We start from the raw sequence: 285,680 nt of genomic DNA, 5'->3' as shown, positions 1-285,680 counted from the left end.
GACTCTGTTAACCGAAGCTTGAAATACTTTGAGAATGTTAGCTCATTGTAAAACAACCAGAGGTCATTTTGGCAGCTGCTTTACAGTGAAAACTATGCCTTAGTGTTACATGTTCACTGTCGGTTTCTAGTCCGTTACCCTTTTTTTTTTTTTTCCCCCCCTTTACCCCCCCTTTTACCCCTTTTTTATACCCCCTTTCCCCTTTTCAAAAAAAAATATTAAAAAAATTAAAAAATTTATTTTTTTTATTTTTTTTATTTTTATTTATTTTAAAAAAAAATAAAATTTTTTTTTTAACATTTTGTAGTTTTTCAAAAAAATAAATAAACACCCTGTCACAATAAGCGCCCTGTCTCGAATAAGCGCCCTCCCTTAAGGTGCCAAAAAAAGCGCCCCGGGCGCTAAATCGAATCATTACGGTATCTTCTGTACACTTGTTATTAATCCTACCAGCATTCCTCTCAAGTTTCCGTCACGCGATGTGTTTTACGTTTGTTTATTGTGTGTCCTCTTAACTAATCCCATCAGCGCTTGCGCGGATACTCTCGGCCCAGGCCATCACTTTTTTCGAACTATGTTCGGCCCCCCGGGATCGATTTCCGAGTTGTTCAACAAGTTTGTGGAACTAACCGTCGACCAGAGCAAAATTGTACGCTAGAATTCATTTTTTTTTTTTTTTTCATGGGCTGAGTATTTGAAAACTAGCAAAAACACGTCAATGCCTTCGAAGTTGCGCCGATTGGTCAAATACACACTTACAAACAGTTTTATGTCGGTATCGGAATTGCTGAGTTTGAAAAGCTTAGCAGAAGCAAAGCGTGCTGCGTATACGGAGTGAACGTTTTGTTGCCACAAGTTTATAAGTAAATGTTCACTTATGTCCCCCACCCATAAAAGTTAACAGGTTCATGTGTTACGCATAAAGACTTTCTTTTGCTTCTTTTGTGGGTTTGGATTAGTCGATGGCAAGGCTGAACAACGGAACATATAAACAGAACATTACAAAAGTTAAAAGTAATAAAATTTGCGCTAACCTGGATAGCTTAATCGTGCTTTGAACAACCCGGCCCTGTTCATTTCCTGCCTTTAGAGAGACTGATTAGTATGAGAGGAAAAACGCGGAAATTCTGGAGACAAACGAGAATCGGGGAACAAGCTCATTCTCGTCCCCATTGCCCATTTTGCCCGGCACTTGCACGAAAAACGAAGGGCTCTGGAGACAAAGGATTTTCAGGATTTCCAGTCTTAGAAGCTTGACCAACGAACTTTTTGGTGCTTCACTTCCGGCCATTTTTATTGTTTTTCAAGCCAATCAGGTTCGATTCTGCAACGGAACTTTCGAGAGTCGCTCGCCTTCGTCAAGCTTGCGCAGCGAGAAGACTCGAGGTACGAGAATGGCCTTAACCCTTATCATGCTAGACCATGCTAAACCCGAATTTTTCCGGGATTTGGAGTGAATGGCCATTCAATCACTTATGGCGTCATCAGTTGCACTTCAGGAGCATGAGTCCAGAAGCAGGAGCAATAGTCCAATTTTTGGCTTATACGCATGCGCCAAAATAAAATATTGTACATTTTTAAACGAAAATTTCATCAAAATCTTGCTGCGACGTGGAAAAGTGCATTTCTAGCAACGTTTAGGGAAAATTAGCACCGTGGCGCCACAAAATCAACTAACGGTTAAAAAACGTTTCTTTGAGTAATTTCAGCACTTTAATTAGGGTTGAGGCTTGACTTGAGTTTTCGATAGATTTTACTTCACCATTTCTGAGTTGTGCATGAAAAGCTTAAAGGATTCTTAAATATTTTCAGTTCAAATGACTTTTTTTCTTCTTGCCCCGCAAAGGACTTTAGCTAGGTATCCAAACACGTCAAACTTTACGTACGAAGCCTTTTTTAGGGAGCAACAATTTTAAAAATCTGTTTATTTTCTAAGAAGATAAAAAGCGTTCTCTGGTAAAATATTTTAAAAAGGCTGCGACTGCGTCTGACGGAAAAAGAATCATTCCTCGGTCGGTCCTCATTTTAATATTTTACCGGAACGCTTTTTTCTTCTTACATGAATCCTGGTATCGGATCCTCAATATTTTTATGTTTATTTTCTGTTAATTTTTTTAATACCGACAACCACGCCTTGCAATCGTCATCATTTAAGCCACATATATAATTCATTTTATTGATAATCTCTGATTAACGGTGCGTACAGTAGCCGAGTAAAATGTTTTTTAATATTTTAAAATAATTGTCTGAACTTTATGCCATATACATCAATAAATACGTTAGGTTTAAAAATAGTTTTCTAACCAAATAGTGCTGAAATTGAGCATAACTTCCTTTTCACAATTTTCCCCCGTTTAAGATAAAAGCATCTTTTTGTTTCACAAATCCTAAAATCTAATTTTTTTTCTTTTGACGTTTACTTCGCACTAAAAGTGTAAAAGGTCTGTATTGTCAGAGATAACTTGTCTGGCTTAAATGCATCGTCATAATTTGTCTAATGACGGGAAAAACTTAATGAAATGCAAAACGAAGAGGAATTGCGCCAAGCCAAACATTTTATGCAAAGTCGTTAAAAAACTTTATTTGCACACTCCGCAACTATTATCACCCATGCTACGGGAGATCGGACCATCGTTTTACCTCCCACCAAAAGCGTGAGTTTTTCTCCGGCAGAGCTTTTCATTTCAAGTCAACATTCCGTTTTTCCCCGTTGGTCTCCTGTCTGTGTTTACCTTGGCTTGTCAAACACGAAACAGCACGAAGTATAATAGATTCAATCAACACAGCGTTGTATATACGCCTTCTCCTGGAAATACATGATGATAATTTCAATTGATTTTTTTGTTTTGAATTCTGGTGTGAAAATGGCACGAATTAAGGCAAATAAAAGAAATGCTAATAATGGCTTCCATTAGGCGTTTGGTGTAACACATTTCGTATTCTCACGACGTAAATCCCTTTGCTACAAATACTATATATTTTAAGCAAAAACGTAAGGCGTTAATAAGAACGCGAAAAAACGACAAAACCGAAAAAAGTCTCATTTTTGCGCACAGTTGAAACATCCGTTTTTGAAGAAAACAATAAAAAGATTGTGCAACAAAAAGAGATAGTAGAAATAACAATATGAACGTTTACATTACCGGAAAATTCTCGAGCAGAAAGGCATACTTTAAAGGGAAAAACAATGAGATACTCGTGAGTCGCGTTTCTTTATTCGATTTCCTTTTCTGTACAATATTACAAAGTAATCAGGAACATTTAGGTTCATAATCTCTATGGAATTCATCTACACACGGTTATAATCCTACTGTTTGCAGTTGCAATATTCATCGAGCATTACATGTATTAGGTTTTCTCGAAAATTAACCAATCAAAGAGGAGTGTTTGAAACAGCTGTCCCGGCACCCTTTGTTTACGCTGCATGGAAACGAGTCTGTTTGTAAGCAGGACTGTAATTAACCCTGGCTGACCGACGTTTCATTCATTCGCTGGCTTTTTTACTGAGAGCGAGCTTCGCAAACTCATTCCGGAAACCGGTGACACATTTGATCCTACTGAATGACATTCAAATTCATGGTGATTCATCCGTGTGTGTAAAACAGCGAATTTGTTATGTTTACCTGAAAGTCTTCGAAATTGTTTGCTTATCTGCTGGGCTGACTTTAGTCAGTGTTTTGTGAGGCTAAAATTCAGCGAGATGTGGGCATGAAGCAATTTAGCGTAACGATGTCTGCGAGAGATTCGTATTTTACCCTTCTGGTCGTGGCAGCTTTGGTCAATTATGCTTCACCGGTTGATGTCGGTAAGTTCTAAACTGTCTGGGTTTCTAATTTTTGCTAATTTACATTTACTTGGCAACGTTTCGCTGTTTTTATTTATTAAAAATTTTACAACGAAGCGTTCCCCCTCTCTTTTTCCTGGGAAATATGCTACTTTTACGATTACTTTTTTACGATTACCGGCGACATAAAAGACAGTGCATTTGTCGCGTGAAAGGACTTGATTGGCGAAGCGTAACATATATATTCAGGAAAACTATGTCATCTTTTAGCTTTTGTCAGTGGCTGTTTCCAGCTCATCCTCGTTACGGAGATGTAATTTAGCGATTTGTTACTAATCTAATTTCCCTAAATCGTCGCTTTGAAAAACCAAAAAAAGAGAGATGTCATCTTTGATAAACAGAATTGTAATAGGCTGCTCCATAGCATAGAAAGGAAACGGGAACCTTTCGAGAAAGATATGTTGATTACAATAACACATTAAAAATATAACCATTCTTATCTGAAGACGTGTTTTTTCCTATTCTGGAAGAACGACCCGCAGAGAAATTTAACATTTCTGCGGGAGTTTGAAGTTCTTTTGATATATCTTTCAAGTCGGATCTCGAGATTCATTTTCTTTGGAATATTAGACATTTGCATTTTGTTCTATTTTCTTCCAGTCCATGTTGCATGGTCATTCTTTTTTTAATTGGTAAACGTTGGTAATGGAGAGCTCTGAGATAATTGCTTTGTCGAATGTAATATGGCTATGCGAATAACTTCAAATTAACATCATAGTGGTTCCATTCACCTCGGCTAAAAGCTTAGATTTCTGCGTTAAATCAGTTACAAAACAAGAATTGAAAAATTAGTCTATGACGTTATCCGCCTGAACAACTGGGATGTAACCGTGTTTATGGTTTTGTCTGTTATTGCACACCTCGATAAAAGAAATATATACCCTTCACGAAAGGTCTATACAACATATCAGTCACAGAATCGAAGTTTTTCCCTCAGATTTTATTTTGTAAACGTACAACTTTAAAACTTGAAAGTATCATACATTATTTAATTCAGAAACGATTGGTAAAAATATTAAATGATGAAAATGGAGGACTTAACTTTTGTAATCCCTCTTTATTTTTTAAATCCATTTTTGCAAAAATTGTGAGCTCGGGGGCTCGCTTATCCCTCAAATGTTGCACAAAATTAAATTTCCTTTCTTTAATTTCCTTCCTCTTAATCTCAACAATTTTTGATGGTTTTTTTATTATTTTTTTAAACTTTGATTTTCTGGTTTTCTTCTGTCTAGAAAATCTCAAAATTGGATGCTATGCAGAGTCACCTTTAAACCGAGAATTTCGCGTATCGCCCGGTGATTATCGCCCGTGGAGTCTTGCTCCGTATGATTGCGTAAAGCTTTGTGGAAACATAAAATACAACTTCGCCGCTCTTCAAAATGGCAACTTGTGTTTTTGTGCCAACTCTTTCAATTCTTCGCGGGCGGAAAGCTCGAACTGCAATATAAACTGCACTGGAGACAGAAACTACCATTGCGGAGGGACTTGGACAAATTCAGTTTACAATTCCAGCTCTTACGCCGACAAACTTGTAATAAACTACTTCAGTTCACTAGCCGTTTTCGAGTGGGTCAATTTGACTGCCGAATTTGTGAATAAAAGCGATCCTGGGTTACGCGTCACTTTCAATATTGGAGACGAAAATGGTGAATCTCCAGGCGACAGCGCGGAGTATAAATTCAGGGCATCATATTGGGGGGAAGTGACCGTCAGAGCTCGGCCGTTAAATGTAAACCCAAAAATGGATTCTATTCAGCGAGATGTCTACATCCAAGCCAAGCCAGGGAGAGCCGAATTGCAATGTCCTTCCGCTGTTCGTACGGGAGCCAAGTTTTACTGCACCGCGAAAATATACGAAGGGACAAATCTGGGAGCAACATGGACAATTCAAGATGGAAATGAAAGAAATATTTCATTACCAAGTAAGTTAAATTTATTCATGTTTGCATGGTTATAAATGAGTTTTTCATTTAATTTGAGCCTTGGTTGTTGTTCGTCCGCGCCGTTTGACACTGTTTGCTTAGAAGAAGTGAAACGCAAGACGAATTATTAAAAATAGTGTCTTAATTATAATTCAAGATTTTATACAAAGCTGAGTAAACGAAACGCTTTCCGTGCGAGAAAGAATATAATTACAACCCATTTAACACTTGATTTCATCAAAGAAACAAAACTGCCTTGAAAACAAGAGGAAAGCTAAAAAGAAGCACTAAGGTCTACCGATTGCCTCGGAATTCTATTCAGATTGTTTTGTACTGTTCGCAAAACCTTTTTCTTTCATTTCAAACATACAAATTTATTCATAATGTTATTGCAAAAGCTCATCCGATATATCCGAAGCTTTTTCTGTTTATTTATTTTATTTATAAAGTGCCGACTATATTTGTTTAGTTTGACAATCCGCAAACAAGGTAGTGGCTTTTAGACAATTGTTTCAGTCTTTCATTTTGACTTCCTGCCGCACAAAAAACCTAAAATAAAATCTAGAGAAAACAAAGCACAGTGTTTTCCTTTTATCTACGCTTTTCAAATTCGTGTAATGTTTAATCCAGTTAAACTTAAATATAACAAAAGATTGTAATTCGTTAGCTGCAGGTGATATTTTAACTGTTTCAATACTGACATGTAAATTGTTCTTTTATCCCACTTTGCATAAACGCCTTTGCGGACATTTGAGCGTTTCACCGCTTTTTTATCAATAAAAGATAAGCTATAATTACGCCACAAAAAGTCTCAATTCTCACAGGTCTCCGCCTTTCTGATGGACTTTTAATAAAAATGAAAATTCTCAATTTCCTGCTTTATTTGTCTGCATTCACCATTTTAAAGCAGTCTGTTTTGTAAATATAATATGTTTCGAAATATATCAAGTACAAAGTTCGCGTCTATATGACGCAAATGCCAATATGAATAGATAGCTTTGCGTTTCGCTAGCAAATGTAAATTACGCGAAAAGAACTTAAGACATAAATTGATCTAAGTACTCTGTTGTGTCATTTACACGTTCATGTTTAAGGTTTTATACCCATTTCACCATTTTTTGCAAATGACGCTATACATGTGTTTTTTAAGGCACAATTCCCAGAAGTGATAAAATAACTACATTTTGATAGCTACTCAAAATTCTTCACAATGGCGAGGGTTTTCGAACAAAGAAAAAACATTAACGTGAGAACATTATATATTACATACGTACTTGTCCTTTAGAATTTTTAGTGCAATTAGTAAGAGTATTTTTATCTGACGTTATCAGGGTTCTTAAAATGTGAACCACTTTCTTAAATTGAACGAAGTCGTTATTTATAAATGAATTTTATGATAATGTAAGTGCAAAGTTTTATGAAAATATTCCACTTTGATTTGAAGATACAGTACTTCAAATACCCTGCCCAACAACCAACATCTCTATATCAGTTAATTTTATATTTATGCAAGGCGATTATTTGTTTTTAAATTAAACTAAACTGCGATGACAGTTCAGAGCAGTTTGCCATATTTTTTAGATCTTTTAGCGTTAGGGACGGACCATTATTTTCTTGGGAGGGGGGATGAAAAATTTTCGTCTGCAAACTTTTTTTTTTAGTTTATGCACCTCTGCAAACATTTTTTTCGAAATTCTTACTATTTTTTATTATACATATCGTTTTTGCAAACAATTTATTTTGTCTTTCCAGACCTTGCAAACAATTTTTTTAAATAATTTTCACCCCCCCCCCCCCCTCCAAAAAAATAATGGTCCGTCCCTTAATTGTGTTACAGTAGCTGTGTAGCAGCATACTGGGCACGGCACATAATTTCCGTTGGACAGCTATTTTAATCCCATAATTTAAATAAGTTGCATTTTCGTGTCCAAAATTTTTGCTGCAGAACGAGAAATGTGCCCAATTTTTTCTAATCTTGTGCCCAGAATTCCACTGCCGGGCAACCCGCGCAGAGTTCGGGGGCCTGGGTTCGAGATCAGCGAGGATTGTACTCATACTGGCCCCTCATATGTCCCAAATGCCCCTCGGCAACAATCAGCGGACAGAAAAAGCTTATGGTCTAATTCTTTAATAGAAACAGCATTAAGCCTGGGCAAGGTAAGACAGTTACAATGTTTGTTTTAATGCTAATGCAAATTTATTTAGTGTATTAACTGAATGAAACTTTGTTCACTCTCCTCAGACCCTCTTTATGTGCGTGCGGGCCCCGCCATACCTCAGTGGGTCGTCCCAGGTCTGACTTCCTTATATGGTTCAGGAGTGTTTTTACTTCCCTCGTCCCAGTTCTCCTCCGAAGCACGGATTTTGGCCCTGGAAACCTATGGGCACACAGCTGGACAGATAAGAGTTTTTGTAAGTACTTTTATGGTCCATATCAAACCAGGGAGTATTTATGAATGTTGAAATAGATTTCGATTTGAAGTCTTGCCAATTTATTTGAAAAATACCTTGTTTTCCATATTTTGGTGAAATCATATAGCAATTGTAAATAGAGTATGGGAGCAGGTCAATTGTGATTAAATCATTCCCGTGGGAGGAATAAAATGACAAGTGATCAAAAGAATTATAACATAGCTACCATTATCCAATAGTGCACGCTGATATCCTGAGCAAATCGCTTCGCGCGTAAGTTTTTGGCGCGGATTTAGATCCACATTTTCACCAGCATTGTAATAAAACAATTGGTCCACGCTTGCAGCCGTGCAATTTCGATTTATGGTGCACTTGGGAAGTTTGGAGAGAACTCAAGAAGTTCGAATTGCCCTCGGCTATAGCCTCGAGCAACTCTTACGCTTCTTTCGTTCTCTCAAAACTTCCCAAGTACACCATAACTCGATAATGCACGCTAAAGCATGAACCAATTGTTAATTTATTTATTGTCTCTCTTGACTGTCTTAGTCGTTTAATAATACATGTACAGTAAACTGATCTGTGTATGTAAGCGGGACTGCAGATGTATGCGAGCAAACTACATAGACCTAAAACAATAAAAATTGAGTGCCAAACTTCAAAAAAAATTGCAGAATAACACCCTGGTTGTACTTATACGCCCTTCGTCAATTTGTGCTTTAATCTCAGTACTGGCTTCTTTATTGCAGATTGTGAGACCGGTCTGTGCCGTGTCAACGCCCCATTACTGTCCCTTCAACCTGTCATGTACGTATCAACAATGTGTCGCCCAGCCCACATATCATTGCGCATCTCCCGACACCTTTTGCGCATCAAAGTCTTGCTGTTTTCTACCTCCTAGTGGAAACTGTACCCAGTCCCCCAATTCAACGACTTTGCACGCAAGCAACTTGAGAATGACCGCTGATTTGGGAGTGTTGACGATCGGGACAGGCTACAACTTGCATGTTATTCCCAAGAGTCAAACAGTAAATGTTTTGCCTGGGGATATGATAGCATGGGGGCCAGCTCCAGACGGGAAAATTGCACAGAAGTCAGGAAAAGGCACAGTTTACCATTTTTCGGGAGTCGATGCAAATAATTTTCCAGTTGGATCCGAAATTTTAATCAACCAATCAACTGCGATTTCTGACTTGACTTACATGATCAACATTATTGGATCCCAGGCTTCACGTTTTCAGCTCAACCATCAGATCAATACATCCGGAGAGTACTCGTCCCAAGTCAGTTTTTGGGATGCGCTTGGAAGTGCTTTGCCACCGATAACACAACGCTTTCTAGTCCAGACGCGTCTCACTGGCATCAACATTGTTTACGAAAAAGGATTTTCCTTCTATGGTACTCAAATTAACCGAGAAGTTGAAATGATTGTCAATATTTCCACGGATGCGAATGTGACCGTTTCGTGGACTCTTCACAACTCCAGCTCTTTGTTAAAACGCCAAATCTTGCAAAGTTTTGGACAAGGCTCTGTTGTCGACAGATTGAATCATACTTTTCCCAGCTTAGGAACGTACTTCGTTTTTGTTGAAGCAGCAAACAACGTAAGCGTGGTCAACTGTACCGTTTTAGTGGAAGTCCAAGACGCTATATCTGATCTCAACGCTTCTGTCATCTCGACACCAGTCTACTTAGGCGCCTCCACCAAGCTAAATGCCTCCGTTGTTGGTACAAACGTTCAATTCAGATGGATCTTTGGCGATGGCAAGAGCATGGCCTTCACTTCAAATACCACCGTTGTCCACCGTTTCTCCAAAACGGGAACTCTTAATGTTTCTGTTATCGCGACAAATCTGGCGTCCAGATTAAAAACGTGGTTTCCAGTTAGTGTACTACATCCACTGAGTATTTCAGTACCGGCGCAGGGCTCAGTGGGTTTATTGATTAACTCATCTTGCTCCTTAACTGGTCCATTTGCCGCAGATCGGTACTACTACTGGGATTATGGTGACGGGAGTAAGGAGGAAGGTCTTAACAAAACTCAGGTATCCCATGTCTACACAAAAGGAGGCAAGTATCTTATCACTGTGAAGCTTCAAAATGAAGTTCTGGTCGATGCAAGCTCGGAAATTCTCATAATCGAACCAGTCTCGGGTCTTGCTCTTGACAATTTTACAGGAGTGGAGTTGTTTGACAACCAGACCTTTATTGCACGGACTGTCACAGGAAATAATCTAACTTATGAATGGTATTTGCACGGTAATGACACCATAACTATAATGATATGTGCGAGTAACTCGATAGAGTTCCATTTTAACCAAACTGGTTTCTACACAATCAGCGTCAACGTCTCCAACTCTATATCTTCCGCATTTGCCTCGCTCTCGTTTTCTGTGCAGCGACGCATACAAGGACTAGGTATAACCGCTTTCCCAAATCCTGCGCCATCTAACAGCACAATAACTTTCAATATCACCAAGGGATCAGGAACTAACGTTAAGTATCGCCTTGATTTCGGTGACGGATTTGTTCTGCGTCAGTTTCCGGAGAACTATCTTTTCAATCGGACATTCACTTCCGGGCAGTGGCAAGTGATTTACACAGGAGAGAACGCGGTCAATCACGTGATTGTATTCTACAACGTGACCGTACAAGATCCAGTTGAAAACATAACTATAAGCGTCGAGACTGATACCGAGTTTCACGGGCGAAAACTCGTTGCAGTTGGTGAAGACACGCGTTTTTATAGCAAAGTAGCCGCTGGCACGGATGTGGATTTCCGCTGGACTTTCGGAGATGGCAGCGGCATTTACACTTTTAAAGGCACGGGATATCCCTCGGGAGAAACTAATCATACTGTGGGACACTCATTCCCTCGTTCGGGTCAGTTCAACGTGTCAGTGGAAGCTTTCAACGTTATAAGTCTATTGCGGACCTGGATAATAGTGCATGTGCAACAAAGAATCGAAGGATTTTCGTTGCTTGTGACTGACCGAGCGAGTCCTGGGGAGGCGATCACTTTTGGATTTTCGCGAATTAAAGGAGACAATGTCAGTTACGTCATCGACTATGGCGATGGCGGATCGAGCGAAATCGTCACGGCGAATTCCGCGTCAAAAACGTACAGCAACGTCGGTGTGTATAATGCATCTGTGGAGGCTGTCAATCAAATCAGTTACCAGAAGGTCATAAAAACCATAACAGTACAGCATAAGATTCAGGGGCTCAGCGTTTCTCCAATCCAAGCGGTTGAGACTGGTCTGCCCACCATTATATCATGGCGAATCACGCAGGGAAGTGATGTTACGTATGTCATCGACTATGGGGACGGGAGTGCTCCGCAAATACTGGATGCCAATATCATGGGCATGAACGTGACTGTAAGCCATAATTACACTTCATGGGGCGAATTTGTGGTCAAAATCACTGCGTATAATCTAGTGGGACCCAATGGGACAAGAAAGGGCAACGCATTGGTAGAGGACAGGATAGTTGGTCTTGTAGCATACGCACAGCGCAGTACAATAACAATGTTTGAAAATGCCGTGATTGTAGCGTCCATCTTGATAGGAAGTCGCGTAACGTACGAATTTGATTTCGCTGATGGCTCTCATCTTATGCGCACAATAAATAGCACGGTGACACATCGCTATACCAAGCATGGAGTGTTCAATGTGTCGGTCACAGCCCGCAATACTCTCACTCTAGTTCAGACACATCTCAACGCTACTATCACAGTAGAGAAACCGAGCACGCCGCTGGAGATACGCGGGCTCAATGTTTCCTGCCAAGCGACCACCCCTGGGACTGCAAGCTTAATAAATATCACCTACGAGTATGGTTTCCTGTTTCATTGCAAGGTCGACTTCGGTGATGGAACAGAAAAGACTTATAGTGATTCAAATCTTCCGTCTCCCTTGCCTCACACTTACAGTACAGTCGGTAGTTTTGAGGTGATTGTACAATGTGAAAATCAGCTTGGAAGTCACCGGATCCACACCACAGCTCAGGTCGACGAATTAATTACTGGACTGAAATTCACGGCTGGTAGTGGATTGATTCGCAAAGAATTTGGCCAAACTGCCGATATTGAATGGGTCTGGACGACAGGAACAAATATCGAACTGACTGTGACCATATTGGGTCATGGATCCATTGCGAGTCAGAAAACCGGTCAATCAGGTTTAATCCAGTTAGGTCCAGCCCTGTGCCCAACCCCTGGAGAATACACTGTGGATATCGAGCTATCAAACTCCGTCTCACCTGCGCAAAAGCTTACAGCCACAGTCACGTTTATGCAGAAAATATCTGGTTTGTCTATTAGCTTTAATCCCATAACAAGAACTGGATATCCTGTACCGATTTATGTTACTGTGGCATCAGGGTTGGACGTGACCGTTCTTTGGAAGTATGGTGATGGGAGCGAAATTCGTCGTCAAACCAAAGGATTTGGAACGCAGAAATTCATCGCAAGTCACGTGTATGCCACGCAAGGAAGTTACGAAGTAGAGGTCTTGACTTCGAATCAAAATTTTGGAGAAAATGTAACTGATAGAATAACGATCCATGATCCCGTACAAGGATTTACATTTCATCAAAACAACACGTTAATTTGGCCTTCAAGAGACATCGTTTTCCAGTTCAGTCGAAACTACTCATTACCAGATCTTCTTGGCGCAAAATACAAACTTGAGTTCGGCGACGGTGAAAAATCAGAGGAGATAGCTATTGATCCCAAACAGACACAGTTTAGCCACAGTCATTCTTACTCGAAACCGGGTTGTTACAAGGCTAAGTTAATCATATGGAACTTTGTAAGTCGTGTGGAGCTAACGGCACCTGTTGACGTCATAGAACGCATCAGCAACGCCTCCCTTAAAGCTATGCATTCAAAATACTCGGCTTATCCGGGAACTGCAGGTGGAGGCCCAACCGGAAACACGTTCCCGTTTGAATACCCAGTGTCCTTCGCGATCACTCAAGATACGGGAACTTGCTTGAAGTACGATTGGAATTATGGGGACTATGATAGACTAGTAGATGTAACGACGCCTTTTACAACGCATGCATATCCTTTACGCGGGACTTACAACGTTACGGCCAAGATTTATAACAGCATTGGGATGCGGTTTTTACAGCGTGCAATCACTTTACAGCATTCAGTAATGGGGTTGTATTTAGCTGTCAGTGGTCCTGCAAGACCTGGGGAGAGCATTACTTTCGTGGTTTTCTGTGCAAGGCTAGGAACAGATTCTAGATTCGTTTTCAATGCAGGCGACGGAACCTTGAACTTTACTGTCGAGAATTTTAGGAATAACTCTGAACTGAAAGCAGAACGTAAAATTGATCCTAACATAAATCTCCCATTCGATCCATCAAGTTATTACGCCAAGATTGTCAGTCAAGTTTATTCCAGTCAAGGACTGTTTGAGGCGCAAGTGTGGGCCTGGAACGAGGCTTCCCAGCAATCAGCGCGAGCCTCAGTCGTAGTTACAGACAAAGACGTCCCAGCCCCTCGCGTAACAGTGATTGGAGGACAGAAGAGCCTGGTGAACAGTACTGCGTTGATCTTTGGAAGTCGATTTGCCCTGAGCTCTCATGTTGAAATCCAGAGCAAAGAAAGTCACGCGGTAGCGTTTAACTGGGTTGTGTTCAAAGCGGACACATATAACCCCCCTGCGTCTTCGTCTCACCCACAGCTCCCCCCTGAATCAGGAAGAGAAGTGAGGTGAGAAAGTGATCATAGCACATTTATTGATATAGTCAACCCCCCCCCCAAGGGGGGGGGGTTGAAATACCAAGGAGTCTCGTCTTCTCAGAAACCTGACCAAACACTATTCAGTGCATGTCCCTGTAATATCCTAAAGAACATTCCGGCTGTATTTTTAATTTAATGATTATCTTATTTGTTGTGAAATCGTTTAGACAAGGTACCATCAGTGTCACTATTCTTGTCCAAAATTATGTTATATGAGTAACAACTGGGCGCGAAAATATGGCTGGATATTTGTCCGCGCGGACTTGATCCGCTCGAAGAAGCGAGCAGTTTTCTGAAAGCGAAGCTTGAGGGAAAAAATGGGCTTCGAGGAACAAATACGGTCCTATGTGTTCACAGGACTGTCTGTTGGATGTCACATATCCAAGCAGGTATACGGTTTTATTCAACTCGGAAATTTTTTCGGACGAAACCTAAGAGTGTTAACACAAAACGCAAATTTAGACAAAATGTTTGGCCAATATTGCATGCCAGGAAAATACATTTGATGGATGTTTTTAGGCATGAGTCCCCACTACCTGACGCTACTACTAACCTTAACCTTGAGTTTGAAATATACATGCCTTTCTGATATTCTTTTCTTGCCAAAGTCTGCCCTCAGAAGTGTTCACAAACCAGTCCTCGCTGACAGTTCCTGCGTTCAGCCTGGACCCTGGTGAATATATCTTTCAGCTCACTGTCACAATAAAAGACATTGGTATCAACAACGCTGACCATACATTCATTAAGATCGCTGGCGCGGATATCGAGGCTCGCATTGCTGGCGGAGATTTGAGATCACATGACTGGGGGCAGCGACTTGTGTTGGATGCAACCGGATCACGCGATCCGCTTTTTCCAGGAAAAGAAGATTTGACTTTTCTATGGTTTTGTGAAATTACCAGCATCAATCCTGGTATCGTTAAATCTGGAAATGGATGTTTTGGAAACGGAGAGGGTCAAGTTGAAAACACCGGGAAGGTTTTCCCGATCGAGCCCAGAAGTCTTTTCGAGGGGACCACCTACTTGTTTACTGTGAATGTCAGCTCTGCGGAGTCCAACCGCTGGTCAACAGCAACGCAGACAATAATGGTGCTGATGGGGAATCCCCCTGATATTATAATTAGGTAAGAACCGAAACCAGGCAAGATAGCTAGTAATTTTAGATTTTAGTTCTGTAGTTAAAAACGTTGCATTTGCCAGTAAAATTACATTTCCCTATTTACAAAATGTTCACTGAAGAAGACACATATGAAGTTTGGTGGCTGGGAGTATTGTTCGCAGCAGAGCGAGGGGTACGGGTTTCCAGTGTCTATTGTGAACAATTTTAAAACTTAAAATTTTTAAAACTTACAGTTTTAAAAACTGGAAATTTTTTCTGGAGTAGAGTATGTGTAAGTTAAAGTTTACCCTTCTTCAATTCACCCTGACCCCAGCTTATAAAGGAACTAATCACTGCATGTAAGAAAACATCTTGGCGCACATCTAATTACCTTTTCATTCGATTTTCATTGAATTTTTCCTGGATTTCTTTTCAATTCAGTTGTCTCTCCAATTGTGGAAAATACCTAAATCCTTCCAGGAGACTTATCCTTACAGCCGAGTGTCTGAACTGTGACGGAATCCAGCCCATAACTTACAACTGGTCAGCAGTGGACGTGCAAACATCGATGCCTTTGTCGGTCTGGCCTGAGCGAGCTCTCACCCTTCGAAACTCTCCGTATGCTGTCATACTTGAAGGGACTTTTAAGAGTGGCACATTATACAGAATCAGAGTCGTCGCTAGTCGGCCTAACACAGGTATTCCGTAGTATATTTTGCTGCGCAAATGTGGTAACTGGCGCTAGAATGTCTATAGTGCTTGATAGTTTGTAGGATGACCTGATCAAAGATAATTGTTAAGCAGGTTTACGCTATCTTTACACTTTTTAAAGCTGACCTTTATACCAGCTTTGCACTCAAATTTACAGTTTGGTAAAGAGACTACTTTACTCCGACTTTAGGTCAAATTTACGCACGGTAGCATAAATGTCGGTTGAATGACCATTAACAACATTAAATTGTTAGCTTAAAGTTGGATTATCAACTTTAAGGAAATTTAAGCCAACTTTATTTCCATAAATCCCTTTTGTTTCAATGCTGTGATGCAGTTGAATTAAAAAAAAAAAAAAACAATAAAAAGCCTCTCTATGGGTATTTCCGAAGAAATCGAAGACGCAGAGATCACCACGGAATAAACCAAGATCTTACTATTGAAGCGAAGATCTCAGTGAAATTGACCAAAATTCGCGTGATCAAATTGAATACTCAGATATAAAACGGTCAAAACTCGTAAACACTACACAAAAAACCTTTATTTTCTGAATTTTGGCATTTGACCACATTTCACGAAAAAAAAAACGAAGATAAAACGAACTGATCTGCTTGAAAAATACGAAGATTTGCAAAAACAAATTGCGAAGAAAACGAAGACCGTGGGTACCCATAGAGAGGCCCAATAAAAAGGAGCAGGCTTCTTATTTAAAACACTTGGAATACTACACATACTTCCGAACATAAACGTACTCGAATTCAAATGGCTGATTTCGGCTAAACAAGCTGGGTTATAAAAAGCAGTTTTTAAATGATGGATACGAACAACCATAGAAATAACTGAAAGACGAGAAGGCAATTCCTCTAATAACACCGTAACGGAAACGCGAAACAAAAAGGCAAAAGGTTAAAAGCAATTAGTCGGAGCGAAACGAAGTAAACTCGGCAAAAATTGGAGTTACGGAGACGAGTTTACTTCGTTTTGCCCCGACTAACTGCCTCTGAGTCTCCGAGGGCGCGCTGTTCCTTACCTGTGCCTTGATGGCCACACGAAGGAAATGCATCTAACAACAGGGCTTTTTAACTTGTTCTGTCCTTTTTATTTTTTAGCAACCCAAGGAATCGCTGAATTTAACATTGTTACCAACATCCCACCCAAAGGAGGAAAGTGTGACGTTACACCCAACGCAGGCGAGGAGCTGGACACAATATTTACATTCTCATGCAGTGACTGGCAGGATGAACACCAACCGCTGACCTACGAAATGTTTTTCTCTTACCCGTTTGAAAGCTTGGAACCAGACTCCCCTCAGAATCGTGTGCTGTTCTTTTTTGGTCCCTCGCTAGCAAGCCACAAAGCGATTTTTCCAGTCGGCAGGAAAGATGGTAACTATTTTATCAACATCGTGGTGATAATAAGGGACGCGTATGGAGAGTTTGTGGAGAAAAAACTTCAGATTCAGGTATAACTTGTGATTTGTAAAATTTAATATTAAATAAGGTAAAAAAATCTTAAAATAATTAGTTAAAATGTTAAGGGATTTTAATGTTAAATGTTTCTATGCCCATGGTGCTCGTGGAAACACAGCTTATTCGTGTTACTACAATCACTACTGTGATTTGCTTTAAGTGCGCTTTCGGTATTAACAACTAGACCTTTTAGTTTTAAAATTCGATAATAAAACGTTAAAACTCAGTTTCACCTAATCCATCGTTATTAATAGTGATTAGTAGAAACTCAGCTGTGTTCTATTGGAAATCCGCTGTACTGTCGTGAATTGTAATAACGTCGTGAATTGTAATACCTGTCGTAAATTGTAATAACAGTTGTCGTGAATTGTAATACCTGTCGTAAATTGTAATAACAGTTGTCGTAAATTGTAATAACGCACCTATCGCAAATTGTAATAACATACTGCCGTAATTTGTAATACTCTGAGCTGTCGTAAATTGTAATAGCACATTGTCGTGTTTTGTAATAATTCTATAAAATGCAGGTCCGTAACCAGAACTTTGCCATAGACGAGGCAAGATCGTACTAGTGGGTTTAAGGGGCATGTCCTCCAGAAAATTTGAAATCTAGAAGTTATGAATCTCTTTTAGCGACATTTTTCATGAGTTATTTCTTGAGAAAACTCAATTTTGTTCAACTGGCGATTTTTTGTCCCAACAGAAAATATTTTGTTTTTAATTTTGGGTAAAAATTTAGACGAGGCAAGTGCCTTTTCGCCCCATCCTCGATCGAAAAGCCTGTTCACAGGCTAAACATTATTAATCTTCTCACCGGAACAAATTTGCAGCAAAGCACATAAAGGGAAACGTGAGTTTTCATTGTGATTCTCTAGTCGGTCCCTAACAAGTCATTGATCTTTATTTTTTTAAGGTGGATAATGGGTCTTATTTCAACTTTTTTTATCTTTCTTTGGTTTCTTTCACTTTTTAAAGGGACTGTGTCACGGCTGAGTTAAGTTTATTTTTAAAGTTTTGCCAAATACTTGCTATGAAACGTTTACGTTTGCAAAGCAATTACTCCTATCAGTATGCATTCATTCATTGCAACCAAATTTGTCTCCCGGGCGTTATAATTTAAAGTTACAAGCAAATGAGACTAACTTTGAAAACTGTTTAGCCCAACAATATTTCAAAAACCCATATTTCAATCCGATTCAATCTTTATCAATTTTGGCCATCCGTACCTTCTTTTGTATTTGCTGTGTTATTGGGGGTCACTGTTTTATGGGGTCATTATTATATTTCCCCGAATTTGATGGTCATTTCCGATGCCAAATTCTGGTTAAATTCTGTGACATAGTCCCTTTAATCATAATAGAGTGATTTTACTAAACCCGTGAAATAGTTATTACACTTTCTGAAATACTATTAGACACTTATTCAATTTTTTTTTCTGTTGTTCATTATCGACCAATAGGCGCTGACTGGCAGATAGTGTTTCACGGGTTAAATGAAATCTCTCTAATGCACATTTTTTAAAAATTAAAAAATGCCGGAACCTTTAACTGACTCCCTGCGCTGTGAAATGCTTGCAATTAATAGATTAACAGATTTCCAGAGTTAAATGGCAAAATAAAATATGATAATACTGGTTATTACAAAACACGGCAATGTGCTATTACAATTTACGACAGCTCAGGGTATTACAAATTACGACAGCATGTTATTACAATTTGCGATAGGTGCATTATTACAATTTACGACAACTGTTATTACAATTTACGACAGCTATTACAAATCACGACAACTGTTATTACAATTTACGACAGGTATTACAGTTCACGACGTTTATTACAATTCACGACAGTACAAATCCGCGAATCTGATTGGTTCTCCCACTGTTTTCTATTCGCCGTTATAGTTCACCACTAAATTTTCTCCGATTCTGATTGGTTTAAATTGAACACGTGACGCGATAGTGCCCGCGCGCCGGAGGGCACTATCAGCCCATAGTGCCCTCCCGAGCGCACCCGTGCATTTTTTTGTAAACAAGCGTGCCTGCAGACAAAAAAACCCAACCAAATTCACTGCATTTGGTGGGTTTCTTGTTTGGTTTTGTTTCGTTTGTTAAATTTCGGCTTTTAATTGAGTTTTTTATCCTGAAAAGTAAAAATAATTCACGATGCTTGTTTTTGTATGTGCGCGCGGAAGAAAATTTAGTGGTGAACAATAAAGACAATAGAGTGTTTCTGTCTCGGAACTATCGGTCTGACAGTTGCCTCTTGGAAATTTGATGTTCTTAAAACTAGCATATTTGCCCTCGAAGCTTCGCTTCTCGGGCTAATATTTGTTTTAAGAACATCAGATAGTTTCTCGACAGAAACACTCTATTGTTAAAATAGAAAACAGTCGCGCGCGCGAGTAGCTCTTTAAGCGGTACATTTTCTTGATTTTTGTCTCCAAAGTGCACAATATTGTAGGTTTTGGACTGCAATCCCTTAGAGTTTCTACTAAAACAATTAGACTACTCGCCCTCGTTTTCTATGAGCGATAGTCAACTCGGCTGCGCCTCGTTGACTATTTGCTCATAGAAAACTCGGGCTCGTAGTCTAATTGTTAATTAGAAGACGGAATCAAAAAACCAATCCCCAAGGGTAACGAAAATTGATTCGAGAATTGAATTTCCTCTTTCATCATTTTTATAACTGCATGTATGATAAGTTACTGTCTTATAGAGATTATAAAACTCGCTGATCTCTTTGTTTAATTGTTACTTGTTAGGTGAAACCCAGGTTGGTTACTCAAATGGAATTGGTAAATAAAACTCTTGCGCCGGGAAACGAAATGGAAAAAGCGTTTGATCGTGGAGCAGTGCAGGAAGTCGTACAGCTCATAAATGCTATCAGCGATATACTCAATGAACAGAACGCTACTAGCGACTATATGATCGAGGAAAAGAAACAGGTATGTTCTGATGATAAACGTAACGGAAAGTAAAACTGCTTTAAGAGATTTTTGAAGACGTAAGACAGTGGGCGAATACCTTACTACGGTTCGCAGTCTCCTCAAGAACAAACCGCAGTGACGGATCTTGAGGAAGGGGCCAAGGGTGGGAACCTCTCCCCCTTTCAGTTGTTAAGTCTCAAAAGGCGCCCCCCGCCCCCCATCCACCCCAGAAAGAACCGACTCTTCACTCCACCTCCTATACCCCCTTGGTTTCGATCACTGAGGTGGTCTCAAAATCAAATGAAATCTCTTGCAATATATGAAACGCAAAACATGAACTAATTTGAGATTCCAAAAAAGATTCCAGTAAAAGTAGGGATAGCATGACAAGCAGAAATTAAAAACTTCATTTCAATACAAAGCCTTATATTCCAATCGCAGTTTTTCGAAAAGATTTTTAGAGAAAGAGAAAGTTTACAGTCTTGAAAATATTATTTTTAGTTATATGAGACATTAGGTCGTTTCTATTTTTAGTCTAGATGTCGAGAAAATTGCTGATATAGGTGCAAAAAATGATTTCGTCATCGTTTTATTGCCATGGAATCACGACGTCAATCTAACCTCCTCTTTTAGAAGGTCCATTCATTCTCTAGTAAATATATAAAGTAGCTTGCCTGACCGAACCCAGAAAGTGAAATATCAGCCGTTCGAAGTTGAAATGGTAGGCCTCTAAAAACTGACTCTCGCATGTTACTAAATAGGTTCGTTTGGTGATGATCAAGTACCTAGCTAGCTTCCGTCCTCAAACACTCAATGACGTATTCCTTGGGTCCAAGTCCCTGAAGGCCGCAACCGCTGTTGCCGCTGAGACTGAAGTGGAAGCACAGGTGAGAAAAAGCGAGGGGTAGGGAGGAGTAGTAAAGTAGGCTTGGCTTTGTCACGCAACACTCATTTTCACACGACGATGCGTGACGAGCCAAAGAGACGACTGTATCGAGAGGCCTGAAAAACCTGTATTTCATTGGCTAAGTAAGCAAGAGACTGAAGTGGAAGCACAGGTGAGGAAAAGCGAGGGGTAGGGAGGAGTAGTAAAGTAGGCTTGGCTTTGTCACGCAACACTCATTTTCACACGACGATGCGTGACGAACCAAAGAGACGACTGTATCGAGAGGCCTGAAAAACCTGTATTTCATTGGCTAAGTAAGCAAGAGACTGAAGTGGAAGCACAGGTGAGGAAAAGCGAGGGGTAGGGAGGAGTAGTAAAGTAGGCTTGGCTTTGTCACACAACACTCATTTTCACACGACGATGCGTGACGAGCCAAAGAGACGACTGTATCGAGAGGCCTGAAAAACCTTTATTTCATTGGCTAAGTAAGCAAGAGACTGAAGTGGAAGCACAGGTGAGGAAAAGCGAGGGGTAGGGAGGAGTAGTAAAGTAGGCTTGGCTTTGTCACGCAACACTCATTTTCACACGACGATGCGTGACGAGCCAAAGAGACGACTGTATCGAGAGGCCTGAAAAACCTGTATTTCATTGGCTAAGTAAGCAAGGCCTTTTCTTAATCCGTTCGCGCTGGTCTAAAGTTGGATGAAATTTTGACTTGAATTAAAACCTTCCCCCCGATGTTTAAAAGAGGGGTGACGCAGTTCCAACATTTTCACTCAACACTGTTGTATCAAAATTTTGAGATCTTTCAGGCGGCATAAATCCTGTTAAAATACAAAACTTCCATTTGCCAGGTTACTGCCTTTTTATTTGGTCAATGTTTTTCTAACCTAGTGTAAGTATGGACCCAGTCCTTACCAAATATAAAATTGAAGGATATTTCATCAAGTTTTAGTCTTATTAACAAACGATAACGTCGACACTTAATTTAGGTTCTAGCGACGAACCAATATGCCAATATGGCGGCCATGCTGACAAAAGAGTCCCAAGGAGGGGAGGATGGAGGAGTCATTGAGACGATCGCCACTGAAATACTTCAAGGATTGTCAAATATCTTTCTGGCTTCTTCCAGCAGTAGCAGTGACGGTTTAAATGATAAGGACAAGAAAGACGCTGAGGTAAGCGTATTTCCTTTATCAGGTTGGGGCGCTTAATGCCAGTTTGTGCAGCATTAGGCGACTAGGAGTATTGCTGCTCGTCCCTGGATGGGACGCCTGCCCTTTGCAGTTACCCCGAAGCGTTTAATAAGGTTATCCTAAAAACGACTGTACATTGCGAGGGCGGTAGCCAGAGATAGGATAAAATGAAAGCAGCAGAATTTTGCGGTCTTATGCACCTACTGGCGCAAAGAGTGGATGATAATGATGATGATGATGATGATGATGATGATGATGATGATGATGATGATGATGACGATGATGATGATGATGATGATGATGCCCCTAAAATTTCACTAGTACCCATTTATACACCCGGGCGAAGAAAGGCACTGAAAAAGTACAATGGTCTTACTCAAGAACTCAACATAACCATAACCTCAACAACCGCTCGAACCAGAGTCAGAGGCCACCTCGCCTCTCACTGAAGTACTATTTGTTTCTTATTATAAAGACAACTCTCTCTTAACGGACACCTCTGTAAGACGGACTCCTCTACAAGACGGACACCTGATGTTGGTCCCATTTCTGATGTTTTTCAGTTATTTTACTGTAACTAAACTCCTTATATAACACGAATACCTCTCGAAGACAGACAGTTGGAGCCGGTCCCGACGGTGTCCGTCTTAGAGAGAGTTGACTGTACATTCTCGGGGAACTCATCAGTCTATAATCACGTTTTCCTCATTCTAGGACGTGATGTTTAGAATCCTTAATCTCGTCGATGAAGTTTCTGACGCAATGCTTTACACCATGATACCAGGGCAAAGTCCGCTGGTCACAAAGAGCGCAAGCGTAGCTATCGGCTTGTCGAAACAAGAACCAAGTCACCTGGCCGGGATTTCAGTGGACGTGGAAGGACTGGGACAATTCGCGTTGCCACGTAACGTTAGCCTGATTGACGGATCAAAAAATTACTCCTACGTCACAACCACAGTAAGTCGTCGAATGTTTTTTCTTAATGTAATTTTGAAGATAACAGGAACCGGTTTTTTTTAACTCTTTTGTATTTTCCTTAGGTGACCGAACTGTCCAGTAATCCATTCCAAAGTTCCAACAATTCCACCCTGGTCAAATCCAATCCTTTCTCTTTGGTGCTCAAAGGTAGTGATGGGAATGTTATTGCCGTTGAAGGACTGACATCACCGATTGATATTTTACTGCCACAGAAAGTCTCAGCACAGGTAATTATAACTAAGAGTTAAAAGGTTAGAAGACCGTTCCAATCCTCAAAAGTTGGATAGCTCACCATTGGCTTCTGGAGCATCAATCGATTTGTAATACTCTCATACTACTCCCCTCCCTCTTAGATAGGATGTCCGTCCATCACGGGTTACTCCCTTTGGTATTTTTGTCAGTTTGCTCCATGGAGTGAAGAGAGGCATTGCAAGGCAAGAGTGTCTTGCTCGCGAAAACAACTCAAGGACCCTAGCGAGACTCGAACCGTACCTCTTGATCCGGAGCCCAGCGGTAGTGTAGTACCTCTCGTAAGCTAGTAGTTCTACTGTACTCTAGTGTAGCTGTTTCTGTTGTTTTGGGGGCTAGAGGCATTTTTCCTGTAGTTTGTTCCATAGCTCTCTCGAAGGGTGGTAAACCATTCATGTGAGACCTCCCGAAAGCTGCTTACCGAGTCCAATGCACTAACCCGAATAGATTATCTGGCATCCTATACAGGTGTTACAAATGTGTGAAGAAAAACCCATGTACCAATTATAGAGGAAATGTTTAAGTGTCAAAGCAGTAATTGACATTCCAATCATAATTCATTTTAATGGTATGTATGCCATATACGGGGAAAATAAAAGAAGGTCTGGCAACAGATTAAACAAAAGCCTTCTACAAAAGTACCTTGTGAACAAATTTGTAACTGACTGAACCAACACCACAGACCTCTCTGTGTCCCTGCCCTTTCTTGACGTCAGGGGCGGATCCGGATTTCAGGCCTACCCTTCCCTCCCTCCCGTGCGACAGACGGCGAACGTGGCGTCCCCGACATGCGGGCTATCTTTCTTCTTCGTGACATTCGATTTTCTAAGGGGGTGGTTCCACCCTTTTTCATTTGCGAATTGGGGCATCCTTGCATCCGTGAGCGATCGTCCTCAGCTTCCGTTCTTCTCACATACATCAGCATCTGGTGACGACCCACCAATCACGCGCACTCTGTTCCAGTCAGCGCCAGTGCTCCCACCAGTCGCATGCTCGCGTCCTGTCTGGACTTTGGGGCAGCACAGAACTCGCTCACGGGGATCAGTTGAGATGACGATTCATCTGCGGAGCGGACAGCGAGTTCGAGAGCGGCCGCGGCGGAAGAATTATCATCGCATCCGCAGACTTCTTTCCACTCTGGGACCCGTGTGAGTTTGAGTCGTCCACTCCTGTCATTCGCCCGTGTACGTCGCGTGCGACGCCTCGGTCAGCTCCGCAAGTGGTGGGATGGTGTGATGTGATCGGAAGCAGTCATTGCTCCTCTCCTCCCTCTCGGTCAAACTTATTTCAAGTCGGAATCGCGTCAAGTACATGTGATCTCGTTTTTCCCTGTCGTCATCACTCTTACTCACTCGTTCGCTTCCTCACTCGTCGTTTCCTCCCTTCTACGTCCCTTTTCTTTTCCCCCCCCCCCCTTATCCGCCCCTGGACGTATCCATAGACTCGAAGAGATGGATGCTCGAATCTAACCTACCATAAGATTAATTTCTGTATCTTTCTTTCCTGTTGATTGGTGTGATCGAAACGACTTCTCTATAAACTCCATGCAGGGGCTCAACCTTCCATCTCATGGTCAGTCAATAAGCACTGGTTATTTCTCGTTACAGGTCTCACTAAACATCTCACAGACTCCGTCTCCTAGTGGCTCAATGACGTTCCACAAGATCACCATTCCAAACAACGACAGCGTCATAATATCTGAAATTCTCCCGTCTGACAGGGAGTCAAATCTGACCGTCTACTTCAGATACAACGAGAAACCGTCACTAACTGAATATGACTTCAAAACAACTCTGCCCAACCAAGACTCCGTGGCGGGAAAAAACTACACGCTCTTTGTTTCACGTGATCAGATGAAGGGAAAGGGCACGTATTACATTGGAGTTTTACCTAGTGCGCATGACACGGAAGAGGAACAGACAGTGGTAAATTACACGTTTGAAGTAATCTGTTCAGCTTGCTACTTTTGGGATGAGGGAGTAAAGGAATGGAGCTCCAAGGGATGCCGGGTGAGTCATTCTTGCTTTTGAAATAATGTTAAAAATCCCGGGCCAAACGAGGATGAGAGTTGATGAGAGTTGACTCTCATGAGAGTTTTCTTCAACTCTCATCGTCTATCATCTACTCGGGCGAAACGAGAACGAGAGTCTGTCAAACTCTCATCAAAATTTGAGCACGTTCAAAGTCACTGAGAGCGCATGGGAATCGATGAGAATACATGAGAGTTCCATGCCAAACGAGAGTGAGAGTTTGAATTCCCATCAACTCTCATCCTCGTTTGGCCCGGGCTAACTTTGTAAGATTGGCTCTCGGTTCACTGTACTGTTTAATTCCGTTAATCGTATAGTTTCATTAACATGACATCTTGTCTACTATATAAAAAGAACCCGATAATTTCTGCCCTGTTTTCGAAACTTGTCTTGAATTTCTTCTCTTTGTTTTAAACTTATGACTTTATGGCTTTATTGTAGCCTGCACAACTGTAAAAATTGTTATTAACGTGCGCATTTTTAACAACGCGTGCAAAAAACAGTCAAATGATCGCGGCACTTGAAAGACCTAAAATATTTATGAAACTTGGACTCAAAATTTTGTTCTCAGCTACGAAAATGATGTGATGTAACACGAGACACTTTTAATGAAGGTCTTTAGGGGCATTATTGGATTATTGTGTTAAAGTCAATATCGTGTGCCATGTGCGCTAAAACGATTTTAAACGCAACAGTTTGTAGTGGCAACACTTTGCAATTTCTAATTAGAATTTCTAAAGGCAATTCAAATACCTGCAGCATTGGCGCCCAAATTTTGTTGCTGTTCGTTTGTGGTGCGTTAAAATTGTCCTGGGAAACAGTTACATTAGCGCAAAAAAGTTGCATTCTTGTTTTATTTTGTGTAACATTATCACTTGAATGGAAACCAACCTTTTTTCATTACTTTTGCTACTTTTCCTTTCACTGTTTGAATACCACAGGTTCACAACAAAACCACTCGGAACCTAACTCACTGCCAGTGCTCACATTTGACGTGGTTCGGTGCAGACCTGTTTATCCCGCCAAACAAGTTGGATATCGAGAGCTCTCTTAAGAAGCTCCCAGATCTTTACAAGCACCCTGCGTTACTCGCCACCTTCTGTGTTATCATTGGATTGTACCTGATCGGACTGGTGTGGGCGAGGAGAAAGGATCGGCGGGATATTACCAAGGTTTGTGCAAAATTAAAGTGTACGTTTTGACATTAACATTTTAAGTCCCCGTTCACGCTGACCCGGGTAAATTTGAAAGCGGAGAAATTTGAAAACGCCGCGTAACGGCGATTACGCGGCCTAACGGTTGGCCTTAAAAAAAGATGCGTTTTCAAATTTACCCGGGTCAGTGGAGACGGGGCCTTAATTTCAAACTAAAAGGAGCTACGTTCGGTCAACACTGTTCTGAAATTAGTGGCAGCAACTTGGCTCATGAAAAACATTATCTTTAAAAATCTAAAGGAAGATATAACCTTAATTTGCGGATAGAAATTATCAAACTTTGGCTATAAATACCGATGTTTTGAAGACGCGCGAAAAAAAAAATTGAAAAATTTAGCCTCAATTTTCCAAGTTGCAATCCATTTCCATCCTAGCCATCCGAAACCAAAGACCCTTGTTAATGGTTTTGAACAGTGCTCTAAAATGGCAACTGTTATAAACATGGACGATTCTTTTTAGGTGTCCTATGACACAAATATAAATTTTGGTTGTTCAAAAACCCAATTCCTGGTCAGAAAGGTTCAGAATGCTCGTTCAGATGAAGAGATTATAGAATTTCGGTTTCTCGGGAGCAAAGTGAACTCAGAACTGTCCATAATACAGAGGTGTCCGTATTATGAAGGTGTCAGGACTCAGGAGTAAGGAGTGGTTCGACTGTCTACTCGTGACCCGACTTCGTACAGAAATACAATGTTAGAAATTAAGTTAGCAAAGCGTCATTTGTGGTGAAAATATCGCTAAAGGAATCGGATTAGTTTTTAACGAATGTTAAAAAGAGATAACAACATGATTTAGTTTTTTGTTCTTTCTGTGGTAACTAATGTCTTAAAGGGACTGTATCACGGCTGTACTTTGTTTTATGCCATTTCGCTTGGCTTTTTGCAATTATTGATACTAATGACAAACCATGCTCGCAGCTGCTCCGGGCGTCCAGACAGATTGCGTTCCGCCGGACATCCCACATCGCAATCCGTCATCTACGGCCGTTCTGCGTTGGTGTGTTTTTGTTCCTTCACTGTGAGGTTCATTAAAAGATGGTCATTTCCTTGCCTAAGTTGGCTAAATCCGTGACACGGTCCCTTTAATCTGAGTTGTACTCTTCTCTGCCAGGTCGGTCTCGTGCCAGTGCTAGATAACGACCCAGCCGACAGATATCGCTATGAAGTAACAGTATACACTGGGCGTGGCAAGAACACCGGTACCACAGCTAACGTCTCCATCCTTGTCGCCGGCGAAGATGGCCAGAGTGCCGTTCACATGCTGAAAAGCACAACCAAGTCATATCTACTCCCGGGCGGTGTTGACTCCTTCCTTATCACCACAACAGAATGCCTCGGAAGTCTGACTTTCATTCGCATATGGCATGACAATACAGGCAAAAGCCCATCGTGGTTCTTGTCCCAGGTAACAATAACGAGCTTTATTTGCATGACTACATTAGTATTGCAAAAGCTATTTAAATTTAGTTACTTATTATTAAATTAACTAAGATAACAAGTAAAACAGAAAATAACATGACATAAAATAAAATACAAAGAATTACAATAATTGTCTATTTTTAATCATTTGAAGTGGAGATCATTGTAACGAGATTGTCTCTCAATTCAAGGCATGCCGAGATAAAAGAAAGTAGCTGAATGTTTATAAAGAAGCCAGAGGAATTCATAAGATGTGATAACAAGGTTTTATGTGATAGTAATCATAGTAATAGGATTTTAGGTTCTATTTTAGAATTTCTATGAATATGTCTGGTATATGAGAATAACTTGGGCAATCTAACAAAAAGCGAGTTTCATTCATCTATCTGCCTGTTTCGATTTTAATGTTTGTGACAGCTTATCATTTAGTTTAGTTTCACTAAGTTAACGTATTCCTTAAGTTTCTTCTTGTGAAATCTGGATAGATAGAAGAGCTATAATTAATGAAAACTTAGTTTTTGCGAATTTTGTAGGTTGTCATCCGGGACATTGAGACGGATGAAAAGTTCTTCTTTCTGTGCAACCAATGGCTGGCGTGCGATGAGGGTGATGGACAAGTTGACCGGCTCTTTCCAGTGGCGGGAAAAGACGAACTGCGTGATTTTGTACATCTTTTCAAGACCAAGACAAGTCGTGACCTCTCTGATGGACATTTGTGGTTTTCTATCGCTTTTCGTCCAGTACGAAGCCGTTTCACGTGTGTTCAGCGAGTGTCATGTTGTCTGTCACTTTTAATGTGCTCCATGTTGGCAAACGTTCTCTGGTATCGAACACCCGTGCAAAAACAAAATAACGTACTTATAGACCTCGGGTTCTTTGAGTTTACTTGGCACGAAATTCTCATTGGTATTCAATCTAGTTTGATCGTCTTCCCAATTAACTTGTTGATAGTTCAGTTGTTCAGAAACAGAGCCGTTAGTCCCAAAACCAAGCAGAAATACGCAGAGAGGACTAGAAGAGAGTCTACCTATCCAACGGAGCAACCGCGAAAACAAACCGCGGTGTCGCTAAGCGATATAACGCCTACGGATTCTCAAAGGCAGTCAGCGGGCCCACGACAGAAACACGTGCAACTCAAGAATTTGACGAGCATTCGCACGCCCGTGGCCGTGCGCAAGGATTCTTGGGACGATGAATTGTTCTGTTCTCTGCTCGAGACTCAGATTGGTGTTTTATCGGAAAGCAAAAAACCGGAGCTAAAGAAAGAGAAACCCGTGGATAAAAATGATGTTGAGGGCGACATGCCTGATTTCTTGTCTTCCGACATCTACTACTACTTGTACCAAGACGAGACACGTGATCACGACAGAGGTATGATAAATATCTTGGATAATGTCATGTTCCTCGATATGGTCATACATATATCTTAACATTGCTTTTAATACGACGCAGTCCGGTATACAATTGCCAGTTTGGTGTTTGACAGATCTGAGGGTCTAAATGGGGTTAACAAACTAGCGACAAAGGGCGATGAAAAAAAAACTGACAACCGACAAAGTAATCTAATTTTAACTGACTGCCGACATGTGGACCCTCCAATTCAGACCATCAGATCTGCACGTAAGTTACTAAGAAAAATGGTCAGTAACTTCGGCGAAAAATTCCTTTCGTAAACGGTCGATGTCATTCTTTCGGCACTTGAGTTTTCTCTCACTATCATCCAAATCTTTTTCCACTAAAAAAAATGTATGTCACCGTCCAGGATAGAACCAAGAACCTCTGGCCTATTACATTCCTCCCTGACCGCTAACTCCCCAAAATTTTAATTTTATAAGGTGCCTTTCTCTAACTATCACATCTATAATAGTTGACCCTATCCCTATATATCTCTAACCCAAGCGTAAATCTAACTTACGTCTTATAATAACCTTATCTAGGCTTAATTTCATCAACTAATCAGAGCATAGTTTCGACCAAATGTAAACACAGAATTATTTTTGACAAATAACGGAATTGTACAACAGGCTTTGTTACATTGAAATCCTATTACGTTTCTTGTTCTAGCAGTTTGTCCAGGGTCCATTGGCAGCGGAGACTCCGTAGACACAACAACTGCGTTAGTGACTACAGAAAAACCGAAGAAAAAGAAAAAGCGAAAGCTAAACTGTTTGTTCCCTTGGTGGTTCGTGTACATCGGTTGGTTTGTGTGTTTCTCCACGGCAATTGCCGCTGGATTTTTCACACTTTTGTACGGACTAAGTTTTGACAACGAACAGCAAGAAGAATGGTTGGTATCCATGTTCGTTTCCATGGCGCAAGACATCTTGATTAGTCAACCTCTCAAAGTAATAATCGTCGCCATTTTCTTCGCCCTGCTCTTGAAGAAACCGCAAGACGAAGATGATGACGTCATCAACGCGGAGTTGGCGCGCGACGAAGAATGGCTGGAGCAAAATCTTACGCAGGCGCAGAAAAGAGATGCCAAAGCCGCTGACACGCAATGTCCGCGCCCGCCAGATAAGGTATTGAGCCGGATATGGTTTTAAGTGTTTTTCATTCATAAGCTTTGCTGTTCATCCTCTTTTATATAATAAAATCACATAGATTACCAATTAACGAGGTCAATATTAAAAAATCTGATTAAAAAAAGTCAAGAAAACTTGATTGAATATTGACGGAAAGATAGAGAGTATTAAAGGGAGCAATGTCACTTTATTTTAAGTTATTTTTCTGAATACTTCCGAATTAAAAGAAACCATAAAATAAAAGTTATGCAACAGAAAACAACAAAAGAATGATAAAAACGCAAAAATAACCAAGAATGGTTTCAACCGACGAAGATCAAGACAGATTAGAGACAAGAAACTTGAAAAGTGCTTTGTTCCTGCGTAGCTCCCTTAAAACCCGTTAAGTTTTTGGAAACTGCACTTAAAAGTTGTAAGTTTGAGCGAATTTTTTAATGTGATGGCGTATTCAGCAACAAATGGAAAAATTAAATTGTCATCCATGAACAAAGAAGAACAGTTTTTACTATCAACCATCGAAGGGTCTAAATGGGCTTACTCCCAAAGGGTCCAGTGATGAAAATGAAGGGCTTTGAACCTGCATACCTCTTGCCAATTGTGAAATGCCCCGTGCTTGTCCCTTCAAACCCTTGGCCTGTTCTGCAATTGTTTCAACTAAATCTCTCAAGGTCTATAGCAAAATCACTGTCTGATTGTTTGGTCTTCCCTGCAGGTTTTACTTAACGCCGCGCGGGTCCGTCTTGTCAAAGAAAGAAAGATGCACTCAGTCATCCGGGAAATCGTGTTCTATTTCATGTTTGTGTGGGTGGTACTGTTAATAGCCTATGGCCACAGAGACCCGTATGCACACTTCATGACGCAGAACATGGAAAACACGTTCGTTGGTTACCAGGAATCGCTCGACCCCCGTGACGAAGACAAAATTAACACGTGGAAGCCTGCAGGGGGTGAAGACGTCATGAAGATTTATGATGTAAGTTCTTGTAGGTGCAAAGTTGGTTTGGTTTTGTTGGGGAAACTTCAATTGTATGTCTCGAAATTTCTGAGAAGCTTTCAAGCAATATCAGTTATTTTTGGAAAGGACGACATGGCACTAAATTTTACCATAAATGTTTTAAGCTCGGGGTGTCACGAGAAATCTTCTAAGTTTTCGTGTAAAATATTCAGAATAACGAGGATGTAAAGCAAAACAACCTTTGAACAACAAAAAAGGCATGAAATCATTCTCCAAGATGTAAATATTAAAACCGCAATCAATGGTTTAAAGAAATTTTCTTCCAAGTAAAACTGTCAAACTTGAAAACGTCGGCCCAACGTTTTCAAGTTTTAGTCCACTTTTCTCCTGCCAGTCTGTATCCAAACCACTGGCGTTTTAACAATTTCAGGCATTGCAAAGTACGTTTTAGCAAGGCCAGCCCACCCTAGCTACTAAAAGTGGATTTACAGTTCATACTAACACGTTCATGGGATTTTCAAATTGCACTCAAACTTGGTGATACTGTCCCTTTAATTACCCCTTAAAAATATTCCACATAGCCTCAAGGAGTGAATAAAACCGAAACCGAAACCTAAAACTTTTGGTCTCCAATCCTTTACTCATCTGGCAACAAAAGAATGGAATCCTCTACTCAAATTTATAAGGTTATGTAACTTCTCATACTTCAAAAAGCACATCAGCAAAGACAATATATTAAACGTGTAAATGTCAATTTTATCATTAGTTAATATAAGTCAATTGTAAATATAAAAATAGCAATTTCTATTTTTAATTTTTCTTTTTCAAATATTTTGTTCTCGGAAATATTAGCTTGTCAAGCTACTCTGAAATTAGAGATTAAATAAAGTTTATAATGATGATGATATTTTTTGTTCAATTCTTTTTATCGTTAGTCTAGTTTTAGTCGTTTTAAGTTATTTCATCTCTTAAGTCCCAGCAACCTCCCTCTGCCGCTTGTATTGTCATAGATCACCAATGTGAACGACTTCTGGGAATGGATAAATCAGACTCTAGTTCCAGGCCTCTACAACGGTGTCTGGTACAACGGCAAGCGTGGGCAGCCAGGATTCTTGAATGACAAGATGTCATTTGTTGTGGGTGTGGCTCGGATCAGGCAGCTTCGTGTCAAAAGCGGTAAGAGTCCAAACTTAAAGAAAGTCAAAGAAACAATACGCGTATCATATACAGATTATTTTAATGTCAACAACATTTTGGGAGGCGCAGCGGCCTAATGATTAGCACGCTGGACTCCGGATCTAGCAGTCCGGGTCGAGCCCAGGCCGGAGTCACTGCGTTGTGTTCTTGGGCAAGACACTTCACTCTCATAGTGCCTCTCTCCACCCAGGTGTATAAATGGGTACCGTTAAATTTAATGCTGGGGTAACACTTCGGTGTACTAGCATCCCATCCAGGGGGAGTAGAAATACTTCAAGTCGCTTTATGCTGCGGAAACCGGGATAAGCTCCGGCCTTATGAGCCAGCCCGAACGCAGACTTAACCTTTACCTTACCAATGACTTTGGGTTTGTTTAACCAAGGAATTAGAGGAACACTTAGCGCTTTCTTCTTAGCCTGCTCATCCAATGCAAACCTAAACCACTCTTTCTCGCACATGACTTTCTTTGATCTTAGAACCGCTTACATGTTTCGTGCGCTCACAGCAGCAGTTATATGAATGAATAAGCTTATATAGCTGTCATACTAGAAAATTACAGAACGATTAAAGGCGAGTGGCGTAAACACTGTTATAATTATGTTTCATTAATTTCCTTCTTTTTTAGGAACCTGTGAAGTTGCTAAGGTGTTTGACGTTCACGTGGAATCCTGCAATGAGCCTTACTCTTGGGATGCTGAGGACCAGACTCCCCAGTACGCGCCCGGTTGGAAACCAGCCAATCAGAACTCTTCTTCCAGTCTAGAGAACAGCGCATGGCGCTACAGGACTACCGCTGAACTGAAAACGCGTCCCTTTCTCGGACATCTTGCTCTTTATCGTGGAGGCGGCTACAAAGCTAACTTAGGATCGACAATTAAGGAAGCCTACTCTATGTTAGATGACTTGAAATCAAACAATTGGGTCGACAAATACACACGTGCTGTTTTCGTCGAGTTCACTGTGTACAACGGGTATAGCAATCTTTACTGTGTCATGAACTTGCTTTTGGAAATCACTGCAGCTGGCGGGGTTGTCCCGTTTGTTCAAATGCTGTCAACACGAATCGACCGCTATGTGGGGAATTTCCTGTTGTTTGTGTTAATCTGCGAAGGCTCCTTCGTTTTGTTCACCCTTGTCTTTACCTACCGCGAGATTAAGAGACTCATCAAGACGGATTTTAAAGAATACATGACTGGGTTTTGGACCTGGATTGAAATTGCACTTTTGGGTTTATCGTGGACTAGCATCGTTCTTTACTTTATCAGGTTTGGATTGGATAAACTCACAAAGAAGACTTTCCGAGAGAATCCCAAAGAATTCGTGGACTTTCACCATCTAGCGCTTGTTGATCAGTTATTCGGGTACGTTTACGCCTTTGTGGTCTTCATGATATCAGTGAAGTTTCTTCGACTGTTCCGGTTCAATCGCCGCATGTCTCTCCTTGGATCCACAATAAGATACGCCGCGAAGGAACTCATCCATTTCGGAATCATTTTCGGACTGGTTTTTGTCGGATTTTCGCATCTCTGTTACTTGGTGTTCTCGCACGAGCTGTACAAATTCCATACATTTGTCACTACGGTTGAAACTCTCATCAGTGTCATGTTAGGAAAGTTCAGCTACGTAAGCCTGGAGCGAACCAACAGAGTCCTGGGCCCGATGATGTTCTTCTTTTACAGTATAGGCGTGGTCTTCATCCTCGTGAACATGTTCCTGTCAATCATTATTGAGAACTTTAAGAGAGTGAAGCGAAACAACGACCTCCAGTCCAACGAATATGAAATCGTGGATTTTATGACGGAACAGTTTCTAGGGTGGTTAGGGTTGAGGTCGCGATCGATATTTAAAAATCGGGTTTTCGCCGAGGGGCAGCTTGAGCGGCCGGTGTACAAGAAGAGAAAGAGGAAAGACGAGGCAGCACAGCTGAAGGAGAGAGTCGATCGACTTGTAACGCTGATTCAGAAAATTCATTGTGATGATACAGAAGAAGATTTTCTCAGGAACGATGGGGAAGTGACCTATTTAGTTCCTGATATCAAACTGGAATCTTACGCTTGAGAGCAACATTTAGAATCGCATAAGACACTAGTGCCATATTAGGCAGTACTCATCCTTGTATCTGGTGCCGACAAGTCACCCTAAAATGGTTCCCATACAAAATAGTCCCACTTTCTACTTTCCACTGTTTCCACTTGTCAATACACCATATTCACAATAGCCGCCATGATGGTCTTCATATTATAATGCAAATAAGCCACCTCGTCTGTGAGGAGGCAAACATTGGAAAATCGGCTCGTCGAAATAAAGAGCTTACTGCCCCAAATCACATTTGAAAGCCAAGATATATAAAAAAAACGATACCATTATCATGGTTAGTTAGTCGCTCGAAAACTTGACTTGACTTTCCTTTTACGAAAGCACCGCAATCGCGTAAACTTAGAAAAAAAAATTCCACAACTCTGAAAAACCAAAGCACGGTATGAAAAGAAATATTAGACATAATAAAAACCAGCTAAAATTTGTTTAAGCTTGTTTTCCCCCTCAGAAATAACGTACCTAATTTGCATTATGACGTGAAAACAAACATGGAGCTATCGTGAATAAGGCCTATTGCGCCTTATCCCACTCGACTTCCTCCGAGAGAAATAAAGGGCTACACACAGTTTGTCCCCTATAATTAACAAGGCCGACTTTGCCTGTTGTTTCAAGCCGCCGGCGGTGTGAAACGACAGTTGAAAACATTAACCCGGCTGCATCAGTTTTACATCAAATTTATGTATTCTTAGTTGTAACGAAGTTAAAATATATATATATATAGGAGTGCCAGAGTAAGACTTTAGGGATATTATTTTTATTGACAAATTACTATTAATGGATCAATGTTAAAATGTAAAATAAAATTGGCTTTTAGCCGGCCGGCACCTCAGTAGCCTCTAGCAATTCTGTTGCATATGACATGACTGGAAGAGTTTATCTGTAACTCCCACTCGATGGGATGATAATCCATTACCCAAGGACAAAAGTCCACGTTTCTGAGGACGGTTGTTGCGACCCCAAGGCCATCCTCGAACCCAGGGTCTTCGTTCCTTTTGACCAGCGGTAAGGAAATGACTCGAGGTATGAGAATGACCCCTGGCAGGCTCGCACTCTCCAGAACGAAGCACGAAATATTTTGCTCCGGCTGGTACCAGAGGTTATTAGGGACCTTACGAAGCCATGACGGCGACGGCAACGAGAACGTCGCCAAACAAAAGGTTTAATGAGCAGCTCTGCACGTGCGTTATGTATCAGTCAAAGGTTCAACATGCCCCCCTGGCATACCCCGGGCATTTGACGCCGTTGCCTTCCCGGGGGGAAGGGAATTTGAAAGTCGAAGTCTTCCCAGGGGTGGGGAATTTGATCCGACCACATAGAGCAGAGGGAGGGGGAGAGGGGGGATTTGAACGCAGACTTGATTTCTGGTTAATATACGTGTCCCAGTAAACGCACGTGGGTTTATAATCATGGCGGAGACCGATTAGGAGAGTTTCAAAGAAAAAGATTGCGCATTCGTGGCCGCATGGTTGAGAAAGAAAGGGCTAGAGAAGCTTTTTTCTATATTTGAAAGTATGTAATTCATCAACGTATGTAGTTATTGGTTATCTTCTATGTATTAATTATACAATAGAGGAATAAACTGTGTGGCTCTATTTATAACGCCGGTATGCAGACAGCCGGATTTTACGAGTATAAGAAGCTACACAGATTAAACAGTTATTTTTCCCGAGGGTAGGGACATTTGATCACTGAAAATGGGTTTGTAGTGGGGCATTTGAACGGGGATGTTGAACCTTCGATTTGACTGATACATTATCCATGTTTGTACCCCTGCAAAACAACGTGAAATGACCCAATTCTGCGTAGTCTGGAGAACGTGAACTACGATGGCGAATTTTTCATGTTTCTAGTTTGAGTAAGTTCTGACACCAATTGACGCACTAAATAAATTAGAATTGAGAGATTCTTAAGTAATATATAAATTCCTTTTTCAGTCGACGTTCTCGTCAGCATCGCCGTCGTGGCTTCGTAAGGTCCCTATTCGCGTTCGTGGACTGCTCCGCCAAAGGCTCACGTGTCCTAGCACATGTCCCTTCTCGTGTCCGTGACCGGAAACGGAAGGCGCACGAGAAAATAAAGCCTCTGACACCGCAATAAGCTGACCAACTTGCAGTCTCGCCTGATAAAACACTCCACGAACACACCAGCATACAAACAATAACTTAGTATTTAGATACGTAAGTCAGTAATCTGATTCTCGGAATAGGCCTTATCACTGTTTTCGACGCCATCTTGACGGGTAGGCAACGCCGTAAGAATTAGTGTTTGTATGGGAATCCGACGGCAAATATCTTATAGAAAAATTGAATTCTGGACAACTTATGTGATTGTAAAGTTAAGATGAAACTGTTTGTCAAGTACACAAATGGTAATAGCAATGGGCTCAATTATAATATGTCTTGTGTGCACACGCTGTACATCAATCTGTACTATGTCACTTCACTGACAATAGTCGAAATATAAAGATTTGTGAAGAGAGAAACAGTTGTATTCCAAAAAATGTAACTGTAATTTGCCGGATTGGGAGCCATTGTAATCTATAAAGAACAGGTGGTAAATGGCAGATTTGTACTGTTACATTTTTCTTCTCAGACTTCAAAAAGCACATCAGCAAGGACAATATATTAAACGTGTAAATGTCAATTTTATCATTAGTTAATATAAGTCAATTGTAAATATAAAAATAGCAATTTCTATTTTTAATTTTTCGTTTTCAAATATTTTGTTCTCGGAAATATTAGCTTGTCAAGCTACTATGAAATTAGAGATTAAATAAAGTTTATGATGATATGATATAATGATTATGATATTTTTTGTTCAATTCTTTTTATCGTTAGTCTAGTTTTAGTCGTTTTAAGTTATTTCATCTCTTAAGTCCCAGCAACCTCCCTCTGCCGCTTGTATTGTCATAGATCACCAATGTGAACGACTTCTGGGAATGGATAAATCAGACTCTAGTTCCAGGCCTCTACAACGGTGTCTGGTACAACGGCAAGCGTGGGCAGCCAGGATTCTTGAATGACAAGATGTCATTTGTTGTGGGTGTGGCTCGGATCAGGCAGCTTCGTGTCAAAAGCGGTAAGAGTCCAAACTTAAAGAAAGTCAAAGAAACAATACGCGTATCATATACAGATTATTTTAATGTCAACAACATTTTGGGAGGCGCAGCGGCCTAATGATTAGCACGCTGGACTCCGGATCTAGCAGTCCGGGTCGAGCCCAGGCCGGAGTCACTGCGTTGTGTTCTTGGGCAAGACACTTCACTCTCATAGTGCCTCTCATAGCGCCCGGTTGGAAACCAGCCAATCAGAACTCTTCTTCCAGTCCAGAGTACAGCGCATGGCGCTACAGGACTACCGCTGAACTGAAAACGCGTCCCTTTCTCGGACATCTTGCTCTTTATCGTGGAGGCGGCTACAAAGCTAACTTAGTTAGCTTTGTTAGATGACTTGAAATCAAACAATTGGGTCGACAAATACACACGTGCTGTTTTCGTCGAGTTCACTGTGTACAACGGGTACAGCAATCTTTACTGTGTCATGAACTTGCTTTTGGAAATCACTGCAGCTGGCGGGATTGTCCCGTTTGTTCAAATGCTGTCAACACGGATCGACCGCTATGTGGGGAATTTCCTTTTGTTTGTATTAATCTGCGAAGGATCCTTCGTTCTGTTCACCCTTGTCTTTACCTACCGCGAGATTAAGAGACTCATCAAGACGGATTTTAAAGAATACATGACTGGGTTTTGGACCTGGATTGAAATTGCACTTTTGGGTTTATCGTGGACTAGCATCGTTCTTTACTTTATCAGGTTTGGATTGGATAAACTCACAAAGAAGACTTTCCGAGAGAATCCCAAAGAATTCGTGGACTTTCACCATCTAGCGCTTGTTGATCAGTTATTCGGGTACGTTTACGCCTTTGTGGTCTTCATGATATCAGTGAAGTTTCTTCGACTGTTCCGGTTCAATCGCCGCATGTCTCTCCTTGGATCCACAATAAGATGCGCCGCGAAGGAACTCATCCATTTCGGAATCATTTTCGGACTGGTTTTTGTCGGATTTTTGCATCTCTGCTACTTAGTATTCTCGCACGAGCTGTACAAATTCCACACGTTTGTCACCACGGTTGAAACTCTCATCAGTGTCATGTTAGGAAAGTTCAGCTACGTGAGCCTGGAGCGAACCAACAGAGTCCTGGGTCCGATGATGTTTTTCTTTTACAGTATAGGCGTGGTCTTCATCCTCGTGAACATGTTCCTGTCAATCATTATTGAGAACTTTAAGAGAGTGAAACGAAACAACGACCTCCAGTCCAACGAATATGAAATCGTTGATTTTATGACGGAGCAATTTCTGGGTTGGTTAGGTTTGAGGTCGCGATCGATCTTTAAAAATCGGGTTTTCGCCGAGGGGCAGCTTGAACGACCGGTGTACAAGAAGAGAAAGCGAAAAGACGAGGCAGCACAGCTGAAAGAGAGAGTCGATCGGCTTGTAACGATGATTCAGAAAATTCATTTCGATGGTACGGAAGAAGATTTTCTCAGGAACGATGGGGAAGTGACGTATTTAGTTCCGGATATTAAACTGGAATCTTACGCTTGAGAGCAACATTTAGAATCACATAAGACGCTAATGCCATATTAGGTAGTACTCATCCTTTTATTTTGAAATCTGGCACCGACAGGTCCCCTAAAATGGCCCCATTCAAAATGATCCCATTTTCTCGCCCTTGCCAATTGAGTTTCTAGTGCGCTAGCCCAATGCCTTTGTTGAAAATGAAGGACTACGCACAGTTTACCCCCTATGTATTATATAACAAGGCCGGCTTTGCCTGTTGTTTCAAGCCGCCGGCGGTGTGAAACAACAGTTGAAAACAATAACCCGGCTGCCTTTACTTTTGCATTATATGTATGTATTCTTATTTAAAACGAAGTTAAAAATGTATATATCATATATATTTAGAAGTGCCAGAGTAAGACTCAAGGGATATTATTTTTATTGACAAATTACTATGAATGGATTAATGTTTGAATGTAAAATAAATTGGCTCATGTAGCCGGCCGGCACCCCAGTAGCCCCTAGCAGTTCTGTTGCATATGACATGACTGGAAGAGTTTATCTGTAACTCCCACTCGATGGGATGATAGTCCGTTACCCAAGGACAAAAGTCCACGTTTCTGAGGACGGTTTTTGCGACCCCTGGGCCATCCTCGTACCCAGGGTCTTCGCTCCCTTTGACCAGCGATCAGGAAACGACTCGAGGTATGAGACGTATGAGAATGACCCGCTCACACTCTCCAGAACGAAGCACGAAACATTTAGCCATGGCGGGTACCAGAGGTTATTATGGACCTTATGAAGCCACGACGGCAACAAGGACGTCGCTAAACAACAGGATTAATTTGCAGCACAATAGCTCTGCACATGCGTTATCCATATTGGTACATTTCTTAGTCGTCCTCTACAAAGCAACGACGTGAAATGACCAAATTCCGCGTAGTCTGGAGAACATGAACCACGACGGCGAATTTTTCATGTTTCTAGTTTGAAACACGATATTTGTAAGGGTGACATGATATATTCTTGAAAATTTTGCTCCTATTCTCTTGTGTTGTTGATTACAATTATTATCATCATTATTATTATTATTGTAATTATAACCCTTTGAAAAATATCCAGGTCAACTCAACTGATGAGAAAGGCCAATGAGCAGGAGAGGGGAAGATTTTTCTCCTTCTTAATTCACCTAATTCTCTTGGCTGGCTGATTTTTTCTTTTTGACTATACCCTTCTAGGGAACCTGTTCACAGGCTAAGACTACATGACTGTTTCAGCTAAAACTATGCATCTATCTGAATTAGTAACTGCATTTGTACATTTATGATAAGGCACATTGTAGAGTGTGTCTCAATTTTTCTGATGTGGTGGCTTGCATAATCCTTTGCTCTCTTTCCTGGGGGGAATTTTTTGGTCACTTGTCAATTAACTCTTTTGGCAATTTTAGCAGTGATGCTTGAAGAAATGAAGCCTGCATAGTTTGTGGCGTAAAGCCAATTGCGTTCCATTTATAACTTGTAATATTAAAACGCTCCACAGCATATTCAAGTTTTGTTTCATTTTCTCCTCCAAATAAGTAAATATTATCATCTATAATCACAATACCACCAGCAGCTCGAGGACGTGTAGGACTGGACACCAGGTTCCACTGATTTGTTCTCGATTCAAAGATTTCACAAGAAGGCTCTATGGTTGTGTCTGTCATGTCACCAAATCCTCCAACTACAACAATTTTTTCAGCAGCTGTTACAGCAGCAGAGCTAGCAGACCTTCGCGGTTTAGAGATATTTGAAACCTTGCTCCATTGGTCAGTTAATGGATTGTAGCACTCCACACTGTTGTGACAGACTGTACCATCATGTCCAGCAATGACATAAATATGTTTCTGTAGCAAAACTGCACTATGACCAGCACGACAGGTTTCCATCGATGCTACTTGCCTCCATTTATCAATAATTGGATTGTATATTTGAACATCACGCCAAGAACCCTCTCCACCAATCACATATAGCTCTTCATGAAATGATATGACTGAACAGTCTTTCAGACATAATGTTTGGCCATGGGAGCTCCATTTATTTTGCTTTGGGTTAAAACAGCACATTGGCGCCGAGTTTTTCCCACCCAAAACATACAGCAGTCCACCACACACTGCAGCACTATGGTGGCTACAAGGGAAGGGCATCAAGGGTAGGGATACCCATGTTCGGGTAGAGGGAACAAAGCCCTGTGTGTCCTTCTTGCTACTAGATTTACATAATCCACCAGTGAGCACCACCACTTGTTCGTATTCATCTAATGACAAACGGGGTTTAAGTGAAATTTCTTGGAAACGGTCTGGAAACAGGAAGACATCCAGTGTATCCAGTATAACCCTTGTACAAGCAAGGCTCTTTTTGACCAACTCTTCATCAAGAATATTTCGTAGACTGTACTTTGACATTGAGAACAGTCTAATGCACTTCAGCAGTTCTGGAAGTAAACACTCCCTCGATGGCAGATCACGTTTAACCCAAGCAATCACTGCCTCATACACTTCCTCTTCTTCTGACACATTTATCTCGTCCATGCAAATCAGTTCTTTGACTTTCTTTGAATCAAGCATTCTAAAATCTTCGGATTTTGCGACGGCTACGAAATTTTCAAATTTAAGAGCAACTGCAGCTTGCTTTAGTGGCTCACAGTTATACTGAGAAGCGAACGATTCTAAAGCCAAGCAATTTGAAGCATCGAGTGTGCCTTTCAGGAACAGTGACGCTTTCGCTTTTAAACTCGGTATGATCAAATAGTCTGCGATCATAACCAAATCTTGTGCGTTAGAAGAATCGATGTTTGCTTCACCAGTGTATATATATTGAAGGACACCGCTTATCGTCGTTGATTTTGCCTCCTGCAACTCTACAACATTGCTTTCCTTTTCTTTCAGTTCACTGGTAAACATAGCCCGGAAGTAAGGGCTTGCAGCAGATAGAACACATTTATGAGCTGGGAAGTCCTGTCCTTGAGCTCGGATAGTCGTATCGCAGAGAATATTAGTTTCTCTGAGCTCGTTTAGTTTGTGGAGCAACTCGTCTTTGAAATCTTCGAAATCCACGCCATGTTCTTTCGCGTTCTCCTCTTCGAAGCTCTCCTTCACACAGGCAGCCATGTTCCCGGCGAAGGTAGACACTTCATGTAAGGGGCCAGCTTTTATACCATAGCGCCAATTTCGTTCCCAGGTCTCTCTACCTCCAGCTGGTTTAGGGTTATTTTGCCGTTGTGATTGTGTGAGTGATGGTAGGCTTTTATAGATTGTGCTAGCATAATTTTTGGCATAATTGGAGCTAAAAAGCATAATTTGTGAAACGAGCACTGCTACGGCATAATTAGCAATTTTTAGCACTTTTTGGAGCATAAATTCATAAAATGCAGTAAATATGGTGTACTTTCTACAGAAATAAATGAAATTTAGGTAGTTTGTTCTTGCAATGCGTGTTTTAGCTATACAATTGTGATTGTTAAGTCGTTGGAGGCATTTTACAAACGGTTTAGAGATGCGAGCAGCTAATTTGGACAGCTGACGGCCGTGATAAACTGCCATAAACACAAATAAATTTACAACAACAGTTTATTTAAAAAACATCATAATTTGGTGTCGTTATTGCGCACCTCTATGTATAGAATCTACGTCATTTTGTGAGCATAATTTCGGAAATCAGAAGCATAATTTGGGAATTCTGGCATAATTTTTGCATAATTTGGCAAAATTTTGAGCACTGCTAGTAGCATAATATGCCACTTTTAGGAGCACAATCTATAAAAGCCTAAGTGATGGTCGTTTCCTTGACAGTTTATGTCCCTGATGCGTGGTGCCATCTTTGTTAGCTCCTGCCTCGGATTGTTCCTTTTCACGCCGGTTTCACGCCGCCATGATTTGCAAATAATTTTATAATCACAAATTAATTACCGCCTTTCTGCACCAAGAAAAAACCTCAGTGCTATTGAATTAATGAATGTTGTGCAGAATGAAAACCTATCTTTCTAGGCTTGTACCGAAAGTGCTCGTAAAAAAAGCAGAAGTGCTCGTTTTTTGCCAAAAAGTGCTAAAATAATGCTATTTTTTTTTTAAAAAAGTGCTCGTGGGTTACATAACAATGCTCACTTTTTTCCGATTTTTTTAAACATAGAATATTACATTTTTCAGATTTTAAGTTAGATTTTTCAACAATAAAATATAACGATCAATGTTTGATGTCAGAGTACGCTCTCGAGTTATCTCTGCCTTGGCTGGCTGACTTCCATTGTTCCTTGATGACAACGTGGATGACGTCATCTTGGAAGGAGTGTGATGGACTGGGTTTCACTGACGTATCAAACCGATCAAATCTATTCCCCAGGCCTCCTCGGCTCCTTTGACTAAAAAGAGGGCCTAATGCATCTTTGGACGCCATAAATGAAGACAGATTGTGCTTTTTAACACAAAATTATACAAATAATCAGTCGAAAATCCAAAATAATGCTAGCAGTGCTTTTTTGGATAAAATGTAAAAAAAAATGCTCGCGAAGCCAAATAATGCCAAAAAAGTGCTAGCACTTTCGGTACAAGCCTATATCTTTCACCAGAGTGTTTTACGATATTCTGGAAACTTTGTACACGTCTCCGTGTACCTTTGTACAAGTCCCCGTGCTCCTCGACCCTTTCACTCCCGAATTTTCCCCAAAAAACGTATTTTTTTAACCACTAAACTGAATTTTTGGTGCTATGAACTTGAATTACCTTAACTTTGCTTAAAAGAACTTTTTTCACTTCATCAACATTTTGATAAATATTCCGTGTAAAAATGTACAATATTTTACTTTGGTGCATGCACATACTTTTTTTTTTGCTGAATCGTTCCAATTTTTTATTTTGGGCTCCTTTTGCTTCCATTTTTTTCGGTTTTCTTATTCTCATTATTTTCTACTCTTCATATCCTTTTGGCCAAAAAAGGTTTGACGTTATCATTGGAAAACCCTGAAAGGGGACCTTGACCAATTACAGGTGTACTGGCCTTTTTAAGCAACGATTTTGCACTAAAAAAGGAACGTGTTTTTCTCTGATTAGCTCTGTGAGAATGCAACCAATATTCAAAATGAACAGTCCTGTAGAAAGTTCAATCCAAGCTCTATCAGATTCTTATCACAAAATTCCACTGACGTGCTAATTGATGACGTCACAAGTGGTTCAATGACTGCACCTCCAAATAGCGCCTAATGCGCGTTTAGGATTGAAAGGGTTAATGACGCGCGGAGGTGAATAGAAAGCTTCAATTACCCATAACAAACATTCGAACGCACTTCATAATCCATGAATACTTCTAGTATAAGAACATGCAGTGTCGTCTCAGGACAAAAAAAGGTTTATTTCTTACATTGTTAAAGAGCAGGTTTAAGTAATAGTCAATGAAAGGCAAAATTCCAGAAAAAAGCCAGACGAGTTTGAAACCCAAAAGGTTGGAATCCGGAATCCAGATGACTGGAATTTAATCCAGAGGTCACAGAGGTCCAGGATCCTAAGGGCTGGAATCCGAAATCCAACACTTCTGCGGATTCTGTTACATGGGACGAATGGTAACATGTCATGTCGCCCTACAGCTACGACATGTGCCTAGTTAATGAATTTTCATTTGCTTGTGCGCCTACCACGTGATTGAATGTTTTGGCAATACGTACACACGAAATGCCTAGAAATAGCCCTTATGCTTATTTACGTTAGACTGGCTAGTTTCGCCACAAAGCCTTACTTTAGAAGTGCAAACTTGTAAATTCTATCATGAACAAATTCCCAAAGCAGTAAATATGAAAAGAATACCCGCGTGGAAACTGCATAAAGATCATAGGCGGCGGAGCAGGGGAAGCGGGATGAGTGAGTAGCCACCCAAAAAAATCGGGAGGGGGGGGGGGGGGCTGAGCCCTCCCCCAACATTTCAGTGCCGAAAGTATGGCTAGTGCAGCATAAAATTGGTTTGTCAATATACAAATCCTTTTATCAGGTTCGTGCTTGGCGGGATTATATGGTGTACAACTTTCAACGAAACTTCTTTGCCAAAAAACGGTACTAGGAGAGGTCCGCAATCTGTTAAGATTGTATCTGACAGGCAATCGGCGACTTCAGAGTGTACATTTTCTGCCTTTCGACGCTTAAAGAACAACCCAAAAAACACTTCGAAGCGGGATCGTCTGAACTGCCTAGATATGCATTGTCACAAATCGATTACAGACACCCCAGACACTGTTAAAGACATTTTTAGAAATTGGAGCAGGGGGAATGCCCCCTTCGGGGGGTATGTGCTTGGCTTGGAGTACGATGAGTTTCAGCCGCCTCTGAAGATGGCAGGAGGTTGAAAATAATTTTCTTAGACGAGGCTTGGTGGTGAATTCTGACCATATGACGTAATCATGCATAAGGCCTATTAGCTGACCGGTGCACCGAAACCCTGGCAAAGCGTGTTACCATTTTTCCGATATAGTTATGCGTTATGTCTTAAGCCATGCTGAACCCTTCCTGACCCTTTGTGATATTCACAAAAGCAGCAAATAACCCTTCTAGCAGAATCGCTTTATTCTTTCCTAGAAAGCCCCGGCCCGGATGAAAGATGGATTGATGAAAGACCTGAAAGCTGAAATGAAACAAACGAAGCAAAACCAGACAAGAAACCCACTGAATGCAGTGAATATACCCTTTCAGGCGGCTGGTGTATTGGAGGATAATGCCTGAGGCAAGGCTGAAAGATTGTCCGAGAAATGAGCAGTTGGCTGAGAAGCGAAGCTTCGAGGGCAACTGAAATTTTGAGGACAATCTTTCAGCTTAGCCAAAGGCATTATTCTCCAATATACCATCAAGCCAAAAAGGGGTTTATTTATTTTATTATCCTCTGATTAATTTCTTCAACACGCTTTACCGTCGGTAAAAATTTAAAAAAGTTTACAGTGATAATCATTTTAGAATAAAAACATCTTTACAGTGATAATCCCTGCGTAACTGCGGTTGAAAAAATGCAAGTTGATTGGCTAATGTAATTTTTGAAAAAGTTAGAGCTGAAAAGGTGACTTTGTTCGTTTGTTTTGTACATGTCTATAAAATTCGGCGACGGATATCAAATCGGACGGGATTGCCTGTTATCCGTCGTCCGATTTTGTACCACATGGTGCGTTTTGTCCAATGAGCTGGCGCGAAAATTAATCGGTGGGTTATAAGAGCTCACATACCATGGTCTGTTAACAAATCAAAAGTCAGAAAGTGCAATATGCCATATAATATAATGATCCGGACGGCACCTGTGTAGGCAATCAGATTGCGCATTTTGCAAATAGCTGCTCTTTAAAGGGACAATTATTCTCCATTTTTGGCTTAAAAGTACCTAAAATTGTAGGTTTTGGATTGCAATCGTCGCGTTTCTACTAAAACAATTAGACTACTGCCCTCGTTTTCTATGAGCGATAGTCAACTCGTCTGCGCCTCGTCGACTATTTGATCATAGAAACTCGGGCTGGTAGTCTGTTTGTTAAATACGAGCTGACTGGACGGTAATAATCGCTATGCTTCTCAACTGGCCAATAAAAATAAAGACAAGTCTTGAAGAAGCGCTTGCTTTAGCCGGGCAGACTGTTCAATATTTTCTAAAAAAATTGAACATATCTCAAATACTTCACAGAATACAGAAATTTACCCCAGTGTCTATGAGAACAATTTCTTCATATTTACCGACATTTGTCTTCGGTCCATAAGCTTGCACATGAAGAGCAAGGCAACGGTCCCAATACCATTCTCGGAGACCCAGGGGCAGTTTGTGGGAGCGGGGGAAAGTCGGCGGGAAAAAATCGGCGAATAACTGCCCCTGGGTCTCTGAAGATGTCCCAATACGAACCGAACAAGTTTTCACTACAATCAATTTTAATTACATTTATTACAATGGCTTTTGATAGACCCATTCTTGACAAACGCGCACCAAAGGGAGGCATAATTTTATAACTTGCATTTTAACGCTACTTTTGTAAAAGCATTAACTAAAGGAAAGAAAAATTGAAGCTACTACATATTTTAACAAATATTGTAAGGATTAAAGATTCAACTGCTGAAAAAAAATTCTGTTAGATTCTAACAGTAACAAAGTACAACTGGACCACTTTTAATACAATAAGCCCCTGAATTCCTAATGCGGAAAGTTTCATATTTATAAGCTTCCTACAAAACTTGTGATTCACTTTTCTGAATTTTCACTACATCTGGCTTATCTTTTCTGTCTTTCTCAACAATTACTGCACAAAAATTGTATGCTAATTTACTAATCATGAATCTAATTATTAATTATAATCTACATATTGTTTACAAGGCTATTGTTTATATTTACCATAAAGAACCAATCAGTATTCCATAGTACATGTATTTCTCCAAGGTCAGAAACCCATAAGGGTTGAAACGTGTAATGCGCGCGCACAGTGTTTGAATATTCATTTTGCTAAGTACCATATTTGGAAACACAGAGAATTTGTACGCGAATGCTTTAAACACGTAATGACATACGCAACATAATTTGTGGTTTTGCTGTAAGTTGCTTGAATTTCAACCTAAACGCCGTAATTTTCTTACAGAAACTAAAGAAATACATCAAGTGTATTGAAGCGAAGTTCTCCAAACTACTTCAAGAAAATAAAACAGGAGAATTTAACCAAATTTAACTTTATTCAACCAAGCTTGTTCAAAAACAAGATTACGCCATCGAGCGCGAGCTAGCACGCGCTGTGGATTATAGTAATTTTGATTGGTTAAATGTTTCTCATGATTTTCCAAATATGGTACTTAGTGTAAACAAATGTGCAAACGCTTTGTACAATGCCAATCATAGGGAGTTACACGTTTCAACCCTTATGGGTTGACAAGGAGAATGACAAGGGAGGGGGAGGGGGAGAAGGAGGGGGTCCTTCCTACCACTCACACTCAACTCATCCCAATCACCAATTTTTTTCCCCTATACTCCAACATTAATAATAATTACATTAATACTGCATAGTTCACATACAGAACTATTTTCTGCTAAGAATATTAGTCCATGTAAGTACTCTGTGAATTTTATGTTATTTTCAAAGTTATATTATTATGAAAAAGGCAATATTATTATAAATTAAGGTAGCCAAGTTGCTAACTATTTTCAATGGTAGGCTCACTAGAATATTTAGTACAACTACTATTATTCAAATTAAATTTGTAAGTCTCGAGTCAGGCACATCCAATAAAACTTGACAAGGATATTGTGGTCATTTGTGTCTTAGGATGCGTTAGGTTCTACCGGTATATTAACCTGCAGTGTTTCACAGCCTGCCTGGTATGGTGCCTACCCCACTGGGTTTTGATCACTTGTGAATAAACTCTTTTGGTAATTTTAGAAGTGATGCTTGGAGGTATGAAGCCTGTATAGCAGCTGGCATTTTAATATCAATTTTATGCCATTTGTTGCTTGTAATGTCAAAACATTCCACTACGTTCTCGTGTGTTGTTTCATTTTCTCCTCCAAAAATATAAACAAATTTGTTATCCATACTCACGGCTGCATGAGCAGCACGAGGCCAACCAGGACTAGAGACAAGGCTCCATTGATTTGCGCTCGGTTCATAGATTTCACAGGAAGGCTCTATGTTTGTAACTGTCATGTCACCAAATCCTCCAACTAAAACAATTTTTTCAGCGGCTGTTGCAGCAGCAGCAAACCTTCGAGCTTTAGAGATATTTGAAACCTTGCTCCACTGGTCAGTTAATGGATTGTAACATTCCACAGTGTTGTGACAGACCGTACCATCATGACCAGCAATGACATAAATATGTTCCTGTAGCAAAACTGCACTATGAGCAGCACGGCCAGTTTCCATTGATGCTCCTTGCCTCCACTTATCAAGAATTGGATTGTATATTTGAACATCACGCCAAGAACCCTCTCCACCAATCACATACAGCTCTTCATGAAATGATGAAACTGAACAGTCTTTAAGATTTAGTTTGCTGCCATGGCAACTCCATTTATTTAGTTTTGGGTTAAAACAGCAAATTGGCACTGATTTTATCCCGCCCAAAACGTACAGCAGTCCACCACACACTGCAGCACCATAACAACTACGAGGGCTGGGCATCGTGGGCAGGGATACCCATGACCTGGTAGAGGGAACAAAACAATGAGTGTCTTTCTTGTTACTAGATTCGAATCTCCCACCAGTGAGCACCACCACCTGTTCGTATTTATTTAAAGACAAACGAGGTTTAAATGACCTGTCTTGGAAACGGTCCGGAAACAGAAAGACATCCATTGCATCTTGTACCACCCTTGTGCAAGCGAGGCTCTTATTGACCAACTCTTCATCAAGAATTTTTCGTAGACTGTACTTTGACACTGAGAACAGTCTAATGCATTTCAACAGTTCTGGAAGTAAACACTCCCTCATTGGCAGATCATGTTTAACCCAAGCAAGGACTGCTTCATACACCTCCTCTTCTTTTGAGACGTTTATCTCATCACTGCAAATCAGTTCTTTGACTTTCTCTTCACCAAGTACTCTGAAGTCTTCGGAATTCGCCACGGCTACGAAATTATCAAATTTTAAAGTGACTGCAGCTCGCTTTAACGACTCACAATTGTACTGAGAAGCGAACGATTCTAAAGCCAAGCAATTGGAAGCATTGAGTGAAGCCTCCAGGAAGCGTGACACTTTCTTTTTCAAACGTGGAATGATCAAGTAGTCAGCGATCATTACCAAATCTTGTGCGTTGTTGGAGTTTATGCTTATTTCACCAGTGTAAATAAATTGAAGAACATCGCTTATCGTCGTCGATTTGGCATCCTGCAACTCTACAAGGTTGCTTTCTTTTTCTTTAAATTCACTGGTAAACAAAGCCCAGAAGTAGGTGCTTGCGGCAGATAGAACACATTTGTGAGCAGGGAAGTCCATTCCTTGAGCTCGGATAGTCGTATCACAGAGAATGTTCGTTTCTCTAAGCTCGTTTAGTTTGTGAAGCAACTCGTCTTTGAAATCTTCGAAATCCGCGCCGTCTTCCACACAATCCGCCATGCTTGTTCCAAGCGCAGGTAGACACTTCATGTAATTGCACAGTTTTATGCCATAGCGCCAATTTCGTCACCAGGGTCTCTTTACTTCTAGGTCCGAGTCATCAAGGTTAGGTAGGGCTTTTAATACCTGAAGGCTTAACTTGCTCGCGTTTAAAGCAATCCGAAAATGCTTCATTCACTTCATATATCTATGCTTTGCGGTGTTTTGTCAATTTTTGGGTGATTTTTGGGATTATTAGGGAGGAGATCATTGCGACTTTTTTTGCTTGTTTACAAGCGAAAATAGGAGAATAGCAGTTATGTGGGGCAAAATTTGGAACATTCTTGTCTACTCTCAAGGGACTTTTTTAATTTCTCAAGGGAATATTTTAATTTCTCAAGGGATTACTTTCCGCTGTGGGTGATCACGCGATCTCGTGGAAAAAACGTGACTTGTCACATTTAGAAACGTTATATAACAATGTTAAAAGTGACATGTCAGCTTTCTTATCTCAACGCACGTGTGACTGAAAGGCGATCTATAAAAAGCGTCGCACAAACAATGGATTGCGTAACTAAAACACGAATAAATAGCCACTAGCACTTACATCGTTTAAAAATTACAAACGTCAAGAATAAACCATACCAAAAAACTTGCTCTTTTCAAAGATATTATTGAAGTTAAAACAAATGCAAGAGATGGGGGCTTCTTTTAAGGCTTCTTTTTTAGGCCAAATTTGGTCGCTACAAGCGCCCATTCTATTTCGTCATCAGCCTAGGTCGTTAGGGACGTGACCTCGCGTTGACAGCAACGTTGCATGAATCGGCTTTACAACATGCGATCGTATCTACGCAGTTCGAGTGGAATTCCAGTCAAAGACAGCAAAATTCCTTCGCATTTCATCTTCAAATATAATTCGATAGCATTCACTGTATATATGGCTTTTGTTTAATCCTTCTTGGAAACCCACAAAGAAGCTGTCTTGATATCCGACCCTCGCATAGACTGTCCACAGCCCTTTATTTTTCGCGTTTTTCGATCGATGAGCGCTCGGTGAGAACGGCGAGAGACCTGGACGCCAGCACAAAACAGAAGAAGCAAGAGGGTGGGGGGCGGGGAGCGAAAAAACGCCTGACTCGTCCCCAGTCGTCTTCATACAGCACGCGGCAAATATACAGCGGAGGGAGAGATTGCCGCCTGCTATATGAAGACGACTGGGGACGAGTCAGAAAAAACGCAGCTTGAGTGTATCGATTAGTTTACGCAATGTTTTCTCCGACAGTAGTCGGAAATATCCGTATTTTTTTCGAGAGCAATCGTAACGATACGGCCTTGAACACATTGAACAGCGGTCTACCTATAACAATTCAAATATGGCGTCACAAAAACAAAGCGTCGAACGCATATTTTGCTGTTTCATTTGCTAATTTCGCTGCCGTGATCGACTGCCTCGAAAGGTCCTTGCAATTTTTAAGTATAGAATTGTCAGATCTCGGTGAAATTTGCACTGTTTATTTGTGTAATGTTGAGGAATATGTGTATAAATACCCGGCGCGGACGAGCCATTTTTGACAAAATTATATGGCTGCATTTCCTCCGCGAAGATAGGAAATTGTTAAACTAAACTACAAAGCAACCGTAATGATAAGTTCGAAGAACAATGCACAGGATAAACCTTCGACTCATACTTCATGCAAAAAAAGTCGGTATCTCGAAGAGACTTTGATTTTTCTTAAAGGATCAGTAAAATTTAGAGAAATAGGAAATATTGGAGATTTTATGTGATTTTAAAATAAGAATTTGAAGTTTAAAATTGGTAGACAGACACCAGTTAGTCCCCCTGAAAACCTGGAGTGCTCTGGCGTGGGGGTCAACTGTCTGGTGGTGTCTCAAAACCTTTTTTCTTTTTTAAATCCCTTCTTAAACCTCTCAAAATTCATTCAAATTTTGGTTAAACCCCACCTAAGTGATTGACTGTTTGTAGTGATGGTCGCAATTAATTCCCATCGGAGCCCTTACTCTCAACCACCCGGGCTATAGTTAAGTTATGCGAACGATGTGAGAGAGAGCGAGAGCTCCAATACGACAAGTATGGAGGTCATCGCTGCTGGGAGGTGGGTGGGTCGCCAATGCTTCAGTCCTTCAGCAATTCACGAAAAGACAGAACTACACGTCAACCGAGAAGCTATATATACACGTGTACATGGTCAGCGGCATGGCTTGCCGTTTCCAAAGAAACTGGACCCGTGGAATGGTAAGGGTGTTTGTTCGCGCGGGCCCCGGTGAGAATAGATTTTGCCTCCACTACACAACAAACAAGCACACAGCTATAGGACAAATAAGTTTATTTAGGAGGGCGGCCTGACAAGAACCAACCCAAATCCCATACATTTCCCTACACTATTTTACAATGTTTACATACAAGTAGAACACATTCAAAACTCTAGTTACTGGACACTTCTATAGTAAAATTTCCTTATTAGTCCAGGAGCAAATGTCGCTGAAAAAAGTTCCGTGGAAATTTCGTGAAGATTTTTGCCGACCAGTGTAAAAGTGTTGTGGAGGGTATAAGGGACCCAATTAATGTTGTCGGCACTTTTGTAACCCGTGCAGACGGGAGCGTTGGAGCGTTGAAATGTGCCCTTTGTGGCTCAGCATGAAAACGAGGCTGAAGTTCTAAATTGCTTCGCGCGAGTTCTAAATTGGTTGAAATATTGCAATTTTTAGTATTTTAGGTCGACATTTTCCTAGTCCTTAAAATTATGAGATAAAATACTATAGCTTGCACTGATTATACTGGTCACATGACTTAACCCTATTCAGACCGGGGTGGGACGGGGGCTTTTGACGCCAGCGCTGACTTTAAACGCTTGTGGCTTTTTCAGGATTCAACCAAACGCTGCCAAACTTTGCGAGTTTATCTAGAATTTATCTGGAAATAATTTGGTATGATAGATTGTTGTGTCAGGAACTTGACATCACCCTGGCAACAGCATTTTGACAGGCATGTTTTCCCAGATATGTAATTTTCGTGTTTCTATTAATGAAAATTAACTTTAATGCAATTATTTTTACCTTTTCACGATTGTTAAGCACATTGCTTTTGATGATGAGTACTTTCCAGTAATTTTGGGTGGTTTTCTGGCGTTTTGGATGAAAATCCAAGATGGCGGATCCAAGATGGCGGCTGTTTGACATTGTGATGTAATTATCACGTTATGTGACGTTTTCATGTCACGTGAAATACACCAAAAGATAAATGTTCGGACATACTATACATCCTATTAGTTTCATTGTGATTGCTTAAATATTATATTGTTTTAAAACTGTTGAAACCTCGACATGTTAAGTTAAATATTAACAATAACTGCAACAGAAACCTATTGGATGTGAGCTATAGGTCAAACCCTTTTCAGACCGGGGGGGAGGGGGGCTTTTGGGGGGGCTTTCTGAGTTTTCCTAAAATTTATCTGGCAACAATTTGGTAGGGTTTTATGATGTGTCAGGAACTTGACATCACCATGTCGTATTTCTGGTATTAAAAATCAACTAAAATGGGATTATTTTTACATTTTTGCGGGTTTAAAGCACATTTTTATTTATTTTGAGTACTTTGCAGTGATTTTGGGTGGTTTGCTGGTATTTTGGAAAAATTATGAAATGCAACATGGCTGATCCAAGATGGCGGCTGTTTTGACATCATGATGTAATTGTCACGTGATGTGACGTCACCATCCCACGTGATGTATACCAAAAGAAAGAGTTTTGGACATACAATACATCCTACAAGTTTCATGGAGATTGCTTGAATATTCTGGAAAATACATATCCCCCCGGTCTGAGAATGTCCAAAAAAAACCCGGTCTGAATAGGGTTAATAGAATGAAGTGCGAGTCTTTCGGCTCTGAATGCGGACAGCGAGGAAAATCAATCATTAATTTTATTGAACTTTTGTTTCCTGGGTGTTTCATAACTAGACTGCTTTTATTTCTACGTAGTGAAAACCGTTGAAAGTAAATGTTAGGAAAAAAAAACGTTGTTATTACTTAAAGAAGCCTTGAGGTCTAAAGAAAATTTCCATGGTAACAGGGAAGTGAACAAGAACCCGCTCCACTCTCTATCATATCAACCGTTGCATGAAGGTTGCAGGAGGACTTATTGGGATCACTCTAAACCTAAGTGCTAGAGCAAAGTTTTCCTAAGGCAAAGCAAATGGCTGGGATGTCTTCACTAATGCAGCTTTTATTTCACAACGCGAATACAGAGTTATCGATCGGTTGTTGACCATAATGCGGAACTTTGCTAACCCGTTTAAAGAAAAGGTTAAAGAACTTTACAATTGTTGAACCGAATAGTCATGATCATACCTGAAGCAATGAAGAGTGATCTTTGCCATAAAAGTGAGAGAGAAAAGGCACTTTGTAAGGTATTTGCTAAAGACAGAATTCACCCGAACATAGTGAACCGCTGGTCCCAGAACAAATAAACACAAAATTATTTCTTGGAAAGACAGCAGAAAGGTACTTAAAGTAATATTGCAATGGTAAAGTGGTCGAGTTTCAAGACTATTGATAGTATGTTGAGCCAGACCTAAGGTTGATGTCAAGGCAGCGATAGGGCAATCTAAGTTTTCTGTGGTACCGAGGTCTATGTTTGCACCCGACGGTATGATGCTCCATTGTTTCGCAAAGAGCCCGTTAATGAGAATTCTTTACAAGCACTGAGGTGAATCGCAGCAGAGAACGAACACGGCTACACAGAATAACGTAGATGGCATAATAAATGTGGACGCGGAGCCTTAACTGCAACTACGAGTCCCTGCTGTTGACGCTATGGCAGAACTGCAGTACCTTGATAGGTAAGACGGTATATAAGACTCTTCATAGTCACTGGCACTGGTCAGAACCTCCGTGTAATTGAACTCGGGTCGATTGCTAGCGCTCTTGGCAGTGCTAAAATTGCAGCACTATGTGCTCAGTAGAGCCTATATAACTGGAAGTTTTTTTTTTCTAATAATCCTGCGTGCTGAAAAGCCTTCAGAGACACAGACAAGGACGTAATTAATGCTTTGGGATGTCTTGGAACGACGCTGAATACAGAATAGAAGACAGTGGCTCTGATAGAGCAGTATGTTTGCCAGACTTTTTAGCTCAGAACAAGCATCTCGAATAATAAAGGCCTCATGTGGTAGACGTTCAAAAAGAATCAGGCTCAATCAAACAGGCTACTACCTACGCAGAGTGCACTTTATAAAGCAATTCTCCATGCCCAATACCAGATCATTGCTTTAAACAACGACAGAGCATGCATTCTAAGGTTGCCACAGCCATATGGTTAAAAAGAGGAAAATTAATGGACGACTGACAGCGATGCGTAGAAAGTTCACCCACAAAACTTGCTACAATCTGAGAGGGGGAATGGGAGGGTCTGCAGACATGTTGCATAATATATTGAAAAGATGGTTTTTACTAATGTCACTAGACCATGCAAAGCCTTTTAATTTCGTTAAATTGCCAACACCAAGATATTCATTGATTCCTACTGACATAACTAGGAAACTGTATGGCGAGGGGACGGGAGGCACTATGGTTCCAGGTCCGTTCAAGGTTCAATGAACCACAAGAAAATGCAGTCTCGATTTCATGGTCACATGATCGAGATTATCCATACCAGTTAAGATATTCTTTTGGACATCTCAGACTATCGAAACTGCTAATAGTTATCCTAAAATACCATTAAATATCACATTTTTGTGAATTTCATCATTCAGCCTCGTTTTCATGCTAAGCCAAACAGGCGATGTTTTTCAATTCCCCTCAGAAGGCCTTTGCACGGGTTACAAGATTGCCGACAACATTTATCGTGTTCCTTAGGTCCCACTTAACACTTCTAAGCTAGTCGGCAAAAATCTTCACGAAATTCCCACGGGAATACCATTGCTCCCAGACTATATCCATATTAAACTTAATTAAATCACTGGCATTACAATTGGTAGCTACGACATCAACTGGACAAGGCGATAGGACGCCAGTTAGGCGAAATTTACAAAGAAAACCCACGCCTTGACCTACATCTCCCAGTAAGCTCTCAGGCTTAGTGCCAGTTAGGCTGCCAGTTAGGCTAGGGAGCAACTCTTAATCACAAGCTAAGAGCCAGTTAGGCTGGAGAACCACAACTCCGATAAGACAGGAATCTAGGATCTGTCACAAATCTCATATGTTCTAACGACGTGGACGGAAACCCACGCGTTGACCTACATTTCCCAGTAAGCTCTCAGGCTTAGTGCCAGTTAGGCTAGGGAGCTACTCTAAAACGCAGGCTTAGCTAGTTAGGCCGGAGAACCAAAACTCCGATAAGACAAGAATCTAGGATATGTCACAAATCTCATATGTTCTAACGACGTGGACGAAAACGCGAAGTAAACGCCAGTTAGGCGGAATAAACAAACAAGAAAGGTATCTCGTGCCGACGAAATAGTTATTTCAGCCTCCTTCGCGAGCTCATTCGTCAGAAATAACATATAGTACCAGTTAATAAACTCAGTACAGTAGCTACAAACATAATTCTCTACAAACAGCTGCAAGGGCTACACAGCGAGTATAAACAAAAGCAGATACGTAACAACTCATACGTATACTGAAGTAGAATGACATCACACTGTGAATGACTTACGAAAAAAAGAATATGAAAGTGCGGAGCTATTTCTCAAGTTTACATAAACTGATAAGTGCACGACCAAACGGTAACTAAACAAGCTTTACATCTCAAACTGCCAGTTAGGCTGGGGAGTCCACAACTTTGGACCAAAATACCCCACATACAAAAGCGACATGCCAAAATTGCAAGGCAAACGAACTGGGGAGTACACAACATTAGACTAAGACCCCCTAAATACAAGTAATTGAGCCAGTAAGGAAAATAAAGTGCAAGGGAAACAAGCTTAGTGTTCAATTGCCAGTTAGTCTGAGGGGCCCACTTCTTTGGACCTTAATCCCCTAAATACAAACTTGTAGAGCCAGTAAGGAAAATAAAGTGCAAGGGAAACAAGCTTAGTGTTCAACTGCCAGTTAGTCTGAGGGGCCCACTTCTTTGGACCTTAATCCCCTATATACAAACTTGTAGAGCCAGTAAGGCAAATATAGTTGCAAGTTAAACAAACTCTAATTAGCGTAAACTGCCAGATGGGCTGAGTAATCCACAACTTTGGACCAAAAAGAAGAACCTACTCATACAAAACAAAAAGTACAAAACAATTAGTACCAGGTAGGCTAAAAAACTACAGGAGCAATAGACTGATAGCACGGAGGCCAGAAAAAACCTGCCATAAAGAGGCCGGAAATCTGGGTAGGAACCATGGCTCATGTCCAACGATTGGTAGCCCGTCCTACGGAGGCTTATCAAGTAAAATCAAGGCTAGTCAGCAACAAGGCGGAAGAAAATATGAAAAACTAAAAACAAAAAACAAAAAATTAACGGAGCACTGAACAGGGTTGGTTCAGAGGCCTAGATGACTATCACGTGTTAAACTCCCTTTATATACCCCTGGCTAACCCCCATAATGCACCGGCCTGGGGCCCAGGCCGTGTTGTATCCCGTGCCGGCAAAATAGTTGTTTCAGCCTTCTTCGCAAGCTCATTCGTCAAAAACATCTTTTTCTTGACTTGACTGTCAAGAAAAAAAAAAAAAGACACCCTGGGGTACCTCGTTTCTATGAGAGCACTGCAGCGAGAAGAAACATGGTACATGTAACATGTCATGTCGCCCTACAGCTACGATATGTACCTTAGCTTATTTGTTTGTGCGTCTACCACATGTGTGTTTTGGCAATACGCACACACGAAATGCCTAGAAATAGCCCTTATGCATGTTTACTTTAAGTTAGCTAGTTTCACCACAAAGCCTCGCTTTCGAAGTGCAAACCTGTAAATTCTATCATAAACAAATTCTCAAAGCAGTAAAAATGAAAAGATTACCCGCGAGAAAACAGCATAAAGATGGCAGGAGGTTAAAAATAATTCGCGAAAACGAGGCTTGGTGGTGAATTCTGACTGAGCATATAACGTAATCACTAATGAGGCCTATTAGCTGGCCGGTGCACCGAAACCCTGGCTAAGCCCGTTACCATGTTGCCGATAAAGTTATGCTGAACCCTTCCTGATCCTCTGTAATATTCACAAAAGCAGCAAAGACAATTTGGGAGGATAAGACTACCCTTCTAGTATAGTCGCTTTAATCTTTTCGAGAAAAAAATCCCGCTTTTTCTTGTAAATCTTAGATTGCCTTTCTTCGCCCCAACCCCCGCTATGGAAGTACACCGGTCCGCCAAACACAAGCAAAGCATTAACAAGTTTTGTAACACAACAACTCTCTCTTTTTTCTACTAATAAATAATTTAATCAATTTTCATTTGCGAACTATAAATTAAATAAATATACATTGAACGATGCTCAAAACTAGCTGTATAAACCATTCAATTCTGCATGTACTACTGACTACCTATTTAACAATTAGACGGCGAGCTCGAGGTTTCTATCGGCTGATAGCGAGAGCGAGCCGTTTAATTGTGTTAGCATAACCCACTGACCGATCTATTAAACACAAAATATAGCTAGAGTTGATTTATTGAAGGTTTTGATTGATAAAATTCAGCGAAGACTAAGCGCGCGCTCCGAGAGCCTTCTACGGATCGATAGTAGGCACCTGTTTAGCCAATCAGATTGCGCAATTACCAATAGTAGGTCAGTGTGGTTATGCTAACACTTTATAGTGTTACCAAGGCTATTCTAATTCTATTAATTTCCAAGAATCGATTGTCAAGAATTACAATCATCAGTTTTGTTATCAAATTACTTTTAGTGATACGGTCAGTTTGACTATTGATAGCAAATGTACACATCTTTGCATAAATATAATCAATTTCTCCAAGTTTGTACATTAATATTGAAAATCATTTCCTTGATCTCGGAGGGTATATTAGAAACGGATTTGGCTAAAAGGTAATCATCACAACTTTGGCTTATTCAAATATATTAAAGTTATCATTCAAGTAATCAAAGTTACAAACTTTGTATAAAAATATATCCAGGGTAATTTCTCCAAGAAGGGATCTAGAAACGTCAAAATGCAATTACTTTTTATCTATGTCATTGTGTAAGAATGTATGAATACTAGAAATTCTACACTTCTATGTGAAACAGATGTGTTCTTTGCATTGTAAAACTATGTAACATCTCTCGATCAATGACAGGATAAATAAATGACATTTTTGGCTTTGTACATTACTTTCAAGGAAAACCAATCTGTACCTATTTGTCTCTACCTTTTTGCCACAATTAAAGCAGGAGGTGGCGTGACACGCGTGACTATTGTGTTGTGTTACTCAGATCGCTGGCAAACTAGTGAAAATGACGCACGAGTTATTCTGGAGAAAAATGTCCTAGAAATTGTTTTCGACGGAAAAGTACGTGGTGATTTACGTGTTAGCCGATAGATTGCCATTTGCTTTTTCTCTTAGTTTCATGCCTTGAATAGATGTCATGGCTTAATCTGATGGGCAGTAACTAAACAGTTTAGACAAGGGTATCCGGTGCTAACAGCTAATTCGTAAACGATTCTAAATATTTCCTAATTACGATCTTTTTTTCATGTATCGCACCCTTACCAAAACAACGAGAAGTTAAAAAAATTAGATTCTAATTTGTTACGTGAACGATTCTAAATATTTTATAGCCTAATCAGAAAGTGTTGCACGAAATCGCAAGCACCTTTAACAGCTCTTAATACCAAGAGTCAAGGAGTAAATAAGATTCTAATTTTGTCATGTTATTATGACCTTCTCCCCTCGTTGACGCTGAAACTGCTCGGCCAAGTTTTCAAATCTCTTCGCTCCTTGCACAGCAAGGGCGGCGGCCTTGAACTTTCTCCGCGCCACGGGGTTCTCACCCAGGAACTCTCGGCCAAGCGAGTCGGCTCTGTGCTTCACCCAAGAGTGCGATAATACTTCCTCCGCGCTATATCGCTCGCCGTGTTTCACAACGAGAAGTTTCGAGATTAGATCTTTGGCTTCGTTTGAGACGTTATCCCAGTAAGGCGAAAGGAACTCGTAATCTCCTTCCATGATCAGATCGAACAGCTCATCCTGGTCTTTCTTGGCGCTGCGGAATGGCGGGAAACCACAGAGCATGATATACGTGATAACACCCGCTGCCCACATGTCCACCTTGAGCCCGTACCCAGTCTCTTCCAGGATTTCTGGCGCGACGTAAGTTGGAGTACCGCACACGGTGAATATTGGAGACTTGACCACCATGGCTAACCCGAAATCTGCCAGTTTCAGGATTATTTGACCATTGGGTTTTTTGTGGACCTGCAACGATAATGCGAGACGAAATTAGAATAAAACTTTTACCGGATTCTTAGCTCCAAGTTAAGTATGCGTGAAACAAATGTGACCTACAGGGGGGCGAGGAAAGAGCGGGCAAAAATTAGCGCAAAGCAAAAGGCACGTTCTCGCCACTGGCTTGTTTTTAAAAAAATGGCAAAAGAACCTAATTAAGACGCTTTACCAAATCGCTAAATAATCACCTGATTTGGATGATCGTTTAACAGCTACTACTGAAAGACAATATGGGAAGGCTCGAATCGCTTCCGCTTGGCGGATATTTTTTTGTCGCTTTAAGTGGTACTTCAACCAAGTCACGATATCAAGTCATTTTCTGATGTGTTAAAGGTTTTACAAATTTGAGGCAACCTCGAAATCAGTGTTTTACGGTAAAAAGAAAAAAAAACAGAAGTAATAATAAGCACGGGTCGTTACGACTGAAAATATTAACACGAATTAATTAACGCCTTGAAAAAATTGGCCAGTTTTTTTTCTTCAAGATGTGGCGTCCGACGTAGCCTGCGAATACAGCCGCCTCTCCGCACTCCGACCCGCCTGTTGCGTTCGGAGGGGAGAGACGCAACAGATGGGGCGGAGCGTGGAGAAGCGGCTCTATTCGCAGGCTAAGGTCCGACCAGAAGTACATAATTTAGATTATGTACTTCTAGTCCGACAATTTATTGACAAGTTGAGACGCGAGCACACTCCCACAAACTCACAGCTCGCGTGTTCGCCGCTAGTAGATCGCACGAATTTCTCGTTCGCTCTACACCGGTTTTTTTCTTTGCTCCTTCAAGGAGCCACGGGGTCTGAATTGTAGTCTACGCCAGGTTTTAGAGAAAAATAAAAATATTTCGCATGGTAAGATACTATTTGCAATATGAAATTAGTTAACGGTTAATGGTCAATTAGCCCCAATTAGAACATCGCTATCACCTAGAAACTGAAAGGCTTTGACACATTCTCCCACGTTGGTGGCAGAGAGCAGGTGTTCCCTACCAGATAGACACTTTTTGAGACAGCACTGCCATTTTATGTGGTCTAGTGAAGGCTAAACAATTTGCTGGCACTGCAACGAAGGCAGTACCACTGAGCACCGAGCTTTCCTGTTCTGAACACTGAAACCTATCAACTGAGCTTCTCAACTTGAAATTCAAGGCTTGCTAGAAAAAAGTCTCCAGGTCAGAGCTAGAGCGATACAAAAAATAACGGCTCCTAAATTAAATTTTCTCCTGCCTTGTAGAGTGAGCTCTACTAGTCCAACTTGTCCCAAATCTCCCTATTCTATTTCCGTAGTATTCACTCGAAACCTGCAAAACAGACAGATAAGCGAAAAGAGCGCGCAACGCGAATACGAACGCGAGGCGCAAAGAGCGAAGAAAGACGAACGCCCTCCGCGCTCTGCCCCTCTGCAAGCTGTGGTACGTTATCTTCTGACCTAGAAAAATCCGCAATGGAAACAGGGCTAGGGCTTAGTTTTTCGTGTGTTGCGAGCTTTATTCAGTTCACGTGCACGACTTTGAGCGAAACTGGTGTAAAGACGTCATATTTGATGCCTACTAACGTTATCAAACACGCAAGTAACGCAACGCTGGAAGGGATTCACACAATTTGAGAAAGTCACAAGTTTGCTTCTTGAAAGTTGTGCGACATGCAAAAAACGCAGGGCAAAGATTGTATTATATTCAGCCATCTGGTTTTTTGGCCGACTGACAGGAGAAGGTAATGTTTTTTTATGCAGTGACAGCAAGATTGCGCATGAAAGGAAATCAAACAAAGTAACCATGGTTTCGTCCAAACTTCATTTATTATGCCAAATTAGTCAAACAAAGAGAGGTCTTTGACAAAACGAAGGAACGATTGTTTGATTTGTAAGCAAAACGTCGATGCATTGTCCGGTCTTTGTATTGAGCAACACAAAGAAAACATTTACTCGCTAAATGATTTACGTTTTCCGCTATTGTGAAATTCAGATGGAATTAAATTAAGGATAACAAAAAATTGAACAACTCTGGCGACTTTGTGTCACCAAGAATTATTACTTCCCGTACTTACCAGCAGATTTTCAGGCTTAAGATCTCGGTGTACAATCTTTCTCTTGTGTAAATATGCCAGCGCTTTAGCAATGTCTTTGACGTAAGTCCGCGTGACAGCTTCAGTAAACTTGACCGAGGATGAAATCGCGTCAAAAAGATCACCGCCTTTTATTAACTCCATAACCAGGTAGATATGTCTGGTAGAGTCGTAATCTTCGTACATTCGTACAATGTTTGGATGCTTACATCTTCTCATGATCTCGATTTCGTCTCTAATCATTTCTTCTTTCCCTTGAATTTTCGCTTTGTCGACAATTTTCAGCGCAAATTCCTTCTTGGTTATTTTATCGACACACCGACGCACGTCGGCGAAATTACCGTCCCCAATTTTCTTCCCCATGTCATATACATCTTCCACAGTTCTGTCCGTGACCGTTCCATATTTAATCTCATCCTCTGATAAAATCCCACTGTCATCTCTCGATGTTTTCCTGCCAATTTTATCGTTGCCATGTCTTTTATTCACCGACACTTTTCGACTTGGTTTAGTGGCTTCGCTCGATTGATTGTTGTTGTCATTTAAAGAATCGTTTATCTCTTCATTTGCATGTTGAATACTCACATCATTTTCGCCGTTGTCAGGGTGAGAAACGTCCCCGTTTTCTTTATTTTCCTTCTCTGATTTTGAAACTAATTTCGCGTTACCGATTTGAGGTAGTTTTACACCGTTTTGTGGTCTTTTCTCGGGACTCCGTGCTTGAGTATTTTTCCCACGTGGAGAGCGTTTAGCGTTCGAGTTCCCATTCACATGAACTTTATTATTGTTTTTATCAGCCTCTGTTCTTGGTTTGTTCTCAACTTTTGAATGAATGTCTGGAAGCTTTGGCAGTTTGCTTTCCTCGGCCGTGTTAATAGATTTAACAACGGGTTTCATTTGCTCCTGCTCTTTCGCCTTTCTTTGTTTATGTTGTAGCATTCCTTCGTTACCAGCTTTCGACTGTTTTCGTTTAGCGCTTTGCTTTTTCGAGCTTCTCTGCTCAAAATCCTCCATTATATCCGCGATGTCGTCAGGGCTAAATTTCTCGCTGCCCACAGCTATAAATATATTGTTTTCGTCACGAAACAGTTCACCAACCTCGCGAATCTGTTGTCCTGAAATCGTGTATAGTTTTCTTGGTGCGCTCAAGCCTCCAGTGTTTCCAATTGAACTGCTAACTTCGTCAAGAACTTGCTCGAGATTTTGCGCTGTTCTTTTGTTTAAAAGAGCTTTAACAACTGTACGAGGCTTGTGTGGCCCATTTCTTATCACTTGTACCATTTTAGGCTTGAAGTTTAACCTACTGTTATCGCTAGGGTTCGATCTTGGGTCAGAATACCCTCGCTGCCTCGAAGGTTCTGTTCGCGCGACACCCATCGCTCGTCGTTTCGTTTCGCTGTGAGACATTCGTATATCAGGGAGATCTATCTTCTGTTTGGAGCCCCAATGTGCTAGTGGAGGCTTTCCACCGTACGATATCTTCCTCAAGTTCGAGTGTGACGAACAAACGTAAGCTTTGCCGTCAATTAACTGATCTAATGTGTCAACTCTGGCCCCGCTCTCGAGGGAAAACAGATATCGGACTCCCAGGGGCAAATCTTTGAAGTGCGTCAAACGACAGAGCTCATTCAGAAGCATATCGACACTGCGAAATCTTCTCGGAGTAATAACCATCACTTGGCCTCTGAAATTGCGATCGCCGTTTATAAAGAAAGTAACTTTCTTCGATTCTCGGCCAACGTCGTGATCGGACCGGCCGGGAAAACTTGCTTTAGTTGTCGCCATCTTTGATCGGTCAAGGTATCGCTTACTGCTTTCTGTTTTTGTTCAAAACACTCTTCAGACCTTCCGTTGTGCTTGAAAAAACTTGGCCGCTTTGTAATAAATCCTTATCGATGATTAATCCCAACATGATCAGTCATAACACTACAGGAAATTGTCGCCAGCATTCAAAGCAAATTACACACCGTTTAATTTCGCCGGAAGATCGAACGACTGTTTAAGCTATCTGAAGCTTCGACAAGTTCAAATCCAGACTACCGAGATTATCGTGTTACCTCTGTACCATACAACTCAGATCTTGAATAGACGTCAATTGTGAATTACCGGCAAGCGAAAACGTGCCATATTCAAGCGCTAACCCATCGCAACAGACGTGAAATCCAAAGTTTACCATTCATTACATTGACATCACAAACGCGCATTTCAATGAGAGCGCGCGTGTACACTTGTTATTGTGCGTTGCCACGCAACTAGTGAAAATTCGGAAGACAATCAAAACTTGGATCTATCAATATTCTAAATTTTAATTTATGTCACTGGTTGACAAAATTGCCGCTGAAATAAAACGACCAAGCGTAATTAAATTAAGCAATGGAAAGTTCTTTCAAAATTGTTTTCCAAATCGAGGAACCAGATGGTGCAGACTGCTTATATGAGATTGGGTCTTCTCAAGTCACGCAACGCCTGCTTGCGAGCAAACAGGCGTTACATGAAAAATAAGGTACCGCCAGCGTTTATTTCAAACTTGGCCTGGTGGACCCGACGTTGGACGTTGGACTCCTGCAGTTTATTCGGGCCTGGAGTTTATAAAAAAACGGGTATATACTACTTATTAACCGAGAGTGAGGTCATTACAGGGGAATCTCCGACCGAGGCCTTGATGTATTGACCGAGCGACAGCGAGGTCAATACATCAAGGTCGAGGTCTGAGATTCCCCTGTAATGACCGAACGGACGAGGTTAATAAGTTATTTATTATATGGCCTTTAAGCACTATTCAAAAGAAGAGTATAATCAAGGGAAAAAACACTTGAGGTAAAACTCGCTCTTTGTGGCTCTCTTCGTCGCTCATACTAAAGAAGTATCGGTATGCTTATATTTTTCTTTCAGTTATTGAAAAGATAGTTATATTTTGTCGGCATTTTTTGTTGATTTTGCCCCCTCGCTAGTAGGTTTTACTCAAAACTCAAAAAACCGTCGAGCCGAGAAAAATTTTCATAATGCCCGGTCATTAGAAGAAAATAATGCCCGCTCAGCAGCCAATCAGAGCGCGCGTACTATAGTAGCCATATAATAATATACATTATTTTCACAGACTTTAATTAAATAAATGCTTGACGGGGTTGTCCACAACTCCACCTTGGAGACCCGGCGTTTATTCGAGAAATACGGTATACCCAAACAAAGAGAACTAACTGGAAGCTAGCCATCTTTGTAGATTGGTCAAGGGAGCTAAGATTTTATCAGTCTAGGGTCTGGAAACACGAAAAGGCGTAGCCATATGTAGAAAGACTTGCCGTTGCTTGTAAAGTCTGCCATAAATGGCGATTGGAATCTCTAAAAAACTTTTTACCAAAGAAATTGAAGTACCGTAATCTTTCTTGTGAAATTTTGAAAATGGCAATACCCACGTCAGCGATCATATATATAGTACTTAGGATTGCTGGCCTTGAGCAGTCAATTTCAGCGGAGAGAACGTGGAATTCTCGCGCGCGAATGCTGTCGAACCACGGGAATTACGCGCGCAGCTCGCGAATTTCAAAGGAAGAAAAACAAGAAAGAGACTGATTTGGTGTGTATGGATAAACCAATCTCATTGAAATCGCTATGGCAAGTAGATTATGGTAACGTGATAAAAATTTGCACTATTTAGGCAGGTCAGTTTAGCCTTTAGCATGCTCAGCAGGCGTGGGAAGAGGCAAGCGCTTTATTTTTGTGCTCGGTAAGGTCATCCCTAAAATTGATTTATTTTTGTTATCTTAATTCTCATTCCAAGAAATAAATTGATGACGAAGGATTCAGTTTTCCTTTTAGTCTAGACATCTTTTAGTCAAGAGAAGTCAAAGATCACAGAACTAAAATTAGTGTCAATGTCTTTACATGTACTAATGTCATAAAAAGCAAAACAAATTTGAACATGTTAAAATATTTTATTTTATTTTTTCAAATCGGTTCGGTTTCTAGGCAAGAAAGCTTTTATAATTCCTGACTCTTTGACACCTTTTATTTTGGCACCAGCAGCACCAGCGCAGTGCGCTTAGATGGCGTCTGTTGTCTCAAAGACGAAGCGTTCTTCCCGAATAAAGCCGGCGCCAGTAAACTGCCGTATTCCCTATTGCAAAAGGATCTTTACACACTTTCTGTAAATATCGGATTTGAAAAGTTTACGAACTTAAAAATTGACCCAATGTCTGATAGGTTTTTACTTCCTATTTCGACGTTCCGCCATTTTGAAATTCCCCGCGTCCATCCAAGCAATCCCAGAAGCGTTCGCGCGACCAAGTGCGAACGCTTTGTCGGTCTCGATCCTTTTTTCGCGCGTCACTGATGCCACTACCAGGGAGTGTTCGGAAGAGGCTGTTGAACTGGCAAAGTCAGCAGCAAGCTAACCACATCCATCAGTTTGGTGTGGTAGTGAAATAACGTGTCATTTCTCCGCGATGAAGCTGAGATGCTGCTGGACACCATCTTGTTAATCTCTCCTCTGATGGCTTGTAATATTCGCGCCAGTCTTGGCGAGCAGTGAAACGCCATCCAGCGGTCTCCATCCACAGCCAGGGTGACGCGCGGTTGCTGGGCTGACGGAGCGGGTCCTGGAACAGAATCAAGTAAAGATAAATCAAATCGAGTTTGAAAATGACTTCAAGGAACATCATTCTGTAGTACGGTGGTACCCAATGTTTGAGTAGGAGGAGGAGATAAATTAAAAGCGAAAGTAATATTTCAGTTTAATTCAAAACCATTCTCAAACGGTGGACTAATAGCTGATTCCCTCTATAGCGCGTGCCTACAGGGAATTTTTCATGGTAGCTGTATTCATCAAACCATGCGCGAGACTCAGCAGCGTACATCTCGCGCATGGTTTGATGAATACAACTACCGTGATTCCCTGCAGGCACGCGCTATAGAGGGAATCGGGTATTATACACGCAAGCGAAGCTTATATATCTGTTACAAGAATTTATTTTACAAATGTCACACCCATATTCCCGTAGGGATGAAACAGAACAAGGTTTCAAGCAAACATTGTCAGTTCGTTTGTGGCTTTGATGCCAGTGTTCAGGCAAGGTTCGGCAGTATTTAATAAAAAGAGAGTCCAAGAAACAGAGCTGAAAGTAACTATTGTTGGTCGCGAGAATTGTTGAGTATGCCTCCCTTATTGTCGCGGAGGTGAAGAGGGGAGAATGCAATAACTTCACCAACCTTTAAATGAAAGAACACTGTCTAATCCACCAGAAAAATTGCCAGAACTAAACATTTGGCCTTTTTGCATAAAAAGCAAGAAATGATTTTGTAAATTAATCATTACTAGTAAGGTTTTTTGGTCCACAGAAGCTAAAACGATTTAAACAAAAGGTGCATGAAATTTCCCGCCGCAATACATACCATGATGCACTTCTCGCACGTCCTTGCCTGAGAAACATATCAGAGCTACTGGGTGAACCATACTACTGTCCCGGATGAAGACTTGCGTGGACTTCACCTGGGAAAAAACACGAACTGCGATGAGATGTCTGAATGTAAATAGATTTACGATTCGTTTTATTCGACAACGCTGTTCGTGTGATCAAAGTATGACCACACTCATCACACGTTCCACACTTTCCCTCCGATGGTCCATCGCCGGTGCTGCGAGGAAAGAGAGGGTGTCGCGCAAGGACTGGGGGCGAGTTGCCAACTTTCCCGCGCGAATCGCTCAAAAATTTCCCTCGGCCATTATTGCCGCTCTTTATCACATCTACCTTGACGACATGAGAGAAAGTAGGGAATGCACGTTTTCTCAAAATTGTCGCTAGTGAGGCCAGGAAAGAAGCCGTAATCTGTTCTTAAATCCAGTATGGAGTGGTAATTCCCTTATGGCAAGCACTGACTGCGGCCTTCTGCAGGGATGTTGTCCCCATAACATTACGCTGTCCATGTATATGTGACTGCTCGCGCTATTTTTATGATTTGCAATTAGTAATCGGAAACCTTTCGGGTGCTTCAAACAAGAATTATTTAAAGTGGCGCTTGTTCCTGTACTAATTCTGTATAATACGATCAGCTGAACCCAAAAGCAGTCACAAAGGAAACCCAAAGCACTACAGCTATTACCCGAATCCGGACGCGCTCCCCCCTCACCTATCCAACCGACTCGTGTAATAATTGTTAAATATGCGCAAGGTACTAGGAATCGCTACTTTTTTTCTTTTATAGAAAAAGGTGCGGTGTGAAGTTGTATATCAATAGAGCTGTCATTACTTTGTCCAGATACACGAGCCACTGGCTGATAAAATGTTTCTCGTCAGAGTTAACCGAGGAAGGATGAAAAGCCACTCTTCCATCAGATCTGCAAAAATTAAAAGGGAAAAAAGTTACAAGTAGCAGAACAACATCACTTCATATTCTCTTGACATGTAATCAGCAGCGATAAAACAACAGAAAAGACGGCGATTTTTTTTTTCAATTCAGAAGATAGAAGGCAGAGGAGGTCGAAGAAGCAGAGGAGAACAAAATAAAATAAACAATGAGTTAACTATCTAATTTCCAGTATGTACTTATAAGTCCCGTGGCTCAACATAAGTTAAGCGCATTTTCCCGCGCTTGGCACTGGTTGCATATTTCCCCGCGCTTGGCACTGGTTAAATGTTTTCCCGCGCTTGGCACTGCCAGTAATTACATGTTTTCCCGCGTTTGGCACTGGTTACATGTTTTCCCACGCTTGGCACTGGTTAATAAATGTTTTCCCGCGCTTGGCACTCGTTACATGTTTTCCCGCGCTTGGCACCGTTTGCACGTTTTCCCGCACTTGGTACTTTTTACACATTTACCCGCGCTTATAGCACTGGTTGTAGTGATTTACGACACCGATTCACTAATATAATAACGCAGTTATTTTCTATTCGATCAGCGTGTGGCGGAAATTCGCATCGAACGTGCTCCCTTACTTACTTGGTTCGAAAAGCAACCCGCATTCGCTTCTTCCCGCCTCGTCCTTTTGACTCGAAACCAAGACCGACTTTCACAGCATTTGGAAACAGACCGGCGCATAATATGGCCTGCAAAAAAATAAAAAGGGTTGAATATATTAGTAAAAGAAAAACTTTATTATGTCTCCCAATCACGGCTTTTCAGACCTAATGTACAGACTTAATTAAATAAATACAAATATTCGATAAAATACTTAAGTAAGAAATATTGAATAATAGCTTGAAAAAGTAAATCTCCTATCTAAAAAAATGATTATCAAAGAGACATTCTCTCAGTTTCTTCTTGAATGTATTGTAAGTTGTCTGCTACATTAACCGCACGTGGTAAGGATTTCCAAAGGGTAATTGCCCTATAGAGAAGGGTTCAAGTAAATTTGAAAGCCGAATTTATATTGATTATTTTACAATTGTTTTACTATGATTTTTCAGCTTGAAAACTTCCTGAGATTTCTTTGAGGTAACAATGTTGCACTATTATTCACGGGTTACTGCTTTAAGCATTGCAATAAAATTGCTTTTAAGGAAGCCCTAACAAACAAATATACTAATGTAATAACACATACTAGAATAATTAAAAAAAGAATCAAAATTGAAATGTAACAACGGAAACAAAAAATGAAATAATAATTCAGCAAATGTATTCAGCAAAGTAGATCACGAACCCAAAATTAGGCAACCAGAGTGATAAAACGACCTTTTCGCCGATTCTACTCTTAGAGGCAAGTGTAATAAGTTGATCTGCCTTGTTTCTTGCTGTAATGACTGAATCTTTGATCGCAAAATGTTTTAATATTAAGCAGTCTGTCGTGAAGATTTTCCTTTCTCTTGCTAGAAACAATACTTTTTTAATTATAAATTTATGATAACTTCTCGTAGCTATTAATTTTGGAGCGGAAACGTCTTCCACTCAAGATGGTTCAAAGTAAACTTTAACACGTGAAGCTTTCCCAGAGAAGGAAATTAAGAAATTGGATATCTGCACGCAAGCTACTGTTTGAGCTGATCAATGACTCAAAATTTCGAGGTGAGCAACGATTTAGTGATTTGGGATCGCACCTTTATACAGCTGATTCGAGAATGGTTTTCGGAAAATAGCACTAAAGTGCACGCGGCAAGACCGTAAGGTGGTCCGGGTATTCACTTGAATTTTACATATTGGTATTTGCCTATAGAAAATGTATAAGTTTGTATTTTTGCAAGTGAAGATTTTGTTTTCCTCTCAGGAGACCTTTTTCTGTAGCTTTACTTTTTCTGTCGCACGTCTTTGAGTTTTGAAAAGTCTTCTTAAATTCAGCGTGGCTAAAAGTATCTTGTTTCCACATGTCTGAGGAGAAAGAAAACGTGCAAATTTGCGTTTGTCGGGTCGCCATACCGCCCTTCGGTCTTGTAGCGTGCACATTTGTGCTTTTTTTACGACAACATTTCTCAATTTAGCTGTATACATTGCTTGGGCGCCACGTCGAATAAAAATATAACTCCTCTTTACTTCGGTTGTCGGGAAAAACGTTGCGTGATGCAGCGTTACTGGGATTTTTGTTTGTGTGATTGTCTTAATGCCGGCTGCCATTTTGAAATAGGCGTAAAAATAAAAAATAGGTCACCAAGGGTGACATGAGTCTAATGCTTTATGGCATAGTGATACAGATTGCGCGGGTTTCGTAAGCCGGTTAAAATTGGTTAGAGGTATGTGTTCGGGAGTTTTTAAACTCCCGAACACATATAGCAAGCTAGGGGCATCGTGGATGATTATGGATGAAAACGAACGGTAATAAATGTTATATGCTTCACAAAATTGAAAGTATATATGGACAGGAGTTGATGTTACTTCTTCAGTATTGTCCGTATAAGCAGAAACGATTAAACATTTGGACAAGATTGCGTGACGATTTACAAAAATCATGTTCATTAAACAGGGTTGAAGAACTTCACATCGTTTCTTTCAGATTTTTCCATTTTGATGATGACTCTTGAAACAGATTTTGCAATAAAAGCACTTGAAATAGTGACTGTTACTCCATTGTACTGTAAACACTTAGTGAAGATTTTCCTAAAATTGAACGCTGGAAGGCAATTATTATTGAGCTAGGATACACAGGAGCGAAGACTGTTTATCGTGATGTACAAATTTTGCGAATCATCACTTCCATATTACTGTAACCATTTTATGATTTTTCTAGCTGTAAGAGAACTTGAGCTTTCTGAGAGTCATAAAAGCTGAATCGATTTAGTGTTGGCAATGACATGCAAAGACCCGGGACAGTGTAATACTGCAAAGCGGCAAAGCGGCCAAAAACTCATTTTGATTTAGTCACGTAGCTTGATTTACATTATCCATGTACATCTTTTATTTTTGAAGGTTTTCGTTTGCACTGTGAAAGAAAAAAATCGAATGACTAAAACAAAATAGAGGTAAAGTTTTCTGTTTTCTCAAAATAAACATTTGGTCACATTGTGTAAATAAACGCGAATCGCCGTCGAAATATTTTTTCTCAAAGACGTTTTGCTTTTTAAGCAAGACGAAAACACAGTGTAAGTGAACTTTAAACGAAGTTTTATTTTCACAAAAAGCTTACAAATGCCTTAACTGGAAAATATTTCTCTTGTGCAAGTGTTGAATAATCGTGATGAAAAGAACTTTTAATTATGCGTGGGAACACGTGTCGCTGTTGGCTGTTTTTTGAATATCGTGCGTGTCCGTACGGAGTCCGATCTTGCAGCTGGTCATTTTTTCTACATTACAGCGAACGATTATCGATCCCAACCATTCCCTTGGGATTGCTAACAGCTTTTTCATACTACAAAGAGTCTAATTAATGCGCATGCGCAAAGCGCACGCAAGCATTAGACTCAAAAACCGTACTAATCGTCGGCCTTACTAACCTTTACTAGTTCCATGTTTCCTGAGAAATAATTGACCGCACCACTATCGGTGGAGCTAGGGACTAAGCCCGAGTCCTCAAGAAGCCGGCTAAATTGCTCGCGCATCCCTAAAAAAAACACACAAAAGAAAAAAAATACTACTGCTTCAATTTTTCAAACAGGAAACAAAACAGAGGTGATGTTCATAACATGACCAACACTTCAACATCATTAGGATTTCCACAAGCTCAATATCATATATTGCTACATTAGATAAAAGGAAACCTGAAAACAAAGGGTTTTATTTTCATATTGTCAATGTGGATAAGTTGTAAACAAATAACAGGAACAGATAAGAAAGTGATGAGTAAGCATGACTTGAAAAAAAAAAAAAAAATGAACAAACTTGTCAAATTCATGACAAGTGATGAATATGTTTGAAAAAAAAAAGATAACTGCGGATAAAATGCAAAGTGCAGGAATAATAAACATGAGATGTTGACCATGACACGACTGCATGGGACAAAGAAAAATTCTGAGTCCCCGACGGGAATCGAACCCATGGCCTCCCAGATACCGATTGGGCGCTCTAACCAACTGAGCTACGAGAGACTCGTGGTGAGCTAGGCCATTTACTAGTTGATATGTGACATGCGTCTTGCATACTGCTAGGATCAGCAATGTCGAAATCATCAAGTTTGAAGTAAATAATAAAGATGGTAAATTTTAAGCTCGGTGATAAATAAAGGAAGGAATAATCTTCGCAGTGCTTGAGTCTGAGAAATCAGGAAAAATCCAAGGCATCAACCTTATTTACTGCTGTATTTTAATTTGTCCATAGCCGGCATCCCAAAATGTATTTCCCCTTTTTTATCGCTTAGTTAATTTTCTTATCTCTAAATTGATAACATCTCCGTATTTACATTTCAGCTTTGAGCAGAAACCCAGTTAAAGTGCTCCTAAAGTGACTGATTAATATAGGCATCTGATGCCCATTTATTATAGTTCTTTTATGGAATACAATGTTTCAGAATATAAAATAAATTTAATTGTCTCAGAATATAATATTAACAAACGCAACGAGAAAGAAAGCATGTAATTCTAGGCTTAGAATGAAAAATTTGTTCATCTTTTTGCAATGTTTACTTTTAATATGACTTTTCACCGTTAAGTAAATAAGATTTTGGAATCTATTGTTTCGCGACATTTACTCGAATACGCATATTTTTTTTTCCCAAATATGAGATATGACACTAGAATATTGATCTTCGAAATAAATAAATAAAATAATAAAAAAACATGGTTGAGTTGAAGTCCAGTGCCTTCATACAAAGTCCACGACTAGAATTTTTAGGATAATGCTCCGTCGAGTATTTCTTTTAAACTACTACTACATCACAGAAAGCGACGGACAGCAAATAAACGAAAAAAAAAAATCAACACGCGTAATCAAACAACTTTAATTACCGCACGAAGTTCACGTGCGCCCGCACCTTGAACTCAAAAGGTTTCCCCGCACTTAAAAAATTATAATAATAAAAAATAAATTGTTTTTCACTTTTAAACAAAACTATCGCTCGTCGTTCAAAGATAGCTGACGAGTGGGAAACTTAATATCGCCAGGTGCGTCTCAAAGGATAATTACTATATGAGATGGTGAGAATTATTGAAACAGTACAATTTTTATTGTTGAGATGATTAGCATTATGAAGCCATTACTGACAGGGATGAATAACATTGTTTGTTCGCTACAAAAAAGCTGATGACAGCCAAGACAAATAACGGAAGCCTGACATAAAGGTTTACCTAAATGCAGATCCTTTTCACACGTTTTAAAATTTCTGTCACGTCAGAAAAAAAAAACTTGTAGGAGTTAGGTTTTACAAACGACTACAAATTGAGCTCATGGTCACTTTAAAAGACCCTTAAAGTATCGAAACAAAAGTAGTATAGAAGCACTCAAAAACGGAAACCAATGCACGAAGCACCCAAGAAACGAAAACAAAGCACTCAGAACTAGAAAACGAAGCATACAAATCTGGAAAACGAAACACCCAACACTAAAAACGAAACAGCCAAAACTTAAAACGAAACACCCGAAATTAGTAAACGAAGGACCCAAAACTCGAAAATGAATCGCCCAAAATTCGAAGAAAGCAAATGACTTTTGCGATTGGCATTTTTTGTGATCACCACAACAATAAAAGATTATTTCTTTTGCACTATTGTTCTAAAAGCTTTCATTTGTGGGACGAATCAAAGAAATTTAATTAAGCATAAGCCGTGAGCACCTTTGGGAGTTAGTAAGCGACCATTTGTGTAATAGACATTAGCATAAAGTACTCACAAAACGTGACTAGGCTGAAGATTTGAAGATCATTTGAAGACAAGAACAGTCAAACAGACATCATTTCGCGAGTCCAGGTGGCGTTTTTATAATGGGAATTTGATTAAGTTTCCGTCTCATTTCCACCCTTACAGGTTGTGTTCCAAAACCACTGCCATTTCGCTGATAGCGATCTAAACACGCATATATACGTGTTTCACGTCGCTTTGCGTTTGATTTACGAGACCACCTCCACCGTAAAAGTCGCTTCACGCAAGGCAGGGAAACCATTTTAAGCAAGGCAAGGAAAACATTTTACCATTTAACGCAAGGCAAGGAAACCATTTAACGCAAGGCAAGGAAACCATTTAACGCAAGGCGAGGAAACCATTTAAAGTAAGGCAAGGAAACCATTTTAAGCGAGGCAAGGGAACCATTTTAAGGAAGGCAAGGAAACCATTTTAAGCAAGGCAAGGAAACCATTTTAAGCAACTTAAGGAAACCATTTTAAGTAAGCCATGGAAAACTCGACCGTGAACGAACCATCCGTCGGACCGCTGATAACCAATATAAACTGTCTTCACTTGGAAGAAGAGTGGATTACTGCGACTGAGTCCTTCGTTTGCAATGTGATATTAATTGTGGTAAACTCGCTTACATCTTTGACAGCAACCATCGGTAACATGCTAATTCTTATGGCTGTATCAAGAACGCCGGCGCTACGAACCCCGTCGAACACTCTTCTGTGTTGCCTCGCGTTCGCTGATTTGCTAGTCGGCTTAGTTGTCCAACCAACTTACACGCTGCAAATGGTCTTCGAAATACAAAGAAACCTTCAAGCGTTTTGCATCGCAAAGATAATTACGACCGGTTCCTTGTCGTGGATTTGCGCTGGAGTTTCGTTCCTGGTCATATCCGCTATTTCAGTGGAGAGACTTCTCGCTATAAAGCTGCACCTCAGATACAAAGCGCTGGTTACCATTTCTCGCATCTTGATTGTGGTCGTGGGTTTCTGGATCCTCTGCACTACCCTGACAATCGCACGCTTTTTGGGAGCCTCGTACAAAACTCTTGTCCTCATTGTTGTTGCCATGGACGTATCGTGTATAATCACCACAGTGGTCTCCTACCTTAAGATTTACCTCCGGGTTCGAAAACTTCAAAATAAAACTAGAGATCAGAGGCATCTGGCCCCGCCTGGAATGAATATCAACAGCTTTAAGCGATCTGCGGTCACCATGCTTTACATAATGGCTCTGTTCCTAGCTTGTTACATCCCATTTCTTGCCACGTTAGTGGTCAAAATGCGTCAAGGTGGAAGCCTTCCACTGAATATCATCTACAACTTTGCAGCTTCGATCGTCTACATCAACTCTTCCCTAAATCCATTCGTGTATTGCTTTCGGTGCAAGGATGTGAGGATAGCCGTGTTTAAGTTATTGGGTAGGAAATATACGATTGATATGAAGGGAGATGTTGTGCCCGTTTTTAGTTCCACGCAAAAGATTAACAGCCTCAAGAACTCGATTTTGTTTCAACCTTCACCATCTTTGCACAGATCGGTTGACACTCAGCTTTGACTGGGCTAAAGCTCACAAGCTTAGCTTATTTTTAGCACGACAGGATGACATGTAAACCTCAATCATCTGTTCGTTGATTTCAGTAAACATTTTTTTATTTATTATTTTTCAAAGTTATATAGCGGTTCATAATTAAAGGACCTAGACAACCGAACATAGCCGCGCAAAAAAGAAAAAAAAAACCCTTAAGGTGGATTTCCACTGACGCGTAATTTGTTTACGTGCGTTCACGTCAGTGAAAAAAAAAAAATAGAGACAGTGTATGAACAACTTGTGTACACGTTTACGCAAGTCGTTCATACATTGTCTCTAATTTTTTTTTCTCTAATTTTTTAACGCACGTAAAAAAATACGCGTCACTGGAAATCTAGCATTAAACGGGGTTATGAATTTACAGATGTAATCTGAAAGAAATGTTATCATAATGATTTAAATTATTTGTTTGTAAAATGGTTTTTTACTTTATTAATACAGTCAACTCCCTGTGTCCGTTATAGCTATAACGGAAACCTTAGCTTCGGGACCTCTAATTGGTGTACTACCGAGTGTTATTTTCAGTAATTATTATTTGTCCGGGACTTAAACTCCTGTCCGTAATAGCGAGGAGTCCGCAATGCGAGAGTTTAACTGTAATTATTTATTTGTTTTTTTTATTTTATTTATTGACTGATTTTTTTAAAATTTTATCGCACAAAACCTGAAGAAAAATACAGATGTGAGTAAAGCTTGTCATCTTGTTTGATATTTAATAACAGTGATAGATCATGACGAAATGACAATCAAGAGGGGCTTGAAGGGGTAAAATGGAACTGAGATTTGGGCAATGTTTCATTGGGAAAATGCGATTTGTGTCACTGGGAATGAGAATCACAGACAGCAAAAAATAGAACTGGGACTGGGATTTTAAAAAATTTGGGAAAACAATAGGCTGGAAAATGGGATTTTGGCAAAAAAAAAAAAAACGGCTGGGAAAATGGGATTTATACCCCCTCCTCCTTCAGGTACCTCAATCAAAGTACACAGTATAGTAAAGGACGCGTTTCCGTGTTTTTTTTTTTTATTTTGTATACAGTGGAATCCAGATTTTTCGAACCTCCCGACATAGAACCAACTTTTTGTCAGTCAAACACTGCAATTTTACCAGGGACCGCGAAACATTTTTCCAGGTGGGGGGCCTGACTAGTGACTTGAAGTGGGGGGCTTCTCTTAGTAAGTCTTATTTTTGCGGAAATAGTGGGGGGAGGGGGGGCTAAAGTCCCCCAGCCCCCCCCCCCGGCTCCGCTGTCCCTGTTTACCCCGACTTCTCGAAATCCCCGATTTCTGGAACTACAGTCGAAGCTCTCGTAGCGGACACCCTCGGACGCGAAAGAAGTGTCCGTAACTGGAGCTGGCCGCTTACGAGATGGTTCTCGTGAGCGGCCACTAGAGGTGTAGGGGATATTGGCCGTTTCGGGAGCTTGCCCAGCTAACAATAACCGGACGGACGTGGATGACGACAAAACAGCACTGAAATATGGTACTGTATTACTGTAAAATCATTGTGACGAACGGCCATGTGAATTTGATTGATAAAAACAAGATAAAGAGGTTGTTAACAGGATTTTCTTTGGGGTGTCCGCTTACGGGAGCTTAAAAACAAAGAAAAAGTCAAAGTCGTCATCTCTGAGTGTCCGCGGCCGCTTACGGGAATGTCCGCTTACGAGAATGTAAAAATACAGAGTTTGTATGGGAGTTAAAACGGGGTTTCAAACAAGGCGGCCGTAAGTAGAGCTGTCCGCTTAAGAGAGTGTCCGTTAAGAGAGCTTCGACTGTAATTTTCGTTTCCCTCGGAGGTTCTAGAAATCGACACACTGTGGCCTTGGCTTTTTGGGCAGACCCGTTAATTGAATTTCAATTATCCAATTATTTAAGAGGACACACTGAAGGCATGATCGATGAGCAAGAATCTTTCTGGTTTTCGTGAATGTTCTGAAGGGTGAAATATTATTGATGCGAAGAAACGACGAGTGACCGATGCCTGTAACTTGCTTATCCAGAACTCTCTTCGCTGTTAATGCTGTTGTTAACCAGGTGGAAACACTTGATTTAATCTTATTATAATTGGCAGGTTGTAACCAGATTACATGAGATTAAATTCCCAAAATCGTTTGAGTTTTTAACATGTTTTTTAAGGCTAGACAGAAGCAGTTCTCAATTACAAAGTGTAAAACATAGGTCATTGTAATAAATCTCATCTGTTGACGCGATCTGCTCATTGCCAAAAAACACTCGATTCCCAACCAGGGTAATCGAAAACCATCTCCAAAAAAATTTTCAATTCTGTACCTCTTGACGGAAACATCGATTCCATTCATTTCATTCACAAAGAATTCTGAAAAAGAGTACTAGTCCATTTTATGCAAAGACAACACAATATGAATGCTTGTCACGCTTTTTATTTGACCTTGAGCGTACAAAAAGTAATTAGAAATCATATAGAGGTTTTATTGAAAGCAGTTTCAAAGGGAAATCTGGCGGATATGTGATCACCGACGTGTTTAGAGAATGCACAACCACGAAAGTCAAAAGTCAAGTTTTTATTTTCTCGAAAAAAACATTGATGTAAGCTTACGCATTTCCGGAAAACGGAACTATTTTTTCCCTGATTGTTTGCGCCGCCCTATAAAGGAAGAGTTTAATACTGTGTAAAAGGCGATTATTTCATCACAAGGGAACCATTTAGTCATGGAAAACTCGACCGTAAACGCTCTTCCCGTCGAGACGCTAACAACCAAAATAAACTGCCTTTATTTGGAAGAGGAATGGATCGCTGCGAGGGAAACCAATGTGATATTAATTGTGGCAAACTCGCTAACATCTCTCACAGCAATAATCGGTAACATGTTAATTCTCATGGCCGTATCGAGAACGCCAGCGCTCCGAACTCCGTCGAACACTCTCTTATGCTGCCTTGCGTTTTCGGATTTGTTGGTCGGTCTAGTCGTTCAACCAACATACACGCTACAAATGGTCTTCGAAATACAAAGAAACACTCGAGCGTTTTGCATCGCGAAACTAATGACAACCGGTTCGCTATCGTGGATTTGCGCCGGAGTTTCATTCTTTGTCATAACGGCTATTTCAGTCGAGAGACTTCTCGCTATAAAATTACATTTGAGGTACAAGGAGCTGGTCACCATTCCTCGGGTCTTGGCTGTAGCTGTGGGCTTCTGGATTCTCTGTACTACTCTTGCAACAGCGCGCTTTTTTGGAGCGTCGTACGAAGCTCTTGTCATAACCATTGTTGCGATGGACGTGTTCTGCATTGGGATCACCGTCTACGCATACCTCATAATTTACCTCCAGGTTCGAAAACTCCAAAACAAAACCAAGAATCAACTGCACCTCGCTTCGACAGGAATCAACATCCGTAGTTTCAAACGCTCTGCGGTCACCGTGCTGTATATAATGGCTCTGTTCCTCGCCTGTTACATCCCATTTCTCTCCATGTTGGTGATCAGAATGTGCCGAAGTGGAAGCCTTCGATTGAACATCGCCTACAACTTCACAGCAGCAATCGTTTACATCAACTCTTCTCTCAATCCTTTTATCTACTGTTTTCGGATCAAGGACATTCGCATCGCTGTATTCAAGTTACTGGGTAGGAAATACACCATTGACATGAACGGAGATGTCGTTCCGGTCAAGAAGATCAGGAACACGGGTCTTACACCTTCTCCATCTCTTCATGAACTGCAAGGATTAACTACAGCGCCAGAAACTCACGTTTAGTAGGCTTAGGAAATGCTTGTGGGTTATTCCATTTCGTTACATGTAGATTACAAACTCAAAGACATACAAGAAACTCTAGAAAGCCAAAAACTAGGTTGTCACGAAAACTGAGGCCTCATAAATTACAAATCGAAAACTATGGGATTATGTTCCTTTATTGTTGACACTCTCTGTCGGAATTTAAGGTTTTCGTAATAGTTTTTGAAATTATGAGAACTAAGATAACATCTTTTTATGTTATTGAAGGTTAGCTTGAAATAAAGGAAGTTGCTTTTGCGGAAAAACTGAGTCCGGGAGGCGGCCATGAGTCCGGGAGGCACTTCGCGTGGGACCTACACGCACTTCCTAAACAAACAGACTCCGCATTCCTCGTGAAAATAACGGTACCAGATGTTCTGTCTGTTTGCATTCCTACACGCGCGAATCAGGACAAATTTTTTTTTTGGAAATGCTTTTGCGAGGATAGTAGCAAAAACGATGGCAGTATAGGGTTCTACGAGGTTTTCACCCTCTGGAAAGCACATAAGAAAGTTAAATTAGCCCTGTTTTCGGTAGACCTTTCTGAGTCACGGACGGTTACCGGAAGTCGAATGTTGTTGACGATCGACTTCTTTGGTGCGTTTTGTGGACTTTTCGGATGAGTGGCTTTGACTGGGTCAAAGATCACGTGATCATGTTGACGTCAACACACTACAAAAGGAAACCGGTGTTTTCTGAGAAATTCATTTTGGAAGGCGTTTTCAAATCGCTCCGTTCCCCGGGGTTAAGGGGGCCCTATCACGGGGATTTTTCTGCTTTGAAGTAAAAAGTGCTAAAATTGGCAAAGTTCTCTTGCTCGTACACGAAATGCATCGAGAACATCTAGGTGAAGATATAAAGCAAATTGTGTTGAAGGAAGATGGTAGCCATTGGAAGTATTTTAGCTGTTTTCCAGGCCACAAGGGCAGAACTTGAACAAATCAGCCTGACTGACAAATCAGACTGACAAATTGAGATCAAAAGTTCTCAGTTCCTGGTGGCATCACATAATTATCACTAGTTTATAGCTTCATGCAGTACATTTTTGAAGTGAAGCTCGTGACAGCGTCCCTTTAAGGGGGCGTGGGAGGAGTGGGGTAGGGTTCTCATATGAAAACCGGGACGTGGATCTCGATGGAAAATTGGAATTAAATTCTTCACGGAGACCAGTCTGGGAGTAGATCAAGCTTTATTTTAATCCCTAAAAGATACCATTTTTAATGCCTGACAGGTCTAGACACAGCATGTCGATGTTCTATATAATTCTTCTTATTTTTAATGAGAAGGCAGCGTGGCCGAGTGGTTAGGCCGCCAGACTTGAATCCGGAGCTCCCGGGTTCAAGTCCTGCTCTAACCACTGGAAGGAGTTGTTTCTCGGCAGACCCTAGTTCAACTCCTAGGTCATGCTTGTAAGTAGCCAACTGGTCTGCCTCCCGGGTGGGGGGACTCCCATATGAAAGAGGCGGGGATGCTCGACGGAAATTTTGAAAGGAACCCCTAAAAGAGACCAATCTGGGCGTTGCTGAAGCTTTTTGTTACCCCTAAAACAGGGTCGTAACCAGGTATATTTTTTCATCGTTGATCCCAAATTTTAGCTCTAAATTGTGATTTCTGATCCCCAAAATGTTCCAACATTAGATCCCTGATTCCATTCTGATCCCATCAGATTGGCCGATCCGGATCCCAGGACATACCATGACTTGTGACCTGATCCCATATACCTGGTTACGACCCTGCCTAAAAGATACCAAAATACTAAAAATAGAATTTATATTTGTATATTTCTTCGTTTGGAACCCTAAACGAGACCTTGAAGGCAAAAATTATAGGCGTTTTGCCCGCAACATCCTAAGCGAGACCAAAAATTCCAAAATTTCCACCTCTAACTAAGCGAGACGAAAAGCATCACCGCACCTTTCATATTGAGTCCCCCGTTGGGGTCTGACTTCCGCTGGTTCGTTATGTTTGTTTAAAATATTTGTTTCGTTTCGAGCGGCAAGCCTGAGAAAATGGTTGATTTAGCTAAGTATATAGACCACTATAAGCGTTGCGTGACATCCAAAAACGTGATGGCAGGGAAGGTCTGGTACTTACCACGGATCATGTTGAGGGTGCCCCAGTGAAGATACCTTTGTTGAACAAACTCTTTTCCTTGAGAATGGTTCATAGCCTGCGTCCATCCATTGTAAGCATTAAGTAAGGCCACGTGATCACTTCTGCTGTCACCGGCAAAATTCCTGCGAGACTGCAAAGATACAAGTGTATCAAATAGAGATAGCTTTCCTGGCTGTGTTACGCAGCCACCCCGCACGTAATAAACTTCCCTCCTACTTCTATGCAACCGTACTTTTTTGTTCAGCAAGTTGCTGAAAAGCCTTTGTTAGCGAGTGACATTAGAGGCTGTCCGTCCCCTTTCCAAGGAAATAATAAAACGCTCAAGAAAAGAAACAACGAAAACTAAACCTCCTGGATTTATCTTTGATAAAAAATGCTAACAAATGGTCAACGCCAAAGCGTGCACTTTAACTTTTCTCCCCCCCCCTCCCCTCGCACAAAAACTTTCTACCCACCATCTTCGCAAATCTTTTCCCATATCTTATCCACGCCGAAATGAGCTGCATAATTAATGAGTGAGAATGGTAAACTATTGAGTAACGGATAAATGTGAAAGGCTGCTAAGCAGGAAAGAAGTGTAAGAGTCACGTGAGGCGGTAGCCGAGGGCCACTTCAGCTTCTTGAGTGCTTAGCAAGGGTCTAGCAAACCTCCCAAGTTAGGTGGTTTACCCGGGGCTACAGTTTCTTTAGAAACGCAATTATCCTTCAACAGCTGAATATAACCTTTCCACTTCCAAGTCGAAATTTCTGGCAATTCTCTATAGTGAACGTTTTTATGTTCATAAAAGAGTCAGTTTTTGTTATTTTCGGTAGCAGTATCTTTACACCAATTATTGTTCGAATTGTCATATTGTCCAGGTTATCGCCCCCTTTTCTGGTAAAATTTCGCTGCGCAAAAGTTAACTTACAAGAAAAAAAAAACTGGAAAAGCAGGTCTTACCTGATCCGCCTGTTCCCGCCAGTTCAGTGGTGATACAAATGGATCTTTATAACTAAGGCCTGCTGCAATGGTCAGCACTGGATCCAGACACCTACAAGCGACCAACGAAAAGCACGAGTAAACATATTAGACTGGGAGACTACCCGGGTCGTCTCCCAAAATGGATTGATAATTCAAACGGTCAGACAGCAAAATAAATTTTAACATTTAAGATAATCCCGGATAAGCTTAACACTGCTTTGAACAACTAGGCTTTGGTGGATAGCGTTATCTAACGTTTGAACCAGAGGCTCCTGAATTTTGAGGCTGACAAAACAAATCAATGGTTCCTCTTGATTTAGCTTTATTTACACGATTGAACGCGGACACTTACCTAAATATAGCTCCATAAATAATCATTTTCGCTATCCTTGGTTCCACTGGCAGATAGGCCATGTGCCTTCCAAGAACTGTCAGACTTTCCTATTAAGAAAAAAAAAGTTGAAATGAGTTCCATAAAAATTAAAAGAGCTACGCTAGTGGTCCTCCAGCTGCCCTGTCAATCCCAGGCGTACATTCTCCTTGCTATTTACCATACATTTCTTGCAATGTTAGTTCGGAGAATTCAGTTGTACATCAAGACAATGATTGTCTTTTAGACGGTGATTGCTGTAAAGATCAAACATCTGATGGAAGAGAAAGACTTACGTTTCTACACAAGCCTTGTAGTTCAACATACCTTATCGTCTAAAGCTCCGATCTCCTGCAACTGTGATACTGCAGTATGTACTGTAGTTCAAAACAAAAGTGAATGACTTAAACTCTGCATACTTAAAGTCACAAGATCCCTGGGCAAAACCAAATCTCGTAGAGGGAATTGCAAAGTAAATGGGCAAATTCGTTGAATGCTGGTTCAAAATCCATTTAAATCTTCCTGCAAAACTGCAAAACAGTCGCATTTTTGCGAATGCATTCAGTCTTCGAACGAGAGGTCTGGAGCCAATGTCAAAATAGAGAGTGAGACTAAGGAGAGACGCTGCGAGGCTCGCGAAACGATCGGTTCTTTGTACCTTCGATAGTACTCGATACGCGATTGTTTAACGATTTAAAAGAAAAAACGACTGTTTTGCAGTCTACGCTCACCATGAGTCTCCCATAGCTCAGTGGTTAGAGCGTCCAACCGGTATTTGGAAGGTCATGGGTTCGACTCACGTTGGGGGCTCAGAAAAATATTTTTTTCTGAGTATTCGACTTGAGTAAACTTCTTCATTTTCGATTCATTTATTTTAAAATATAAGATAAGTGAAGCTGTTCTTACCGGCAAATGGCGATGGAGGATCCAGAGACTTGGCTAAAAACTCCTGGACTTTCAAAGATCCATCTGGGCACTGAATCTGCGTAAGTGAATGGGGATATGACCTTACACTTCAACGATGGATTCAACAAGAAATACTTTTACTCTTTCAAAAAAAAAAAGTATCGACAAACAGTTTGTTTTTAAATTACCTTGGTTTGCAGGACAATCTCCTCTAGAGAAATCCTTTGCATTTCAGCTGTTTGGTACGGAGCTGCAAAAAAAAAAGAAAAGGAAAATTCAACTTACATAGACAAGTACACTTCAAGCCAATCGGGTATAAAATCAAAATAGATCATGTTGTCACTGGTTCCAACAATCACATGTTTCCCGCGCCCCCCCCCCCCCCCCCCCCCCCCCTGGAGTCGGTTCCATTTTTTCCCGCGGTTGTGAACGGTCACATGTATTTCAGCGCTTAGTACTTTAGTTATACTTTTTTAACTTTTCCTCTAGTCGCAAATTGAAACAGCCATGACATTGCTTCAGACAACCACGAAATTGTCCTTAATGTTAATATCCCGACACGAAACTCATGATTTAAGAAACGCGTCGTTATTTATTTATTTATTTTTGTTTTTGCATTTTTCTACCAAAACAAACTACTATTTGGAGGTTGTCTTCGGATTGAGGGGAAACATGTACAACGCAAAAACTGCATTTCATCTTGAGACGTCTTTTTCTCAAACTCATTAATAATTCATCAAATTAAAACAAAGAAAATCACAACCTTGAAAGAGGTTTGGATACCCGGTCTTACGCACAGATTTTTTAAGATTTTATTTTTTCTGTAGTTTATGTTCCGTCCAAAATACTCCTATGCGCGTCGTATTTTCAACTCTCTTCTCGGTGTTTGGATATCCCGATGAAACACTATCTCTAGTGTTTGATATATTACAACAAGAGCTGGTCTCAAAACAACTAATTAGTGATAAACAATTGTTCTTGCGCTCAAAATACGCTAGTTGCGTTGGAACACTCTTAATGTAGAGTAAGTTGATGAAGGAACATACCCATGTGTTCAAACTGTTCTCTTGTGAAGAGGTTGAAGCATAATCCAGGCTGGCACCGACCAGCTCGGCCACGCCTCTGTACCACACTGGCTTGGGATGTCCAGTGTGTCATCAGACAGGACATCTGACAAATACAGTTTGATTCATATATTAATTCTCCTTACAAACTGTCATACATTTCTTGTAATGCGTTAGGAGAATACGGTGGAATATCAAGATGTTGATGCTTTTCTTTATTCTCCCAACCTGACTGCTTGGCAATGTATTGATATTGTTGTGGAGAAATTAGGTTTTGGTTACTACCCAGACTAATTTTACTTTCTAGGCCTTCTTTACTGCGAAGGCTGAAACATTTCCCTAATACCTTTACTGCGTACATTTTACCTTATTATAGAAAATTTAACGCTGCATGAAATTAACGCAAATTTACAAAATTCGCGTTAATTAAACTCGCGTTAATTTTTGTAAGCGTCAATTTCTACGACATTATGTAAGTGGAGTGTTAATTTCCAAGACCTTTCTGAATTTCATTTCAATACTGGATACTGTCCGTACACACATAAAAACTAGAAAACAATAAACCTATCTTTTGTACCGGCACTATTTTGCAGCCTTTTAAATGTCATCTGCAATATTTCCGTTTTTTCTTGCTTTCAGAAGAGCGGTACAGCAGCCAAAACATCTTTAGAGACATCAAAAATTGGCATTAATTTTTTTTCATTTTGAACATTTGCCCCATCCCTCGCGATAATTTCCTTTATTTAAAAGAAAAATTTTCTCCAATTCGCGTTAATTTAAGTTGCATTAATTTCAAAGACCTCAATTAAGGGGAGCATTAATTTCCTATATAAAGGTATACATCACCCCACGCTTAACTTAAGGGAGCGTCTTTCCTTTAATATCACCCACACTCACTACGCACATTATCATACATTAACCAGTCATAAATTATCCTACCCTCACTACATACACTATCATACATTATCCTACATACAATGCATAATATATTATCCTAGTACCTTTTTTGCTGCATCATACATTTTTTCTTTCTCGTTACCAGCATTCATCACATAGACAACATCATCAATGGTTATTGATGTCTCTGCTATGTTAGTGGCTAACACGATCTTGCGGACTCCAACCGGGGGCCTGGAGAGACACAGATTGCAGCAGGAAATTTATAGTACATGCTTCTTGTAAGTTTGTAATAAGTCTGTCCGTTCAATGTCATGTATTCAAGGGAAACAGGTTTCAGTCCAGTAAAATGAGAGGTTCAACACAACCAACCTCAGATAGTATGATAATAAAATATTGTCCCCCTGACACACAAGCGCAGTGAATGGTTTTGTTGTGGTGTATAAAGGCACGTTAATTTACACGGTAGAGAAATTTGGGTAAGGACCCGTCACAAAATAGGTTTGGATTGGACCTGACCACTTTTGTAGAGAAAGAGTCAAATCAGAACAGTTCTCTACAAAAGTGGTCAGGTCCAGACCAATTTTTTTGACGGGTCTGTATCCAATTTTCTCTGCCGGTCATGTAAAAATGCCTGCCTGTTTTGATTTGACTATTTCTCTACAAAGGTGGTCAGGTCCCGACCAATTTTTTTTACGGGTCCATACCCAATTTTCTCTGTCATGTAAATGCGCCTACAGTCAAGTTGTCGCTGGGCCATAGGCGCCTATGGCCCCACGTAAAGTTGACTGTTGCTCTACAACAGCAGGGCTGTGCTCTAAGGGTGCCCGGGTGCCTCAGGCAACTAACTTTTGTCTTTAGGCGACAAGATAATCTTATTTCTTTCATATAAGCTTTATGCTGGGCACCCTGGATCTTATAGTTTGGAACCTTTGGGCTCCTTGTAATTTTTCTTAGAGCACAGCCTTGCAACAGTAACAGTAAGGGGTCTGTACCAGATTTTCTCTATTGGTAAATGCGCCTTCCTTGCTCATTCTCATGGTAAACCTGCATGGAATTAGTACAACGAAACGTACCAACCTTTCAAACACAGCCTGTTGGTTAAACATCGGCAGCATGGAATGAAGTGGCAGCACAAGGAAGTTAGATTTCTGCAAAACAATTTAGTTCACATAAAACGGATGCATTAACACCACAAAAAATGAGCCTCCCAATCCATACGCCATCAACAATAAAACAACAAAACACCTGTATTTTCTATGCATTCAACCACTGGAAAAAAAAAATAGCTCAAAGCCTTAGGGATTTGATAATACCGGTAATAACAATTTACGAACCAAACAGCACTTATACAGATGATCATTTCAATTGGCCATTTTCGAGTTACCCTTTGCCTCTGTTTCAAAACGAGTCTACGTGCGAAACCATTCAAATGAAAATGAGTTTGATTTGCATGAAAATGGACCTGTAGGTGAAACTCATTTTCATATGAATGGTTTCGCACGTAGACTCGTTTTGAAACAGAGGCATAGGGTAACTCGGAAATGGCCTGTTTCATTCAAAGCATATTTTAAAAAAAATTAAAGTTAAAATAGCTTACATCTTGAATCTTGGACGCCAACATGTCATGGACAACAGTTATTTCATCCCAGCCAGCTAAAAAGCACAAAATAGCTCCCTGCCATGTGGAGAAAATAAGTAAAGAAACATTATATTTTTTAGTAGGGAACCACAAGTGACATGTCACATTCCTAAGACATCGCTTCTGCTAATCTCCAATCAGCACTCCAAACAATAATTATTAAACCTTGTAGACAGACTTCCAACAAAATGTTGCAGCGAAAACTTTCAAGCCTCTTAAAGAGTAATTAACTTAGTTCATGATTTGATCACAGTAATCGTATGCTTTTTCTCAAAATTTGAAAATTGCCCTTGTCTATAAACAAGCAAGTAACCACTGCAAATTTCTGAAAACATGAAATTATTCCAAAATTTTAATCGAACCCTATGCTTGAGATTACAAAAGAATTGGAGACACATACTATTAGCTGTTTTCTGTCATTACCTCTGGGTAATTCCTACACACAAAAAGTATTGTTTCACTGACAAGATTGGCATCTGCTTCCGGGCTATCTTGATTACTGTTGACCTGGTAAACAAAGAATTTTTTTATTATTGATTATGGCTACTTACCTGTGAAACATCTGAAAAAGTTCAGATATTTATAATATATTACTTTTTCCAATTTATGCTCAGGAAATTCAACTCAACACCCCAGCTCCAGAAACTTTTGTATGAATTTTAAACAATACAACAAGTGTACCCGGTACACAAAATGTCGGTAGTGGAATCACCAAATAAAATGTTTAGTGTAAAGTGACTTCAATCATTGTGTGCAACAAATTTAGTACATAGAAACATTTTTACATTTTGATATACAAAGCTGCTTTAATTTTATAATTAATTCCAGGTTTTATAGAGCAGAAATGAAAAGGGAGTATTATTCTGAGGTTACCGTAAATGTCATCTTAAATTTTGCTATAAAAGAAAAAATGGAAGAAAAAAACTGTGAAAAAGTTTACAGAGCTCAATGAAACACTCAAGTCTGAGAAAACCAGTAAGTACTGGTATGAACCTTTTACTGCAGCGTGAACAATTCCCACAATCTTTTGAGTTCCCTACTGGCTTTAAATCAGACGACTGTTTTTTTTTTCAAGTGTAATGACACAATATAATATTATACTCTTTTAAATCATAATACCTTGCTTATGGAAAGCCTGTAGTTTAAGCACCACAGCAACAGTTCTCATAAAGCCTGGGCTGGGGTGTTGAGATAAAACAGTGTTAAACATTTACTTTACTTGCTCATTCCTTTGACCACTATGTGCAACTTTTAATTCTATTATGCATCTATCGATGTTAAGCCATAGGGGTGAAGTGGGGGGGGGGGGGGAGAGAAGGCTGGGTATGGGAGGGGCATTTGAGCCCAGGTATAGGATGGGCATTTCAACTTAGCTAAGATTTTCTGTTCAAATGTCCCACCACAGGGAATTTGTGGATAGCCAAAAGAGTCACTTAACTTCAACATAATTTTTTCAGCAAGGCCACTAATTCAAAAGCCCCCCGGGAGGCAATTTCTTGCTGTCAGATCTCCCAACACCCTCCTGCCTGTGGCTTAACATTGGAATGTGCATAACAACAGACATCCTTATTCAGCAACGTGCATGTAATTTCAAAAAAAAGAAGCTTAAAAAAATATATGCTTAAAATAAATATACATTACATGGAACATTTGCCTGTTCCACACAATCAACATTTTTTAAAAGACACAACAACATTTACCATTGTGGTAACATGCAAAACATGCAGGAGTCAACAGGTTAACCATATACAGGGTTCATACTCTTTTGAGCTTTTGAAATTCCATAACTTTCCATGACCTTATCCATGATCTAAATTTGACCAATATTCTTGGAAATTTTTAAAAATTATCTTTGATTTCGGGTACGTTTTTACCCTTTTCCTCACAAAAAATAACCTGCCTAAACAATTTTGTACAACCAATACCATTTTCCACGACTTTCCATGACCCACACTTTAATTCCATGACTTTCCAGGCCTGGAAAATGAAATTCTAAAATTCCATCACTGACCAGGTTTTCCATGAACGGTACGAACCATGATATAGGTATTATTTTTAGGTTTATTTGAAATACCCTCGGCTGGTAAGTGTTCCCCCATGAACTGGCAAGTCTGCAAACTAACTTTCCCCCCAAGTATGGTGCACCTCAACCACAATCAGAGAATGATTTGCATTGATTTATAATTTACATGTAGTTTTCCTAACTCAGTCATAGGGAGTCTCAGTACCACTGAATACAAGACATGAAGTGTAAGGCCCGGTTCAGACGCCGTACTTTTCATGAGCGGAGCTCAATTCGAATTTGGACCGACCCAAATTGACAAAAGTACGCCTCTTGATTCAGACGCCGTACTTTTTGGCCGTTCCGAGGCCGTTCCTAATACAGTTCCAATAAAACCAATCAAAGTTGTCAAAATACATTATTATAATTTATGAATTAGGATCGGCACATGAAAAGTACGGCATCTGAATCAAAGCCGTTCCAAAGGTGTTCCACAGGCGAAATTCTTGGCCAAGCCAGGCGGGAAGAACGGGTGAGCCGTTCCAAATTGAAATAGCCGTTCTTATTTGATTCAGACGCCGATCTTTTCATGTACTTAATTCAACGAATTAGGCTCGGCTTATGAAAAGATCGGCGTTTGAACCGGGCCTAAGTCACTAAATGACTGCTAACAAAATCACAAATTAAAATAATTATAGGAAAAAACCTTTGTGAAACTGTTGTCTGGCTTGAATCGTTTGCCCTGTGGGTGACCAGGGTTTGATAATGCTTGACCCAGCATTTCATGAACATCAGACAGAAAGTACTCTGTCACAGGGTGAGTAAATCCTGGAATGGTCAAACTGGGACATCTAAACAGTAAAACAAACAAAAATGGTTTAAGGCAAAAAGTACATGAATTGCATACAGTTAAACCTCTTTGTAAGAAAAAAGTAAGGGTGTTGTGGTCTGGGTATTCACATGTATTCATGGGGGTGGGGTGATTATCAATGGGCTGATAGTGGCTATCATAAGCACATTAATTTGTCAATGTCAGTTCTCAAACCTGATTTGAATTGGTTTCATAAAAAAAAATGATTATAACCCCCCCCCCCCCCCCCTCCTGCTTATAGGCCCATCTACTTGGAAACAGAAAAATACCACTGGTTATAAGCCCCCTGGATATAAGCCCCTTTCTGTTGGATGACGGTACTGAACAGAGCTAAATGTTGCTTTATTACCATGACTTTTTAACTTAAAAACATATTTCGAACACTGCCGTGGATCCTTTTTAAATGTTTTTTTTCTTATTCTGCTTATTAACTCCCCCCCCCCCACCTCCCCACCCTGGATATAAGCCCCTCTGTTAATAATATAAGCTCTTAAACCCCTAACAAAGTTGTATTAGCCCAGGGCTTATAACCGGATGGAATTTTACAGTATGCATAAGGAAACTGCATGATAAACATGTAAAATACATATTTCCATTATCATTATATCATTTATTAAAGATGAATTCCAGTCCGTACTGCACAATATCAGCTGCAATGCTTATGTGAGCCTCACACGAAGGAATGTTTACAAGCAAAACTAAAAATTCTGCGACAAACTTACCTTTTTCTTCATTATTAAGGCCAGATCTAGATATCCTTGCAGAACAAATAATAACGAGTAGAAGAACCTTGACGCTATTTCAAACCAACGTTTCAGCTCATCAAAAATTCTTGGACGAAACGAACTGTAATGGCGGACTAAAACTCTTCATGTATGCTGTCACCGAAGTGTAACGTTTCAACAAATTCAAAACAAAAACGAAAACAAACCCCGAGTCTGCGCAGTACGGACTGGAAATCAGTACATCTAAGTACATCTGATATGAAGTATATTAATTTTTTACCCACCCATGGAAATATTGCGAGAATCTCTCTGAATTGACAGTTGCACTCATCACAACAATCTTAAGCTCCTGGTTCTTGTCAAGTAATTCTCTAAGAAGGATCAGGAGGAAATCTGTGTTGATGTCTCGCTCATGCACCTCGTCAACAATGACATGACTGACACCTGTCGAAAAAGTAATTAGATTAGATGTAAATCGACAAACAACAACAGTGCACTAAATGTGAACACTAGGACACAGAATTGAGGGATTTGGGTTAAAGTTTCCCAGTATATAATCAGTGCTTTCAATAAAATTTGAAGTAGGCAGCTGGGTTGAACAGAGTAACTGATTATTTGAATGAATCTCTTTTAAACCACTTCATTATAGCGAAAAAAGTAGCCGACTTTTCTGAGAGCAGTAGAGCAAACTTGTAGCCGAAGCTTTTCCTCAGCCATTGGTGTTCACTGAAAGCACTGTATAATGTTCTATTCTTGAAGTAGATATAGGTAAAAGGTAAAGCCTGCTGTCGAGCCAAGTGGCTCATCAGGCCGGAGCTTATCCCGGTTTCCGTAGCATTAAGCGACTAGGAGTATTGCTACTCCCCCCTGGATGGGATGCTAGTCCATTGCAGGGCTACCCCCCAGCAGTAAATTCGCCGGTACCCATTTGTACACCTGGGTGGAGAGAGGCACTGTGAGAGTAAAGTGTCTTGCCCAAGAACACAACGCTGCGCCCCGGCCAGGCCTCGAACCCGGGCCGTTCGACTCGGAGGCGAGCGCGCTAACCATTAGGCCACCGCGCCTCCCACAGAGCAAACTTCTAGCAGAAGCTTTTCCTCAGCCATTGGTGCTCACTGAAAGCACTGTAGATACAGGTAATATTCTCTAAAAGTGCCTACATTTATCACAACTGAAATATAGTTATTAGATAAATTAATTCTCTAGTTACCTTTTAGAAGTGCATTATTCTGCATCCTTCTCAGTAGTATTCCTGTGGTACAAAATAATATCCGGCCCCACTGTGATGGTGGTCTGCCTTCAAGCCTCACCTTTAAATAAAACACAGTAAATGAGTTATTAATAATAACACTGAATACAGTATTCAGTCTTATGCACCCAATCGCAGACATCTGATAGACAACCAGTTTCTGTAGCATTAAGCAACTAGGAGTATTTCTTCTCCTTCCTAACAAGTAAAGTGAACAAGTCTTATTCATGCCGCAAATTGGTATTTGTTTATTTAATCATTTGTCTTCCCAACTACAAGAGGTTCACATTTCGTCTTTCTTAATCCCAATCTCATGCGGAAATTGAGCCGCCAAGTTTTCCATTGCTTTGCTACTTAGCTCGAAACCTTTTTTGTCATTCAGTCTGGAAGAAAGGAAACCTTTGCCAGCACCACAGTTTTGAAGTATAACCCAAAGGGATAATATAAATTACATTTTCCAACCCCAATTTTGTCTAGATCCCAGTTCCAAGTCCAAATTTGACTTAGAATTCCATCCGGCCCAAGAAGAACCCTCCCAGAACCAGAACATCATAGAAAAGCCCAATTACGATGAATTATCGACATAGATGGGATGCTAATCCATCACAGGGCTACCCATTCCCCAGCATGAAATTTGCCAGTACCCATTTATATACCTAAGAGAGGCACTATGAGGGCTAGAGTAGTACTTTTTTGCCTAGACAAGCTTAAATTGTAAAGTGCTAATTTAAAACCCAACAGCTTGTCTGTCCTCTGTCGCATTCCTATTTCTTTGGTTCATCATGTACTTTCAATAAAGCATAGCCAACTTGACGCGAATGTATATAAGAGAATAAAAAAAAAACAATTATGTGGCAATGTAGGCATGCATGCATGCAGAAAGTTGCTTATGACATTACACTTTAGATAAATTATACCTGGTACCCTACAGTCTTTCCCAGCATCTCTCCTCGTTCCCAAGCCACTCTCTCTGCAATTGACATTGCTACTATACGACGTGGCTGCAAAGAATCAAGGTAAGAAATAAATAAGTCCATACCATTGCTGTACAAATTTAGTCCCCAAAATGACCAAACAGTAAACCAGTGTTCCAGTTAAGTTTTTGAAGCAAGGGGTCACAGAATTTATCAGACGGGTCAACAAGCCCGGTGTTTGTAACACCTTGTTAGGGGAAAGGTCGGGTAAAAAGTTTCCCTTTCTGTAGGAAGGTGTATGCCGGCACTTCACGAGAAAAAAATTAAAAGTGTTATGCTTCAGGGTCAGGGCTGTCACTAAGGGCCGGGGGCCGGGGATTTTCCCCGGCTACAACGACTTTGAGCCCCGGCTACTTTGATACAAAACCAAAACATTGGAAAGTGAAAAATACATTAAATTACAAAATTGTGAATTAAAAAACAAACCGATAGTTTATTAGTACAAATTATTATTCACCTTTTAAAGAGAGCGGTTTCCCATTTATGCGAGACTATGATTGTAAACGCATAAATATTGAACAATGCAATCTTCCTTTAAAGGGTGTGATTTTACGACGTGTTAGTTTCATTCGGATTCTCTTGTTGTCGAAGTTTTGGGCTCCGCGTGAAAATCTCATCGAAAAAACGGAAGGCGAAAGTGATTTACATGAACGAAGAAAACTGGATTCCTTCAAAAACAGTTTGGGCTTTAGCATTTCTCTTTCAAATCGATTGTTTACTGTAAACAAAAGAATACAATGTACCTGTGTGACTACAATATTGCAAGATGATCCTTTACCATTCTGGATGGCATGATCCAGGACATACTGAGGAATCTAACATAAGAACAGAAAGGAACATTTTCTAAATATTGAAGTCTTTCATCCGTTTTCTCTCTGAAGATTATATAATGGACCGACACTGTCTATTAATAGGTTATGCTAATGAAGGTTTCAAGATCATACAAAGTGAAAAGTTTACTATAGAAACATTGTTGTCAGATACCCAGGGCTCAAGACTAACTTTAACTTTCAACACCGTAACTTTAGCTTGTCCATATTCTTTGATATATGTCAACAGTATACCGGTACTTGTTAGTTCTGTTCTCTCAGAGTCAATTTCAATTTGCAGTTTCTTTTAACAAAACTGCCTGAAATTTCCACTAGCCATTTTGGCTAGTGAAAGCCCAAAATCTACTAGCCAACACTGCATTTCTACCAGCCTATGGCTAGTTGGCTACCGTAAGTCTTGAGCCCTGAATACTCTTGTAAGAACTACAGTTAACTAAGTTTCCAAAAACCATTCTCCATAATACATTACCTGTGTGGTTTTACCACATCCTGTTTCTCCTGATAAAACTACCACCTTGTTTGCTTGAATCAACTGAATAATCTTTTCCCTTGAAGAAACATATAAAAAAAAACATTCAAATACTTCATTCTCATGCAAGTAAGATGCAAAGACAAACTAGAAAAGCAGACAAAATTTGTATGCAGTATCACAGGATCAAATCAAAGAGATGAACAAGCTTACTATCAAAACATTTTCAGTGTGCAAAAAACCGGTTAGTGTCTGCTAGCCTGGGGCTAGAAGATTTTGCAGTCAGGCTAGTGGACTTAATCCTTCGCTCGCCCAACAGGCAAGTGAACCATCATAAACATTGTGCTTAAATAAGGATTATTTGGGGGCTAGTCAAAATGACTTTTGGGCTAGTACATCCTGGCTATATTTAGGCAATTATTCAATTACTTTGCACCCTGAATTGTTCCTTTAACAGATTAAAAGAGGCCTTATCACTTTCTTACCACAGGCCTGCTCCTGCAAGAGGTTTTATAAGAAGGTCTATTTTTAAACAAGTTACGTTAAGTTACTTAAATTTAATTAATAATTTAGTGTTTCAATAATTTTATTACCTATGGTTTGCAACAGGTAAAGTTTTTGTTGTCTCTTCGTTGAACCAAGAAAGTCTCGACTCCAACATATTTTGTCTTTGTGAAAACTCCTGTAACAACTGGGCATCAAGTTTTTTGTGTTGTTCTGCTGATAAAGGCTTCCAAGGTGAACCACTAAATATATCCTTTATCACACTAGATCCTGCAGAAGAATCTGCAGACATGACATTGTCGGCATTGTTTTCAGCCTCCTTGCCTGACGGGGCGTTTGATGCATGTGGTATCTCCCAGCTTGAAAACTCCTCATTTTTGACTATCTCCGAGTCCTGCCAGAATTCTTGAGTATTACTAGCCCCAGGATCTCTTTGAAATTGGGGCTGATTAGATGTTCTACTTCCTGGAAATGTTTCTTTCACTGCTGCAGAACTTTGTGATGGTTTAGATGCTTGGTATGGACCATAAAGTTGCTGACTAAGTACTGAGTTTTTTAACAAAAATGATTCCACTTTTGACAATCGTTCCTCGTCTATGTAAATCCACTTGGGTTCATCTTTGTTCTCTATGGCCTCTTTCTTTAAAATAGTGGCTGCTCCAATATTTGCCACTCCAAGTCTCTATTTATCAGACAGGTGGAAAAAAACATAATTATAGTTATTCAAAACTCCGAGACGGTAAAAACATTTACCGGTAGCTGTAAATTAAATGTAAATGATGCACAGTAAGTTTAAGTCTGTATCTAGCCAAGTGGCCCATACAGGCTGGAGCTTATCCCAGATTCTGTAGCCTGTAGCGACTAGGAGTATTGGAGTCCCCTTATGGGATGCTAGTCCATCACAAGGTTACCCCCGGCATTAACTTTCCGGAACCCATTTACACACCTGGGTGGAGAGAGGCACTGTAAGAGTAGTGTCTTGCCCAAGAACACAACACAATGACCTCGACAAGGGCTTGAACCCAGACCACTCAATCTGGAGTCCAGCTTGCTAATCCTTAGGCCACTGCACCTCCCAAAAATTAATATGATAAACAATAGAATCTCATTAATTTGACCATCGATGGCTGCTAGTTTTAAATAGATTTAGCCAAGCCTAAAAGCAGAGCTCCCCCTGTTCACTTTGCCTTTATTTAAATAACTGAATTTGAATGTCAGACAACTCGCCCCCCAGACAACTAGCCCCAGACAACTCGCCCCCAATTTTGCCTACGAGTTGTTTTGCTAACGAACAGTTTGCAAAAGTTGTCTTTCTTTGCACACGCTTTAAGAACGAGAAATATTCAGGTTTTCACTCTCTTTTACCAAAACACAAATCAGGGACATATAATATTGTCTTAAGATTGGGGGTGAGTTGTCTGGGGCGAATTTTCTAGGGGGCGAGTCGTCCAGATACCACTGAATTCACTGACCATAAAGAGGAAAAAATTGAGGTCATTTTTTTTTTTTTTTATAATTAAAACGGTTCCCCCCTCCCCAAAAAAACCATTTTATTATTTATTTTCCCGTGCGACGCCAAGGGCGCGTCCGTAATGCAGCGGCCAAGTTTAAAAAAACACTTGACCTCGATGAGTTATACACCTGAAAAAAAAAAAAAAAAAAAAAAAAAATATTTTTATGCGCCCTTCAAAGAAAAAAAAAAAAAAAAAAAAAAAAATAAAAAAAAAAAAAAAAAAAAAAAAAAAAAAATATAAAAAAAAAAAAAAAAAAAAAAATAAAAATAATTTAAATAAAAAAAAAAAAAAAAAAAAAAAAAAAAACTCTCTAAAAAGCCTGCGACATGGTCAAGCGATATGGTCACTTGTTTTGACAGCTGTCAATTGACCATAACGTGGATGCCCAGTATCAAAGAGGTTAGGTTTAATATATTTCTGGAGTGGGTGATGTATGGACATACGAACAAAACACCCGCGAGCCATGCCGCTAGCCATGATGACCATGAAAACTCAAGTACATATCATGTTTGCAAACAATTTATTTTGTCTTTCTAGGCCCTGCAAACAATTTTTTCAATATTTTTCATCCCCACCCCCTCCAAAAAAATAATGGTCTGTCCCTTAGTGATCACCTAGATAATTTTGATTTTTGGCCAGGGGTTGGCATCTCAGCATCAAGGAATGGAATGACCCCTCAACAAGAGACGTCTAAGTTTAATCACCCACCAGTTATGAATTGTATCAGTCTCAAGTAATCGCCTCTCCCCCCCACCTCGCCCCATCCCACCCGCTGTCACCCCATCCCCATTCCCTTCTCCTCCGGACATTAAAAAAACATTGTAGTATGTGTAATAATGTGCAATGGAAACTCTGTATTTAAAATCTAGGTAACACATGATTCGCATATTCTCTCCTTTATGTCTTCCTACCTCCAATTCAACGCAAGCAATGGCAGCTACGTTTTTCTCAGCCTCTTTCTTCGTCGACCCTTCGCCATAAAAGGTCATTGGCCGGGGCCAGGGGAGATGCACTGTGCATTGCCAAAAATTCTGTACTTGTTTGCCTTTGAAAACCAGTGAATTTCCCTTCATAGCACCTTGAAGAATATTGTGCAACTTTTCCTTGGCGTTAGGAAATCGTTGGGCGGCTTCGCAGCCAACAAAATGGCGTGTTTGCGAAGTGTTTTGGAATAAAGGCTTCGGTGCCTTTGATGGCAGCCTGCTCTCTTGAATAGGGCCGCCACCGACAACAAAATCTTGAGACGAAAATGGACCACAAGGAGGTGGCCAAGACATAAGTGGAGGAGGCGGACGAATCATACGAGGACGGGGTCTTGCTTGAAAAGAAGAAAATCGTGGTTCAAAGTTGTTGCCTCTTGGCCGCTGAAATCCTCTGGAGTGCGCCATTTTGTTTTTTCAAACATACAGCGCAAGCGCGCCACAAGGCTTAGTCACGCGTGAAGTCACGCAAGAAACAAAACATGTCACGTAATCAACAACAAACTGTATGATTTTACATTTAGACTTGACCTCTTAATGTCGGACATGGTATTTGCGTTTTATTAAGGGAGGGAAAAAATGATCTGAATATTTTTTTTCTTTTTCAGTCCCTTTGTTGGTGAAAATAAAAGTTGTGGCGGGGGGGGGCCCCCGGGTTTAATGGACTCTCCAAAATAAGAAATCCGCTGGAAACTGGAACCCAAGCACTCCAGTGTGCTTACAGTTAGTTTCATTCCAGTATGCTTGCAGTGGTCTCATGGATAGTACTATCCATGGTGGTCTGCAGTTGGCTTCCATTTCTTTGTAACACTATATGCAGAAATGGGTTCCAACCTCTCAGCATATTTCCTCTCTGTCACGCAACACTACTTAGTACACTACACGTGATATGTCGTGACATGGATGGGAGTGGGGGGGGGGGGGGGGGGAAGAGAGGGAACATAAACTAAATCTAATGAGACAAACAAAACAAGTAAATTATATTAAAAAATCATCTGTTTTAATTCCCAGTTATTATACTATTAATTAACAAATTAGCCATATAACACAGTACAAAAATATTCCGTTCATTATACCTGATGTTAATTAACTCCGTCCTTAACTAGAGAAATTTCTAGCAGGATTGGAAAATTGGTGTTTACCATATTTGGGTTTGACTGCAATAATTATTAAAACTTTAATCCTTAAATAGAATGATCACTTAACATGAAAATACGGTTTCTAGAACCATTCAAATAGTACAGAAAAATGGAGCATGCCAAAATAGGTCATGCACTTGTATGAATGATATAATCATTTTTTTTTTTAATGATTTTCAAGAAAAAAAGATGTACGGGTACATAAATTACAAATACTGGCTCATTGCTTTAATGGTCGTTAAATGAAAAAATTATTCATGTAAAGCACTATAGGCTCGTAATGTGTGTTAAGGGGTTTACAATTAGTACTGAACTCTTTTCATATAAAGAACCCGTGATCGTTATAACTACCACCGTCCCCAGGTCACTAACTTCTTCATCATATCAGGGTTTCAATGTAATGGAATAAATGTCACAAATATATTAAAATAAACAATAAAAAATGATCAGCATGATGCGGGTATCTACAGAAGCTTGTGAGCAGGCATCCCAATCCGTTTTCCACTGCAAGTTGATTTACGGGAGAGTGGTTGACTGCTCACAAGCTGTATATACAACTACAATAATCATCAATAAATTAAATTACTTCTCAATGCTTAAAATGGTAATAATTTATATTACTATAAAATAACTTAAGGCCTACAGCTGTTTTTGATGTGTAATATGAAGACTGAGATGTGTAATATGAAGACTGATTCTGTAGCTTTACATCTTGTAGGTGATGTCTACACTGATTATGTTGCTTACGTTAAACAGTTGACTAGAAATGAATTCTTCTTGATTAGCTGTAGAGTTACAGTTAGAATTATTAAGTTATCAAATGAAAAATCAAAGTGGCTATAAGCCACTAATCTCGGAAAAGGGTATTATGAAACAAGAATCGAAAACAACAAAGTGACAAATTAAAGATTTGCTGAAACAAATGATGTTAAACTTTCCACACTTCAGTTCACTTCATTTAGTTTTTTTCCTCTAGCTGCTTTTCGAGAGCAGGCCGAAAGGCCAAAAGATAGAGTTCCCATCCGTTGCAAATTGTTTTCTTTCTTTTTACTTTTCCTTTTTGTTTTTTGAAGGTTAGGACAAATAATAATATCATTGCAAAATTAAGTTTTGGTCTATTTAAAAAAAACTGACATTAATACAATATTTCGGCTGGATAATATTATGTAATTTAACTAGAAATGTCGGTAGTCAGAGAACAGGTCGAATTCTCTAGAGGGCTTAAAACACTTGCACGCATTGCGTGTCTATGTTAACAGGAACCGAGGAAAAGAGGGAAGGAGTGAATTCACTTCGCCCACTACAACTCTTTTCTGAGTTAAAAAGCAATCAATGTCCTAAATAGCCTCTTAGAGCCCAAATTTGATGTTGAGATATACCCGTAATTATTAAAGACCAAAAGGCTCCCATCAGTAACATGTCTTACAAGGAATTCCAGATTATGTGGTAAAACCTTCTCTGGAGGAGCCGGGAATGAATATTATCTGGAACAACAACACATACAAGCTTTATTGTACCAATCAGTTGTGGCCATCAAGTATTTGACTGCACATATTTTAAGTAATGGCCTAAAAGCTATACAAACTAGAGAACTACACGCACCACCCATGTGTAAAATGGGACTGAATTTTTGCTGTGCTGCCCCACTTACTTTCGTTGACAAATTAGAAATTCCTGTGGCTTGTGCCTCCTTACTGACACTGTTGTTTACGGTCGTTTGTTTGAACCACACTTGAAAATAATCTCGGTTAAATTTTTTTTTCGCACCAAAACATAAAATAAACGCCAAATCTTGACATGACCACTTAAAGAAATTGGCAAGCACTTCGTTTAACCAAGCTTTTATCGAGTTTCTTTTCTACCGACCGTTTATTCATCGCTTTATTTAATTACAATCCGATGTAATCAGCAAGCTGTAAATTATACGCAAAGAGGAGACGGTTGGAATTTACAGACAAAAGTAGGCAGGGCAGTTGAAGAAAGTGGTCGGGGCAGCAACATAAAAATTTGGGCCTATTCCACAGTTTGATGGGGTGCGTAACATGGCCTTGCTTGACATGAGGTACAGGTAGACTGAGGAAACAACTTAGACTCCACAGAGGTGTAATCTGGTTTAGAAAGCGTACAGGTCTTTTTTCTTTGTCCACAGTTGCAGGATTAATCCTGCAAGTCTTGGCACTCAGAGCAGTTGGTCATAACTGTTTCCTGGTAAAGTTCCACTTGAATGGTGCTATGGTAAATATGGTAATCATTTTTCAACTTCTGGTTTGCTATGTTGAGAACTTTCTGTGAATCATATCCTTGTTCTGAGAAGAAGGAAAAAAACACAGGCGTGAATGATAATTAAGGTCTGTGATTTACTTTGAATTTTAAGGCCCACTTCATAGATAAACACAGATGTTATCATTTGGCCATCTATATACAGCACCATTAAAAGCAGGGGTTCACTTAGGGTCAGGCATCAGAGCAGCAAATTGACAACTTGTGAACCCCGGGGGGGGGGGGACTCCCATATGAGAGTGACGGGGATGCTCGTTGTCTCGCTTAGGGGTATAAATTTCGGACTTTGGGTCTCGCTTAGGGTGTTCTGGGGAAAATGCAAGAAAATGACAATATTTTTAGCCGTCAGGGTCTCGTTTAGGGTTACACACGAAGAAATATACCAATATAAGTTTTTTTTCTCAGAATTTTGGTATCTTTTAGGGGTCTAAAATAGCTTGAGCCACACCCAGATTGGTCTCTTTTAGGGGTTCTTTTCAAAATTTCCGACGAGCATCCCCGTCCCTTTAATATGGGAGTCCCCCCCCCCCCCCCGGGTTGTGAACGTAAAATTTGTCCAGCTGAATTCAACATGTACCGGTATTCAAAACCACAGACTGATTTTTTTTTTTTTATCATTAACATATAAAAGTTACCGTAAGTTATGCCAAGGTACACTTATTTCTTGCCCCTGTGCTTAAAATCTTTATGTAATGAAACCCCTTATTGATTGATTGATTGATTGATTGATTCATTGATTGATTGATATTTAATTGACTGACTGACTGACTGACTGACTGACTGACTCGGACTTTCTGATTGATTGAATGATTTTACTATTTGAATCTACCCTTAACATTTGAGATTTATTGATTGGTTTCCCAGTCAGTTAAAAACGAACAAATCAAAAAGATACGATAAAAGAAGATAGATTTTGCTTGAAGGTAGCCAGAGAGCAAGTTTCAGTAGGAAAAAGAAATAATTCAAGTTCAGAGCATGTACCTATTGCCAGATGAACAGACAGTGCAGCTTTGTTTACTGTGAGGGACCAGATGTGTAAACTGTGGGCAGCAACCACGCCTTCTATGCTCTCCAGTGACAACTTAACATGATTGTACTTGATGTCTTTAGGGGTACCTAGTTAGATACGGAAAGGTGAGACAGTCAGGTTCTGCTCCTACAAAGTTGGCATGCTTCAGTATTGGATCCTGCTAATGGCAGGGCTGCAAATAACAGTCAGTCATTGGATGTTGGCCGACCAAAATTTGCTCATGTCCAACAAAATCCAAGTGCGGATGGACATGATTGGAAATCATTTTACGGCAACGATGAATAAAAATCTGTCCGACCACATTATTTTGTTTTGTCCGACCAAGATGGTGTCTCAGAAGGACATATGTCCTTTCATGTGAAAAACAATATTTGCAGCCGTGTAATGGTATCTTGGGTTAAAACTGAGAAAATAGAATATTAACTTGGTGCTTTAATTTGTAACACTGAAATAAAGAGCTAAACACAGATATTAAGAACAACGATTCCAAACTAATAACTACAATAATTTGCCATTACAGTAAATAGCGTTCTGGTATAATCATGTCCCAGGCATTGAAAGCAATTATCGAAAAAACTTTGTCTCCAACGTCTGCCAAATGGTACAGACTGCATCTGGGCAGTTTGCATTATTATAGAAATCATGAAAAGCTTACAGGATTTTTGGAAGTTGTTTCTAAGTTCTCTTCGTTTTGTTTTCATTGTTTACTGTGTTTGTTAGAATCTTTAAGGTATTAACTTGTTCAGCTTCTCTGAAAGTTTAAGATATTTTAAATAAAGCTTATTGATGTGTGTAAATTATAAAGTATTAATAACAATAATTGAAGGCACGTACCTAAAACGCCCCTTGGCTTGACAGCTCCATTCCTGCAGTTTGTTTACACTCTTCCTGTGTTCCTCCTTCTTTTTCGCCCGCCCCGCTGCCTCCCGGCCGCGCCCCCCCGCTTGTGTGGTCCTCGTCGTGGGTCACGGGTTCTCGGCCGCCTGGGTCGTCTCTGGCGGGCCGGCCGCCGGGCGGCGCGGTTCCTGTCTCGGGCGGGGCCGCGTCCGGGCGCGTTGCCCCTCTTTTCTTCCTCTCTTGGTGGTCTGTGCGGGGTGTGTGGTGTGGGTGGGTGGGTGCACACAAGTTTGTCTCTTCTTCTTCCCTGGTCCCTCGGCTCGGGCCTCGGGCGCGATCGGGGCCCGGTCCGCCTCCCCCTCGGGTGCTCCGGTGCGCCCCCTCACCCCAACCCTAGGCCTTGGGGTTAGCTTGCGGGGTGGCCTGTTCCCAAAACTTTAGCGGTTTCATTGTGGGAACGGTTCCTGTTGGGTGTCCTGCCGCTCTGTCTTTGCATGTGTTTGGAAGGAAAGACCAGCGAAACGAAACATAGGACAGTGTTTATCACACGAAAACAAACCTGCATGCGAAATTTGGAACTGTTTTGATAATGTTCGATTTAGCCAGAAATTCAAGGGGCCGTTTTTGCGTATGTGCCTTCAATTGTTGTTCCTTAAGTTGATGAGTGAAACCATGTTACTGTTCAAAATGACAGTAAGAAAGAATAATATAAATTATCCTACCTTCCATAAGTACATGAATTGTTTCTTTCAGGATGTTAAGCGTTGTAATGAGAACCAAGATAGAAAAGAGGAATGTGCAGATTGGATCTGCTAGTTTCCATTCAGGCTGTTGAATATAATAACATAAAGATTCATGAACATTTTTCATGGAATTCATCTCAATTAGGAAATATCTTATTTGCATTTACTTTCAACACACAATAATTAATCACAAACTCTTTACATTATATCTAACAGACTTTTCAGGGACTACAAAGTACTTATAATAATAACAAAACTTCTTGGGATCATCGATCCTGAAAGAAGACACCTTTGGACCAAAAATTAAAGAGCATCATCATAAAAGGTGTCCACTAATAAAAGGTTAAGGTGTAGGGTTTGCAGATGGGACAACAACTAAGTTAAGGTTTGTACCCTTTTTCACAAACAATTTTCCAGGACTTTTCCAGGTCTTTCTCAGGACTCAAATTGATTTTACCAGGACTCCAAAATTCACATTTACCCTTTCACTCCCAAGCTCTTAATATTATTTCTCCTAAGCATCTGTCAAACATTTCTCATAATGTTAGTTCTGCAAATTCTGCATTTGCTTGAGTTGAACAGATTTCTAGAACTATTCAGGATTGGCTGTCTTTTTCCAGGACTTTTCAGGACCTGTACCAACCCTGAGTCTAATGGGTGATTTAAAATGAAGTGTTTGTAACTGGGGCCACAACACTTCTAAGTGTCCACTGACAAGCGCTGTGTGTTGGCAACAGTTCCTCTATAATTAGTGTGGTCACCAAAATGTGTGATAGAAAATGACTTGCTGGGTGTTAACTGAAGGAAAGTAGAGTGATAATCTATGTATCTCACCTTAAATTTAATAATGTAAGCTGCAATAAGGACACCAACGCTCTGAACGATGTCGCCTAAAACGTGAATAAATGCTGCTCGGACATTGATGTTCTGTTTTTCAGTTGATAAACTTCCACTTCTTGAGATGCGATTTGTAGATACTGATTCAACCTTGCCATTATGACTGTGGCTTGCCTCGTGACTGTGACCACCACCACCATGGCTGTGGTTATGTCCCATGCCGGTTTGATGGAGAATAATCCCTAATCTGATATGCAAGGAAAGGAAAAACATTTTATTAATAAAAATGTTAGAACAAGACACTTGACCTGGAATTGAAAAATTGGAATTTGGAATCTGCACAATTCATCTTTTAACAACCATAACCGACACACTTTCCAAAAATATGTTAACTCAAACCAATGTGAGAAACCAAAACTCCATGTAAAATGAGTAAATGACAATACTTTCCCCGAAATCCCAGAATTTTGACAAGGCAAGCATTGGGAACGAGGTTCTGTTTAGCAAAACACGTCCACACACTGGGATTGGGATACGTTCGGGACCTCTTTGGAATACTTTGGACGTCTTCGGAAAACTTCTGACATTTTGGTAACATCTTCGGAAATCCTGGCACTCTCAGGATAAAAATCTCACGCCTCTGTCCAAGAAAAAGTTGGCAGGTATAATATGGGATGGAAAGTATTAACTAACTTTTGTAAACAAAAGGGAACTGCCTCTAGCATTAAAAGGCAGAAAGATCCACACTGTTATAAACATACTCCATAACATAATCAATCAGAGTTCAGACAGTGTCACAAAATAAAGAATAGTTTATAAAACACCATTCAGGGTGTTCCATAATGATCTTTAAAAGGCATTCAATGGATCTAAAATTATAATAAATAATGTACTTACAAGATGTTCACTCCTAGCCCCACCCCTGCTGTGATGAGCATGATATCAGCATCTATTTCAAAATCTTGTGTTATGACTCTTTGTATGGCAAGATACACCAGAATTCCCGTCAACACCCAAATGATAAGCACGGACACAAGGGCACCAAGCACCTCTGAAAACAGCAAGCAAGCAAATCAGATGCAAATTCAAAAATATAGGTAAGGTAAAGTCTGTGTCCGAGCCAAGTGGCCCATACAGGCGGAGCTTATCCTGCTTTCTGTGGCATTAAGTGGCTAGGAGTATTTCTACTCCCCCCTGGATGGGATGCTAGTCCATCACAAGGTTACCCCCCAGCAGTAAATTTGCCGGTAACCATTTATACACCTGGGTGGAGAGAGGCACTGTGAGTAAAGTGTCTTGCCCAAGAACACAACGCAGCGCCCCGGCCAGGGCTCAAACCCGGACCGTTCGACTTGGAGTCGAGCATGCTAACCATTAGGCCACCGTGTCTTCCACAAAAAAATATGCTGTGTAACAACTCTGTTGGAAGTCATTTACAGCTTACTGTAGACATTCTACCTTAACAAAATGATGATCACTATTTTCATCCAGTAACATAATGTTGAACTAAATACTCATTCAACAGCAGCAATCACTTTTAAAAAACTTCTTCAGGTACAAGAAGGGAGATCTAATTTTTATATTTTCATGTATTAATTTTTTTTGTGACATAATGGTACAATAAAATAAATTGTCAGTGATAACTAGCAATCCATAAAGAAATGGAATATATACATCTTTGAATTTATAAGAAATGAAAAACCTTTATCAAACAAGTTATGTCACTTGAAAAATTCATTTCAATAATTCCAACGGAATGTATCCAATGAAAAGGCACTGTTCAGGTCACATGAATCTGCTGTAAATCCCAATACCAAATAGGCATTCTGTAATTTTGATACAGAATAGAAGTTATTGATTACAGCTGAACCCTGCTATTTCGAACCGTCAGGGGAAATAAAAAACAGTTCAAAATAGCTGGAGTTCGAAATAGCCGATAGTAAATGACTGAAAGGCAAATCCAAGGGAAATGGGTTTTTGTTCGAAATAGCGGGGAATTCGAAATAACGGAGTTCGAATTAGACGGGTTCAACTGTATTTCAATTTACGGTTTTGTTTTGTTTTTCATTTCGCAAACCCAATACAATATTAGCACCCAATCTGTATGGATATTTACAATGCCTCACCTTTGGCTAGTTACTGTAAATACCCATACATATCAGCCACACAAATTGTATCTATCATATAAATTATTACCTGCTCTGTAGTAACCAAATGTCCTTCTCTTATCTGGCAACCAGCGAGCTACCCAGATGGCAAAAAGGCTGATAAGAAATGCGGCAAAGTCTGACAACATGTGAGCGGCATCAGTCATGATGGCTAGACTACCAGCAAGTAAACCGCCTGTGGGAAAGAGCGCCAAAACAATGTTATTAATATGTAAAACCTAATGAAAAATTGACATATTTTAATATTTTATTTTGGAGATGTTCATCCCTACAGCAACAAAGGTAGGTAAACAAAAGGTTAACTTTGCACTCAAAAATGCCACTTACAATGTACATCTCTTGGAGAAGTGTTTATAATATTAAAGAAATTTTTGTGTAATGATCAAACAAGAACTTTTTGCAGTTCACTCTGTGAAACTAGCATTTATCTAGAAGTTTTTTTTTCTTTTCATTATGCTCAAAGTAAGAACTACTAACTCTAGCCTGAAAATGCAAGTTCTATTAAAGTGTTTATGACACAAAATATTTTATTGGCTTTTTTCTTTTGTTGATATGCTTAAATAAAGGATTGATAGTTAAAATTCGTCCAACAAATTTTTTTCCGTCATTTTTTGCCTCCAAAATGTCGCACTCTACGGCCATCTTGAAAATACATAAAAAAAAGTAGACGTCACAAAGGTGACGTGACATACCTTTTGTCATAGCGGCACGCGGCCAAAAGGTACGTCACGTCGCCTTTGTGATATTTTAGATGGCTAGAGTGCGACATTTCGGAGGCAAAAAATGACGGAAAAAATTTTTTTGGACAAATTTTAACTATGAATCCTTTATCTAAGCAGATCAACGAAAGAAAAAAGCCAATAAAAGATTTCGTGTCATATACACTTTAAATGATTATTTGATTATTATTACGAATAAAATTGAAAGCACACACAAAGCATTTGATACCAGTAATAGTAATTATAAGTTGTTTATTTTAGAATGCTGCCATGCAAATTAATTATGAGTAACATGAGTTCTAAATGCATGTGAACGAAAAAAGCTAAAAGTATTGTACACAACTGACAAATGGAAAAAATTATAATTACTGTAAATACAAGACAGTTGTTTAAAATATTTTTCGTTTTCTACCGCAGAAAATGTCTATTAATAACTGGAACAAGAAATGTATTTGTGTAACCAATCAATCAGAATATTAGAAGATATTTAATGATGATTATTTTTCTATATTTATCCTATTTGTGCCCAAAATTAACGAGTAAAATATCATGATGCTGTCTCATTTCCTTTCTCAATATTGTAACTTCAGTCTATTTATTTTTAACAATCAGAAGTAAATAAATAAAGAATAAATATCGAAACAAGGATATTAAGAAGTGCCGGTAGCTTTTAATGGTCAGCCTAATCTTAAGCACTGCCTTCCCGTGATCAACATTATTCTACTTTTTTAAGTAACCAAAAAATACCAAAGCGGTGGAAATATTGTATCTGGCCATTTATTTATGTGATGATGTGTTCTTCCCCAATATTTTGTCTTTTTATCAGGAAGAACCTATTTTGTGAAATGTTTTTGACACATTTCTTTCTATGTTGCATTTTGATTAATATATAAAACATGCTTCTCTAGGTGGTATTAAATGATCCCTGCAAATTGAAATCGATAACATTATAACTAAAACTGTTAACAAGCTTGTTTAAAGCAACCACTGCATGCTGATTGTGTAGGGCATATACTGAGAAATCTTCCATCGGCTTTATGTTCTATGTCCTTGCCACTTGCCGAACAAGAAGGGCTATAAACCACCAAAAGACAGGTGTATACAGGTGTATTAGCACAGCTTTGTCACTCAACAAATATTTCCAAGTCTTGTAAGCTTTTTCAATTTGACTTACCAATTAATTCAGCAATCACAAAAAACAGACACACAATGCTTGCTATGGCAAGTTTTCTTCTTGCTTTTGCGTTTGAGTAACTGGGTTCGGCTTCATGGCAGTGAATATCTGTGTCAAACTCAACATCAGCACCTTCGCTGTAGTTCTGGAGGGCGATGAGAGGTGAATCTTCTGAATCATCCAACGACAACAGATCATCGTCGCATGTACATCTTGCAAGAGAATTCCATCTCAAACAATCTGGTTTGTGGCTCAAAACATCCACACTGAGTGTAGCCATGTCAGGTCAAGATAACCCAAGCTAACCCTACGTTGAAATACTCTGCAATGCCTTTAGACGATCCTATATATTTGCAACAGGAAAGAATGGTATTGGCCATTCTTGCATATTTGCGCCAAGAGGTTAATATTGATCATTTACCGTTCTAGCACGTCATAGAGCACCACTTTTAGCTGAGATCAGATGATTGGGCTATAAACACATCAAAACATGATGTGTGGCATGACTGTAAACCAATCTCCATGCTTAAAACCTTTCTAGATTTAGTAACAGCATGTTTATCATCACATGTACATCTTGCAAGAGAATTCCATCTTAAACAATCTGGTTTGTGGCTCAAAACATCCACATTGATTGTAGCCATGTCAGGTCAAGATAACCCTAGCTAACCCTATGTTAAAAGATTCCAGATGCAGTGCCTTAAGACAATCCTATATATTTGTACCAGGTATTGGCCATTGTTGCATATTTGCATCAGGTGAGGAGAGGTTTATAAATTGATCATTCACCATTTTTACACATCACACAGCACCACTTTTAGCTCAGATCAGATCGATTTTTAGCAGTTTTCCTACATAATGCGTGGTATGACTTATCTCCATGCTAAAATCTTTTCTAGAATTATAACAAGCATGCTCATCATCAAATGTGCATCACAACAGAGTTCTATGTTAAACAGTACTGTTTGTGGCTTAAAAATGGCTGATCCTTCAACCTCATGAAGCCATGAAGCCACGTCAGGTACTTCCATCTAGTTAGCCATAGTGCTATCTTTGGGTGTTCCTATATATTTGTACCTCTACAAGAGAATTAGCAGTATTGGCCACACTTGCACATTTGCATCAGGAAAATGATGGTATTGGTCATTCTCCATTTTTACACGTCACAGCTCACCATTTTTAGCTGAGATCAGATTAATATTTAGCCATTTGCCACATATGTGTGGGATGTCCGTTAACCAATCTCCACGCTAAGCTCTCTTCTAAAATTAGTAACAGCATGTGTGTGTATTGTGCCAGTCATGGCATGCCAACGAGCCATAATAAAGGCAAAACAGCTGTCTGTGGCTTCTTTCTCAATTCTGGCTTTGAGCACTAAAAATATTAGGACTGGCCAACTGCAGTGCTGTCTTAAAAGAGTGTGCAGTTCCTACATCACTGGGATGCAAGGGGTGATGATGCAAAATAGCAAACTGTGGGTCTGCTTACAGTTTGTTACGCTCAGTTCTGGGCATTTTGTAAGTCATGGACTGTCTTACCTCTCTCATCACAAGCCAACTCCACTTCCTCATAGTACACCCAGCATAGCCTGTTTTCTTGGATTGATAAACAGAAAGCTCAGGCATGAAGCTGGAAGGACTAACCAATACTTAAGCCATGGCCAAACGGTAACGCAAGTGAACACAAGTAATACCAAGTTGAACTTGCGTAAAGACATGCGTTGAGTGGCCAAACCGACACACAAGTTTAGTGGCAAGTGTACACAAGTTTGTCAAAAAGCCATTTAAAATGCTACGAGGTGAAATTCAGTATAATTGAAGTTAACTGCAAAAAATGCGTTGACTTATGTCGGGTGGTCAAACGGTGAAAAACTTTGATCTTGACCAAAGTGAATGCAAGTCAACGCAAGTGTATGCAAGTCCTGGCCAAACGGAGACGCAAGTAGACGCAAGTTTTCAACTTGCATCTACTTGCATTGCCGTTTTGTCAGGGCTTTGCAGAAGTGAAAACTATTAAATAGTAGCCACTTTGCCTTGACTGCAGAAAAAGAAATATGAGGGAGAGGCAGATTTTTTCACCCACAAAGACAAAAGGTCACAACGTAAAAAGGTGATGACCAAGCTGCTATGGAGCAAATACCAGATTAGACAAGAATTTGCAAGGTAGAGTAAGTGTGGCTGACCCAAGAACACCTGACATTGTGGCCAGCAGAGGGATCTAAACAAGATAGAAATGCCTTGTAGTGAGGCTAAAAAGACGGCCAAGAACAGATAAAGATGGTGTAGTGGACAGTGACTCTATGTCCCCCTTGGGACAAAGAGGAGTAAGTCAACTGAGTAAGTCATATTTTATTGAGATGTCCATCACTGTAGCAACAAAGGCATGTACACAAAAGTTTAACATCCTCTACCAAAAAGTTAGCATATTAAATGATAAAAACAACTTCTGTCAGTGCCTTTTGCGAATTCCTGTAACAATGCATCGGTACATTGTAGAAGAAAAGACTTGAAAACAAATTGAGACATACATGAGTATTAGGCCATCAAAGAATCCTTTCTATCTTGTGATTCACAGATGCCCTGTGTAACACAAGTTTCATCATTTGTGTTGTTTGTAAGAATACATAATTAACATGTAAGTTGTAAGTAAAATTGAACCTTTCTGTGGACGGACTGATTATAACGATTTTTATTGGTCATTTAGAGGAACTGTGACCAGAAAAATTGGTGAATATAACCCGCAAATGCATTTACTATACAAACAAAGCTTTTGGTTGTCATTTTAAGTGCTATTTATTTTAGAATCTTGCCATGCAAAATAGTTGAGTCACATGAGTAATAAAATGCATGCTGAGCACAAAACATATTTGACAATTACTTTTATATCAAATAAGAAAGTTACCAAGTCAAAGGCACATTTATACAAAAAACTTTTAGAAGCAATTTTACTGATTAAGACAGCTTTTTATGAAAACAACTTGTGACATATTTGTGTAACCAATCAATCAAAGTATTAGATTTAACTCTTATTTTTCCACATTTATTTGACTTGGGCTGAATATTAGCAAGTTAATTTTTTATGCGCTTGTTTCTGTATTCAAAAGGGAAATATTATTTATTACAACTTGTATTTATTATTTACCAAACAGACTTGTGAGTACAAGAGAAATAATAATGCTAAATAAATTTGGCTGTTAAGCCATGAACTTTTTACGTCAATGATAAACGAAATAAAAAACGGTCGATCATTGCTAATACAGCACTTTCATGTTTCGTTTAACGTGTTTTTTCGATATTTTGTAGAAATAGTCTGTGACTAACTCAATCGCCAACTTTTCACCTCAAAAACACCACCTTTTTAAACCTTTTAAACCACATGCAGTTCTGCTTGTTGTATCTTTGATTTGTATACACACTTCTCGAAGTGGTTGTTTAAAAAGATCCCCGCAAATTCGATTTCATTATAATATCAGCAAAACTGTTAATTACTATAAAATTGTAATTAAAAATGTCATCGCACGCTATCAAGCAGTGCGGCGCGGGAAGTGAATCCTTGAGAAAGCTTCCATATGCTTTGCGTTATTCCCTCGCCACTTGCTAAATAAAACAGCCATAAACTTCGAAAAGATGAGACTATACAGCTGTGTTAGAACAGCTTAATCGTTCAAAGTCCTGAATAAAGCTCTTTTTGTAACAATATCTAAACTAAATGTAAAATACCCCCCCCGTTTTTTTGGGGGGGGGTGGGGGGGGGGGTTTTTTTTTTTAAAAAAAAAAAAAAAAAAAAAAAAAAAAAACTTTTGGGGGGGGGGGGGGGGGGGGGGCTTTTCCTACCTCAGGGGGGCGTTTATTTGAGGTGGGCGCTTATTCGAGGTTGGGCGCTTAATCGAATAAATACGTACTCACCGATTACTTCAGCGATCACAAAGAACAAACACACAACGCTTGCAATCATAAGTTTCCTTCTCGCCTTTGCGTTCGAGTAAATAGGTTTAGCTTCATGGCAGTGAATGTCTGTGAGGTATCTAACATCAGCTCCCTCGCTGTAGTTCTGGTAAGCGATTAAAGGTGAATGCTCCGAATCGTCGTACGGGATATCGTCGCAAGTGCATCTTGCAAGAGAGTTCGATTTTAAACAGTTCGGTTTGTGATTAAAAACTGGCAATCGCTCATCCACATCCACGTTGATACTATAGCTAGTCATGTCTTGGCTTTCTTTTAACAGCGTTTGATCGAATATTTACACACTTTTACAAAGAGTTCAAAGGAAATATTTCTAAACGTATTCGTGCCAATGCTCGCCGAGTCGCCGAGTTGCCGTGTTTATCAAGTACGTTGCGCATGCTTCTCGAATTACTGACCTTCGTGACCGCGGTTTCGTGCATGCAGGGTGAGCTAAAAATCGGTGTCACGCGCTCAGATCTGTCTATAAAGTTTTCGTGATGTCATGATTATTTGACTGATTCGTGTATTTAAGGAGGCTCAAAACAGTTTTCAGGTTTTTCTAGCTCTTATATACTGTGATGGGGCACTGCTACAAACATACAAATGTATACAATGCAAGATATATTTTAAGGCGCATAGGTGTAATAAATTGTTACGCGTCACTCAGCGTCACACGATAAAAGGATCCCAACATGCGCAGTAACGAGCGACAAAATGTCACACAAGGCGAAACGCGACGTAACGCACCGTAAGAAGGGGACACACGCAATTACAAAACATAAAAAGTGCGTAACAAGGCACAATACCTGAAACAAGGCGTCACTTACCGTAACGAGGAGTAACACACACTATAACACACCGTAAAAAAGCGTAACATATCGTAACAAGGCGCAATACAAGGCGCAATACACAGTAACAAGACGTTACACACCGTAACAAGACGTTACACACCGTAATAGCACGTAACACACCGTAACAAGGCGTTACACACCGTAACAAGGCGTTACACACCGTAACAAGACGTTACACACCGTAATAGCACGTAACACACCGTAACAAGGCGTTACACACCGTAACAGTACGTAACACACCGTAACAAGGCGTTACACACCGTAACAGTACGTAACACACCGTAACAAGGCGTTACACACCGTAACAGTACGTAACACACCGTAACAGTACGTAACACACCGTACCAAGGCGTTACACACCGTAACAGTACGTAACACACCGTAACAAGGCGTTACACACCGTAACAGTACGTAACACACCGTAACAGTACGTAACACACCGTAACAAGGCGTTACACACCGTAACAGTACGTAACACACCGTAACAAGGCGTTACACACCGTAACAGTACGTAACACACCGTAACAAGGCGTTACACGCGATACCTACAAGGCTGCCTCATGTGTGGGCCGGCAGCCAAGATGCAATGTCTGGGTATTTGGCCCTGATCTCCAGCTAAAAGAAGATGGTTCAGTAACAAGCCCAAACGAAACCGGGGTGCTGTGGGTGCAGCAGGTATTTGCCCTCCAAGAGGGAAAAAAGAACAAGTCAATTGATGACACCCTGCCAGTAGTGAGGCTTCCGCTTTACTCATATTCCATAAGAGATGTTGTGAAGTCGCTGTCTGACACAATCCATGACAACATCATGGCAGGAATTTTCTCTATTGGTATGTCTGAATTTATAAACTATTATTTTGATTGATAACAGCAAACTCTCATGCCCTGGCAAAAAAAAGCAACTGGAAGTGTCGACTCTTTAAATATATCTGGCGAAAAAGGCACACTTGGAAAGAAAATTACACAGAATAATTGTTTACATTTTTTTGTATAGGACAGATTAACTAAATTATAGGATAAATTATTGCTAAATTACCCTTTTATCTCATGTAAATTTTCAAATGGCATGGGTTAATTGTTACCGAATATGTAAGTGTTCAAGTCTTTGAATACAGATATGTCACCAATCACTTTTTAACAGCTAAAGTGTCAACCCTTTTTGATGTATAAAACTGTACTCTTTTTAGGTGGAATGATAATGGGACTTCATTATGAGGCCATTCTCAATTTGTATGGATTCTGTCCAATTCCTGTTCTGTGTGGGCAAAATCGGCTTGGAAAAACTAAATCTGCCAAAGCAGCCCTAAGCCTCATCGGCAATGGTAATTCCTTCTATGGCTCTGTCAAGGAGAGGTTTGTACCGCGGCTGTGCAGCAGATCCAGCTTGCCACCAGTTCTAGATGATCTACAGAAACCAAAGCAAATAGAAGAAATGGCCATCACCTTTTACAACCGTGGCAAGGATGGTACGTGTTTCATGGAGTGTACTCCACGCACTTGTCCAATCATAACGGTCAATTGGGAAACACTCGATGCACTTGACGGAGATCCAAGGTAAAATTTTCATCACATATTTTCTTTAATCTACAGACGGAAACTGTAGTGTACACAATAACACACTTTAATATAAATAACTAACTGCACAGACAGAAACCAATGCACACCAGTGCACTGCTTAATGTTCAAATGGAGGTTAAGCAATTATATCCACCCCCGCAAGTGACCCCACACCTCTGGTTTTATCCAAGCCTGGCCACAGAGTGCTCAAGCACATAGAGAAGGGTATTATTTGTATACATTTGGAAATTTTATGTTTTTTTTAGGGGAAGTTTATGCATGCCTTAACACATCTCAAATAGTTCCATTTAGATATTTCCACAAAACAATACCATCAAAAAAGGAGGTTTAAATTGAATTATTTTACACCGACATTTTATTGATTTGTATTTTTTTGCTAATTTGTTTTCTTCATTCAGAGTGTTTGGCCGCTTGGTTCTTATTCCATTCCTCGAGGGGAGGAGAAGCCCAAAAGGTCTGGAAGCACAGCAAAGGGCAGAATTGAGATCTGAAGAAGTCTTTGGCCGTGCTTCAAGTGCCCTTGGAGCTCTTGTTGGTCTCGGCTATGAGATCGACGACCTCCTAAAAAACAAAGCCCCTGAAATTTTGAAGCAGCTGGTGCAGTCATTACCAGAGTTGGATGATCGTTGTGCAAAAAACTATGCACTTCTGATATGCCTCACAGAAAAGGTATTGATACAATGATATAAATAGTATGCGAAGTGTCTTGATATACATAAGAAGTGGTAGGAGAATGAGGAAACACATTGTAAATTTTATAATCTGGATCTACTTGCATTGTATACTAATAGTTAACAATGATTGTTTATACAAACTTAATATTTTTATCACCACATTCATGTCTTCGATTCTACTTTTTATTTTCTTTTTCTCAATTTCAATTTACATTGACGTGCATGCTCACAAAAAAAGTGTTGAATAAATAGCAGGATTCAATTAATCTTGTTTCAGGTCATTGAAATGGCTGAAATAGAGGGTCTGGAACCTGATCTTGCCTTGACCTTTTTCAAAAAGAAAGGGTTCAATGCCATTAAGGAGTATCACATGGAAACTACGAACAATACTCCAGATGATTCCACAGATTCTGAGGAGCCACTGCTTGTAACTCTTCTGATGGAATGTGTCCAGCAACACAATATACCAATTAAACAGGTTAATATTATTCTATGTTGTTGGATATTCATTATATGTCATGGACATTCATCTGATCCAGCATCAACTGATGCAATCAAATGAATTCATGCTTTCACCCAAGCTACATTTTGTATCTAAGTTACAGCGAGTCTTCTTCATTTATGTTCACAAATTATACGTCAGTGATTTTGTTATGTTCAATGATCACAGACTGCAGTTTTTTAGAACGATTCAAAATGATGTTTTTCAACAAATACATTTTAGATTAATGTGAATTGTTATCTGACCATTTCAGATGCTGACATGTGTCAACCCCTCGGTATCCTTCAAATTGTTGCCAGATAAGACAGTCCAACACAAAGGAGTGGCAGTAGCCTTAAAGAGGTTACTGCCGCTGGTGAAACAGTTTGGTGCCAGTCATCCTCCTGAGGGAAGAATCAGACAAGAGTTGAGGACCCTCTCAATTGGTGATGGACGAGGGGACATCAAACAATTCTTCAACAAGTACCCTGATGGAGAAACAATTACCAGAGGGGCTGGTGGTGTTTCAGTCGCTTCCAGGAGCTGTGTGGTAATGAAAAATTCAGCCTTTGGCCGAGAAAAACTGAGAGTCTTTTGGGAAGGTATGCAATCAACTGTACATGTATCTATAAAATCACAATAAGAAAAGTACCAAAGATAAAAGGGTTACACCAAAATAATGACAGTGCAATAAATGAAATTTTTATACCCATCTGATTTCTTTTTTCTTTCTTTTCATGTGCTGAATTAGCATTTAATGTGAAAGCAGGTCAAGGAACGAACGATGCTGTCATTGGTTTAGGTGGTGAGTTTATTTAAGCGACTCCTTAAATAAAATCCCCTGTGTTTGGAATTGTTACAGGCACTTTTATTCATTGGCAGAAGTATTGTTGTTCCGAACATTGAAATGTCCTGTCTTAACAGGGCAAAACTCATTTTTGCATGTGATGTTATTATCTAGGCTCCTCTGTTGGAAATCGCGGAGACCCGACTGCAAACAGACCATCCCTAAGCGCAACTCCATTAGCTGGTACCCCTGTCAATGATACCAGTGCCATTAATTCAGATGGTGAGTTTTATATTCATTTCAATGTACTAAAATCATTACCTAAATATATGCCCCTAAAGAATATTAATTTTTTTGTTGTTATTTAATTAGGCTCCTCTGTTGGAAATCGTGGAGACCTGACTGGAAACAGACCATCCCTAAGCGCAACTCCATTAACTAGTACCCCTGTCAATGATACCAGTGCCATTAATTCAGATGGTGAGTTTTATATTCATTTCAATGTACTAAAATCATTACCTAAATACATGCCCCTAAAGAATATTAATTTTTTTGTTGTTATTTAATTAGGCTCCTCTGTTGGAAATCCTGGAGACCTGACTGGAAACAGACCATCACTAAGCGCAACCCCATTAGCTGGTACCCCTGTCAATGATACCAGTGCCATTAATTCAGATGGTGAGTTTTATATTCGTTTCAATGTACTAAAATCATTACCGAAATATTTGCCCCTAAATTTTTGGTTGTTATTTAATTAGGCTCCTCTGTTGGAAATCCTGGAGACCTGACTGGAAACAGACCATCACTAAGCGCAACTCCATTAGCTGGTACCCCTGTCAATGATACCAGTGCCATTAATTCAGATGGTGAGTTTTATATTCATTTCAATGTACTAAAATCATTACCTAAATATATGCCCCTAAAGAATATTAATTTTTTTGGTTGTTATTTAATTAGGCTCCTCTGTTGGAAATCGTGGAGACCTGACTGGAAACAGACCATCACTAAGCGCAACTCCATTAGCTAGTACCCCTGTCAATGATACCAGTGCCATTAATTCAGATGGTGAGTTTTATATTCATTTCAATGTACTAAAATCATTACCTAAATATATGCCCCTAAAGAATATTAATTTTTTTGTTGTTATTTAATTAGGCTCCTCTGTTGGAAATCCTGGAGACCTGACTGGCAACAGACCATCACTAAGCGCAACTCCATTAGCTGGTACCCCTGTCAATGATACCAGTGCCATTAATTCAGATGGTGAGTTCTATATTCATTTCAATGTACTAAAATCATTACCTAAATATTTGCCCCTAAATTTTTGGTTGTTATTTAATTAGGCTCCTCTGTTGGAAATCGTGGAGACCTGACTGGAAACAGACCATCACTAAGCGCAACTCCATTAGCTGGTACCCCTGTCAATGATACCAGTGCCATTAATTCAGATGGTGAGTTCTATATTCATTTCAATGTACTAAAATCATTACCTAAATATATGCCCCTATTAAAGAATATTAATTTTTTTGTTGTTATTTAATTAGGCTCCTCTGTTGGAAATCCTGGAGACCTGACTGGCAACAGACCATCACTAAGCGCAACTCCATTAGCTGGTACCCCTGTCAATGATACCAGTGCCATTAATTCAGATGGTGAGTTCTATATTCATTTCAATGTACTAAAATCATTACCTAAATATTTGCCCCTAAATTTTTGGTTGTTATTTAATTAGGCTCCTCTGTTGGAAATCGTGGAGACCTGACTGGAAACAGACCATCACTAAGCGCAACTCCATTAGCTGGTACCCCTGTCAATGATACCAGTGCCATTAATTCAGATGGTGAGTTCTATATTCATTTCAATGTACTAAAATCATTACCTAAATATATGCCCCTAAAGAATATTAATTTTTTTGTTGTTATTTAATTAGGCTCCTCTGTTGGAAATCCTGGAGACCTGACTGGCAACAGACCATCACTAAGCGCAACTCCATTAGCTGGTACCCCTGTCAATGATACCAGTGCCATTAATTCAGATGGTGAGTTCTATATTCATTTCAATGTACTAAAATCATTACCTAAATATTTGCCCCTAAATTTTTGGTTGTTATTTAATTAGGCTCCTCTGTTGGAAATCGTGGAGACCTGACTGGAAACAGACCATCACTAAGCGCAACTCCATTAGCTGGTACCCCTGTCAATGATACCAGTGCCATTAATTCAGATGGTGAGTTTTATATTCATTTCAATGTACTAAAATCATTACCTAAATATATGCCCCTATTAAAGAATATTAATTTTTTTGTTGTTATTTAATTAGGCTCCTCTGTTGGAAATCCTGGAGACCTGACTGGCAACAGACCATCACTAAGCGCAACTCCATTAGCTGGTACCCCTGTCAATGATACCAGTGCCATTAATTCAGATGGTGAGTTCTATATTCATTTCAATGTACTAAAATCATTACCTAAATATTTGCCCCTAAATTTTTGGTTGTTATTTAATTAGGCTCCTCTGTTGGAAATCGTGGAGACCTGACTGGAAACAGACCATCACTAAGCGCAACTCCATTAGCTGGTACCCCTGTCAATGATACCAGTGCCATTAATTCAGATGGTGAGTTTTATATTCATTTCAATGTACTAAAATCATTACCTGAATATATGCCCCTAAAGAATATTATTTTTTTTGGTTGTTATTTAATTAGGCTCCTCTGTTGGAAATCGTGGAGACCTGACTGGCAACAGACCATCACTAAGCGCAACTCCATTAACTAGTACCCCTGTCAATGATACCAGTGCCATTAATTCAGATTGTGAGTTCTATATTCATTTCAATGTACTAAAATCATTACCTAAATATATGCCCCTAAAGAATATTAATTTTTTTGGTTGTTATTTAATTAGGCTCCTCTGTTGGAAATCGTGGAGACCTGACTGGAAACAGACCATCCCTAAGCGCAACTCCATTAACTAGTACCCCTGTCAATGATACCAGTGCCATTAATTCAGATGGTGAGTTTTATATTCGTTTCAATGTACTAAAATCATTACCTAAATATATGCCCCTAAAGAATATTAATTTTTTTGTTGTTATTTAATTAGGCTCCTCTGTTGGAAATCGTGGAGACCTGACTGGAAACAGACCATCCCTAAGCGCAACTCCATTAACTAGTACCCCTGTCAATGATACCAGTGCCATTTATTCAGATGGTGAGTTTTATATTCATTTCAATGTACAAAACGTTACACACCGTAATAGCACGTAACACACCGTAACAAGGCGTTACACACCGTAACAAGGCGTTACACACCGTAACAAGACGTTACACACCGTAATAGCACGTAACACACCGTAACGAAGAGCTTATAAAAAGTTCGTACCAGCCGAAGGTTCAAGATCGTGAGCTTCATTGTATGAAACAGCAAAACCACTGAAGGATACCCAGGAATGACAGCTATAAAGAAGAATTAGAATTTAGATAAATAAGCTGAAGTTAAGACACGATAATATTTCATAAGAATGACGAATACATTAAGAGAAAATCGATCGAGCTCAAGTCAATATGTAAGCATATAGGTAATCTCATGATTTCGAATCCATGCAAATATTAATACGCACTAGAATATTTTTAAAGGCTAATGCATAAACAAAATAAACTTACGCAAATGAAATCTGCCACTTGAGTAGGGACCTTTCCATAAAACACACATCCGACACCTCTATTGCCGATCTTTCCTGAGGGTAGAAACTCCATCCAACTTCTGGATTGCCATACTTGGAGTACCCATAGAAAAGACCGCAACGATTGCACTTCAAAGAAGCCTTGACCGCCTGGAATGATCCGTGCCTGTTGAAGTAGTCCACTTTCACTGGACTGTTGTATGCCACCAAGTTAAACTTGCATGAAAAACAGCGATCAGTCGGAGGCGACAACACATACATTCTGTCAGCCTGACACGGAAATGCCATAATATCTTCAGATAGCTGCTTCCCACAACGAAACAATGTTTCTCTATCCCCGTCACCCATAGTAGGGTAAAGGATTTTTAACACTTGCAGCCGAGGGATGGGAGGAAGAACAACAACATCTTTTACAATTCCACTTAGGGACAACACAGTCTTCATGCCGAACCTCAATATCAAGGCCCACAGGAGAACGTTTGGCGATGCACCTTCACTTCCGCTGAGGTCGAAACCACTAACAGCTTTTTCTATATTTTCAGAGGCATCATTTCGAAGATATTCAAGATCAACTTCCTCGCGCACACTTTCCACAGAGAAGTCAGCCGAACGCTTTCTACTCTTTCCTCGCTTCGCCATATCGATTGAATGAACTCGTGAACTCGTGACAACTTTACCAAAGCATGGGAACGAGGTTAGTCGCTTGAAACCCAGACCTCTACTCGGTTGTAACGGTGTAACGCGTAACAATTTTTTCCACCAAACCTTACAGAAATATATCGGGCGGCAGATGTACAAATGCCCAATCATAACCTGCGATCAGGCGTGATTTTTCTCGCGGCGGTGAAGTCATCGCAAATAAAACTGTTAATTAATAAATTTGTTTAAAGGAACCACTACTTAACAAATAGATTTCATTTTGCCGTGCGTCTGTTCAGTAATAGATCACAGATGACGTCAAAATGTGGTATGAACAGAGAAGTTGCCCACGAGGCGCTAGCCGAGTTGGTCACTGATGTTCATACTAGTCAGGTGCCCAGGAGTCCAAAATGTGACACCCACGGGCATTTTTGTCTGATTTTTGGCAACATTGCTATTTTTACTAAATCGAGTACGCTGATTTCGAAAATCAATGTTGCCATGATGTTTTGATGCATTTAATTATGACGTCATGGTCCAAATAAGGAATTTTCTTTCCTTTAGCTATTTTAAGCATAATACATCCAGAAATTCATTTAAAGCATTGTTAGTGTGCTGTAAAAATGATTTCAAGAATTTTCTGAGAGTTTTTACGCTGTTTCTGTGAAAATCAAGCCCTTCAGTGACAATTGACCACGCCCTCTTAAACAAAATTCACCATATCGCGGGAACCTTATCACGGGTGTAGTTTTGTTATTTTGTCAAAGAACAAATGCGATATTTGTATTAACAAATCGCTATAGTTGCAATAAGAAAAAAAAATATGGTCGTTGTGCCACGCTGAAGCTAAGGGCTAGCGAGCATCAAGAATGACGCCATTACAATTTTCATATATCGAGTTTCCCTTGTTTCAGCATTTCGTTTAAGTTTTGTGGTAAACTAAATGAAAATAACATCATAGTTAATGTCGTAATATATCATCGTTGTTTTAGTTAGAGATAAAACTTTATTGATTGTCTTGAATATTGCTGAATCTAACTTATTTCACAATGCACTTTGTCTGTTATAGGCTCATGATAAAGACTTTGGTTGAACGCATGTAAAATTAACGAATTTAAAATGATCATAACATTGCTCCTTGCTTTCAGGTTTAAATCTGTCTATAATATTTTTAATTAATATCGGTAAATATTTTTAATATATCTTCTGAACTTTTTTAAAAACACTGAACTAATATTGCTTTTTAAACAAGTTTCTTTAAAGCGCTTTAGCGCAGGTTGATATAGCAATTAGCGTCGGTCTTGGTGCATCCACACAGCCCAGTGCACATGGCATGCGTTTATCTAAATTCATAGCGAAGAGGCACATATATAGCCAGTGGTCAGATCGGATTTCATACATTCAACAAATAAACGTTTTCTGCGGAGGTAGTGGTGTCAGCTTTGAGGACATCTTCGCCGACCGAGAAGAGAAGAACACATTTTTCTGTGATAACTCTCCACAGATGAAAGAGGTGCTGTTACAGCCGGTGATGGTGTGAGATGGTAACAATGAACTTGACGAGTTATTAGGAAGATTTGCTGAGACATCCTCTAAAGTTATTTACGTTAGATTCTCTGAAGTTCCTGCAAGAGCTTAGCGCGATCGATGTGCCAGGAGAAGTAACAGCAAGTCTGTGCCTCGAGTGGAAACTATAATGTTGTCGACATGCCCGCTATGACTGACTGCATAACGAACAAACTTCTTATCGGCTTCCTCTTGGTTGGATCTCAAAAAGGCTACATCTAGGCCAGAATCTGAGCAGAATCCACTTCGTATGAAAAACCACCAGATATACTACGATTGCAGAGTCAGTGCCTGCGAGATAAGTTCATCTGAGAGAATCCGTGCAAAGTCCGCTTTGTTGTCTCCTAGTGCCAAAAATGCTCGCCACTTCATCGGCCGCAACTGAACCTCTCTTACGTACTTCAATGACTCTGCTCACAGGCCGCGCCGTGTTCTCGGAGCGTCGACTTCTTGTCGTTGCTTTTATGGAGTGCCTCCCATCGAGTAACACATCAATCCTCTGGTATCCAGGACCTTTCCGTAAAACAGTGTTTACGTAACATTTCGCAAACCCACCGAAAGCATTTGCATTTTTTTTGGTTTGCCAATAGCTGCCACCATAATTAGTATGCTGCCACCAGGGCGAAGCCATCGAAGAACAAACTGACTCTAGGCACTTGACCTTTTCTTGTGAGAACGTCTTCTAAAATTGACTTGTTTCACACTTGTGGGGTTCATTTCTGCGAGAAACAGTGGCACCGGCATTATACCTCAGATGCTACAATATGGCTTGCATGTTTATCTCGCGCCTGCCTTCATACACCGTGACTAGACAACATAGAATACTCTGGTTTCCATGCAAATTTAAAGTCTTTCTCTTTTTGCGGCTAGTTGCAGCACTTTTAACTTCATAAAGGCTGGCAAATAGAGGTGGATTATTCTTGCGAACAGGGTCACGAAAGTTTGTCTTCCATCCCTTCTTCCCGTTCCCGTTCTTCCTCTCTGTCTGAAGATAGTAACCTCCATTCCACGAATCGTTCAAGCTGAGTCTGTCCAATCGAAAGATCTTGTTTTATTTCTAGAGTCACGAGATCTTTCTTGACAATTTTTTGCAATGTCTCATTTGTCCGTGACAAGAACAACCCGGATTTTGTTGTGTGGAATGTACAGAATTCTCAGCTTCATTATCTTGCTTCTGTCTCTCCTTGCCACTCTCTTTGTGGATAAAAGCAGTCGTTATGGTGTATGTCAAACATCGCTGATGTTTGTGGAGCAATTCAATTACTACTTTTTATTAATACAAGAATCACATTCATTTTTAAACAAAATGTTAACACTATACCCGTGATAAAGTGATTTTTTATGAGAGGGCGTGGTCAATTCCCACAAGACGGCTTGATATTCATAGAAACGGTATAAAAACTATCAGAAAATTCTTAAAATCATTTTACAGTATACTGATAATGTTTTGAACGAACTTCTGGATGAATTATGCTTAAAATAGCTAAAGGAAAGAAAATTCCTTATTTGGACCATGACGTCATAATTAAATGCATCAAAACATCATCTTAACGCAAGAATACCCGATTCCCTCTATAGCGCGCGCCTGCAGGGAATCACGGTAGTTGTATTCATCAAACCCTGCGCGAGACAGCAGGAGGGCATTTTGCGTGCGCATGCGTGCAACCGCTGTACAAAGACCGCGTGATCTTGGGAATAAAAATGGCGCGGAAGATTCAAACTTTGTTTTTTGTACTGTTTATCGTCACATAATTTAATATAGACGTACATTTCGCTAAGCAAAAGTGTTTTGTGTGTGGCAAGGCTCTTATAAAGCAGATTTTCTGGCCTGCTTCGGGATCGTTGTTGCAAATAATGGGAAAATATGTGGGACAGGTAGGAAAGCCTTCACCGACAAAAATCAAACAGGCCGTAAAAAGAGGAAAACATTTATCCGTGCGCTGGAGTGTGATATATTAGGATCAAAACTTCACATCAAATCAATTGCTGTAATACAGGCAGAGTGCGAGCAATATTATAGCTTGTCGAGAGATTTTTTGCCTAAAGGGACGGCCACCAAAAAAAAGGGTTTTCCCTGAGGGGAACGACATGTTTGGGTGTTCTGCACATGATAATGCAGGTCACTGATGACTCCAAAGCAAAGCCAACTTGCCCTTTGACTGGCAAACAGGGTTTCCTGGAACAAGAACTGCAGTTCTTTAAAACACATTTAGGCGACACAGAAGTAAAACAGCCGTTATAACAGAATGAACATCAAACTTAAAGAAATAAACGTTGAATGAAAAATTGAAAATAACATTGTTTATAGTTAAAAATTATTTCTTAAGACATTTTATGCAGCAGTTATTAGAACGTTTCTGAAAAATATATATATCGCTTGTTCGTTTCATGCTATTTTTTGACTGGTGATCAAGGCTAGATTTTGATAAAGGAGCCAAAAATGTACTAATTAACATAGTAAAATGTAAACAAATAGTCTACCAGCAAAGAATTACCATAACACTTTAAAATTAAGACCGATCGCAGTAATTCTTTTCTTGTTCAACAGAATAATTGTGGTATCATCGAAATGTGAAGTTATTTTGACCAATGCTCACGTTTAAGGAAATAATCACAAACGATAGTTTCTCTGTTAGGATAAACCAGCGAGAACGTACGTTAAAGAAAGCTAAAAATTTCCACAATTGACCATTTTTTAACGCTACCTTCGCAGCGTTAGACGATAGTTTAAGTACTTCAGGCTCCATATATCATCGGTAGACGCTGGAGATCAAGGCTAGATTTTGAGATTTTTGCATTGTGAGAACGACTAAATTGTAGTTTTATGACAAATCTGAACAAAATCATGACCACTCGCTCAAACCCGGGATACTTGATTATAACATCGTATAGTTAAAACTGCTGTTTTATACTTTAGTACTAAGTAGCCGTAGCGCTTTGTCCGTTTAGATCTTCCGGCTATTAAAAACATGGACAAGGTATTTAGGTTCTCGACATTTGGTCGCCATTTTGTCCACGTGCAATGGGTTAATACACATAGCCAAAGTCGATCAGATAAACAGCACGCCGACACCAAACTTTGCTTGTTGTTGTCAAAAGATAAAGCAAGGACTCTTAGTATTGTATACAGCAAGTTAAACTTAAAACACGTTTCATTTTGAGCTAGAAATTAGGCCATAAATTGTGGAAAATATGTAAACAATCGATAGCAGAACTTCTCTGTCGTGCACACTAGTCCATATCGACGCATGCGCACGCAAAATGCCCTCCTGCTGCGCGAGACTAAGCAACGGTGCGCGTTGCTTAGTCTCGCGCAGGGTTTGATGAATACAACTACCGTGATTCCCTGCAGGCGCGCGCTATTGAGGGAATCGGGTATTAAGCTTGGCAACATTGATTTTCGAAATCAGCGTACTCGATTTAGTACAAATGGCTATGTTGCCAAAAATCAGACAAAAATGCCCGTGGGTGTCACATTTTGGACTCCTGGGCACCTGACTATACCACATTTTGACGTCTTCTGTGATCTATTACTGAACAGACGCACGGCAAAATGAAATCTATTTGTTTTATTTAATAACACAAGACTTCAGCACACTTCTGTGTGAGCAATGCTGCCGTACCGATGCCTGTTGTTTTGATTTCACTATTAATTGTCACCGATTTCGCTGAAATTTGGCATGCAGTCTTGTTTTAGGGTCCTAACTACCAAATGGATATTAAAAAGTTTCAATTCTTTTTATTTTGGAAAATATCGAGAAGGCCGATTTGAAGCGTCCGTGACGGCTCGCCAAGGCGGATCGAAGGTGTTCTTGTTACTTCGACACTGAACCTGCCGTCACAGTTTCTCGATCATACTTGGCATAGTTATAAAGAACTATCTTTCTTCTTTCTATATATCAAAATAGATTCGGCAAATGCTGAGTTTGGATGATCAACGGCCAAGAAGTTCGAAGGTATGTTAACGATGTTTTGAACAGTCTCAAATTTACTACAAAATTAAAGGCTAATAACTCCACTGTTATCTCGATTTAGTAGAAACTCAGCTGTGTTCTATTGGAAATCCGTGAATCTGATTGGTTCTCCCACTGATTTCTATTCGCCGATAGAAAACAGTCGCGCGCTCGCGTAGCTCTTTAAGCGGTAAATTTTCCTGATTTTTGTCTTAAATGTGCACAATATTGTAGGTTTTGGACTGCAATCCTTTAGAGTTTCTACTAAAACAATTAGACTACTCGCCCTCGTTTTCTATGAGCAATAGTCAACTCGGCTGCGCCTCTTTGACTATTTGCTCATAGAAAACTTGGGCTCGTAGTCTAATTGTTAATTAGAACTAGCCATTTACCATGAACAAAGCTTGTTCATTGGTGAATTGATTCCATTAATAAAAAAATTGGGGAAATGTAACCGTTAAGAATAAAAAATTATGGAACCTCTAGTAAATTGGCCATTTCAGCGCCATTTCAGCGGATCAGCTCATTTAACAGCAAATAATCGGGAGAAACATGAAAGGGTTACAGTCGTTTATAATAAGCAGTTTCCATGTATTCTTTGCTTATCTGAAACAAATACATGATCTTTGCCAAAGATATGGCGATTTTTGAGCGTACGATCGTTTCTCCAAATTTTTATGTCGGCAACTTTATTTTATTTGTTGTCGAGATTATACGCTGTTGTTATTCAATATTCGTTTCACAAGAACTTCTGTTGCTCGCATTTCCCAAATCACTGTTTAAGAAATTGCCCATTCCGTAACAGGGTCATTCTTACTTTTTCTTTAAAAATTACTAGGAAAGCAAGAATGTCATAGAACGGTTTTATACTAGTGAAAATACCTGTCAGACATAACTTCAACTGTTTGTGTTATCTGGCTGTTTTCACAAATATGCAAATTTAGGAATTCTTAAAGTGCCTATCTTTAACTATTTCACGCTTAAAGATTCCTCTAAATCTTTTCGCCTACCTTTTGGCCAAACGAAGTTTTGTGTCTTCAGGCAGAATGCTCGTTATCAGCAATGAAAGTCGAAGAGATACAGAAGCTCGAGTAAAATTCTAACTGCTGTGAAATGAACATCGTTTGAGCTTGACGTGTATTTATAGATTGCGCTCGAGCTCCGTTAATTAAGTTTATTCATTTGGCGATCAGATAAAAATCAATGAATGAATGATCAGAGTTATTAAAGTCCATTTCTAAGCACGAGAGACACGGAAGTTTGTTTCAGAAGCATTTATGCATAGAAATACCGGTTTATTTTTGAGCGGTAAATCTGCATTTATAATAGCTGGGAGTTTGGGGTGTTTTTGGTGTTGTTTTTTTTGAGGGGGCTCGGGGGGGGGGGGTGGAAGTGGTGCCTTCGTATCCTCTTTTGTTCTTTTACACAGTGGCCTGAATTTGGAACAGTTCGGGGAATGGATTATCAATTACTCTTCGTTATGCCATGTCACCCCTTAATGTGGGAGCGCTGCACCTCAATTCACGATAAAAAATTTATGGCCGCCCGGTCCATTTATGTAGTTCTCCGCCAGGTCTCTCAATAGGCAGGTTACGAGCCTAGTGGCCCATCCGGCCGGAGCTCATACCGGTTTCCGCAACGTGAAGCGACAACGAGTATTTTTTACTCCACCCGGATGGGATGCTATTCCATCGCAGGGTTACCTCCCTTCCCGAAAAGCTAAAGATTGACTGGTAATCATTTTTTAACCTGGGTAAGGAAAGGGACTCTGGGAGTTGAGAGGCTTTCCAAAGAACTTAACGCATTGTCCCCCAAAAGCTCTTTCCAGGACTGTTTGGTCCAGAGTCCAGCGCAGTGACCATTATTAGGCCATCACGCTTCCCAACCGTGTAAGAAAGTGCAAAAATCTGCTTGTATAAGCCCTGGGGTTGTACAGTTTGGTACGAAATGTGGGCTTTTAAATGTGTTAGTTAAGTTTATTCTTTTGGCGATCAGATAAAAATCAATGAATGATCAGAGTTATTAAAGTCCATTTCTAAGCACGAGAGACACGGAAGTTTGTTTCAGAAGCATTTATGCATAGAAATACCGGTTTATTATTGACTGACGCGGTTAAAAAATACTCGGCTTCTAGCGGTAAATCTGCATTTATAATAGCTGGGAGTTTGGGGTTTTTTTTGGTGTTGTTGTAGGAAGGCGGGGGGAGGGGGGTGGAAGTGGTGCCTCCGAATCCTCTTTAGATCTCTGACACAGTGGTCTGAATGTTGAACAAAAGAGCTCATCTGTTAATAAGCATAATGCGAGCTGATTTTGAAATGAACATGACTTTACGTTTGTGTCATCAGTAATACTAGTAATTATCGTGTTCGAAGAAGGCGTGGCTTACTCGCGGCAAGAACAACATAATAACAGTGAAGCTAACACATTTTCCTCATTGATTTGAAATGAATTGCGAATCAATTCTTTTTAGGGCAAGTTAAAAGATACAAATGTTTTTCGTCCAGATTTTTACAAAAAAAAAGCAGGTGAGAACTTGGCTGTTTTTGTTATCTCGGACTTTTTTTTTTATTAAAGTCGAAGTTAAATTTTTTACGCCTCCAGTGCGGCGCTTATTCGAGGGCGGCGCTTATTAAAAAGTTTGACGCCACAAAGAATCTAATCCTTTACGTTTATTAAAATAGGGTCCCCTGATTGCCAAAAGTCGTCTCTTGCTGAAGATTGTACTGAAGAATGTTCAATAGAGAAACTGAGCGGTAAAACAAGCACTTTGAACTGCAGAACGTCGCTTTTGATGGAAAGAAATGTCCAAGTTTGTTTAAGAGTTGCTTTGTAGTTCTGTTTCTAGTTAAACAGATTTCCTTGAATAAGCGCCGCATCGGGACTGCGGCGCCGGGGGCGGCGCTTATTCGAGGGCGGCGCTTATTCGGGGGCAGCGCTTATTCGAGTAGATACGGTATGATAGTACAGAGGCTTTCCGAAGAACTCAACGCAACTCAAAGCTCGAACCGGGATTTAAAAATCTCAAAAAAGTGTTAATATGAATTGTAAATCCACTCATAGCGGTCTGGCCTTACTAAAACCTGGAGAGAGAAAAGACAGTGGGCAGATAAATGAAAGCTGTTCGAGAGTACGCTGTTGAGCAGATTCTGTGAAATTCCCCTTTTTATCCTTTTCTCTCATAAGCCCTCCCAATTCAAGGCCCATATATTTCTTCCAAGTCAACTGTCAAAGTTTAAGGCCACTTTTTTCCTACCAGGTTACCGTCTTGAGAGTTTTAAATTTTATTAAATCTTGGTGACACTGTCGCTTTAATTCATTAATGTAATTCAAATCAGTTTATAAAAACCTTTTTCAGAAAACAAGAAGTTTTTTAATTTCGCTTTAAGCCACCGCACCCCAACCACGGATATAAGACCTACCACATTTAAAAGCCCACATTTCGTACCAAACTGTACAACCCCAGGGCTTATACAAGCAGATTTTTGCACTTTCTTACACGGTTGGGGAGTGTGATGGCCTAATAATGGTCACTGCGCTGGACTCTGGACCAAACAGTCCTGGATAGAGCTTTTGGGGGACAATGCGTTAAGTTCTTTGGGAAGCCTCTCAACTCCCAGAGTCCCTTTCCTTACCCAGGTTAAAAAATGATTACCAGTCAATCTTTAGCTTTTAGGGAAGGGAGGTAACCCTGCGATGGAATAGCATCCCATCCGGGTGGAGTAAAAAATACTCGTTGTCGCTTCACGTTGCGGAAGCCGGTATGAGCTCCGGCCTGATGGGCCACTAGGCTCGTAACCTGCCTATTGAGAGACCTGGCGGAGAACTACATAAATGGACTGGGCGGCCATAAATTTTTTTATCGTGAATTGAGGCGCGGCGCTCCCACATTAAGGGGTGACATGGCATAACGAAGAGTAATTGATAATCCATTCCCCGAACTGTTCCAAATTCAGGCCACTATGTAAAAGAACAAAAGAGGATACGAAGGCACCACTTCCACACCCCGCACCCCTTCCCCCCCTCAAAAAAAAAAACAACACCAAAAAACACCCCAAACTCCCAACTATTATAAATGCAGATTTCCCGCTCAAAAATAAACCGGTATTTCTATGCATAAATGCTTCTGAAACAAACTTCCGTGTCTCTCGTGCTTAGAAATGGACTTTAATAACTCTGATCATTCATTGATTTTTATCTGATCGCCAAATGAATAAACTTAATATTAACGGAGCTCGAGCGCAATCTATAAATACACGTCAAGCTCAAATGATGTTCATTTCACAGCAGTTAGAATTTTACTCGAGCTTCTGTATCTCTTCGACTTTCATTGCTGATAACGAGCATTCTGCCTGAAGACACAAAACTTCGTTTGGCCAAAAGGTAGGCGAAAAGATTTAGAGGAATCTTTAAGCGTGAAATAGTTAAAGATAGGCACTTTAAGAATTCCTAAATTTGCATATTTGTGAAAACAGCCAGATAACACAAACAGTTGAAGTTATGTCTGACAGGTATTTTCACTAGTATAAATCCGTTCTATGGCATTCTTGCTTTCCTAGTAATTTTTAAAGAAAAAGTAAGAATGACCCTGTTACGGAATGGGCAATTTCTTAAACAGTGATTTGGGAAATGCGAGCAACAGAAGTTCTTGTGAAACGAATACTTGAATAACAACAGCGTATAATCTCGACAACAAATAAAAAATAGTTGCCGACATAAAAATTTGGAGAAACGATCGTACGCTCAAAAATCGCCATATCTTTGGCAAAGATCATGTATTTGTTTCAGATAAGCAAAGAATACATGGAAACTGCTTATTATAAACGACTGTAACCCTTTCATGTTTCTCCCGATTATTTGCTGTTAAATGAGCAATCTATAAATGTTCATTTCACAGCAGTTAGAATTTTACTCGAGCTTCTGTATCTCTTCGACTTTCATTGCTGATAACGAGCATTCTGCTTGGAGACACAAAACTTCGTTTGGCCAAAAAGTAGGCGAAAAGATTTAGAGGAATCTTTAAGCGTGAAATAGTTAAAGATAGGCACTTTAAGAATTCCTTAATTTGCATATTTGTGAAAACAGCCAGATAACACAAACAGTTGAAGTTATGTCTGACAGGTATTTTCACTAGTATAAAACCGTTCTATGACATTCTTGCTTTCCTAGTAATTTTTAAAGAAAAAGTAAGAATGACCCTGTTACGGAATGGGCAATTTCTTAAACAGCCAGTTGGGAAATGCGAGCAACAGAAGTTCTTGTGAAACGAATATTGAATAACAACAGCGTATAATCTCGACAACAAATAAAATAAAGTTGCCGACATAAAAATTTGGAGAAACGATCGTACGCTCAAAAATCGCCATATCTTTGGCAAAGATTATGTATTTGTTTAAGATAAGCAAAGAATACCTGAAAACTGCTTATTATAAACGACTGTAACCCTTTCATGTTTCTCCCGATCAGATTATTTGCTGTTAAATGAGCTGATCCGCTGAAATGGCGCTGAAATGGCCAATTTACTAGAGGTTCCATAATTTTTTATTCTTAACGGTTACATTTCCCTAATTTTTTTATTAATGGAATCAATTCACCAATGAACAAGCTTTGTTCATGGTAAATGGCTTGTTCTAAATCGAGATAACAGTGGAGTTATAAGCCTTTCATTTTGTAGTAAATTTGAGACTGTTCAAAACATCGTTAACATACCTTCGAACTTCTTGGCCGTTGATCATCCAAACTCAACATTTGCCGAATCTATTTTGATATATAGAAAGAAGAAAGATAGTTCTTTATAACTATGCCAAGTATGATCGAGAGACTGTGACGGCAGGTTCAGTGTCGAACTAACAAGAACACCTTCGATCCGCCATGTTGGCGGGCCGTCACGGACGCTTCAAATCGGCCTTCTCGATATTTTCCAAAATAAAAAGAATTGAAACTTTTTAATATCCATTTGGTAGTTAGGACCCTAAAACAAGACTGCATGCCAAATTTCAGCGAAATCGGTGAGGTACGGTGTCCGCGAACTTTAAAAAAAGCTCGAAAATTATGGAGTATTACACTTAAGCTTAAGTTTTCATTAACACGAAGCATTGTTAATCCGATTGAATAAACAGAAAAATGGTCAATTGAAAGTCAATGAAAAAACTAACCTTTATTCCGATTTGGAAAGTTGTTCAAATCTGTAAGCATTAACCGAAGCGTTCAACCGCAATTCGTTTGTTTTCCGTGGCGTCGTCCAACTGTACAACATCGGTCAAACTTTCATACAGATTTCGGATAATTTCTCGAATAATTCACTGCCTTCTTCAAGCTTGTTTCGCCCAGTTAAATGCTTCGAAAGGTAAACGATGCTTGGCGTATTGTTTCTCACTGAAGATTTGTAATTAAGCTGAACTTTTTTGCTTTGTTGTGGCCCCGCAATCGACCGCAAGTTTGAAAAACTTTGCCGACAACTCTGATTTGGACTATGAACTCCGATCACGCGCGCGAGTCACACCACCGCGTGACGTCATCCATGTGTCTGTACTCTGATAGATCATAAGTAAGAACCAATCAAAATGCGCGTAGAATTCAGGATATTATATAAATGCTGATTGACAGTAGGACATGGTAGTTTAGAACTGAATTTAATCCCTGGGAAATCTTCGATCTGCTATGCAGAGCTTATATAATCATTCAACAAATATTTTCCAACAGTTCCAAGTCCTGTATAAAGCTTTTTCAATTTGACTTACCAATTAATTCAGCAATCACAAAAAACAGACACACAATGCTTGCTACCGCAAGTTTTCTTCTCGCCTTTGAATTTGAGTGACTGGGTTCGGCTTCATGGCACTGGCAGTGAATATCTGTGTCGCACTCTACATCATCAGCACCTTCGCTGTAGTTCTGTAGGGCGATGAGAGGTGAATCTTCTGAATCATCCAACGACAACAGTTCATCGTCGCATGTACATCTTGCAAGAGAATTCCATCTCAAACAATCTGGTTTGTGGCTCAAAACATCCACACTGAGTGTAGTCGACAGTGTAGTCATGACAGGTCAAGATAACCCTACGGGAGGGAGACATGGGGGCACCCTGAACACTGCAACACCGCAAAAATAATCCACAAACACCGCATCACCGCAAGAAAATTTCACGAAACACCGTCACCGCATCACCGGTAACATTAAGTTACTTATGAATGAAAACGGCTTGCTATTGGCTGTTAATGCGTATTAATGATCAACAAGATGACATTTGACTGTATTTTGTTACAAATTTCAGCGCCAAAACCTCAGCCAGACCATCCCTCAACGGCGGTGTTACGGTTTTTTTGTCTGACACTTGCAGAACTAAATTTAGCTCTCCTATCTTCGTTAATCCGTCCCTTAATACCATATGTGTAACCAAGCGGCAGCGGATAGCGATGGTACCATGCCTATCGCGGCAGAGGAAAAGAGGTCATCCAATGACGTTTTCTGGCCAGGATTGTCGCTGGGCAAACGAGGGAGATTTCTGCTTGTTAGAAAACTGGATTGGTCCTCCTGTTGGGGGGGCTGGCTAAGCTCCTGGATTGCTTTTCGCTTGGCTGCAATCTTCTCTTTAAGTTGTGCTTCTTCAGTTTTCCTACGAAGAATCTCCTCCTCTACATCCAGGGCCTCCAATTCGGCTCTCAATGAGTCTAGAGAGCATCCTTCCGCTCCCAGGCTGTCCTTGAGTTCTCTCTTTGGAGAGGATTTCGCGATCCCTTCACAAAATTTAGAAGGGATCCCCCAGCGATGCTCTTCAAGTGGGGTTTTTCAACCAGGTCATCTGGCCACACGTCTTTCTAGCAGGTCGATCTCCGATGATTCAGGCTCAATGTTTTTGTCCTTTCCAGCTTTTTTTGCAAGCCAAAAAATTGCTAACTATTGGATTTGAAAAACTCTATATGCTATAAGATACGATGTGCCCGTATTGCTATGCCTATGCAATTTGTCCCGGGAAATTGGCCTGTATAGTCTTTAAGCAAATAGTAGCTAGCTGATTGGCTGTAGGAATCTTGTGACTATCAGCTACATATTTAAGCTATAAGGTCATACCCATATGACTAGCTAGCGTATGTTAGAGGCCAGGCCCCAAATCCTTGTAACGCCGTGGTCAAGATTTATATTAATAACCCGTTATCAATATCCACGCTAAAAATCGGTGTCACGCGCTCAGATCTGTCTGTGAAGTTTTCGTGATGTCATGATTATTTGACTGATTCGTGTATTTAAGGATACGGTGTACGATGAGTATCATGCGTTAAGATCTTGAAAAGTTACATGAAATCTTGAAAAAATACATAAAATCTTGAAAAGTTACATGAAATCTTGAAAAAATACATAAAATCTTGAAAAGTGACATGAAATCTTGAAAAACACGAAAAAATCTTGAAAGCAAAGTGAAAAATCTTGAAAACGCGAAAAAATCTTGAAAAACGCGAAAAAAATCTTGAAAAACGCGAAAAAATCTTGAAAACGCGAAAAAAATCTTGAAAAACACGAAAAATCTTGAAAAAAGGTAAAAAAACTTGAAAAACGCAAAAAAATCTTGAAAAACGCGAAAAAAATCTTGAATACGCGAAAAAGCTTGAAGATTAATTAAGGTCAAATGAGATATTGATCTCACGTGAGACGACGTGCTTGCATGTTGAATACATGTCTGTTAGGCCAAACACTACTCCCTTTGAGCTGTTTCGGTAAAAGTATTGGTTGAGATTTGCGTTTTGGAACTCAACTAGCTGCCTCCATTTTTTTATTCGTTTTGTCTCGTTACTTGCATCCAACAAATAAATTCTATTACAGTTTGATTACTGCACTTGAAGTCTCCAGGATGCGGTAACGATGATCTCTTCTGGCAATTTTTTTATTCTTAAGCAAGACTCGAGTTTCGGTTCTTCAGTGGAACTCATCAGTTGCTCCTAAAGTCTCGTCCAATTATTTGAAATCATTCGATTTGCCGTTTTTGTACAAATCTCAACACCCAAGCTAAGGGGAGCTTGAAAAACTGAAATAACTCACAATGCTTTGAGACTGCATTACCCTTGAAAGGACTCGGATCTTAGATCTTCGCATCCGTTGAAAAGACGCAATCCTGCGAGCTGACCGCACGCTTATGATAAACAAAATCATTGTTCGAGATAGCCTGCAGAACAGGCGGTTTTTATATTTTTCATTCGCGCTTCGCGCTCGCCCTCGCGTGACCCGCTAAATAAAAACCTAGCACTTCGCGCCTCGACCCGCAAAATAAACCGCCTGTTCTGCAGGCTATGTTCGAGAGGTCTACTGATCCGATACACGTTCCAGACAGTGAGACAACAATATTCTTTTAAAGGACTGATAAACGACTTTTAACTAAACATGCCACAGAACAAGCAAACAAAATGGCATTAATATTTTTACTGAAACAGCTCTAGAGTTCTAGAGAACGTAAAATCCATAATTAAACAGACTGAAGGTTAACTTTAAGCGGCCAACGGGAGTCGTGTTTGGCCTAACAGACATGTATTCAACAAGCACGTTGTGTCACGTGAGATCAAGATCTCATTTGACCTTTTCATGATAATTTTCAAGCTCCCAGCGTTTATATCAAGATTTTCGCGTGATTTTCAAGATCGTTTGGCGTTTTTCAAGTTTTCTCGCGTTTTTCAAGATTTTTTCGCGTTTTTCAAGATTTTTTTGCGTTTTCAAGATTTTTCGTGTTTTTCAAGATTTTTCGCGTTTTTCAAGATTTTTTTCGCGTTTTCAAGATTTTTTCGCGTTTTTCAAGATTCTTCACTTTGTTTTCAAGATTTTTTCGTGTTTTTCAAGATTTCATGTCACTTTTCAAGATTTTATGTATTTTTTCAAGATTTCATGTAACTTTTCAAGATTTTATGTATTTTTTCAAGATTTTAACGCATGATACTCATCGTACTCCGTATAAGGAGGCTCAAAACAGTTTTCAGGTTTTTCTAGCTCTTATATACTGTGATGGGGCACTGCTACAAACATACAAATGCCCAATCATGACCTGCGATCAGGCGTTATTTTTCTCGCGGCGGTGTAGTCATCACAAATAAAACTGTTAATTAATAAATTTGTTTAAAGGAACCACTACATGCTGATTGTCAGTAGGACATGGTAGTTTAGAACTGAATTTAATCCCTGAGAAATCTTCGATCTGCTTTGCAGAGCTTAATCATTCAACAAATATTTTCCAACAAGTCCTGTAAGCTTTTTCAATTTGACTTACCAATTAATTCACCAATCACAAAAAACAGACACACAATGCTTGCTACCGCAAGTTTTCTTCTCGCCTTTGAATTTGAGTGACTGGGTTCGGCTTCATGGCACTGGCAGTGAATATCTGTGTCGCACTCGACATCAGCACCTTCGCTGTAGTTCTGTAGGGCGATGAGAGGTGAATCTTCTGAATCATCCAACGACAACAGTTCGTCGTCGCATGTACATCTTGCAAGAGAATTCCATCTCAAACAATCTGGTTTGTGGCTCAAAACATCCACACTGAGTGTAGTCGACAGTGTAGTCATGACAGGTCAAGATAACCCTACGGGAGGGGGACATGGGGGCACCCTGAACACCGCAACACCGCAAAAATAATCCACAAACACCGCATCACCGCATCACCGCAAGAAAATTTCACGAAACACCGTCACCGCAATATAATTAAGTTACTCATGAATGAAAACGGCTTGCTATTGGCTGTTAATGCGTATTAATGATCAACAAGATGACATTTGACTGTATTTTGTTACAAATTAACTGATATGCATCTATGCCTGAACTCTCCCGGATTATCCGGGAGTAGGCCTTTCTCGATTATGCTAGTAAAACTGGCATTTAATGCTACTAGAAATTCTCGCATAAAGCCAAAAAAATGCTAAAATAATGCCTGATTTCCTTAAAAAATGCCACTTGATTTCTAAAAAATGCTTTATTTTATTTCAAACAAAACGTACAAACTTTCACATTATATGCTCATATCAACAACAGGTGATACTTAATAATTGTTTGTTTATAAAAAAAAATAAAAAAAAAATATTTATTTTTTTAAAAAGAAATAAAAAATAAAAACACACACACAAGTAACACAACACAAGTACACAAGTAACACAACGCACAAACAGTCGAAACAGACAGAAAACAATCAAATTATGTAATCAAAATTGTGAAACTTAAGGATTATTTATCCTTCTGAGTTCTGAGTGCTGAAAATTTGGATCACAGTCATGAAAAGTGACAGAAAATGCTAGCAATTCTTTTTTGAAGAAAAAACGAAAAAAATGCTCGTTTTCCCAAAAAATGCCGAAACAAATGCTAGCATAATCGAGAAAGGCCTATCCGGGAGTCTCCCGAATACAGGCTGAATCTCCCGGTCTCCCGTACGGGTCGTCAAATCTCCCGGATGCGAAGGAAAATTCTAAAAAATACGCGTTTTCACACTTATTTTGGGATTCTGGGAGAAAACTTGAAAATATTTGACGTATTTTTGTGGATGACTCGGTCATATGGTATATGTATGCTAGTATTATAAAGGACAGATTAACGAAGATAGGAGAGCTAAATTTAGTTCTGCAAGTAAAGTGTCAGACAAAAAACCGTAACACCGCCAATAATTTCACCGAACACCGTAGGTTAAAAAACACAAACATCGCCCCTAAGAACGACTGCGTGGGAGGCTACGTATACATGCGTTCGTTTCGATTTGCATGTTTCAAGTAAGGTTTTTTGTGATTTGCAATTTATTATAGATCGGTAAAAGTCCTTTTTCTCGGTTTGAATGTTTTAAGACTTATTAGACCATTGTCCGGCAACTAGTTGAAGGCTGTTTTAGAGCATTTTCGATCTTTGTTTCACTGATTGTGATCATCATAGATCCCGGGGGCTACTCCCTATAATGGCCTTTACCGGGAGGCTCCGCCCAAAAGGGTTACCTTTTTCAGGCTTCAGGTATATAAAAGGGTAGGAATTTCACAAGTTTAGGTACACGAAAAGGTATGGAAATCTGTCATTTAGGATTTTGAAAGGGCCTTTAATTAAAATATTTCGAACTGATGCAATTTATGGGTCATTATTTCAATTTATTAAGTGCTACTTGAAATTGACAAGAAAACGTCATGTTTTAAGCCTATACCATAACTTTTACCATAAAGGGGTACCTTTTTTTCGTGAAAAGGTATACCAAAGGAGTACAATTTCTGGCAAAATGGTATATAAAAGGGTAAGGGGTAAGAGCTCGGTGCGGAGCCTTCCCGTACAAAACTTTTTGGGTACCCCCCTCCCCGGTAGATCATGAAGGTCATTTGCGAACTTTTTAGATCATTTTTATAGATTTCAATGTAGGTCATTTTAGATCATTTAAGGTCATTCCTTCTTTTAGTGACTACGCACGCATGATGCGTGGAATGACTGTAAACCAATCTCCATGCCAAAATCTTTTCTAGAATTAGTAAAAGCACGCTTGTCATGGAATGTGCATCTTGCAATAGAATTCTATGTTAAACAGTCCCGTTTGCCACTGAAAATGGCTGATCGTTCATCCTCATCCACATCGATTCAAGTCATGCCAGGTCCTTCCATCTAGTTAACCGGGTGGGGGTCTGGTACCCCCCGGTTCATAATCTACCTGGCGTTTTTTTGTAGTTAACCGGGTGTGGGTCTGGTGCCCCCCGGGTCATAATCTACCTTCGGTTTTTTAGCCGGGTGGGGGTCTGGTGCCCCCCGGTTCATAATCTACCTGGCGTTTTTTTGTTGTAGTTTTTTTTTTTTTTTTGTCAGTAGGGCTTTGAAGGTCACGAATGTTGATTGGCTTAAAACTGGTCATCTTTCATCACCCACTTGAAATTGCCTCAATGGTGGAAGGGGAATGGGACAGAGGAAATGTTTTAAATTACATGCCACTCTTTCTGGCTATGAGCACCAAACATGTCAAGACTAGCAAACCGCAGTGCTGTCTTAAAAGAGTGTGCAGTACCTATGGATGATCTTATACATCACTGGGGTACAAGGGGGTGGTGATGCAAAATAGCAAACTAAATAGCAAACTTCAAAAACGTGGGACTATCATAGGCGTACGAGGCGGGGGGCGAGGGGGGCTGCAGCCCCCCCAGTGCCGAAATGTTTCGGGCAAAATACTTAGAATTCGGGCAAGAAGGCTAGAGAAAAAATAGAAAATAAGCCGACAAATCTCAACATTATGTCTAAAACGAATTACATTAAAAGAAAAAGTATTGGAAATATAACGTTCTTTGTGGTTCAAAAGTCCAAATTTCTCATTCATCTGCTTTCGTTTCCTGTCGCAAATTGCTATAATTGTGTTTGATTTTTCTCCCGAATTCTGCGTGATCCCTCAGTTTGATTTAGTTGCAATCAGCTTTTCCATAGCTAGAGCGTTTGTGCGCGGTAGACCCAGTGTAAGACCTTGAAACAAAGCTGTTACAAATGTGATGAAGCTAATGCTTTTGACTCAAATGTTAAGTTCTCAGGGCTAGCTCAAAACTTTCAACAAAATCTTTTATACCATTCATCCCTGAATGTTTCACACGTTTTTGCATAACTTTCAAGTGGAGGAAATACAATGTTAATTGGCTCCTCCAAAATACTTTAATTTTTGGTGAACTAGAGTGAATAAATATCTCCGAAGAAAAAGGATTCAGTACATTGACACCTTCGGGCAACGCCACGTAATTAATTTAAGAACTATCGTTTCCTTTTAGCAAGCAGACTAATGCACGTTTTGTTGTCCATTTTATGCCTCTCTATTCGGCTTTCAACCCATGCCTTTTTTCGGGCAATAAGCTCTCCGCCCCCCCAGGTCCGAAGGTGCCCGTACGCCTATGGGGACTATACAGCTGTATTAGCACAGCTTAATCGTTCAAAGTCCTGAATAAAGCTCCTTCCATGTAACAATGTCTAAACTAAACGTAAAATACAATGTACGCTTTATACTCACCCACTACTTCAGCGATCACAAAAAACAGACACACGACGCTTGCAATCAAAAGTTTCCTTCTCGCCTTTGCGTTTCCCTCTGCCGCGAAAAAAAAGAAAGCCTGATTGCAGGTTAGCCCAATCATTGATAAACAAATTGTGGTTATTTTCTTGATGTCACTGGTAACCATAGCAACTGTATAACCTGTTTAAAAACACCCTTCATTTTAGCTTTAAACTTTATAACTCAAAAACGAGTCTGGTGAGCCCAATTTTTTATTATTGGATAATGATCAGCATGTAAAGATACAACTTTTTGCAAAGTTAAAAAAAAAAATTCTCTGGGGCAGTTTCAGAGCCACCTTAATTTTTCGAAAATTTAAGGTGGCTCTGAAACCTGCTCCAGAGAATTTTTTTACTAAACATCTGTTTCTTTCCACACTTCTCCATTCCAGGGATTGAAATGATGTGCTATGATTTTCTCTGACAGATAATAGCGAGTGTATCGAATTTATGAGTTCGAGTTAGAAATTTCGAGTTCGAGTTAGACATTTCGAGTTTGAGTTAGAAATTTCGAGTTCAAGTTATGGGGTAACATTTTCCCAGTTGGTCACGCATAGTGTCACCCTTATCACCAAATGAAAGCTAACCGCAAGCAAATAGGAGTGGAACTAACCGCAAGCAAATAGGAATGGAACTAACCGCAAGCAAATAGGAATGGAACTAACCGCAAGCAAATAGGAATGGAACTAACCGCAAGCAAACCAGAGTGGAGCTAACCGCAAGCAACTCGAACTCGATATTTTAACTCGAACTCGAAATTCTAACTCGAAAACCGAACTCAACTCGAAATTCTAACTCGAACTCGAAATTCTAACTCGAACTCGAACTCATGAAATGGACAGACCCGACAATAGCAATACAGAAGCAATTTTTTTAAAATGCTAAATACAGAATAAAAAATGGCATACAAGTTAGTTTACAGCAGCACTTCTTTATTCAGGCATGAAAAATCGTTATTATTTACTACATACTTGATGATTTCGACATTGCTGATCTGATCCTAGCAGTATGCAGGATGCGTGTCACATATCAACCTAGTAAATGGCACAGCTCACCACAAGTCTCTCGTAGCTCAGTTGGTTTGAGCGCCCAACCGGAATCTGGGAGGCCATGGGTTTGATTCCTGTCGGGGATTCAGATTTTTATTGTCCCATGCTCATGTCATTGTTGAACAATTCATCTTCATTGGCTAACCATTATATTGTATCTAATTTTTCTAATAGTAAAAGAGTTGCTTTCTCTATTTAAGAAAGACACCTGTGAGAATCTTGCCTTTTAAACCTTTGGTCTTTAAATAATAATTATTTGGACTTTTGCTCTTGCATCTGATGCTAGTAAACTATTATCTGATGCTTCATATTGAACATAAATAACTTATTTTTATATAAAGCTTTTTCTTTAAGAAAGATAACTCTAAGAATCTCGCCTGTTTTCTTAATGAATAATAAAAATTAATAAGAGAACTTTAGTCTTTAGATAATATTTCAACTTTTGCGCTTGCATCTGATGCTAGTAAGCTTTTCTCTGATGCTTCATGTTGATAACGAATAACATATTTATTTATTTATTTTCTTTTAATAATTTGGTATAAATTTTTAAATTTATTATTATTATTAACATGTAAATATTAATAATTTATTTCTTCAATAGTTTATTTACTTTTTGTATAATTTATGCATATGATTCCTTTTTTATAAATTTACAACATTTACATTTTTAATTTTAATGTTAATGTTCCATGTGATGTTATTTACATATGTACATTCCTTCCATTTGAGGGTAACATATCAGGACATCCTTCCTCCATAGCCCATTGGGTGCAAAGAAGGATAAACTAGGGATAAATTACTGTTGTTCAATGTTGCTACTATCAATATCACAACGTCTCATTTGGGTAAAAAGAAGGAAAACCAAGATGTTTGGAAATTGAACAGCATTCAAAGACCGTCAAAGAGTTTTTTCTGGCAAATGAGGACGGGAATGAAGACGAGGTCGAGGGCGAGGAGGAACAGGAGGAGGGAGACTCTCAAGCCAATATGTCCTCCACACAAACTGGAGTCTTGTTATCATCTTGGGACACATCTGGTTCCTGAATGGAGCTTGCATAATGGCTCCTGTGACCCAAGCGAGACAGCTGTAAGTACCAGGAGGCACCTCTATATAACAGCAGCACTCCCATCCCGAACATGCTCCATATGGGCCATAGCACCTCTTAGACCCATCACTCTCCTGTTTGTTTGTGTAAAACAGCAGTCCATAGATGAATAAGTTATTTGCATAGACATACACTTGTGTAATCCTCTCATCTTCATCAATGACAAAGTCATGCTGCTTAATAGCACCTTCTCCATCGTAGCCATGCATTACATCTAATCCATTACTGTAGAAGACTTTCATCCCTCCTACAACAGATTTATCGCCCAACCTAATGATCCAGATCTTCATCCCCTTAACAAAGACATCATTTGCCGCTGGCAGTATTTTTTCGTCATCAAAGTTTTCAATCTCCTTCCATGGCTGTCTCTGTGGTTGGGAATGTCCATGCACGCTGCCTTTCCAGATTCTATCTTTCAGCTTTCTTGGCACAACCCGATGTCTGGTGTCACATCCACTGAGAGCAATGATTGCTCTGCCCACAACTTCTAAACTCTTCTTACAACTCTTTACAAGCTCATGGTTTTGAAGGGCCTGCAGCAAGGGAAGTGAAAGGAAGGGAAGCCTCACACAGGCCAACAGATCAGCCAATCTCGCTCTCCTGTTCTCCAAATCATGCTTTACATATCGAAACACTGCTTGCAACACAAACTGTTCTTGCTCAGCCATGGTAGGTACTATTCCATTGTCAATGACACAAAGTTGATCTTCTTGCAAGATCTCCAACAGTAAAAACAGAGGAAGTTCGAGGAACTCTTCCTCTTGGCTCACTTTACCGAAGTGTTCCACGCAATATTTTTTGGCAGCAGACCTGAGATCTTGCATGGAATACCTTTCAGCTATCTGCAATATACCCACACAGGCAATCGGGTCAAGGGACGCTTTCAACAGATTTGCACACGATTTCTGAATGAATTCCACTCCAAAGAAATTCGCTCCGTGGAGTACATCTTGCACGTTTTCCGGAGTGATTTCTATACGACCCGTGTAAGCAAACTCGACAAGATTCATGAAAACAGTTTCATCGATCCATTGTAACCCGACTTCTGCATCTTGTTGTTTCTCTTGCCAGTTGGAGCCAAGCAAAGCTTCAAAATACGGACTCAGAGTGGTCAATACAACCCGGTGGGCTTTCAACTTCCTCTTCTTGTTTGTGACAAACGTAACGTCGCAAAACTGCTCTGCTTTGAACATTTTGTACAACCCTTGAAGAATTTGCGTGCTGCGACTGTCATCCTGCACCACACTGGAAACTTCTGTCTTTGGCAAAACAGTCCTTCCCAGCGAAACAGGATCTCTTGACGGAGCATCAAGTTGCCAAGATGGTCGAATAACCGCCATTAGACATAACAGATGTAAAGATCCTCCAGGGAATAACAGAAAAAACAGGTGAAAATAAAAATATATTGCTGCTCCAGCTTGTTGCTGTCATTTTCCTCGGAGTCGGAGCCCACTTGACCAGCGGTTACCAGGGATTACCCTGTAAGTACGTTATGTATGGTGACATATAATGTACCGATTACCCCTTCCCACCTCTTCACTGTTTCACTATATTAGTGTTTTCAATGAAAACCCATCTGTCAACTTGTTGCCAGGATGATTTTCTTAATGATTTTATTCACAATTTTACTTTTATGATAAATGTTTTTTTTTTTTTCACATCACTGATCATTTTCCCGACAAATGATAATCCAGTCTAGACCAAAACTCTCTATTTCTATACCCTATCCCAGACTAAACTGCTTAAAAATTAAACCATACAGCTTACCAGTATATATGGGAGTACCCTCCCCAACCCCTCAGGGATCAAGGTAAAATTTTCAGAAACCCATTGGGGTCATTTATTGAGCACACCCTGAGGGAGGGGGAGTCAGTAATATTTACAAGGCAGCGATGCTCGTGGTCTCACTTAGGGGCTGTAAATTTCGGATTTTTTGGTCTCACTTAAGGTGTTTTGGGGCAAAGGTAATATTTTAAGCTGTCAAGGTCTCGTTTTGGGTTGCAAAATATAAGGTCTATTTTTAGCATTTTGGTGTCATTTAGGGGACAAAGAAAGCTTGTGCCAGACCCAGATCAGTCTCTTTTAGGGGTACTTTTTAAAATTTCTGATTTCTGATCCACCTTTTAAGTTTCCTTGCCTGTCAAAACAGATGAGAGGTTTTCAACTGTTTGTGTCACAGTATGAAATAACAGGGGAAATTTGTGCATGCTTTATCTCAAGACTACAACCACTTATCTAGCCAGAAATATAGGCCATTTCCGAGTTACCCTATGCCTCTGTTTCAAAACGAGTCTACGTGCGAAACCATTCATATGATAATAAGTCTCACCTACAGGTCCATTTTCATGCAAATCAAACTCATTTTCATTTGAATGGTTTCGCACGTAGACTCGGTTTAAAACAGAGGCAAAGGGTAACTCGGAAATGGTCTATTTCAGTGGTCTTTCTGGTTGCTTTCTTAAGTGTAAGTGACCAGGAAAGACGGCTGAAATTCTGGCTTCCTCTTCTCCTCTGGTGCAGTACAGTCTCAGAAAATGCTAGCGCTGATCGCCAGCTGTTTTGGGGGTTGAGAAAGGCACTGTGAGGGGAAAGTTTCTTGTCCAATAACACAGTGACCCTGACATACCAGGGCTTGAACCTGGACTGCCCGATCAAGAGTACAGTGTGCTTACAGTTTGGCCACTGTGTCTGCGCCATTCCCTCTAGCAGCATAACCCTATTACAGTTACCTATGGATTATTAATAATCAATGTTGGGATTAGAAAATGTAAAGCCCGGGCTAAATAAGGAACAGGAGCCCTCTCTTTTTGGCCTTAAACTCTCATGTGCTCATATTTGACCCCTTGCTGACTCTTAAATGAGGAATGAGAGTTGAGGGTTTACTTTGCTATGGCCTACACTTGCTCAACATTGAAGAAACTTTCATCTTTCTGGTATTAAATCTATAGTTGCTTTGCATACGTCTAAATACTTATTTCTATTTTATCTCTATTCTTTTTGTGTGATTAAGCATGTGGATTCTCTGCGACAACAAAATTGAAATAAGAAAAAATACAAACAGACTTTTAATTTTTGTATTGACACATGGCTTGGTAGATAAACAAAATTCCCAGTTCTATGGGAGAAACTTCTTCATTGTCCAAGCATTACATTCCCTCGATCAAAAGCAGTTTCAAAGTCAAATATCACTCTACCACATAGTCCTCTCAGCCTTCAATACTAAAACAGGCCGTTATGTCCTGAACTGTTTTAAGATCTCCGGTATAGGCCATTCAATGCTGTCCTCATTTCGTTCTTTGCGGATTTTCCTGGTCTCTTCCTTTATTCTTTCCACGCAGTGTCCACACAAATGCTTTTCAAGCTTGTGGTTTCCACAGATCGCACATATCTCGATGTCTGTTCTGTTCTTGAGCTGCTTGTGTCGATTTCTAAGCTTCTTTTTATGCGGCGTAGTCTTCTTTTTGGGGACCGCCATGAGCAGAAAACCCTCGTGTTGTGTCTCCAAGTTTCCATCTGATTCAATAGAGGAAGAGATGTTCCCTAACAAAGCAGCATGTGGCGGGAATCGTCCTCCGTAAATGAGACCAAGATTATATAAAATCCTTTCTTCCAAAGTAAGGAATGTCCTAAATAATGTTCGAATTTGATTCCTGACCAAGTTGGACGCCATGTTCTCCAACGAGATCGAGAGAGACTGGGGGAAAGTGTGCAAGGTCTTGGGTTCCAGGCGCGCGCTAACCTGAGATCATGCAATCTCGAGCCCAGAGTGTCTCCCGGCTCCGCGGTCCGTCAGCGGTTGGTCAGCGGTAGGGTCGCCGGTACACACTCTGGGAAACTGAAATGTATTTCTCTTTCTCTATTGGCCCTCACAGAACAATAGAAATCAACACGGAAGTCTGAAAATCTTTCCGGAAGTTAACCAAACCGGAAACCCTGGAAAAACATTTTTTTGTTTTCCATGATCAAATGTTCAGAAGTATCAGCTTAATTTTGTAAAAACACCTAAGAAATCGTGATATGGCTCTAAATAAATGAAGTATTTTCTAATTCTTCCCTTCTCTTTGAACATAAAAGATACCATGAATAAAAAAGGACTTCCTTTAAACGTCGATTCTGAACGGAGTTTTTAAACAACAAACGACGGCGTCACCAAGGACAAGGTCGATTTAAAACTCAATTTATAGTTGACTTACAAATCTCGCTAGAACTACTGGTTTCATTCAAATCTCCGTTCCGGTTGAAAAACTGAATATGGCAGACAGTGCACGATTCAAAATAATTACTAATGACGCAGAATTTGAACAAAACGCGTTGTTGTTTTGCTGAAGAAAATGAATTGTACAAAAATTATAACACACGTGTGCACGTGCTAAGTCGCCAAAATGCTAATTACGCCTTTTGAATAGCGTTGACCTGTGTGCGTGTGGCCTTCAACGTCTTTATTAATATCACCGCCATTCAACGAGGAAAAAATTGTTTGCTCGAAAACATGCAACTTATCCTGAAAAGATGCGCTGTCAGCGAGAAGCCTTTCCAATATACAAAAGTCGCCAAACAAAAGTATGCGAAAGTCGCCAAACAAAATTTTTTTATGAACAGAACAATAGCTTGTCTGTGCGCTGTGTATTATGTAAATTTCTTAGCTGTCCTCGGCAAAACAACAACGGACACACGCACGCAGTCTTCACGGACGGAATCCTGGAAGTCTAACAACACCTTTGATTTAAAACAAACATAGCAGAATGCTCAAGAAAGATACTAAAGGAAATCAAAACACCAGACGCATTTTTGTTAACTCTCTCTTTTGTTAACTGCAGGACGTTATTGTTACTTTTGTTGAATCAATAAACACCAGTAATACTGTAGTTCAACTTTCTTGATTTACTTCCGTTCTAGGAAATTTACTTCCGCTTGGAACTACGAGCATGTGCAATAAAAAAACGGAAGACCAAGGTTCTTCCTGAAATCGACCTGAAATTGATCTGATCGATTCCAGTTTCCCAGAGTCCATCCCATACCGCTGACCGACTAGATCCCGCTAGATGGACTCTGGGCTCGAGATTGGAGATTATGCCCTTTTGCAAGGGGAAAAACGCCTGATCGCAGGTTAGGCGCGCGCCGTGTTTTGTGACAGTTTTGTAAGTCTTCACGAAAATTCCCCTGAGGCCTGTTAGGGGTTTTTGGAATAAGGGTTAACAGGCAAAATAATTTTAGGGATAAGGGATAACGGGAAAATAGTTAAGGGATAAGGGATAACAGGATTAGTTAAAGGGATAATTGAAAACAAGCTCTGTGACGTCCGGGCTCTGTTTTTAGCACACTCAACTTGTCTTTTTTACACCTTTGCTTGAATTTTTTACACCCTTGGTCGGTTATCGGTCGTAACGAGACAGTTTAGGCAACACTTTGAGCTCAAGAGCACCGCTTTTGTCCCGGATATGCCTAGCGCCTGGGTTGAGAGACCACATTGAATCACTTTATTTCGAGCTGCCTCGTACAGAAGTGGTCGATGTTTCCTTAGGCCGTCCCCTTTTTGTCTCGTGTCGTATGACGTTGTCATGACGACACGAGATAATTCTACAGGGGGAAAAGTGCATTCCATGCGTTTTTGCATGCGAATTTTCCCGCCATGTCAATATTTTTCCCGCCATGTCAACATTTGCTTTGTGAGGCCGCGGAATTTTCCCGCCATGTCAACATATGCTTTGTGATCTGAGGCCGCCGGAATTTCATATCAAAGAACAAATAATGTTTCTTTACAAAGGTCGCAACTAACGCGCTGGTTTATCAAACTGTAGGTTAGGAGTATTTATTGTAAAGGGCTTATTATGTAAAAATACAGGCACGCTAAAAAGAGATGACGTTTTTTTCTGAACTTGCAGCAAACGAGCAAATTTTTAGTGGTCCAACAGGCAATAAAAATGGAACAGAAATAAGGCCCCTTTTAGTGCCTATCCGCTAACGAACTGGCTAGTGAAACACTACCCGGACAGAGGACACCTGACTCAGGAGCAGAGAAAGTTTAAAACCTAAAGTTCGGTGCGCTACGATCTGTAGTGGAACGAGCAATTGGCATGTTGAAAGTTCGTTGGAGAATTGCGTTGAAAAAGGTTGAACAAAAAACGAGCATCCTAAAAAAGACTATGATTGCTACGTGACTTTTGCAGAACATTTGTTTTGAAAGGGGTGACCTTTGTGGCACGAATAACAACAATTTAATAACAGAAGATAAACGATTAGATAAAGACAATTATTTTGATGCCAAATCTTTAAAAATGTCAACTGTGGCGTTTGTTTGTTCCATTTGCCTGGTTTGGGCGTCACGGAACATTTCAGCCGATCGTTCAAATCTTGCGTTGTGCTGTTCCATACTCTGCCAGTCTGGAGTCGAGGGGGAAATTATATTTGATGAGTTTTCTTAGGATTGAAGAGCAGAAATGTCAATCTAAAGCGCAGAAAATACATTGTTTTGTATTTTTTTGACCCGAAGATTGACCTGAGTCAAGAGACACTACATGTAGGTTCATATATCCTGCTGTGAATTCCACGCTACAATATAACACAACTTTTATAGATGACAACAACAGCCTTTTCAGTGGATGAATGAAGCTCTAAAGAGGAATACACGCACATGTGACGCATTTTTTTCTTTAAATTAGCTGTACGCTTTTCAATTTTGGATATATTTGAGCTGCAGCCAGCAGTTATCAAGAAAAATACAGACAAGTTTTACGTTCTTAAAATAACATTCTAACCTTTGCGACAAGATTGTACTGAAAATCAATTAAAATTTATCGGGGTTAAAGAGGGATTGTAATCTAAGCAATTAGTTGGCGGTTCGGGATTGAATGTCAAAGTACACATAGCACATGTCGTTTGAACAAAAGGTTTGAATCGTTTGAATCGTTAGTCGATTAAATACCCAACCATTTTAAAGTTATGACCAGTTATCAAACAGCGTAGCTCTGTGTAGAAGTTAAAGTCTCTCTTTAAAAGTGAGATTTGATAACGATTTTGTGCGAGTTAAACACTACTTGTTTATTGCGTACGTTCGCGCGAAATCACGTGTCAAACAAGTTCGAATGTTTCCTATTTAGCAGAACCTAGCAGAATCAGTTTCATTCAGTAGATTTCATCCAATAAGCAGGCCAGAGTCTAAGCGCGGGCCGGCCGAAAATAGCGAAGAAAATGACTGTAATTTACCCGTTCTTCAGCCGCTGTTGTAGCTTTGGCGTTACAAAAACATTAAGACCGGCTCAAGAGTGACCAAAATCAAATTTCTCCTCACAATATCAATACTAAATCAGGAGAAGAGGTTATAAGAATTAACAAAATCATCACCACTCGCATGTCATTATCACACAACAGGCTAAGCGGTCACGAATAAACACCCAAAGCGATACTTCATATAGCGTGAAGAAAGCACATGAAAGTCATAGGTTAAGTATACAAGGAAGTTGTTTTGAACTAGTTTAATCAGCACAATTCTAAGTTGCCCAAGCTAGCTAGTCAACTAAATCGAAACTAGAGTAAAGGGCACACATGTGGTTCGACTACTACGGTCTATTGCATCTTTGAAATCGGATCTAATCAAAAATGGAAAGGCAAAAAAAGGTTTTCCTGACATATTGTCGGTCGACATACCTACAGTTCTGTACGGCGCAATCCTGTTTAAGACATGCTTTTCCCCTATTGCTGTACCAAAATCATAAATTGTTCTCACGAAACGGTAGCTATTATCTGATTGACTAATATGACTAGAATGGTGGGAATCTCGTGTGATCGCTTTTATCACTAAGAAAAACAAACAAAAAGCTTAAAAATAAACGCAACTGTTAGTGCAAACAGCATCTGTTTTGTTTAAATCTGATGATCGCATTTTTCGGCATTTACTAAAAAAAGAAAATTTAACCTAGCAGAATATTTCATTCAGTAGATTTCATCCAATAAGCAGGCCAGAGTCTAAGCGCGGGCCGGCCGAAAATAGCGAAGAAAATGACTGTAATTTACCCGTTCTTCAGCCGGCTCAAGAGTGACCAAAATCAAATTTCTCCTCACAATATCAATACTAAATCAGGAGAAGAGGTTATAAGAATTAACAAAATCATCACCACTCGCATGTCATTATCACACAACAGGCTAAGCTAAGCGGTCACGAATAAACATGCACCCAAAGCGATACTTCATACAGCGTGAAGAAAGCACATGGAAGTCATAGGTTAAGTATACAGTAGAACGAATGCTTAGTGAACCAAAGTGCAATACAGCGTTTTTCGACAGCTAAGTATCTGTCTGTCATCTTTTTCTGCTGTTATTGGAGTCCTATAACTGTTCAACGGCCAGATGCTGAAGTGTACTTTGAATTTTATTTTTTATGTTACATACACGCTTTTCAATTTTCGATATCTTTGCAAGCAATAAATAGACGTGAAAAGCGATCTCTTTTTTAAATAAACTCTGAAAAGTGACACGAGACACTAAGCCCAGAGGGCTTTTGATTATTTCTTCGTTTACCATCATTCGACCCCCGCCCCCTCTCCCACAATTCCCCCCACTCCCTCCCCCCCCCCAAAAAAAAAAAAAAAATCTCATGGACGCTGGCAGATCGCAAAGAAGCGTTGATGGTTCATCTTTTTTTCACGTTCCTAACTCGTTGTCATGTGCAGATGCAGCTGAAAAGGTACACTATGCCGTCAGCGAATAAAGTTCAATGTAAATCTCCAGAGCATGGAGAAACATTGACTGACCTTTTTTATGCAAAATAACCTCTTTATCGACAAAAGCTGATCACTTATCGATAGCACGTATTGATGGCTGTTTAGGTATTTTGCAGACAATCGGTAAGAATTCATCATCAAACTACAAAAGAAGACCACTATTTCTTATTTCGCCTACAGCACTTAAGACAAATCTCAGCAATGATTCTTTGGTGGCTTGTGCTCAAACCACAAGAATTCAATATTGAAAAACCAAAGGTTCTTTTCTTTTACTTTCAAATACCGTGAATATTTCTAGTTATCTTAGGGAATGGCCTGAAAGGGATTTATCAACGGCTGTCTTAACTGAAAACGTCTTTTTTTCATTCTTGATAATAATTAGAAATACGATTTCACTTTTCTGTACGGTGATAACTCCACCAGACATACTTTTAGGGATAACGCTGGTGATACTTTAAGGGATAAGGGATATCTGAACCCCCCCCCCCCCCCTAACAGGGTCTCTCCCCTCGATTGAACATCCACTTGTCTTTCTCCAAAAAGGGTCCCAAAGTGGGATGGGTGGCTTCAACCCCTTTTGGGGGACGGAGCAGCCCTATGTAAGGTGCGTAAGGAAGAGTTCAAGGACTGTTCGTCCACAATGTGATCATAAACCCCCTTGGGACCCGAGTTTGTTTATTTTTTGTTCGAGAGCGTTTATGGGAATTCACACAGCTTTTCTCTCCTCCGCAGAGGCTTCTGTTGTTTGATCAATGATCTCCTCGGTAGCCCCAGAACGCCTGCGCCGTCTTCATTACCTTCTGATGGGTGATGACTGCATGCAGGCTATAGCCCTTTCCGCGAAGAGAAAGATAGCATGGTGTTGTAGCGCGTGGAATAAGATTATATATGTGAGGGTGGAGAGGGTCCTCAACTGCGATTAAAAGGGGATCTTAAAATGAAGGATAGTCTCCCTTGCGGCCGTTTTTTGAGATGACACACAACGCAAAAAGAAAGTAAAAGGGGAAAAGTTTAATTTTAAAATCAGCCCCCGGCTGGAATTCTAGAATTCGACAACTTGTAAACAAGTATAGGATACTGGAGGTCATACTTCCAAATATGCAACGGCTTTCGAATTATTCCAACCATTTGATTGGATATAATTTTCAAGGCGGACGAATGGCCGGTGGGGTGTGGTAAAAACATATTTTTTTCGCTAAAATCTTGATACCGAATGAAAATAAAAAAACCTATGATTGAAACTCAGGTAAGCAAATCTTTCTATTTCCAAGAATCACAGTTAATAATACTAGTAACAGTTTTTCTCTATACCAAACAAGACCACCAAATAACAATTTCCATTTTGTTTTCCCACTTTTACTCGTTTGATGAACAAACCTTAAACGATTGTTTCGTCTCTTTTATGCTTATTTAAGCGTGGAGAGCTCCTGACATATGTATCCCGTTTTAAAGTCAATCTGATGAACTAAACTGCGAATGAAGATTAAAAAATTATAATCTGTTTCAGTACTTTCTCATCCTACACTTTAAAATAAAATTTTATCGCCTTGATACTGCTTTTGTTTTTAAACCGTGTTTTTTCTACATTTTAATGACTTTGCAGACGGACCTCAAACTACATTTCTGCAACTGCAGCCTGCTCGAACCAATCATATCTCTAGCTATTGTGTAATTCTTTTCAGTTAGTGTAGAGCAGTGTTCAACAAAGTTTCGTAAAACCAAAACAAAAGCAATCCAAGCAATCGCTCTACATGTACATGTATTCGGCACGAAGCGCGGCAAAAAGTGCGCGAGCGAGTCACGATTGGTTGGGGTTTTCGATTGAGCGTAGTAAAAACAACATCAAATTAATCACTCTGACCAATCACAAAAGACACAGACAATCCAGTGAACCAATCAAAACTCAAAGCAAATAAATTTAGCCGGCACGAGGCGCGGGGCAACGCGCGCGAGCGAGTCACTATTGGTTTTGAGTTTTACTTCTGATTGGATGAGAAAGTGGCGCGTTTTTGTTAAACCAATAATTGCAATAGTGGAAAACCAAAGCAAATGCGATTTACTTGCGACAAACAAGAAAAAACCGCTCTAACATAAAACCAAAACCAAACGACAAATGCGACAAACTCGGCAGCCCTAGAGCTCCCCGGTGGGGCAGTGTATGTCAGGAAGCCTACGAATACACATATGTCCTCCAACATGGCTGGTGTCAAAATCTAAAAAGAAACGACATCCACACGGCTTCTAAGGGCAACCTCCCTTCAGCTTGTTGTACTTCTGGGCTGGATATGTCTTCCGACGACTCCAATTTTAGGATCACCAGCATTTCTGTGAGAAAATAACCCCGGCATAAGTGGAGCAACAACTGAAGGCGGCGAATCAACCTCAGGGCTGTTGTTCGGACTCTGTTTCGCCTTTGTTGTTACGTCTAATTTATTCGGTCTCTCTCCGTTTGTCATTCTCTCGTCGGATCCAAGAATTTTTTGAACGACTGCAAAAAGGACTAAGACGATCAGACTAGCAATTCCATAAGCTCTAAATGTCAGCTTGGTGCCAAACTCGTGAATCAGCACGCCTCCTATTATTGCTCCGCAACCCCTCCCTAAGCCGTGGTGCAATCCTTGTAAAATACCTTGAGCAGAGGTCGCGTACCCGGGGGGAGCAATACGACCCACGTAGCTCGTACAAGCTGCCCACACTGCGGCATGAGTCATTCCTTGCAAAATTTCAAGAGGAAGCACCAACCAAGGATTGTCAAGGAAAGAAATGTAAACAAAACGAATTAAATTTCCCAACAGACCAATGTAGAGGACTCGAATGTGACCCACGCAACCTATGAGGCGACCCACGTTGAAATAGCAAGCGATTTCCGAAATGTGATCGATCAACGAAGCTATCCCGAACAGCGTCGGCGGTCCACCGAGGTCTTCAAGATGCCAAAAGAGAAATGTGAAAATAAGACCGACTCCGAAACCTAAGAAGAATGTCACGATTAAAAATGTCCCGTACCGAAATGACAGCAGAATACGGTATAATCCAGGTCCTTTATCTACAAGTTCTTCGTCCAGTTCTAGTTTTTCTTTGTTTGGGAAGGTAAAACGGGTGGCAACAGTCAAAGCGCACACCATGAAAACGAAGAAGAAATAAAAACCGACAGTGTAATTCTGACTGATGATTTCGCCGCAAACTTCAACTCCACTAATGCTGTCGATGACAAAACCTAACAAGAACATGGCGGTGCCCCAGCCCAGGCTTCCCCACATGCGCTGCCGGCCATAAAGTTCTTTGTTCTCTCCAAGCATCCCAAGAGTCGCCGAGTCCGCGAGGGTAATAGCTGGAGCCGAGAAAAATTCTCCTACCACCGTCAAAAAGAGGAGCACTAAAAATACTTGATGTACTCCTTCGCGGTCAAAGACCAATGAACTCTTCGCTTTAAACTCGGGTTCTTTCTTGTTCGGAGTGTTCGGCGCGAGGAAATCTTTGATCTCCGAAGTTTCTCCCGTGACAATTTGCGATACATTTTCGGTGAGAATGAAATATTTCCTACACGTTACCGGTGCCGGTTTTATAAACGCCAGGGAAAAATTAAAGGATATCCAGCACATCAGAGAAAATGTCATCAAAAGTTTCCGCTTGTTCAATCTGTCGGCAAGCGATCCTAACAAAGGCGCGCTGAAGAACTCCACCATTGGACGGCAGCCCACTAGAATGCCGCTAAGACTTGGGTTCATTCCTAACTGCTTGAAATAAACTCCCAAAAGCGGGAAAAACGAACCAACGGCTCCCCAGTAACAAAAATAAAACACTTTCGACACCAGAAGTTTTCTGTTCACACGGAGAAACTTGGAACAAAAGAAGTTCCTCATCGTTTTCTCGTCTTGATTTTCGTTCACTGCATTCGCTGCCGTCATGATGAGAGGCACACCAATTTCATTTTGAGCGAGCAAACGTTAATTTGAAAGCAGACGTGGGATTTTAAAACAATAGAAACGCTGTAAACTGTTTAATTTTTAAAGTTCTTTAGGAACTAGTACTGACAAGTGAAACTATTTTTATCGTTTTGTGGTTGTATTGTTTATCGCAAGACAAAGAATAGTAAAATTTGTATCCTGTTTCTAATATAATTCCGATTTACTAATTTTCGAAACTAGAGACAAGATTCCAAATGTGAAGAAAGTGCTGAAAATATTAGAAAACAAACATAGTGTTTCCCTTTTGGTCTCACGCAAGTTTATCTAGTTGTTTATATTTGATATGTGTTAACATTTAATTTTCGGGTATACAACTAGTTTTCGGATCGCGAGACTTCATGCGCGCGATTAGTCCAAAGAAAAAAAAAGAAAAAAAAACGCAATAAAAAGGCTCTTTTACAAAAGTGCATTGTTTTTGGCATGGAGAACGTTTTGCTTGGAAACATACCGTTTTGAATGTTATTTCTAAAAGATTACTTGCAACAAAACTCTAACAACACAACAGTTCATGTATTAAACGGAACACTGGCTTTCTGAATCAAACATCCGAGCGTAGACGATAAGCAGGCGATTTTGAAAGATAACTTTCGTTTCGGTTAGCATGTGTACAGCCGTCCCCGTCCCAGATTTTTTTGAGGGGAGCGGGAAGGCTGTACACAGGCTAAGTTTCGGTGGAAATCGGAAACAGTCGGAACTCGGAAGTTTAATCAGGAGACAAAAGAGATAGCTGCGCGCGTGAAAAAATAATGTTCATGTTTTTTAACTTTTTTCCAAGCTAGCGCTTGGGTCCATTGATTACTGTTCCTTTGCTTTGACGCTCTCGGTCTTCGTAAAAACATAATGCAGTAGAATAATTTTACCTCCGATTTTCGAAAATCCCGATTTCTCAAAGCAATTTTCGTTTCCGCCGAAGGTTAAAAAAAATCGGGATTCTACTGTATTGCCCTTTATGTTTTGATAAAACACGGTTTAAGGCCAATCAGAAGATACCCAGAATCCGAATTCGAATCACCGTATACGACTGGGAGGGATCGTTATATACGCGTACGAAGATATAGAGAGGCAAAAAGAACCTAACGGTACTGCTGTAGAATGCCGATTCCTTGAACCTCCAGGGGAAACGAAAATTGCTTCGAGAAATTGGGGGTAAAGTTACCGGGATTAGTACTATCCGAGGGAAACGAAAATTGATTCGAGAAATCAGGAGTTTCGAGAAACCGAGTGTTCTAGAAATCGGAATTCTACTGTATTATTTTTAATACTCGTATCAAGAAAATGCGTTTCAACTTTGATAACAATAGGCTTTGTTTTTCAAGCGAAAAATGACCCTATATGGCCATTTTTGAACAATGGCGCAACAGCTTCAGAACACACGAGGGATTTGATGAAGTTTCCGATTAGCATACGAGCGGGAAATTTAAACGCTCGGAAAGATGGAAGAAAAGACAAATTCTCCCCGGGAGGGTCATACTGGTAGGTTTTGTTCGGTGCAATTAGCAAAAATAAGTGTACCGCATTTTCCAAAGTGTTCTGAACATAGCTGAACATTAATTCTGAGCATTACAAAAAGTATAATACCCACTGACCATCGATAAAATTCTAGACCCATCGCTTTGAAATGATTATTTTATTCATTTCTCAGTGACAGGATGCTTTACTTTACAATTCTATAAATTAAAATACATTAACTACATACAAATTATATAATATATCCACGAAGGCCTACGATGCACTAGAAATTTCATTGGCTCTTAAATAAAGGTTTTTTCATGTAAAGTTGAGTCGCTAGAATTCTTACAGTCCCTTAAAGAAAGGATTTATTCATTAAAATTTGGTCATGTAATTTCAAAAAACAAATTATATAATATATCCACGAAGGCCTACGAGGCACTAGAAATTTCATTGGCTCTTAAATAAAGGTTTTTTTCATGTAAAGTTGAGTCGCTAGAATTCTTACAGTCCCTTAAGGTCGCGGGGGACACCTTAGGCTCATTATTATGCATTTATTTAAAGCATATGCACGAAGTACAACGACTGACATCGACAACTTTACGAGATATTTACGACTGGACAAAAATATGGGCGCGTGCGTGTGAATTGTAAAAAATCCCTGTTTCTTTGATATTTTAACCAATTTAAAACAACACTTAGCGATATACGTTCATATAGATTGTAGGAAGTCTTTGAGCTTATTTTTATTTAAATTTAAATATTTCTGCAACTCAGAGTAATCACAAAATATTTGGCATAAACAATCGTGCCCTTTTTAAAAACGCATTGTTCTCACCATAAAAGCGTGGAATATAATTACCATAATTACATCTCTCCTTGGCAAAATGATCGTATTTAGGTCGGGACACTTTCGGAAATCTCAAAGTTTGGACTTTTCCGACAATTTTGTGGCAGAGAATACAGCGCGGATACAGAACTTCATTACTTGCCACTGCAGATAGGTAAACTATGAATACTGTAGTGTGTCATAACAGAAGCGGAATTTTAAAAGAGCGCTTTTAGAAAGAGGTAGAAGACATTAAATTCAAATTTGCGCACTTAAACCGCCATAACTTGCTGGCAAACTTTAAATTAAAAATTCCGCTTCTGTTATGACACTCTTGAGGTATTGACTGATTAGCTTTTGACAAGATCACAGTGTGCTGTCTCCTACTCGTTCCGCAAACTCTGCCACAAAATCATGTTTTTCCAAATTTGGCACTAACGAGGCTATAACATTGCCGTTAAATGCAATCTACCAAATAAAAGATGACATTCACAATCTTTCGTCATTTCTTTATGTCTCTGTAAAATTTGAGCTTAATCGCACCCATAACAGATGAGAAATAAGCGTTTTAAAAGATGCAGGTCAAGCAAAATTTCCCTTCATGAATTTATTCATGCAGTTGGTATCCCCCGCGACCTTAAAGAAAGGTTTTATTCATTAAAATTTGGTCATGTGATCTCCGGCTAAAGAGGGATTTAGTTATTTAGGGCTTTTGAAGCTTATGACATCATTACATGCACTAGAGCACTGTACGCAACTGTGGCAAAAACCAGAATTATTATAGATGTAGCACTAAACAGTTGTCCATAGTAGTATAAACCATACCAACAACAGACGAGAATTACCGCAAGAAGGGGCAAGAATAGTTTGGAAATGTCTAAATCTTCCTCCTCGTCATGCATGGCAGACTGTTCATTTCGATCCCGCCTGGGTTCAGAAATTTGCGCGTGGACGACAGAATAGTGGATTATACCATAATAAGATATGGGGAGAGTATCATCCTGTAGTAATCGTCCTCTGAATATGAGCCGCACCCTTCTTCCATGGTTCAAATCATCCGAAAAACACAACCTGCAAGAAAAAATTTCTTTTCAGTTCACGTCTTTTTCTTTTAGCTGTGCTGAAAAAATTACAGGAAAATTGCTAACAGCGTTTGCCTAAACCGCGCGTCGAAGGACTTTGAGAAAGTCTAGACCAATCTTACTTAAAATTTGAAACTTGCCCCAGTTCCCTGCGCAATTTCGGAACAGCCAATTGGAGTCATTAAAGCGCTCATAACCAGGCATAACTAATCGATGACATCAATGACATCAATGAAATCAATGAGTAATCAATGAGTAATCGATGGGTAATCAGTTGATTAGTCATTGATTATTGCCGATGATCAATAAGTAATCGATGACTACCTTATTCTCACTTAATTTCGCGAGTACTAAATTTCGCGATTTTTTCAAAATCGCGAAATTTAATACTCGCGAAATATAGGACACGCGAACTTTAAAATCGCGAAATTTAATATCGTACTGATAATATAAAAAAATAATGAAACTCAATGCGTTTTATCCTAGTTATTCCAACATGTCTGAGCTTCATGTTGAGAGCTTTTTTGTTTAATTTTGTCCATTAGTTATCTCCCACTCTATCAGTCGCACTGTTCAAACTGTTCTCTGCCGCCAAGTTCTTCAAAATCTCGCCCTTGCAGTCGTAGATGAACCTATCAGGTATTTAGACTGTTGAATACCTTATGTTTTGTTATGTGTATATTGTTTTGTTTGCTGTTTTTACGATGACTTTCATATTAATTATGTTGTTACAGTTTCGAGGTCAAAGCTTCATGTTGAAGAATAGATAATAATCGCGAAATTTAATACACTCCAATTGTACCTTCCTCTCAAAATCGCGAAATTAAGTACTCGCGAAATATGGCTCTTGATTTTTCGCGAAATTAAGTACTCGCGAAATTTAGTGAGAATAAGGTAATCGATAGGCCACAAAATTTTTGGTCATCGATTAGTCATCGATTGCATCGATCAGTCATCGATTGCATCAATTAGTCATTGATTGCATTGATTACTCATCGATATAGTCTCGTGATTGAAAACCGGAACTTGTAAAAGTATTTCATACTCAAGCTTGTACACGCCATAACAAACTAACAGTATCATGGTTACACGTGAAATAAGTACAGAAAGTAAAAGTGCTTGCAGCTGTTCCGGTGCATAATGTTAGTGCTTATGACGGCTGTCTCCCTAAGCCGCGAACCTGTTTTACTTTGCTGACAAACATCCACCGAACAAAATCTATAACCACGTAGTCGATTCTTGTCTCCGTACTTGTTAGTTTCATTTCCAGACTGGTTGATTTTCCTGTTCAATTGTTTTGTTATTAAATAAAGAGTTGGGTAAAGTGAAATATTGAAATATCATCTGTATTTGTGATTAGCCCTTCACGTCTTGATATGCCGGAAGGTTATTTGACCTTTTCTGAGGACGTTATTTCGTCAACAAGAATGCCAGTTATAAAGCAAAATATGACTAACATAGATAAAAAATCACAAAAAGGTACAAGAAAGCAAGGAATGTGTCTTTTGTGTGCAGTATGATAGTTGATGAGTAATCGATGGGTCATCGATGAGTTATCAATAACATCGATGAGTAATCAATGTCATCGATGAGTAATCGATAGGCCACAAAATTTTTGGGCTTCGATTACTCATCGATTACTCATTGATCATCGCCAATAATCAATGACTAATCAACTGATTACCCATCGATTACTCATTGATTACCAATTGATGTCATTGATCATCGATTAGTTATGCCTGGTCATAAACAACCTAGTGAAAATCAAAACTTGGAGTCGTAATTGGAGCACAAGATTGTCGGAATCAGAACGTTTCCATTTTCTTTCAATTCTGCTTATGACTCCATCGCTTATGATCCAGTGAAAACTAGATTGTCAGAGTCGCAAGCAGAACCAGAAGAACAAACCAATCACAATGCTAGCTCTCAGGCCCTCTTAGTATTTCCTTGCTGCTTGTGACTCCAACAATTTAGTTTTCACTGGATCATAAGTGACAGATTCATAAGCAGAATCAGATACTCTGCTTATGACTCTGTCGGTTTGATTTTCACTAGCCTGTTCCAGGCTCTCGCGCGATTGGTAGTTATGGGAGAGCCATCGTCCCCCCTCGTTTTTTTCTCGCTCGCCCGCGTTTTTTTTTTCCCCTTCAACTACCAAGAGCCTGGAACAGGCTAGATTTTCACTAGATCATAGTGCTCTAGGCTTCAGATTACAACTCTGACTTCGGCTTTGTCGCTAGCGAAAACTACCCTTTAGACTGCACCCAGGTTTCTGCCCCCTGTCCCCCATAGTTTAAAACCAGATACAAAGCCTAAACACAAGCTGCAGTTTACCTTTTGAAGTCTCCTACAGTTATTGTCCTATTTACAGACACAACCCGCTGATGTTCCATGAATTTCACACGGATTGATATATGATCCCTAGGTGGGCTACTTTGGCCGTCAGAAGTAGGCGTGTTTTCAGCCGGCCCTGTGCAGTGCTGGCCATCTGACATTCTGTCCATCTGTGGAGTGCTTGTATTGTTAACTGGTTCTGAAGCATTTTCCTCGGCAACTTCGGCATGCGATGGAGATGTTGTTTGATTGAAGTCCTCCTCAGTTACTGGATTGGCATTTTCTGGCTCTGCGTCTGTCATCGCCAAACATAAGAATTAATAAACAAAAAACTATATTTTCATTGTAATCAAACCTATAACAAAATTCTCAAACATGATTGGTTATCAGCAGCCCGATTTTTTGAGCACTAATTAGACAGTGTACGGGTCATGCTTGTAATTGGACAGTGTAATAGGACAGTTTACGCGTCATGCCTGTGTAATTGGACAGTGCGCGTCATTTTGCGCGCGCTGTTGTTGTAAATTTTGTTGAGAAAACTGCTATGTTTTTAAGCATTCACAAAGACTCTAAACCATTTCACCGGTAAAGTTTGTTTGTTTCTCGAATTTTGTCATAGTTTTGATTAATTGGTAACAGGACTTCGTGTCGTCCAATTCTGTCTGTAATCATACTCGTGATTAAACAAATCGGACTCCCTCTTTGCGGTCGTCTGATTTTGTTAATCACTCGTATGATTACAGACCGAATTGGACTCCACTCAGTCCTATTTTCAATAAGCATTATAGGATGCGTATCCGTAAAACGGCCTATGGCAACTCGGATTTCAGACAAAGGTTTGTAAAAATGAAAAAATCATTTGCGGCTTTCCTCCTTCCTTGCAAGACTACATTCTCCAAATTTGATCAATAATCTCTTTCCTGGTATCTTGAGTTTGTAATTTAAAAATATTTTGGAATTAGAATTTTCCGTTACTTATTTGACATTAGATTCTTCACTTTTCCCATACATTTACTGTAAATTTCGCCCTGTTTACCCCCCAACCAAGACGGCGTCAGAAACCGTGAAAAGGTCTATTGAGTATTGACCAGGAAATCAATAACAGAGGGATATGCAGATGTACTTTATAACAGCTGGCTTGAGTCTTTGAGATCGTGTTGTTAGAATAGGAGTCCCTACCTTGCTCGTCTCTTGATATCTCTTGTGGTTGATCCTCAGATCGGGTAGACCTTGTAGAATTCGAATCTGAAGTACTATTCGATTCATTTTGTCTAGTACTACGATTCCTATTCGATTCATAAACAAAATGGACCAAAACAATTGTCACGAAGGCAGCAAAAACGCTAAAAACAAACAGAACTTCATTGTCAATTCCTTCGATAATAGGGGATGCCATTAGTGTGGCTTTTAAGAGTAGTAGCACATCGAAATTTCAATAAAAATACTTTTAACTGCCGGATAAAATAAATGTGTAAACTTCCTACAAAATATGGTGGTCTTCTTTGGCCGTTTGCTTCTACAAGAGACACTACACTCATATTACACGAAGACGTTTCCTTCAACATATTTGTTAGCTGAGCTGTGCACCGTGGGCTCAAAAGGAGGTGGCTGACAAACTTGACTAACTTGGTAAAAAAAAACAGTTTTGCCATCATATTGGTGTTTCAGGTAGGAATATTTAAGCATCATTTTAATAATAGTCATAGAAACGACTGACTTAAATGCCCATGACATGTGTAATGTTATCAGGAAAAGGAAAACTATGGCGCAGATCGCATGTCGCTTAGTACGGACTGTGAGCTGCTGGGTCGGTGGAATTCGGGTCGGTAATCGCCGGGCCGGATCGTGTTTGTTCGCAAACGGGGCAATTGCAAGGGATTAAATTTCAATCAATCGAAAAGTTTCTGTCCTGCCGGAAATATTTTACGAATCTTTGATCGCATACTGATACTGAATAGAAACCAGCAAGCATTATAAAAAGTTTTATCACATAGGGGGTGGTTTGTGTATGTCTGGTATGTAAAGAATTCATGGTTTGCTGTCTACCGGTCATCCCTATTTTTTGGCCTGTTGATCTGGCGGTTGACTTCCGGAATAACTACGGGACAGGGAATATAAGGGGCTTAAAACAAGGATATTACTCAGGTATGAGGGGAGGTATGTTTTGGAAAAAAAAATGTCTAGAAGGTGGGAGGTAAAGGGGCAATCAAAAATCTGAACACACAGCAAATTAAAGGTAAAACACATTACAAAAAAAAATGTTCTGACTTCTCTTACACCCACTTTCATTGTTTTGTGAATAGCTATCTTTCTACATACATCTTTCGACATCGTCTTTCGACTTGCTGTTTAAAATGAGCCAATCAAAACCAATGCATACTATTGGTTGAGGTCACACTAGTGCTTTTTTTACTATAGTAAAGTCAAGTTTACTATAGTTAAGCCAATTTGTAGTGTGACCGGCTTTTTTCAGTTTACTATGGTAAATGTTATCGTAGTCTGTCGCGATAGCAATGGCGGCAGGATGAAAGCAAAGTTTACTATAGTAAAACGACCTGAAAAGGCATGGTTTATCGCGCGTTTATCTAAACTTTGTTTATTTAAGTAATGGATTGTCTAAGTTTTGACATGAAATGTCTTAAAGCTCCGGAACCGTGAAATGGTTGCGCCATTTTCATTTACGTGCTTTATTCTTGTGTTCGGATCAACACAGAAGCAACGCTAGACCTTTTATTTCAGTTGTCCTAGAAAATTCGCTGAAAATATGTCTGACAAATGTCCGCTCTTCTTCGCCGCGCAGAAGCTTGTCTTCTCAGCATTCGCCTTGCGAGGAGAGCAGTGGTAAGCAGTGGGTAAGTCGTGCCGTCGTCTGCTCAGAAGAAAATACATGTTCAGGGCAGTAAATCTGAATCTCTGAGCTTTCTGGATAGCAGCGATTAATAGAAGAAGAGCAATAATCGTAAGGACCACGCGTTCTGAATCCATGGCTCACTGCAGGCGACATGCAAGCGAGTGAAAGTGGAATGTCTGAGCATATTTGTTTTAGTCATCAAATTGCAGTTTGATTGACAACATTTGGACAAGAAGCCATCTGGAAAATGTAAAAGTCAACAAGCACAGTTTACCATAGTTAACTTTTGTTTACTTTTTTTTACTATAGTAAAAGCCCTTTACCACAGGAAAAGTCTAAGTGTGACCTCAACCATTGTTGGTTTCGTGCAAATGAGCCCACAAGGTCAGAAGGTCATGCTAGTGGGCTGTGATTGGCGGATTTTGATCCTTGTTTGTTAAGCACGTCGAAAGATAGATGTCAACAGAAAGCTGCTATGCACATAACACTGAAAGCAGGAGTAAAGTTGTAGTATAATTATAATGTATAGCATTCGAGCCTATTGGCCTAGTAGTCCGGAGCTTATCCTGATTTCAGTAGCGCAAAGCAACTAGGAGTATTTCCACTCATCCCTGGTTAGGATGCTAGTCCATCATTGGTTACCGGTAACCCCCAAGCATGAAATTCCCTGGTACCCATTTCATACACTAGGGTAGAGAGAGGCACCATGAGAGTACACTACACTAAAGGCTGAAATAATGTCAACAATAGATGTTTAGGCCAAGTTAACTGCCCAAGAAAGTAGACTGAATTTGTCTATCTGTCTTTAATTTGGGTCTCGCAACCTTGTTGTTTAATATATGGTTTTTAAAATCAACAGGTTAAAACTAAGTAATAGGACTAATCATGAATGTGGAACACGAAGTGAAACTCTTGGTGCAAGAAATTAAGAGACTTGGGTCACCTAATGCTGATGGACAAATCGCAGTCAAGTTTGGAGTACTTTTTAATGATGATCGCTGTGCAAATATATTTGAAGGTAAACAGTGCTGGTTTAATATGTAAATTTGTGGAGAATTGAACAGGTTGGCTAAAATGTACATAAGTTTGGCCAGGGTTCATATAGCCTGCGAATACAGCCGCCTCTCATTCGCGTCCCGCAACAAAGAGCGAAACACGAAGAGAGACGTCTGCGATTCACGGCCAGAAATTCCATACTGATGACGTAAATCTGTCCAGAATCCGGACAGGAGCGCTGATTGGTCAGCTAGTTAATTTACATAATGTATGCGAAATATAACACTTCATTACATGAACGGTAAAAAACCGGATGTTACCGGTATTGCAGACTAAAAGTTGACTGGGGGGAAGGATCGTGAAACTACACCGAAGCTATACCTTAAAATTTCTATAATATCTATAATTCATATGTAATTGGGAAACAAAAAGAAACTGCTTTATAACAAGATGAACGACCTCAAAGATGTACAGAAAGGACGCGCACAGCGGCCGTTAAAAATAGATCAATTTTGTCACCTAACTTTTATTGTTGACATAAAGGCAGCTGGCAAAACAAACAAGCAACAAAAATGTGAATCTGAACGACATGAACCATCCACAACCAAAGAATAAATGCTACAGAAAAACAGAATTTTTATTTGACAAACAGCGGGGAAAGAAGAAACTAACTCAGAAGAATTGTTATGATCGTTGCGGTATCGGTATTTACGGCCCAACACCTCCGAGAGTTGCGCTCAAGTTCCAAAACAATGTCATCTAGTGATTAGGTGATTACGCAGCTTATTTTTCCAAATTTTACTAATGTGCAACTCGTATAGGGATTTCTAATTTTCGCGATGAAGTTGTCCGGTGTAAATGACTCCTAAATGTGTCCTTGACTGCCTTGAAAGTGTTGGTGATCAAGCAAGTAATGTGCGGCTGAAAACAAAAAATATAATTATGCAAGACCAACTGCATGTGGTGTGGGAAATCTTATTAGTGGTTAACGTCATCAGTATGGAATTTCTGGCCGTGAATCGCAGATGTCTCTCTTCGTGTTTCGCTCTTCGTTGCGGGACGCGAATGAGAGGCGGCTGTATTCGCAGGCTAGGGTTCATACTCTTTTGAGCTCCTGAAATCCCATGACTTTTCATGACCTTTTCCATGACTTTCAGTGACCTAAATTTGACCATTTTTCTTGGAAATTTTCAAAAATTATATTGATTTCAGGTACGTTTTTACCCTTTTCTTCACAGAAAATAACCTGGCTAATATATTTTGTACAATCAATACCATTTTCCATGACTTTTCATGATCCACACTTAAATTCTCTGACTTTCCAGGTCTGGAAAATGAAATTCTAAAATTCCACGGCTTTCCAGGTTTTCCATGACCCGTACAAACCCTGTTAGCTGAAACTATTTCCCTCCCCTAGACTGGTATTTTAGCCTTGTTCTTTTCATCTGCATGCTTTTGTCAATCAAAACGATTAAGACAGTTTGGTATTCTGAGAAGATATTATGATGCAAACACTGTCCCCAAATGCAACCCTCCAAGTTTATTTTTTCCCTGGTGGCCATTTGGCCACTGACTGCTCAAGTTTGGTCGCCAGTGAAAAATTTTAGCCGCTAAATTAAGCTCACGCTTTCAATCCTTCGTCTCAATTTTAGTCGCCATGCTGGCGGCTTTGGTTCCAATTCAGTCGCCAGCTCCAAAAGTTTAGTTGCCATGGCGACTAAAATGGTCTTAACTTGGAGGGTTGAAATGAGTAAAAAATCTTAATTATCTTGTCAATTGTTTTGTCACAGCTCTAGTGGGAACCCTCAAAGCAGCTAAGAGAAAGAAGATTGTGAACTACAGTGGGGAATTATTACTTCAAGGTGTACACGACAATGTGGACATTGTGTTGCTTAAAGATGAAGAGTAGATTCAGTTTAGTAATAACAATTATTTCACCACAATTAAATTCTACAAAATGACTGCAACTGTGACTGATCATGAAATCTCGAGTTTTTGAGATTTCATATTTTTTATTATCTCTAAAGAATTATCCTTTATACAAATATACAATGTTGATGTAGAATTTATAGATGGCTCAGTGAAATAATTTGCACACCATTAGTGAAATATGTTTACCAAAGATGTTTTGTAACAAATCCAATAAAATCTCACTTTCACAAAGTACCGGTATTTTCAGTGCTTAAAAAATATTTTGGGGGTATTTCAATTCCCAAGTTTAAGACTTTAATAATTTTAATATAAAGAATGTGTTCCTATTGTTGAATAAAAAAAGATGTTGACCAGTGTATTGAATATTGATTTGCAAAGTTTGCCTAAAGCCTGGTTCACACTAGCAACACAACAACATAATAGCAAGGTCACACATAAAACTTTAATTTCTGTTGTGAACAAAACCACATAATGACATAGCAGGAACACAATGACATTTGTGTAAGCTTCAAAAACTCATTAATAATTCATAAAGAAAATACAAGAATGAGTTGATCTACATCAGAAGATTTTGAAGCCGTTCAATAAATTTGCAGCTCATGTTTTATCAAGTCTAAAACACTCGGCTGCGCCTCGTGTTTTAAACTTGATAAAACACTGCTGCTCATTTATTAAACATTACATAAAGACGTAAGAAACCAGCTTAATATCTTTTCTTTATGTCGCTACGTCCATGTATGTTGCTAGTGTAAACCAGACTTCCAGATGCGATCTTCTTAAACTCATTAATAATTCATCAGTTAAAACAAAGGAAATCATAACCGTGAAGGAGGTTTTGATACCTGGTCTTAATTAGCTTATTAGATTTTTATGATTTTATTTCTCCGTCATTTTTGTTTCAATTGAGAAGAGACAGACACTCAAGACAGTGTTTCTTTGGCTATCCAAACACCTCAAATTTTGTCAAAAATACTCTGCTGTGCGTCATATTTTCAACTCTCTTCTCAGTGTTTGAACATCCCAATGAAACACTGTCTCTCATGTTTGAGATATTACTTGAAAGATCCTATCACTCAAAATCAGAAACCCATAAGGGTTGAAACGTATAACTCCCTATGAATCGCATTGTACAAAGCGTTTGCACATTCGTTTACACTAAGTACCATATTTGGTAAATCACGAGAAACATTTAACCAATCAAAATTACTATATTTGAATTAAACTCACAGCGTGCGCTAGCTCGCGCTCGATGGCGTAATCTTGTTTTTGAACAAGCTTGGTTAAATAAAAGTTAAATTTGGTTAAATTCTCCTGTTTCATCTTCTTGAAGTAGTCTGGAGACTTCGCTTCGATACACTTAATCTATTTCTTTAGTTTCTGTAAGAAATTTACGGTGTTTAGGTCGAAATTCAAGCAACTAACCGCAAAACCAAAAATTCTGTGGCGTGTATCATTACGTGTTTAAAGCATTCGCGTACAAATTCTTCGTGTTTCCAAATATGGTACTTAGCAAAATGAATATTCAAGCGCTGTGCGCGCGCGTTACACGTTTCAACCCTTATGGGTTTCTGTCAAAATACATTACACATTACTTTTACTGTCAGTTGGGCATCTTATTATATTTAACTAATAATCCTAATATTAAACTAATAATCTTGTAGAAATAATATGGTACATGTATTACCCTAAGGCATTTTTTTACAAAGTAAATTGGACATCACTTGCACACTTCAAGTACAATCTTCCTTCTGGTTTTAAATTGTACTGTCATAAACAAAATGTACTTTTGACATTTAACATGTGGTGTGATGCCACTTGACTTCAGCAGTATTATTACTGTTTACCTCTGCTGCCATGAATAAACAGAACACTTACACAAGCTTACATACAGGTGTGTCATCTAATGTCATCAAAATTACAAAAATCGAATTATTTTTTGTATAAAGTCATTTCCATTTGAAATAATATCATGTATATTAAAGGGAACCTCTGCTCTTGAGGCAAGTTGACCTTGAGTTGTTTGAATTAATGCCTAAAATTAATAACAAATTTTACCAGACAAGGAAGAAATTAGCATTTAATTACAACCATAAACAGAAAAGATTGTGGCTTTTAAATTTCCCGCGCAGCACCATTTTGAAATTATGATATCAGTGCGTTGCCCAATGATTGTTTCACTCAAAAGAACCTCTGCTTCTTAACAATAGCGGCAACACACTGACATCATAAATCCAAAATCGCGGTGCACGGGAAATTTTAAAAGCACGAAAATTGACAAATCAAAGGCCCAGTATTCGAATGAAAAAACAAATCTGTGACTTCTAACAACCAAAATAGTTTTAGACTGCTAAAAAATTGTAATTTTGGCCAGAACTGTTTTACAGCCGAGGTTCCCTTTAAGCAATGTTGGTGTTTGTACAGATTTTCATATACACTGCACAGCCAACCCCAAACAAATACATTAACTCTATCAAACAAATTAATAATTATATACATAATATATTGCATAATTACAAAACTAGTTAAAGGCTTTTCGTGTGCACAAATTGAACACTACTCTTGTCCATTGACCAATAATTTGTATGATCTCTTGCACAGACAGATGTAAACACTCTTGAAGTTTTAACATTTTTGTGGTTTTACAGTGTTCTGGGTTATTCATGGCGAGCGAGGCATTTATGATGATCATGTCACCCTTAAATCAACAGCCCAGTCTGGTGGCTTGCTGTCATAGCTGAAGTGTTCCTCGACACTGCAGCTTGCTTCTGATGCTCCTCTGGAGTCTGTCTCTTTCTTTGGTACTTGATTTAGTTCATCATCAATGTCATCGCTGTAAGGGTTTTGAAGGAGTTTTAGGACTCTTTGAACCTGAAAGAAGGTTGGAAAATACCAACCATTAATTTCTTCCGTAAAAAATTTCCTATATCCATCAATAGAACTATTGATTGCATTGTTCAACATTAAAAAGGTGACCATCGTTTGTTGTCAATTAACATTAAAATTGATTAATTTTGTTCCTAGTGGCCAGTTCAAGTAGCCGCATTGTAATAACTTTTTTTTCTCTTAATTCTTGGCTGCAAAAATACCCATACCTCTGAAAAATCCCCTTTCTCTGCTGCAGAAATGGCATTTTGTGCAATGTAGTTTCTGAGAATAAACCTGAGAGAAATAAAATAAGAGTTGAGATGAGGATAGAAATATTATCTTGGCAAACATCTTTTTTGATTATTTCTAAATCAGTTCTAGTCAATAACAGTGAAGCTATAGGCTTTTACCAGTGAGAATGAGGTTAAAAGTCAAAAACTATGCCAGATAACCATGGTGCAGATTGAGGTGGTGTTGACTCCTATCCGAGAAGAGCAAGGAATCAAAGTGAATGCCACAGAACCCACACGGACCACTAGTAAAAAATAATTCTATTATGGACATTATATAACCTTTGATTTTGTTTTTGTTCAAATGGAAATTTCTAATCTGAGAGTGATCAAGGGATATATAATATAATGTCTTGGTAAAATTTGTACCAAAAAAAGGCAAAATTGAAAAAAAACCCACTACATTACTATTATTGATTAAAAATTACTATAATTATTAATTAATTAAAAACATCACAGCAGTGACGAGGCTCTAAAAAATCTTGCATATGAGACGATGGAGGCAAGACGCCAAAGACGTGTATATAACCTGAGTAGTTCATAGGTGTATTACTGGCAAAGTGCCCCAAATTTCAAAAACTATTTTACTTTTAATAGAGATGTGGCACTGAGACCAACAAGGCAGGCTGATCTTTTACATCTGCCAAAAAAAGTCTTTTTTAGTATTCAGGTTGCCAAATTTATAACTGTTTTCAAAAAAAATGTAATTTTCAAATCTTTCGATTTTATACACATGCAACATAATTTTAGCTTAAATGTTAGTATCCTTATATATTTTAATATTTTCAACTTCCATTTTAGGTACACTGTAAGGCTTTTTGTGACTTTTTACATTTTACTAGGGCCTCTATTGACAACAGTATTAATTGTAAAAGCTGATGGAGTCACCCTGTTGAAATAAAGGCTAACTACTAATTTACACCAATGACACAACTGAAGTCAGTTTTCTGGATCTACCTTGGATTATTGGATTTCATCACTTCAACCCGCTCCTTGTTTGCCTATAGAGTACAAAACAAAATGTGTGACTACTCAGCTATTTCAAGTTGTTTGAATTTATCAATACAATTGAAACAATACTTAAAACAGCAAAATTACATGTAATATGTTGATTCATACTTTCTCATTGTCTTGTTCATCTTTAATATCCAGATTTAGACGCAATCTGAAAGTTTGTAAAATGAAATACTGTCAAAATAATTATCTTCATAATGATCTCATATAGTTCAATCACAACTTCCAAAATGATTGGCAAGTGCTAGTTAAATAAGTCATTCTTATATCCACATTATTTCAGTTAACCTTGTGCTTTTTTACCAGGACCTTAAAGGACCCTAGTCAGCCACGCCTTTCTTTTTTGTTTACTTACGAGAATTTCGGCAATATATTTTTTGCGGAGCTTGTCTTAAGGAAAGAGATCAATGCGAAACTGCCAAAAGTAATTTCAATTAACAGACTTCTAGTGCAATAAGATTTCGCTTCACCATATATGTATACAGTTTTCATAATTTCGATGGCATGAAAAATGGCGGGGCTGACTAGAGTCCTTTAAGTTCAACTGATAAATTTCACTCCAAACAAACAAAACAATGATAGAACAAAAACTAGTAAACTAGAAGTTCTCAATGAGAAGTGAAGTGCTGCCATAACAATAAATATTTTCTGATAGAGAGATAACAAAAGGTTGCAGATGAAGTATACCGGTAAGTAATACCACAATCTTGAAGATCAAAATTCCCATGCGTCTCAATTAATACAACTAGTATTAAGTTTGTATTAATGTCTCTGTTCCGCATCAAAATATCTTATGTAATAAATCAAAGCACACAACACAAAGTTTGGCGTAATGGGGGACACATACCCTGCGGTTGGCGTGACAAGTGACTAAAATTGCGTGACCTTTTAAAGCCTCACTTGTCTCCCCAGGACTACGCTGACAGGCAGAACAAGAGTATTGGCAGGTCGATACATATCGTGTGCCCTTAAAAGCCTCACTTATCTCCCCAGCACCATAAGCTAGTGCTGGATCGGACAAGAGTATTGGCAGGCAAAAAAATAACAAACACAAGCAAAAACAAAGCCAAAAGGCTTGGGGGAAGTCGCTACCAAGACTTAACCGAGAACCGCATAAGGGGAAGTGTCCCAAATTTATTGTAACAAAAACAAGAAGTCTCCCACAAAAAGGGCTGGGAGGGTGGGAAAAAACTTACAACGATTGAAACGAAATAACTGTGATACCATTACAATGCTACCACGAGGAGAATGAAGTGTTACATCAAAGGTATAAACTTAAACAGACACATGAGGTACAATGTACAACCAATAGTAAAATACGTACTGTAAAGCAACTAGGCATCACGAGATAACATTGTGAAACATTGAAGGCCTTAGCCAACCGCATTAAGCGAAAGAAATAAAAATGAGACAGTGTTGCAACACAGTAGAATTACATTGCCAGCATGCATGCATTGTTGACCTTGACTGACTGTAATGTGTAGTACGTCACGATCCATTAACTGCGTTTTACAGTTTGTTATTGTAAAACTTTCTCAAATTTCAATCCGATTAATGCAAATTTTTCAAGGTTTTACACAACGCCGCTTCCATTATGTAAACTACAAATTACAAATACAAAATAAAACTAAAAGGTCGGCCAAATTTTATTTAAATAAGCACGGTACATTTGCTTTTAGAAGCAAGCGACTTTCGATTTCCTTGCATGACTGTTGCGTGCGGGAACACATGCATGCATTATGTTTTTCCAGATGCTCACGGAAAGCAACAAAGCTAAATGTCCAAATTATTGAATCCAGTTTCAAGAAATCAACTAAACGATTATAAAGCAAATCAACGTTTGAAGTTCTCTAGGGTTAGTTTATTCCATTTTGAACTCCAAAAATGTGTTTCTTATTTACAAGAGGGGATAAACATCGTCCTGAATTCACCATTCAAGACGCCATTAAACTTTTCTTTAACACGGAGCACATGTGAATTTCATCAATTATAAGGGGACTGCTGATTGGCTGGCTCGTATTTTAAAGGGGAATGCTGATTGGCTGAATCATGATTCGATAGAATGAACAAACAAACAAAACTTTTCAAATGTTCTCAAGAATATGAAGGCTGCCTATCGGCAGCAAAAATAAGCACCGATAATTTTAAAAAGCATTTGTGGCAGTTAAAGCTGACCTGACAGGAAAAGCAAACGCACAAGGATAAATGAGGATTTCTTTTCAACAGCGAAATGTCTGAATTTAGATGGCAGAGAAAATGGTGAAGGCTGACTAGGATCCTTTAAATGCTACAAAAAAATCATATATTTTAATTCAGCTTTAAAAAGTTCTTCCATGGATTAGAAATTAGCTGTTTTATAATTTTCATTATTCTTATCATGCGTCACCTGATTAACAATAAGAGAAGAAAGTTTAAGATCTACAAATTACACTGTCTCATAAAACAGTATTTTTATCAGCTTTGATGAACAAATATTAATTTTAAAAAATTACTATATAATTATTATTAACTATAACTAATCAGATGTCATTTTCTGCACCTATATTTCTCGATCCAATCTTTCCACAGCTGTCTGTCTTTGGCTTTCTTTTCCTCTGGTTTCAACTCCTACAATACACAAAAATATACATAAAAATGCACAAACTTTTGCAGGTCAATCTGATAAGAATTTGACAGTCAACTTAAATTTAATAATGTTTATGCACATAATGACTCTCGGAACTATTAAAGGAAGTTATCACATTTATTTGATTAAGCCCTGTGGTGTTTTAATATTAAATTTTCTGTGATTTGAGTGCAGCGTTTATTTCAGGGCAGCATTTAGACAAGGGGGTGGGGGGGGGGGGAGGGGTGCGTTTATTTAAAATTCAATTTATCTCTTGCTAACAATAGTATGGTGTAACTGAACATTTGAATTTTAAAAACAGGAAATATTTAAGTGCTTGACTAAAAAGTCATTTTTAAAATCTCAAAACATTGTTACAATCATGGAAAATATTTTTGAGACTTGCTCAAAGTTGATTATTACTGGGGCGATTTATTCAAGGGCAGCATTCATTAATATTTCTTTCCTAATGTGTGGGGTTTATTCAAGGGAGGCGTTTAATCGAGTAAATAGGGTGGTTGTTAAAATTAACTGAAAGCTGAGAGAGGGACATTATCTTACATTCATCTGCTGAACTTTCTCCCTCCTCTCCAGTTCCTTCTGAATCAGAGATGCTCCACTTCCAAGTTGTGCCAGGAGATTGGGACTAGTCTGAAGTAACATCATCAGCATCTGGAACTCTCTAATGTGCGACAAGATGTAGTGACATCAAAAAACAGCAGAATCTCTACCGACAGCCTCCTCCTTAAAGGGCCCGTTTACACAGACAATTAATAATTTTCTGTCCCGCAACTCAAGGCAATTTTTGTTGTACCGAAGTTGCATCACAGGGCTCAAAATAACGGCCGGTCAAAGGACAATGTCCGGCCAAAATGACGATTTGTCCGGACAAAATTTTGGTTCGGCTGTCATTTTGACCGGTCACGTACTCGGCTTTCAAATAAATAACACACAAAAAAAAAATTTATTCGCAGTATTTCTTGAAATTTTACAGTAAAATTATAAAATATCATAGCAGCTTGCAGTCACAAATTTGTAGAATACAGATGAGACGGTCACGCTCTGCAGATTTGTTAGCGGTTTCCTTAAATAAAACAGGAAACATCCACGTCTGTAAAATAATACGCTAAACAGACAACAATGAACATCGCATCACTCGTTAGTGGACGGGCTTCTCTATTGTAGGCGACGTTGAAAACTTGGAGAGATCCATGATTTTTGAAATGCGTAGGCTTTCTCGCTAATCTCTTGGCAGTCTTGAAGAAAGAGAACTTTTAAAAGAGGGCATCTTATAGGAAGCTCGATGAACAACGAGTCCGTAACTTTGCAGTGACTCAAATCCAAATAGCGCACTCGGCAAGCACCCAATCTTCAAAGTTTGAGTGAAGTCTGGAACGACTTCTTTCTTATGACCGATCCATGGTGCAATAAAAACATAAATTCTCTTGCATCGGCTTAAGATGGAGCAAAGGTTTCACCATTTCAGATAACAGCATTCACTTAGGAGTATTTCTCGTGTCCCCGGATACCATATTTTCGCAGGACATCTGGCGTAACTTTCCTTTGGAAGTCAAACGGTCGACCTTTTTCCAAACGGTGGTACAATGGATGATTTCATACCACTTTTTACATACTATGGCTAGGGTGCAGATTCGCTCAGCATCTGGGAGATAACTAAAGATTATCGCTAGGATTGAATCGGGAAGATGAGTGGTCATTAAATAATGTAAAACTATGCAGAGTTACGAAACATTACAGCTACTGATCATTTTGTTTTATGTAGAGGAGAAAACAGAAGAAATGGAAATTCAAAAAGCGAACATAAAAAAATTTAGCGATCAAAACATTTAAGCTTATACTCTTTAACAACAAGTGTTTTAGCTTATGAGGCGAAATTTTTGGCAGAATAGGCTATTGCTTCAAAGTAAATACTCAATATTTTGACCGGTCAGAAACGAGACATGACCGAGCAAAAATTGATTTGGCTGGTCAACATGACCGGTCAGTATCCAAAAATTATTTTGAGCCCTGCATCAAGTCAAGTTTCGAACAGGTTCGAAACTCCTGCAATATCGCGGCGATAGTTTAGGCACATGCAAACTTGCAGCGATTTCATGGCGATTTTATCGCCGCAATATCGCAGGAGACTTCATGCAACTTCGGCACAACAAAAATTGCCTGTGTAAACAGGCCTTACCAGTATATTTAGACCACCAAGACTTTTCTTCCCTTAACCATATGCAATTGCATACATTTCTTACTGAATCCTCCTGATACAATATCCAGCCATCTATAAAAGCCAGATCTTATTGTCACAACCACCTGCCTAGCTAACCACACTCTAAAGGTAAGGTAAGGTCCGCATACCATGACCCATACTGCTGGAGCATATCTTGGTCTCTGTAGCATAAAGCATCAGTTTCTACTTCTGTTTCCAAAGTGATAACCTTTGTAGAGAGAATCTACCTAGTAAGTACCCAAAAACAGAAATTAAGGAAAAACTAAAATAATGCACCTTGCTCCAAGGAAAGGCTTTGTGGCTTTCTTCAAGTCATCCACTGTTTGACACTGGGACACCAGGTAGTCTAAAACATTTTCATCACTATAAAAAGGAAAGTAGCAGCACTTGAGTCAACACTGGTATCAAATTAGTCCCAGAATAAATACAGTGATTACTTGTCTTGATAAATTAACAAATTCTCCCAGCTAGTGCTGTTAGTAGCATATGGCGAACAGTAAGGAGAACTCATTTTCAAGCAACAGCGAAGCACGCAAGTGATGTCAAGACTTGGAAAAGACTCAGACAAACAAACCGGAATGGCCTACGATCTGTGCTTTCTTCACTATTGATCGAATAAGTCGCCTGGCTAAAACCCTTTTCTGAAACGAGAACTTCACCTACATTCCCCCTATTTTCTCAGAACATGCTAATGTTGTCTGAGTCTCATGGGGGGTCCTAAACTATGCAATCAATTTTACGGACCTTGGAAGCTTTGCTTTTTTTGTACCTGTCATTTCCAGAACAGCCACTTTGCAAGGAAATCGTGTAAAGGCATCTGAAGCAATTTGTAAAATCAGCACCTGGATGAAAAAAAAAATCCAATGAATTTTAACTATTAAAATCTAAATATAACAATTATTTATTGATAGTTTTGATTGAAAATAGCATGAGTTGTAATATTTAAACAAAAATATTTCAACCTGTCTTGTGCATGGTTTCCAAAAGGCTTTTGACAAGATCTCTAAAAGGCAAAAAGTGCACAAAGTTGTATGTCAGTGGTTTGATTTTGTTGGACAGAGAACACACAGTGATGTTACCTGCGATCAGGTTTTCTTTTTTTTTCACGACTCCTCCACCGCGAGAAAAATAACGCCTGAACGCAGGTTAACAGTGATGTAGAAGGAATATATAACAATAACTAAATAAAGAAACTGTTAAATTTTCTACGTACTCGTCTTCTGGTAATTGCTTCTTCAACAAGCCAAGCTGAAAGGAATAAAATATTTCCATGAATTGAATTAAAATAGGCATTTTATTTATGCTTCATTGTTAAAAAATTGTACATTGCACTGGCTTCACTGTTAATGTCCTACCTTGAGACGCATTTTCTCCACGTAGGCTTGCTGATACTCCATGTCATAGCTAAGGTTAAAATTCTGTAGTTAATAATATTGTTGCCAAAGACAGTTGACATAGTAAAATTTTAACAATCTATGATTGACCACAATCATGTGAGGGCTGTAGTGAGAGAACACATGTATCAGCCCTTAGTTTTGACATTGTGCAGTTCCAGAAAATATCACATACCCACCCCATAGAAGGTCAATGGAAATTCTGAGGAGGTGGCGGGTCTCAAAAGCTAAAATGTTCAAGGAGGGTCGAACAGGGCGGGTCTCTGGCACAGTTCACGGGTAGAAAAAATAATGAATTACTGATCACGGAGATCAAAATTTCATTTTCCCGAATCACGAAAAATAAGCGTGTAACATTCTCTTTTATCCTGCTCTTTCGTAAAGAAAAGTGGCAAATTTGAAAAAGCAAAATTGAGAAAGTCAAAAGAAAGGCTGCATATTGCATACATTTTTCATTCGTGCTAGTTTCTGCTGCCTCACATTGGATGTTTTCAGTCTTCATAAATCTTCCGGAGGTCTCGTGACTCAAAATCATGTGAAATAAAGTGGTTAAATCACGAATATCGGTTATTAATTGAAGTTCTTCATGGGTCATAAAAAACCTTTGGATTACGGATCATGAGGAATAATTTATTATTAAATTCACGTTTCACGGAAAATTAAATCAGCTAACCACGCATCACGAGAATACCCCTGTGCGACCCTCTTCAAGGAAGAAAGAGGGGTGGGGGGATTCAAACCAATGGACATTTTCTACAGGAACACGTTAACAAACTTAGCTCTAGCAAGCTTGGTTTAAAAGCAAGTTATACACATCATTTTCTGTAAAATCTACCGGTAAATATAATTATTATGACTGACAATAATATTACTTTAACATCAAAATTTGTCAATTCTGATTGGCTTGTTTTAGTTTTTGGTGCAAAACAAGTAAAAATATCCTATATGTCCTGGAGTTCAGACTTTATATTCTCTCTGACTTTATATTAAATAATTTCTATATTGAAAACAAAATAAAGTACAATCAGTTCTTCAGTTCAATCTGCATTTAAAATCAAAATTTAATGCACAATTTTTTGTTTTAATTTGTGTTGTTTTGGTTTTACAGACTGTTACATTGTGTCCAGCTTAGGGACAACAGACCCCAGGGGGGGTACTTGCAGTATACATGACGGGGAGGTCCGACGTATTTTTTTGGGTTGAAAATTTACACCCTCGGTATTTTTTTGGGTCGAGAGATCTGTTCATGAATGTATTTTTTTAGCTCTTAAAGTCTGTTTGATTGAATAAATCAGTATCAAGGTGCTAGGTCTTTTTTTAGCTCTGTATTTTTTTAGCTCTTAAAGTCTGTTTGATTGAATAAATCAGTATCAAGGTGCTAGGTCTTGTACTTTTTGGGATAGAAAATTTTGTTGATCCAGGTATTTTTTTGGGTGTAAAATTTCAGGCTCATGTATTTTTTTGAGTTCGCAATATGAAGCTCCGTCGGACACCCCCCCCCCCCGTCATGTATACTGCAAGTACCCCCCTGGGCAACAGACCACTGATTCTACAGAACAGTACTTACACCTCTTCAACAGCAGCTTGTGATCTGTCCAAAGGAAGCACATCGCTGATGGCCTCTGCTAACTTGATCAAATTCCACTTGCAGATCTCAGGCTGAGCCTCGTAACAATATCTGGCTTGATCATCTGTCATCAGAAATTTAAAAATTAATTAATTAATTTTTTAGCCAGATGTCTTCTATCTCCCCCCCCCCCCCCCCGCCACAAGATATACTGATAATCTTTTTCCCCAGACATAATTCATACTGATGATGCAGTCAGTCCTTCAGAGACAGATATCTTGTTGTTTCCTTCATGTGTGGGGGGATGGGGGGGGGGGGGGGCAGGTGGGGTATGGGAGGCAGGAAAAGAGAGTGCAGGTAGCAGCCTAGATTCCTAAGGTTGAAACATTGCAAATATTTTGCAATAAATTAGCACAAAGAGGCAGGATCTACTAAGGTAACGGCAAGTACCGTCAGTAAAACGTACAGGAAGAAGGGGGTTCAGACCCTGCTCTCCCCCCCCCCCACTTTCATAGGAAATCACAACTGAGCAGAAGTCAGTCATTACACAGAACTCTTAACTTGTCATCGCTATGGAATTTTTGGGCTAATCACAGACATCTCCCTTGTACACGAAGATGTCAGAAGGGAGAAAATAACTCACTGATAAATTAATGAACAAAATATTTAGTCTGGTTAAAAATTTTACCTGAAGCATTACAAACATGGCCAGGATCATAATGATCCAAGAAACCAAACGGACCATAATCAATTGTCAAGCCAAGGATACTCATGTTATCTGTGTTCAGCACCCTGCGGAGAAAATGAATCATTGCTGCAGCAAACAAAAAAATATAACAACTAAAATTAAAGTAAGTAAAAATAAAAAATCAAACTGCACAAAATATCTCAAACACAAATTTTTTTATTGCAGCTGCAAATTTTTTTCTTGATTCAAGTATTTCACTTACTACCGAATTAGGTAGACTGTTTTTTCGGAGCCGCACAAAACAGTTGCCGTTGCCGACAAAGACGTGTGTTTTGGGTCACGTGGGTTACAGCTGTCAAATGAAAAGGTAAACGTACGTGAGCACATTCCTTTGCTCGTTGTATAACCTGCGATCAGGCGTTAGTCATTCGACCGTTAATTCATTCACCGGAGACTAGACATGTCTGAGGTTTTATGCAAATTCAGGTCGTGTCACGTAATTGTAATGAGTGCTGTTTTGGGATCATTCTCTGTTGTTAAACATCGTCATACATTAAACATGCTTATTTAAGTGAAAAATAATTGCTCAGAGACTGTTGATGTCGTCTCCAAACAGAAATGCATCCAAAAACTGCACATATTACGATTGCATGCACAATCTTTGATTGCATTAAAAGCACAGACATTCAATTCCCCAGGGACCAGGACAACCACCCCGACGCACGTTCAAATTTTGGCCCGTTACAGATCGACCAATCAGAAGTGTTTTCATTGTTTCAACGAGCTCTAAGGAATGTGCTCACGTGCGTTTACCTTTTCATTTGACAGCTGTAACCCACGTGACCCAAAACACACGTACACACATAGACGGTGGTGGTTTTGGCACAAATCGCGACAACTCGCTCGGCTCGCTCCTTGTCGAGATTAGTGACCAAAACCACCACCGTCTATGTGTGCAAAAATCGCGAGAGGCACCCAAAATCTCTGCGGCTTGAGCGCTCACAAATCTCAAGCTGCCTTGCTGTGCCAGAATCATTTTTTCAATTGAACAAATATTTTTCTTTGGTATATACAACAGATGGCTGCCGCAAGATATTCGTCAGAAGTTTTGCAAGCTATGATGGAGGAAAACCTCCGTGAATTTCAAAGAAATCCACAAAGAAACGAAATTTTTTTACTGGCCCAATCCGATTTTAATGAATGGCTACGCGTGTGGAAAATTGCCATACCAGAGGGTGGCCGTGCCAGCAAAGACCTTTTTGTCTTTCAAAAGAAAAAAAAAGGAAAGTTTGTTAATTTGGTAAGGAATGAAATAAGAGATTTGAAAAGCGTAAAAGTAAGCTTTGGGTTGCAAATAAAGTTCACAAAAGAAAATTTTGAGACTGGTGTAACACAAGAGATGAAGCATTATTTTAAAGAAAGAGAACCGCACGTTTTTAACGAAAATAATAAACAACAGATAATACAAGAGTTCGAAAGATTTATTGAAAGAGCAAAGGGCCAAATTGAGGCTTGGTCAGAGCGCGGCTCAGGCTGGGTTATTGAAAGAATAACCGAAGCGTACGTAAATGTTGCACGCTATCAGCCATTGCGCGGAGGAACTTACTTACCTCTCCCAGCCAATCTGGCAAAAAAGAAAGCAATAATCAACGTGCAAAACAGGGATAACGAATGTTTGAAGTGGGCTTTGAGAGCTGCACTTTTTCCTCCAAGGTACGGAAAAAACCTTCAAAGGCCAAGCAAATATCCGGTCAACGATGGAATTAACTACAGAGGCATCGATTTCCCCACACCTGTAAAACAGATTGACAAACTCGAGAGGCAAAACAGCAACCTCGCAATAAATGTGTTCGGCTGGGAAGACAATCGTGTGATTGTGCACAGAATAAGCAAAAAAGAAAAAACAATTCCTCGTATAAACCTTATATTAATAGAGTCAGGATTAATTCAGCATTACTGTTTTGTAAAAAGAGGAAGCGCTCTGCTTTTTGATCAGACAAAAAATGCAACCAAAAAACACTTTTGCATGTTGTGCTTGACCGGTTTTACAAGAGCGGACTTGCTCGAGAACCACGAAAAATATTGCAATGGCATGAACGGCAGGCCGACAAGGATCGAGATGCCGGAAGAGGGGAAAAACACCCTTTCTTTCCAAAATCATCACAAACAGATGAGAGCACCATATGTGATATATGCCGACTTTGAGGCTTTGGTCAAAAAGATTTCAGGCTGTGGGCGTGGTGCAGAGATCAAGCAAAAAAGCTACACCGAGAAGACAGAACAGCACGAGGCATGTGGTTTTGCTTATACAGTTGTAAGGAGTGATGGCAGAAATAAACGACCAGTGGTTTACAGAGGTGAAAATGCTGTTGAAGTGTTTTTGAAGCAACTTTTAAATGAAGAAAATTTAATACGAAAGAGTTTGGCAACACCAAAGCCACTTGTTATGACGGCAAAAGATTGGGAAAAACACAAAAATGCAACTGATTGCCACATTTGCACCAAAAGTTTGATAAAAGATCTCTTTTTTGACTCATTACCTGTTTGGGACCATGACACAGGCCGTTATTGCGGCCAAAGCCACAAATGTTGTTATTACGCGGCACTCAAAAAAATAAATTTTGTTGGACCAAAAAGAGAAAGAAAAGAAAAAAACAAAATAGACCAATGGATTGCAAACAATCAGGAAAAATGTTTGTTTTGCGCAGAACCTTTGATGAAGCAAAACTTTAAAGACTCTGTCAAAGATCATTGCCACATAACAGGAAAGTACCGCGGAGCCGCGCACAACGCGTGCAACCTGAAAATGCGAATAAAACCAAAAACAGACCAAATACCAGTTGTATTTCACAACCTGAGGGGCTATGATGCTCACCATTTAATGCAAGCGATGTCGAAGCTGTCGAAAGAGACAAAAAAAGAGATAAAATGTGTCGCAAACAACATGGAGAAATACATTACATTTTCATTTGGTGGTCTGCGTTTTATTGACAGCTTAAACTTTCTACAAGGAAGCCTTGATTCACTTGTAAGTGCGACACCAAATGAGTCATTAAATATAACAAAATCTCTTACTTCACAAAATTTTGAACTTCTTTTCAAAAAGGGGATCTATCCGTACGAGTACATGGACTCATGGGATAGATTTAGCGAAACAAGTTTGCCTGAAAAAGAAAAGTTTTACAGCAAACTTAACGACGATCATATAACAGACGAAGAGTACGATCACGCAAAGAGGGTATGGGAAGCTTTTGGTTGCAAAACGCTGGGCGACTACCACGACCTGTACGTTAAAACAGACGTAGCTTTGTTGGCAGACGTTTTCGAAAACTTTAGAAAAATCTGCCTTGAGCAGTACGGGTTGGATCCTGCGAATTATTTTACTTCGCCTGGCCTTTCTTGGGACGCACTCTTGAAAAAGACAGGCGTGCAGCTTGAGCTCCTTACAGACTCAGAAATGCATCTCTTTGTCGAAAGGGGAATAAGAGGAGGGATTTCGATGGTAAGCAGAAGATACGCAAAGGCTAACAATCCATATGTTGAAGGCTTCGATCCGAGCAAGCCAAAAAAATACATTATGTACCTCGATGCAAACAACCTTTACGGGTGGGCAATGAGCAAGCCGCTTCCAAAAAGTGGTTTTAAATGGAAAAGAGTAATGCCGGCTGAAAAAGAAATCATGAGGAAAAAGGAGTTTGCAAAAACTGGCTGGATATTGGAGGTAGACCTCGAATACCCTGCAGAACTTCACGAAGAGCACAATAGCTACCCATTAGCTCCTGAGAAAAAGAAAATAAATAAGGACTTGTTTTCACCTTACCAAAAGAAATTGATAAAAAACCTCGATCTTGACCTACCAGACAGCGAAAAGCTTGTTTTAACTCTTGAAGACAAAACTAATTATGTTGTGCATTATCGAAACTTGCAGTTTTATTTGAAACAAGGAATGAAACTCAAAAAAGTGCACAGGGTTTTGGAGTTCGAACAGGAATGTTGGATGGAGCCGTACATAAAGATGAACACAGAATTTAGGAAAAAAGCAAAAAACGACTTTGAAAAAAACTTTTACAAGCTAATGAATAACTCAGTTTTCGGAAAAACAATGGAAAACCTGCGTAACCGTGTTGACATAAAAATAGCGCGAAGCGACGAAACGAACAAAATAAGAAAACTGGTTGCCAGTCCATTGTACTCAAGACACGTTCTGTTTTCAAACGATCTGGTCGGAATAGACATGCGGAAAAGCAGACTTTTTCTCAATAAACCTGTCTACACAGGTATGACTATCCTTGACGTAAGCAAGACTTTGATGTATGACTTTTTTTACAACGAAATGAAAATGGAGTACGGGCAGCGCTGCGAGCTTTTGTATACAGACACTGACAGCCTTCTTCTGGAGATTGAAACAGAGGATATTTACGAAGATATTTATCAAAACGAAACTCTATATGACACAAGCGACTACCCAAAAGAGCACTCACTTCATTCATACGAAAACAAAAAGGTCTTGGGAAAAATGAAAGACGAATGCGCAGGAACACCAATTTCAGAGTGTGTCTGTTTGAGGCCAAAAATGTATTCAATACTGACAGAAGACCAAAAAAAAATAAAGAAAGCTAAAGGAGTAAAAAAGTGTGTGGTAAAAAAGAAAATCTTGCACGAAAATTATTTAGAAACGCTTTTTGGAACAAAGCAGTTATGGCATGGAATGAACATACTTAGAAGCGAGGGTCATGAGATTTATGGAATGCATCTCAACAAAGTCTCGCTGTCGCCTTTTGACTCAAAGCGATGGATAGCGGATGATGGGATACATACAAATGCTTACGGGTATAAGTTTTGGGAAACAAAGCCTACATAAACATAACGTTTAGAGCTTTTCTGGTGGTAACTGTGTATTTGGAGGAATAATAAGCAATTCTTCACGCACAAAGCCGCGCTTTGGACCATCGTGCAAGTAATAAAGCACTGGCTGATCAGGTTTAGTAACAGACCTTTCGATGCTGTAGACTTTTAATGACCAAATCGGATCTGTTGCCCTTTTTACGCCGCCTTCTAGCTCGCCAGGTTGGAAGAGATAGCGCACATTAACGAGAGAGGGGAGTTTTTTTTTCTTTCAAGCCAACAGGTCTTGTATATTTTGAGGACGGCTTGGACGAAACAGCCTTTTCTTTGATTGCAGCAGCAGGTTTCTTGCCAGTAAGACTGGTTACTTCGTTGTTCAGAGCGGTAACAACTTCGGGAAGCCTTTTTACCCACGCTGTCGACCGCTGGCCAGATGGCAGGTTCATCTCGACACCGTACTGATAACCAAACAGGCGCCCTGCCAGTGTTTGATTAAAACGTTCAACAATAGCTTGATCTCTGTGGATATTAACACGCCCGCGTCTAATATAGGTTTTGTGATTTTCCATTTCTTTGGTAACAGCTCCCATGAATTCGCGACCAGGGTCAACTTGAAGCATCTGTGGCCATTTTAGTGCACTTCGCCTGTAAATTGTCTGAAAACCTTTTGCAACCTCAGTTGAATCTTTGGAGGTCAAAGGCTCGGCCTCTTTGTAACGGCTGGCAACGTCGACAACAGTCAGAGCGTATTTGTAAACTTTTTGCCCTCGCGGCAGTTTGTCGTGTGGCAGAAAAAGAAGGTCCGCCTGGTGGACCGCGTTAGGGGTAGAAACATCGAATTTTGGGCGAGGAACGTATCGTGGTGCCGGAAGGTAGATCTGCCAAAGGGCCTGCTTAACTAGCCACTTTTTTGCGGCATCTTCGGAAACCTTGGCAGCCTCGGCTAATTTTTTTATCGCTGCAATTCCCTTCCAGTAGCCCTGGGGGCTATAGTAGACTTTCGAGATCTTTGCATCCATGCGTATACTAGAAAAAAAAGAAACGTTTAAAGAAACCGAAAGGCAGCGTACCCAAGTGCAAGCGCGCCAGCGCCAACGAACATCAGTTCACCTTGTTTCTGCTGCTCGCTTGGCTGATAAAAATCAGAGAACTTGGGCTCTTTCGGAGGAATCATTTGTTTGTCAGGATGTGCCTGGTTGTAGAGTTTGAAAGCGTAGTCAGTGTTTGTGAAGTTCTGTTTGGCCTGCTCTTTTATTTCCGCGTTGGTTTCGATCCAGTCGAGAAGCTTCGTGCGGTCGCGAGAGTATTTCGCGTAAGCTGCCTGGTAAGCCTCGAGAGCTTTGTCGTGTCTTTCTTTTTCTTTTAAAGCGGCGTCATCTCCGCCACCCAAAGCTCGAGCAAGGTAGTTGCCGCCAATGAAAGCAGCAGCGTTCAAGATAGCTCCGCCAGCCATAATCGCTACGCTTGCCATTGTGTGTCTTTGTTCTTATATTATGCGAATTTTTTTTAATTGGTGGGGAGGATTTTCTGGTCCTCGAGATACTGTTTAAGTGCAACGCTGCCAGCCATGACGGCTGTGAACTTAACATAGTTTATAAAACTGCCACTTGGGTCGGATGTAAAGTTTTCTTTTACAACTTTTTTTGCAGCCCAGCCGATTCCGGCGGCAAGGCCAGTGAGAGTCGCGGCATCCATGAGTGTTTTTAAGAGTTTGTTGTCAGACATGGTGTTTGTTATAAAATAAAAATAAATATTTAAATTGAAAAATAATTTTATGAATTCTTTTAATCTCATCAAAGAGTTCTAATAAAAAAAAAAGTTAATTGCTGAAGTCAGAAAGTAAAACAGAAATCACTTTCTTAAAAACTTTCGCTGGTCAAACCAACATCATCAACCGCAGAATTAAAGATTTTTTGCATTTCAGCAAACACCGCACATTTTGCTTGTTCGATCATCTCTTTTCTTTTTTCTTCATTTTCTATTTTTTCAAACTCTTTTACAAGCATTCTTAAATCCCAATACCACCTGTTTAAACTTTCTACAGATTTTTCAGCAATTTTATGAAAATATTTTAATTTTTCTGGTTCCAGCCGGTTTAAATAGGCTTTTCCCTCATTCAAAGCAGCTGTTACTCGTACCTCATCTTTTTCAAAGCAATTTGAAAGCATAGAAAGCACAAAAAAGTTTCCAAAATCCATTGGGTCAGACATAGTGTATGAACTTGTTGTGGTCATAGTATTTCGTTTACTTAAAAATAGCAAATGTTTAAATGAAATTTATTTAATAATTTTTTTAATCCATTGGACGGATTCCTCTTTTTGAGCCATTTTGGCTTGTTGGTTGCGGAATTCTAGAGCCCGTTTGGCGCGTGTCTGAAGAACGCGTTGCAACCCTTCCAATACTTTCTGCTGTAACTGGTGTGTCATCAGTTATAAGAGTTGGTGGAGCTTTTAATGTTGGACTTCTTTTTTCGTTTATAAAGGCTTTTATGTCTTCACGTTTCACATAAGTTGTAACGATTGCAACGCCGATACCAAGCAAAGATATCCATTGATTTGTGGTGAGACCGCTTGATTGCGGCTGAGGCTCGGTCGGAGCTGGTTCCACGGGCGTGCCCGAAGGGCTCGAAGTTACACTTCGCTTAGCAGATGCAGATTTCTTTTCCTTTTCTTTTGCAATTATTGCAGCAGCCTCGACAGCAGCTTTTTTCTGTGCTTCACGAGCCTGTTTTGTTTTTTCAGCTGCAAGCTTGCCAGCAGCAACTCGCTTTGGATTTTTGGCAGGCTTTGTTGCTGGAGTTGTTGAAGTAACTTGTTTCTGTTCTTCTTGAGCGATCGGAGTTTGTTCGAGCTCGGCCATTTATAATAAAAAAAAATAATATTTAAATAGAAAATTGCTCAGCAAGATTTTTTGCTAAGCAATTGCTAAGCATTGTTCAGTAATTACTTAGCATTTTCTTAGCATTGCTCAGAAAAATCTTCAGTAGTGTTTGTGTCCGCATCTTTGGAAGCACCTTTGGTTTCGCACAGCGAAGTGTGCGACTTTGTAGGGACCCCTTGGGTCCCCGCGCCAGGCGCGGCTTCGTTTAAAACAATGTGCTTTGTTGTGATGAGCGCAGCATTTGCAACGGCAAGAAAGCGGCCGCATTTCAAAGCCAGACCGCCTGCCAAAGTGGACAGCTCTTTACTGATAATGTAGTCGTTTTTGAGTTCCTTTTGATAATCATTGACGTCCTTGATATTTACGGCCTTACCAACGACTTTGGTAACAAGAAAAATAAAGCTGTCAATCAAGCTGTCGGTTGTTTTGGATCCAACGTATGCCTCATATCTCTTTAAGTACTTTTCAACTTCTTTATCTGTCAAGCGCTTCACCTGCTCGTGTGTCAGTTGCACACCGATTGCTTCTTTGGCTTTTCCTGTTGAAACAAGGATTGCAAGCTGTTCACGCAAAGCAGGAATGTCAGGGCCTTGAATGAGTGCCATAGCGCTTTCTGTACTTTCTGGTTCAGCTCCTAGCAGTTCCATTACGGAAGCTAATTCTTGTTCACTTGCAGTGCCCTTGACGCTCTCGGGAGGAGAAGTTGCGAACGGGTCAGCCATTTATTACTCTAAAAAATATGTTCAATAAAAAAATTTTGTGCCGTAAGGGTGGCGATGAGAAATGACAAGATGCGAAAACTTATTTTTTTTTAGCTTTAAAATGATTTCTTTGTAATCCTCATTGGCAAGTTCGCCAGCGTAATCCTCAAAGATTGCCTTCGTGGTCTTGGCAGAGGGGGTGTAAAAGAAAACGATTGCCGCAACATTTTCGCGGAATGAGGATGTTATGCTTGTCAATTTTTGAGTTAACACCCATACGCTCAAACCTGCGTGGCGAGCAGAGAAAGCAAGATTCACCAACTCCCCTGTTCTTCCTTTTACATCTTTCGAAGCAGCACAGTCGTCGAGGATGATAAGCGTGTTCGTTCCCTCAAAAAGAAATCTTGAAAGCCTTAACAAAGATTCAACCTCGTGCTGCTCGCAAATTAAAACAAAAAATCGAAGATCTTCCTCAGCAAAGCGATAATAAGTCTTGTTGTGCGCGAACGTCGGGCAGATGAGCACGATGTAGTCAAACTTGCCTCGGAAAGGGCCACAAAGCTGATTGACCACGTATCTTGTTTTTCCTGAGTTCGTTGGTCCCACAATGAGGGCGTTGAAGGGTATATTGGCAGGATCCATCTTCGTTCGTATATTATAAAAGCACAGATTCTAACTGCCTGCCAATTATATTAATTTGGGCGTCGCTGATTACGTAAATGTGGCAGTTCAAATTACCTGAGCCGCTTGCTTTCCTCTCTAGCTCAAGCTGGACACCGTCCTTTGTGTTCACAAGGCGCGTGCCGCTTCCGTGCATCGAGTGGTCAGCCATGGAACGCAGATCAATAAGAAGGCCAAACTTGTCTTCTGTGTAAAACTTTTGCAGAGTCATGTGCTGCGTTTTATTTTTTTCTTTCATGTAGAATCTTTTAACTTCTCCCCAAATGTCCATTCCTTCGATGCCGTTGTTGTACAGCATGTTTGGCGAGCCGTTGACAGTGATGCTTACTTTTGTAAGGTCCGGGTTAATGTACTTTTCCGAGCTCCTTGCACCTTTGTTATATTGCTCAATAAATAGGAGCAAGATACCTTTCATGGACCTCCTCTGCGGGTTGACCCTTAGATTCAGACGTGTGTCGGAGCCTTTTGCAAAAGTCGTCACTTTATCACGCTGGATGTGGTCGTAAGCGAACTCTTTGCCGCCCGAATAAGCGCTGAACGCTTCATCTGCAATTTCCTTGCTTCTTATCATCTCGTACTCCAGCTGGATGTTTGTCAACTTGTATTTTAGTTTTGTTGTATCTGAGCCTCTGACCACATGTTCGGCTGCCGCGAGCTTCAGTTCGAACACAAGATCGTTGTATAGTGCCTGAGGATAAAATGCCCCATGGTCAGTTAAAATCTGGTGATCCAGACGGATGCGGTATTTATTTCCATATATCTCATTCAGCTTTTTTTTCTGCGTCCACACCTGAAGTTTTCTTATCGCCAGCATTTGAGCGAATTTTGTTGAGGTCCTCGCTCTGAATGCCCTCTGGCACCCTGTCGTCGCGCTCCTCCTGCGAAAGGAAAAAGTCCTCAAATATTTTGTAGATGTCATAGCCAACCGTGTCCTGCACGACGGTGCCTTCGTACTTTACAACAAACTTGTCGACCAGAGCTCGGCTGACGTTGTCAACCAGAAAGTTGTTGGCATGGCCTCCGCTCAAGTCGATGTTGAAGCGCAGCGCCAGCGAGCCAGGCACAATGACCTCGTTTTCGTTCAGCTTGGGCACTGAAACATACAACGTTTCCTCTGGATTGGCTTCTGTGCGGTCAAAAGTGATTCGTTTTACCGCGCGCTCGGCTTTCAGTGCGCCGAGTATTTTCTCTGTGCGTCCCGGTCGAAGGTTTTCTTGAACAGCAGCCATCTCTCGATTGGTTTTATTGTTAAATTGAAAAGTTTAATTTGAAAATATATATATATAAATTAAGCGATGGCAACAGGTGGTGGTGATTTTGGATTCGAGGACCCTGATTTGGACCAAGATCTTGACCATGATAACGATGATGAAGAGGAACAAGAGGTCGACACAACCCGACCATTTCAGCCCGGGGAGGCATCCACACCCTACCATGGGGGTGAACAACATGAAATGCAAACGATGCAGCACGAACAGAGCGGGCTGCCTGATACCTCCTACGAAGAAACACCTTTGCTTGAAAGAACCCCTTCGATAAGTGATCTTCAAAAAGAAAGTTTTTTGCGGCAAAAACTTAAAAAAGCTGTAGACACGATAAAAGGCAAATTCCCCAAAGCAAATTTTGAAAACATTAGAATTAGAAGAGGCACTGGGAAAAATGAGGGGAAAATTGTTGCTATAGGAACTAAAAAAGGCGAGTACAAGATTCTAAAAGATAATGAGTCAGGCTTCATGAAAAACTTTTTAGACAGCTTCAAAGATGAACTTGGGCCGTCAGCTGAAGATCTTATTGCTCAAGACAATGAGAGCATAAGAGATGAACGCCAAAGATTAAGAGAAGCTGAAAAACAACTTCAAGAGGCCCAAAAAATCGCATCAGAAAGAGAAAAAGCTGCTCAAGAAGTACAAGATCTCAGAATAAGAATCGAGCGAACCCAAGCCAAGATTGATCAACTTGGGTCAAATGTTGAAAATGAATCACAATTGCGTGAGCAACGGCAACTTTTGAAAAACTATAAAACGGATTTTGAAAACGCAAAAAAAGAAGTTTCTGCTCTTGAAAAACAAGCAAAGCAGAAGGCAAAAGAACAAACACGAGTCGGCCAACTAAGGGCAAGCCTCGCTGCCAAAGAGAGCGAAAGAAACACTTTGCAAGAAAGGCTCAACGACACAAGAGCTTTGGAGGATCTAAAAGAGAAAGAAGCCGAGCTGAAGCGCCAAAACGAGGAAGATCAGGCTGTTATAGAGGATGAGAATGCCTCCCCCACTGACAAACAAGCCGCGGAAGAAAGAGTTGCGGAAAGAACCGAGGAACTTGGACGCTTGCAAACGCAGATTGCCGAAAGAGAAAGAGCGCTTCCACTTCGTGAGAGGATCAAAGAGATCTTCAAAAAACATGGCGTGACATTAACAGCAATACTTCTGGCTGCTGGTGTCACGATTGGTTCTGTTATTGGAGCCATTACAAACGCGTTGAAGGCAACCGGCAAAGCGTTGGGGAAAGGCCTAAGTGATATTGGCTCAAAGGTAGCATCAGCTCTGCCTGGTCTCATTGGCTCGATTGCGAAATTTCTTTTCAAAACGGCTGGTCAAGTAATTGGATTTCTTGCAGAGCACACCTGGCTGCTTATCCTTGCTGTGGTTGCTTTTCTTGTTGAAAAATACATCAAAAAGAGACGTTAGCGCATAAGGGTGTAGAGCAAAGCTGCTGCTCCAACCGCGCCAACAGCGACAGTTGCTTTGTTTATTTCGTGTGAATCATTGGCTACGGCCTTCGTAGGTTTAGCGCTTTGCGCGTTGCTAGCTTGTGTTTCAGCAGCGCTTGCTGCAGGTGCCTGATTTTTTTTTGCTGTGGCGCTCTTGTGTATAGGATTTGAAGGGTGGCTGTTTGGTGGGTTGATTTTTGATTTTCCTCCCGCCATCAGTTTAAGAGCTGCTTTTTTTGTAGCTTTATTAACCTCATCATTCACTCCTAATTTCATCCCAACAACAGCCTGCTTAAGCTGGTTATTGTAGCCAACAACGCTTTCTGTGTTTATCACCATTCGAGCGGGCATAAGCCAGGCACCTGGGCAGACTGCAAGGTTAAGCCGAACCTTAGCCTCGTCGATGGCGAGTTGGTATCTTTGGACCGACTTTGCCAGATCAGGTTGCCTTATAGCGTCTTCAACCAACACGAGGAACTCACTTTGCGCTTCCTTTGCACGGCCGCCTGTGCCAAGTATGCTACTTCGAACGTTCACCTGCGAACCCAGAATACAGTAGACAAAAGCCTCTATCGACTGGTTTACTCTCGACAAACCTGCCTGAGTAAGCCCTTCAGTGCCGTTAGGACAAAACCAGTCTGCCTGTGCATATGCAGCGTCGTCTGGCTCGATGTATTGAATCAAGTTACCTTTGCTTGCAGTTCCACCTTCATCCGAAAATTTATCGTAATCGGGGTATTTTGCTCCAGTTTTTTGTATACCATGCCCTGATATCCAGATATAAACGTTACCAAGTCCGTGGTTTGCGCCTGTTGTGAAACGGAAATCGCTTGACGGGTCGACACCGAACTCAGCGCATATTCTTTTGTAAGAAGCCACGTCGTACTTGTTGTCAAACTGGCTAAACGTTGGGTCGCCAGGCAAGGCGCTTACGCTCTGAATCCCCCCCATCTGAAACAATATTCGCCTTATCGTGAAATAAACGTGAAAAAGGTAAAAATTTCGCACAATCGGTGGCAAGCTAAGAGATGAGTGTTCTTCATCGAAAATTTCTCGGCTTACCCCACTGCCTGTTGTCGCACACCAAACAGCAAAGTTAAGTTGCTGAGGCCAGTAGCCCATATTTTGGCTAGCAAGCCACCTTTTTGACTCTTTTCCTGATGTATGCTTCAGTTTTGTTTTTTGAAAAATCTCTCTTAATTTCGTTGTGAAATATTGGTCTGGTGTGACGTAGATGTTTATTTGGCTGTTAAATATTTTTTTCAAACTTGGTGCGGCTTCGTGAAATCCAACAGCTGGAATTGGCAAAGATGAGCCTTTTGCGCCGCTTGGTGACAGCTGTTGTGGAAAACCGCCTGAAATTTGATTCACCCCCAGTGCTTTTTTCATCTCTGGGCTCCAATATTTGCTGTCAGAGCCAAAAACATTTATCAAATGGCCTTGCCCTGCCTTGTAATAAATGTCTGCCGTTGCTGTGTGGTTGTACGCGAACTCAACCTGTGCAACAAATTTTGTTCGGTCAGCGTTTGGATATTTTGCAAGAAAAGGTTTCCATGCATTGTCTTTTGCCGCTTCAGAAATTTTAGTTGCTTCTGGGGTTTTCATCCACTTCATAAAATCTCTTTCTTTGGAATCAAGAAAAATTGATTGAGAAATGTCATCAGCTCTCGGAATAGGCGGCGCCATTTTATATTAAAGATTTATTTTTCAAAAGATAATTATAAAGATGGTTGTGCTCACAATCGACGCGAGTTCCAACGGGGAAGCTGTTTACTTTGACCAGCCAATTGAAAAACCAAGGTTTATCAGCCTGCTGTCATGCTCGTTACAAAACAGCTGGCATAATCTGGAAGGAATTGGCTCCATAAGCATTAAACAAAACAATGTGAGCAACAATGTTGCTGATTTTTTTCCAGGCAACTACAATTTTGATGAAATTACAACTTACCTGACTAATAAGTTCAAAGATCAACAAAAGCTAACAGTAAAAAGGGATGATTTGAAAAGAGGCTTTTCAATAACAAAAACAAAAAATATTGAAAGCTTTTCTTTTGATAAAAATCTTTCTAAACTTTTTAAGAACACAATTGTTGATGCTGCTAACGCAAGAATTGAAGATTTTACTAAGCCAGACTTTTATTACATTCACTGCGATTTACTTTCCAAAGAAAATAACTTGTATAATGGAAAGCCAAGTGACATTCTCGCTTGTGTACCAATAACCGGGAAACCTTATGATTTGGTTCATTACCCTCAAAATTTTATCAATAATTCACGTCGAACCAACGCTGTTCAGAGTGTGAACAGTGTCACATTGACCGTCAAAGACAAAACTGGCAGTAAGTTTGACTTTGTTGGAGCTCCGCTGCATTTTGAATTAGAATTAAATTAATATTTTTTTATTGTATACGACCATGTCATCTGCTAATGTTCTCCCGAGTGCCCCTGCTTATGGTGATCGCGAAGAAACACAACTTTATCCAAGCCTCCCAACAAATGCCGAGAATTTTCGGCTGACTGAAATAAGTAAAATTGAAAAAGAAATATCCGCTGAAGCTGAGCATTACAGGCTTGTGTTAAAAAAATATAAAAAAGTCCGGAAAGTTATTCACTATTCCGTGGTCTGTCTTGGCGCCGTGACGGCAGCTCTGTCTTCTGGAGCTGTTGCGACTTCACTTACTGGTGTTGGAATTGTTATCGGCGTGCCTGTTGCAGCAGTAGCAGGTATATCTGGCGCAGCTTCCACTGGCCTGTCAGTTATCAACAAAAAGCTTGAACGTAAAGTTAATAAGCACTCAAGAATCCTCGCTCTGGCTGTTGCAAAACATGACTCGATAAACAGCTCTGTCTCACAAGCTCTGAATGATAATCTTGTTTCTGACAAAGAGTTTCAACTGATCACACGAGAAATGCAAAAATATCGCCAACTTAAAGATACTTTACGCTCAAACTTTGCAAAAAAACAAACAAATTCACTCCAGCCAGACATCGGAAAAATTCGGGAAGAAATCAAGAGAGAAGAACGCAAAAGATTGGAAAAAAAACTTCTCGAAAGCGACACCGACATTTCAAAATAAAATTTCAGTCCAATAAAACATTTTTTCATTTTATAAAAGAATGATTGTCTGCGCTCATCTTGTCGTTTACTTTGTGTTTGAATATTTCACGCCCGAGTGTCAAAAAAATATTCGATACATAACCCGCGATGTTGTTAATTGCCTGAACGAGGCAAAATAAAAGGTTACAGCGCACTTAAAGTGACTTTCAGCCGAGTCGAAAGGATTAAATCTGAGTGTGCAAAAAATACAATTAAGTTGAAGCGAACAGCGAGAAATTGCGTGACCCACAGCGGCATGCAAATTTTTTTTGTGTTTGCGTGCGTGGGTGTACAAAGTCGGGGTATTACCCGAATGATATTTTTAGACTTTTGTAAGTTGTTTTCATTCCTGTGTGCTTAAAATCTGAGTTCTAAGCACTCAGGAATGTAAAATCTATTGTTTTACACGTGCACAACTATTGTTCTTTTGATTTAATGCACGTGACGGCCAATTGTGAGTCATTGTCACTAAAAATAGCTTAATGATGTCATTTTCTTTACTCTGTATATAAATCAAGCTAACACCTGGATATCATAAAGAATGACGAGCCAAACGCTCGCAAAAAACACATACGAAGAGTTTCAAAATGATCGCTGTGTTCCATGCAATTTTCTTTATTTTCACCGAACTTTTTGAGCCTGCTTGGCAGAAGAATGTCAGAAGAATAACATATCAAGTCGTTGAGGCCATAGAAGAAGCAAAACATAATAAATCACCCGCCGATTGAGTTGTTCCTGCTTAAAATATTCTTAATTTATGCACTCACCGGAGCGTGCAAGTTTTGTTTAGCTTGTTAAAACGTTTGCGACAACACTGCTGTCTAATTTTTTTAATTTTTCAATCAGCTCGTCTGTTAAAAAGATTGTTATTTGTTTTTCATTTTCTTTAGTTTTTTGTGTTTTGCTGCAGCCGCAATGGCTGCAAGCAAAACACATTGAGAGCTGAAGTTTGTGCCGTAAGGTACGTAAGGTGTAAGTGCCGTAACAGAGGAGAAATCTGAACTACCGATGTCAATCAAATCCATGAACAAACAAAATCGAAACCAATGAACCGTAGCGCTGATCGCATTCGAAGTTACGGGCCAAAGTATTCGAACGCAAACCACGTTGGACACGTTGGAAAACAGAAAACCGATTTAAAAGTATATCGCATTGGGAAAGAAAACAAACTGTGGCGCGACCACTCCAGTTTTATGAGAAAATTATTCTGCAGTTTTCATCATTTACGAAAAGAGCGAACACTTGGAACCTCGCCGAAGGTCATAAATATTTTCTCCAAAGGACCGGTTAGTGCACAGTTTGTAAACTTTCGCTTTGAAAATAAACTTACCCTCACCTTGTCTACACTGTCTACAGCATACTAGTACTGTATTAACTCTGAACTTCATATTTTAAAATAAAATGTATGAACGTGTAACTTGTCACGCAAAGACAGCTGGTGGTAGGCTGCACCGCTAATTGTAGCTGTATTCGAGCTATATAAAAGACAGCTAGAAACGAATTAATACTAGTAACATCACAATGGGAAAGAAACTTATTCAGTGGTTCACACCGTCGAAAACAAAGAAATATTAAAGGAAGTTCTCATTCACCAGATTCACTGCATCAGATGCAACATTCGTCAGTTCGTGTTTAAATGCGTGGCGACCAGTTTGTTTACTAGTTATTAAAAAATAATACGGTCTTCATTTAATAAACAGTTCATCCTTAAATTTCAGCTTTTCTACGACTGACAGGTAGGTACTATAGTATAAGCCCCGCTAAAATAGCTGGAAAGGGAAAGTTTTTTGAAAAATGAATTTTTGACTGCCACGCTGGCGCCACATGTTTATTTTGTGAAGATTAATTAAACGCCGTGAAAAATAGAATTTGATGTCCAGCGAGCCACTGCATCTTCGGCTACGCAGTCCTCAGTGAATCCTCCAACTTCACAAATTTCTAAAACTTTAAGAAAACGAACTTTCGCAGAATCAACAATTGGTCCTTATCGATCTTCCGATCTTGTTGTGAAGACACTGAAATTCGACGAGTGTTCATGCGTGAAGGGATGACTGACGAATGATAATAATTATTCATAGTGTCTAGATACCCGGCAGCCGGGAAGTGTTTTCAAAATACTACATACCCGGCAGTCTGAAATTATTCTAGAATTTCCACGGAAAAACCAATCCAATCCTCCTCAAAACTATAGATCTTTGCTTAGAAATGCCAAGCGATTTCAATTATAGTTTTGGCTTTGTGTTTGAGGAAATTTTCGAGCTTGGGCATACTACAAAATCTTGATTCTTCGACACTTAGAAAAAATTCGTACTCTGACTCCGGTGTCAACTCTTATAGAATAATTTCTACAAAAACTGAAGTTGAAACCCTGCGAGAGTATTCGATATTTGCTGAGAAATGCGAAGCGATTCTAAATAATGTTTTGCTTTTGTTGTGGACGAATTCTCTTGGCTTCGGCATACTATAAAATCCTCGACTCACGGCGGGCACGGTTGTTCAAAAGACTAGATACCCGGCAGTCAAAAATTCATGAATAATCAATACATTCAATATCCACAAAAATGATCATTGAAACCTAGCTCCCGAGAGTATTTAAGTATTTCAATTTTCGGTCGGAAACACCAAGCGAGTTTTTACAATGTCAGTTTGGTTTTGCACAAATTGTACGAACTTTATGTGACTCACGGGCACGATTTTTCAAAGACTACATACCCGGCAGTCAAAAATGCTTCCCGTTTTTCCATCAAAATTTCCATTTGAACCTGCTGAGATGTCGGTGTAGAAATACCAAGCGATTTTCCAACTTAAGGCCTCAACAATTTCCTCGGCAAAGTAGTACAAAATAGCTACAAAACGCTTGAGCGTTCGGTGACGAAAGTCCGCCACCGATGTAACTTCCGGTGTGACACTTTAGTGGCGTGACAAAGGTGGCACGTGGTGTTGGTTTTCGCGCCAAAACGAACTCGGCGTTGGAAGCGACGAAGTTCTTCTGTGGGCTAATAGCGTTGGAAGCGACGAAGCTCTCGGTTAAATAGAAATACAAAGCGTTCCTCTATATATAGTCACTCAAGTACATTTTTTCAAATTCAGGGGATTTGTCCCCTCAGTGAGGAGACCACTCTCAGATCAGTTCGCAACGTGTGCCTAATAGCGTTGAGGTTCTGTTGATCTAGGTCTGGGTCCTACTGGACCTAGTAACTAATAAGGGTATCCCTTTTTAGGACACACCGGAAGTTACATCGGTGGCGGACTTTCGTCTCCGAACGCTCAAGCGTTTTGTAGCTATTTTGTACTACTTTGCCGAGGCAATTGTTGAGGCCTTAAGTTGGAAAATCGCTTGGTATTTCTACACCGACATCTCATCAGAATCTCAGCAGGTTCAAATGGAAATTTTGATGGAAAAACGGGAAGCATTTTTGACTGCCGGGTATGTAGTCTTTGAAAAATCGTGCCCGTGAGTCACATAAAGTTCGTACAATTTGTGCAAAACCAAACTGACATTGTAAAAACTCGCTTGGTGTTTCCGACCGAAAATTGAAATACTTAAATACTCTCGGGAGCTAGGTTTCAATGATCATTTTTGTGGATATTGAATGTATTGATTATTCATGAATTTTTGACTGCCGGGTATCTAGTCTTTTGAACAACCGTGCCCGTGAGTCGAGGATTTTATAGTACGCCGAAGCCAAGAGAATTCGTCCACAACAAAAGCAAAACATTATTTAGAATCGCTTCGCATTTCTCAGCAAATATCGAATACTCTCGCAGGGTTTCAACTTCAGTTTTTGTAGAAATTATTCTATAAGAGTTGACACCGGAGTCAGAGTACGAATTTTTTCTAAGTGTCGAAGAATCAAGATTTTGTAGTATGCCCAAGCTCGAAAATTTCCTCAAACACAAAGCCAAAACTATAATTGAAATCGCTTGGCATTTCTAAGCAAAGATCTATAGTTTTGAGGAGGATTGGATTGGTTTTTCCGTGGAAATTCTAGAATAATTTCAGACTGCCGGGTATGTAGTATTTTGAAAACACTTCCCGGCTGCCGGGTATCTAGACACTATGATAATTATTTGTAAACTTTCGCTTTCAAAATGAACTTTGCGTTACGTTCAACGCCGTCTTTCTGTTGTTGTACGCCGGTGCGCGTGCGATTATTTATAATTTCTGAATTTTGATCAGTAAAATTATCAGGATTGAATTAACACAAAGTGACTACAATATAGTGCAATTATTAACCTGCACACAAGTGACAGACAATAAAAGACGTTGGATTTCAATCTCGACTCACTTGTCTTTCATCAACATGTTCCCTAAGACTTTGCTCTAGCAGCAAAACACATGGACCCATTGGGGCCCTATTTTTTGTATGTTGTAAACGCTTTTCCATGAGATCTTTTCAAGTTTTTCTTTACATTCAAGTTAATTTCTCCAGTTCTCCCTCTTCCCATCTTCGTTTACTCAATAAGAGCATTTGTTCAATTGAAAAATGATTCTGGCACAGCAAGGCAGCTTGAGATTTGTGAGCGCTCAAGCCGCAGAGATTTTGGGTGCCGCTCGCGATTTTTGCACACATAGACGGTGGTGGTTTTGGTCACTAATCTCGACAAGGAGCGAGGCGAGCTTGGGCGAGCCGAGCGAGTTGTCGCGATTTGTGCCAAAACCACCACCGTCTATGTGTGTCACGTCTTTGTCGCCAACAACAACTGTTTTGTGCGGCTCCGAAAAAACAGTCTACCTAATTCGGTAGTACTGCTAGAACACTACTCATTATTTTACTATAACTAAATATCTTACCCATGGCAGAAACCCACACATTGCCACATTGCTACAAGTCTTGCAGTTAGCCTGATTACTTCTTTAAAGAAAGCCAAATACGTCTCCTCATTGTTGTCTGTGACAACCTGTAGAAGATCAGAGAATCAAGATGAGAGATTTTATGTGACGAAGTCTTTGTCAGATTTACTACTACTAACAGTCGATTTGCCCAGGAACCAAATATATTCATTGCTAGTGGTAAAAATTACAAAAATCGCACTAATTCTACTTAGTTTACTTCCAAAGTATCTTTCACCTTATTCATCTCATAAGCGGACACTTAATAATGGCTCGTCGTCTCGCTTAGGGGTGTAAATTTCGGACTTTGGGTCCCGCTTAGGGTGTTCTGGGCAAAATGACAATATTTTTAGCTGCCAGGGTCTCGTTAAGGGTTACACACGAAGAAATATACAAATATAAATTCTCTTTTCAGAATTTTGGTATCTTTAAGGGGTCTAAAATAGCTTCAGCCATGCCCAGATTGGTATCTTTTAGGTTTATTTCCCAATTAATTTCCGTCCCTTTAACTCTTTCGCTGCTGACTTTTCTGTTGACCTTACTCCCCCGCAGTGCTGCATTTTTTTCACAGTGCATTGATCACACAGTCACGCATCATTCAACAATATCTTTCGTTCTTGCAAGCATAATGAAGGTGCCTAACATATTCTTCGACGCAACTTTTCAATCATTTTTTGGTCCTTTCACTCTTCGCCATCTGTGCTTCCTTCCACGTGAGGTGAAACATTTGCATGCCGCGTCGCATACTCAATCTGTTCATTCAATCGCTAACACAACTGTTATATCTCGGCGGTCGGTTAGTTTCCGGCCTCCTCGATGAAATTTCTCTCGCCCTGTTTATTCCTGCCCGTAAAAGAAAGTGTAAATGATTGTCGATATACTCCGCATTATTAGCAAACGGCAAAAGATCGTGTCGTCACGCTTTCCAGTTCTCCGGGGTATCTGAAGTATTATTGATCATAGCGTCCCTACTGAAGACAGTTTCGAAAGGGAATCTGGGATTGTTTATCATGTCGGAAAACTCGACATCCGCACTCAGAGTCACGAAATGAAATGTTGAGTTTTCTCGACAACCGCAGCGAAAGAGTTAATATGGGAGTCCCCTCCTGCCCCCCCCCCCCCCCCCTCCGGGAGTCATGGTTCCAGTCACATACAAACACTATTTTTTTAACCTTTCAAAAGCGGACAGCTCTCTTAAGAAAACACTTTTTTCAGTTTTAATTTGACAGTACTGCATATAACATGATAATGAATGAATCAAAATGATTACCTGTGGAAAAAATGTTTTTATGGTATGGTCCAGAAGTTGGATAAGAATGTCTGTACGTCCCACACTTGGACCTTTGCGTCCCGTCATAGGGTCTGTTGGTTTAAATATCTCAAAAGAACCAAACCTTGGAAGTGAATAAACAAAGACTGAAGTTAATTTAATGCAAAATTTAAGAAACAGAAACCAGAGGGTCTGAGATCAGCTAGTGTCAGGCATAAAATATGTAATATAATACAACAGTTTACCTGAGAAATGTTGGCGCAATCCTCAAAATGATGGTGCATTTTTCCCTTATAGGATTTCCATCATAAAATATATCCCTGATTATTCTTGTGTCTGATGTTACACAACTACCAGCTGTAGAAATGAAAGGAAAAAACTATTGGTTTATGCATTCAAATAATTTATGACTTTTTTGAATGTTTCTTCAACATTTCAAGACATTGTTAGTATCAACTCAAATTTAGGAGAAATTAAGAAAATCAGCAAGAAAATCACGACTGTCTTTTTCTTAGACAACCCTTGGTTCCTTCAAGACAACATTTGTTACAAAATAAATTAGAGGGAATGAAAGAAGTTCTGAAAACGGAAGATTTTGAAAGACATTCAACAGTATTATTACCTCTTGTAGTTGGGATTCCAAGAAAGTGCATTGCCTAAAAAGGAAAATTATTTTAAACTTATGATTGATCAATAATACTATTTTTAAATTAATTTTTGAGTTTTATGACTGAAGTTGAATTGAAACTAGTATTAACATTGTTAATGGTGTGAACCCAGGAGTATCAGTAGGTTGTATAGTGTGATCGTCCTCGTCCTCGTGTAAAGTTTGTCAACAGTTATACTGTAATTAGTCAGTTTCGATCTGTCACTGACTAATAACTGTTGACAAACCTTACACAAGTCTTACAGCCAATAACATCACAGCTTAACTGACCAATCAACTTTAACGGACCAGACAGTCATCAACTTTATCGACTGACAACAACTTTTCACTTGACCCTGAAGATAACTGCTGCTCAGGTTGTTGAAACGTCCATTACCAACAACAGTTCTTCTCGGAACTACTTTCACCCAGATGATCACACTATACAACCTATAATTAACATCAGCACATTACAGGACACCAGGTGGAATGTCAATATATATATTTTTTAATTCTTATAAAGAATCCATTACCTCACTGCAAAGAAACTCTCTTATGCTTGATCGTAACACTTTCCTTCCATCTGCTTGCCTGGAATAGGGTGTTAGACCAGCGCCTTTAAACTGCATCTCCCATCTTTCTCCTTTCTTGTTTACCACCTCACCAAGATACCTGGAACAAAATATAATTCAAGATGGTTGACAGTTTAAGGTGATTCCACGGAATATTGCGCATCCTTGCTGCGCATAAGTTTTCGCGTCATTTAGCGCACTCACGCACACAGAACACTACAAGATTCCCTTCAGGCTTCGCTTGGTAGGGAAATAAATGGTCGTTTTCTCTTAAATGAACACGGTGACTCCCTTTTTTTAATGAATTAATTTAAATGTCATACGGTTGTCTACAATATACCGCAGTTTAAAGAAAAGTTTAAAATTCTACATTGAGATATTTTAATTTAAATGCCGTTAAAAACACGTTTTTAGGTAGTGCCGTTAACATGCGCACAAAGCAAAATCTTTAATTTCTTTCATTATCTTAATTTCTGTACAATAAGAATAGTTTTTAATATAAGATTAAAGTCTATTTTGTTTAACTAGACTAATACTTTAATGCAAAAATGATTTTTTTTAGAAACAATAGTTCCCCATTCGGATTACTAGGGTTCCTAATATATACCTCGCGGGTCGTATATTTACTGTAATGCCTATCCATTTTACACAAAAACTAGCACGGTGACCCCCATTTTTTATTTCATTTTTTTAATGCTCATAACATAATTGTAACCTGGACCAAGTTTCAGAAAAATTTTAATACTCCTTCTATTTCAGTGAAATCACCTTAACATTAAGTTTGGCTGTCTTTGCCAAATCATTCTCGTTCCCAGAGCCGCTTGTCCCTCTTCGCTGGCAGAGCCTGGGGCATAAGCAACAAGTGGCTCTGGGAACACATGATTTGATTGGCTTGAATTTTAACAAAGGAAATTAAAATATAGCAAATCAAACCAACTGTTTTAAAGGGATTCTATAACAATTGATTTGATTGGCTAGGTTCAAATTTCCCTTATAAAAAATCTGGCCTATCAAATCAAGTGTCTCCAGAGACACTTGTTACTCACGCCCCAGGCTCTGCCAGCTAAGAGGGGCAGACAGTTCAGGGGACAAGAATGTTTGTCAAATCTATTATCAGCTTAGGGGTGGGGGGGGGGGATGGCAAGCAGGCAGGATGGCTAAACTGCAGAATACCTTGCAACCATTTTGCATCTTATCAAATAACAATAGCTCCTATTGTTTTATTCCTTGTTCTTTAGAGAGTTCCATCTTAATGAATTTCACTTGCAGAGCCCAGGTATTCTGTAGCTGCTAACCAGGAGTTCTTGTAACAAAGCCACAAAATAAACACAAACAAAAAAATGCTTAAATCACAATTCTCTAAAATTATGCACAATTCACGGGGTCAAAAAAATAACCTTGCCCCCCTCCCCCACCAACCACCTCAGCTTATACCAAGCACTCTTCCCATTACACGCAGGCATACATTAAATAAACATCTCATGCCAGTGTTGTCAATGCTGACATAAAATACACGCCTAGCACAGTCAAGTCCAAATTTTGAAAAGCACCCCCAACATTCACCCCCCTAACCCCTCCTCATCCCCTCATCCCAAGAGCCCCCCGGGGGGACTCCCATATTAAAGGGACGGGGATGCTCGTCGGAAATTTTGAAAAGAACTCCTAAAAGAGACCAATCTGGGCGTGGCTCAAGCTATTTTAGACCCCTAAAAGATACCAAAATTCTGAGAAAAAGAACTTATACAGTAAAAACAGGCGTGTAAGAACCTAGGGATTTAAGAACCTTCTGGCAGAAATTTGCTTTTTTAATACCCCAAAATATAAGAACCTGTTTAGCCAAACAAATTCCAACAGGTTCTTATTTTGGGGTTTAACTATTTAATTTATATATTTTTTTACCAAAAACCAAAAAGATACTGCAGTACTGCATCATTGATCAATTAATGTTGTTGGACTTTTGGCAACATAGGTACATTAATAAATATTTATAATAAAGAACAGACCAGATTTTGTACCTTTTCTGATAATCAACAACAATGTCTACTCTGTAGAAATTAAGAACCTAATTAAGAACCTACTTAGCCTCAACTGCCAATAAGTACCCCATAATACAAGAACCTGTTTTGCCAAACTCTGAAAAAGTAGGTTCTTACACGCGGGTTTTTACTGTATTTGTATATTTCTTCGTGTGCAACCCTAAACGAGACCCTGACGGCTAAAAATATTGTCATTTTCTTGCATTTTCCCCAGAACACCCTAAGCGAGACCCAAAGTCCGAAATTTATACCCCTAAGCGAGACGACGAGCATCCCCGTCACTCTCATATGGGAGTCCCCCCCCCCGGGAAGAGCCCATTACATAACCTGTGAAAAATGTTGATTTTTTGGTTTTCAAACAATTAGACACCAACTTACATTGCAGCCCCATCTCCTAGCTGACCAGAAAAATAACCGAACTGATGACCACAGTAGCAATGAGCTGCAGGCTCCGTTCCAGGCAAAAGTTTATTCCCACTGAAAAATTCTGCAAAGTCATCCCGCCTTAACTCGTCCTCACACAAATCCAACAGGGCCATTGCATTCGTAGAATACGCCACCGTTGTGGGATTTTCCACCGGAGTTGGTTCAACACGAGAAAAGCAAGCTCCAGGGACCTGCCGTACGTAGTTTTTCAGCTCCTTGTCTAAGGGTAAAGACCTCAAAGCTAAGTTGTCTAAGTTCAGAGTTTCCAAAGTCGCCATCTTGTATTCAAATCTGAGTGGTTCCTCTAGGCTCGAGCAAACAAAACGCTTCAGAAATAAAATTGAAGAAGAACATAAGGTTTTCCCTCTATATCCAAGTTTGAAATTAACGGTCCAGGAGAACAATATTTTTCGTGCAAAACTAAAGTAAGACATTCAGAACAATACGAAATTTATATTTTTATGCAAAATGCCGCTTCCGTTGATTTCTGGGATATCCTCCGGGCGGGAGAAAGAAATCGGGAAAGAGTCGTTTTGAAATCGGAAGAAATTTGTTTCCGATTTTGTCCGATAACTTCCGACTTTGCTGGGTCCAGACCTTCTATTGGAAACACCTGTAGACCGAGAGGTATTGGTACCCAGAATACGAGCGTGACCTTCCAAGTCCGCATGCTTGTTCGTGTCTGGAATAAACCGTGAAAATATGGGAGAAGTAAAGTAAGTAATCGCGTTCATTTACCCTATTCGGTATAATATTTTAAAGCGTCTAATACCGTTTTATTTTACTGCTACAGAACACTTTCACCACCAACGAGATGGGCCCAGAGAAAAGACAAAGTGTTTCTCACGATAGAAGTAGCAGATTGTCAAACGCCAGAAATTAAACTCGAATCGCAAACGCTTCATTTCAGGTGAGCCTTTAGCTGTTCGCGTTGATGTCTGTAATTGTGTGAAATCTGTTTGTCCAAGTAGCAGTAGATCTTGTTATTACAAATACATGCGGAAAGAAGCGAAATTTAAGCACAAAGCCAAAATCGTGCGTGAAACGATTCGACCAATAGTTCATAAGCCTATTAATTAGCGAGAAGTCGGGTCGTACATTTGTACTAGTTGAATATTTGACTTATCATTTGTTAAACCACAGTGCGAAGGGCGGAAATGAACAGAAAATCTATGCACTGGATTTAGAGTTCTTCAACGAAGTCATTCCAGAGGTGAGTTGCTTGGTATTTTAAGTCTTTATGTTTTCACATTCACTTTGTCCTGTTTCCAAGAATTTTAATGTACGTTTTTATATATAATAGAATTTAGTGGATGACATCAGAAGGCGCCTTACTTAGCCAGTGAAAATTTCATACTCACAAGCTGTACAGTCAACTTTCTCAAAAACGGACCCCATCAGGACCACCTCCAACTGTCCGTTTTAGAGAGGTGTCTGTCTTAAAGTAGGAAGTTGAGTTACAGTAAAATGACTGAAAAATGGCAAAGACAGGACCAACACCAAATGTTCGTCTTAAAGAGGTGTCCGTCTTACGAAGGTGTCCGTTAGGAGAGAGTTGACTGTATTTTTTTTGGTTGATTTGGCTTGTGAGAAGTTTGACATTTGATTTACATTTCAGTTTTTTTGTAAGGTATTCCAGAAAAATTTTCCAACAGCAAGCACTCCCCTGGGTTGTCATGGTAACTGGCCAAATGTTTCCACCCTCATTGTTTAAGAACTGAGGTCTGTTGCAAAATCTGTAGACCTGGTTCTTTACCCAGAACTTTTGAGGATATTCTATTAAACGTCATCATAATTACACATTGGAATACTGAGTTAATGTTGATAAACCTTATTGTTACTTATTTTCGCGGGAACTTAATTTTGTGAAAATGAAACAGGTATATTTTGCGGGACCTAATTTTCGCGATTTGGCCAAAAATATGTAATTATACATAAAAAATACAACAGAAAACGTTGAAAATAAATTTTCGTGGGTCTTAAATTTCGCATTTTTAATAAAAAAAAATTGCAATAAAAAAAGTACGAAATAGTAAAAAAGGTATGTGATATAAGAATCAATCGAGTGTCAAGGTTTATTTGGTTTTGCAGAACATTAATGCTGAATGATTGAAAAAAACTTTTGCAACTTTCTCATCCAATCAGAAGGGAGGCACAGTTGCCTATGGGTGCGTGCCCAGGATTGTATCCTTCTCGATATAACGATCCTCGAACCGTAGTTCGGGGCGCACTCGGTATAGACGCACCCCAAACTGCAACATTGTTATGTAAGTTTAGAAACTGAAAATTTCCAAAAAACTCGGTTATAAGACGCACCATAGTTGGAGCGTTGAAAAAATGTCGTGATCAATTTAAGGACAGTTTTTTCTTAAATTTGAATGTTTGAATGTTGTATTCCTTGCAAATCTTCGAGTAAAAAGCTAACATTTTCTGCTAAAAAAGAGAAATACTGAGCAAAAAATCTTATTTGATAGCTGCTGGAACTGCAGATGTGTTGACTAAGGGGCTGGACAAGTCCTCACGCTATTTTCAGTGACTTTTGGTGTTCCTTTCTTCTAAAGTCAATCGCTTATGTTCTAAAATCTGTCGCGATTATTATCTTAAATAATCTTCGCGGTCATATGCTGCTGCACTTGCATGAACTTCCCACAAAAAAAGATTTTTCTCGAAAAAACTGTGCCCCTTATAACGAATAACTACGCTATATATCCCGATATATGATGAAATTCTTTCGAATTGGGAAACCGATATAACGACCTTTGATATAACGATAGTCCCCATATAACGTGAGATTTAGCAGAAGACGTAAAATCCTCACGATATAACGATATTATATAAACGTCACATTTTATTTGCAAAACATTGAATTTAATGCAATAATATTACATTTCTAAAAACAGCTTTGTATGATGATATACGAAAATAATATTGTGTTCTAAATAATTATCTTTATCCTCCTTCCGTGATATGCAGTAAAAAGTACTTGTTAGGTTTACCCCGATATAACGATATTTTCGGTTATTTTACGGCCATATCGTTATATCGGGAGTTTCGATATAACGATTCTTTGATATAACGATACAGTTGAATCCCGATAACTCAAACCCTCAGTAACTCGAACTCCCGCTAACTCGAACCTTTTTTGATTTCCCTTCAGGTCATTTTCTTCAAATTACCCTCGATAACTCGAACTCCCGCTATCTCGAACCTTTTTCGATTTCCCTTGAAGGTTCGAGTTATCGGGATTCGACTGTATTATTTTACTGCTCCCTTGGCATATCGTTATATTGGGGTTCCACTGTAAATGGCCTTGCTGACCATGAGTTTCTCCAGCTGTCGCTCAGTGGATAGAGCACCCATCAGGTGTTTGGGAGATTATGGGTTGGATTCCCATTGGAGCCTCAGATTTTTTATCTTTGTCCCATGCTCATGACTTGATGAATATTACATTGTAATCACTACCAGCAGGATGTTGCTGTCGGTGTAACTGCTTAGTTACCATCAATAATTGAAGGCCTCGGTGCAAAAAGAGCAGATGTGATTTTGGCTAAAAATGAACATTGCCAAAACACCTCCAAAATTTGTGTGCGGGTTTGTTTACATAAGTGAAACATTGTTCAGTAATGAAATTATTTTCACAGGCGTTTGCCCCGTTTCCGAGAAATAACATATGCAAAAAACTAGGTTTTTCCAGTCGGCATCTTAAGAAGGGTCTTTGTTTAAATCGAACAAAGAAACTTCTGAAAACGCCAACTTGAAAACCCGAGCTTTTTGCATATGTTATTTCTTGAAAACGAAGCAAAAACAAGGAACAATAAATACGGTACAAATTGTCACATAGATAAACAAACCCACATACGACATGTCAAGTTGTTTTGTCAATGTTCATTTTAAGCCAAAACTACTTCCACCCTTTTTGCACCGAGGCTCTATTTTTTTTGGTTTTTCCGGGGTTTTACAAAAAAAAAAGGGGAAAAGGGGTTTTTTCTTTTTTTTTTATAAAATGTTTTCCCCCTTCCCCCCGTTCCAACCTTTTTAAAAAAAGAATATATTATCGCTGGCTCAACTGCAATAACAGCTATTGACAGGAATTACAATCATTGTAAAAGTGAAATATTCTTTACAGAAATCTAAACAGCATATAACTGCAAGGGAAATAACATTCATTATCATGAAGAAAGAAGAAGGACCTTACTGGCCAAGATTGCATAAAGAAGGAAAGAAGGTAAGGTTACGTAACTAGATTCAGGTGTTATACCCCCAGGTATTAAAAAAAACATGTTCAAGGATCTTTTTTGATCAGCCAAATTTTCCAAGGCACACAACTGTAATTTAGAAAACAACAAGACCAACTTTGCAATGGGAGGCTCAATTGTGAAAAACACCCATACATGTGAATAATTTAAGCTCCATCCAAATGTAGCCAATGGTTTTTTAAGTGATTTTCTTTCAAGTAATACTTTCAAACTTAAAAACATCGACCCAACATTTTCAAGTTTTAGGCAATTTTCTTCCTTTCCGTCCACAGCAACCCTCCAAGTTTATTTTTTTCCTTAGTGGCCATTTGGCCACCAACTACTCAAGATTTGGTCGCCAGTGAAAAATTTTACTCACCAAATTAAGCTGATGCTTTCAATCATTCCTCTCAATTTTAGTCGCCAGGCTGGCGACCTTGGTTCAAATTAAGTCGCCAGCTCCACAATTTTAGTCGCCATGGCGACTAAAATGGTCTTAACTTGGAGGGTTGCACAGCCAGACCACTTTTTCACAATTTTCATGAATTGGCCACTGTTAGTTGATTTCTAATTAATAGCAACACCTTCATTGGATTTTCATGAAGCAGTAATCTCCCTTTTTTCCGCCCATACTGCGTACCCGGTGACACTGCCCTTTAAATCATTTTCAATTGCTTCTCTTGCAGCCAAGTTTCCTTCATACTGATTTTAATAAGTGGAGAGATGAAGATGACTCCGAGGGCGAAGACACGGGTATGGACGATAATTTTGAAGATGTAAGTGAATACTTAAGATGTTCTAGACGTGTTGTGTAGCGAACATTTTTGTTTTCAAAGTACAGGTAGTTCCTTGCTCCATTTTCTTGCAAAATTATAATGACAGTAAAATCCTGCATACAAAAACCAACAATAATTATTTTCTAGGTCAGGCTGAATAGGTTCTTATATATTTGATGTATACCGGTAATCAGAAACCCATAAGGGCCTTGAAACGTATAACTTACTATGATTCGCATTGTACAAAGCGTTTGCACATTCGTTTACACTAAGTACCATATTTGGAAAATTACGATAACCATTTAACCAATCAAAATTACTATGTTTGGATTAAATTCACAGCGCGCGCTAGCTCGCGCTCGATGGCGTAATCTTGTTTTTGAACAAGCTTGGTTAATAAAGTTAAATTTGGTTAAATTCTCCTGTTTCATCTTCTTGATTTAGTTTAGAAAACTTCGCTGCGATACACTTAATGTATTTCTTCAGTTTCTGTAAGAAATTTATGGCGTTTAGGTTGAAATTCAAGCAACTTACCGCAAAACTAAAAAAATTATGTTGCGTGTGTCATTTCGTGTATAAAGCATTCGCGTACAAATTGTTTGTGTTTCCAAATATGGTACTTAGCAAAATGAATATTCAAACGCTGTGCGCGCGCGTTACACGTTTCAACCCTTATGGGTTTCTGGTATAATGGAATAACAGTATTTTACATCAGTTTTCATGTGGTACTTTACTGCTTAGCAGTACAGTTTTGTTGACAATTTTAAATTACAGGTATACCCGTCCAGTAGAAGTTGAAAGGATAAGTCCTGTTTCATTTTAGTCTGCAACAGTTTCATGGAAATAAATTTTGCAGTCAAGAAGTTTAATACCCTGTATAACTGCCAAGCCTTCAGTCTTTCTTCAATAATAAATTATATTACTTGCCTACCACTATGAACCTTTTCCAAGTTTCAGGCTTATTGGTTTTTTAAAAAAATGGGTGTCTAAATGGCACATTTCAAGCTTTAGATTCTTAATCTGCTATGTTATTATGCATGAGATTTTACTGTACTCAACTGTAAAATTAATTCCTTAGCTAAGAGACTTTGGTTATTATTTTTACAGATGATGAGTAAGATGAGTGCAGGTGGCGGACAGGTAAAGATGCGTTTCTTTTCCAACATTGTTCTATTTAGCGACTTCTTTGACAACTTGATTAATTTTACCCTGAGTAATGGCTTATGCTATAAAAATTGTGAGCTTTTAGGGCTTGAGGGGGTGCAAAGGAAAACCGAGAGCTAGAGGCCACTAACTTTTTAACTCACTGGTTTACTGGCTAGTGACATGTCAGATTTTACTAGCCAAAAGTAATTTTTCACTAGTCAGGTACTGGTATATTGATTTCTATCAAGAACAGTTGACTTTTCCGAGTTTTTTTCTGTCCTAAATTGTGGAATTCCTCGCCTATTCACTAGTCAAATGTCTCGAGCCCTGGCTTTTACAGAGATTGAAAAAAATTGAATTTCAGCTCGTCCTTCGGATATTTATTTATTTTCTATTTAATTTTTCCAAAAAAAACAAATAAATACACTCACTCCCAATCAGCTCTCAAATTCTGCTTGCCCTGGGCAGTTGCATGTTTTTCTTAGTTTATTCTTTTTATGATTTAGTCGGCAGATGACTTGCCTGGGGCTTTGCCCATCAGGCAAGTCAGAATGAAAAGTATTTAACTTGCTCGGCGAGAAAATCTTGTTGTCCTGGATGACTGGACAGCACTTTTTTTTCAAGCCTTGCTGTACGAGTTTTTAAAATTTATCTCACCAATACACAATAGACCTGGCAGTTTTCTAGCAAGTCTTGAGAGAAATATTAGTTAGTAGTTCATGTATTTGATTACTTTTGCTTTCTTAGGGATTTGATCCGGGAGAACTACAAGGAGAAGAGTCAGATGATAGCGATGACGAAGGTTAGTATCTTTTGGAAGGCTTTAATTTGATTAGTTTCTTTTGCATGTTGAAATCAGTTGCCAAGGGAAGGAACAAGATCCAGTTACTCACCATATAATAGATGATAATAGATGTTTGCATTATTTTAAGCAGCCCCACAAATAATAATAATAATAATAATAATAATAATAGTAATATTAATAATAATAGTAATAATATTTAATATTTATATTGCGCATTTTCTATAGAATAATCAAATGCGCATTATGAACATTACAATAGTTACAAAAATAAGAACCTTTTTACAATCTTTATAAAATTAAAAAATTAAAAAAATTAAAAATTAAAAACGAAACCTACACTATTTACAATTGGCTATAAGAAAAATAATTTGCAGAAAAACTGTAAAAAAATCTAAATATAAACTAATTGTACTAACAAAATGCCTTGCTGAATAAAAATGTCTAAAGTTTCTGTTTAAAATCACTTTTGGTGCAGACAGATGCACTATGGGAAGACTGTTCCAAAGCCGTGGCGCTGCCGCCAGGAAGGATCGATCCCCCATGGTAGCTTTTGTGAAACACTTTGGGGTGCTCAGAAAGATTCCCTTGTTATTTTGCCGTAAATCATAGCGGGATGGCCTTAAAACAGAAATTAAATCGATGAGATATTTAGGGGCTCAGAGCCCTGGTGTACAAAATTTGCATCACGAACAATAGGTCATCATTAGTTGAACCTTGTTCCCTGAGACATGGATCGTGAATCATTGTGAAAGAGTAATCAGTATCAATTTACACAAAGGCACACCTCGACATAATAATAATAATAATAATAATAATAATAATAAAAACAAATAATATTAATTATTATAATTTTTAAATAATAATAATAATAATAATTTTATTTCTAAAATATTTACAATGGCTTAAAATACATTCTGACTTAAGTTTGAGCATACATTACAAATACAACTTATTTTTGGCCAGAAAACATGTTTTATATGTCTTCTCAAACTCATTAATAATTCAACAATTTAAAACAGAAAATCACAACTGTGAAGGAGGTTTGGATACCTGATCTTAATTAGCATAGATTTTTACGATTTCATTTCTCTGTGTACTCCATAGTTTTTGATTTGATTGAGAAGATTATATCAAACACTCTAGATAGACAGTGTTTCATTGGCTATCCAAACACCTCAAAAATTATTTCATCAAAATACTCTGCTGCATGTCGTTTTTTTGGTGTTTGGATATCCTGATGAAACACTGTCGCTCATGTTTGATTACATCAAACTTGACTTTGCTAACTAAAGATAACTTTGAAAGTTCTCTGGTAAATTTTCAAATTCTACATTGCAAGTTTGAGGCCCTATGCGCCAACTTGGCGCCAGGGGACAGGTGAAGGTGACATTGCAAGTTTGGTGGCAGTGTGAGCTTTAAAAATTAAGAACATCTGGAGTGTTATCATACCAGTGATGTCTCTGTTAATGCACTGTTAGGTACAATGCAGTTCAACAACCATTTCTTCAGAAACTTAATATACAAATCCATTTGTCTTCTTCTTTTCAGAGTTACCTGACCTAGAGAGTTGAGAATATTTAGTTCACTGTTCAGAGAATTCAATAGTGCCTGGCAAAGCAGTTCAGTGTTGAACTTTAACGTCTTGTGGTGGGCATGTTGTCATTTTCATCGTGCAGTGATTTCATGCCCAGCTGTTCGTGTCAGTTGCTTTTACCTGTTGTTAAAAAAGTTGCAATATAAATATGTCATTTGTCAGTCTGAAATAAACTTGTCACTTGTTAGTAATAAGTGGCTTTTGGTAAAAGAGCTTGTCGCTTGGTTGTAACTTTTACTCTAGGCCCCAGCTTTAAATTAGACATAGTGGCCTAATGGTTGGCATCTACTCTTAGGCCCAGGGGGGGTACTTCAAGTATACATGACGGAGGGGTCCGACGGAGCTTCATATTGCAAACCCAAAAAAATACACAAGCCTGAAATTTTAGACCCAAAAAAATACCTGACATCAAAATTTCCAACCCAAAAAAATACAAGACTTAAATACCTCAATTTTATACTGATTTATTCAATAAAGGAGAACCCTCTCATTCACGGGCTCCTGACGTCACTGAAAAAAGTTTGAATGAACATTTTTCTGATCCACTGATCGCAACGAAAACCCGAAAGGAAAAGTTCACTTGGAGATAAGACCAAAAAAATACGCTTATTTTTTAAGACCTAAAAAAATACCTGACAGATCTCTTGACCCAAAAAAATACCCGGACCCCCCCCAACCCCCCCCCCCTCATGAAAACTTTGAGTACCCCCCTGGGCTCTTAGGCCCCAACAGGGATGTAGCTAAGATTTTCAACAGGCGAAATTTTCTTGACCACAGGCAGAAAACTTGGGTCACATTGAAAGAAATATCTAACCACCCCCCCCCCCCCCCTTTTGGACATGTTAGCCCAATGGTTAGCGTGCTGGACTCGTGATCAAGCATTCCGGGTTTGAGCCCTGACAGGGTCATTGTGTTGTGTTCTTGGGCAAGATACTTTACTCTCAGTATCTCTCTCCACCCGGGTGTATTAATGGGTACCGGCAAACCAATGCTGGGGAAACCCCGTGATGGACTAGCATCTCATCCAGGGGGGAGGGGGGTAGAAATACTCCTAGGCACTTAAATGATGCTACGGAAACCAAGAAAGCTCCAGGAGTAAGGGCCACTTGGCTTGATGCAGTCTTAAACCTAATATTGTAATGCGCAAGTGAAAATCCTTAATTGATGCTTGCGCAATATAAGTTCGTTAATTATTATTATAATAATTAAACCTCACCCAACTTTGAAATCCTCAATTACTCTGCTTGTTGCAAGTGTCTTTTAATGTTGTTTTGAGAATATGGTGGACATCAGTGGATTATTTTTTTTACTCTCGCAACATATTTACTTAGGAATAAAACCTCTTGTTTACAACTCGTTATAGTTTGATATAGACTGCAGCCACATCCTCTTGCTCCCATGGTGGTGTCAGCCATTCGAGGAAGAAAATGACTTGCTATGATTTTTACAAGATTAAAACAGCACAGAAATGGCTTTTAATATTTAAAAATATTTTATTTATGAAATCACTACCAGTATTTAACAAGAACTTCTGAGAAGTTATAACTGTGCTGCAAAAATTTTACTGCATTTTTGCTCATAAAAATTCGTCATTAACTGGTAACGTTACACAATTCTTAGCACCGCAATCGCTCAATCTCGTCCCCAGAGTCTGTGTTCCCCTTGACCAGCGGTCGGGAAACTCAACGGCTCTGGACGAATCCAAACCGGAACCAGGAAATCCTGGTTCCGGTTTGATTGTGCGCGTGCGCCAGAGATTGCAAGACTCTTTTGCGCACGTTCCACATTCCACTGAATAATTAAAAAGTCATTCGACCGTTAATTCATTCACAGGAGACTAGAAATGTCTGCGGTTTTATGCAAATTCAGGTCGTGTCACGTAATTGTAATTAATGCTGTTTTGGGATCATTCTCTACTGTTAAACATCGTTATACATTAAACATGCTTATTTAAGTGAAAAAGAATTGCTCAGAGACTGTTGATGTCGTCTCCAAACAGAAATACATCCAAAAACTGCACATATTTCGATTGCGTGCACAATCTGTGATTTGCATAAAGCACAGACTTTCAACTCCCCAGGGGCCAGGACAACCATCCCGACGCACGTTCAAATTTTGGCGCGTTACAGATCGACCAATCAGAAGTGTTTTTTATTGTTTCGGCGGCTTTTTAGAATAGCCCAGAGGTCCCGATCCCTGGCGCAGACCAGAAGGATCGCGGCCTCTGGGGACGAGATTGCGCAATCGCTGTGAGTCACATAATCCGAGGTTTATGTCATCCACAGCTAACTTTAGCAGGATGGTGATTTCCCTACCAACGATGTAATCCATGCATCTATTCAGTACAGTAAATGAAAATTCAGTACTCACTCTGAGTCAAACGCTTGAATGAAAAAATATATATTATATTTCATGTTAGAGCAGTTTTCAATTGAGAGTCGTAAAACTAAAACCAAAACCAAAGTAATTACCGGTACTTTAGCCCATCACAAAAAACACAGACAATTCAGTGAAGTGAAAACCGCTCTAAACAGGGCACATAAATTGATTAAGTAGCACAGCTCCTAGCAAGTACAATGTTCCTTGAAACTTCAGTAGGACAATGATTCAATAGTGCTTGGCGAATAAACCACAAATGATGCATGATTTAAAGTCCGGCCGAGTTGGCCAAGTGGGAGTATGGGTCTGGTTACCAACACGACAGAACTTCAGGCAGAACAAGAACCGTGTGCGCGGTTAATAAAACAAAAAAATGTAAATAAGTGAGGGTACAACATTTTTATGTGCACACAAAAAATTTACATGATTGTATATTATTTATACTATGATAAAAAATTTCTCATTCTCCTTTATTTGACATTTTTAAAGTGATAAGATGAAGCAAATGCTGTTGTTCAGGCTCGAGATATGTCCACAGTTCCTTTTCTAGCTCTTTAAGAGCATCTACATCATGTGACTGACAAACTGTCACTACAGACTGTAGCAAAAGAAACAGATCTTTGTTCATGTAGTCGGGATAGCTATCTGTAGCAATGTCACTTTCCTCAGAATACTTCTCTAGTATCTGGGCATGTTGAGGGCGAATGCGCTGTGGTGTTGGCTGCAGTAACATCAATAGAAGGACACGCCCAATTTCGCAGTGTGCTAAAATCTCTTGATATGGGCCTTGTAGCTTGCCTTGTTGCTGTCCCATGGCTCCTCGTTCTTCGGCAAAGTAAGCCATCTCAGTGAGCACAGACAAAGCACCATCGAAATCACCTTAAATAAATACCAGTTTATCATAAATTCTGGTGTAATTTGTATATTAATTTGTATAAGTGGTCTTTTATGGGAGTGACTGAAACACCACCATAACAAAGACAAGAATGAGGGGCTTCTTTTCTACCCCCACCCCCCATGCACACACACCTCTTTCTGTTGTCTAGAGAGGGCCAGGGCTAACCCATTGCAAAAGAATTTAGCAATCACACCCAAATAACTTGGCAGCTTCATGGTCAAATGGTTAGCGCAGTGGTGTTGGATTGAGCAGTCCAGATTCAAGGTGCTAGCCAGGGTGATTATTGTCTTCTTAGGCAAGACTACTCTCATTTTACCCTCTCCACCCAGGACTATAAAAGGGTACCAGCAAAATGTCTGGACCACTGAAAGATCCTTGAGGGGAGGGGGAGGGATGCGGTGACCTTCAATGCTCCATACTTTAAGGTAGGTAAAGGTAAAAGTCTGCGTTCAAGCCTACTGTAGTTGATCCATCAGGCCGGAGCTTATACCAGTTTTAGTAGCATGAAGTGACTAGGAGTATTTCTTCTCCCCACTGGATGGGATGCTTGTCCATCGCAGGGGTTCATCCCAGGATTAAGTTCGTTGGTGCCCATTTATACACCTGGCCCCGGTTGTTCAAAGGTTGGATAACACTATCCACAGGATAAATCACTATCCAGCCGGTAAGTGTTAACAAAACAAAGTACGTTATCCACCGGATAGTGATTTATCCGGTAGATAGCGTTATCTACCCTTCGAACAACTGGGGCCTGGTTGAAGAGAGGCACTGTGGGAGTAGAGCGTCTTGCCCAAGAACACAACATAATGGCCCTAACCCCAAACACTTGATTCAGAGTCCAGTGCAATAACCGATTGGCCACCACGCCTCCCATAGTGTACTGTTAATGCACCTATCAATGGTTTGCCCCAGGATGGGGGGGGGGGCAAACCCAGGGGAATTTGACATTTTTTGGAAGTCAGAGTAGAATTCCCCACCCCTGGGCACCTGGTGAATGTCAAATTTTACATATCTCCTCTCAAATTTTTAACCAAGCAGACCATTTTAGATGTCAAAATCCCTACCCTGGGAGAGCTTTACGATGTCAAATTCCCGTGGGTTGCCCCCCCCCTCCATCCTGGGGCAAACCATTGATAGGTGCATACAACCACCTTAAGGACGGTGCCTACTAATAACGAAGTAATTTTACCTGGCCGAAGACTGTGCAAGACCGTAGATGTTACCAAGGGCTATTAAAATCCAAAAAGAAAATTGGGGGTAGCCACGCAAATTTTCAAGATAATTAGGTTTGAAAACTGGAAAAAAGTGCTGACGTGGCATTTTAAAGAAAACGTAAAATAAAATAAAATTCCTTGCAAATTCCATTTGAAATTGGTTTTTCATGAACAAAATCAACATTAAATATAACAATCTTTAAAATAACTAACAAATAATGTCTTTGAAACTGCGTGATCTACGATTTTATTAACAAAATAATTGTGTTTGAGCAATTTTTGACTCTAACAGCTCTCTCGTACATGGCCAGAAAATCGGCCTAATTTTTTTTTTCACTTAATGACAAACTAAACATGTGCTCTATAAACTTACCACTTCCATTTTATAAAATAAAAAGTAGGGGTCACCGCGCGTTTTTAAAAGTTATATGAGTTCTTTTCAAGCTCTATCGAATCGTTTTTGGGGTCTGTTACATTTTTCCTTTCCCCTCCCTAGCGAGTTAAATATTTGCATCTCTCGCGCGCGCCATATTTAGTTAGCATTTTGCGAGTTACGTTTAAGCGCTTAGCAATTTGTTTTAAATTATTAATGCGAGCCATTTTTAGAGGTCAATGGTAACTTAATGTTGCTTTTCCACTGTACCTGGCTTAGTATATGCCCATAAACTGGATTTCGTCGCACCAGAAATCTTTCTTGATTTTTAGTTGCGCGCTTGGTCGTGTAGTTGAACTCGTCATATTGCGCAAGCAAATTAATCAAAAGCGCGCGCGTCCAGTGTGTTCGATGCATTGCGTGATGTGCAGAACAAGTGCGCAGTAACAATAGGAGGCACCGTCCTTAAATGAGGGGTGGGGGGTTACCTTTGACCCGCCATTGAATTCTTACCTGTATCAATTTTACATGATGCTACTAAAGTCATGGACTGTAGAGCATCAATTGGATTCTGATGCTGTAACTCTGCTGCATGCTGGTAATGGACCATGGCCTCATGGGCTCGGTTCATGTATCTTAAGGCGTCCCCTATTTCTAGACACAAACAAGCCCCTAGCGCGGAGTTCCCCTGAGAACAATGAGTCTTGATTGCCTGGTTGAAAAGGTGTATCGCTTCTGTCAAATGCTCCTCAAACGCCGGACACCTCAGTTCCACGGAATTTTTCTCCGCTTCCAAAAACAATCTCGCTGCTTCGGTAAGCGCTTCGACTTCGCCAGTCGCGTTAGAGAGCGTATTTTCGCATCTTGCTTTTGCAAGACTGCAGAAGCCGGCGTATTGTGGACAGTCCTGTCGTTTCAATTCTTTGGCCAGGGAACCAAACTGATCGCTTGCCTCAGAAACGTTAGGTTTTTTGAGGAAACGCCTCTTCAGCTTTGAAGTAATAGCACGGTACTGTCCAAGCACATCAAATTCACGATCCATTTGTAATTTATTTTCCCAAAGCTCAAGCTAAGAACAATAAATCAACCCTCCGCCATGATACTTTACCCGCAAAGATTGCTGGGTTGTCATGTTTTCAACTCCAGTCTCTCCCTTCCAATTTTCCAACATGGCGGACTCCACGAGGTTCTTTTCCCATAATATTGTTGTGAATTTGTAGCTTCGTGGACGAGAATACTCAAGTTAAAATTTTGTTCTGCAACAATAAAATGGAAGAAAAACAGTCTATAACATCAAGAAAAAGAAAACGATACGAGTAAGTATAATGTCTCTCTATACTACGGACTATATGCTGAACTATTTAAAAGTTTGGCTTAAACTACAGAATACAGGGCCACGTATTTGCATGTCATTGAATAAGAATAGCATCTGTGGTAAAACATTGGAAATAAGAAGCCTATATATCAGTTCGTGATACTAGTGTGGTCTCTTTGATAACCTGGGTGGAATTCATCTTCAGAGCCAAGTTCATTCTTGTCCCCATAGCCCTTTGTGTTTCTCTTTGCTGTAGCATGAGAAATGTAGGACTCTGGGGACATAGGATTTTTGAATTAAATTTTTTGATTGGCTGTTTGAAACGAAGAGATCTTGAACTAGCTTGTCAAGACATCAGTCACCAACAACAGTCCAAATAGTGAAGCGCACTAATGACGTCACAGAATTTTAACCCCCGGTGTGTCCGTGCAAAAGTCAGACAAACAAACCACTCTCCATAAGAGCGATGTATGGCAATATGGAGTTGGCGGGCACTTTGGAGGCATATTTAGCGATTGTTTCACGATACTTTTGCCAGATGGGCTCAGAATTTGAGAGAAAACCTTAGCTGTGCTACGTAGAAAGGTTAAAACCTGGGTTTGAAACAAAAGGTTTGTCAAAATTATTCAATAAATGTAATGTTTTCCCTCAGTCATTGAATGCTATTAAGGACCGATTCGCTGAAAGAAAACATTTATTTGTACGCGAAATGCAGAATGTTCATACTGTTCTAAGTGGCTCATTGTGCAACACAACAGAGCCAACCTCAGATGTTATGCCACGACCAAATTACGCAAAGAAACCGTCCTGCTCGTCCGAACGGTCAATTTCATTACACCGAGTTGTCGCGGCAAAATATAATTTAGACTGACGAGCCCAACAGTATAGTAATGGGGATAAAAACAGCTTTGTTAAAAGGAAAGTCATTCAAACTGCAACAATATATCTGATTATACCATGAGAAAGTCGTTTCAATAGCATAACATTTTCTCCCTCTATCTTTCATGTGTCGAAACAGATGGCCAGGGCGGATATCAGTACTGTCAAATTCGAGAATTTCTTGCAATCGACGTTCTTTCCAGGGCCTAAATAAAGCAAACATACAAGAAATATTCTTCGCAATTCGTCGCAATTCTATACTCTAATCAATGATAGCAATTCGCTATCCGCCGCTTAAATTTCACAGCCTCCTGAATAACTTTGCAGTGGGAATGAAGATGTCATTGCCCGATCTTCGACTAATAAATTCAATTTTGGGCCATTTTTTGGATACCTTGAATCTGTTTTCCACTAACTAAAGCAAGAGTGTTTGAAATCTACCATTTTTCAAGCCTTTCAAAAGTCTCGGCCTCAAATTGTGCCTTTATAGCCTTTTTTTCTTGTCAAGAATGCGTCCTTTCCATACAAAGCCCTTGGCCAAACTCAAATTGTTGTCTGACTCATGCGGCGAAATCTATTTTTAGTAATAGTGCGCTTCGCTATTAGTCCTCTTCAGGACTACCCCACCTTTATGATACACCTGCCAACTTTTCCTAAGTCAAATGTGTGACATTGTTGTCTGCCCATTTTAGTACTAGTCAAATGTAGGTAAGTCGATAGTCTCAACTCAAACCTCGATCCTCAGTATTCAGTGTCTTTGAGAATTGAGTTTGAGAATTAAAGTTTGAGGCTTGAGTTTCAATTCGTGAGATATTCAAAGAATTTTTTGAGAAACTTAACCAGGGATTTTGAGGAAATGATTTATTTCGTGAATACATAACAAAAGCCACAAAGAATAGTGAATTAAGTGAGCAATAGCGACAAATCTTAATAGCGAGGTGAGCATGGCTTTCTTTGGTTCTCACCTCAAGTTTGTTTGCCTGAGGTTTAGTGTAAGTAAATATTAATTCTGTAACCTCGCCTTTTTATAGCTGGTGGAAGAAACATGCACCAAAGGAAGAAAAAGTCCCAAAGAAATCTGGTAAATAAAAACAGTTGTGTAGTTGTTTTTGTTTCCCAGTGCAGATCATGGCCGTACAACAACTTTTTTGTCCTAAGTTCAGGACCATTCTCTTTCAAATAAATATTTTTTTGCATTTTTTAATTTAGTCTGAGAGAATTTTCTTTTTTTTAGGTTAATTTGTTTTCTCTACGTGGTTAAATTTTAACATAAAAGGGTTTGATGAAGTAAGAAATTTTAGAATCACTGATCAGATGCTTTGACTACTGTAGTACAGGAGACTCATGGAAAATTCCTGAATCATTAAATAAATTTGGTATCGAAATGTTTATTTACAACAGCAGTTTATTTATACTAAGAGACATCTATCTTTTTTTGAGTGATTTTATTTAACCTGTGAAACAACATCTAACAGTTTGTGTGTAATAGTTAAAACTAAACAAAAGAAAACAATGGAGTATGTGTCTAACAGTGTCTTTTAAATATTTTTTCAAGTTAAGTAAAATCACTCTAACAATGATTGTGGGTTAGTAGATCACTGTGTAATAATATTCATTTGATCAATTGGATGATAATTTATGGCTAAGAGATATCTTTGCCTGATTGCAACTGTCCAGCTAATATAACTACCTTCAGTTGATGTTATTTCTACTAGCTATTCTTATTAAATTCTTTTTGTTTTTGTTCCTCATAGAAAAACCACCAAAGAAGGCCCCAGAGAAAAAGATTCCAGTAAAACAAGAAACTACTGACACACCTGAAAATGATGATAAGAGTAAAAGATATATACTGTTTGTTGGTAAGCCTAACCTTTATCCATCGTTATCTCAAAACTAAAAGTTTTAAAAAGAGGGAATCTGCTAGGACTTTGAGTATTAACTGGACAAAATTATGTTTTAAAATTATTGACATCTTTTTGCAAACTTTTTGTGGAACTGCAAGTGAGATGTAAAGTGTAGATTAAATGATCCTTGCAGTTTAAATAAATTGCAAAGAAAGAAGCCAGAAAAAATTCTGGCTTCAACGGAATTCAAACCCATTGACCTTTGTGATACCAGAGTTTATTTGATGGCATTTGATAGCAATGTATCAAGGGGCAACCCTTCCATTCAAGACGCCCTCTAGATAAACAGCGCCCTGCCCACAGCAGGAAAGATTTGACTCAGGGTTCTGTTACCGTATTTACTCGAATAAGCGCCGCCCCCCGAATAAGCGCCGCATTTGGGTCCAAAAAGTTAATAAGCGCCGCAGTCCTGATGCGGCGCTTATTCGATGAATTCCATTACACTAAAAACAGCACTACAAAGCAACTCTAAAACAAACTTGGACATTTCTTTTTCATCAATAGCGATGTTTTGCAGTTCACAGTGATTGTTTTACCGCTCGCCCATTAGTTCTTCTATCCAACTTTCTTACAATACGTAGTTCTGAAAATGTTGTGCAGGCCGCAAACTTTGCCAGGACAGCTAGCGCAACTTCAAAAACAATCAACAATCAATCAAAAGATGCTATTTTCAATTACTCTAAAAGATTAGATTCTTTGTGGCGTCCAAATTTTCAATAAGCGCCGCCCTCAAATAAGCGCCGTCCTCGAATAAGCGCCGCACTTAAGGCGCGAAAAATTTAATAAGCGCCGCGGCGCTAATTCGAGTAAATACGGTAGTTGTATAAAGTGATGTACTGGTTAGAAACCTCAAGGTTGTTATTACGCATACATTTTTAGTTGACATTTAAATTGTTAATCGGCTAATATGTCTCTTTTTACATTTGTGTTTCCTTTAAGAATTAAATTTAATGTACATGTTTTTTCGATTAAATTAGGAAACCTACCCTTCTCAGTAAACAATGATCAAGTTAAGAATCATTTTCGATGTACAGGTAACTATTTTTTTTTTTTTTTTTTTTTTTTTTTTTTCTTCTTTTTACCCAACAATTACAAAACATACTAAAATAAATAACAGTATCGACAATTCACATGAAGCGCGTCAACATAGTCCATTATAACCGTTAACCGGTAACTATTTTTTTACTTTTAATGTATTTTTCCACTAACAACATGTCTTTTCTTGCTGCTAAGTTTTGGTTAGCAATAGCAAATAAACTCAATTGTAACCCTTCACCATAAGCATGAAATTTATTTAGATGCATCTGATGTTTTGATTTTATGTTTGCTCTACATTATGCAAATATTAATTAAAATTCATAAATTTACTCTTTAATTTCTGTGGACCAAAGGCTCTCCAGGTTCTAATTCTGTGTTTGCTTTTAAATTTGTGGGAGGCGCAGTGGCCTAATGGTTAGCGCGCTCGACTCCAAGTCTAATGGCCCAGGTTCGAGACCTGGCCGGGGCACTGCGTTGTGTTCTTGGGCAAGACGCTTTACTCTCACAGTGCCTCTTTCCACCCAGGTGTATAAATGGGTATCGGCGAATTTACTGCTGGGGGGTAACCCTGCGATGGACTAGCATCCCATCTAGAGGGGAGTAGCAATACTCCTAATCGCTTAATGCTACAAAAACCGGGATAAGCTCTGGCTGTATGGGCCACTTAGGCTCGGACACAGACTTTACCTTTTAAATCGGTAGGCAACATCAAAGAGTTCAGACGTATGACCAAGAAGACAGGAGAATCAAAAGGCTGTGGATTTCTGGAGTTTGACAACAAAGCTAGTTACTGGGTAAGTGGAAATTAACGGACTGTCAGTGGGATACCAGAGTATCACAAATTTTTGTAATGGCTCTTCTGTCTAATACGTTTATTTTCAATAATCAAGTTAAATCCCAATTTCTTGAACCTCCAGGGGAAACAAAAATTGCTTTGAGAAATCAGGATGTTTGACTAAGTAATCAGGGGTAAAACTACAGAGAAGTACTACTTTATTGTTATTTATTTTCGCGGGAACTTAATTTCGTGAAAATGGAACGGGAATATTTTGCGAGACTTAATTTTCGCGATTTGGCCAAAAATACGTAATTAGCTTAAAAAATACAATAGAAATTATTTAAAATTAATTTTCGCAGGTATTTAATTTCCCGATTTTTTGAAAATCGCGAAAATTAAGTCCCGCGAAAATAAGTAACAATAAGGTATCCAAGGAAAATAAAAACTGGTTGGAGAAATAGAGTGTTTCAAGAAGCCAAGGGTTCAAGAAATCGGAATTTTACTGTATAAAATGCCAAAAATATATAATAATGAACCCTACCAGTGCTTACCACTATGAGATTTGTCACTGTTGTCTGTTACATGTGTTGTTTAAGCCCGGCGTATCCAAACAAACGTTCGGTAATCGAACCCAATTGAACATAATCGAACTTATAAATTACCGGTATAAAGTGCGGTGAATCGAACAAAATCACACTTTCGATCACTAAACAGTAGTCAATTGAAGAAAATGGCATGTTTGATTACCGAACAGTTGACAATAGTACTCAGTTGAACGTTAGATGAACAAACTCTTGTTAGTTTATATTACAGACATTTTGTACAGGGCATCCCCCCCCCCCCCCCGATTAGTCCTGGGTGATTTAATTAACAAAAACAAAATAATTTGAAGCGGATTTTGTTCAATTGTGTTCGATTGGTTCGCAAAAACAAACTCACAGCAAAATAAATGTTCGAGTTGGTTGGATTACTGAACCTAATCAAACAATTGGTGTTCGATTGGGTTCGATTGATTTTTGGTTCGATTTTGTTCAATTGGATACACCAGCTTTAAGAAATTACTGGTACATTTATTTACTGTTGCTCTACAGAAAGCTCTAAACCTACACCACAGCGTACTAGCAGGAAGAAAGATAAATGTAGAAGTAACCTGCGGAGGAGGAGGCAAGGGAGAAAAAAGAGGGAAAAGACTGCAAGAACGGAAATTAAAGTTTAGACAAGGAAGGAAAAGAAAGTCAAAAGCTACAAAAGTCAAATCAGAACAGAAAGACAAGTCACTTGCTGATACCAAGAGCGACAAAAAGCAAACGTCAAAATAGTTAATATATTAATCAAGTTAACATAATTTAATATTTAATTGATAAATATGTTCATATTGTACAAATAATATATTAACAGGCTTTTTTGTAATCTGTTGGGCAAGTATATTTGCAGGTCAAGACTATTGTGTTTTTAGAACTGTTAGTTAGGATGGACGACAAAAACTAGTACCAAATACTAGCAGTAAAAAAAAGCAAATGTGAAAATAGTTATATTAATCAAGATAACATAATTTAATATTTAATTGATTACAGTGCAACTACTCGAACCGGGCCGACCAATCAAAACATTAATTGAGAATAATAGATAGCTATCTTTTATTCTTTTATGGTCAGCAGATTGATGATGTTAAAGTGTCCAGAGAATACAGAACAGCTCTACAACAAGTTTTGTAACCTGTTTGTAACCAAGTGAAGGCAAATCATAACTGACTGCAAAACTGAAAACGTTGAAAACCGCTCAAACTCTAGGATAGAAACTAACCAATCAAAAAGTTGCAAAGTTTCCCGAGAGGTCCCAATCTTCCACAACTTTTTTGCATTTTCAAATTTTGTTGTTGAACTGGTTTGTTTGTGAAAAAAATCCCCATCCTTTGTTCTCAATTAACATTTTGATTGGTCAATTTTGATCCAAGTGGCCTTGTTGGAGTAGTTGCACTGTAATAAATTACGTTCATATTGTACAAAATAATATTTTTAATACAGGTTTTTTTTTTGTAATTTGTTGGGCAAGTATATTTGCAGGTCACAACTATTGTGTTTTAGAACTGTTAGTTAGGATGGATGAAGAATGATATCTCTATTCAGTTTTCTGTAACAGTTATCATGAAAGGCTCCTTGCTAACAAATTCTAATTTCATTAGTTTTCTTGAGTGGTTTTCTTACATACCCATTCAGGTTAAGTCCTATTTAAAGCTTTTATAATTTCTTTTTAGACAATTGTGTAGTTGAGTTTTGTGGAAATAAAACCGTTTCTAGCAAATTATGTCCCAAAAAGTTATTTTATGTGTATCAAGACAGTTTCTTGCCCCAATCCCAGCCCTTTCCTTTCTCCCCTTTAATATTATAAAATTTTAAAATATAAATGTCAGCATAATATTCAATCGTTGATGGAAAGTTGCCAAGCGCAATGTATAAAATGACATCTGTCAATCAGCCAAACCCATTAGCTTGTTTGATTGACGTCGGGAATCTATTTATCGCGTCTGTTTGTCATAACAACACCTGTAAAATAGTCACGTGACCGGCAATAGCGATAACCAGAAAAAAATGGCGTCAGAGGAGAGTTTGCTTTTCTGCGTTCCTGAATTTTCCTCTCAGGTTTTTTCGGGACTTCACTGTCTTCGAAAAGAAGGAAAGTTATGCGACATTCAGCTAAGTATTGGCGATTTCAACCTGAAATCCCATCGTGTCGTTTTAGCAGCTGCCAGTAGCTACTTCAATGCCATGTTCACGGGGGACATGAAAGAAAGTCGGCAGGATGAAGTCATCTTGTTTGGCGTGGAATTTTCAGCTCTGGAGGATCTCGTGAACTTCTGCTACACTGGAAGGATCGAGATCAATGTTGATAACGTCCAAAATCTATTGTGTGCATCGAGTTTGCTGCAATTGGCCAGCGTTAAGCAAGCTTGTGTTGAGTTTCTGCACCGAGTTCTTCATCCAACAAATTGCCTTGGCATTCGCTCATTTGCCGATACCTATTCATGCGTAGATCTCGTGGAGGCAGCCGATGTATTCGCCGTCAAGAACTTCTCCGAGGTTGCGAGGAGCGAAGAATTCTTGTCTCTCTCGCCCGAGGACGTGGTCGAGATGATTTCGCGGGAAGAATTAAATATCCGTACAGAAGAAGAGGTCTTCGAAGCGATTTCAACTTGGGTGAGGCGAGAGGAGGACGAGCGAAAAGATTTCCTACCAGAGCTGCTCAAGCACGTTAGACTGCCTCTTATAACCCCACAGTATCTGTGCGACAAAATATCCAGCGACGAGCTAATAAAAAGTAACTTGGCCTGCCGTGATTTGGTTGACGAAGCTAAAGATTACCTACTGATGCCTGAGCGTCGATACAAACTGCAGTCGATCCGCACAAAACCAAGACGATGCAGCGATGCAGCAGGGTTGATTTACGCCATTGGAGGTCTGACGTCCTCTGGGGAAGCCCTTAGTACCGTGGAGACTTACGACACATTGACAGGTCAGTGGCTGCCTGGTCTACCCATGAGTACCTTGCGTACCCGTGTCGGTGTGGCTGTCTTAAACAAGAAGCTTTATGCTCTGGGTGGATTCGACGGACACAAGAGACTCAGCACTGTGGAATGTTATGATCCGCAGTTGAAGCTTTGGCAGGCAGTTACCCCGATGAACACACGTCGCAGTGCTCTTGGCGCAGTGGTCGTAAATGGGAGGGTTTATGTTGTGGGCGGGTACGATGGACACATCTCCTTGAGTACAGTCGAGTGCTATTCACCAACAAACAACAGTTGGAGTTTTATGGCACCAATGGGGACGCTACGCAGTGCTGCAGGTGTCACTGAGCTGAATGGAAAGATTTACGCCATTGGCGGTCACAATGGCTTGTCCATATTTAACACTGTAGAAACATATGACCCACACGCTGACACATGGTCTCAAAGTCCTCCCATGAGTGTTCGTAGATGCCGAGTGGGAGTTGCCACCTTAAATGGTCGCATATACGTGTGCGGAGGGTATGATGGTAGCACCTTTCTTAACACTGTTGAGTGTTTTGATCCCGAGACTGGAAAGTGGACCTACACAGCCCCGATGAATACTCGACGTAGTCGAGTTGCCGTGGTGACACTAGGAGGAAGGTTGTATGCTATTGGGGGATATGATGGCTTGTCAAACCTTAACACCGTGGAATGTTTCGATGTGCTTAATAACAGATGGACTCCTGTGGCGTCAATGGGGATGCATCAAGGTGGCGTTGGAGTTGGAGTGCTTCCAAGATTGATAGAGCCTGATCAAATCCTTAGCGTAACATGACATTTTAAACAATTTTTATTATCAATTTGTTTATCAAAAATCATGGCATAGAAAGGAATAACAATGTATTACACACAATTAGTCAAAGTTTCCTTTGGGACAAAACTATTTAGGTGGCTTGTTTTGCAAACAAGACATAAGTTAATAACTTTAGTTATTATTTTGCATGCATAAAATAGAAAATACAGAATTAGTACAGAATTTGTTTGGCAGATTGGTTTGCTTAGGACCAAAACTACATTTTGTCCAAAGTGGTTAGAATTTTTACCTTCGAAAGGTAAAACCATGTTAGGTTTTTTGATAACTCGCAATGGTCAAACCATTCCCATTATTTGCTAAATACATGTAATTATTTGGTGTTCAAATAGGCAATATTTAACAATTAGTTTTCTATGAGCAAAAAGTTAATTAGGTGCAGCCGAGTTGACTATCGCTAAAAAAAAACGAGCCTGAGTAGTCTAATTGTTTTAGTAAAAACTCTAAAAGATTGCGGTCCAAAACCACAATTTTATATACTTTTAAGCCAAAAATCAAGAAAAATATTATTGCTCCTTTAAAGAGTTACACCATGTGATCCTGTTCTATTTAACAATTAGGTGGCAAGCTTGAGGTTTCTACTGGCTGATGGTTGGTGCGGGACGAAACCCTAAGCCAACAATCAGAAGCGGGTAGAAAACAAGATTGAGCCGTCTAATTGTTTAGCATATCCCATTGGCTGATCTAGTGAAAACACAATATTGCTAAAGTTGATTTTTTGAAGGATTTTTTTTTTTGAAAAATTTCAGCAAAAAAACTAAGTATTGTGCTCTGAGAGCCATCAAACGATTGATAGAAGGCACCTGTGTGGCAAATCAGATCACGCGTTTGCCAATAGACGGCCACTGGTTTATGCTAATAGCAAAATGGAAAACAATGAGAGAACCAATCTGATTTTTTGATTTCCAATAGAAGACAGCTGAAATTCTTCTAATAAATATAATAATTGTATGCATTTTACTTTACAATTTCCACCTGCAGTCTTTTTTTTTTCTTTGAGAAGGTTTAGGTTGATGTCTGAGTATGGCTGACTCATGTTTGTTGGAAGATTGTACACTTATATTAGCTGATTTGGAGCTGTGATCAGCTGTGTCACAATTTATTTTGCCTGCACTTATCTTTGCAATGTCTTAATTTAGCTTTAAACAGAGTGATGTCTTGAAATACATGTAACAAGCAGGAAAATACAAATAAGGTGACCATAAACTGTAAAAGGATAAAAAGGGTGACCCTATTCGGTGGAATGACAGAATTACGAAATGTCGCTAGCTTACTTGTGGTAAGCTTCCTCTGGTTTGCTTGCAGTTGCTTTTCTCTGGTTTGCTTGTGGTTAGCTTTACTCCAGTTTGCTTGTGGTTAGCTTTTATTTGTTGGTTAGAGCAATATACCATCACTGTTCCACCATTCTGCCGAATAGGGTCACCCAATAAAAATGAAGAATACAAGGCATTACAAAAGAAACTTGAACTTGACACATTTTAGCAAAACAAAATGAAGATTCACGTTCCCTGACAAAGTCCCCTTAAATCCTTTAGGTATAACAAAACTTTCTTTGAAATTTTTATGGCAGACTATTGCACAGAAAGAGTAATGCACGATTATTATTAATAACAAAAAATTATAATCATTTTGTTATTATAGATTTCCAATTTGAAAATATTTATTAGTGAAAAAGAATTTCTAGCTAGGTTTGTTTATATATTAATTACTCTTAGCATTCAAACAAATATTGCAAGTTAAGCAATTAAATTGAAATTGTAAAAAAACAATAAAAAAAATTATTGCATCAACTAAAATATTAAAAATTAAGAATGAGCTGTCGCTCTTCAGCCCTTTTTTATCCGTCGAGGGCTGTAGAGCGACAGCCGAAAGCTCATTCTTAATTTTTAATATTTTAGCCGATGCAATAATTATTGCGGTGCAAAAAAGTATACTGTGGACAATCTATAAAGAATGAGACCTTTTTTATTTTATTCACGTTCTTTTGTGTAGTCATTATCCAATCAGAAGCTAAAGACAGCTTCCAGTTGAATTCTGATTGAATAAAATCTGCAAAAAAGAATGCGAATGAAAAAACTGGTTACTCTTTTGGAGTTCACTGCAGTGCTGCATAATTGATGATTGTGGCCTGTTGGTGACCAGTTAAACGGGGTTCCACTGTATTTTTATTAGTACAGTAAAAGCCCAGTGGCTACCCCCTATATATTAGGTGGCCAGTTATCCCTTTAAGCCCCGAGGCGACTCGTCTATTTTCCTAAATCAATAAATATTAAATGGATGTCCATGTATGATACACCATTTGAAAGGTATTGATCAGAATAGTTCATAAAACATGTCAACAAATAATAGAAAAGTAATGGCCTTGAAAGAAATGGCTTTAAAACATAAAAAGAAAAAGGTTTAAAAATGTGTGTATCTCCGTATATATGTAGGTTTATCCCTAGACTATAGCTTATTGTGCGCTTTCAGTCTGTGGTTGATTTCAGTTATGTTGCATCTCACATACGTATCAGGAAAAAAATTCAAAAGTTATAGGGGGGGTCGATCAAGTCACAAAAAGGGGGAGGAGCAATTTTATGTTTTCAAAATGCAGATCTTTCCAAGGGAATAACGGTAGCAAAAATTCAAATTGATTGGACAAATATTGACCAAGTTATGACCTCATGTGCCAAATGGCACTATCGGGGCTTAAAGATGATTTCCAGTCCGTACTGCGCAATCTCCGCCTGCAATGTTTGTGAGTCTCACAAACAAGAATGTTTACTGCAAAAATATCCGGGACAACGTCCTTTTTCCTCAATTAACGCCAGATATCCTTGCAAAACAATAATGACAAGTAAAGAAGCTCGACGGTATTTCAAACGGACGTTTAGCTCATCGTGAATTCTTGAACGAAACGATCCATATGGCGACTACTTCATGTCGCTTCACCGAAGTGTAACGTTTCTGAATCAACAAACACAAATGAACCCCTGAGTCTGCGCAGTACGGACTGGAAATCATCTTTAAAGGGATATCAAAGTCCAAAAAGTATTGCCAGTATAATACTGTAAATAAAACCCTTATTTAGCGGGCACCTCTATTAAGCAGCTACAACCACCTTTGAACATTCCAACGAGGATTAATTTTGTCCATTGTTTTTACCTCTATTAAGTGGTCTTGGCCTTGTTTTCAATAACCTAAACTATGATAGATAAGAGTCCAAAATCAGTAGTGACAACTGAAATAAACATTCAAACACATGCTCGTTATCGTCTTGACATGATTCTGTTGTCACTTATAATTAGCTATGTTAAGACCTTTTTACAGTATTTATTCGTTTAAGCGCCCTGGGCGCTTATTAAATTTTTGGACCTTGAGAGTGGGCGCTTATTCGAGGCTGGGCGCGTATTAAATTTCCACCATTTTCAACAAGCAGTAATTTTATTTTGCAGCAAAATATTAAATAATAACAACACGAGAAGATACATCAAAGGAGAACTTTAGCTTTTCGTTGAAAGTTTCCGGTCTTCAGAGAAGTCTCTTAGTAGTACTTAGTCAATCAATACCCCTCTTGCACACTTCAGTTTTTTCTTGGAGGAGGGGTGGGCGCTTATTGGAGGCTGGGCGCTTATTAACTTTTCTTACCTTCAGGGTGGGCGCTTAATCGAGGTGGGCGCTTATTCGAGGTTGGGCACTTAATCAAATAAATACGGTATTTCCTACCACTCCTTATGCTTATTTCTGATAAACCCCCTATTGTGCAGCCAACCTCTTTTATGCGGCCACTTACCATTTCCATTAGGGTGGCCACGTAATAGGGGTTCAAATAACATTGTAAGTAAGGTCTGTCTCCGAGTCATGAGGCCCATACAGCCGGGGCTTATCCCGGTTTCCGTAGCATTAAACGACTAGGAGTATTGCTACTCCCCCCTGGATGGGATGCTAGTCCATCGCAGGGTTACCCCCCAGCAGTAAATTCGCCGGTACCCATTTATACACCTGGATGGAGAGAGGCACTGTGAGAGAAAAGTGTCTTGCCCAAGAACACAATGCAGCGCCCCGACCAGGCCTCGAACCCAGGCCGTTCGACTCGGAGTCGAGCGCGCTAACCATTAGGCCACCGCGCCTCTCACTAAATAATATTGTAGTGAAAACTTATTGCTTTGAAATAATTAAGTAATAGTTAAATGAAGCACACCCCAGATTTCTTTAATACCAACCCCTCAGGTAGGCAAAGGTCTTTGTTCCTCCCCAGTATCAGGGATGAGGAGAGCTGACTCATTCCCTGAACATGCAGCAGCTGGTAATTGAGCCTACCCCCTCAGGGCCATACCTTAGTTTCGGCACATAAGTGCAGGGGCATTTAAACAAGGCCTTGATTATGAAATTAAATTGGAGAGGGTGGGCCAGCAGTGTCAGACATGGAGCTAGACCTAGGCCTTTGTTCAGCAACAATGTACTGATAGTCTTCCAGAAAGTTCCTTGGACAGCAGTATCTCCAACCATGGTACAGAACAAGAACAATCAGATAAACCAGAGGCACATACGCCAGGAGATTTACAGTCATTTCTAGGGCATCGCGAGTGGACGATGCTGCTTCACTTACAATGCCTGAGCTGAAGTTTACAATCAAACACAAATTTGTGAGAAGCACGGCATCAAGCCTGTTAAACCACTGGTACTGTTCATTGTAGGGCTGGAGGTAAAGGCACATCACCACAATCAGTACACTGGACACATCTAGAATGGTTCTCTTCAGGGGCCCATATGGAACATACAGGGCAATTAACAAGATGTAGATGCGGCAAATGAAGTAATATGCTGCAAACCACCTGTACCTGACTTTGAAGCATTGCTGGAAAGTGTCAAAGTACAGTCTAAAATTATTTAGATACTGGAAGTGCCTCAAGAACCACGGAGTAAAAAGAAGCACCAATGGAACAAAAATGACAAAAAGAACAATCCAAAGACATGCAATGATGGTAAATGGCAAATGTGTTTTCCAGTCTTTTACAAAGTCAATGTTCCCATCTGCGTAAAGCACCCATCTTCCTTGTATAGGCACATAATGGACAATGCTGAAAGAGATTATTGTAACATTTGTGTAACAGATAACCAACAGTGTGCAAAAAGCATGCTCAACATTCCTGTTTATGTAACAAGCAGGACGTCGCCTTGCAATTTTGGCCAAAACCATAAGGATGAGAAGAATATATGAGGGAAAAGTGTAATTTACTCCAAGTTTCTGTAGATTGGTCATTCCTCTGTAGAGACAAGTTCCAACGCCACTGATTTCCCAGTTGGCGGCACCAATCACAAAAGAGATAAATGGATCGAGGTACTGTCCTTCTTGCAGGAGAAACAGAATTGTCTGATAGGAGTAAAGCCAGGTGTTAAGATAAGTTGTGAAAATGTCCAACTTGATCCGGAAAACTAACAACACAACTGGAGGGCCTGTTAACAAACCAAATGCCATAACAAGCCCCAAGTGATCATTTGTACAAGATTGTGTGCACTGTTCATTGCCTAGGTTCACCGAGAAGCCATCTTTGCATGCCCCGCACAATACACTTGTACCATCACGGCCATCAATACACATTGTTTCAGAATTATATTGGAAGGTTGAATCATGCTCGGGGAAATTGCAGTAGTGCGGTGGACAGGGGTATGTGCTAAATTTATGTTCCTTCATTCCACCCCAGTATCCTCGCTTCAAGAACACGTGCTTGGAGTCTGCGCTGCAGTTTGAAATACCAAATTCTACAGCACTTGAGATACAAGAGCATGTCTTGTCATCTGTTTGCTCAAAGCCAGTATTGCAGGGCTTTAAAGTTAATATCCCTTTGGAAGAGCTGTGAACAACGCGACCCACAACTGTGCTGATGTAAACTTTAAATTGCCTTCCAGCATTTCCTACAAGATACAAATTGTTTATTTTTGAAGAATCCCCTTGCACCAGAAACAAATGAGAAGCTGTACCCAGTCTTACACTGTCAACTGTATTTGGGTCATGTTCATCAATGATGGTCACTTTGACCACTCCTAAAACAGAACTGTTCTTCTCATCAATCAACTGAATAGTTGCGTCAAAGACTTCACTGGGAGAAACCATCCACTCCTTCTCGTCGAATTTGATTAAGACAGGATCAGTAGTAATCTGTTCTTTAGTGCTCTTATTAGAATCTTGATACTGAATTACATCAGGCCACTCAAGTGATTGGTTGTTGATGCGGGGCTGTCCATTTTGACGACATCCCTGAAGAGTTGAGGCAAATACCGAGTCTCCACCACCATTTGTAAGTACCTGATTGCCCTTAAAAACTACTTTGGTCTGCCATTCAGTGACATCCTCCAGACTGAAGCTGTTGTTGTAAGCCAGAAAACATTGTCGTGTCTTGAGCTCTGTTGTATTAAAAGCTATAACAGGTGGCCCAGAGTCCCTCACATAAATTGCTCCACCTCGTTCTTGAGCAGTATTATTAAAGAAGTTCAGGTTACTGCGCGGCATAAGCATTATTACTGATGTGCCATACAATCCTAATGCACCCCCCTGACTTCCAGTGTTATTTCTGAAGGTAACATTATCAAATACATGTACTGCTGCATTCTCAATCACCATGGCAGTATTGTTACTATATTCAATATTTACAACTCCTTTAAAAATGACAGGGAGTGAGTAAGTATAGATTGCTCCTTCACCAATAACCTGTTTATCCTCAGTCAATATTATGGAGTTGTTAAAAAAACTACAGTCTTCAAGAACAATAATATACAGCTTCAATCCTTTTGCAGAAAAGTCTTGGAGGCCATTTACAACTGGTTGGGTAGCCACTCCTATTGCAGAGCCTGACGTTGCCGCATTGTCCTTCCATTGACAGTTTTTGTATTCCATATGTAGCTTGTCGTCATCACCCTTCAGAGAAGAGCTCCAGGTTTCGTAATATGATACTCCTCCACCCCAGATGGCATTGTTGTTTTCAAATCTACAATCTTTATATCTCATTTTGTTAGGAAGTAGCCACTGGCGATCACTATCGGCAGTTGTTCCACTTCTGATTGCTCCTCCAGCATAATGCGCACTGTTATTTTTGAATGTGCAGTTAGTCACCTCAAACGTGTTGTTTTGCACTTCATCATGAAGTTCAATGAAAATTCCTCCACCCCAAACAGCATTATTATCTTTAAACCAACATCCATGGACATAAATGCCATTATTTTGTGCTTTCCCTTTTAGAAATATTGACAACCCTCCTCCTCTCCCGAACGGAATGTGGTCATCCCCAGTTGGTTTGTTCACAATTGTTTCGTACTGTTGTCTGGGAGCATAGTTGTTTCTGAATGTGCAGTTGTAGAAAGTGTAACTGCTGTTGCTGTCAAATTCAGCTAACTCTGTTGAATTCAGATCAAATGGGTATGTTCCACCCTGGTAGGTCAACTCCATGTACACACCACCTCCAGCAATTGCAATGCTTTTCTCAGAGGAATTTGAAGCAGTTGCCCGATTGCTTTCAAACCAGGAATGCGAGATCCGCACATCACCACCTGTGTCGTACATGTTCAGCCCAATTCCTGGACTTTCGACTATCCAGCAGCTATCTATAACAATGTTCCTGCAGTACACAAAAAAGACAGCAGAGAGAAATCGGATGTGAGGATACCGAAATTCATCACCAGTGGTGCTGGCATGCAAGCCACCACAGCCACGGAGCAAGATTTTGCTAAGTGTGATGTCTCTGCTGTTTTCAAACGACAGACTACCTTGTTTCGTCTGGCAATTGATGGAAGCAATTGAGTCTTGATCTCCAGCCAATTCAAACCCTTGCAAATTTGTAAAGTTGAAATGTCTGGTTAGATTATACGGCGACTGATCAGGCAGTAACTGCACGAGAGTAGAATTAGTCACATGCGCAAGAGCGTAGTCTAATGTTCTGCAAGGAATTACCATCTCTGTTCCACTCCAACAAGTGTTGTTGTCGATTCCATCTTGACGTGAAACCACAATCTTTCTTTTCCACGTCTGCCCCGCACACAGCAATGGAGCAGTCGCTAAAATGCAAATAACAGGGATGAACGCATAAAAATACCGTACACCCATCGTGACTCTCCTTCTCCCTGCAACCGACCACGTTTTCTTTGAACACGCAAATGATTTGTAGTAGTACAAAACTTCTGCAACTTCCACGATTTCACAGAAAATTTCATTGACGCAAACCAGGCTTTCCTGGAAAACTGTGGAACCACGCCAGCATTGCAGCGTGCAGGTGCGAACGTGTCACGAACGTGCGGCTATTACAGTCACGTGAGATTATTATCCTCACGCACTCCTGCACGGATTTCGTGCACTGAAGTCTGAGGGAAGATTCTTTTCGGCTACTAGTCGCCATCTAATAAAGCCAACAAAAATGTTTGCAGCTTTTAGGAAAATGATCAAAGGAAATGGATTTCCAGATGCAGGTAAAAAAAATTCCGTTTTTTTCCCCTTTTCGCAGAAATATTGAAGGTCAAAGGTTGCGGTTTTGAAAAGACGTGCAACGTTTGGTTATACAAGACCCTTTCAAACGAAATCAAGGTCGTACATTTGAATCTTAGAAGTATCATACCCTTTTTATTTTTTTTATTCGTGTTTTATGTCACGGAATTGATCATATGTTAAGATCTGTTAAGGCCTGTATACGGTGGCCCACAACTGTCACGGCAAAAGAAAAAGACTCGCGGCAAAAAGAAAAACCTCACGGCAAAAAGAAAAACCTCACGGCAAAAAGAAAAACCTCACGGCAAAAAGAAAAATCTCACGGCAAAAAGAAAAATCTCACGGCAAAAAGAAAAACCTCACGGCAAAAAGAAAAAACCTCGCGGCAAAAAGAAAAACCTCGCGGCGAAAAGAAAAACCTCACGGCGAAAAGAAAAGCCTCACGGCAAAAAGAAAGTAGAGTCGAGGTAACATGACACCAATTACAGGTATTCTTACGGCTCCGACTAACTTTGCTTTAGGTCGATACGAAGTTTGGAAGTAGTTTCACTAATAAAACTGGATAAAAAAAACTTCTCAAGTGTCCGTTAATGATTTCAAAGTGTCCGTTGTCCGTCTTAGAGAGGTGTCCGTTTTATAAGGAGTTTGGTCTGTTTGGTTACAGTAAAATGGCTGAAAAACGGCAGGGACCATCACCAAGTGTCCGTCTTATGAAGGTGTCCGTCTTATAGAGGTGTCCGTTAAGAGAGAGTTGATACTAAACGTTTCTCTCTTGGTAAAATGTTTGCTCAGGAAGTCGAAACAATGTCTCTGCAGCTTGCTGATATCCATACAATAAAATACCATGAAAGTTTTGGTTCACAAATACGGAAAAATCACACTCGACCGATACTTCACTTTTGATCACTTTTCAACTTTGCAGAAACGGGCGCCGCGCCGATTTTTTGACCGGATGTGACGGCATTTGTTGTTGGATTCAGAACAAAAAAAGTGCCAGGCGTCGCAGAGTGTTCTGCCCTTCCCGTCGCCCCTCCCTTGGTCACGCATGCATAACTCCCTCACCACCCTGCGAAAATGGCGGACGCTATGTCAAATGCAAAGCAGAAAGTGGATAATGCTGTTTGCCTTATCCGAGGTGAAACTTACGATGAAGAAAATAAACTGGTAGGTTATAAAGGAACTGGATTTCACTACGGAAATGGTTGGATCATGACGGTGGCCCACAACTTTCAAGACGACAATGAAAAGAACGAAAAAACTCACAGTATCCTTTCAGACGCGCGCTTTGAAGTTGAATTTGATATTGAAGGTAAGAAATATGTTTTCGGCAAGCAGAAGCGAATAGCATTCGTACACCATTTACAACCAGGAGATGATACAGATTTCAAAAACAAAGATATCGCCATGGTGAAGCTAGGTGTGCAATGGGAACGTGCCAGACACGAAGATCAGTACAGTGAGTGGGAACTGAAGGAGAGAGCACTTCTTTGCAATATTCCCGCAGTTGGTGAGATCGCACCACCCGAACCGGAAGTTGAGGAGACTGTGTACGCTGCACATTATGGTGGAGCAGGTAATGAGAAGAAATGTCAAGCAAGTCAAATACTTCGTATAGAAAGTGCCACCAAAGACCAGGTGCCAATGCTTCACTTGGAGAAGAAAAGAGGAGTCTTGCCAGCAGGGTCATCAGGCTGTCCAATCATGATTGAGAGAGAAGGGAAGTACCGCTTAGTTGGACTCCATTTTTCTGGTAATGATGACGACAAAGATGGAGAAGCTGAGGCCTTACCATGGAACCAAGGTATTCAAGGATACATACGAACAGGAGTCCGCATCATTAAAGACATAGGAAATAAAGAGGCATACAGTGCACTTGCTGCAGCAATAGTGGGTAGCACTGAGTTACAGGACGGTGCTATGGAAAGAGCAGACAATGCACGAGAGTGTCTTAAAGAAGAGGCAAAACAATCAAAGTTAACCATATATTTGTCTAATGGTGAGGTGATTAACTAACAGTGTGAAATGAAATAAATAGGAGATGGCTCATGCAGGCTATCATCAGGGGTCTTTCTGTATTTACTTGATGCAAATAATTGTTTTAGCTATATTCATGATTTTACTGTGTTTTGAGCAGTATTATTTTTTATATCTCTTATTTTCTATTTTGCTTTCCTCTATTTTCTCTTTACTTTGGATGGTTTGTCATCTGTGTAGATCGAGGAAACACCAGTAGTATAGGTAGAGGTCTTAAACATATGAGGCTAGAAACTCTCACGACGTATTTCATATATGCTTTTTGACTGCTAAATCATGTAATTATTACCAAAGTTTTGTAGCAGAATGAAGTAACATAAGGTTTTGACAAACGCATTGGCTGTTCCGAGGTTGCGCAGGGAACTGGGGCGAGTTTCAAATTTTTAGTAATTGATTATCTGACACAACTATATGAAAGTTCTCAGTAAGATTGTTCATTTGACCAAGTTTGTTGCTTTTAGGATGAACAGAGAGGAAGTTATGGACCTTGGAACAGCTCAAAATTCACAAAAACGTCTCTAATTGAGCCAGCATCCCCCAAAACCATTAAACCATTAAACCATTAACTCTTAAAATTTTTATCCGTTTTGTGACAGCTGTAGAATATTGCCGAACACAAACTATTTGAAAGAAACTAAGGTGAAAATCACTATGTTTGCCTATTTTAAAGAGTATCACAAAAATCATTAGAAAATTTAAGAGTTTATATGGTTTTGGGGACACTGGCTTACAATTAGAGATGTTTGTATGGATTTTGAACCATGTTTCAAGGTCCACAACTTAGTCTCTGTTCATAATACCATCAAAATTAATTTTGTCAAATGACCAATCTCAGAATATCGATTACTTTGTACATTTGTACTTTGTTTAGACACAGAAAGACTTAACATATAATTATAAGGGATCGATTTGAAATTGTGAAAAATATTTAATGATGCCAATGGGGATGCTGGGCAGTGCTGCAGGTGCCATTGGTTGTCACAATGGCTTTTCCACATCAGTAGAAACATATGACCCATCAGTAGACTGACATGTGGATGCGTACAGTCTTCCCATGGCTGTTTGCAGATGCGAAGTTTTGTGTTGCCACCTAAAATGGGCTCATAACATGTGTGAGGGTATGATGGCAGCACCTTTCTTAATACTGTGGACCAGTTTTTTTGCAATGACCAAGCACAACCAGGGCTCAAGTCTAACGGAACACAGGTTAGTAGAAATGCAGTTTCAACTAGTAGTTTCTGGGCTTTCACAAGCCAAAATGGCTAGTTAAAATTTTAGGAATTTGATTGGAAGAAAACCATACACCAAAATTGACTCCAAGAGAACAAAACTCAGAAGTACACTCTCATCACAAATAAAATCATCAAAGACTGGACAAGCTGAAATTACCAAAAGTAAACTGAAATTAACCCAAAAGATAATGATAACAGAGCTAGTGAAGACGGCAAAGTGCCTCTGACAAACCTATATAAGTTAGCTTGAGAATTCTGGCTAGAAGAAAATTGGTTTTGGCTAGTGAAATCAAAGCTGTCACTTAAGCTAATAGGCAAGCAAGCAAAAAAGTTAGTCTCAAACCCTGATATGTCGATAGCTTTTCATGAATGGCGATGATCGAGAGGCGTTCCAAAAGTCAAGAGTTCAGTTGATCAAAATACATTTTTCATTAACTACTGAATTAAGCTTTAAAAACTCATACAGTTGAAGCTCTCCTAACTAACGGACACTCTCGTAAGTGGACAGCTCTTCTTACGGCCGCCGTGTTTGAAACCCCGTTTTAACTCTCATACAAACTCTGCATTTTTAAATTCTCGCAAGCGGACATTCCTGTAAGCACGAATTTAGACTTTTTCTTTGTTTTTAAGCTCCCGTATGTGGACACCCCAAATAAAATCCTGTTAACAACCCCTGAATCTTGTTTTTATCAATCAGCTTCACATCACCGTTCGTCACAATGATTGTACATTAATTACAGTACCATATTTCAGTGTTCGTTTGTTGTCATCCACGTCTGTCCGGTTATTGTTAGCTGGGTAAGCTCCCGTAAGCGGCCATCTATTCTCTTCACCTCTGGTGGACGCCTACGAGAACCATTCTTGTAAGCGACCAGCTCCAGTTACAGACACTTTTTTTGCGTCCCGAGGGTGTCTGCTTACGAGAGCTTCGACTGTAGTATTAATCAACCTTATTTCAATATTTGGAACTTGTTATATTGTTGTAATCAGATGTATTTTTTTTGTCTCCAGGTTGATAAGCCTATATTACCAGGGGTCTTATAAGTGGGAGAGGGGGGGGCTTATAAGTGCAATTTGACAGTATTATAGTTACCTTTTATACTTTTAATAACACAATTTTTTAATAGTTATTTTTTAACAGATAATTTTTCATACCGTTGTATATCTTAAGTGTTTTACTGGTATGTTGTAATTAGAAGGACCATGGGTTTGTTAGCTCATTAATTTTGAGCTTATTAAGTGTCACTCTTGAATCTTACCTTAAAGCCTTTAGGTGCAAGAGAACTTGACAAACCACTGGCAAGAAAATGTACTGCACAGTATTATAAATAACAGTAATTATAATCATTTTGTTATTCTAGATTAAAAAAAAACATTTATAGTGAAAAAGTATTGTTAGTTAGGTTGCTGTTATCATGTAAACAACATTTTAGCAATTAAAAAAATTGGTAGAAAAGTTGCACCTTGAAATGAAGTCATTTATTATTTTCAAGGAGGATGTAATTGGAAAAACAGTTCATAACTTGTTGCAATAGCTAGACATTTTGGCTAATATTACAAGAACAATTATGTTATTTTTTCTGTGACAAAGAAAGAGAGTCAAGTAACTCCTTGGTACCCCCCCCCCCCCCCAAGTAGAGGCACTGAAACATGTACATGTTGTGATTTAAATTAATCTTGGTTTAAAAGTTTTTAGCCTGTTTTATTTTGTACTTGCAAATGTTGACTCATTTTCATTATAATTGTAATCTGAACCAAAGGAAAGTAAAAATCAACTGGCTTGAAAACTTTTGGTCACCTCAACAAATTATTAGAGCTACAAGGCAATATAGCTGAGACATGTTGTAGTGACATGTCCACTCGTGTGTCCCTGCTATACATTTTTAGACCTCCTGCAGCCTGAGCTTTCATTTGCAGCCATGCCCTGGAAGTGACCCCTAGACTAGACATTTTAGGTGGTTGCCTATGGTAACCACCTAGGTGGTTGCCACTGAAGAAGAAATCACATGTTGATTGTTTTGCGCAGAGTCAAACCTAAAGTTATTACTTTCTTTTATACCTTTGGATATAATTTAAGTGCATAACTGTGCTGCTGTTTATTTTTCAGTATGAGCCAGCAGAGGGAACTCAGGGTATGAAGGGTTTAAAAAGCCGTTTGCTTACTTTGTTATCAAACCCAAAAAATATTTCTTATAAGCTGAGAAGAAGTTTCCAAACAGCTGAAAGTCTTTACTTTCAGCATGTTCCATCAAGACAGTACAACCACATTTTGAGTACTTCTGGGTTGAACTGCTGACACTCAGTTCAAAAACAAGAATTGGCGAACCAACATTGTGGACTTCAACAAATTTCTCAAGGTTCTTACAAGATGAAGATATCTGGAATTTGGACTCCTCAGATTTCCCTGAATGTTTTTTCTGTGCCTTCTCTTCCACTGACACATCTTTTCCAGCACTTTGACTGTTTTCATTTCTTTGCAACTTCTGAGGCTGTAGTGACTTTCGTCGTTCTCTCCGGCAATGTGTCCATGTGTTCTCGAAGGCTGTGCAAATGGCTGAAAAGTTGTCCTGAACTTCCTCAGATTTTCTTGTTTGATCTTCCTCCTTCCCGCCATTAGAGTTATTTCCAGTACTGTCATAACTTCCTGTGGAGGTCTCCACAACACAATGGGATACCTGTGATACCTTGGCTGGTTGGGTATCCTGTGATGAGTCCGAATCCTTTCCACTGTTGCATTGTCTTTTTGCTAAGGACTTTAATTCACACTTAAATCCAAATTCTCTTTCTAACGTCTCCACAATCAGCAGAAAAATTTCTCTCGGCGTGGCCAGGTTTACAGTGGACTCCTGCATGACGCTGCAAGATGCTTGAGGACTAATGTCTTGATACTCCACAAAGAAACTATGGCAGTGTGCAAATTTTCTTTTCTTAGAAGATCTACAAACTGTAAACAGGTCAAGAAATTTGCTTGCACTGTTGTTTGGGTTGTCACTGCAGCCATTCAGATCCTTACAAATCCTATGAGCAGTCTTCATTAATTCAATGATATGTTTCAGTGTTGATTCAGTAATATTCTGTGTTAAGTTGTGTACAAGCTCAAATGGGTCCTGAACACACACAGGGGACACCTTAAACTCAGTAAGCTTGCTGCTTCCTGGACTGTTTTGAAAACTGGCAGTACCAGATTTTGGTATGGCTCTCTGCGGTTCAGCGATTTTTTCTGTTGACGAAATAACTTCACCAGTAGCCTTACAGCCAGTCTTTGTTGATTGTTTTTCACATGTTGGTTCATCCTTGATTGCAACACAGTTCTTGTCTTTTTCCATTTCTGAACATTCCAGACCCTTTAACTCATCTAACACCGATGTGATACTTGTCTTTTGACCATGTCGTATGCTGACCACACAATTGGCAAAGTCAAATTCAGTTGAGAAGAAGTAAAAGAATTCCTCCAGTAACTGACCTATTGATAAAGAAATAAATTTATAATAAAATAATAAATAAAATAATTTAATTAATACAGTGGTTAATAAACCCTTAATTCAGTGACAGAATTTTAATTTTGACACTGAAATTTAGTAAGCTTTTTTTTTTCTTTAGTTGTTGCCGTGTTTTGGCTTCTATTTCTCATGATAAAAGCAAAACAAGATCAATGAAATTGTTTTCTTAACATGTTTTTAGTGTGTGACTGATTCTATGGCAAAGTTCTTCTCATCATCAACAGACACATGAAATGCCTAGTGGTTGAAAATTGCTTGCGAACGAAGTGGCATGTTTTCCGTTATATTGTTTAGGAGAAAAACTGCTTCAATATTATCAATCTCTTCAGATTTTTTGTTTGTCAGGATAAAGCTGCCTTGTAGCTAATATTTAGCCATTTTTTCTTACATGTATTAATTTTGATCAGTAAGATTGGATTTACCAAAGGGAAACTGTTTTTCAAACATGGCAATGTTACGGTACCGGAAACGATCGTTACTGTGAAATCCTAGGGCTTGGAAATATTTTAACAGGAGGTTCTGCTCACCAAGCTGGTTTACAGGGAGGTCCTGACAAGAATTAATTACCACTTTTAATAACATTTACTTACTCAGACTTTTGGTATTCTGTGACGGAGTAAGTCTGGCAATATCAGCAAAGAATGAACAGTTCCAATTATCAATCATCTTGGATTCAAGCTCCACAGCATGCTGCTCACGGCAGCCGTGATCTTTGGTGTCACATGAATCTGACTGTTGTTTGATCCACGATTCAAATCCCTGCTGTAACGAGGGAACAACAGAAGGATTTTGCATCTGCAGGAAGTATAACACCATCAGGGTCAGTGCGTAGTTTGACAGCTGTCGACCAATGGTGACGGCCTTGGCTTTTGCCCAGGCTCTCACAATAAACACCAGCTGAGGGATCCTGGGATCAAGCGACATGTAGCAGCGAAGGAGATCTGAGTTTGCCACACCAAGCCTGTTGAAAATGAGAGAAGCTCAGGTGTAAAACAAATGGTTTATGTGAGCTATACAACCTAAGGCTTGGGAGGTCAACATGCCTGAGTACAAATTCTGATCAGGGTCACTGCACTATGTTAAAATAGGATTAAAACACTTAACCTTTTCTTTGCCTCTCTTCACTTTAGGGGAGGGGGCATAACCTGTGACAAACAAGAATCCCATCTTACATAATGCATTGTAATTACATACCGGTATGCACCACTAATCCAAAACAGACTTTACGTTTAGTTGAGCCAGGTTGTTTAAAGGGTACTAGTCTTATTTCAGACCCAAAAAACATTTTCTCAAGATTGGTCTTTGTGAGAAAATTTTAACTTTGTCCAGTCTGTAAATCACAACTGGAGTCAAGATAAGAACATTTATTTAATAAATACCTATTATTCACAGATAGGTCACATGACAGGCCTGAAGGCTGGTGCGTGAACTTGATAAGAGGACATTTAGCAGTCAGGACTGGTATGATGTTTGTACAGCCAGGTGCGAAACTGCGTAACATGTCAATAACTAAAGAGTAATCGACACCAGTGTTATTAGACTGCGGCGGTACAACACATTTACTTGTCAGTAAACAAACATCCAAGTCGCTTCCTTTCCAGCCGATTCCACTTACGGTGGAACCAAATGGTACAACTGATGCACCGGGATAGACTTCACCAAACACTTCCTGTAACAGCTGACAAACCAGTCTTCTCAACTTGATGTCCTCATCAGTTAGACACAATTCTTGCATCAACAAGTTGACTTGTTCTTCTACCTGTAAACAAACAGTGATAAAAGCCACATGCTACCAAAGGCACTGTGTAATTCAAACAGAGGCAATCATTTTATTTGGTTTTTTGTTTCCATCTTTAAACTTATGTGAAGTAATATATTGCATGTAATGTTAAGCAATTATTCCACAAGCGTTGGGTGGATATGAGATGGTAGATACATGTAGCACCTAGTTGGCTAAAACTATCTCATATCCAACAAGTGCAAGTAAAATGAATTTCTATATTTTAATTCTTGGCAGTTCTCGCTGACGCAAACACCTACCATATCTTAATTTGTGGTCCATGGTATATGAGCTCAGATACCACAGTCTGTAAACTAATCAAAACTCAGGAATTGCAATATACCATGGCTAGTTTTTAATAAATCTGCCCATATAGCTACAACTTACACCTTCGATGAGACATGACTTCAGTTTGACAATGAGATTTTCAGTCAAAAATGGAGCCATCTCTTTGGTTTCCAAGTGTGGATCTTGGTTGTATTGTGAGTCGTCATGTTTGCACTTCCTTGATTTCTGTGTCTTAAACTGAGGAGCTGCTTTATTAACAGTTCTTTCTTTCACTGTTAGTCGTTTTCCATTTAAAAGTGGTAATGACTCTTGAGTCAGTACTGTATTAACACTCTCTGCATTACTGAACTCCACTATAGCAAAAACACCCTAAAAATAAAAGCAAACAAAAATATTTAGTACCTTTAGGTGGTTTTGGTTCCTAGCAGAAGCCCATGCATTACTCTTTTAATATCTCTCTGGGAGGCGTGGTGGCCTAATGGTTAGTGCACTAGACTTTGGAGATCTCGAGCAGTCCAAGTTCAAGCCGTGGCTGGGGCACTGTGTTGTGTTCTTGAGCAATAAATACACTTAACTCTCATAGTGCCTCTCTCTACCCAGGTGTATAAAATTATGGGTACTAGCAAATTTAATGCTGGGGGTTAGCCCTTCAATGAACTAGCATCCCATCCAGGGAGAAGTGGAAATACTCCTCTAGAGTCACTTCATGCTACTGAAAAAATCTCGATGATTTGGTAAGTGCAGAATGCAATATGGAACAATTGAAAGTATGATGTTTTATATATGTTCGTGTTTATTTGCTTTATTTTACTTTCGGAAAAACTGTTCACAGGCTACTTGTATTCTTTCCCAGGTGTTCCTTACGCTAATCTTTGCAAACATAACACGACACTTTTGTTCGTTTGTAACAAAATACTTTTGTCTTCCTTGAAAATGCGATAACATGAAACTTTTGTTTTTTGTTTGTTTTACGGCGGCATCGATGACATTTGTTTAATTTAATTAAGTTACGGTTTAGACTGCACGAAAGACGATTCTCAAAAACTAAAGAAACAAATCTAATCAAAAAACATATTTTTCGACAGGTTTTTTAAAACACAGTACAGCTAGGATATTTGTTTCCTGGTTATCAGGTGTTCACGCCGAAAATCCTGGTGCAAGTTTTTGCATACCTAATTACGAAAGCGATGTGAAAGTCTCAAAATCTAATTTAATTAATTTGCGGTTTTTACTTGGCGCCAAGAAGTCTGCAGGAAGCCTACCGCAAACACGCAATACAAGCGATGTTCATGATAGTTCCAGAAAACAACGTAAACTAATCTGCGCATGCGTTTGGTGTAAATTACGTTGAGTAGTACCACAAGGAGAGCAAAGGGTTTTCTGAAACAAATATATACGTTTGAGATCTTCATATGAAAGTAACGTAGATGTGCTCCAGGTCTTACCTAGGGGTACGGTCAGGTGCTCCCCACCCCCACCCCCTCCACAAGGAATAATTAATTAATTGATATTAATTAATTAATTGGTGATTAAAAGTTTACACCATAGTGCTTTAGCGCCTGAGGGGTTTAGCAGACGACAACCCACCAAACCATCACAATAGTGCATTCTGCACTAAAAAGGATGAGCTCCAGCCTGATGGGCCACTAGGCTCACACAGAGGTTCAGTGAGGTGTTTGTGTTTGTTAGTGCTAGAAATCTGCTGTGCAAGGTGAGTGCAGGGGTGAAAGTTAAAATAATCGGGAGGCAGAAGTCTCACCACTTTTCTCCATGTTGTCTTACACATGCACTCACATTTATATACTCAGTGGAATCTCCCCACACAAAAACCCCCTTTGAGCCTCCATGAACCCATTGAAGAACCTAAATAGCCTAAGTTCCCTGAAACACCCATTATATAAAAACCAAAAGAGGCTAACTTGAAAAATTGCAGATTCTTATATGCAGGTTTTAATTAAAGTGGAAAGAAGCTTATGCAGGTTTTCCAGGAGGGCTGGGTGGGGAGTTCAAACTTGGTGAATCATCCATGCAAGGGGTATGAAAATCTCTTAGAATGACACATTATGTATTTAAAGTGCTGAAAATTATATGACAAAGTGATAATCTACAAGACAGTATGATATTTGAAATACCTTGTCTTTGTCCAAGAAAACATTTGTGACCTTTCCATAAACACTGAAGTATTCAGTCAACTCTTCTTCAATGGATCCAGAGTTTTGAAACCCCCGAACATAAATGCTCTTTCTAGAGGAGTTTGTTCTCTCCTGTTTTAAGCTCAACAATCTTTGGTGCTTTTTCCCTTTATTGTGGGTTGGCAATAAAGAAGCTGCAAAACAAATTGAACAAAAAGCTACATAAAGAAAATTATTTCAGCTTTCAGGGGTTTCAAAATGTTTTGAATTAGGCGTCAGCAACTGGAAGAGTAGGAGGTTGTGACAATGCCAAGCTTGGTTGTAGTGAGCTGATTGCTAAGACCAGAGCAGAGTAACAGGCGACATATACTCAAGAAGCCAGCAGAACTTTGGTGGTTGCCAGCATATACCTGCCAACTCTCACGCCTACGAGTTGAAAACTTCGATCTCACGCCAACTCACGCTTACGAACCAATTTCTCACGCCTAGTCAAAAAATGTGAGTTTTTACAATCAAAAATGACACATTTTCCAAAAAATGTAATCTCAAACCAGTGTTAGAAAATAAAACTCCATGTAAAATGAGTCTATGGCGATACCTTCCCCGAAATGACAGAGTTTTGACGAAAAAAAAGCATTGGGAACGAGGTCGTGTTTAGCAAAACACGTCCACGCACTGGGATTGGGAGATGTTCGGAACGTCTTCGGAATACTTCAGACGTCATCGGAAAACTTCAGACATTGTTGTATTGTCTTCGGAAATCCTGGCACTCTCAGGATAAAAATCTCACGCCTTTGACCAAGAAAAAGTTGGCAGGTATACCAGCATGTTTTGAAAACCCTGAGCTCATATGACAGTGCTTGGCTTGTTTGTACTTTGGAACCTTAATATAACAAAACTCTATCTTTTGAAGCCCCTGGTGCAATGAAGGTTATTCTTCAATCCCACCGAAGTGTTTAGGAATTTTTTTCAGACTTAGGGATTTTTTTTGGGTCCTGAGTTTTGCCTCCATTCGATCATCCCCGTCACTTTGATCCCGGAGTACCCCCCCTGGGGTCTACACCAAAGTCCTTTATTATAATTCATATCTAAAATAAGTCATCTGTACACCAGTTCAAAGGTGCCGACTACGATCGTAGGCCAGTAAGCTACATTTGGCAAATTCAAAGTCCACGCTGAAGATCTTTGGCATAACCTACGTAGAATACAGGCTGGGGTTCACAACACAGTAATTTGCACCGATTACCTACTTTGCAACCCTATTAATGTGGCTGCCGAGAGACCACAAAAACTTGGTTACATCAAGGTATGTGACATTAATTTGTAGACTACAGACTGCAGATTTGCAGACTTTTCACTCCAGTTAGCCTACTAGACACTCCTGTACTCCAGTTAGCCTACTATTCACTCCGGTTAGCCTAAATAGCACTTCGGCTACCGCTAGCCGGTAACACGATATATTCTCTAAGTCTGCAAATGTCAGACACCAGTTGCATCAAAGGTCAGATAAATTTCATATCAGATTTTTGCCAAGCTTCAGGGTTCATAACGTTTAGGGATTGTCCCCAGGCTGTTCTTTAAATATTATTACAATATAATTTGGTAGTAATCGTGTACAAGTACAATTATTCGTAAATTTTATTCACAGCCTGCTTACCTGAAGGCAACGTGACTTCACAAACGTCGCAAAAGACTTGCTTTCCACGAACGCTTACTTGGTCCGCCATGTTTCTTCTTTGAATGACGCGGGCTCTGGGAACGAGAAAATAAATTCACCCCAGTCTCTTCTCTTCATCTTTGGCTTGTGAGCCTGGTTGTATTGGATTTTGTGTCAAGAAATATGCCTCATCGACAGATCCAAAACAGTCTTACAAAACACTGCGGATTTTCAAACAGATCTCAAAAGAGCAAGCGATACTGGAAGGAAGTGATGTACAAAAAGAAACCAGAGAAACGAAAACAAAAGCCCTGTGATGTGAAAAAAGTAAATAAAGTCCAAGATTTCACAAAACTCTACCAAGCAAAGCTGAAGAAACTTCTGTGCAAGAGAAACAAGAGGCAAGAAGAACGCGAACTTCAAAGGAGAACTCGCACTGTAGAGAAACCAGAAAAACTGGCTCATTTATCGATGTGTCAGGCATTGAATCGGTTTGAGAGACAATGTAAAACAAAGGTTATGGAAAAGAGCAACTTTTGTAAAATTCATCAATTTAATGACAGCACTTCTGGCCTGGTTCAGTGCATGGGGACGAACAAACTAATGAAACGGTGTATTAAAAGTGTCCAAAAGGATGAACAATATTGTAATTATCACAAGAATAAGAAAAAGTGATTAAAGAAAATATATTCAGTAGAAAAGGTCAGCTCATTTTAAAGAAAAATTTAATTTACTTTTAATTATAATGGCAGAATGAGTTTAAGAAACTAATGGCCAACAATTTCCGTATAATAAGAATTAAGATTGACACTGGAATTTCTAGCGGATTTCGAGCCTCGCAGATTTGGACCTCCCGCTACATTTCCGCCAGCGGATTTAGACCCCCCGGACGTTGCCCGCTAACGGATATGTACCCCAGGGGGTCCAAAACCGCTAGCTGATTTGGACCCCCAAAGGGGTATAATCAAAACATGCATTTTAAGGGTTTTTTTGTTTTGTTTTCCTTTTTAAGGATGAAATAAAAAACGCACGAAGAGTCAAATAAACTGATTATGTTGATTCTTTTATTTATACCGTTACTCCATGACAGGGTCAGCGTGTTCGTGACAAACAGTGTAAAGGAAATGCTCTCCTCGGGATTGTTTCACTACCAGCACAAAACAGCTTTATTCATAAAGTCTCTTCGATTGTTTAAATTCTGTGCTGCATTACCATTTCCACTTTCATCCGCTAAAGAAACGACGAAGCTTCTTTAAGTCTGTGAGCGCAACCTCAGCGATGGCTGAAACTAACGCGCACGACGAAATCTTTTACTATCTTCGAGATAGCCGGTACCCTAATGATTTTACTAAAGACCAAAAGAGAAACTTACGAAAAAAGGCACAAAAGTTCGCTTTGTTCGAAGACGCGTTGTTTTTTATTGGACATGACAGAAGTAAACAACCAAAAAGATGGATACACGACATTGATGAACAACAAAAAATCTTAACTGCCTGTCATCAGAACGACAAAATCGATGGTGATCACGTTGGCCGTGACAGGACAAGAAGAAAGGTAGGGCACGATAATTTGTTTTTCTTGTTAAACAAGAAAAAAGGTGTAGAAGACAGGGCCACTTTTGAAGACGGTGTATCTGGTGACTTGTTTGGCTCGGCAGTGGATGTAACTGCATGAACGATAAATTATTGTAACGGGCGCTATGTCTTCGGTGTGTGGATTTTCTGGCTCGTTTGGCTCCACAGTGGATGTAAATAACGAGAAGTTACAACCTCGTTCCCAGGGCTTTCCCCTTGGTGATTTTCCAAATCACCAAGGGGAAAGCCCTGGGAACGAGGTTGGAGAAGTTATTGTATTGTACCATGGCGGCTACCAGGGCTTGCATTGTGCGCTAAGTCTTTAGTGTGTGTAGATTTATAGTGGCTCGTTTGGTTCGGCAGTGGAAGTCTTGAATGTAGCAGCTCTCGCAAGGTCAAACCCTTCGAGAAAACAATGCCCCTAGCCCCCAAAACAACAGCAACTGCTACACTAGAGGACCAGTAGAATTACAAGCTCTATATGAGAGCTGCTACACTACCGAAAGTCTTGGGCGTGTAGAAATAGTGCCTCGTTTGACCCCGGGGGGGGGACTCCCACATGAAAACGGACGGGGATGCTCGTCGGAAATTTTGAAAAGAACCCCTAAAAAAGACCAATCTGGGTGTGGTTCAAGCTTTTCTTGACCCCTAAAAGATACCAAAAAACTAAGAATGGAGTTTATATTTGTATATTTCTTCTGTGTAACCCTAAACGAGACCATCATGGCTAAAAATATTGGCGTTTTGGGCGTTTTGCCCGGAACACCCTAAGCGAGACCAAAAATACGAAATTTACACCCCTAAGCGAGACGACGAGCATCCCCGTCTCTTTCATATGCGAGTCCTCCCGCCCCCCCCCCCCCCCCGGTAGTCGTCACTGCCGAGTCAAACGCGCCACCAAATATATCCGTCTATGCCAAAGGTTTACGCAAAGTTTAATGCTCCTGATATTCCTCTTGAAGTTGTTATAATCATTTCCTTACCTATAACTGTTATTTTTATTTTAGGTTAACGCACAGTATTATTGGAATGGAGTCACCAAAGACTGCGACGAAACAGTGAAGAACTGTGAGGTCTGTCAGCGCGCGAACACTCGGAAGAAATTCAGATCCTCAAACTTCGAGCAGCAACAAGTCCTGCAAGCCAGCTGTGAAAATGCATTGCAAAGATAGCGATTGTGCCCGCTACGTCAAACTTTGATCATGAGCTGGTACTCAATGCTACGGTTTTCGGCTTTGTTTACTGTTTATTTTATGCCACCAAATCTACTTCTGGTGGGAATAAAATGATGGTACATTGTAATTGCGTAACGATTTACAAAGTTGCGTGACTATCTTACAGTTCAGATAGTTGCGTGATGGAATCAATCAAACATAAAACAACTGCACTTCAGTGTATCTGTGAACTACAGGCGAATCATATTAAGAGATCTACAAAGAGAAGGTTTCAGCAATATTATTTTAAATTATTTTTAATTTTGTTTTTATTTTTATTTTATTTTAATTTGTAATATTTGTATTTTTTTATTTGGAAGTTCGTGACAAACTTTTCAAGTTGCCATCAGTTAAGATAAAACGATGTGCATTTCAGGGGCGTGAAAAAAGCATAGTGTTCTTGCTTCAAGAAAAAAAAAGATTCATTAAAAAGGAAAAACAGTAAATGTAATTTGATAGAGCGTCGATTCATTCCAAGATCTACATCTGTATAGCTTGCGTAGCTGGCGGTTTTGTTGGGGTTAACGCGCGTGCGAGAAAACCGTGAAACCACGACAACGAGCGAAGTGAAGAGGTGCCGCGGCTTTCTCGCGTGCTAGCTACACAGGCTACAGATCTAGGACTGAAGGTTCTGAGATAGCTGCTCTCACCCCTCCCCCTTCAATAAGTTCCAAAGTAGGAATGACGTAACGTTGAACGTAAACACAATTTTCCGATGACTTCCGCTTTCGAAACTGATCTGAAAACAGAAATTTTACAAATGATCTTAGCGGCAGGTTTCATTTTCACGGTATTGTTTCTGTACATCTTAGACTGTCCACAGCCTCTCTATTTTTCAACGCAGAAAAAGTGAGAGAAAAAATAGAGGGCTGTGAATAGTCTATGTACATCTTGGCCGCCGGTCTTTTTCAAAACGTCAATGCAAAATGACCCAAAACCAGATGGCCTTATTACAATTTTGCGTTCACGCACACATTTTTACAAGCGCGTCATCGGAAAATTGTGTTTACGTTCAACGTTACGTCATTCCTACTTTGGAACTTATTGAAGGGGGGAGGGGTGAGAGCACGGTTTTCTCGCACGCGCGTTAACCCCAACAAAACCGCCAGCTACGCAAGCTATACAGATGTAGATCTTGGAATGAATCGACGCTCTATCAAATTACATTTACTGTTTTTCCTTTTTAATGAATCTTTTTTTTTCTTGAAGCAAGAACACTATGCTTTTTTCACGCCCCTGAAATGCACATCGTTTTATCTTAACTGATGGCAACTTGAAAAGTTTGTCACGAACTTCCAAATAAAAAAATACAAATATTACAAATTAAAATAAAATAAAAATAAAAACAAAATTAAAAATAATTTAAAATAATATTGCTGAAACCTTCTCTTTGTAGATCTCTTAATATGATTCGCCTGTAGTTCACAGATACACTGAAGTGCAGTTGTTTTATGTTTGATTGATTCCATCACGCAACTATCTGAACTGTAAGATAGTCACGCAACTTTGTAAATCGTTACGCAATTACAATGTACCATCATTTTATTCCCACCAGAAGTAGATTTGGTGGCATAAAATAAACAGTAAACAAAGCCGAAAACCGTAGCATTGAGTACCAGCTCATGATCAAAGTTTGACGTAGCGGGCACAATCGCTATCTTTGCAATGCATTTTCACAGCTGGCTTGCAGGACTTGTTGCTGCTCGAAGTTTGAGGATCTGAATTTCTTCCGAGTGTTCGCGCGCTGACAGACCTCACAGTTCTTCACTGTTTCGTCGCAGTCTTTGGTGACTCCATTCCAATAATACTGTGCGTTAACCTAAAATAAAAATAACAGTTATAGGTAAGGAAATGATTATAACAACTTCAAGAGGAATATCAGGAGCATTAAACTTTGCGTAAACCTTTGGCATAGACGGATATATTTGGTGGCGCGTTTGACTCGGCAGTGACGACTACCGGGGGGGGGGGGGGCGGGAGGACTCGCATATGAAAGAGACGGGGATGCTCGTCGTCTCGCTTAGGGGTGTAAATTTCGTATTTTTGGTCTCGCTTAGGGTGTTCCGGGCAAAACGCCCAAAACGCCAATATTTTTAGCCATGATGGTCTCGTTTAGGGTTACACAGAAGAAATATACAAATATAAACTCCATTCTTAGTTTTTTGGTATCTTTTAGGGGTCAAGAAAAGCTTGAACCACACCCAGATTGGTCTTTTTTAGGGGTTCTTTTCAAAATTTCCGACGAGCATCCCCGTCCGTTTCATGTGGGAGTCCCCCCCCCCCGGGGTCAAACGAGGCACTATTTCTACACGCCCAAGACTTTCGGTAGTGTAGCAGCTCTCATATAGAGCTTGTAATTCTACTGGTCCTCTAGTGTAGCAGTTGCTGTTGTTTTGGGGGCTAGGGGCATTGTTTTCTCGAAGGGTTTGACCTTGCGAGAGCTGCTACATTCAAGACTTCCACTGCCGAACCAAACGAGCCACTATAAATCTACACACACTAAAGACTTAGCGCACAATGCAAGCCCTGGTAGCCGCCATGGTACAATACAATAACTTCTCCAACCTCGTTCCCAGGGCTTTCCCCTTGGTGATTTGGAAAATCACCAAGGGGAAAGCCCTGGGAACGAGGTTGTAACTTCTCGTTATTTACATCCACTGTGGAGCCAAACGAGCCAGAAAATCCACACACCGAAGACATAGCGCCCGTTACAATAATTTATCGTTCATGCAGTTACATCCACTGCCGAGCCAAACAAGTCACCAGATACACCGTCTTCAAAAGTGGCCCTGTCTTCTACACCTTTTTTCTTGTTTAACAAGAAAAACAAATTATCGTGCCCTACCTTTCTTCTTGTCCTGTCACGGCCAACGTGATCACCATCGATTTTGTCGTTCTGATGACAGGCAGTTAAGATTTTTTGTTGTTCATCAATGTCGTGTATCCATCTTTTTGGTTGTTTACTTCTGTCATGTCCAATAAAAAACAACGCGTCTTCGAACAAAGCGAACTTTTGTGCCTTTTTTCGTAAGTTTCTCTTTTGGTCTTTAGTAAAATCATTAGGGTACCGGCTATCTCGAAGATAGTAAAAGATTTCGTCGTGCGCGTTAGTTTCAGCCATCGCTGAGGTTGCGCTCACAGACTTAAAGAAGCTTCGTCGTTTCTTTAGCGGATGAAAGTGGAAATGGTAATGCAGCACAGAATTTAAACAATCGAAGAGACTTTATGAATAAAGCTGTTTTGTGCTGGTAGTGAAACAATCCCGAGGAGAGCATTTCCTTTACACTGTTTGTCACGAACACGCTGACCCTGTCATGGAGTAACGGTATAAATAAAAGAATCAACATAATCAGTTTATTTGACTCTTCGTGCGTTTTTTATTTCATCCTTAAAAAGGAAAACAAAACAAAAAAACCCTTAAAATGCATGTTTTGATTATACCCCTTTGGGGGTCCAAATCAGCTAGCGGTTTTGGACCCCCTGGGGTACATATCCGTTAGCGGGCAACGTCCGGGGGGTCTAAATCCGCTGGCGGAAATGTAGCGGGAGGTCCAAATCTGCGAGGCTCGAAATCCGCTAGAAATTCCAGTGTCAATCTTAATTCTTATTATACGGAAATTGTTGGCCATTAGTTTCTTAAACTCATTCTGCCATTATAATTAAAAGTAAATTAAATTTTTCTTTAAAATGAGCTGACCTTTTCTACTGAATATATTTTCTTTAATCACTTTTTCTTATTCTTGTGATAATTACAATATTGTTCATCCTTTTGGACACTTTTAATACACCGTTTCATTAGTTTGTTCGTCCCCATGCACTGAACCAGGCCAGAAGTGCTGTCATTAAATTGATGAATTTTACAAAAGTTGCTCTTTTCCATAACCTTTGTTTTACATTGTCTCTCAAACCGATTCAATGCCTGACACATCGATAAATGAGCCAGTTTTTCTGGTTTCTCTACAGTGCGAGTTCTCCTTTGAAGTTCGCGTTCTTCTTGCCTCTTGTTTCTCTTGCACAGAAGTTTCTTCAGCTTTGCTTGGTAGAGTTTTGTGAAATCTTGGACTTTATTTACTTTTTTCACATCACAGGGCTTTTGTTTTCGTTTCTCTGGTTTCTTTTTGTACATCACTTCCTTCCAGTATCGCTTGCTCTTTTGAGATCTGTTTGAAAATCCGCAGTGTTTTGTAAGACTGTTTTGGATCTGTCGATGAGGCATATTTCTTGACACAAAATCCAATACAACCAGGCTCACAAGCCAAAGATGAAGAGAAGAGACTGGGGTGAATTTATTTTCTCGTTCCCAGAGCCCGCGTCATTCAAAGAAGAAACATGGCGGACCAAGTAAGCGTTCGTGGAAAGCAAGTCTTTTGCGACGTTTGTGAAGTCACGTTGCCTTCAGGTAAGCAGGCTGTGAATAAAATTTACGAATAATTGTGCTTGTACACGATTACTACCAAATTATATTGTAATAATATTTAAAGAACAGCCTGGGGACAATCCCTAAACGTTATGAACCCTGAAGCTTGGCAAAAATCTGATATGAAATTTATCTGACCTTTGATGCAACTGGTGTCTGACATTTGCAGACTTAGAGAATATATCGTGTTACCGGCTAGCGGTAGCCGAAGTGCTATTTAGGCTAACCGGAGTGAATAGTAGGCTAACTGGAGTACAGGAGTGTCTAGTAGGCTAACTGGAGTGAAAAGTCTGCAAATCTGCAGTCTGTAGTCTACAAATTAATGTCACATACCTTGATGTAACCAAGTTTTTGTGGTCTCTCGGCAGCCACATTAATAGGGTTGCAAAGTAGGTAATCGGTGCAAATTACTGTGTTGTGAACCCCAGCCTGTATTCTACGTAGGTTATGCCAAAGATCTTCAGCGTGGACTTTGAATTTGCCAAATGTAGCTTACTGGCCTACGATCGTAGTCGGCACCTTTGAACTGGTGTACAGATGACTTATTTTAGATATGAATTATAATAAAGGACTTTGGTGTAGACCCCAGGGGGGGTACTCCGGGATCAAAGTGACGGGGATGATCGAATGGAGGCAAAACTCAGGACCCAAAAAAAATCCCTAAGTCTGAAAAAAATTCCTAAACACTTCGGTGGGATTGAAGAATAACCTTCATTGCACCAGGGGCTTCAAAAGATAGAGTTTTGTTATATTAAGGTTCCAAAGTACAAACAAGCCAAGCACTGTCATATGAGCTCAGGGTTTTCAAAACATGCTGGTATACCTGCCAACTTTTTCTTGGTCAAAGGCGTGAGATTTTTATCCTGAGAGTGCCAGGATTTCCGAAGACAATACAACAATGTCTGAAGTTTTCCGATGACGTCTGAAGTATTCCGAAGACGTTCCGAACATCTCCCAATCCCAGTGCGTGGACGTGTTTTGCTAAACACGACCTCGTTCCCAATGCTTTTTTTTCGTCAAAACTCTGTCATTTCGGGGAAGGTATCGCCATAGACTCATTTTACATGGAGTTTTATTTTCTAACACTGGTTTGAGATTACATTTTTTGGAAAATGTGTCATTTTTGATTGTAAAAACTCACATTTTTTGACTAGGCGTGAGAAATTGGTTCGTAAGCGTGAGTTGGCGTGAGATCGAAGTTTTCAACTCGTAGGCGTGAGAGTTGGCAGGTATATGCTGGCAACCACCAAAGTTCTGCTGGCTTCTTGAGTATATGTCGCCTGTTACTCTGCTCTGGTCTTAGCAATCAGCTCACTACAACCAAGCTTGGCATTGTCACAACCTCCTACTCTTCCAGTTGCTGACGCCTAATTCAAAACATTTTGAAACCCCTGAAAGCTGAAATAATTTTCTTTATGTAGCTTTTTGTTCAATTTGTTTTGCAGCTTCTTTATTGCCAACCCACAATAAAGGGAAAAAGCACCAAAGATTGTTGAGCTTAAAACAGGAGAGAACAAACTCCTCTAGAAAGAGCATTTATGTTCGGGGGTTTCAAAACTCTGGATCCATTGAAGAAGAGTTGACTGAATACTTCAGTGTTTATGGAAAGGTCACAAATGTTTTCTTGGACAAAGACAAGGTATTTCAAATATCATACTGTCTTGTAGATTATCACTTTGTCATATAATTTTCAGCACTTTAAATACATAATGTGTCATTCTAAGAGATTTTCATACCCCTTGCATGGATGATTCACCAAGTTTGAACTCCCCACCCAGCCCTCCTGGAAAACCTGCATAAGCTTCTTTCCACTTTAATTAAAACCTGCATATAAGAATCTGCAATTTTTCAAGTTAGCCTCTTTTGGTTTTTATATAATGGGTGTTTCAGGGAACTTAGGCTATTTAGGTTCTTCAATGGGTTCATGGAGGCTCAAAGGGGGTTTTTGTGTGGGGAGATTCCACTGAGTATATAAATGTGAGTGCATGTGTAAGACAACATGGAGAAAAGTGGTGAGACTTCTGCCTCCCGATTATTTTAACTTTCACCCCTGCACTCACCTTGCACAGCAGATTTCTAGCACTAACAAACACAAACACCTCACTGAACCTCTGTGTGAGCCTAGTGGCCCATCAGGCTGGAGCTCATCCTTTTTAGTGCAGAATGCACTATTGTGATGGTTTGGTGGGTTGTCGTCTGCTAAACCCCTCAGGCGCTAAAGCACTATGGTGTAAACTTTTAATCACCAATTAATTAATTAATATCAATTAATTAATTATTCCTTGTGGAGGGGGTGGGGGTGGGGAGCACCTGACCGTACCCCTAGGTAAGACCTGGAGCACATCTACGTTACTTTCATATGAAGATCTCAAACGTATATATTTGTTTCAGAAAACCCTTTGCTCTCCTTGTGGTACTACTCAACGTAATTTACACCAAACGCATGCGCAGATTAGTTTACGTTGTTTTCTGGAACTATCATGAACATCGCTTGTATTGCGTGTTTGCGGTAGGCTTCCTGCAGACTTCTTGGCGCCAAGTAAAAACCGCAAATTAATTAAATTAGATTTTGAGACTTTCACATCGCTTTCGTAATTAGGTATGCAAAAACTTGCACCAGGATTTTCGGCGTGAACACCTGATAACCAGGAAACAAATATCCTAGCTGTACTGTGTTTTAAAAAACCTGTCGAAAAATATGTTTTTTGATTAGATTTGTTTCTTTAGTTTTTGAGAATCGTCTTTCGTGCAGTCTAAACCGTAACTTAATTAAATTAAACAAATGTCATCGATGCCGTCGTAAAACAAACAAAAAACAAAAGTTTCATGTTATCGCATTTTCAAGGAAGACAAAAGTATTTTGTTACAAACGAACAAAAGTGTCGTGTTATGTTTGCAAAGATTAGCGTAAGGAACACCTGGGAAAGAATACAAGTAGCCTGTGAACAGTTTTTCCGAAAGTAAAATAAAGCAAATAAACACGAACATATATAAAACATCATACTTTCAATTGTTCCATATTGCATTCTGCACTTACCAAATCATCGAGATTTTTTCAGTAGCATGAAGTGACTCTAGAGGAGTATTTCCACTTCTCCCTGGATGGGATGCTAGTTCATTGAAGGGCTAACCCCCAGCATTAAATTTGCTAGTACCCATAATTTTATACACCTGGGTAGAGAGAGGCACTATGAGAGTTAAGTGTATTTATTGCTCAAGAACACAACACAGTGCCCCAGCCACGGCTTGAACTTGGACTGCTCGAGATCTCCAAAGTCTAGTGCACTAACCATTAGGCCACCACGCCTCCCAGAGAGATATTAAAAGAGTAATGCATGGGCTTCTGCTAGGAACCAAAACCACCTAAAGGTACTAAATATTTTTGTTTGCTTTTATTTTTAGGGTGTTTTTGCTATAGTGGAGTTCAGTAATGCAGAGAGTGTTAATACAGTACTGACTCAAGAGTCATTACCACTTTTAAATGGAAAACGACTAACAGTGAAAGAAAGAACTGTTAATAAAGCAGCTCCTCAGTTTAAGACACAGAAATCAAGGAAGTGCAAACATGACGACTCACAATACAACCAAGATCCACACTTGGAAACCAAAGAGATGGCTCCATTTTTGACTGAAAATCTCATTGTCAAACTGAAGTCATGTCTCATCGAAGGTGTAAGTTGTAGCTATATGGGCAGATTTATTAAAAACTAGCCATGGTATATTGCAATTCCTGAGTTTTGATTAGTTTACAGACTGTGGTATCTGAGCTCATATACCATGGACCACAAATTAAGATATGGTAGGTGTTTGCGTCAGCGAGAACTGCCAAGAATTAAAATATAGAAATTCATTTTACTTGCACTTGTTGGATATGAGATAGTTTTAGCCAACTAGGTGCTACATGTATCTACCATCTCATATCCACCCAACGCTTGTGGAATAATTGCTTAACATTACATGCAATATATTACTTCACATAAGTTTAAAGATGGAAACAAAAAACCAAATAAAATGATTGCCTCTGTTTGAATTACACAGTGCCTTTGGTAGCATGTGGCTTTTATCACTGTTTGTTTACAGGTAGAAGAACAAGTCAACTTGTTGATGCAAGAATTGTGTCTAACTGATGAGGACATCAAGTTGAGAAGACTGGTTTGTCAGCTGTTACAGGAAGTGTTTGGTGAAGTCTATCCCGGTGCATCAGTTGTACCATTTGGTTCCACCGTAAGTGGAATCGGCTGGAAAGGAAGCGACTTGGATGTTTGTTTACTGACAAGTAAATGTGTTGTACCGCCACAGTCTAATAACACTGGTGTCGATTACTCTTTAGTTATTGACATGTTACGCAGTTTCGCACCTGGCTGTACAAACATCATACCAGTCCTGACTGCTAAATGTCCTCTTATCAAGTTCACGCACCAGCCTTCAGGCCTGTCATGTGACCTATCTGTGAATAATAGGTATTTATTAAATAAATGTTCTTATCTTGACTCCAGTTGTGATTTACAGACTGGACAAAGTTAAAATTTTCTCACAAAGACCAATCTTGAGAAAATGTTTTTTGGGTCTGAAATAAGACTAGTACCCTTTAAACAACCTGGCTCAACTAAACGTAAAGTCTGTTTTGGATTAGTGGTGCATACCGGTATGTAATTACAATGCATTATGTAAGATGGGATTCTTGTTTGTCACAGGTTATGCCCCCTCCCCTAAAGTGAAGAGAGGCAAAGAAAAGGTTAAGTGTTTTAATCCTATTTTAACATAGTGCAGTGACCCTGATCAGAATTTGTACTCAGGCATGTTGACCTCCCAAGCCTTAGGTTGTATAGCTCACATAAACCATTTGTTTTACACCTGAGCTTCTCTCATTTTCAACAGGCTTGGTGTGGCAAACTCAGATCTCCTTCGCTGCTACATGTCGCTTGATCCCAGGATCCCTCAGCTGGTGTTTATTGTGAGAGCCTGGGCAAAAGCCAAGGCCGTCACCATTGGTCGACAGCTGTCAAACTACGCACTGACCCTGATGGTGTTATACTTCCTGCAGATGCAAAATCCTTCTGTTGTTCCCTCATTACAGCAGGGATTTGAATCGTGGATCAAACAACAGTCAGATTCATGTGACACCAAAGATCACGGCTGCCGTGAGCAGCATGCTGTGGAGCTTGAATCCAAGATGATTGATAATTGGAACTGTCCATTCTTTGCTGATATTGCCAGACTTACTCCGTCACAGAATACCAAAAGTCTGAGTAAGTAAATGTAATTAAAAGTGGTAATTAATTCAGGTCAGGACCTCCCTGTAAACCAGCTTGGTGAGCAGAACCTCCTGTTAAAATATTTCCAAGCCCTAGGATTTCACAGTAACGATCGTTTCCGGTACCGTAACATTGCCATGTTTGAAAAACAGTTTCCCTTTGGTAAATCCAATCTTACTGATCAAAATTAATACATGTAAGTAAAAAATGGCTAAATATTAGCTACAAGGCAGCTTCCTACTATCCTGACAAACAAAAAATCTGAAGAGATTGATAATATTGAAGCAGTTTTTCTCCTAAACAATATAACGGAAAACATGCCACTTCGTTCGCAAGCAATTTTCAACCATTAGGCATTTCATGTGTCTGTTGATGATGAGAAGAACTTTGCCATAGAATCAGTCACACAATAAATACATGTTAAGAAAACAATATCATTGATGTTGTTTTGCTTTTATCATGAAAAATAGAAGCCAAAACACAGCAACAACTAAAGAAAAAAAGCTTACTAAATTTCAGTGTCAGAATTAAAATTCTGTCACTGAATTTAGGGTTTATTAACCACTGTATTAATTAAATTATTTTATTATATTTTATTTCTTTATCAATAGGTCAGTTACTGGAGGAATTCTTTTTCTTCTTTTCAACTGAATTTGACTTTGCCAATTGTGTGGTCAGCATACGACATGGTCAAAAGACAAGTATCACATCGGTGTTAGATGAGTTAAAGGGTGTGGGATATTCAGAAATGGAAAAAGACACGAACTGCGTCACATTCAAGGATGAACCAACATGTGAAAAACAATCAACAAAGACTGGCTGTAAGGCTACTGGTGAAGTTATTTCGTCAACAGAAAAAATCACTGAACAGCAGAGAGCCATACCAAAGTCTGGTACTGCCAGTTCTCAAAACATTCCAGGAAGCAGCAAGCTCACTGAGTTTAAGGTGTCCCCATTGTGTGTTCAGGACCCATTTGAACTTGTACACAACTTAACGCAGAATATTACTGTACGAACACTGAAACATATCATTGAATTAATGAAGACTGCTCATAGGATTTGTAAGGATCTGAATGGCTGCAGTGACAACCCAAACAATGATGCAAGCAAATTTCTTGACCTGTTCACAGTTTGTAGATCTACCAAGAAAAGAAAGATTTCACACTGCCATAGTTTCTTTGTGGAGTATCAAGAAATTAGTCCTCAAGCATCTTGCAGCGACATGCTGGAGTCCAGTGGAATTTTTGTGCTTATTGTAGAGACGTTAGAAAGAGAATTTGGATTTAAGTGTGAAATAAAGTCCTTAGCAAAAAGACTATGCAACAGTGGAAAGGATTGTGACTTGCCACAGGGTGGCCAACCAGCCAAGATGTCACAGGAATCCCACTGTGTTGTGGAGACCTCCACAGAAAATTGTGATAATACTGGAAATAACTCTGATGCTAGAAAGGGGGAGGATCAAACAAAATCAGAGGAAGTTGAGGACAACTTTTCAGCCATTTGCACAGCCTTTGAGAACACATGGACACATTGCCGGAGAGAACGGCGAAAGTCACTACAGCCTCAGAAGCTACAAAGAAATGAAAATAGTGAAAGTGCTGGAAAACAGGTGTCAGCGGAAGAGAAGGCTGAGCAAAAACATTCAGGGAAATCTGAGGAATCCAAATTCCAGATGTCTTCACCTTGTAAGAACCCTGAGAAATTTGTTAATGTCCATAATGTTGGTTCCCCGATTCTTATTTTTGAACTGAGTGTCAACAGTTCAACCCAGAAGGACTTGAAACATGGTTGTACTGTCTCGATGGAACCTGCCGAAAGTAAAGACTTCCAGCTATTTGGGAACTTCTTCACAGCTTATAAGAAATACTTCATGGGTTTGTTAACAAAGTAAACAAACAGCTTGTTATTCCCTTCACTTCCTGAGTTCCCTGGTAATCATTACTGAAAAACACTTAAAATGTTCCAGATTAATACTTTTTTACTGTGTTGATCACCATGCAAACAGCAAAACAGTTATGCACATGTCTTGAGTTAAAATTATCCTTCGTCGTGAAAATTAGAACTACAGAGTTTAAGGATTGAATCTGGGCAAAATGAGAACTCACGTTTTTCTTTTTAGTGGTATTTGATGAACACAGCAACCTCCTGGAGGCAACCACCCAAAATGTTTAGTTTAGGTGCTCCCTTAATGAGAGATTGCCACTTACCAAAGGTCAGTTGGCAGTGGGTTTAAGATGGTTCCAGTGGCCTTTGAAGTACTTATGACATGAGCATATTCATAACACTGAAGCAAGTTAGCAACCTCATCCCCAGAGTCCTCTCTCCGATGATTTTCAAAATGGCGGCTCGCCCAGTCACCATCTTGAAAACAAATTAGGATGAGGTTCTTGGAAAGTAAGAAAATGGAAACATTTCCATTGTGTCCACACTACAGTAGGACTCTGTTATCTAGTACTCCCAAATGAAAAGAAAGACTGGTCAAGATAGCAGGTTGTCAAAAATTTCCTGGTTGGAATATTATTCTAGCTCTAAAATATTGATTTAAAAAATGGATAATTCTTGTGTAGGTAAATTCTGTAAAATCACAGAGGTCAAAAAAAGCTGTAACGAAGAATGAAGTTCACCTGGTCTCAAGTACAGTAGTAGTCTCCTTTGACCAATTTAAGTACACAACTCAGGCATTTCCTGGGCACTTTAATGTCGCATCTAAAACAGTTAAAATTTCTCAACCAATTTAAAAGCATTTTGAAAAAGCTGTAAAAATTAATTTTGTGACCAAACTAATCTCATACTCAGATGTTTGCTCACGTGAGAAGATTTGGGTACAAGATTACGATTTAAACTGGATTTAAACACAACATGACTCACTTAGGGCAGGAGTTTCTCGGGCATTTCATTTAGGAAGTTAATGTTTTATTTCTCACTTGACAAAAGATCTCAACTGATCTCAATCAAAAATATATTTCTCCACCAATTGGAAATCTTGACCAATAAAAATCTCCCAAGATTTTTGTGCTTAAAACATTAATGGCGACCAACCAGTGATTTTTTTATGCTCCACCTTTGATATCTTTATAACCCCCATCCCCCCCCCCCCCAACTAGGAAAACAGCAAAACCTAAATAACTCCCCTAATGAGAAACCTCGTACTTCAATGACCCCCCCCCCCCTCCGGAAAAAAAATTCATTCATATACAAGCAAGCAATTTATTACAAACAGTGCAGTTTTAATAATGGTTATAGGGCTGAGTGGAGTCCAATTCGGTCTGTGATCATACGAGTGATTCACAGAATCGGAGGATCGCACAGTGGGAGTCTGATTTGTTATAAAGATATCAAAGGCAGAGCCATAAAAAATTACAGGAGGGTCGTCCTGTTGCCTCGTAAGAAAATAAAATCCTGTTATTTTTTTAACACAAGAATCTCCACTGATCTCAATCAGTAAGAATATGTCTCCACTGATTGTGTTGTTCCAGAAAATATCCATACCCATCCCACAGAAGACTCAAATGCCAAAATTTTTAAAGCAAAGTATGAGGTTTAATTGGAATTTCCAGCGGGGTAGGGGGATTCAAACCAAAAAATCCTCTGTGGGAGGGGTATGGATTTTTTCTGGAACAACACAATCAGTGGTATATGAGCTCATATACCATGACAAATTAAACCAATACAAACTCGGGAATTTCAACATAACCTGACTTTAGTTTGTAATAAATAGATTAAGAAGAGACCTTTTAAGAGTTCGACTTTTTCAACAAGTGACATACCAGTAAATAGATTAGGTATCCCTTTTATCAATTAAATAATAAAAAAATGGAATTGCAGAAAAATTAAACTCTGGCAACACAATTTTGGTTGTCATGCTTGGCACATTCAGTAGTGGTTGACATCGACTGGTTAAGTTATTTAATCTGTTCCTTTAGCTACCCTTACGTTTGTTTATTTCTGTGTTCACCAACCTTGTTTCAGGAGTCTCTCTAAGGTAGTTTGTTTTTTGGTAGTTCACAAGTTTTGGGTACACAACATTCAAAATTTGCTCGGCTAATACGTTACTTGAATTACCACAGGAAAACAAAATCTTTAAGCGCAAACTATCAAGACATTCAAGTTAAATATCTAGGATCTGACCCATGGTCATTATACTGGATATGAAAAGGCTCTCTGAAGGTATTTCAATAAAGTGATTTGAGTAAAACGCCACTAACATGTTGGGTCCACACAAAACTTTCATGAACCCCCACTAACTTTCTTGAAACTCTAATGACCTCCCCTCAGAAACACACCTAAAATTTCTGTACCCCCCCATGATTTAGCAACCCCACCCCCAAACCATAAATGATGAGCACTCCCTAAATAGACATGAAATAGCTAATAATACTAATAATAATAATCTGAATGCCGAATGTGGGGCATGAGAATGGAAATGATACCACGTGAGAACATAACAATAATTATTATGTAATAACAATATTTTATAAAAATACATACCTAAGTGACACAAAGTACTTAAAAATATACAGAAAGATAAGAAAACTAGATATTAAATTAGCCTATTTACAAATACATTCTAAAATCTATCCAAATTTATTTCCGGGCAATGGGCAGTTCTATTTCTAAGATTACACTTTGTCTCCTTCTTCCTCAGAATTAATTTACTAAGCGGGCAATCGGCATCAATTGAACGTACCTTGAAGAGCTTCCTATCTGCCTTTTCTTAAAGGTCTGAAATTTCCATTCTCTTTGGTATGTATTTCCATTTAAAGCATCCATCTAGAAAATTTTGTATGACCATGAGGTCTGAGTCTATCACGCCATAAACTGACAGGCCATAAGTGAAATTCGGTATTAAAGTAATAGCAATTGGACTGACTGGAGTACAATAATTGGGCGAGTAATTTCAAAATCAGCAGAGCGTGCGGCGCAAGGCCGATTTGAAATTACGAGCACGATTACTCTCTGAATTGTACCACACGAGGTCCAATTACTAATTAATCATATCAATAACAAAATTCCAGGTTAGGAAGTCTTGGAGAACCTTTTTTGTGTGAAAAAGTCAAAGGTAAGCTCAATTGGTTGTCCAAACAGCAAGAAAGAACCCATTTAAATACGCATGATTGACGTACGAATGGCATAGGTGTCCAATTACAGGTTTCCAATTTGAAGTTGCTCAACTTGGATAACTGTAATTGGACTCCCGTGTGATCGTGCGACACTTACACGACAAATGGGCGTGCACAGAACCAATCAAAATCGAGAATTTTGTTATAGATACGATTAGGCACAAAATAGGCGGTCTACTTTACCATGACTAAGACGTTCCTTCTGTAAAGATCTTGATTAGCTTAGCTCGTACATGTTCACTGTATTTACAAAATTAATATTCTCCTGGAATGTAACACCTACAGCAGATTCAGGTTGAGCTTTTAATGGCATCAGTTGTCGCATTCGTTGTCACGGTTGAATTGATTGTGTTGCGAGGCAAAATGAGAGGTTGCTAGGTGGGAATGACGACGTTCTGTCTGGGAAAAAGCATGTGGTTTTCCCAGACAGAACGTCATCATTCCCGCCTAACGTTTGTCATGCTATTATCTTTAGACCAAATTAAAAACTGGTCCACTAAATCCATGGGACAGTGGCCATTACTCCAAACAGGAACAATGATGGTTTAAATATCCCCGTATTTAAACAGAGCTTCACTGAATTGCTTGCAAACACATAACAATAGCAGACAACACCATTTCATGTTCCGTCAACTTCATTTTTATAGTATTCTCCCTTGTATGTTTTTCTCAGAAGTTTCATTATAATGTATGCAAATTTCATGGTTTGGCAGAAGAGTGCGATTATGGCTAAATCGGAGAATAGTAAAATATGAATTGTGACGTACAATTCTTCCGATTCTCCGATTATTCTTATTCTCCGTGTTCTACACGATTCTCCGATTCTTCCGATTATACAATTCTTCCGATTGTTATTTTGCGATTTTTCCGATTCTCCGTGTTCTACACGATTCTCCGATTTTTCCGATTATACGATTCTTCCGATTCTTCTTAGTTCTACACAATTCTCCGATTTTTCCGATTAAACGATTCTTCCGATTGTTATTCTCCGATTTTTCCGATTCTCCTATTTCTTCACGATTGTGCGATTTTTCCGATTATACGATTCTTCCGATTGTTATTCTCCGATTTTTCCGATTCTCCTAGTTCTATACGATTGTGCGATTTTTCCGACTATACGATTGTTATTCTCCGATTTTTCCGATTCTCCGAGTTCTACGCGATTCTACCTATTTTTCGATTTGATAATTCTTATAATTATTCTACGAATTTACGCGGTATGAAGTGAACTACTAGAACCTTTTAAACTTTTATTTTAAACATGATAACCTATAGCTACAATACACTTTGAATACAGTGCCTCTTGTGCTCGCGCTTTAAACATTACTTCATTTTTCCTTTGGCTTTGAATCTACGCAGTAAAAGTGAACTTGAACCTTTCAAACTTATTTTACAACATGATCACCTAAAAAACACTTTGCATTTGAATAAAGTGCCTCTTGTACTTGCGCTTTAAAGATTATTTCATTTTTCCTTTGCCTTTTAAGCGTTCCTCTATAAGTTCATTATGTGTTTCGATCACAAACCACATGAATGCTTTAAACTTAAATTCAGCCATTCGTTTGCACATGTGTTTAAATCTGTTAAGAAAGCGATTGCTCTGTTCTGCGGATTCAGTGTTTGTTCCTCTGATTTCTTTGAATGTTTCCAGATGAGGATGATAGCGGCACTTTGGATTGTCCGGAGGCATACAGCACTGCTCTTTGTGCTTCATCACATGAAATATATCCACTAAAAACTTCACATGATCTAAAAGAATTTTTGCACCGACATTTCCCTTTTTACTGAGGTTGCCCAAGAAGGGATGAAGATCACACGCTCTATCATACCCCACATACTTTAGTCTCATTAAATCGTCTGTTGTCCTACCGAACGTTAACAACAAAAACGCGTATACTTGGGTGCATGATTCACAAGTATACATCTCCTGTGCCTTTACAATAATCCCGCAAGGTCGTACCGCTGTAAGCAGTCCTGCAGTGCGGTCCATGTATCGGTTTACCTTCTCTTTCGATTTACAACCGCCTTGCTCGCAATCTAATCCGTCGTGTTCAGGGATGTCTCCAACAGCTTTCTGGTCAATATATCCCGCTGAAATGGGATAAATGTGCGCTTCCTTTTCAACTACTTTTCCAATTACTTCGTCCCTGTTTTCGGTTTCGTCTCTGTCAGTTTCGGTTTTATCCACCTCCTCGCGATCATTTTCTTGAAGGTGCAAATGTTCCCTTGTTTACATAAAGTTTTTCTTTAGGCGCGGCACACATTGGTCTACGTACTTTCTCCAGGCCGTCAACACTGACGTAACCTTCAGTACAGCCAGGAACTTCACACTTGTGATGAATCCACTTGTTCGGTGAATTACATATCAAATTCCATGACTCCAGACAAACTTCTTCTAAACTTCGCCGTTTGCCCTCCACATCAGCTTGTTTCACGTTTAACAAGTAAAGAGATCCATTGTTTCTGAAAAGATTTATTGTCTTCCAAAGAAAACTGAGCACTCTTCCACTCGATCTGCATTCAATTTCCATCTGCATTCAATATACATCAGAACGAGATTCGAATGAGCTTGCGCAAATTTCAACGTTGTAAACAATGTTTTTTACCAAATGCGTCTCAAACATGGTTTTATTTGACACTTGGAAGTATTTCAAGTCTGGTGAAAAGTCATAATACACCCTCCGCTGATCTTTCGAGTCCTTGTTACTGTCGCCTTCTGACACGGGACAATCTTCAAAATAGCTGTAGTAGTAAACCTTCCTGCACGTCTTGCAGTTACCATTAAATGATGCGGCTACGTTCGTTCCATGACTGGTGTACACTACTGGAAAAGATGGTCTGTTGCGTATAGTAATGCTTGAGCCACAGCACTTTAATTTGCCCGGCAATAAAACAATCGGTTTAAAGGCATCTTTCTCCGACGATTTAAAGAAGGGCTCACTCTCATCGAAGCTTTCCAGTAGTTGTGGATGATTCTTTGTTAGCCACTGAGATACCGTTTTACATTCTTCTGGTGTTGGATTGAACTCTTCTACTTCTCCACTTTTCGATTTTAGTGATCCTCCGATACGAATTGTTGTCTTGTCTTCAACCTTGCTTTCACTAACATACTTTGCAATCAATGACCATCTTAACGGTGTTTTTTCCGGAAAATGCTCCAAAGCGAATAACAGTGATTTCAACTGAGAAAAACTCAATACCTTATCCTTCATCTTCAGTCAACTTCAGGTTTCAGTATTTCGTTACTTAATAGAGACAGAACGTGACAAACCCAACCTCTAATCTTTTAAGCAATCTGGAGGAATCAAAAAGCCCCATTTTAATACATACATATTGACGCGATAAAGGAAGCAAAAGCCGCCGCCGCAGTTTTTCTCCTTTCATTAAGCCAAGCCGACTCATTAAGCGCTTTGAATAACAGTAAGTGACAAGATTTGTCACGCCATTGAACGCTTCAAATAACAATACGTGCCAAGGTTTGTCACGCCATTGGGGACTTTGAATAACAATACGTGACAAGATTTGTCACGCATTCAATCTAAAATTAAACTGCTAACTGATTATAAGCGGCACATGAGCATTCTTTTGATTTTTCAATCCTTGTTTGCATTAAAAAATAACACTTTGGGTATCCATGTAGTATCATAACAATGCTACAATGTGTTACAAGATTCAAAGAAGATGGAAGATCTTGGGCTTGGCACTCTTCGAGAAATTTGTCATCCACACAACAGTAAGAAATCCAAACTGTTTGTTAAAACCAACTTCGATGACCTTAGCGATGATGCGCATACATTTTTGCTTTCGCTCGCTATTTCCAAGGAAGATTTTAATGCTTCCTTTAATGTCTCCTCCTAATGAGTGACAATATCGATATAAATGACATTTCACGAGGCTCTAAAGACTTCTCCAGAACTGGGAACGAGTGACACTAGTCTTCCCTTCATAGAACTTCATATCATAGAACTTTATTTTTGTAGATTTTAACGAGTTATATAAAGCGTTTAGTTTTTATTGTAAGACAGAGAAGTAAGTGTTAATGGACAGTGGAAAATGCATGACGTGCATACTGCGAAACCATGTTTTATATGCATGTATACTTTCAAATAAACTACGTGACGATAGGCATTATTTGTTTTATTTACTCCCAAGAACAACGACAACAACATACTTGATTGCCCTAGACTAGATAACCGCAAAAACCTGAACAAGACCATGTGTATACCTCGTTCTTTAAGCGTGTGCAGAGAAATAAAACGTTTCTGCATGGCGGGACACTGTTCCAGTAAAATCGTAGAATCGGAAGAATCGTAGAATTGGAGAATGATTTTAGACTGAACTTAAGGCAAAATCGTAGAATCGGAAGAATCGTAGAATCGGACAATGATTTTAGACTGAACTTAAGGCAAAATCGTAGAATCGGAAGAATCGTAGAATCGGACAATGATTTTAGACTGAACTTAAGGCAAAATCGTAGAATCGGAAGAATCGTAGAATCGGATAATGGTCTTAGAACGATCTTATACGAAAATCGTAGAATCGGAGGAATCGTAGAATTGGAGAATGATTTTAGACTGAACTTAAGGCAAAATCGTAGAATCGGAAGAATTGTAGAATCGGATAATGATCTTAGAACGATCTTATACGAAAATCGTAGAATCGGAAGAATCGTAGAATTGGAGAATGATTTTAGACTGAACTTAAGAGAAAATCGTAGAATCGGAAGAATCGTAGAATCGGACAATGATTTTACACTGAACTTAAGGCAAAATCGTAGAATCGGAAGAATCGAAGAATAGGAAAGTTGTTCAAAATTTTATGTGGTAAATCGGAGAATATTACCCCTAAATCGGAGTATACTATTCTCCGATTTAGCCATAATCGCACTGTTCTCTGGCCACCAGTGCTTTGATCTCGGATAACTGTTGCTGTACGTCCTCAAATTTCTTCTCCAGGTCAGCTATCTTCTGATCCATCATGGCGCTTAGTCGATTGATAGCTTTAAGAATCTCTGGTTGAAGCTTTTGCATTTCATCTGTTGCCGTTTCTGCTTGTTTTGTGCTCGGGCTTGCACTTGTGCCTCCTGGTGTTAGTGGAGCATGAACAGCTCTTTCACTTGCTTCTGCTGTGGCAGCCATCTCTGGTTTATTTTCTTCACACTGTTGATTGATTACTTCACCATTAGACAAATATATGGTTAACTTTGATTTTTTTGCCTTTTCTTCAAGACGTTCTCGTGCTTGTTGTGCTTCTTCCATAGCAGCTTCCTGTAACTCAGTGCTATTTACTATTTTTGGAGCAAGGCTGTATGCTCCTTTAGTTCCTATGGTTCGAATGATGCCTACTCCTGCTTCAATGAATTTTTGAATACCTTGGTTCCATTGTAAGGCCTCAGCATTTCCATCTTTGTCGTCTTCATCACCAGAAAAATGGAGTCCAACTAAGCGGTACTTGCCTTCTCTCTCAATCATAATTGGACAGCCTGATGCCCCTTCTGGCATGACTCCTCTTTTCTTCTCTAAGTGAAGCATTGGCACCAGGTGGTCGGTGGGTCCTTTTATATCAAGTATTTTACTAGTACCTTCTTCATATTTCTTTTCATTATCATCTCCACCATAATGTGCAGTGTAAACAGGTTCGCCTTTGTTCGGCGTTGGGGGGCCGATCTCAGCAAGCGAAAACTGATCGGCTTTCATTTGTTTAAAAAGCTTATTATCTTCCTCAATTTCCCACTCACTGAAATCTTCGGTAGGTCGACCATATTCCCACTGCTTACCTAGCTTTACCATGGCGATATCTTTGTTTTTATAATCGGGATCATCTCCTGGTTGTAAATGGTGTACGAATGCCATTCGCTTCTGCTTTTCAAAAGTATATTTCTGACCTTCAATGTCAAATTCAACTGCGAAGCGCGCGTCTGAAAGGATACTGTGAGTTTTTTCGTTCTTTTCATTGTCGTCTTGAAAGTTGTGGGCCACCGTCATGATCCAACCATTTCCGTAGTGAAATCCAGTTCCTTTATAACCTACCAGTTTATTTTCTTCATCGTAAGTTTCACCTCGGATAAGGCAAACAGCATTATCCACTTTCTGCTTTGCATTTGACATAGCGTCCGCCATTTTCGCAGGGTGGTGAGGGAGTTATGCATGCGTGACCAAGGGAGGGGCGACGGGAAGGGCAGAACACTCTGCGACGCCTGGCACTTTTTTTGTTCTGAATCCAACAACAAATGCCGTCACATCCGGTCAAAAAATCGGCGCGGCGCCCGTTTCTGCAAAGTTGAAAAGTGATCAAAAGTGAAGTATCGGTCGAGTGTGATTTTTCCGTATTTGTGAACCAAAACTTTCATGGTATTTTATTGTATGGATATCAGCAAGCTGCAGAGACATTGTTTCGACTTCCTGAGCAAACATTTTACCAAGAGAGAAACGTTTAGTATCAACTTTCTCTTAACGGACACCTCTATAAGACGGACACCTTCATAAGACGGACACTTGGTGATGGTCCCTGCCGTTTTTCAGCCATTTTACTGTAACCAAACAGACCAAACTCCTTATAAAACGGACACCTCTCTAAGACGGACAACGGACACTTTGAAATCATTAACGGACACTTGAGAAGTTTTTTTTATCCAGTTTTATTAGTGAAACTACTTCCAAACTTCGTATCGACCTAAAGCAAAGTTAGTCGGAGCCGTAAGAATACCTGTAATTGGTGTCATGTTACCTCGACTCTACTTTCTTTTTGCCGTGAGGCTTTTCTTTTCGCCGTGAGGTTTTTCTTTTCGCCGTGAGGTTTTTCTTTTTGCCGCGAGTTTTTTTCTTTTTGCCGTGAGGTTTTTCTTTTTGCCGTGAGATTTTTCTTTTTTGCCGTGAGGTTTTTCTTTTTGCCGCGAGGTTTTTCTTTTTGCCGTGAGGCTTTTCTTTTTGCCGCGAGTCTTTTTCTTTTGCCGTGACAGTTGTGGGCCACCGTATACAGGCCTTAACAGATCTTAACATATGATCAATTCCGTGACATAAAACAATAAAAAAAATAAAAAGGGTATGATACTTCTAAGATTCAAATGTACGACCTTGATTTCGTTTGAAAGGGTCTTGTATAACCAAACGTTGCACGTCTTTTCAAAACCGCAACCTTTGACCTTCAATATTTCTGCGAAAAGGGAAAAAAAACGGATTTTTTTTTACCTGCATCTGGAAATCCATTTCGTTTGATCATTTTCCTAAAAGCTGCAAACATTTTTGTTGGCTTTAGATGGCGACTAGTAGCCGAAAAGAATCTTCCCTCAGACTTCAGTGCACGAAATCCGTGCAGGAACGTGCTTGAGGATAATAATCTCACGTGACTGTAATAACCGCACGTTCGTGACACCACAGGGAGACCACAACAGTTGAAAAATGTAATAAATAATTAAAAGAATATTATTCACGTGGTTCCGTACGTGTTGTGTGTTCTGTGTTGTTTTTCTTTATGCGTAGTCGATCGACACGACAGCACTGTTGTCGTATGCTGAGCTGTATTGTGCGCGAGCGGATTTCAGATATGCTAATTTTCTGTTTTCTTAATAATAATTGATGATTCCCGTGGCAAAAGAAAAAGACTCGCGGCAAAAAGAAAAGCCTCACGGCAAAAAGAAAAACCTCGCGGCAAAAAGAAAAACCTCACGGCAAAAAGAAAAATCTCACGGCAAAAAGAAAAACCTCACGGCAAAAAGAAAAAAACTCGCGGCAAAAAGAAAAACCTCACGGCGAAAAGAAAAACCTCACGGCGAAAAGAAAAGCCTCACGGCAAAAAGAAAGTAGAGTCGAGGTAACATGACACCAATTACAGGTATTCTTACGGCTCCGACTAACTTTGCTTTAGGTCGATACGAAGTTTGGAAGTAGTTTCACTAATAAAACTGGATAAAAAAAACTTCTCAAGTGTCCGTTAATGATTTCAAAGTGTCCGTTGTCCGTCTTAGAGAGGTGTCCGTTTTATAAGGAGTTTGGTCTGTTTGGTTACAGTAAAATGGCTGAAAAACGGCAGGGACCATCACCAAGTGTCCGTCTTATGAAGGTGTCCGTCTTATAGAGGTGTCCGTTAAGAGAAAGTTGATACTAAACGTTTCTCTCTTGGTAAAATGTTTGCTCAGGAAGTCGAAACAATGTCTCTGCAGCTTGCTGATATCCATACAATAAAATACCATGAAAGTTTTGGTTCACAAATACGGAAAAATCACACTCGACCGATACTTCACTTTTGATCACTTTTCAACTTTGCAGAAACGGGCGCCGCGCCGATTTTTTGACCGGATGTGACGGCATTTGTTGTTGGATTCAGAACAAAAAAAGTGCCAGGCGTCGCAGAGTGTTCTGCCCTTCCCGTCGCCCCTCCCTTGGTCACGCATGCATAACTCCCTCACCACCCTGCGAAAATGGCGGACGCTATGTCAAATGCAAAGCAGAAAGTGGATAATGCTGTTTGCCTTATCCGAGGTGAAACTTACGATGAAGAAAATAAACTGGTAGGTTATAAAGGAACTGGATTTCACTACGGAAATGGTTGGATCATGACGGTGGCCCACAACTTTCAAGACGACAATGAAAAGAACGAAAAAACTCACAGTATCCTTTCAGACGCGCGCTTCGCAGTTGAATTTGACATTGAAGGTCAGAAATATACTTTTGAAAAGCAGAAGCGAATGGCATTCGTACACCATTTACAACCAGGAGATGATCCCGATTATAAAAACAAAGATATCGCCATGGTAAAGCTAGGTAAGCAGTGGGAATATGGTCGACCTACCGAAGATTTCAGTGAGTGGGAAATTGAGGAAGATAATAAGCTTTTTAAACAAATGAAAGCCGATCAGTTTTCGCTTGCTGAGATCGGCCCCCCAACGCCGAACAAAGGCGAACCTGTTTACACTGCACATTATGGTGGAGATGATAATGAAAAGAAATATGAAGAAGGTACTAGTAAAATACTTGATATAAAAGGACCCACCGACCACCTGGTGCCAATGCTTCACTTAGAGAAGAAAAGAGGAGTCATGCCAGAAGGGGCATCAGGCTGTCCAATTATGATTGAGAGAGAAGGCAAGTACCGCTTAGTTGGACTCCATTTTTCTGGTGATGAAGACGACAAAGATGGAAATGCTGAGGCCTTACAATGGAACCAAGGTATTCAAAAATTCATTGAAGCAGGAGTAGGCATCATTCGAACCATAGGAACTAAAGGAGCATACAGCCTTGCTCCAAAAATAGTAAATAGCACTGAGTTACAGGAAGCTGCTATGGAAGAAGCACAACAAGCACGAGAACGTCTTGAAGAAAAGGCAAAAAAATCAAAGTTAACCATATATTTGTCTAATGGTGAAGTAATCAATCAACAGTGTGAAGAAAATAAACCAGAGATGGCTGCCACAGCAGAAGCAAGTGAAAGAGCTGTTCATGCTCCACTAACACCAGGAGGCACAAGTGCAAGCCCGAGCACAAAACAAGCAGAAACGGCAACAGATGAAATGCAAAAGCTTCAACCAGAGATTCTTAAAGCTATCAATCGACTAAGCGCCATGATGGATCAGAAGATAGCTGACCTGGAGAAGAAATTTGAGGACGTACAGCAACAGTTATCCGAGATCAAAGCACTGGTGGCCAGAGAACAGTGCGATTATGGCTAAATCGGAGAATAGTATACTCCGATTTAGGGGTAATATTCTCCGATTTACCACATAAAATTTTGAACAACTTTCCTATTCTTCGATTCTTCCGATTCTACGATTTTGCCTTAAGTTCAGTGTAAAATCATTGTCCGATTCTACGATTCTTCCGATTCTACGATTTTCTCTTAAGTTCAGTCTAAAATCATTCTCCAATTCTACGATTCTTCCGATTCTACGATTTTCGTATAAGATCGTTCTAAGATCATTATCCGATTCTACAATTCTTCCGATTCTACGATTTTGCCTTAAGTTCAGTCTAAAATCATTCTCCAATTCTACGATTCCTCCGATTCTACGATTTTCGTATAAGATCGTTCTAAGACCATTATCCGATTCTACGATTCTTCCGATTCTACGATTTTGCCTTAAGTTCAGTCTAAAATCATTGTCCGATTCTACGATTCTTCCGATTCTACGATTTTGCCTTAAGTTCAGTCTAAAATCATTGTCCGATTCTACGATTCTTCCGATTCTACGATTTTGCCTTAAGTTCAGTCTAAAATCATTCTCCAATTCTACGATTCTTCCGATTCTACGATTTTACTGGAACAGTGTCCCGCCATGCAGAAACGTTTTATTTCTCTGCACACGCTTAAAGAACGAGGTATACACATGGTCTTGTTCAGGTTTTTGCGGTTATCTAGTCTAGGGCAATCAAGTATGTTGTTGTCGTTGTTCTTGGGAGTAAATAAAACAAATAATGCCTATCGTCACGTAGTTTATTTGAAAGTATACATGCATATAAAACATGGTTTCGCAGTATGCACGTCATGCATTTTCCACTGTCCATTAACACTTACTTCTCTGTCTTACAATAAAAACTAAACGCTTTATATAACTCGTTAAAATCTACAAAAATAAAGTTCTATGATATGAAGTTCTATGAAGGGAAGACTAGTGTCACTCGTTCCCAGTTCTGGAGAAGTCTTTAGAGCCTCGTGAAATGTCATTTATATCGATATTGTCACTCATTAGGAGGAGACATTAAAGGAAGCATTAAAATCTTCCTTGGAAATAGCGAGCGAAAGCAAAAATGTATGCGCATCATCGCTAAGGTCATCGAAGTTGGTTTTAACAAACAGTTTGGATTTCTTACTGTTGTGTGGATGACAAATTTCTCGAAGAGTGCCAAGCCCAAGATCTTCCATCTTCTTTGAATCTTGTAACACATTGTAGCATTGTTATGATACTACATGGATACCCAAAGTGTTATTTTTTAATGCAAACAAGGATTGAAAAAATCAAAAGAATGCTCATGTGCCGCTTATAATCAGTTAGCAGTTTAATTTTAGATTGAATGCGTGACAAATCTTGTCACGTATTGTTATTCAAAGTCCCCAATGGCGTGACAAACCTTGGCACGTATTGTTATTTGAAGCGTTCAATGGCGTGACAAATCTTGTCACTTACTGTTATTCAAAGCGCTTAATGAGTCGGCTTGGCTTAATGAAAGGAGAAAAACTGCGGCGGCTTTTGCTTCCTTTATCGCGTCAATATGTATGTATTAAAATGGGGCTTTTTGATTCCTCCAGATTGCTTAAAAGATTAGAGGTTGGGTTTGTCACGTTCTGTCTCTATTAAGTAACGAAATACTGAAACCTGAAGTTGACTGAAGATGAAGGATAAGGTATTGAGTTTTTCTCAGTTGAAATCACTGTTATTCGCTTTGGAGCATTTTCCGGAAAAAACACCGTTAAGATGGTCATTGATTGCAAAGTATGTTAGTGAAAGCAAGGTTGAAGACAAGACAACAATTCGTATCGGAGGATCACTAAAATCGAAAAGTGGAGAAGTAGAAGAGTTCAATCCAACACCAGAAGAATGTAAAACGGTATCTCAGTGGCTAACAAAGAATCATCCACAACTACTGGAAAGCTTCGATGAGAGTGAGCCCTTCTTTAAATCGTCGGAGAAAGATGCCTTTAAACCGATTGTTTTATTGCCGGGCAAATTAAAGTGCTGTGGCTCAAGCATTACTATACGCAACAGACCATCTTTTCCAGTAGTGTACACCAGTCATGGAACGAACGTAGCCGCATCATTTAATGGTAACTGCAAGACGTGCAGGAAGGTTTACTACTACAGCTATTTTGAAGATTGTCCCGTGTCAGAAGGCGACAGTAACAAGGACTCGAAAGATCAGCGGAGGGTGTATTATGACTTTTCACCAGACTTGAAATACTTCCAAGTGTCAAATAAAACCATGTTTGAGACGCATTTGGTAAAAAACATTGTTTACAACGTTGAAATTTGCGCAAGCTCATTCGAATCTCGTTCTGATGTATATTGAATGCAGATGGAAATTGAATGCAGATCGAGTGGAAGAGTGCTCAGTTTTCTTTGGAAGACAATAAATCTTTTCAGAAACAATGGATCTCTTTACTTGTTAAACGTGAAACAAGCTGATGTGGAGGGCAAACGGCGAAGTTTAGAAGAAGTTTGTCTGGAGTCATGGAATTTGATATGTAATTCACCGAACAAGTGGATTCATCACAAGTGTGAAGTTCCTGGCTGTACTGAAGGTTACGTCAGTGTTGACGGCCTGGAGAAAGTACGTAGACCAATGTGTGCCGCGCCTAAAGAAAAACTTTATGTAAACAAGGGAACATTTGCACCTTCAAGAAAATGATCGCGAGGAGGTGGATAAAACCGAAACTGACAGAGACGAAACCGAAAACAGGGACGAAGTAATTGGAAAAGTAGTTGAAAAGGAAGCGCACATTTATCCCATTTCAGCGGGATATATTGACCAGAAAGCTGTTGGAGACATCCCTGAACACGACGGATTAGATTGCGAGCAAGGCGGTTGTAAATCGAAAGAGAAGGTAAACCGATACATGGACCGCACTGCAGGACTGCTTACAGCGGTACGACCTTGCGGGATTATTGTAAAGGCACAGGAGATGTATACTTGTGAATCATGCACCCAAGTATACGCGTTTTTGTTGTTAACGTTCGGTAGGACAACAGACGATTTAATGAGACTAAAGTATGTGGGGTATGATAGAGCGTGTGATCTTCATCCCTTCTTGGGCAACCTCAGTAAAAAGGGAAATGTCGGTGCAAAAATTCTTTTAGATCATGTGAAGTTTTTAGTGGATATATTTCATGTGATGAAGCACAAAGAGCAGTGCTGTATGCCTCCGGACAATCCAAAGTGCCGCTATCATCCTCATCTGGAAACATTCAAAGAAATCAGAGGAACAAACACTGAATCCGCAGAACAGAGCAATCGCTTTCTTAACAGATTTAAACACATGTGCAAACGAATGGCTGAATTTAAGTTTAAAGCATTCATGTGGTTTGTGATCGAAACACATAATGAACTTATAGAGGAACGCTTAAAAGGCAAAGGAAAAATGAAATAATCTTTAAAGCGCAAGTACAAGAGGCACTTTATTCAAATGCAAAGTGTTTTTTAGGTGATCATGTTGTAAAATAAGTTTGAAAGGTTCAAGTTCACTTTTACTGCGTAGATTCAAAGCCAAAGGAAAAATGAAGTAATGTTTAAAGCGCGAGCACAAGAGGCACTGTATTCAAAGTGTATTGTAGCTATAGGTTATCATGTTTAAAATAAAAGTTTAAAAGGTTCTAGTAGTTCACTTCATACCGCGTAAATTCGTAGAATAATTATAAGAATTATCAAATCGAAAAATAGGTAGAATCGCGTAGAACTCGGAGAATCGGAAAAATCGGAGAATAACAATCGTATAGTCGGAAAAATCGCACAATCGTATAGAACTAGGAGAATCGGAAAAATCGGAGAATAACAATCGGAAGAATCGTATAATCGGAAAAATCGCACAATCGTGAAGAAATAGGAGAATCGGAAAAATCGGAGAATAACAATCGGAAGAATCGTTTAATCGGAAAAATCGGAGAATTGTGTAGAACTAAGAAGAATCGGAAGAATCGTATAATCGGAAAAATCGGAGAATCGTGTAGAACACGGAGAATCGGAAAAATCGCAAAATAACAATCGGAAGAATTGTATAATCGGAAGAATCGGAGAATCGTGTAGAACACGGAGAATAAGAATAATCGGAGAATCGGAAGAATTGTACGTCACAATTCATATTTTACTATTCTCCGATTTAGCCATAATCGCACTCTTCTGCCAAACCATGAAATTTGCATACATTATAATGAAACTTCTGAGAAAAACATACAAGGGAGAATACTATAAAAATGAAGTTGACGGAACATGAAATGGTGTTGTCTGCTATTGTTATGTGTTTGCAAGCAATTCAGTGAAGCTCTGTTTAAATACGGGGATATTTAAACCATCATTGTTCCTGTTTGGAGTAATGGCCACTGTCCCATGGATTTAGTGGACCAGTTTTTAATTTGGTCTAAAGATAATAGCATGACAAACGTTAGGCGGGAATGATGACGTTCTGTCTGGGAAAACCACATGCTTTTTCCCAGACAGAACGTCGTCATTCCCACCTAGCAACCTCTCATTTTGCCTCGCAACACAATCAATTCAACCGTGACAACGAATGCGACAACTGATGCCATTAAAAGCTCAACCTGAATCTGCTGTAGGTGTTACATTCCAGGAGAATATTAATTTTGTAAATACAGTGAACATGTACGAGCTAAGCTAATCAAGATCTTTACAGAAGGAACGTCTTAGTCATGGTAAAGTAGACCGCCTATTTTGTGCCTAATCGTATCTATAACAAAATTCTCGATTTTGATTGGTTCTGTGCACGCCCATTTGTCGTGTAAGTGTCGCACGATCACACGGGAGTCCAATTACAGTTATCCAAGTTGAGCAACTTCAAATTGGAAACCTGTAATTGGACACCTATGCCATTCGTACGTCAATCATGCGTATTTAAATGGGTTCTTTCTTGCTGTTTGGACAACCAATTGAGCTTACCTTTGACTTTTTCACACAAAAAAGGTTCTCCAAGACTTCCTAACCTGGAATTTTGTTATTGATATGATTAATTAGTAATTGGACCTCGTGTGGTACAATTCAGAGAGTAATCGTGCTCGTAATTTCAAATCGGCCTTGCGCCGCACGCTCTGCTGATTTTGAAATTACTCGCCCAATTATTGTACTCCAGTCAGTCCAATTGCTATTACTTTAATACCGAATTTCACTTATGGCCTGTCAGTTTATGGCGTGATAGACTCAGACCTCATGGTCATACAAAATTTTCTAGATGGATGCTTTAAATGGAAATACATACCAAAGAGAATGGAAATTTCAGACCTTTAAGAAAAGGCAGATAGGAAGCTCTTCAAGGTACGTTCAATTGATGCCGATTGCCCGCTTAGTAAATTAATTCTGAGGAAGAAGGAGACAAAGTGTAATCTTAGAAATAGAACTGCCCATTGCCCGGAAATAAATTTGGATAGATTTTAGAATGTATTTGTAAATAGGCTAATTTAATATCTAGTTTTCTTATCTTTCTGTATATTTTTAAGTACTTTGTGTCACTTAGGTATGTATTTTTATAAAATATTGTTATTACATAATAATTATTGTTATGTTCTCACGTGGTATCATTTCCATTCTCATGCCCCACATTCGGCATTCAGATTATTATTATTAGTATTATTAGCTATTTCATGTCTATTTAGGGAGTGCTCATCATTTATGGTTTGGGGGTGGGGTTGCTAAATCATGGGGGGGTACAGAAATTTTAGGTGTGTTTCTGAGGGGAGGTCATTAGAGTTTCAAGAAAGTTAGTGGGGGTTCATGAAAGTTTTGTGTGGACCCAACATGTTAGTGGCGTTTTACTCAAATCACTTTATTGAAATACCTTCAGAGAGCCTTTTCATATCCAGTATAATGACCATGGGTCAGATCCTAGATATTTAACTTGAATGTCTTGATAGTTTGCGCTTAAAGATTTTGTTTTCCTGTGGTAATTCAAGTAACGTATTAGCCGAGCAAATTTTGAATGTTGTGTACCCAAAACTTGTGAACTACCAAAAAACAAACTACCTTAGAGAGACTCCTGAAACAAGGTTGGTGAACACAGAAATAAACAAACGTAAGGGTAGCTAAAGGAACAGATTAAATAACTTAACCAGTCGATGTCAACCACTACTGAATGTGCCAAGCATGACAACCAAAATTGTGTTGCCAGAGTTTAATTTTTCTGCAATTCCATTTTTTTATTATTTAATTGATAAAAGGGATACCTAATCTATTTACTGGTATGTCACTTGTTGAAAAAGTCGAACTCTTAAAAGGTCTCTTCTTAATCTATTTATTACAAACTAAAGTCAGGTTATGTTGAAATTCCCGAGTTTGTATTGGTTTAATTTGTCATGGTATATGAGCTCATATACCACTGATTGTGTTGTTCCAGAAAAAATCCATACCCCTCCCACAGAGGATTTTTTGGTTTGAATCCCCCTACCCCGCTGGAAATTCCAATTAAACCTCATACTTTGCTTTAAAAATTTTGGCATTTGAGTCTTCTGTGGGATGGGTATGGATATTTTCTGGAACAACACAATCAGTGGAGACATATTCTTACTGATTGAGATCAGTGGAGATTCTTGTGTTAAAAAAATAACAGGATTTTATTTTCTTACGAGGCAACAGGACGACCCTCCTGTAATTTTTTATGGCTCTGCCTTTGATATCTTTATAACAAATCAGACTCCCACTGTGCGATCCTCCGATTCTGTGAATCACTCGTATGATCACAGACCGAATTGGACTCCACTCAGCCCTATAACCATTATTAAAACTGCACTGTTTGTAATAAATTGCTTGCTTGTATATGAAGGAATTTTTTTTTCCGGAGGGGGGGGGGGTCATTGAAGTACGAGGTTTCTCATTAGGGGAGTTATTTAGGTTTTGCTGTTTTCCTAGTTGGGGGGGGAGGGATGGGGGTTATAAAGATATCAAAGGTGGAGCATAAAAAAATCACTGGTTGGTCGCCATTAATGTTTTAAGCACAAAAATCTTGGGAGATTTTTATTGGTCAAGATTTCCAATTGGTGGAGAAATATATTTTTGATTGAGATCAGTTGAGATCTTTTGTCAAGTGAGAAATAAAACATTAACTTCCTAAATGAAATGCCCGAGAAACTCCTGCCCTAAGTGAGTCATGTTGTGTTTAAATCCAGTTTAAATCGTAATCTTGTACCCAAATCTTCTCACGTGAGCAAACATCTGAGTATGAGATTAGTTTGGTCACAAAATTAATTTTTACAGCTTTTTCAAAATGCTTTTAAATTGGTTGAGAAATTTTAACTGTTTTAGATGCGACATTAAAGTGCCCAGGAAATGCCTGAGTTGTGTACTTAAATTGGTCAAAGGAGACTACTACTGTACTTGAGACCAGGTGAACTTCATTCTTCGTTACAGCTTTTTTTGACCTCTGTGATTTTACAGAATTTACCTACACAAGAATTATCCATTTTTTAAATCAATATTTTAGAGCTAGAATAATATTCCAACCAGGAAATTTTTGACAACCTGCTATCTTGACCAGTCTTTCTTTTCATTTGGGAGTACTAGATAACAGAGTCCTACTGTAGTGTGGACACAATGGAAATGTTTCCATTTTCTTACTTTCCAAGAACCTCATCCTAATTTGTTTTCAAGATGGTGACTGGGCGAGCCGCCATTTTGAAAATCATCGGAGAGAGGACTCTGGGGATGAGGTTGCTAACTTGCTTCAGTGTTATGAATATGCTCATGTCATAAGTACTTCAAAGGCCACTGGAACCATCTTAAACCCACTGCCAACTGACCTTTGGTAAGTGGCAATCTCTCATTAAGGGAGCACCTAAACTAAACATTTTGGGTGGTTGCCTCCAGGAGGTTGCTGTGTTCATCAAATACCACTAAAAAGAAAAACGTGAGTTCTCATTTTGCCCAGATTCAATCCTTAAACTCTGTAGTTCTAATTTTCACGACGAAGGATAATTTTAACTCAAGACATGTGCATAACTGTTTTGCTGTTTGCATGGTGATCAACACAGTAAAAAAGTATTAATCTGGAACATTTTAAGTGTTTTTCAGTAATGATTACCAGGGAACTCAGGAAGTGAAGGGAATAACAAGCTGTTTGTTTACTTTGTTAACAAACCCATGAAGTATTTCTTATAAGCTGTGAAGAAGTTCCCAAATAGCTGGAAGTCTTTACTTTCGGCAGGTTCCATCGAGACAGTACAACCATGTTTCAAGTCCTTCTGGGTTGAACTGTTGACACTCAGTTCAAAAATAAGAATCGGGGAACCAACATTATGGACATTAACAAATTTCTCAGGGTTCTTACAAGGTGAAGACATCTGGAATTTGGATTCCTCAGATTTCCCTGAATGTTTTTGCTCAGCCTTCTCT

The 285,680-nt window shown here is 39.6% G+C and overlaps 24 protein-coding genes across 32 annotated transcripts in view; 9 read left to right on the top strand and 15 right to left on the bottom strand.

The window, feature by feature from the left end:
- Positions 1 to 3,509: 3,509 nt before the first annotated feature.
- Positions 3,510 to 35,260, top strand: LOC144661694 (polycystin-1-like). Of its 2 annotated transcripts, none has more exons than XM_078522500.1 (20): positions 3,510 to 3,805; positions 5,077 to 5,766; positions 8,009 to 8,178; positions 8,925 to 13,903; positions 14,542 to 15,057; positions 15,474 to 15,730; positions 16,853 to 17,205; positions 19,976 to 20,158; positions 20,902 to 21,027; positions 22,019 to 22,204; positions 22,937 to 23,179; positions 23,263 to 23,427; positions 25,057 to 25,458; positions 26,421 to 26,651; positions 27,804 to 28,097; positions 28,645 to 29,482; positions 30,179 to 30,633; positions 31,349 to 31,609; positions 32,602 to 32,767; positions 33,414 to 35,260. In XM_078522500.1, the coding sequence occupies exons 1-20, from the start codon at positions 3,709 to 3,711 to the stop codon at positions 34,844 to 34,846; spliced, it is 12,045 nt and encodes a 4,014-aa protein (XP_078378626.1). In that variant the 5' UTR covers positions 3,510 to 3,708; the 3' UTR covers positions 34,847 to 35,260. The 2 variants fall into 2 exon arrangements, with proteins under 2 accessions (XP_078378626.1, XP_078378625.1); XM_078522499.1 differs by having other exon boundaries at positions 30,176 to 30,633.
- Positions 35,261 to 38,424: 3,164 nt separating this feature from the next.
- Positions 38,425 to 39,489, top strand: LOC144659355 (polycystin-2-like). Its single transcript, XM_078519766.1, has one exon. The coding sequence runs from the start codon at positions 38,425 to 38,427 to the stop codon at positions 39,487 to 39,489; it is 1,065 nt and encodes a 354-aa protein (XP_078375892.1).
- A 1,369-nt stretch (positions 39,490 to 40,858) lies between these two features.
- On the bottom strand, positions 40,859 to 42,593 carry LOC144659354 (kelch-like protein 12). The gene has a single exon (XM_078519765.1). It carries the CDS (start codon positions 42,590 to 42,592, stop codon positions 40,859 to 40,861), a length of 1,734 nt encoding a protein of 577 aa, XP_078375891.1. The 5' UTR covers position 42,593.
- Positions 42,594 to 48,459: 5,866 nt separating this feature from the next.
- Positions 48,460 to 50,517, bottom strand: LOC144659991 (kelch-like protein 12). The gene has a single exon (XM_078520532.1). The coding sequence runs from the start codon at positions 50,515 to 50,517 to the stop codon at positions 48,814 to 48,816; it is 1,704 nt and encodes a 567-aa protein (XP_078376658.1). The 3' UTR covers positions 48,460 to 48,813.
- Positions 50,518 to 60,223: 9,706 nt separating this feature from the next.
- Positions 60,224 to 65,138, bottom strand: LOC144661688 (serine/threonine-protein kinase DCLK1-like). Its single transcript, XM_078522493.1, has 2 exons — positions 62,933 to 65,138; positions 60,224 to 60,862 (listed from the first exon to the last, which is right to left on the bottom strand). The coding sequence occupies exons 1-2, from the start codon at positions 64,733 to 64,735 to the stop codon at positions 60,314 to 60,316; spliced, it is 2,352 nt and encodes a 783-aa protein (XP_078378619.1). The 5' UTR covers positions 64,736 to 65,138; the 3' UTR covers positions 60,224 to 60,313.
- A 1,732-nt stretch (positions 65,139 to 66,870) lies between these two features.
- LOC144661700 (uncharacterized) lies at positions 66,871 to 98,972 on the bottom strand. Of its 2 annotated transcripts, XM_078522508.1 has the most exons (24): positions 98,480 to 98,972; positions 96,144 to 96,736; positions 95,551 to 95,629; positions 94,995 to 95,066; positions 94,195 to 94,278; positions 93,239 to 93,338; positions 92,313 to 92,472; positions 91,139 to 91,283; positions 88,854 to 88,937; positions 88,389 to 88,466; positions 87,869 to 87,939; positions 86,893 to 87,022; positions 85,874 to 85,997; positions 85,016 to 85,077; positions 84,828 to 84,903; positions 84,249 to 84,298; positions 83,904 to 83,992; positions 83,531 to 83,621; positions 82,570 to 82,720; positions 72,802 to 72,908; positions 69,884 to 69,990; positions 69,194 to 69,281; positions 68,339 to 68,435; positions 66,871 to 67,545 (listed from the first exon to the last, which is right to left on the bottom strand). In XM_078522508.1, exons 1-24 carry the CDS (start codon positions 98,954 to 98,956, stop codon positions 67,286 to 67,288), a joined length of 3,375 nt encoding a protein of 1,124 aa, XP_078378634.1. In that variant the 5' UTR covers positions 98,957 to 98,972; the 3' UTR covers positions 66,871 to 67,285. The 2 variants fall into 2 exon arrangements, 1 of the variants encoding a protein (XP_078378634.1); XR_013572335.1 differs by lacking the exons at positions 66,871 to 67,545; positions 72,802 to 72,908 and having other exon boundaries at positions 68,377 to 68,435.
- LOC144661720 (adenosine receptor A2b-like) lies at positions 70,052 to 77,921 on the top strand. The gene is made up of 2 exons (XM_078522540.1): positions 70,052 to 70,945; positions 75,262 to 77,921. The coding sequence occupies exon 2, from the start codon at positions 75,625 to 75,627 to the stop codon at positions 76,684 to 76,686; it is 1,062 nt and encodes a 353-aa protein (XP_078378666.1). The 5' UTR covers positions 70,052 to 70,945; positions 75,262 to 75,624; the 3' UTR covers positions 76,687 to 77,921.
- On the top strand, positions 79,262 to 80,521 carry LOC144660129 (melanocyte-stimulating hormone receptor-like). The gene has a single exon (XM_078520688.1). The coding sequence runs from the start codon at positions 79,411 to 79,413 to the stop codon at positions 80,455 to 80,457; it is 1,047 nt and encodes a 348-aa protein (XP_078376814.1). The 5' UTR covers positions 79,262 to 79,410; the 3' UTR covers positions 80,458 to 80,521.
- Positions 98,973 to 100,361: 1,389 nt separating the features above from the next.
- LOC144661714 (proton-coupled zinc antiporter SLC30A2-like) lies at positions 100,362 to 141,777 on the bottom strand. 5 transcript variants are annotated; one of them, XM_078522531.1, is made up of 7 exons: positions 141,594 to 141,777; positions 107,611 to 107,757; positions 106,312 to 106,465; positions 105,412 to 105,661; positions 104,557 to 104,662; positions 102,949 to 103,083; positions 100,362 to 101,993 (listed from the first exon to the last, which is right to left on the bottom strand). In XM_078522531.1, exons 1-7 carry the CDS (start codon positions 141,760 to 141,762, stop codon positions 101,845 to 101,847), a joined length of 1,110 nt encoding a protein of 369 aa, XP_078378657.1. In that variant the 5' UTR covers positions 141,763 to 141,777; the 3' UTR covers positions 100,362 to 101,844. The 5 variants fall into 5 exon arrangements, with proteins under 5 accessions (XP_078378657.1, XP_078378655.1, XP_078378653.1 ...); XM_078522529.1 differs by lacking the exon at positions 141,594 to 141,777 and adding an exon at positions 137,874 to 138,266; XM_078522527.1 differs by lacking the exon at positions 141,594 to 141,777 and adding an exon at positions 134,368 to 135,574.
- LOC144659138 (uncharacterized) lies at positions 121,145 to 122,132 on the bottom strand. Its single transcript, XM_078519583.1, has 2 exons — positions 121,453 to 122,132; positions 121,145 to 121,245 (listed from the first exon to the last, which is right to left on the bottom strand). Exons 1-2 carry the CDS (start codon positions 122,109 to 122,111, stop codon positions 121,155 to 121,157), a joined length of 750 nt encoding a protein of 249 aa, XP_078375709.1. The 5' UTR covers positions 122,112 to 122,132; the 3' UTR covers positions 121,145 to 121,154.
- Positions 141,778 to 146,825: 5,048 nt separating the features above from the next.
- On the bottom strand, positions 146,826 to 147,466 carry LOC144660123 (large ribosomal subunit protein bL32m-like). The gene has a single exon (XM_078520682.1). The coding sequence runs from the start codon at positions 147,457 to 147,459 to the stop codon at positions 147,022 to 147,024; it is 438 nt and encodes a 145-aa protein (XP_078376808.1). The 5' UTR covers positions 147,460 to 147,466; the 3' UTR covers positions 146,826 to 147,021.
- Positions 147,467 to 154,748: 7,282 nt separating this feature from the next.
- LOC144660574 (major facilitator superfamily domain-containing protein 6-like) lies at positions 154,749 to 156,449 on the bottom strand. The gene has a single exon (XM_078521226.1). It carries the CDS (start codon positions 156,412 to 156,414, stop codon positions 154,765 to 154,767), a length of 1,650 nt encoding a protein of 549 aa, XP_078377352.1. The 5' UTR covers positions 156,415 to 156,449; the 3' UTR covers positions 154,749 to 154,764.
- A 1,341-nt stretch (positions 156,450 to 157,790) lies between these two features.
- On the bottom strand, positions 157,791 to 163,680 carry LOC144661723 (transmembrane and ubiquitin-like domain-containing protein 1). 2 transcript variants are annotated; one of them, XM_078522543.1, is made up of 4 exons: positions 163,348 to 163,680; positions 162,169 to 162,463; positions 159,389 to 159,823; positions 157,791 to 158,277 (listed from the first exon to the last, which is right to left on the bottom strand). In XM_078522543.1, the coding sequence occupies exons 1-3, from the start codon at positions 163,562 to 163,564 to the stop codon at positions 159,472 to 159,474; spliced, it is 864 nt and encodes a 287-aa protein (XP_078378669.1). In that variant the 5' UTR covers positions 163,565 to 163,680; the 3' UTR covers positions 157,791 to 158,277; positions 159,389 to 159,471. The 2 variants fall into 2 exon arrangements, with proteins under 2 accessions (XP_078378669.1, XP_078378668.1); XM_078522542.1 differs by lacking the exon at positions 157,791 to 158,277 and adding an exon at positions 158,321 to 158,436.
- A 136-nt stretch (positions 163,681 to 163,816) lies between these two features.
- On the top strand, positions 163,817 to 168,301 carry LOC144661727 (costars family protein v1g158749). Its single transcript, XM_078522547.1, has 3 exons — positions 163,817 to 163,836; positions 165,879 to 166,037; positions 167,806 to 168,301. The coding sequence occupies exons 2-3, from the start codon at positions 165,905 to 165,907 to the stop codon at positions 167,922 to 167,924; spliced, it is 252 nt and encodes an 83-aa protein (XP_078378673.1). The 5' UTR covers positions 163,817 to 163,836; positions 165,879 to 165,904; the 3' UTR covers positions 167,925 to 168,301.
- LOC144661712 (protein adenylyltransferase SelO, mitochondrial-like) lies at positions 167,978 to 205,772 on the bottom strand. The gene is made up of 19 exons (XM_078522524.1): positions 205,257 to 205,772; positions 202,804 to 202,942; positions 202,247 to 202,280; positions 201,870 to 201,981; positions 201,625 to 201,748; positions 200,316 to 200,422; positions 180,610 to 180,713; positions 179,922 to 180,045; positions 178,316 to 178,364; positions 178,174 to 178,208; positions 177,923 to 177,963; positions 177,730 to 177,802; positions 177,237 to 177,323; positions 175,283 to 175,403; positions 174,656 to 174,723; positions 172,222 to 172,267; positions 172,060 to 172,103; positions 171,040 to 171,106; positions 167,978 to 170,815 (listed from the first exon to the last, which is right to left on the bottom strand). The coding sequence occupies exons 1-19, from the start codon at positions 205,736 to 205,738 to the stop codon at positions 170,633 to 170,635; spliced, it is 2,040 nt and encodes a 679-aa protein (XP_078378650.1). The 5' UTR covers positions 205,739 to 205,772; the 3' UTR covers positions 167,978 to 170,632.
- Positions 205,773 to 205,926: 154 nt separating this feature from the next.
- LOC144660403 (prostaglandin E synthase 3-like) lies at positions 205,927 to 214,070 on the top strand. Its single transcript, XM_078521017.1, has 8 exons — positions 205,927 to 206,020; positions 206,098 to 206,214; positions 206,448 to 206,517; positions 209,431 to 209,529; positions 210,226 to 210,315; positions 211,423 to 211,455; positions 212,209 to 212,263; positions 213,815 to 214,070. Exons 1-8 carry the CDS (start codon positions 206,007 to 206,009, stop codon positions 213,835 to 213,837), a joined length of 501 nt encoding a protein of 166 aa, XP_078377143.1. The 5' UTR covers positions 205,927 to 206,006; the 3' UTR covers positions 213,838 to 214,070.
- A 2,324-nt stretch (positions 214,071 to 216,394) lies between these two features.
- On the bottom strand, positions 216,395 to 219,875 carry LOC144661044 (40-kDa huntingtin-associated protein-like). The gene is made up of 2 exons (XM_078521755.1): positions 219,238 to 219,875; positions 216,395 to 217,118 (listed from the first exon to the last, which is right to left on the bottom strand). Exons 1-2 carry the CDS (start codon positions 219,764 to 219,766, stop codon positions 216,700 to 216,702), a joined length of 948 nt encoding a protein of 315 aa, XP_078377881.1. The 5' UTR covers positions 219,767 to 219,875; the 3' UTR covers positions 216,395 to 216,699.
- Positions 219,876 to 219,899: 24 nt separating this feature from the next.
- LOC144659352 (uncharacterized) lies at positions 219,900 to 230,292 on the top strand. Its single transcript, XM_078519764.1, has 7 exons — positions 219,900 to 220,040; positions 221,950 to 221,999; positions 222,673 to 222,777; positions 223,800 to 223,856; positions 224,563 to 224,654; positions 225,730 to 225,956; positions 227,193 to 230,292. Exons 1-7 carry the CDS (start codon positions 219,994 to 219,996, stop codon positions 228,955 to 228,957), a joined length of 2,343 nt encoding a protein of 780 aa, XP_078375890.1. The 5' UTR covers positions 219,900 to 219,993; the 3' UTR covers positions 228,958 to 230,292.
- A 1,634-nt stretch (positions 230,293 to 231,926) lies between these two features.
- On the bottom strand, positions 231,927 to 237,185 carry LOC144661699 (uncharacterized). The gene is made up of 2 exons (XM_078522507.1): positions 232,621 to 237,185; positions 231,927 to 232,347 (listed from the first exon to the last, which is right to left on the bottom strand). Exon 1 carries the CDS (start codon positions 237,068 to 237,070, stop codon positions 233,363 to 233,365), a length of 3,708 nt encoding a protein of 1,235 aa, XP_078378633.1. The 5' UTR covers positions 237,071 to 237,185; the 3' UTR covers positions 231,927 to 232,347; positions 232,621 to 233,362.
- A 5,685-nt stretch (positions 237,186 to 242,870) lies between these two features.
- On the bottom strand, positions 242,871 to 250,405 carry LOC144661705 (speckle targeted PIP5K1A-regulated poly(A) polymerase-like). Of its 2 annotated transcripts, none has more exons than XM_078522516.1 (6): positions 250,069 to 250,405; positions 248,412 to 248,605; positions 246,379 to 246,648; positions 245,591 to 245,970; positions 244,802 to 245,172; positions 242,871 to 244,174 (listed from the first exon to the last, which is right to left on the bottom strand). In XM_078522516.1, exons 1-6 carry the CDS (start codon positions 250,136 to 250,138, stop codon positions 242,871 to 242,873), a joined length of 2,589 nt encoding a protein of 862 aa, XP_078378642.1. In that variant the 5' UTR covers positions 250,139 to 250,405. The 2 variants fall into 2 exon arrangements, with proteins under 2 accessions (XP_078378642.1, XP_078378643.1); XM_078522517.1 differs by having other exon boundaries at positions 245,591 to 245,966; positions 246,381 to 246,648.
- Positions 250,406 to 256,916: 6,511 nt separating this feature from the next.
- On the top strand, positions 256,917 to 265,588 carry LOC144661707 (speckle targeted PIP5K1A-regulated poly(A) polymerase-like). The gene is made up of 6 exons (XM_078522519.1): positions 256,917 to 257,255; positions 258,719 to 258,912; positions 260,676 to 260,943; positions 261,358 to 261,733; positions 262,152 to 262,522; positions 263,140 to 265,588. Exons 1-6 carry the CDS (start codon positions 257,186 to 257,188, stop codon positions 264,417 to 264,419), a joined length of 2,559 nt encoding a protein of 852 aa, XP_078378645.1. The 5' UTR covers positions 256,917 to 257,185; the 3' UTR covers positions 264,420 to 265,588.
- A 2,668-nt stretch (positions 265,589 to 268,256) lies between these two features.
- LOC144661162 (uncharacterized) lies at positions 268,257 to 273,788 on the bottom strand. Its single transcript, XM_078521868.1, has 2 exons — positions 272,553 to 273,788; positions 268,257 to 268,365 (listed from the first exon to the last, which is right to left on the bottom strand). The coding sequence occupies exons 1-2, from the start codon at positions 273,765 to 273,767 to the stop codon at positions 268,348 to 268,350; spliced, it is 1,233 nt and encodes a 410-aa protein (XP_078377994.1). The 5' UTR covers positions 273,768 to 273,788; the 3' UTR covers positions 268,257 to 268,347.
- Positions 273,789 to 276,053: 2,265 nt separating this feature from the next.
- Positions 276,054 to 281,577, top strand: LOC144661163 (uncharacterized). The gene is made up of 2 exons (XM_078521869.1): positions 276,054 to 277,279; positions 281,465 to 281,577. The coding sequence occupies exons 1-2, from the start codon at positions 276,065 to 276,067 to the stop codon at positions 281,480 to 281,482; spliced, it is 1,233 nt and encodes a 410-aa protein (XP_078377995.1). The 5' UTR covers positions 276,054 to 276,064; the 3' UTR covers positions 281,483 to 281,577.
- A 2,656-nt stretch (positions 281,578 to 284,233) lies between these two features.
- LOC144661706 (speckle targeted PIP5K1A-regulated poly(A) polymerase-like) overlaps positions 284,234 to 285,680 on the bottom strand; it is an 11,390-nt gene continuing 9,943 nt past the window's right edge. Inside the window, exon 6 of the mRNA XM_078522518.1 lies at positions 284,234 to 285,680. This exon is cut by the window's right edge and continues 1,030 nt beyond it. Coding sequence (XP_078378644.1) covers positions 285,410 to 285,680 — 271 coding nt within the window. The 3' untranslated portion in view covers positions 284,234 to 285,409.

Source organism: Oculina patagonica, chromosome 7 (assembly GCF_052425735.1).
Source record: "Oculina patagonica isolate OP01 chromosome 7, crgOcupat, whole genome shotgun sequence".
In the NCBI taxonomy this organism is placed as follows: Eukaryota; Metazoa; Cnidaria; class Anthozoa; order Scleractinia; family Oculinidae; genus Oculina; species Oculina patagonica.
The sequence above is the reverse complement of the archived record's forward strand: the minus strand, read 5'-3'. Positions and strand labels throughout refer to the sequence as shown.

Coding starts and splice junctions, on each gene's coding strand:
- LOC144661699 (XM_078522507.1), bottom strand. CDS start 237,070: ATGGGTGTACGGTATTTTTATGCGTTCATCCCTGTTATTTGCATTTTA.
- LOC144660123 (XM_078520682.1), bottom strand. CDS start 147,459: ATGGCGTCCAACTTGGTCAGGAATCAAATTCGAACATTATTTAGGACA.
- LOC144660403 (XM_078521017.1), top strand. Junction 206,215..206,447: donor TCGCAAACGCTTCATTTCAG/GTGAGCCTTTAG, acceptor GTTAAACCACAG/TGCGAAGGGCGGAAATGAAC. Junction 209,530..210,225: donor TGCATAAAGAAGGAAAGAAG/GTAAGGTTACGT, acceptor CTTCTCTTGCAG/CCAAGTTTCCTTCATACTGA.
- LOC144661727 (XM_078522547.1), top strand. CDS start 165,905: ATGAATGTGGAACACGAAGTGAAACTCTTGGTGCAAGAAATTAAGAGA. Junction 166,038..167,805: donor CTGTGCAAATATATTTGAAG/GTAAACAGTGCT, acceptor GTTTTGTCACAG/CTCTAGTGGGAACCCTCAAA.
- LOC144661714 (XM_078522527.1), bottom strand. CDS start 134,668: ATGACTACACTGTCGACTACACTCAGTGTGGATGTTTTGAGCCACAAA. Junction 104,663..105,411: donor CTTACATTATTAAATTTAAG/GTGAGATACATA, acceptor TATATTCAACAG/CCTGAATGGAAACTAGCAGA. Junction 103,084..104,556: donor AATTCATGTACTTATGGAAG/GTAGGATAATTT, acceptor GTATCTAACTAG/GTACCCCTAAAGACATCAAG.
- LOC144661688 (XM_078522493.1), bottom strand. CDS start 64,735: ATGGCGACAACTAAAGCAAGTTTTCCCGGCCGGTCCGATCACGACGTT. Junction 60,863..62,932: donor TTAAGCCTGAAAATCTGCTG/GTAAGTACGGGA, acceptor TTATCGTTGCAG/GTCCACAAAAAACCCAATGG.
- LOC144660574 (XM_078521226.1), bottom strand. CDS start 156,414: ATGACGGCAGCGAATGCAGTGAACGAAAATCAAGACGAGAAAACGATG.
- LOC144661712 (XM_078522524.1), bottom strand. CDS start 205,738: ATGTCTTACTTTAGTTTTGCACGAAAAATATTGTTCTCCTGGACCGTT. Junction 178,365..179,921: donor CAAGCTGCTGTTGAAGAGGT/GTAAGTACTGTT, acceptor TTTTAACCTTAG/CTATGACATGGAGTATCAGC. Junction 177,803..177,922: donor GGAAACCATGCACAAGACAG/GTTGAAATATTT, acceptor TTTTTCATCCAG/GTGCTGATTTTACAAATTGC.
- LOC144661694 (XM_078522499.1), top strand. CDS start 3,709: ATGAAGCAATTTAGCGTAACGATGTCTGCGAGAGATTCGTATTTTACC. Junction 21,028..22,018: donor AGACTGAAGTGGAAGCACAG/GTGAGAAAAAGC, acceptor CACTTAATTTAG/GTTCTAGCGACGAACCAATA. Junction 31,610..32,601: donor ACGTCATGAAGATTTATGAT/GTAAGTTCTTGT, acceptor GTATTGTCATAG/ATCACCAATGTGAACGACTT.
- LOC144661720 (XM_078522540.1), top strand. CDS start 75,625: ATGGAAAACTCGACCGTGAACGAACCATCCGTCGGACCGCTGATAACC.
- LOC144659355 (XM_078519766.1), top strand. CDS start 38,425: ATGAACTTGCTTTTGGAAATCACTGCAGCTGGCGGGATTGTCCCGTTT.
- LOC144660129 (XM_078520688.1), top strand. CDS start 79,411: ATGGAAAACTCGACCGTAAACGCTCTTCCCGTCGAGACGCTAACAACC.
- LOC144661707 (XM_078522519.1), top strand. CDS start 257,186: ATGGCGGACCAAGTAAGCGTTCGTGGAAAGCAAGTCTTTTGCGACGTT. Junction 258,913..260,675: donor TTTTCTTGGACAAAGACAAG/GTATTTCAAATA, acceptor TTTTATTTTTAG/GGTGTTTTTGCTATAGTGGA. Junction 260,944..261,357: donor GAAGTCATGTCTCATCGAAG/GTGTAAGTTGTA, acceptor GTTTACAGGTAG/AAGAACAAGTCAACTTGTTG.
- LOC144659138 (XM_078519583.1), bottom strand. CDS start 122,111: ATGGCGAAGCGAGGAAAGAGTAGAAAGCGTTCGGCTGACTTCTCTGTG. Junction 121,246..121,452: donor AAGTGGCAGATTTCATTTGC/GTAAGTTTATTT, acceptor TCTTCTTTATAG/CTGTCATTCCTGGGTATCCT.
- LOC144661723 (XM_078522543.1), bottom strand. CDS start 163,564: ATGGCATCCCCTATTATCGAAGGAATTGACAATGAAGTTCTGTTTGTT. Junction 162,464..163,347: donor GATATCAAGAGACGAGCAAG/GTAGGGACTCCT, acceptor TGGCGATGACAG/ACGCAGAGCCAGAAAATGCC. Junction 159,824..162,168: donor ACTGTAGGAGACTTCAAAAG/GTAAACTGCAGC, acceptor TTTTTCTTGCAG/GTTGTGTTTTTCGGATGATT.
- LOC144659354 (XM_078519765.1), bottom strand. CDS start 42,592: ATGGCTGCCTGTGTGAAGGAGAGCTTCGAAGAGGAGAACGCGAAAGAA.
- LOC144659352 (XM_078519764.1), top strand. CDS start 219,994: ATGGAAGAAAAACAGTCTATAACATCAAGAAAAAGAAAACGATACGA. Junction 224,655..225,729: donor ACAACAAAGCTAGTTACTGG/GTAAGTGGAAAT, acceptor GTTGCTCTACAG/AAAGCTCTAAACCTACACCA. Junction 225,957..227,192: donor AAAAAGCAAACGTCAAAATA/GTTAATATATTA, acceptor CCTGTAAAATAG/TCACGTGACCGGCAATAGCG.
- LOC144661044 (XM_078521755.1), bottom strand. CDS start 219,766: ATGGATCGTGAATTTGATGTGCTTGGACAGTACCGTGCTATTACTTCA. Junction 217,119..219,237: donor ATCATGTAAAATTGATACAG/GTAAGAATTCAA, acceptor TATTTATTTAAG/GTGATTTCGATGGTGCTTTG.
- LOC144661162 (XM_078521868.1), bottom strand. CDS start 273,767: ATGGCGGACGCTATGTCAAATGCAAAGCAGAAAGTGGATAATGCTGTT.
- LOC144659991 (XM_078520532.1), bottom strand. CDS start 50,517: ATGGCGGATTGTGTGGAAGACGGCGCGGATTTCGAAGATTTCAAAGAC.
- LOC144661163 (XM_078521869.1), top strand. CDS start 276,065: ATGGCGGACGCTATGTCAAATGCAAAGCAGAAAGTGGATAATGCTGTT.
- LOC144661705 (XM_078522516.1), bottom strand. CDS start 250,138: ATGGCGGACCAAGTAAGCGTTCGTGGAAAGCAAGTCTTTTGCGACGTT. Junction 246,649..248,411: donor TTTTCTTGGACAAAGACAAG/GTATTTCAAATA, acceptor TTTTATTTTTAG/GGTGTTTTTGCTATAGTGGA. Junction 244,175..244,801: donor ACAGAATACCAAAAGTCTGA/GTAAGTAAATGT, acceptor CTTTATCAATAG/GTCAGTTACTGGAGGAATTC.
- LOC144661700 (XM_078522508.1), bottom strand. CDS start 98,956: ATGGCGCACTCCAGAGGATTTCAGCGGCCAAGAGGCAACAACTTTGAA. Junction 93,339..94,194: donor GAAAGACTGTAGGGTACCAG/GTATAATTTATC, acceptor TTTTATTTAAAG/GTGAGGCTTGAAGGCAGACC. Junction 91,284..92,312: donor TTCTCGCAATATTTCCATGG/GTGGGTAAAAAA, acceptor TTTACTGTTTAG/ATGTCCCAGTTTGACCATTC.